This window comes from Alligator mississippiensis, chromosome 2 (assembly GCF_030867095.1).
Source record: "Alligator mississippiensis isolate rAllMis1 chromosome 2, rAllMis1, whole genome shotgun sequence".
NCBI classification, from domain to species: domain Eukaryota; kingdom Metazoa; phylum Chordata; order Crocodylia; family Alligatoridae; genus Alligator; species Alligator mississippiensis.
In genome coordinates this window covers 200,913,867-201,148,060 of record NC_081825.1, presented here as the reverse complement: position 1 = coordinate 201,148,060, position 234,194 = coordinate 200,913,867, and the positions used below count along the sequence as shown (strand labels likewise).

Sequence of the window (234,194 nt, the reverse complement as noted above, 5' to 3'; positions counted from 1 at the left end):
GAACAGCAGTGTGACATCTGGTCAGAAGCCTGTGACAAAACACATTAACCTTCATGGACATTTCATCACTGACCTGGGAGAGGATGTTCTTAGATAACAAAACTTTAAAAATGAACTTGAATGGGAAATTGTGGAACAAGAAATCTTCTACAGACTCGGCTGTGTTAAGTATGGTCTAAACCAAGACTGTGGATTCTTATCCCATTACCTGAATTACCTTTTATAATTCCTATGTCCCTTAATATGTTAACTGCTTTGTTTTTCTCTCTCCTACCCACCTGGCCTCTCCCAGCAGTGCTCCCTCCTTTTTCCTCCCCTTTCCGTACCCTTTATATTCTAATCACTGCTTTCTATTTAGAAACTGATTCCTGCAGTTCTTTCACAGCATCTGGTAAAGTCACTGCTTATGAAAACTTATGCTATGCATGTCTGATTTAGCTAGTCTATAAGGTACATCCACCCTGCCTGTTGCAAACTTCAGCCAGCCACAGAATTAGGCCACTGATGCATGTACTTAAAAAAATCCCACTCTATATATTTTTTAAATGTTTGCAATCAACAATCAACTGAAGTTCTTGACCTACACACTCTATGTAGCTGATCATGAAGCACTCATTTATTATTTAAGATGAATAAGTAACAGTAAATTAAGAGAGGCCACTTAGGAAACAAAGGATATTTACTTCAGTTTTTTATGCATATTTAGATTCCATTTTTTTGCATTTCTAAAGAGAGATTGGGAACACTTAAGATGCATTAAATATTTCCCCACTTCTCCCCATCATTCTACCCATTACACTTCAACACAAAAGCATAAAGCTACCGAGTTACACATTTTTACTTCATTATTAATCCTATCCACATTCATTTGTGGTTCTGTTTATATTTTGTAAGGACTTTGGAACAAAGATCTTGTCTTTATACCTTCAAGATGTGTCCCCCACAGAATTCCTTAACATACAATTTTAAAATACAAATGGACCATCTCTAAGTAGGTGTTTTGGACCTCTAAAAATTGGCATAACACACAATGAAGAAAAAGCAACAATAGGTGGGGAGAAATAGGAGACATACAAAATACAATAAAAAGATCAGCTAATTCAAGTGTTACAATATAAAGAAGGACTAAACTTCTTTTGAACTTCTTTGCTATCATCATCAGCTCTCACTGCTTTTACAGATATATAAACACTATTTACTATTTCTATTTATTTATAAACAATGGTCTACATTTACAGAAATCTAGTCCATGTACTACTTATTTTAATTTGGGCTAACTGACCCAATTGAACAGAAATAAATACCACAAAAATATTTTTGAAATCATCTTCTGTAGTTGCAAGTAGATACACTTAACCTGGGTGCTACATTTCCATGATTATTTTATCAAGTGAGGTACTGACTGTCACCCAGAACTGTTCCAAAGCTTATTGAAAGCAACAGAAGGACTTTAAGGGGCTTGAATATACACCAAAAAGAAGGAAATTAACCACATATGTGTTCAAACAATGTTCCTAACATGAAGTTTAGGTATTCAGACTGGAAACCTGATTCACTCTGGAAACATACTGTGCAATCTCTCTCTCTAATCAAAAACGTTTGACTTGACTATCCGAGATCTGCCATAAACTGCTAACAAACTAGCAATGAATCAGGAAATATTAGCAAGAAAAATTGAGTTGATAACTCTGGGTGTTGGATACATTTAAGAAAACCACAACCTGTTCACGGAGAATATTGAAATTGAAATTAATGTAAAAACTAGTGTATAAATTATTCATTGCAAGTTATTTGCCAAGCTCTAAATTCATGAGAATTGGTTATCATGAAAGCTGTGGACACAGCAATTACACTATAGCCATGTAATACCATTCTGCACTGTATGAATGACAGCATGGAACAATCACAGCTTTAGTTATTATGCAGGCAAGGCTTTCTAAGGAATAAGAAATCTAAAATTCCTTAAAGCCATTCCTGGTACTTGTTTTAGTAGAACAATCAGCATACATCATCCCTTTGGAAGTGTCATCCAGCAAAGCCTGCCATTCATCATAAGTTCGGGGGTCATCAGAGGTCATATATGCAGTCTTCTTTGGGTAACAGTAAACAAAAGTGCTGTTTCAGCATCATATGGTCTGATAACCTTGGTTTTGCTCAGAAAAACATGGCCAAATACTGTAAATTAATCAGAAATAACAATGATATGTTTTGTGTTCAGAAGGAAGCATAGCCCCTTAAGGCTATTTATACTGGATACAACACTATAAAACGTTCAGCCTTCAGAGCATGAACAGACCGTGCTGACCTAGATGAAGGAAAAGCAAATAGTGGAATAACTTGCTGTTCTATTTGGCACTGATGAGATATCACCTGGAATATTATATCCAGTTTGGGGCACCACGCTTCAAGAAGGACAAGGACAAATAAGAAAGCATCCAATGGAGAGCAACAAACATAATTAGAGGTCTAGGAAATATGACTTATGAGGAAAAGATGCAAGAACTGGGATTTTTTTTTTCTTTTTGGCTGAGAGGGAAATTGGTAACAGTCTTCAAAATACTTCCAGGGCAGTTATAAAGAGGATGGTGATAGACTACTCTTTGTGCCTGCAGGGAACCAGCAGCCTTTAATTGCAGCAAGGGAGATTCAGGTTGAATATTAGGAAGAAATTTCTTATTATTAAGGTGGTGAAGCATTGGAAGAGGCTACTCAAAGAACCTGTGGGATCTCCATTTCTGGAAGTTTTTAGGGCAGTTTAAACAAAGACTTATCTGAGATAGTTCACACCAGTATGATCTAATTTTGAGAAGGGGGATGGACTGACTGACCTTCTTAGGTCCCCTCCATCCCTACTTTTCTAGGAATAGGTCACACATTATAAGGTTTCTTCTTGTTTTCAAGCTGAAAAAGCAAAAGTTGTGACATGGAAAATAAAAGTCACCATCTCTAAGTCTTAAAGTAGCTGATCAACATTTAGCCATGAAGAGACACTTGTGCTAAAGCATCCATTGACTCCAGTTTGCTTGGAACCCGTTTATGAAATCAGTGCAGCTGCATAGGTATAAACTGTGGTGTCCGACCAGCTTGCCGGGCTATGGCCGGGAGCCCGGAACGTCAGGTGGGTACTTCAGCGAATGGAGTGGAATTAGGCACAGATGCGTATTGGTAAAATAGATTGTTAAACTTACACCGCCGATACGTGCAGCGCAGGAAGAAGCTGACTTTGACTGCAGTTACAAACGTAGCGAGAGCTCTTTGAGACGAGACGAGACCTTCCGTAAACGGCTTATCGAGCATGCGGGGGAGAGGGTACGTCAGGGAGGTCAGTGACGGGGAATCGTTGGTGGGTGATCAGTCCGCCAAGTTTACTCCAGGATGCGTGCGGAGTTCTCCAACGTGGGCGGAAGCTGCTCGTACTTTTGAATAGTTAACAGGCCAATTGCTAGTTGCCAAGTGGGAATAATTTGTAACAGGCCAATGGGTGGCACGCATTTTGGCACGCATAGTTAGCCAATTACAAGGGCTTGTGAAGTTTAAACAAATGTAGTTGTTGGGCTTGGCGGGCTTTTCACTGTGCTGGGATTTTCCACTGTGCCATAGGCATTTACTTAATGGGTTCTGACATAAACAAGGGCCAAATTTGACACACAACTTCCAAAATAGTCAGTGAGTATATAAACCCTATGTAATTTTGAACCTTTAGGAGTTACCACTAATGTGACTGTCTCAGCTTCTGAGACAGGTAAGAGAAGGACATGACAACAGAAAAAGAGCCTGAGCTTAAAGATGCCAAAATCTCTCTTGACTCTTGGGGGACAGACAAAAGTTACGTTTTTCACATGAACGGCCCCCCTGAAAGTGCTCTACAGGCATGCTGTGACACATGTGCGCAGCTGTAGACTGCCACTGAAGTGGCCAACCACATGACAAATTAACCCTCATCAAATAAGGGTTCAGATGAAGGTGCTCCACTTGTGTTTCCTAGGGTTAAATTGTTGTGTGCTTGGGGCTAGGGATGCAGCCCAGCCCCAAGGGCTGTCAGCAGGAAGGGAAGGAGGTGGGGGAATGAGCTGCCAGCTGGGGTTTGCCTGGCCTGAGCTGGAAGGGAGGGGTGGCTTCCTCAGCCCCCTCCTCTCCAGCTTAGGCCAGGCAAACCCCAGCCAGCAGCTCACTCCCCCTGCCTTCTCCTTTCTTGCTGATAACCCCAGAGCTGGGGGAGGGGACGGGGCTGGGAAGAGAAGGCGGCTCCTTGGCTGCAGCCAGACGAATGTCTCTTGGGTCAGGGGGTGCTCTAACTCATGGTATTTTATGTAAAGTGCCATGAATTAGAGTGGGGGTCTGCACAACTGTTAGCGCCCTTGAGCAGCAGTTGTTTTTAACTATACTCTAAAGTCCTGAGTTCAGCCCAGTGAGAGTCTACTTAGGCCCTAAGCTGGCATTCTCTACCTTTCTCACACTGAATAGCACAATACTTTACTCCATATATTGCTCTACCCATTTTAGTTGTATTTAGCTTATAAATTTTAATAATAAAACATATGTATAAAAGTTATAGGAATTTTAAATGAATCGTTCTTAAATCTATCTGTAATTACCAGCATATGGTATGAAACACTAATACTCTTCCTCACTTCATTAAAGATGTTTTCTAAATGCTGATTATTACACCATGGATAATAGGAAGACAAGTAGTTATTACAGAAATGACTCAGGCACTCTCCAGACTGAGAAACAATTTTATTTCTTCTAATATAGAACTGTTGACTTGCAGTCAGTTTAAACATAAGTAATACATTCCAGTGCATCACATTTTATTCAACCATAACAGTGCCAAGGATTTAAAGTCAACAAATACCATGTAAGTTAGTGAGTCAGTTAACAAGCAAAGCAAAATAATGGTGAAGAGAATTCATAACTGAACACAAGCCTTTGTGTTTAAACATATTTCTAAGTTTGAGCTAACGGTTCAGATTGACTTATGAACAGTGCATGTAACCACTTCTTCTACCTCCTTCTTCACTCCACACCATGTGGAGACAACTGAGTGTTGCAGCTGTCACCCCACAAGGTGCTCCGCTTCACTTGGAGGTGCAACACCTGGCAGGATCAGGCCTTCTGCCATTGGAGGGTTTACAATCAGATATAAAAGACCTGAGCTGTGGAAAGGACTTTTTTTTTATCATGCACATTACAACCAAGCCAGCACACAGGAAAATGCTGATTATCCCTTATTTGGGCCCCGTTAAGGTCCTGAATGCCCTCAACTCCTGTTGATTCGAATGGTTTCAAACCCCAGCTTTTCAGACTAGAAGAGCAACATGCAGTGTACCGTCTAACCTACTAGATATTTTGTTTTTTTAGCAGCAGAGCAGGCATTTGCTATAAACTGAGGTTCCAGGATCAGTGTAAACATTAGAACTGACCTATTTGTAATTTCTGAATATTAATTTGACTGAGCAAATTATAGTTTGGGAAAGGAGAAATGCAAGCTGCCCTTCACACAAGATGTCCGTATGTTTACATTCCCATTCTCTTTTCTGCGATCTGTTCCCTCCTTTTCCTGTTTATGTAAGAGCAACATTGATGTGGCTGAGTGGCTGTTTTAAACCATAAAAGCGAATTGCAAAGGAAAATCAGATTAAACTAAATCTGGATTCCTGTGCTGACTTTCCCTACCATGCAAGGCACTGACAGGGATACATGTTTTAATATTGTTGAAATATTTGAAATTATAGCACCTCTTGCTATGCTGATGTCCCAGAATATATTATTCTACTATTTCATTAGGTTGCATGACACTCCTCGTATTAGGCATGAAATCATTAGAGGAGCAGGAAGTATCAGTGGGTGTCAAAGGAGACAACCTTTAACATGTTTATTCCTCATCTGAAGGTTTCCCACAGCATACTAAACACAGACAGTCATCACTGAAGCCTAGGATGAGTTGTGTGTCTCATAATCAGTGGAAAACCTCACTTGAGAACCACTTTAAGAAGATGCCTTGCAGACAGCAAGTTTGTAGAGCACATAATGACCAGAACATGAGTACACACAGGGATTTTGCTGGGCCTTTCCCACTACACTAATGGGAGTCTTGTTAGATCCCTGTGAATCAGGTTGACACACATATGTCTACAATATAAGATTTTGCTTACATATTAAATTATATTTTGCTCTGAATGTTTTCCCTTAATAATGAAGTTTCCTGCTCTTTTTTTGCGTAGCTTTACCAGTATGTTGTTGTAAATCTAGTAGCCACCATGCAAAGCAGAGACAGGCTACACCAAATGAAGTAAACCATGATTACAACTTACTATTCCCTGAAAACAGATACATATACAAATAAATATAAATAGATAAATACTGTAGAACAATAGCATTCATAGTTCACTTCTCCATGGAGGTATGTTGTTAATACATAGACAAAATTATTTTTTTAATTGTTAAAAAGATATATTTAAATTTCTTATAATACAACAGCTAAAGTAAATTATAAATTATTGTAACAGGATCCAGTGTATGTTTTATGCTGGAAATAGGTACTGGAGCTTTATTAGCTTAAAGCCTTTACAATTACATTTCAAAGAGTTAGCTTTGCCTCTGCTGAACCATAGGCAGCAGTAGCATTTAAGCACCATTCATGGAGTAAGGAGAACACTAAACTCTTCCAGTCAGAATACGAGGTAAAGTGATAGTGAAAAACAATCCTTTGGTTTCCCCATGTTTTCTAGTCTGAAAATGTGATGCACCATATGTACAATTAGGAAAAATTATTATCAATATTAAATTGCAGAATTGTCTCAAATTTAAAAGACTGCTCCCCATAAACTGAAATGTAGCCTCAGTGTACAGTCTGTACAGGAGCAGTGCATGTCTTTCATGCATGTACAAAAATCCGTGAACGTGCTTTCTCAATGTTTTAAGTGAAAAATACATTCAAAAGACTTTAGCTCTGAAAGTCATATAAGGGCTTTCATTTTTAGCAGCAGCCTAGATGTGGTTTATGTGCAACCACAGATTTTATCAACTGACAGCATACACATTCAGAAAAAGGTGCCCATGGTTATGTGATGTTATTCTATGACAGATCTCTAGTTGATTTACAGTTACTGACAGTTCTTTGATACAGTACCTGCTTTTGTCAAGATTGTAAGTTGTAAAATCATAATGTGTCATGTACACATTAAAAATCTGCCACAATACTTCCATGAGTTCTTTGGTCAGTTACAGAACAGGTCAGTTACTGCTCTTTTGACCTTTCAGCATTTTGTGAAGGTTAGTAATCCCTTTGGTATTAAGTGAAAGAGCTTTAACATTGTATTAAGTCCTTGTTCAAAATATAAAGTGTACTCAAGCTTATAAATATACCTAGTAAATTAAATTTCAGTGGCATTGCATTTACAGTAAAATAGCTATGTATAATGTCTACAGTCTAATAATCAAAAGACTCTCTTCTCCATACAGGAGAGTACGTAACAACTGCAGATGCTCCCTCGGCCTGAACAAGGGTGTTTGTACCCAAAAGCTTGCAAATAAGAATTTTTCCAACTATTTTAGTTGGTCTAATAAAAGATATCAGATTTACCCCAAGAAACTTGTCTGCCTCTTCTCCACGAAATATATATATTTAATGCTAACATTTTTACACAAGTGATACTAACTTCTGTGCTTTGCATACTGTTCATTCTGCCTCAACCATGCTAAAATACAAACAGAGATGCAAAAGAATAGATTGGAAATTATTCTATTCTCAAAAGTATTAAATCATGCAGTTATATTTCTAGGGAACTCTGTTTTCAAAATTATAATAAACCTCTATGAAAAAGGACAACAATGAACAACTAGTTTAATTTTCACAGTGCATACTGTCTGTCAGACAGGTGAACTCAATCCATTTTTGTATCCTAGGATGACTGACCCTTCTTGTTGATAATGAGATTTAGATACTTCTTTGCATGTTTTTTCACCAGGACTAGAGATTCTGTTATACAAGGAAAGAGCCTGTATAAAAACTGTTGATACTAAATTTCCCCAAACAAGCTGAAGTCTTAACATGAAATTCCTTCATTTCATCCAGATGTTGGCCAAAAAACATCACTCCATGTTGGTTAACATTGCTAAAGTTCCATGCATTTGTATGTGATTATTTAGGTCCTGTTGAGTGGATATTCCCTAGGTAACATAAAGCTTTCAAAGTGCTGATCTTCCGCCTTTTTCTTCAATCTCTGCTGCTCTAAGGAAGACACGAGTTTGTCCCTTTCTGCAATCACTCTCATCATCTTGATAAAAATTTCGTTCTCCTCCTTCAGATCTTTCTCATCTTTCAGGCTGTCTGAGAGAAGGCAAACAAAATGTGTAAAACCTGGCTCATCCTTTCTAAAGATGTGGAGAAAAGATTTAGTTTACAACAGATACAAATGCTACCTAAACCATAAACCAAAACTCAACAATACAAAACCATATACAGCAACGAATACATTAATAAAAACAAATTTAAGATGTTCAACTGTAGTTGGATTTTAAATTCAGTTTATAAACAGGTGAACAGAGCTAAACAAAAATCTAGAGGTTGTAAAGAAACTGAAAATATCTTTTTCATAAAAAGATTTGGACATTTCAGTCATCATTATTCTACTCATTTAGAATACAATTTTTTTTTATTAGTTGAAGTTATTCATTAACAGGTATATCACAATACTTAGAAAAGAGGAGTGAAAAGAGGAGTAGAATGCGAGGGCAGAGAATACATTCCAAACCCCTGCATTTTCAATTTTCCAGGTTCACTGAAAAATAGGAAAATGAAAAACAATAATATATTTTTGGTTAAAATTTCCATTTTTGATCACTGCTAACACAATGTGCGGGAAACAAAATTTGCAATAGAGACTGATTTAATAGATTTTAAGGCTAGCAAGGTATATTATCACCTACTCTGACATGCATCACACTGACCTAGTATTCACATAGTTATTCTTATATAATATTTTTCTTCCTTTTGTAATTATGTCTTTGAGATGACTAGAAGACATAATAATTGAAAGTGTAGCTGCCCTGATTTTTCAGATTGTTTCACTCATGCACATTTTGTATTAAGGAAAAGAATGAGTATCATGGCAAATTATATTTTTAACTGCCATGATGGCCACTTTTAAAAAGAAAAGTCAAGATTCAAAGAAATGATACCAATTGTTCATTCACTAAGAACTACCCTTTAATATGGAGCATCTGTGTGGATAATGGAAAAGATACTGCCCAAACTTGTATGCATTGGTCTGCTGTACCAAAGAGCAGAAGCAAACACTCCACTTCACAACAGATAGTGTAGGATGAGGTAAAACAAGCTGCTGAATCCTGCTCTGCAAACAGGTGTGGTTGATGGAGCCCTTGTGTGGTTCACCTTTATAAAGTTTATATACTTTGGGGGTTGAAAGTAAATTAAAGATGATGCAAATTGATGTTTTATGCAGAAGGAATATAATTTTATTCAACTTGTCAGTGAAGGTATGATAGACATGGAACATGTAATAATTTAAGAACAGTGATATTTAAATACATTATAAATATTGTATACAATCTGGCCAGTGACGTGAAGTTATGTATAGTTGTGTTGGGCTATTAGAATGTTCTAACAGGGGGGTGTTTTAAAACACACCGGAAAGCAGCACAATGGAACTGGATAACTGATCTTCCAGCGCACACTTGGATGCAATTACCAGACAATGGCATACTTCCAACCTAAAGAGAGACAGCTGGTTTTTCAGGTTTTAACAGTCAAAAAAAGTACTCCCGGGAGATCAGTTGTTAAAGGCAGCAAAGGGAGATGTTGAGCCTCTCTAGAGGGAGTCTGAATATATTGCAGTTACCAGACTAATACCAGAAGGGAGACAGGCTCTCATACAGACTGATTGTTTTTCACATACCAGTATATTTCCAAATTCCAGACAAATAATATTTGTTTCAAAAGGGCCATTTGGTCACTAAATTAACTAGTGATCATTGCTCCCAGAGGTACAAAAGTGCAGGCTCTGAACATGAGCCATTTTGCTCAGATATTCAAAAATAACATCTCAGAAATACAGTCTACCACACAGTTTTAAAGTAGGGGAATCCCAGTGAGAGACAGGTGACAACCTGGGGCTGAGGGGGTGCACATCAAGAGGCAAGAAGCAGCTGGAGAAGCAGTTTGCCCAACTGTGGCAGAAGCTATTCTAATATCCAGGGACTAGTTAGCTGCAGCAGCTCACTGCCCGCACACAACACAAAGTTGTTTTTTAAAAGAAAACGCTTGGAAATGTATTGCTGAATATGTACGTATGCAGTAATTCACACAGGCCTCTAAGTTTGTTCCTCAACTCTTCTAGAAGCTAACAAACAAGCAAGCAAGATAGCGGTGGGTGGCAAATTGGCTGGAGGGTCACACCCAGAGAGTCGTGGTGGATGGGTTGGTTTCGACCTGGAAGGGTGTGGGCAGTGGGGTCCCGCAGGGCTCGGTCCTTGGACCGATACTCTTTAATGTCTTCATCAGTGACTTGGACGAGGGAGTCAAATGTACTCTGCCCAAGTTTGCAGATGACACAAAGCTATGGGGAGAAGTGGACATGCCGGAGGGCAGGGAACAGCTGCAAGCAGACCTGGATAGGTTGGACAAGTGGGCAGAAAACAACAGGATGCAGTTCAACAAGGAGAAATGCAAAGTGCTGCACCTAGGGAGGAAAAATGTCCAGCACACCTACAGCCTAGGGAATGACCTGCTGGGTGGCACGGAAGTGGAAAGGGATCTTGGAGTCCTAGTGGACTCCAAGATGAACATGAGTCGGCAGTGTGACGAAGCCATCAAAAAAGCCAATGGCACTTTATCGTGCATCAGCAGATGCATGACGAATAGGTCCAAGGAGGTGATACTTCCCCTCTATCGGGCGCTGGTCAGACCGCAGTTGGAGTACTGCGTGCAATTCTGGGCGCCGCAATTCAAGAGGGATGCGGATAACCTGGAGAGGGTCCAGAGAAGGGCCACTCGTATGGTTAAGGGCCTGCAGTCCAAGCCCTACGAGGAGAGACTAGAGAAACTGGACCTTTTCAGCCTCCGCAAGAGAAGGTTGAGAGGTGACCTTGTGGCCACCTATAAGTTCATCACCGGGGCACAGAAGGGAATTGGTGAGTATTTATTCACCAAGGCGCCCCCGGGGGTTACAAGAAACAATGGCCACAAGCTAGCAGAGAGCAGATTTAGATTGGACATTAGGAAGAACTTCTTCACAGTTCGAGTGGCCAGGGTCTGGAACGGGCTCCCAAGGGAGGTGGTGCTCTCCCCTACCCTGGGGGTCTTCAAGAGGAGGTTAGATGAGCATCTAGCTGGGGTCATCTAGACCCAGCATTCTTTCCTGCTTATGCAGGGGGTCGGACTCAATGATCTATTGAGGTCCCTTCCGATCCTAACATCTATGATAGAAAGAAGCCACAGACCCAGGAACTCCCAATCTCTTTAACTCGGTATAATGGTCCCAAATCACTGCAGTCGCACCTGTTGTAAAATGTATGGTTAGAGACCACTAGAGTAAATTAGGGGTGTTCAACCCCCAGCCTGTGGGCCAGATCAGACCCTGGATCCACATAGCCCTGTGTTCAATGGCCCTACATTCTCGATTCAGCACACAAGGCTGCATGGAGCCTGATCCCAGCACACGAGGGCAGATGGAGTTGGCTTGTGTCCCAGTGGTCCTGATTCAGCATGTGGAGCCTGGTGAAGGCAGCACAGGGTCCCAGGGCCCCAATCCCAGCATGCAGGGCCAGGCGGGGGTGGTATGGTCCAGAACCAGCATGTACGCCTGATCCTGGAGCTCAGGTTCCAATCCTGCCTGTGGACCAGCCTCACACCACTCATTTGGCCCACAGGGCAAAAAGGATTGGTATGCATCACTTGTGCATACCAAGCAGGTAAGACCCTTCCTATGCAACTTACCATCAATGGCCATTTTCTCTCTCAGTTCCTGTTCCAATCTGCTTTGGTGATCCTCCAGTTCTAGTTCTTGGGCTCTGGACACATTAAAAACAGCAGTGATGAACCAGCTGACATTGAGTTCCTACGCATTTCAGAATTCAGAAGGTAACAAGAAAGTTCAACAGTCCTAATAAAAATACTGACAAAAAATAAAAAATCTGGAATCCATTTTACTTTCAATGTTGATGTTGCTGTCTTGTTATAATGATTAATATCATCTTAGATCCACAGCTGATTAAGTTAGCAGTATATGTACATATGAAAAGAGAAACTTCCCCCTTAAAATAGCAACATGCAGGTGAAGTTGTGATTAATATTAACCTAAAATAATAAGAAAAATAGGTAATATTTCTTCTTTTACCATTTATTATTACCATCATTGCCTCTGGAGTGCTTTATTCATATGAAACTATTTGTTGAGGATATAAAGTATGCAACAACATGCATGGCAACATGTTCTTAAAGATATTAACTACATTCAGTAACAGCAATAAGTACACATGCTGCATGCCCAGTCTCTGCTCCATATAGTCAGGTTTACCCTCAAATCTTTGCTTCTTCCTACACTCTCATATTACATGCCAGAACAAGGCAGCAGTACCTCTTGGATTCTATATTCTTTTAAGTTCCCCATTCACTGGGAGCATTTCAATGTGCACATGCAATGATTCTTTGTTACACAGACTAGGTGTGCCTGTAGATCTGCCAGGAGGCTGCTCCAATGCACTGTAATTACAGTGCATTGGAGCCGACTCAATACATCAAGTCTGCTTGAGTGTGCTAATTAGTGTTTCCATGCTTCAAAATGGCAGCAGGGGCGCTTTAACTAAAGTTCATCCAACAAGCTTTAGTTAAAGTGCCCTTACCACCATTTTGAAGCATGCGGTTGCTTAAAAATCAGACACTGTGGTGCTTTAATTAGAGTGGCTCGCGAGAGCTGCTGTAATTAAAGTTCACCCCCCCTCCGCTCGCGAAGCATGTGTAAAAACCCTAAAAGCCTGAACCTGAGCCTGACGTATAAGTTGAACACTTCTGAGAATTGAGGGCCCTGCCTGCAGTGAAGAGGACTCCTAAGGAAAGGAAATTAATATGAATGAATAGACCCAGAGAGCACCATTTTGTGTCTTGTATCAAATGATACAGATTTAATTTTTGTTAAACTGCCATTTTTTGACAATGTGAAAGGAAGCAGAGATGCCAGATGAGTAAAGTAAAATCCAAGGAAAACAAATTTCTTGCACATCTTTGCACACATGTAACTGTAACCAGAGGAAGATTCAGATGGATGCAGGGTTTCTCCAACAGAGCATTGTGTGACCTGTTGTTCAGTGTGGAACTGGAAATGGCACCCAGCCACCTGCTATCAGCACAGGCTCCAGAGATCAGGAAATGTTCCCTCACCTACACAGCCACAGCAGTGGAAGTAGGGAGCAGCTGAGAGACTCAGCAAGCAAACATGGCACATACAGCAGTGGGAATATTGATGGTTTTATGACCAGTATAGTTTTAATCAACCCCAGATACTGGTATCTAATACAGTCCTTATTTGCTGATGTACATCCATTCACTTTGCCTCTCTATTCTACTCCCAAGTAATTCCCAGCTGTGTTTAATCTTTCTTCCCATTTCCTCATGCTGCCCAGGAAAGGCTGATATACTGTAGGTTAGAACAAATTTTCTTCTATTGGATAAAGGCCTTGAGGGTTCATTAGTCCATCATTACATTGGAACAGAGCATCCACAAGCAACAGTGTTTCATAATAGCCTTATGGAATCAAAATCACCATACCACTGGGGAGTTCAACTGAAAATCTGTGTTCAAAATAGATGGTAGTTTGGGGTGTTCTTATTTTATCACACTTCCAGCTCCAGGATATAGCTAGATAAGAAGTGTAAGCTCTCTCCATGCACTAATGGCAATATGCTATGCAAGACAAAGTGGCAATTTAGCTCCGTAATGAAGGCTGCATGCATCTGGAGAAAAATCCTGAGTCCTGGATCTAAAATGAGCACATTCTCCCCCCACCCCCGATGTTTCTATTATTAATGATAAACTGTATTGTCCTTACTTACAGCACCAAGAGCTCAGATTCATAACGCATTAATTTATTCTTCTCCAGGGCTAGTTCAAACCATTCATGTAACAGCTGAGTTTCATCCTGTGTGCCTGAATCTGTTTAAGATATAAAAAGTAAATATGTTATACTGGGTTTTCCTCTCCATTATCAAACCACATTGGGGCTATTTTAAATGCCCCTTGTTTGTAAGACTAGGTGCACGCATACCATACAGAACCTTAGTGATGTGATATTTCTGTCAGTATTTCTCCATATATCAAACACCTGTTTATATTTTTCAAGAGTTTACTGCGGTTAAGAGTATATTGATTATTCTGGAAAGAAACAGATAAAAAGGCAACAATCACTTGCTTCCATTTTGGAAGCCAAGAGGTTCATGTTATTCCTTTTCTTTTATTTGTCTATTCCCTTTTTAAGTAGTTGATATTATTTGCTCTTAGTTCTGTCATCAATAAGTTTATTTCCTTTTTGGGAGGCTCCAGTGCCTGAATAATTCATTCTAGGTGGATATCTGACCACAGTACTTAAGCCTCCTACATTTATGCTTCTAAAATGGATGCTTCAGTGCCAAAAAATTGCTTTGTTCATGTTGCTTGCACCTTTCTTTGAAAATCTGGCCATTAAATGAACCCCACTCATAAACAAACTGCTTGGTATTTTATCACCTGCTTACCTCCAGACAGCCCTGCCAAGAACATATCTTAACACAAGTGGCTTTCAAAAGGTTTGAGACACTTCTTGTTCTATACATATCTTTTTTTCCCCCTGTCTAACCCTTTTTTTGTGTGTCTTTCCTTCAGTAACCATCAATAAAGCCCATCTACCCTACAGCATCTAAATGTTCTGTAGCATGACCCCCATTCTTAAATGAAAAGCTGCTGAGGCGATGGGGAATCTCTCCCCTAAACTTCTGCCATGCCTAATCTGCCATGACCTTCTCCACATACTCTGACAACAGAGCATAATAGTAACAGGTTGGATACAAATACCTTAATTTACTCCAAAGTTGTCCCAGGTTTAAGGGACAATCCCAATGTCCAGGAAGTTCTATCTATGAATGGCAGAAATCTGTCAGTGCTGTAGAAGAATTTCATGACATCTGGTCTCTCGACAGCTGCTCAACAATTGCCCACACAGTGCTATTGCTGTCTTGAAAGCCTACGCAGCAATGACTTCATCAGCCATAAGGCTGCGACATCTCCTACACTATCTTATGTATGGGAAAATTTCTCAGTTGTTTAGCTAGAAGCAGAAGTGACAACCACATCATGCTGAACCAACTCAGAGGCCTAAAAACAAGAGCTGTCCAGAAGTGCAGTAGCAGCAGCAGCTTCCAATGCAGAGACTGGTACTCAGACCTTCAGTTTGATTGCTATCATATCAGTGCAGTAAGACAAGAGAAGAACTGGAAAATGGAGAAAGAGGATAGGTAATGAACTGAACTAGGCGGACAAAAGAATGCAGTTGTGCCTTCCAAAAAAACTGTAGGCTAATAAAGCATGGCTTCTTCTTCCTAGAGACTGGACCATGTATGCAGGTTTATGAGACCACTTTGCTTTTAAGCTAATGGGTTGAATCCAAGTGATTGAGGCTCATGATTTTATATGAAGTGGTCTCCAGTTCAGGTCTGAACGATGACAACCTGTTCAGGGACGTAGTTATAGTTGTTTAGAAGGTGAGAGAAAGAATGACAAGAAATAGAAAACAAACTAAGATAAAAAAATAAAGCTAGACAACTAAAGAGGAAGACAGAGCACGTGATAGTGTTAGGAAGAGCTGCACAGGAATAGCTGCATCGGAGATAAAAACATTAAATCTTGACTTGCAGACGTGAAAATATACTAAAGTTCCAGGGAGAGGAGCATAGGTACACTGCAGCCCTTCAGGTCTTGTCTCCTAGACACACCAAATGACTATTATATATATGCTCTATGCTCTCTCAGCAAGGCAAAACTGCTACTGTTTCTGGAAATGAGTCTCTTCTACCACTCTACTACTGTAGCTATGCCCAATATTGGCTCTCAACCTGATATCAAAGCCGGGCTTGGAATTCACTGGAGCACAGCCTGTACTACATGTACATTAATGACCTCATCTAAAGCAGTTCTTCAGCAAAGACTCTTATTGAATGTGAAGGAAATTATGCTCATTGTTTACATCCATTTTTTCCTCTGGGCATGTATAAAATTCGCTCATCTCCCTTAAAGCCCAAGTTGTCCATAACTGAAGTAGAAGGTACATGGGGAAGAGAAAGGTCTACAGAGAAAGGTTGTACTGGTTGATGGACAGTTTTGTGACTCTGAAATCTGATTTTGTTCCTTTTGGAACTACCAAGAAGCCAGGTGGGCAAGCTGCTAGAACAACAGGAAGAAGTCCTTCAGACCCTGCTGGAGCCCATCAAAACATTGGGAAAATCAGCACATTCCCACGGCATGTTTCACTTAAACAAATAGCAAATTGTGATGTAGAAAAGTTTTGGCAGAATTTCTACAACAAGCTCAAAGAAATTGTTTAAGTGCCTGCCTGTCTGAAGTGTCTCGGTTAACTGCCTGTCTGTAGCAGTTACCTATGGATTTAATGCAGCCAGAAATCAGCACCTGCAACATCCCTGCCCTACTCTGTTCTTACAACCAATGTTTTATTCATCTAACTGTCCACAGAAACAATCTGTTATTGCAGGCATTAGTCTGTGCTGTATATGTGCAGTGACTCAGACTCTGTCAGTCCCCCACCTCAATCTTTGTTTGTTAAAAAATGGAAAACATATGGAAAAATACAGCGTTTTAACCTTTCCTGCTTACCGTACGAAACATCAGTTCCTGCCTCTGCTAAAAGGCATTGTTTTTGACTGAAGCAAACAGCGGTGCATTTTGCAAAAAATGCCTTGTTTATTCCATATAAAAACACCTAATCCAGTTGTAGTAACGTCATGTTGTTTTCTTTCTTTGTTCTATAGAGTGCCCTCTAGTGTCCTAAAGACTACAATGCATTTATTATCCAGACTTCTCTATTGACCTATCATTAATAATTATGCTAACAGTTACTTAGCTCATGCAGGATGTATGACATCTTTCAAGGGCAACACAAATAAATTAAACATTCTTCATATCACCATAATGAGACAGGTAGCTTTTTATGATCGATTGGATGCCAGTCCCCGTGTTTGCTTATTGAACATATTACCTTTTTGTTAAATGTTATCCAAATCCCTTTCATCAGAGACCCCACTAACAATTCAAATACCATCATATATAGAATTAAAATTTTAAGGTGGTCTATTCAAAACAACATTTATTTTGATGCTTCTCAAATTCTCCACTTTCTGCCCCATAATTTATGTTAAAATAGTTCTACAGACCAAAGTATAGCTTTCAGCCTCCTGTTTACCCATACACCTTCACATGATTGCTATTTTGACATTGTTTAAAGTTTTAAATAATTTTCTTTCCAAAGGCAATTCTAACCAGTTACACTAGATATAAAAACAAAACCTTCTGAAAGACCTGCAGTTATTCACACATATCTTGAAATATGGAGAGATGAATTATGCTCACTCAACACAGAGCTTTTTTCTTTACTACCAACCTTTACATTTGTTTCCTCAACTGGTGAGTTATGCTAATTCCTGTTGAAAATGTAGATCGAAATCTGTGCTACCGATTTTTCTTGTAGGCAACAGATCCTTGTAAACCCACACAAATATCAATGAAAAACAAAACTATAGTACACTAATGATTCACTATTTGGTATTTAGCACAGGATAAAGCTAATGGAAGGGAAAAGCACCAAGAAAAAAATCATAGGATTGAGATTATTTCTTACTTTTTCAAACCCATGAACTGTTGCCACTACAATTACGAGATCATCAAGGCCTCATTTTGTTCATCAGTCTACATGGCAGTTGTTTCACACCCACGCATGTTCTCTTTTTATTCAGTTCAGTAGCTAATGAATAACTCCCACTAACAAAAGAGCCTTTCATTCCATGCTTACATAATTATTAGAAGAGAGTTGCGTAAATGTCACTGAAGACAAGTGTTTGCAGCCCTGCCTCTAAATTTGGTTATTCACAACCTTTCCAGCTCAATATTATTGCTGAACTGTGATCATTTTCTAATTACTCTAATAATACCTATTAAATCACTTGAATTACATAAGCACAGACCTACTTAAATACAACTTAACCTAATAAGCCCTGGTCATTCATTAAACAATATTGCCCATTATTTTTAAAAGGTTGAACGGAATATTAACTGACCTATTCTTGCATTATTACACAAATGTTATTACAAAGCTGCAAAGTGTTAATGTTTTCAGGGCTAGTTTAGAGACTCTAGGCTTGAAATTTAGTGTGATAAGAGTTATTCAAGCACATTTTCCTTTTCCTGCGTTTCTCTATCTGCCTTCTCCTGTAGCTGGTCACCCACATGAAAATCAACAGGGAGAAAAAATAGTACTCTAACCTTAATGATGGGAATTAAATTACTAAGGATGAAAAAGCGAATGAGGCACATCAATCTCCTAGTAGATGACCCTTCTTTAGGAAATGTGATTATCAAAATAATGAAAACAAGAGGTGGATCTGGGTGATCCATCTCGGTATTCAGTATTTATCCTTACTTACCTATAGTTAGAAGAGTTTTGTTCCTCCATACTTTTTGAAGATATAAAAAGAAGACCCAAGTTTCTTTGCTGATTTCTGTAACTAATACATAAAACCCTTAAAATACCTGTGGGGAAACTGTGCTTTCTAAAAGACAAGGAAGTGGGCATATTTTAATAAAGCATTACCTTTTAACACTTATGACCTAAGGAGACCATAATTACTTTCTGAGGTATTCCGGATTGAGCCCAACATGTTTCTGCTGCAAGTATGATGAGTTTCTTATCTTTTAATACAATACAACACAAAAAGCATGTACCTACAAATCTAAAACTTGGCCATGCCACATAGCTATGAATATGGTATCAAGTGTCAACACAACAATTTCCCAGGTTTTCAGTGTTGTATAGTGTAACCTCGTGAATCCAGCATGCTTGGGACCAAGCACCTGCTGGAAATGTATAAATTCCAGATTTGTGAAACTGGAGCAGCGGCTGGTCCCGGAGCAGCATCCACACATGAAGCAGGGGCGCAGCATGGTGGATGGCAGTGGCAGCTGCCACGTGCAAGCTGCCCCTTCTGCTGCTGCTACACCCCAATGGAGTATTGTTTTAAAAAGTGATGGATTTTCCATTTTTCTGGGTTTTTGGTATCTGGATTTATGGGGTTATACTGTATTATCTGACAGGGCACAAAAATCACACTACTGACTTCTGAGTTTTGATTTTTAACAAGGAAAAAAAAAAGGAGCGCCTCTGCTATGGGACTGCTGGCTCTCATAAATTCCTTATGTCTAAAGTATCTTTTGGAATCAAAAGTTAATCTCATCTGGCAGGAGATCTGTATGAGGGCAGCCTTTCTGTTCATATTTCATTGGAAAAAAAAAAGGGAAGGCTAAATAGGATCGTTGTATTCTACCCTAAGTTAGAAGTGGAATATAGCTGCTGTGGTCACTAGAGCATCTGTGGGCAACTTCTCTCCTATTCCCCCCTGGTTGACAGGGAGATAAGTTCTGTTTCCTTTTTCTTTCACGTACTTCTGCTCCCCTCCTGGCACCTGTCTAGCCCTGTGGGGTAGGGAAAGGTCTGGCTCCACCAAATCTCCATCATCCATTTTTCTCTCCCCCTCCGTCTAACTCCTCATGGAGCTGAAGAGAAAGAAAGTATATCAGGCATGCTCAGGGAGATCAGTTAAATCTATATAGCTCCTGCCTGACCCATTGTAGCAAGAGGCTTGGTGCTCCTGCTACTTTAAGAGAAGGCAGATTGCAGATGAAGCAGTCTGTAAGTGCTGCAGGAGGCAATCGGGGGTCATGTGACCCAAAAGGAGGCTTCAGAGCTTAAGCCCAGAGCCTGAGTTGGGGTGGCACTGGCAGCTGAGATATGAAGAACTGAAATGCAGGAATGCAGCCAAGCTCCTGGCAAACACCTAAGCTGGGGGAAAAGCAGGCTGGTAGTCTGGGGATTGAGACAAGGGGAGGTAAGGTGGTCTCAGCTGGCCTAAGAGCAGAGCCAAGGAGAGCCAATCAGAAGATAGGGGCCAAAGGCTGAAGACCAGGGCCACAGCCAAAGGGTCATGAGAGCAAGATGGGTCAAGGACCCATAGACCACAAGAGGCAAGTGGCAGAGTCAGCAACTTACAGCCCAGGAGGGGCAAGCATGACCAGGGAGCCTGGAAGTCTCAACTGGCCTAGGACCAGGACCTGGGCCCCGGAAGGACCAGAGATCAAGGAGGAGCCACTGCTGGAAATTGGGATGGTCAGGGATCCACAGACCAGAGAAGGGCAGAGTCAGGGTCAGGGGCCCAGTGCCTCAGGAGAGGACAGATCTGGGTCAGAGACCCAAGGATGTGCCCGGGAATGAGCAGAGAGAGATAGCTCAATAATGAACGGTGACATCTGTGGGGCCTGGGCATGATGTAAGGGGTGGTCAGAGCCATGTAATTAGCAATTAAGGTGGAGAGTGAAGACACCTGAGCTCAAAAGCATGAGCTCAAGCTTGAGAAGCCCAGGGACAGCCTCACTTTATTTAAAACATAAATACACCAAAGAACGGCAGGCCAATGGAGGGGTGAGTGCCCAAAGAGAGTGAAGTAGATGAGGGCTAAGGGGGCTCCAGGGGCATCATAGCCATCCCTGGAGATGAACCCTGTTACACCCATGCATCATGGAAGTGTAAAATGAACAGTCCTAATGCAGCTGTGGAGGGGGGAGCTTATACCCTCCTGCACTTTGCACAGCTGAGTCATAGGTAATCAAAATCTAACCATCGGCTAGAAGCGCAGGAGAAACCCATTTGTCTCATACCCATAAAGACAAAGCAGTTTGAAGTTCAGAGGTCTCCTTGCTCCTCTGTGCCTTCTCTCACTGCTTGTCTGTTATTTCCATGGTTTAGTCACTGACTGTAATCATGGCATCATATTATTGACATTTCACACTCAGAAGCTGTGTTGCCAGGCATAGGCTCCTGGTCTGGTAACTGAGTTAATGGACCTAGAAACATCACCAATTCTATAGAGTCAGGATCGTATTTTAAAGAATGAGGAAAAAAGTCACTTCAGGTTCAAGTGCTGATAGTTACAAATCCACAACACTTGTTGCCTGTTAATGAAAAGGTTCTTGAGAAATGAGGAAGGAAATGGTAATTTTTTTCTCTACTTATTGTTTTAGTGAAAATTTTAATTTTAATATTTTTACTACAGCCCTTTTTTTAATCCAGTTGTGATGTCTGCTCCATTTCTGGAGCGGCTTAGAAGATTCACACAGCCTCCATCCCCTTCACCTGATTCTCCCCGCAGCTGCCTCTCCAGTTTAACACCCCTTGTCTCTAGAGCTGTCTGCCTCTCCTCCAACTCCTCTAGTTGGCGCTGGATAGCCTGCAAAAGTATATAAAAGACATAATAGATTAAAACACAGTTTAATAACAGGGAGAAGGACTGCCCAGTGCTCCAGGCATTTGGCTGGAATGTGGCATACCTGGAGTCAGTTCCCAGGTGTGCCACAGACCACTTTTATGATATTTGGGAAATCACTCAAGGCCAGATACTTAAAAGTATCTAAAAATTCAGAAATTTTTAGATGAGGGAGATTTTCAAAACTCCATAGGGAGTTAGGTGTGTAGGCATAGGTGGCAGAAGGCCGGGGCTAATGGAGCTTAGCCCCCCCCAAACTAATTTTGCAGCAGCTGGCAACAGCAGCAGCACCATGGCGCTGCCGTCCCGCAGGGCCCAGCACCGCTTGGTGCCACCGCCACACCTTACCACTGCAGCACCATGCCCAGTACCCCCTCCACAGGCTCCTCTGTCACTGCACAGCACCAGCACGTGCCAGCCCTGCAATGGCTCTCAGTCCCCCCAAATCATGTTTTCTCCTGCCACTATCATATGTAGGTGCCACTTGGTGCATCTTTATATGAACACAGAGCAGTAAATCAAAAGGAGGGGTATTAAACTGTAGTGTTTCTTTACATTAAGATCATTTTAATATCTCAAGTAAAAACTATTGCTATGAGAAAAAAAAACTATATTATGGATACAGCTTTTCTTTTGTGGAGGCGCCTATTTTGCCATTTGTTAGTCTAATGCAGGGGTGGGCAAAATGCAGCCCGGGGGCCAGATGCAGCTCACCAGGCCATTCTATCTGGCCCACAAGGCCCCTAAAAAATTTAGAAAATTAATATTAATCTGCCCTGGGCTGCCTGTCATGTGGCCCTCGATGGCTTGCCGAAACTCAGTAAGTGTCCCTCTGCCCAAAATAATTGCCCACCCCTGGCTAATGTTTCCCAAAATGGAAACAAAATGTAGGAAAAAACTATGTTAAATTATGTTTTCTTATTTAAAGGTGCACCAAGTCTTTCCGTGGGTGACATCTCTTTAAAAATATCAAAGGCTTCAATTCCATCTCTGGAAAACATTTTCCCCTGTTTGTATAACTGTAGCACTTATAGGCCTCAATCAAGATAAGGCATCTGCTGTCCAGAGAACAATACAAACACATGGTGAGAGACCACTGCCACTTCAGAGAGAGAGACAGAGGTTTGACAGGCAAAAGTAGCCTTGATGCTTCTTTTGCTTCACATAAAATGTAAGGTGAGATTTTTAAAATAAGGACTTAGTACCTACAAGTCCCCACTGAGAGATTCATTCAGGTGCCAAAACAGGAGCTGAACTCTTCAGAAAATCTTAGCCCGGCTGTGAGCACTTTTAAAAATCTGGCCTGCCAATGCTATACCAGACTAGTGTGACTTGTGACGTGTCTACCCTGCAATCTACCCTGTCTGCCCTGCAATCACTGGAATATGGAGATGCCCCAGTTAGCACGGACTTATCTAGCTCATGTGCTAGGAACAACCTAGCCACAACAGCATGGAGCACCATGCTGGGTTAATATACCCTGTTTCTCAAGAGGGTTTCACAGTCTGCACTAAGTTTCTTGCTGCTGCAGTTAGGTTGCTACTAGCAATAGCATAACTGGGGGTGGGTGAAAGGGGCATTTATTCAGAGGAGGGCACCAGAACGGCAGCCCCCAGGGATCCTGTGCCACCAGCTGCCCCTGTGAGAGGAGGTAATTGCTCTTGCCTGCTCTTCCCCCATGTGCACTGCTGAGAGCACCAGAATTTTAAGTGATAGCCCTGGCTAATGGTACCTGAATTAGTTAATTTACTGCTATTTTGGGTATCTATGATGATTTTGGCACATTCAATTTGGACACAACTGAGATCAACTCATGGAGAAATGTATTCACAAAATGATGCATGAATGTTGCACAAGCCTCCTCCATGGGAAGGTTCAATGGCACAACTGCCTGCCTGGGCAGAATCTAGGGACATTTATACATGTGCTCTGGGAGTTGGGGTGGGGGGCACTTTAATTAGAGCACCTCTGAGAGCCGCTCTAATTAAAGCGCCCGTAGCAGCTCGGGTATCCGTGTCCCTGTGCTTCAAGATGGCAGCAGGGGCACTTTATCTAAAGCTTGTTGAACAAGCTGTAGTTAAAGGACCCCCACCACCGTTTTGAAGCATGGGGACACTAATACATTAGTCACGGGAGACTGCTGGAGCATGGTAATTGCCACGCTCCAGCAGATTCAATCAGTCGAGTCTGGTCTGAAGCTCTGGAATTCCAGCACATCGGAGCAGGCTCTGCACTTGTGTATAGGCACCCAAACTTCTTTCTGCTTTGTCTGAAGACAAGTACCTTAGCAGTCTTTGTACAAATTGTACAGGAAATTTTTTTTCCCCTTTGTAAATAAGCAGTTTATTTGCAGTCCCAGTGGTTGCAGAAACTCATTTTCTTTTAGTTCTAATTTTACTCTCCATTCCACTGTACTCCTGGACTTAGATCCAGTCCTTACCATCAACTGTTGTGTCTTCCTTGCCTTGTACAAGATGAAGCAGCCACATGGTTGGTTTCCAAAAAAAGCATTTTTATTAACTATAAACAAATATACAAGGCCTAACTACATATGTCCTGCTGCTCTAGCTAGTTTCCGTGTCCTTCCCTTATTGCACTTATCCTTTTCTGCATCACTGAAATATTCTTAAGTATCTCTGAAATTACACTAGCAAAATTTGATTTTTTTTACCTGTGCTTTGTGGAGCCTTCTCAGCTGCTCTTGTTTAATCAATTGCTTTGTCTCCTTTTCCAACTTCTTCTTCCTTTTAAGACTCCTTTTAACCTACAAGAAGGAAGGGAGAAAAGAAGATAATTGACAAAATATTTATGAATTTTGATTTTCATAGATTTTTTCCCCATTGCAAATGTTCAGTAGTCTTTAGTCTATTTAACTAAGTGTCCTTCAAGACATTATGTCTTTCTTAAGAAGAACCCTCATTGTATCTCTATTTAAGCATTATCAGTTTCTGTCCATGAAGGAAGTGCTGAATCAAAAAGGATACTATACAGTTATACAGCTGCAACCATATTCTCCCACAATTACTTCTGCAAATGTGCCCCACAAGTACTTCAGCAATCAGAAAATAAATCAAGTTACAGTAGAAAGTAGAAGCTTTTTATAGAAATTTGACCTACTTACCATTGGACCTGTTAGATGCTAAAAACTTAGTTCCTCCAACTGACTCATAATTTCCTTGTTTGTTAACATTTATATCTTATATAAATATATGCTTTTCAAACAATATTGGGCTTGATCCTTAGCTAATATAAGTTGGTGTGATGCCATGGATGTCCATGAAGATATGCCAAATTACATTAGCTGAGGATCTGGCCACTGCTGATTAAATAGCTCCCATACAGAAAATACCATTCATTTAAATTTCTTATCTAACATGCTGCATTAGGTAGAGTATGTCTTATTACACAATAACAATTAACATTGGGCAGGAAGCATGTGATGGGATGCCACTGATGTAGTTTGAAGCAGTGCAACAGTTGCTCTTGCATAGAAATCAGGGGCATGTTTGTCTTCCCTGCAACTAATTTAACTATTGCCATTCAAGACCACTTTTTGCTTCTTCCTGCCCTCCCGGATACCTGCTTGAGTGTATTGGAATGTTGTAAAGAAAACATTTTTATGGGTCTGACCCACTGATCACTGAGCTAGTCTCCAAGCAGTAAAACAAAACAATTGTTTTCTAAAGGAGTGGCATATCATGCATGTAAACTTTTTTTGAACCATGCTATTTGAAAGGGTTTTAAGGCTCATCTTGATTTATTTACTCAAATAAAGAGAGAGAGATAATAAGAGAGAATAATAGACAAAAAGGGTGGGAGGAAATTTAGGAACCTTTTCTGTCAGAATGATTCCTTGTATCTTCTTTTCAGTTCTGTCCAGAGGGGGACACTGATATTTGAAATGTGGGAAGCAAAACTGGTGTACTGGGAGTCAGCTGAGAGGAATGAATACATTGAATAGGTTATGTGACTCAAAACAGGCAATGCCAGGACTGAATCACTGCTACTGTTCTCTTCTATGGTTTGTCATTTACACCATATTTGACCAGACATTCTGCTAATGTTGTCCCTCACTTGTCACCATATGGCCATTTCTGCATGCCAGCTGTTTGAATTAGTGTGACTTCTTCCTGTTCAGATCATTCCTGTGTTGGTTTCGGGGGTTGGCGGGTCTGGGGGGGAGGGGTTCACCTCTCTTTTTTGTTTAATCCATTATTTTTTTCCTCCAATTTTTACTTTTGTTTGTTTCTACTTTTGTTCTTCTCCTTATTCTATTTATATATTTTTTTCTTTGTCAAGAAGCCTTTGAATGTTATTCTTTGAAATGTCTGGAGCTTGACAGAATCTGGCCATTGCATTTTCTTTCACAAATGGATTTGACTGGCCATTGATATAGCCAGTCAAAATACTGTTAGAACCAACTATTTGTAAGGAATTGTGTGACGTGGAAGGATTTATTGCACTCTGTTTCACTGTACTGAATGAGCATGCATGTGGTTGAACATGAAGGGGAAAAACCTTGCCTCCTAAGCAAATGCCTTCTTGCTTCACTGTTTGTGACATGCTTGGCAGAATTGTCGCTCAGGAGATTGGGAGCAAGAAAAATGAAAAGACAAATGCAAGGTGAGAACAGGTCAATGGAGTTGCACTTTCCGCTTTTTAAGTTCCCTCTTCTCTGTTTTGCAAAGATTAAAAATGTTTCTTGCACATCTCTTCATAAATTTGCTGGGGGGACAGTTAGGGTTAAATGGAATAGAAAGGCTGACCTATCCCCACATTGCTTTGAAGGGACCTTCAAAACAGAAATCCAACTCTGTAAAAAACATGCGCCAGGGTTTGTATCCTGTTTTTTTTCTCCAGTGAACCCACCCCCTTCTGCATTTCAGCATTTTGTGAGTGGATTTACATGGTTGAACGTTGAAATGTCATTTGGTCTTTCTTCACCCCTCAGGGGTTGCAAGAAAGTAACTAGTCACTTAAAAAAACCTCCAACCCCCCCAGCAAACCAGAATACCACCTTTAAATCTAAATACCCTCTCTAGTTAAACCATCTACCATCCACAGATGCCAGTCACTGATATTCCTCCACATTCAAAGAAAGAACAAAGGTCTGATAAACTGTTCAGTCCACTGAGCCTCTTTTTCTTCAAACTGCAGATGACTATCAAGACTTCACTGTCATTTAAGTTCACTCTTTCCTATATGATACAGAAGCCAGCTAGAACCCAGTATACAGTAGACACTTTTGGGGTGTAATTTTTTGATGAGACTGCAGGACTCATTTAATATTTCTGATTAGAACAAACATAGCATTTTCCATGCACTCTGCTTGTAGTGCTTCTTAAATGAAGTTGTGTTTCCCCATGGGAAATCTGCATCTGTTTGTTTTAATTTTTTCAGTGGTTTGCTCATTGGGCTATATATTAAAACCACTTAAGAAACACAGCTTCAAAGTGGTTTCAGTTAAGCATGTCCATTTTTCAAATTAGAGCCTTTCCTGTCAATGTGTGTGTATCCTGGGGAGCTGAAAGGTAGAACAAATTCTGACATCTCTCTTCAATAAATTTTCTATGCAGGAGTTATAACCCCTGCTAGTAAAATATTTCCATCTTCTTTAGAAAAACATACTGTTTTATCATCACAATCATACAAATCTTAAACATAACTGAACAGTAAAAACTGCCCTTTGTTAAAGTAAACATTACCTTGAATGCTAATGAAGGCTTGTGTTCAATTTCATTATCAGAGGATGAAGAATAACACTCAGTCACTTGTTTTCTGACAGCTAGGTGTTCAGAGCCTAAAATGCAGGAACAAAACACTCAGTGAAGCAGAAAGTATCTGTCCTTGACTTCTATGGACATGCTGCACCTGGCCTAAACTGTACTAGGCTGCACCTACAGCTAATTTGGAAATTTGGCTGATGCTGTCAATTAAATTGTTGGTCTCTGTCCAAAACTTCTGCTGCTTGTATTTGAATTTTTTTAAACATGCAAGGTATTATGCAGGAATTAATTAATTCCTTAAACACCGTTTATGTAGCATAATGCTTAGAATGCATTCACAAAAACAAATCTATTATTAAAATGCATATCTGAAGTTAGTTGTGTTACCTAAATGATTATATAAGACTCGCCATGCAGTGTAATTGAATGCAAAAAGTCTGAGCCAGCTCTTAAACAAATTACCCTTATGTGGCTTGTAGCATCTGGCACCCATTTTTACTACATGACATCTGCTCAGTGTAAAATAGCTGGCGTCAGAATGTCTGGTCATATAAAAAAAATCACAAATGTAATCAGAAGCAAATGGACTAAGAGAACAAGGTTTTATCGCACAGTCTCATGCAACATAAATATTTCATTAATTATGTCTAAACAAATGTCACTTTTATTTTTCTGTCTTAAGAATATTATCACATCATTGAACTGTTGATTAAAATGCCATAATAAGTCAGGGAAATCCATACATCACACAGTGCACTCTGCAAGGGAAATTCGGAAGCTATCATTGGAAGAAACATATTCAGAGATACAGATTAAATTATATTTAATAGCTATAATTTTATTTTTCCCATTTCATCAAAGTCTTGTTCTGAGTGCAAATATTTGAATTTGTTCTGAAATTACTTGTCTAATTCATATCTTTATCCTCTTTATTCAAGAAAATAAAACTTGTTCAGGAACATCTGTCTCTACACTTCAACCTGCTGTGGGGTTAATGATTAACATCTGGACTGGACTCTATTTTTGGAGTACACAATATTTAAAGTGGATCATTGACATTTTTCTTAGCATGTGCCAGATAGCTGTTGATTTGCTAATCCAGGGCATGAATGCAAGTTTTATTTATAATAAGATCATTTCCCATTTCCTCAGTGTAAGTAGTCCTTCTTTCCTACTTTTGTTTCACTCTGAAACCAAACCCTGCAAAATAAGAATTAATTTCAGCTTCAAATACAGTTTAACAATAGAGTCAGGGAAATAAGCTTATTCCAGAAAGATAACTAATTTGTAGTAAAACAAAGCAGGGCAGGGGCCAGATCTACTCAGTTACATCACCACTGAACATGAAATAAATCCTTTGATTTCACACTAGATCATTATCCTCATTGGAGTTATAGCCTTACAGAGATTTAACTGGGTGTTGAACTAGGTTCTTTCTAAGATTTCTAGCAGCTACACAGATCAGGAGAAAAGTTGCTCATAACATCATAATAAATAACAATAAAAGATAAATACATGTCAATAACATATATCACCTAAAAATATCCTTGCCTTATAAAAAGAAAAACTGGCTAGAATCAGTGCTTTCAGTCAGCCTTTTTGAAGACGCAGGATCATAATGTTGAGTACGCTTGGGATACATTACAGCATCTGAGGAATGTGGGGCTGCCTACGCTATGGGCCACTTTTTTGTTGCTGCTGAAGCGCAGGGAGCATGTCGCCATGGCTCTAAGTTATACCTACTGGAATAACCCTCTAGGGGCTGATTTGGATTGTGATTGCCAGAGCACAGTACAGGTGCCATACACCTTGGCCTGCATGCCACATTGTCGAGCACCAGCAGTGGATGACATAGACCCAGTTATGCCAGATTCACGCTCTCCAGGGATGTTCTTTAAGCCATCATTGCCTCTCCTTTGTGTTGCCTGAAGGATGAAAAGAAATGAAGCTGGGAACAAGATCGGACCTATCTTTTGATGGCTTAACTCAGCAGCATCCCATCTTTCACTTGACTTGGGTTTTCTCTGTTTGTAACACAATAAAGTATCCCTACTAACTTGCTTGTGATCACATTTTCATTAAAATAAAATTCCATAATATGCAAATCATAAACATTACAGGATTTGCTAGCAGCTTTGGCAACACAACCAATTACATGCTCTCTTTCTTCCCTCTACAGTGGGAATAAATAATTGCTTTCCTCTGTCCTCCTCTTTGTGTTACATCAATAATTAAAAAGTGTTACAAGGTCTAGAGGATAAACAGCCTTCTGTAATACAAGAGCACCTGCCTCCTTCTCAAGGGACTCTGACTCTGGAGTTGTTTGCGTTTTTGGAACAAAAGCATAGTTATTCACTTCCCTTAGGATTCAGGACAAGGGCCATCACATGAGCAAGAAGTCATCAATGGATTAATAGTGTACACAGTCTCAACAATGCCTGTCACTTTATGCATTATGGAATGTCTGGCATTTGTATCCTATCCTGCCTGGCAAGAAATGGCTACAGAGCTAGGAAAAGCAGAACCTTTCAAGAGACATTGTATAAGATATGCTCTTCAGCGAAAGACCTTCTTAATCAGGGAATCTGTAAGCAGAAAGGTATCAAAAGGGAAACAAAACAAACCCCTCATTCATCCTCAGTGGACATAATGTATTTGACTGTACATACACTTACATAGACTGAAATATTTAGGGTTTCCATAGCATTTTGTCCATAGTTCTTGCAGCACTACATGGGTATTCACATTTAACAAATAGAGATATTAAGGCACAGAAAATTCAAGGTGGCTTGTCCAAAGTCTCTCAGTAAGTAAATGACAGAATGGGAACAAGAACTCAGACGTTTTGACTTGTGGCCCTGCATCTTGTCCACTGGAATTTTTGTCTCTATAAGATGTAAGGACCACCAGACAGTGTCTTCTTTTTAAAGGATAAAGGACAGAGGTAGCCATTTAAAACTCTGCTAAACTATTTTTTCTGTCCTCAATTTCTCTTATGGAAGCATGAATACAATTTATTGAATCATATCCCAGACACAGAGTGCATTGCAAGAGAACTCTCTCAAGCATTATAGTAAAAAACAACCAGACCAACTATCTGAAGAATTTGAGCCTCATGCTGACCCCTTAAAAGAAAGCCAACTGTAGTCATTATATTCTCTTTATCAGGGAACTGGTTTTCTGAGGTGCATCATCTGAAACTAATTATTGTTTATCTTCATTGTTTCTGACTCTGGGATGAAAACTCCCTTGACTTCCTTGGTGTATGCTGAGGGCAGAATTTGGCCTCCAGGCATTCATCCTTGGTGATTCCTACAAGGCATTACATCAGAATGTCGTAATTTTGGCAAAATTCTTAAACTGATCTGACTATTCATGCCTGTCTCTAACAGGGAACCCTTGTCCCTCGCAAAGACCCTTTAAGAGAAGGGTCATTGTGACCCAGGAGAGAAGGGAATGCAAGGGAGGAAAAGGTTACTGCAAGGTCCTCCAGAAAGAAGCCCCAGGTAGCAAGCAGCAAAAGGGGAAGGGATACGATCCCTGCAACAGCCAGCTACTCTGCCCTGGGGAACGGCTGCATGCTGAGGAGGAGGCAGCCAAAGGGCAGGCAACTGGCAGGGCTGAGTGTAATGAGCAGCCCCTGTACTCAAAACAGACAACTGGTCAGACTGATTGGAAGGGGAGAGTCTCAAGGGAATAATCGTCTAGCCCCGGCTGGGGAGGAGGATGGTGTACTACCTTGTACAAGCTATGCTCTACAGTGATAGACCTTTTTGATCAGGGAATCTATAAGCAGAAATGTATAAACGTGAAACAAACCCCAAAACAGTAGTGCTCAGAAGCAATAAGGGGAGCCCTGGTGGATAAAGACTCTAAGATCTTTTTCTTTCTCCTTTTACCCTGCTACAGGGCCACACTGGAATAAGGAGTTAAGCTTGCATTGGGTTTGTCTGTGAGTGCCTGGAAGTGCAGTATCTTAGGCTGAAGCAGTTGCTGACATTTCTGTTCCAGCTTAACTGGAGGGCTGGGAGTGGTTGTGAGGGGAGGTGGAGACAACACTGCAGGTGCCTTAAAGGGCCCTGTGGGATTAGCCTCTTGTTGGCAAGAGAATCAGAAAGAGGGAATTTAACCTCTTCAAAGCTGCCAGACCAAGGGGACCCAGAGCCCTGACTGTGGGTCTTAATTCCCAGCTGTGCTGCTACCAAGGACCCAAGGCCAGAATAAGTGGACCTAGGGCAGGAGGTAGCAGCTAGAGCAAAAAATCCTGGACCAAGAGGTCAGAGCCTCGACAAGTATAAAAAAGGGTGGAGCCAAGCAAAAGGAAAGGAAAACCTCACTCTAAAGCTCAGGACATCTCCTGCATAATTAGTTGTTCCATCAAGGCATGGCAGGAGAGATACAGGGCAGTGGTTCAGAAGAGTTGGAGTGAAAGTGGGCTAGCCGGCCACTGGCTGTTACTACCACCTAGTAGGACTAGTCCTGCCACACTGTCCTTAAGAGTTTATGGTCTTTCCCATCCTGTTATTTAAGAACAAGTCAATAAGAGTCTATAACTGTGAAAAGGGTCTGAAGCCTATTCATGATATTTCTGATATGAAAAGAGAGCTCTCTCAAACAACAACTCAGGACATGTGTATATATGCTTGCGCTGCAGCACATGCATTTGTATAAACGGCAAAATGTGTGTCAATGCTGAGAAAATGGCAGCGGTGTGCTTTTGAACTAAAACACATCAAAGTGTTTTAGTTCTGAAGCGCACCGCCGCCATTTTGTCAGTGCTGACGTGCATTTCACCATTTATACAAATGCATGCGATGCAGTGCCAGGTGAGTCAGCTTTATACAAATACATAAATACAAGTGAAAGACTCGCTGGGCAAGTCAACTTTATACAAACATAGCATTTATACAAATGCATGCAATGCAGTACTGCCGTATCTCTGGTGTCAGAGAAGACAAATGGATGTGTATAAATGGCCTCAATTCCTATAGAGCAGAAGTCTTGCTTTGTCTTTTCCTCTTTGTCCACTCAGCAGAACAGAAGTACCCTAGACTCACTTTGACTCCTGAATTAACCATTCTGCTATCCCTGAAGTTCTTGCGTGTTAACATCCCCAGCAAAGTGTTTCTGAAAGTCCAACCCAAAATCCTTCCACTTAGGGAACTGGCTCCCACATGGAAATAAGTAACCTACTCACATAAGAAAAGTTGGCATAGACACAACTTTAAAATGGGGTGAAATTTGGGAGCACCATTCATTGTCCTCAACATTTGGAATGAGGCACACCATGTAATATCATGGGAATGACAGCAGCATACAGATCAGGAGCATACACAGCATACACAGGCTAAAAGCTAGGATAGGAACTAAATTTGTTTTACAGAATACCACAGCAATACTTCAGGTGCCTAAATAAGTGTGGATTGCTTCCTATTTTATCTTGTTGGCAAAATTAACTACTGCCCATTCCTCAGTGCTGAAGTAAGGTAGGGTGGCACCTTAGATTCATGGATTGTAAGGCTAGAAGGGACCTCAGAAGATCATCGGGTCCAGCCCCTTGCACTAAGCAGGAAAGATAATGGGGGGTCAGGTGACCCCAGCAAGGTGACTGTCTAATCTCCTCATGAGGATTTCCAGGGTAGGTGATTAACTGGTAGAGATTAACTGGTTTAGAGAGATATGCTTTAACGCTTTAATATTACTTTAGTATACTCAGTACTTAATGCCTCAGTACTTTTATATTTTGGGAAAGAGAGGGCACACACATTCCCTCCCATATCAAGGGCCACCTGCTTCTGGAACTGATAAAGCCTAAATGGGAACAAGAGTAGCAGGAAATGGCAAAGAAGGACAATAATGACAATGGATAAGCTAGATATTTTGCTAGCTGGGGATCTGGCTATGCAAGTCCAAATCCCTGCTCTGCCACAGACATCCTCAATGACTTCAGGCAAATTGTTCTTTTTATTGTTCCTCAGATCCCTATCTATAAAGAGGGGATGACAGCACCCCTGTGTTCAACAGGAGTATTGTGAAGTTAAAAACAGTAAACACAAGTGATACGCTGACATACGTCTGTAATCAAAGCTAGGTAAGGACCCAAAGACACCTGGATTTTATCCGTTTCTTATCTAACAACACAGAAATCAGAAAGCTAGGTCAATAACACACCTTATTTGCTTTCCAGTTGAACTGTTAATATTATTTAGGAACACGAATCAAATACAGTTAGAACTTCCCGTCTAAAGCCCTCAACTTATCATGTGCTAATTAGTGACTAAAAGCTTGAGAACCATTATGCACAGTGCTGCTCATTATAATTATTTTGCTACTGTTGAGTGCCAGAAGTTTAAATCTTGCATTGTAACAATTTTCAGCTAGTCTAAGTGACTGATGGCTACTCTAGGAAATTTCTGTCGTTCTTCCCATTAAGGCTATGACGAGAGTATTCCCTCCAGTTTTTCAAGGCTGCCAAGAAGTAAACACTAATTCCCAAGAATGCACTGAAATAGTCAACATTTTAATTCTTGGAAATAATTTTGGTAGATATCTGTGCGCGAATCAAAGATATCACAGTTCCTGATTACCTTCTCCATTTTGTTTTTTTTTTAAAAGAAAAAATTATTGTGTTATTGCCTTAGCATTTCATTGACATTTCAACCTGAAAAGGCAAACTGGAAAGGCTTTTCAGAATCCCTTGATGCCATAGTCAAAACCATCAAAGCACTGCCTGAAAACTATGACCAATTTATAAAAGCTGTACAAAAATCTGCAAGATATCCCACGGGACTGCCTCAAGAATTACTTCCCAGGCCTCACTCCATAAACCACTTGCCCATATGAAGACTACAGATGATAGTTCGAACTAGACCCTTTTTCCACAAACACCATCACTACAGGCGATGAGCACCATCACATAAGAATCCAGGAAGTCATGGCAGACCCTGGTTAAGTCAATTGATATGATGCATAATAGTAAAAAAGGCATGGGTGACAACATGTAAACTAAATGATGATCCAGAAAAGGTCATTATGTCACAGCTAACCAAATTGCTCACTAGATGTTTCTCAATGGAAAAAGCCCAAAAACAAATTTAAAAAAACCTCTCAGACTGGGAAGGTACAAGCATCCTAAAGACCTGGGTTTTATAAGCCCCTTCTCAATGATGGAGTTGAATGTTGGTATTAGTAAACTGAAGACCAGGAAAGCAGCCAGTCTTCGCAACATACTTACTGAACAAATCAAGCAATTCAGGCCCCAGACTTGCAAATGGCTCCTTTGCCTATCTATACAACTCATGCGCAGCCAGTCAAAAAATTCCAAAGATATGGTGACAAGCTCAGGTAGTAGGACTTCTAATGCCAGGGAAAGATCCAGCTGACTTAAAGAGCTTCAGATGCATCTCTCTGCTATTGCACACATAAAAATGGTGCAAACGACTGACTAATACTGAACTAGCTTGCCCCATACGTGGATAAACACCTAATCCCTGAACATGGCAGCCTTCACCCTGGAAAATCAACGAGCCAGCTGCTCAGTCTAACTCAATATACTGAGGATGGTTTTGAAAGAGGCCAAATCACTGGAGCTCTGTTTAGTGACTTAACAGCTGCCTATGATACAGTTAACCACTGGCAACTCCTCCACAAGACCCTGGCAATGACAAAAGATTGACACCTTACAGAGCTGATATGAACCCTACTCGCAAACAGACAATTTTTGTCAAACTGGATGGGAAGCGAAGCAGATGGAAGTGACAGATTAATGGCTTCCCACAAGGAAGCGTGTTTGAATCACTGTTATATAACATATATGAATGACCAATCAATTGCTTTGGAAAAAAACCTTTTGCTCTAGATGGGAGAGATCCATACATGCTCAGTGCCTTTTACCCCATTTTGAATGAGAGCTGCCAATACATCGTAGGATGTCTGAAACTTACCATCCTAAACAGGGTGTACCTGCTGGCTGGCATCACTCTGCCTGACATCAGAAGAGCAGTGGCCAGCAGAATAGACCAACTGAGACAAACTGAAGATGTGAGACACCCATTGTATGACCGTCCTGCAGCACACAAATGTTTGAAGCCACGCAGGAGTTTCCTCACCAGCACCCAACCTCTCAATCATAGGCAACACATAGGAGGGACATGGCAGGGGGCATGTGCCTCCCCTGAGATTGGCCACTGAAACCGTTGCTGGCTTCTGTGGGTCGTTGTTGCACCCCTCCTCCCCCTCCCCCCCACCATCCTTTGCTGCTGACACAGCTGCTGGTGGCTGCGGGCAGTCCTTGCTTGCTGCCTGCCGCTCAGCACTCCCCAGCCATGGTGCTCCCCGCTCACCGCCATGGTGCCCCCCCAGTTGCGGGAGGCACCAGTCGTTCATGCTCAATGCCACACCCAAGAAGACATGACTACAGATGTGGAACAAGAGGCTGAAGAAAATACCTGACAGCAAGAAAATGTATATTCCAGCAGCCTAGTCCGTACCACCATGGGTTGATGAATTATGGCAAAGGAAGGTCTCAACCACCAAGGAACTAATGAAGAAGTGGGGCTATACTATTGGTGCAACCACATGTGACTGTGGCACAGAGCCTCAGATTATGCAACACCTGCTGCAATGCCCACTGCTCAGAGGCACATGTACAATGAAAGGTTTTGCAAAGTATAATAAACAAGCACAAGCATGCGTAACAAAATGGTCAAATGTGGTAGAAACACAAGAAGCAGCAGCAACCAAAAAACAAAAGAAAACCCCAAACAAAAATCCAACAAAAAACCCTCTAAACCAACCACACACCTTAAATGCAAATAAGACTCTCTCAAAACCTCATTATACTAATCTTAGCCTATGACTAATCTTAGGTTATCTTATGACTTTTAAAGGTTTCCCATGGGACCCTGCTTGAATCACGAACTGGAGGACTGTCCATGTACTTGCAAAGAGAACACAGAATAGGCAATGCAAATTTTTACATATTAAAAACAGGACCATCTTTCAAAAAGAGGCTCATTCCTAGTAGTTATTCTTAGATGCTGTCCTGGTGACATGAGACAGGAATTCACAGTCTGCCTCACCTGTCCTGATTTGGAGGAATTGCTTGTCACTTTTCTGGCTATAACTTTATTGCTGATATTGCTGTATTTTTATCCCTTTTCAAGACACTGGCCCCATATAAAATGTTGATTTTTTTTTTTTTGACTAAGTGAATTTGGACAGGTGCCAAAAAAATCTGTGGTTATGTTGCAAGGCCTCCTTCTTAGGGTTGCTGCAATGGCAGAACTTTAGGTTCTATTATGGACCTAATAACTGCATAGTTCTGCAATGGCAGAACTATGGTTGCTATTATGGACCTATCTCAGTGGTGGCCTGTGCCACTGAGCTGCCTCTAGATAAATGGAGAGGGAAGAGGGTGGAGGCTTAACCAAAAGTAAAAATGCACATGTATGTGCTGTGTAGCCGGACAGTAACCAAGCTACTACCCCAACAGTAATAACCTCTACATTACACACTTCTCAATTAGAAAGAAAAAGAATAAAAACCGTACTGAGCAGTGAAATGCAAATACTCCCAGCAATGGATCACAATATGTTCACTCTTACAACTATCATTAATCTTTAAAAAAACTGATATTTATTTAACTTTTTTCATACCACTTACTCTAACTCACATAGTTGAGTTCTGAATAGCTTTCTCACACACAATGGATTCATCATGGTTAGAAGGAATTGTTGGCTACAATGTCCCCTTTATCTCATTGATGGATGCAAGGAAATTTTTCTTTCTGTTTTCCTAAGCAGAGGGTTATGATGTTTGTCAGGTGTAAGGGTTCTATCCTCCATGGGATTTAGTGCCTTTATTCTAATGGCTTCAACAGATATAGAGGTGCTAATCACTTCATAGGATTAGGGCCTTTCATACTCAAAATTTGAGAAATTTTCACATGCTACATTCAGATTATCGTTAGCCTTCCATCAACATCTGCTAGCATCTCCTGCAATTGTAATATTTGCTACACTGTTACAAGGTAACAAGCAAAATTCTTGCTTTGTAATCAGTGACCAGAGAGGCAAAATAATGAATGATGGTTCATCAAGTGCTTTGAGCACTTCACCACTGTATAAGAGATCAAGGGGACACTCAAATTTAACAGCAACAAATTTAAACAGTCATAAAGCTAATATTATTTACATTAACAACTTAGGTGACTCAAAGGCTACAGACAGAATTAACAAGGATATTGGTATAAAATTATATAAACTGTTATGATATATGGTAACTTAAGACTGTGTGTTCCAACAATCTTGTGTTTACCAAACCTTATGGTTGATGCCTCCTCATAGCAAACCCAGGCATTTGCACACCCTAATTCAGCCATCACTTTATTTGCCAACAACTTTTCTCTGCTTCCATTTGCTGCTAGTTCCACTCACCAGGGGCAATCAGTATTAGGAAAGCCATCAGCAATTAGTGGTGAGGGGCATCAGTGTGGGGAAAGTGGCAATGGAGGATGAAGTAGGGAGGGCATGAGAGTGGGTGAAGTAGGGAGGCAAATTGGTTCTCATGCGCAACCTCCCCAGGAACTTTAACAGACCTGCCGGGGTAGATGGCCCATAGTTTGGGAAATGCTACTATAGATCTCTACATGTAGCCAAGTTGTTGTTACTTTAACATGTTTTATTTAGGGATAAAGGTACAGAGATTTAATTAATTTATACCACTATAGGAGCATACAGATGTAACAGATTGTAAAAGCTGAAGTACACTTTCAAAACAACCTACTCCTCCTTTCCTTTCAAACTAGTTGAAAAATACATCTCTATGTTAGAGAACAGGAAAAATCTTCCCCTTTGGATTTTTTCTTCCATAATTACCCACTGTGCATATACCTTTGCACATTCTGCTGAGGTGTCTGGTGCTGGGGACAGGGTCCTAGACTAGACAGACTATTAGTCAAGTTCACTGTCTTCATTTTTATGTTCCTATCTAGGAACAGACAGGGTATGAGTTTACCACTGTTACAGCTTTCACCTCTATTCCCACAACAGGGTTTTCTGCATTTTCTCTAAGGGTTAAAACATATCACATTTGTACTTCCATAAAAACTTTTATAGCAGCACAAAGGCCACGCAAAGAGCATACACGCCCCTTTTCATGCTGCAAAAGCCCAGAATTTGTGGTTACAATATAGATAGTATCAATTTGTGCCCTTTATTGCAGCAGATACCTGCTAGGTTGGTGACAGAAATGTGCGGTCAGCTCAGACCTGTCCACGCTCTGCAGCTGCCCCAGATAGCCACTGTCAGGGCTTCAGGGGCCCTAGCCTGTGCACCCCAGGAATTCCCATTCCCAGGGCATGCAGGATCAAGCCCCGGACACACCAGAAGTGCCTGCCTGGGTTTCCTCAGGTGCCTGTAGACACTCCAGTGCAGCCCCAGGGCAGCTGACACTAACTGGCAGAGACACTCCCTGGAGATGACTTACTTCAGTGTGTCTCTGTAAGAGGGGAAAGCCAGGCAGGTGCCCCCAGGGTTTGAGGGGCCTGATCCTGCACAGGAATTCCCAGGGCATGAAGGACTGGGCTCCTGTAGTCCCAGGAAAACACATTGCTTGTCCTGCAGGGTCAGTTGGTGGGACAACAGACTACTTGTGTTTTGCCCAATGAAGTAGATCCACTGTGCACATCCAGACAGAGCTGATCTGCTTAATTTGGCAATGTCTATTTCTAGCCTTGGATCTCCATCATTGTCTACTTTACTCCTCTGCCTTCAGCACGTTTGATGTCATGGCAACCACCACTCCTGAGTTAGCCCCTGTGAAATTTCCTGTCCCCCACCTTCTACCTTTCTACCTCAGTATTGATGTGGTGGTTATGACAGTCCTGTCTGAGCACCTATGAGAAACATGCCTGGAAAGGCAATTGCTGCCCATTGTGACCTCTGGATTGCCTGGAGCAGCTTCCAGGCATTAACCAGTATTTTCAGTCCTAACATATCTTTTAAAAAAATTTCCTTCACTTACATATGCTGTAACATAAATACTTGATTAAATGAACTATAGATTAATTGACTTTAAGTAATCAGAGTAAAAACGGAGGTAAAGAAATGGCTTTAAATTATAACATTTAAAACCAATCCCATTTCCCTCCAAGTCCTCACCTGTGGAAGGATGACTTAGCACTTCTTCAGGGAAAAATCTGTTAATGGGCACAGAGGATTTTGATGGATCCTTTTTTTCTCTTTCAGTGACTTTAGTTCTAAAGTTAGTAAAGAATGTCCTGATATCACTCCTCTGTGAAGGATCTACCGTGTTATCCTTGGAAATGTTGTTCTTGAGCCTTAGAGATGAAACAGAAAGGTTCTTTTGTTTACTAGTAAGCATGTCATCTCCTGAAGATCTCAGAGGAGTCTCTTTCAGGGTAAACTTTTCTAGGAGTCTTGGTACATCCTCTATCTTGGTGTAAGATGATTTTTCAGGCTTGGAAGGACTGGTATGCAAACTGCAAGCAGGAAAGTGTACCTCTGTGTACCCATATGGAGACTTCTCTTCAAGACTAGTGAAAATATTAGATGAGGTTTTACTTGAGTTCCTCAGTTCAGACTCTTCTCCTGGATGCCTCGGCACACTGGACCCCTGTGGCTGTATATCATGTCCTCCATTGCTATTGTTTAGACTCACAGAGTGACTGGCATTATTAGGGAAGCTGAAGAAAGTATGTTCTGAATGAGGTTTCCTTTTACTGTCTGAGCTCTTTTTTATGCTTTCTGAAGGAGAGATAAGAGGCTCTAGAATGGATTTCTTTATTGCACTGGCAATTAGTTTCAATGGTGATTTTGGTTGGCTAGGCAGTTGTTCTCCTCCAGTATTGTCCAGACTCTTCTGAATATCTTTTGCATTAACTGGCACAATTGGCAAGGCTTCATTTGCAAGTGGAGAAAGCACAGATATACTGTTTTCTCTTGCATTGTCGTCAGCATCCTTCTGTTCTGAAATTTCCAGAGCTCTGTTGCTTTGATACCCTGGTTTTGTTCCACTTAGGTCTGCATTGTTTGAAACATTTAATTTGAATTGCTGCTCTGAAGAAAGCATTAACTTCCTTGTTATCCTTTTCTTTATCCCATTTAGTTCAGCCTTTTCTTTTGGGTGTCTTGAATTTTTTTCATCTTTTTCCTCCAAATTCAGTGAGGACAAATCTACTATTTTTCTTCTAGAGGCCCCTCTTTCTGCTAAAGGCTCCTGTTCCCTGATATTCTCATTCCAGGTTTCTAATTTGTATTCCTCAGCATTACCATCCTCATATTCATAGTTATATAAATTGGCATCTGGTGATACAGATTCTGAATGTTTCAAAAAAGAATCCCCAGTACTATTCTGAACTGGATGATGAAGCAGATATAAAGGGATTTCTTCAGGTGTTTCTCTGGTTTTTGACTTTCTTTTAAATATTGGGCTGTAGGGTTTGAAATGTCTTGTAATTTCAGGTGGCTTGTTGTTAGACATCAACTGCATAGTAAAAAAATAGCTCATTATATTCTTTATTAACCAGAATTCTGAAATAAATATCAGTATATACATTTCCAAAGTTCACTTACACTCATTCTACTAGAGAGTATATCTTTTGTTTCCTCTCATCCCTGTGCTGTATTTTTAAAAATATAGGACAGAGAGCTAATACCATTGGAAACTGTTACACTAAACTGTCTAAGAATTAATTTCTACAATGAGTGTGTGTCCCTTTTTATATATACCGGAATCCTTTACATATACCTTAAATTTACTTATACTTTATATTTACCTCCTTGCTTTAAGTTAACCTTCAATATTTTTCTTGGAAAGGATCATTCCCTACTACAGGAATATAAACAAATGAGGACCTACCCGCTTCCCCCCTCTATTTCAGCTGCACTGTGTTAAAGTTTTATAGCAAACACAGAGACATTATATCTGGTTTCATTAGAAATATTACACTTTTTTGATTAGTGCAGCCAAGAATAACTGAAGCAACCTTGCAATATATGGAAAATGAAGGATGGTAGATTTAAATGTTTTTAAACAAACTTACAACTTGTGTAAGTGCTTAACTTCTAATTCCAGATACTGAAATCTTCATTTTATTTGAAATACAGATACTACAAGATGTCTTTAGTGGCTACACCAGTCCTCTTTTAGAGATGAAGAGCTTCCATCCTTCATATTTTGAAGACGAAGGAAGTTGTGTGTGCTGAAGGCATAGGGCTAGTCAGTAAGGGGATACTGCTTCTATTCCCACCTCTCTCCAAAATGTTGCATAGGAGCTTGAACCTCCCTATGTTGTATTTTCCTATATGTAAAATTGTGGCAAATACAATTATTCCCTGATTCATACTAGTCTTTTGATAGTTAAAATTGATGCTTGTGAGGACCTTTGATAGACCAGTGATAAATACCACAGAAATGTCCATACATAATACATGCCTATTCAGTCCTCTCTGCTCAGACTAGTAACAAGAATGCCTTACCTACAGTTCTGACAGTGAATTTATAGCATGCAGACTTGTCAAATACTATCTGCAGTAATATTATCCAGACCACTGAACCAGTCATCTATCATTATTATCTTGGACTGGCTATGAACTACTGCCATTGATGTAGAAGGCTCTAGATCATATAACAAAGACCCTAAGATCAATAAGTTTTCATCATATTTAATGAGACGGTCAGGATACTAGTTAGAACCTTTGACACCTGGGTTCAAGTCCCTACTCGGCCTCACTCTGGGACAGAGAGAGGTGCCCATCTCTGCTCAGGATTCCCTAGCGTGAACACTTTCTGCAGTAAGGTGCTTAAATCAGGTCAACTCTTGCTTACACAAAAAAACACAGAAAAAGAGAGAGACTGACTTATTCTGGGGCTTGTGGACTTCTCTTGGGATTAAAGTGCATACTCTGAATCAGAGTTAAAAATGGGTCAGCCACCTAATAAGTCACTGGAGGATTCCCAGATAAAATGGGACAGACAGGCACACACATGCGCACATATGCATTTTCTCTCTTAACCTCTCAACAGCTTTCTTTTGTGTGAGCCTGGATCTAAGGATGCCTAATGGATCAGATAGGTGGGCCAGTACCTTTTGTTGAATGTGTGAGGGCACAGACATGAGCTAGGGCTCCAAGCGCCTCAGTGGCATCAACACTTATTTACACACAGAGATAACTGGAACCTTGAGCGCCCTGGGCGGCAGCGGCTCATGGGCGAGTATCAGTGGCTGTGCCACTGGTGGCCAAGCCGGCAGCAGAGCTGCTACTATTTTTGCACCCACTGCCCCTCCCCTGGGGCTGGTGACTTGGTCTCCCACCTTTGTTATACTACTGACTTTGGCTATACCCATAAGCAGAAACTTAGGCATTGTGGAACCCTGGTGCCTATCTAGTGAGACAAAAGTTGAGTGGGACTTATGAATCTCAGAAATGTTTAAATGCTGGCAAAACTGACAGTTTGGCATCTAGGCAAAATGTTAAGCCCTTTGTCCATGTCTACACAGTCTCCTGGCCAGTCACTCACTTCCCAGGTTGCCCCCCAGAAAAGCCCCACCCTTCACTCCCCCTCCACATATGCCAAAACCTGACATTAGGCAACAATAATAGCTTAGACTTCACACCCCAGGGCATGGCCTTTATGATTTAGGGGCCAAAGTATCTTGGGAGCTTTAGAAAACTGTACACTTTCCCCCTCTGGTAAAATGGGAATAAGTCTCTGCCTTGCAGTAGGGCTGTGAATTATTTGTGAGGTGCTTCAAGAGTATAGTAATGGGGGTCACAGAAGTACTGAGGATGGACAAACATAGATCTTTGTTTTGTATCTATTTTTTACTCTACAAGTATATTCCTGCATACCTGTGTTGGGGGGAGATCATCCTCAAGAGCAGACTGAATACTGGCTGAATTCTCCTTTGAATGCAGCCCGGGTTTCTTGCTATACAGGAGTGGGAAATCTGCCAAACAAATGCAAAAAAAATCCACATTTTACTCCAACTATTCCATCCTAAATAAAACCTGCAATTAGACAACAAGAGTACGTGGAAGTCAACTGGTTATATACTACTGTCTGACATACCACATGCCACCAAACAAGCCACACACCTTGTTTTTTGGAAAGGCAGAATGAAGGAAAAAAGATTTTTCCAGAGTTATGGCTTCATGGTTCAGGGACAGAGCTAAAAATCTGGAAAGCTGTGAAATAAAGGAAGAGAGACCAGGAATAGCTAACAGACAGCAAAATATCCAGAAGAAAGATTAGTTTGATTAGTGGAACACTGAGACCATTAAAAAGGAGGGAGGATCATTAACACCGGCAGAATGAAGTACTACAAGCCAATCAATTGACTTTCTCAACTGTCTGAACAGCAATGCAATAGCTGCTATCAGGTAGTTAGTTTTGCAGCAGGGATTGAAGTGGAGTGCTTCTACTCTGGGCAGAAAAATCAGCATCCCTCCAAATTTGACAGGGCTAACTTGGGGAGAAGGTGGGGGAGGGAGTGTGGTATGTGAGAAAATTTCTTATGTCCCGTGTAATTGGGTTTCTCTAGCTAGCCTGTGTTTGTACTAGGGCTGTGCGAGGCTTCGGACCGTGCTTCAAATCCGGAGAAGCTTTGGATGCTTCAGCATCTGAAGCAGCATGTCCAGACTGAAGCGCTGGATTCGTTAGGCTTTCCAAAGCAGTTTGGAGCTTCCGAACCGCTTCGGAAAAGCTTCGGAGATCCGGCCATAGGTTATAATGGGGAATCAATGAAATACCTATAACTTTGTTGTTCTTTGTCTAATTTGGATGAAATTTACAGGAGTGGTAGCCTCTCCTGAGGGCATGAAGCCTGCCAAGTTTCAAGAAGATAGGTGCAGGGGTTTAGGGGGAACTGAACCCCAAATTCTTGAAAGCAAAATTCATGTCATATCTCTGTGTTATACCAAAGGGGGTGAAAACTGCAGGGGTGGTAGCCCCTGGTGAAGCCATGAAGCCTTCCAAGTTTCAAGCAGATCGGTGCAGGGGTTTGGGGGGGAACTGTACCGCAAGCTGCTGACAGGCAAAACTCATGACATAGAGGATCCTGTGTGTGTTAAGACGCAGCGGGCTGAAAACTGCAGGGGTGGCAGTCCCCGCTCAGGCCACGAAGCCTGCCATCCGTCAAGGGGATAAGTGCAGGGGTTTGGGGAAAACTGCACCTCAAGCTGTGGACAAGCAAAACTTGTGACATGGGTGACACTGTGTGTGTTAAGGCGCAGCAGGCTGAAAGTTGCAGGCCTGCTAGGCCTCGCTGAGGCCACGAAGCCTGCCAGCCATCAAGGAGATTGGTGCAGGAGGGTTCTGGGGCCCTGCACCCCTAGCTGCTGACAGACAAAACTCGTGACATGGGTGCTTGTGCAACTGACTGTCTGTTTTGGGGCAGTTGATTGTCTATTCATTATTTCCTCTCCTTAGTCTGTGGTTTTGTAGGTGTTAATTCATGCTCGTTAACTCATTATGTAGTAGCTAGGTACTGTATATTGAGCTGGTCCTTGAGTGAATCATGATTAATTGGCAACTGGTAACACAGTAGCTTAGCAGCCAGGCCTGCAGCTGTAACATGAATTTTGCTTTCAAGCATTAGGAGTACAGTTCCCCCAAACCCCTGCACAAATCTTCTTGAAACTTGGCAGGTTTCATGCTCTCAGCAGAGGCTACCACCCCTGCAAGGTTCATCCAAATCAGACAAAAAAACAACAAAGTTATAGATATTTCATTGATTCCCCATTATACCCTATGGCCGGATCTCCAAGGCGGCTCCGAAACTTCGGAGCCGCTTCAGCCAGACTGAAGTGGGAACCTGGTCCGGAGCTCCAGATCAAATCACTGGCATCTGAAGTGGCCGGATCTGAAGCTGGATCAAATAGCTGCTTACTTGCACAGGCTTAGTTTGTACACGTTCTGGGGCATGTACAGGTGCCTGCACTCTACACATGCTGAGAGCAAGTCCATAACTTCAGAACTGGGCTTCAGTTTTCTGATGTGGTGCCTGAAGCATCCTAAAGTGTCCAATACTTAATACTTACAGAAAAATCAGCTCTTTTCCACATCTTGTGGCACCCTAAAAGCTGGTACTCTCCAAATCATTCCTCAATTTTTGAAAATTTGGGTAAAAAAGCTCTGAGATGGAGAAAAAATGTCTGCCTTAAAGTTCTGCCTTAAATAAGGAGGCATTGGGATATATGACTGGACAATAAGGAGAAAAGTAACCCCATGGTTCTTATTATCCTGGAGGCAGTGGTAGAGCACTGGAGGGCTGCTGTGTAATAATAGAACCATAGAAAATTGGAGTTGGAAGGGACCTCAGGAGGTCATCTAGTCCAGCCCCGCACTCAAAGCAGGACCAACTAGATCATCCCAGTCAAGACTTTGTCTCATGGGAGTCAATTATGTAAGGCCTTCAACCAACAAGGGTGGACAAATGTAGGCTTAGTAAAGGAAGTGTATGCAAATGAATACAGTAAACTAGCATAGAAACCTCATGTTGTGCTTAAATACTTTAATATTTGCATGTGCATGGATCTAGCATAACAAACATGTCTTTGGCAAAAAAAGAAAAGGAAAAAAAATATTCCCAAGTCAAGATATTACCTGCCAAGTTTTAGCTTGGAAAGTATTTTTATAACAGAACTATAAACTCTAGAAAACAAAAGGTTCATAATGCAAATCCTGGAGGCATCTTAATTGCAGAGAATGCTGCTAGAATATTATATAAGGGTAGAGTCTCAAAATTAGGAATATACAATAAACAAGAAGTGCAGGAAACAAGGAAAATGATCTAAACTATTGAATATGGAGTTCAGATGAGAGAGAGAGAGAGAGAGAGATTCAGAAAAAATGGCCAGATTCGGTCCAAGTAGTGTTACTTTTAGGCAAAAGTGGGTGAAAGTCATGTTACTAAATTAAAATTTCACAAAAATTTGACAGGGATTTATTAAATCCTAAAAGCGACCAGCACAAATATGTTGGAAGAAAACACATCCAGCTTTTCTCATCCAGAGGGAAGGATGCTACAATTCTGATTAATCTCTTTCTTACTTGGCCAAAATTTGCTCTGCAGTCTGTATTTCCTAGTACTGCTAATTCTTCGCCAAAAATAAAAAATAGCTTACTAAAAGTAGGCACTTGGTCAGGTAAATCCAGAAGTGCTCCATTCTGATTACTGCAGCAAATATAAACTACTTCTTCTCTCTTTCAAGGACCCTTCAGAGCTTATCTCCACTGTATCCATCACCTTATCGCTAACAAGAAGTTGACTTCTGCATCTGATTTCACCAATGATTCCAGTCTCTGTTGCCCACTTGTCAAATTTACAACCAAGAAACTGCGTGCTCTCATGTTTGAAAGGAGCTCTCTATAAATATCCACAAAACTGATACAATATCACCCTTCAAATCAAATTAAAATAAACAATCACCTCCATCAGTCAGATTTTCTTCTACCATCCATGTAGGGTTAAATCCTATTTCACTTTATGTGCCTAAATGACACGTATTTAGCAACAGAACTGCATTTTTGGCACATAGGCACAATTCACAAAATAGGATTTGGCCAGCAGTGCCTATATATTCCAGTGGGACTCTGATCTGACTGAGGTCTCTAGGCACTATTGTGATGAAAACAATAAGTAATTCCTAATTCCTCTTTCATTTTAAATTCATTTCAGGCTGTGCTGTATTCATGACATTCTTTATTCAGTTTCTAAAACACCTATGACTGGCATTGCTACTCTCATTTATTCTCAGGGAAATGAGTATCACATTTCCAATACTTTGAACATTGGAGGAATAACGTTTTATTGGGTAGATGTGAAATGACCATGGGGAATTTTCCCAGTTTTCTTCCAAGTTTCTTGGGGCACTTAAGGAAGCTGTCACTACAACCCTAATTCTCAGACAGCCTCTGGCCCTTCACAATCCAATTCAGAGGACGGTTTTTCCTTCAGTGACAGAAAGGATGAGCATTGCTCCTGGTACCACCAGTTGCTCACAGCAGGGGACAGAAGCAGCAGCTGTCAAAGGCCTTTTATTTAATGTGTAATGGGAAAAGGCTTTTGTTCTGTGCAACCCATGATTTGTGTATTGAAATATGTCATCCCAGATCACAGAAGTAAAACAGCAGAGTACAGAATTAGGATTTGTCAATGAATTTGGAAATGGATAAAATACTTGCGTCTATAAGTTTAAAATACATGGGGTAGGGGGTATATTAGGATGTCTGAGTTTTACAGCTCAGTGCATTGAAGGCAATCCAAATACTTCACTGGGACTTCTGTACTACTAACTAAGGGTCACAGGTTTAGGTCCTAAGGCCCTTTGGGTCCTAAAATGTATCATACTCCACAGAAAAATTAGTCCCAGTCAGACTCTCATTGAAGTCAATGGCATTCTGTGTAGGAGAAATTTTTGTTGTTTATACAGAAGCCAGCATAGGTTCATTGACTTCAGGACTAATTTGCTATGTTAATATGCTACGTATGCCAATTTACAACAATTAGGGATCTGTCCCTAAAATTGCACCTTTACATACTCAAAATATTTCTCCCATAATATCATAGAAATGTACAGATAAAAGGAACTTCCAGAGATCATCCATTACAACTCCCTGCAATGAGGCAGGATTAAGCATACCTAGACAGTTGCCAACATACATTTGTTCAATCTGCTCTTAAAAACCTCCAGTGAAAGAGATTCTATAACCACGCTAAGAGTCTGTTCAGGGTTTTGCCATCTTAGAAGTTAGAATTTTTCCCCTAATATCCAACTTAAATCATCTTTACTGCAATTTAATCTGATATTTTCTTATCCTTCCTCCAGTGGCCGTGGAGAATCCTTGATCACTGCCTTCATAACAGCAATCTTTTACCTACTGAAAGACTTTGCATGTACTTCCTCATTCTTCTCTTTTCTTTCCACCTTTCCTCATAGGACATGGTTTTCTAAACCTCTTATCTTTCTTGTTGCCCACCTCTTGTCTGTGTAGTTTGTCTCTATCTTTCAGTGAGGCCAGAACTGAAGGCCTCACCAAGAAAGGCAGAATAATTATCTCCCCTATTTTACAGATGATACTACCATTAATACAATCCAGAATGAAATTTGCCTTTGTTGCAACCTTATATTGTTGATTTATATTTAGTTTGTAATACATTATAACTCCCTCCCCCCACATCCTTTTCTGCAGTTCCTCTGCTCCACTTGTGCACTTCATTTCTCCTTTCTAAGTGTAGCACTTTTGAATTCATCTTTATTGAATTTCACCAGGTTGATTTCTCTCTCCTTTGTTAGGATTATCAAGATATTGATTATTTCCCCCAGAGCTTGGCATCAGTCGCTTGTTAAATCAGTGAACTGTCTACTCCATCATCCAAACTGTTAATAAAAATACAGAATAAAAATTGGGCCTAGAACAGATCCCTGCATGAGATCACTTGAGATGTATTTCAGTTTGACATTTGCTGACTTCTTTTTCCAAGCCATTTCTTAACTAGTTATTTGGCCACTTGATAGTGATTACATCTAGATTAGTGTTTCCCATATCTGGTGGGCTTATGCTACACCATAGGCATGTCAGGCCCACTTGTGCCCCCTACTTCAGCCACTATTACGTCCCTCATTGGAAATTCCCCCCCAGTGACTGCTGCCAATTCCAATCACCAGTAGCAACTGCTGCTGATTGCTGCTGTAATTCGCATGCCTGTGCCTCCCCCCACCCACAAAACTGTTATGACCCCCGAAGAAGATCACCCCATAGTTTTGGAAACACTGATCTAAAACATATTACCTTAGCTTGCTTATGAGACTGCCACGCAGGACTGTCAAAAGCCCTACCAAAGTCAAGATATATAAAATCTACTGTGTTCCTCTTCCCTCTAACCCAATGGGAAGTCATCTTGGTTTGATTTTCAGTGAAGCTTGCTGATTAAGATCTCACAAACTAAAAGCGTGAAAATCCACACAGTGGAGAAACAGGGAATCTAGGATTTGATAATATCCTGCACTGAGTCTTTGAACACATTCAAAATAGGCTCTGGTTTCCTTTCTTTAATCACATATTTAGTGCAATTTAAGAGCAGTGCATGTGTAGGAAAACAAGTCTGAAGGGGAGACTGGTATTTTTCTGAGATGTGTAGCAATCATACAATTTTTTTTGTAACCAAATATTGAATAGATTATACACAGACATGATGCCAAACTCTGTCCTTCCTAGAGAGGATAAATGCCTTTATCTTGTGCCTAGTATATGCTGACAGTATGTTAAACTCATTTCAGCAGCATACTTGAGGTTTTGACAAATGCATGCATCAGACGAGTTCTTTCCCAAAGACTTTTAGCTCCCTCTAGAGACTCCCTGCAGGGACACACAGGAGGATTTTTTAAAAATGAAAGCAAAATTAATGGGCAAAAATTTAATTAAGCATGTAAAATTCTGACTGAGAGCAAGCAGAAAATGGGCAAGTATTAAGAGCTGCCAGTTGGTCTTTTTTCACTTTATATTGCTTCTTTTTTCACTTTTTAAAACTGGATTAGGCATTATTTTTTAACCTGAAGATGAACTGAGGCATGTTTTTACTATTTTTAGGAAAGTAAAGATATACTTTATGAATAAAACCCAAATGACTTTGTGGATATTTTCAAAGACAGTCCTGAGCCTGAAGGTGAGTAGGATTTAAGTGAAAAGTGTTCATATGGGACTAAGGCTCCAAAAACTTTCACTTGCTTGTAGTGGTGACTTCTTAGATACTTTCATTTCAGTGATAGCAACTTTACCCCCTACTTATTGTTTATACATTCTTCCAAGCAATGGGAAAAATTTCCCTGTCAGTGTGGTATGTTGAGACTTTCTCTGCCTTAGTGACATCTGCCACTTTCCTGCAACTATAAATACCATACAACAATGGAACGTCACATTACTAATTACGATAGGTAGCTGAAGTTGTCTGTCTGGATGGAAGTCTTTGAATTGCAAAGCTGTTGATGGTTCAACTGTTCTCACTGCACTGATGATTCCACTGTTACCCTGCTGAATTTCTCCCAGGGAGCCAGTGCGCCTTATTTGTCATATGTATCTCTCTGGAGGGCTGGAATACATTGTAGTCTGCTAACCTCCTGTTTGCTGGGATTCCCCTGTCACAGCCATGAAATAGTTTGACAGTGTGCTCTTTTGGGATTTGCTAGCCATTCATGTGTGGACTACTAGATTCCATCCTTGGGTATGAATGAGGGTGTTTACCTTCCAGTGACTTCAACTGTATTATTTAGGACTCCATTCAAAAAAGTCCTTTACTCACATCTGTAGAGAGATCCCCTGCAGTCTGGCCAGGAGAAATGAGACATAAGAATCATTCTCATGATGATTATTTCTATGAAAGCTTTTAACATTTGTTAAAAAACATGCCTACAAACTCAAACCAAGCATGTGGCAAGGCATCCTCTTGCCTGGATATTGACTCCAGAAGGGAAATGGGGGTTACATTTGTTTCATGACTAGCTTTTACTAGTTATATGGAAGGGGAGGCACTAACGCCATATTCATGAAGGACTTGACTACCATCAGACAGAAAGTTTTGCCATCGCTATGTGCTGAAATTGTTCCCTTGCTCATCATAAAGTGAATAGTTATAATTTAATTGTTCTATGTTCCCTATTATCCACTGTTCTGTATTCATACCTTACACCTAGAGCTATCAAACTCTAGGTCAAACAGACTCTATGCCTGTGGCACAAATGTTTCTCTAGTCAGATTGCAGAGGATGATGGGTTTAAGGCTGACCCCAAATCATTTCCTTAGGAGCCCCAATTTTTGTAATTTCTCAGTTGGTCTAATAAAAGGTATCATTTTGGAACCAAGAGTTCTAGATTTTTGCATTTTTTTTTTGTCTCAGATCAACATGGCTACCACATACATCCCCAAAACCAGGAGGGACATCTGGGCACATCTAACTGGGAAACCTATATCTGTGTACATTTTCAGCATGTAGTGCTGAAAAGTATAAAACATAGAACAGGGATTGTGTGGACAGGCCTGGAGCCCTTGCCACCTAGCTAAGCACTGTATAAGATGCATAGAGAGCGTTTGGAACGCTAAGCCCAGAGCAGGGACATTCTTGTTTAGAGAATAGCAAGTTACTTAACATGTTCATCTAGCAATGCTATGAGCAACTCTGCACAGGATACAGACAGATGAAACAATCCTAGTGATATCACAGGGTGCCAGGATAAGCTGTTGCAATACAAGGGTAGCAAGACCTTTACGACTTCAATCTCTCATTCAAGGCTAAAGTTACACTGATTTAGGAAACTTGTATCCCTACAGATCATGTAGACATAAGAGTTATAGCCTATCAGCAGAGGGACACTCCCAAGCTGCGGCTTCCTCCGTCCCTTTTTAAATGGTTAAAAAAGTTACCTCTGTCTGAAGCCTCAGTTATACAGCTGAGGTCTTATCTACACACTGCATGCACTGATTCATTTTAGAAGTTCATCTATATCAAAGGGAATTAAAGTCAACCATGAAACTGCACAACTCTCGCAAAGTACATAGAAAACAAGCATGAAAAACAAGAGATGAAATAATGAGGTATCAAATAATACAGAAAGTAATGCATCCCTGGGAATCCTTATCCTTGCCTGACTTGCACTTATATCCTACACCCTTCAAAAGTAAGCCTAACTGAAAGTCTCACCTGTCCCAAGGTGTAGGTTGTAGCCATGTTGTTCTAAGGACATAGGCAGACAAGGTTCTTTGGGTAAATCCAATAGTTTAAAAGATATCAGATTTACCCAAAGAACATTGTCACCTGTCCTGAAGGTCATGTGAGTGATAGATGCAACATTTAAGCCCTCAAAGCAGAGCTTCTGTGATATCTTAAGTACTGCATATTTCCACAGGGGGTGGATTTGAGAGAGAGGCAGTTGGATGGGAGCTGGAGACTCTCATCCCCCTACTCTACAGTCAGATGCTCAGCACCTTGCCCAATTGGGTTCCAGTAGGATAAGGGTTGGAAGGAAGAGGGAAAGAGGGAGGAGCTGCTGAGTTGCACTGCTATGCTTTTGTTGGGCTCTACCCCTTTGATTTAGAATTTCTCAACAGCTCAAATAGCATGAAGCAGACAGCAAGCCCTGCGTAGTCTCATCACACCTTCTGCTGAGTCAATTAAAGCATGGATTGAAAGAAGTTTTTTCCCCCCATGTTGTTTATAAACCTATAACTAATTTTCTACATGAATCATGTAAGGAAATATACTAAGGAAGCAACACAAACCAAATACAGACTTATTTAAGTCATAACCAGGCAGCATCGGACTGTACGCCGATCAGTTTATTCCCTTATAAGCTTTTAGACTACACATAGTATTGCTATGTGACCAAAGGCCAGCCACATGCAAGTTTAATGGTCAATCAAGTTTAATGAGTCATTATAGAGGTACATCATATGTGAGGTACATTTGGAATAAAAATCCATGATTACGGAACAAGTACACAAGAGGGGAGTGTTTTTTGTTTTTTTTTTCTTTTAATCTCCATTTCCTCTTTCATTATGAAGACCTCAAACATATATAGCTGTTATGGGGAGGCAGGAACTGTCAGAGGCAACAAAACAGGAATTTGAATAAGAGAAAGAGTAAGAATAAAAGGTCACAATACCAAAGGAAGATGCAATTAATACTAAGGCTTTACTTACTAGATTGCAATTTTCTTCTCCAATTCTGGTATTTATTTGATGAAGAGGAACGAAAACTATTGGCTCTCTGTAGCGCTACAGAGGAATGAGACATTATTAACTAACTAAAACTGATAATTTCAAGGCTAAAATAAGCTTTGTATAAAATTGTAAGACAGTATTGCCATTAGAGAAGCTAATGTATGAAAGAGGCAGAGAGAGAATACATAAGACATGTTCCCATCTCCTTTCTGGAGCCTCGGGTTTTTTTGCCCAGGGCAACCTGCGCCCCAATTCTGTTTCCTTGCTATTATCTTTGTGAAGTAAAAGCCTAGCAAGACATACACATAAGTGAAAATTAAAATTGAGGGACAATTGCTATCGCTACCCCACTCTTCTCCCCCCTTCCATGAGGATTCTGACTTCTTCCTACTGGGCAACACACACTACGGACCCATGGCAGTGTGTCCCAATGCTGTCCCATGAAGAAAATAGTTTTCTCCCATGAGGACAGCAGGGTTTCCCACAGGGCATTTTGCCATGTAAAATCATGAATTCGTATTGGTGACTATTGCTCTGAGCATTTGGTGCGGAGGCAGGTACACTTGAAAAAAGTGCGGTCTTTTGTCACTAGAGGGCAACACTCATCAACAATTGGTACGCACAAAGCTAATTCAGAGAGTCATAGATTCTAAGGCCAGAAGGGACCATCTTGGTCATCCATTATGACCAATAACACCTGCCCCAGGATGCCCCCAAATAACTCCCTGCGTGAACTAAATTATGTCTTTTAGGTGGGGCGGAATCCAATTTTTGTTCCTTAAAACCATGTTTGGTTTATGTGCTCTTTCAGATGGAACAGTTAACATTTACTGAATTGTATACATCTCAGAAGGCCTTTTCTACTGATCAGTTCATTCTAAAATGTGGTCATTTTTTTTCTCTTGATCATGTGCTTGCATATTTAACATCAAAGGAAAAAAATCTCACAGTCCAAACAGAAGCTTATTTAAAAACATAAACAAAACTGGTTATCAAACATCCAGAGATATTCTCAAAAAACAGTAAAACTTAAGTCTGTGTCAGCCCCACTGAATAAGCACAGGAGGAGGGATACCAGGGGGATACCAGGAAAGAGAGAGAACTGAGATGGCAGACTTAAAACAAAAATGAAGGTGGGAGATGATATTAGTCAAGAACTTGTATTGGAGGATGAAGTGATAAGGGATAAGATGCTAATGGAAAGATGCCTGGTGGCAGTGAAGTGGTAGAGAGGAGCATAACTTTAGAAGCAGTGATTTGTATTAAAAGGAGTACTTTTGAATCTAGATCAAAATGCAGTTGTGTTTTGGGTTTGTTTGTTTGTTGTTTTACAAAATTACCTCCATGTGAGTTCACTGTCATCATACCAAATACTGCCAGAATTCACATCAAATAAAAGAATAGCAAAATGTGTTAGTTCCACATAATATTCCTCTCAGAAACCATAAAAGGTATCCAAAGCTCACAGCACATCTCAGACTAAAGAATCCAGTTATTTGGGAACTACACAGTGCTCTTACTTAACAGTATACTCTGTCAAGAATCCCATTGATATTATTGTTCTTAATGAATTCACATATTTTAAATATACAGTTAAGTTGAAAAAATATTTTGAAATCCAGGGGCATTAACAGATTTTATCTTCTTCTAAGAAGTTTTGGAGACTGTTTTTGCATTAAAACAACAGACCAAGTTAATATAAGAACAGCTTCATGAACAGGAGCAGGTCCAGAGCTGATACAGCTGTGCAGTCCCACCCCCTTTTGGACCACACCATGTAAGCAGCGGCTGGGGACTTAAAAAAAAATTCCCCCTTCCCTTCCTCACCATGCTCAACAGCAATGCTCCTCATCTCTCATTTGCCTCCTCCCCAGCCTGCTGTTTCCACTGTCCCTAGTTGCCCTAAGGGCAGGGGGAGCTCCAGAGCCACTTCTGCCCCACTCCAGCCAGACTGTACAAGTTCCTCCTCCTCAGCCAGTGCCCCTGGGGGTTTCCTGCCAGCCCAGGAGCAAGCATAAGGAGGAACGCCCTGCCACTATTCTCAGTTGAGCCTGGGTCCTTGCACAGCCCAACTGGAGTGGGGCAGGCATAGCTCTAGAGCCTCTCTCACCTCCAGGGCAGCCAGAGACAGCAGCACCAGTAAATGAGGGAGGGATGGAGAAAATGGGAGGGGCAGGGACATGCTGCAAAGCACAATAGAGAAGGGAAGGGATATTAAGAGTGAGGGATCTTACCTGATTCAGAGACTTATAAAAAGTCCCTGGCTTCTGTCCCCACAGAGTGGCCTAGTTGTGGTGGGCAGTGGGAAGCTGGGAGCTGTGGTAAAGCCACCCCTACTGTGCTGGTCACTGCTCCCATGCACCTTTTTAAAAAATTCTAGATCAACTGTGGTCATGACCACAGTTATGATGCAGTCTTGTCTTGTTCACATAAATTAAATAGTGATAAATCCAAGTAATAGTAGCAAAAACATAATCAGACAAGTCTTTTATTATGGTGAATATCTAGTCTGAATGGCTGTGTAGCCAGTTCAAGAGTGTCTGGTAGTTTTGAGTAGGATCTTTAGCATATTCCATCTCAGTCTTGTCTTGCTTTGTGGCTCTTTTACTGTGTTTTCTTCTTCCCTCCTTTATTTTAAGGATTGTTTTCTTATTCCCTCTAATTCTATCTGTTCATAATCCTCTTTCTCTGCTACGATTTTTTGCTCAGCCCATTGGAAAAGTATAGCTTATCTCAAATCTGTTCTGATCCACCAGCCACTGCAACTAAACCTTTTTTTTAAGGCCAAGTTACTGACTGAGGCCTAAATTATCCAGTCTTCACGTAAAACACCCACTAAATCGTTTTCTTGCTTCATCTCTTCTGGATATTTTGCACAACATTACAGCCAAGGACCCTGTGGGTGCGCATACCCCTTGCCCTACAGTGATGTAGCAATCACGCACTTGCCAACTACGTTGTTGTAGCAGTGCACTGCCCGGCTATAGCATGCTGCTAGTGATGTAATGGGTGAATCTAACCATGCACTGCCTGTACACCACAATATGGGCAGCTACTGTGTTGTGTTTTAGTACTTTTACTTTCCCCAAGCAAGTACTAAAATATGGCGCAGTACCAACGTTGCCATATGGTAACATGTAGACACACTCTGTGTCCCTCAGTGTATATATTCCTGGCTGGCTGCTCTTGGTAATGTTAAGAGCTTGGAAGAAGAGGTTTGAACTTCTCACCATTCTCCTTCCAATGCTTTTTAGAGGCTTCTTTGCACTTTTGCTATTTGCTGGTGTGTAGAAATGATTTAATTCTGGCCTGATCCTATTGCCACGGCTTGAATCAAGTATTTTAAGGCCAACTATCAGCATCCCAACATGCTATCACAGGAAAAATATTAATCTCCCAGTATGAGTTAAGCACAGGATAGAACTGCTTTAGGTACCTCTTGTACTAGCATATTATTTTTTCAGCAGAGCCCTCAGGGTACATAATGTCACTCCTCATATCATGAGAGTTTGTATAACAATACCTAGAAACTGTTTAATTAATAATGCTGATTTCCCTGACAGTATGGTTCCACGTTAATACTACTGGGTCATATTTAAATGAAGCAAGGCACGAGGAGGAGAAAGAGAGCATTCTGTTGGATCACATTACAGGATGCAGAAAGCAGACAAGGGGAAGTCTTCCAAAGAATTAAAATGACATTATAGTGTATGAACTTACTGTATCCCTGATAATACTGACAAGATCTATCTGCTCTAATAATGCTCAGAAACAGTGATTGCAGCTAATGGATTAAGTAGCTGGGGCATGACTGGGTTAGGAGTGTTTATTTACAGCGTATTTGCTTACCATCGGCGACTTTAGACTTTTCATGGTATTCCTCTTCTTCTTCAGAACTTCTTGTTGATGATGCATACTTTCTGGGGTTTCTTGAGGATATGGCCTCAGGCAGTGAGATCTTTCCTTCACTAACTTCAGAATTAGATGAATCACCATAAAAATCTGATTCTGGCTCTGAACTAAAAGAGAAAAGCCAGATGTTTTTAAAAAAGCATTTGCTATGTATTTAAGCACATAAGTATTTGCTTTAATGCACTAGACTTGAACCACAATGGGTGAGATCCAATGAACTGATGTTTTACAACTGGACTCTATCTCTCTTTGTTAATATTCAGTTATATGAATGCAATCTGCTACAATTTATGAGGCTAAATTTCAATATCCTATGACATTTCTGATACCCTATTAGCTATGACAAATATAAACAACATTTGAAATCACGTTGTTGCAAGAGAAACTCATTGGGTGTGATACTGGGGGTCTTTTCATCTGAACAAGGTGAATGCGTCTTCCAGCAAGCATGCTCTTTGATAAAAGGAAAAGCATTTGCTTTGAACCTCCCTCTCCATCGTGTTAGGGATAAGATACAAGAGTAAAAGTATCTGTATCTGAATAGGTTAAAAAGTAGATGGTCTAAGAACATTTTAAGGTATGTGCGCTTACCCACACATAATAGATCATTTTAAAGGCACCCCCTAGAATGAGTTCCCTCTGCTCCCTTCCCCCCCACCCCCTTTCTGAAAACAGCAACAGGCTGGCAAGCAGTGTTGATAGAAATTACAGACCTCTGCTTTGAAACGTCTTCATCTGACCCCTCATGCAATGAGAGTTCAGATTTTCACCCAATCAGCCATTTGTTAAGCTATCTGCAGCTGTGTACCTGCGTTTGGTCACAGCTATAAACCGTTTTCTGCTGCCAGGTCAGGCAAAAATTGTCACTTCTGTCTCCGCCCCACATGAAGCAGATCTCTGCCCGATTTTTACCCGACAAACTAACAGCATGTGCTGAGAACAAACTTTGTGCACATGCATTTTAAACATAAAAAAGCAAAGAAATTGTAATGACATGTCTTTTTTTTTTAATAAGTTAAGCCAGGGTGTCACATATATGGAGTTGCTATATCTGGCCTACCAAACTATTACAAGGTGAGGGGTGTAGCCAAGGGCGAGTGATTTACCACAGAATCAAGAGCCCTAAAGGATATAGCAACCAGTGGTAGGAGGATGAGCAAAGGCTGACCCTGTCCTGTTCACCCTCCAGCTGCTTCACGCATTGCCTCTGCTGTGGCTCCAGCACCACAGCTGCCTAGCCTTGCTGCTACCACCCAGTGTCCTAGGCCCCCATGCCCTGTACTAGAGCCATCACTACTGTGTGCTCTGTGCCAGAGCTAGAGCTGGCACCCTAGCAAACAATGTGTGTCAGTGGTAGGACCTCCAGCTCCAGCACAGGGCATGCAACATGTGGTGGGAGCTGGAGCCACCACTGCCACTGTGTGTACCAGGTAAGAGCTAGAACTGCCACTGCTGTTGCCACCCCATGTCCTGAGCTGCATCTGGCTTGCAAGGAGCCCCACAGTCCCATTTGACACCCCTGATTTAAATATATACTATCTTTATTGCTGCTGTGTACCTGTAAGATACCAAAGCAGAACACCAAAACCAGAAAGTCTGCCAGCAGAACATCCAACATCACACAGATGGCAATGTTAACAGGTTACTGCAAAAGTCAGCAAAACAGGCAAGCTGTTGCTGAATAATGTGCAAACAAAGAAAATCACTTGATGCATAATGAATCACATTGTATGGACAGGAGAAGACAAACAGGGGAGCTGGTACGATGCGAGGATGCTGTTTGTGTGCGTTTAGATGATAAAACAGTTAGTTGCACAACAATGTTCTCTCCAGAGATCACCAGTTGCTCCAAGATCTGCTCTTCAGCCTGCATTGAATGTCACTGTATTTAACATCGGTGATATGTTGTTAGTTTGGCAGTATTGTGGCACAAGAGATTTTATTAGCAAGAAAATTGGTGACCACTTCAAAGGTTGTTGCCACAGAGGCAAAGGAAATTTGCCAAATTGACGTACGCCAGCTTTCCTTGAGAAACTGATCACCTCAGGGAGTGCACTCACAAAGCACTACCTCAAATAAGATCCAAAGCTACAACAGTGCAATAGTGTTTGCATTAGTTGGAGTAAACACATACACCAAGAAATCCAGGGCCATACTGCTTAAAAATTCCTGGAGCTGTGTATTGCAGTGTCAGAGCACTATAGCCACAAGGCAGTGCAAGGCTGAGTTATGGTCAGCTTTTTGTAGTAACCCTGAAGAGTCACTCAGTGGGAGGAAGTCAAGGCCTGGAAAGGAAGGCCTACGGCTACATTTATTTGCAGGAGGTGAATGGAATGCTTGAAATCTGTAATCCATATGTCAGAGCTTACACAAAACTGCAAGAAGATGAGCAGGAAGAAAATGCCACTGCAGCTATGTAAAACAGAGAACCAGCAAATGCTGCTTTTTATTTTAATCTTGACAGCACCTCCAACAAATGACATTATAATCCAGTAAGAGTAGTGATAGTTGCAGCAATTTTTGGTTTTGACAACAATGCTATAAGGGCTAACATGCATCTAGTTGTTTATTCATTAAATCCTAGCCTTACAAATCCTTCCAATTGCACTACAATTATATTGTATTAGAACCAAATGTTGATCAATTAGTGCATCCACGATTATTTCCTCATGATGAGTCCAGTTTTCATGTAGGCTTAGAATACCAAAAAAATGCATCAAGACTGTGACAAAAGTTACTTTGCTTCTGTTTAGTCATATTGCCAGGCCTCAGTTCCACTTATTGCATTCATCTGGCCAAATGACACAGCAGGACTTTGTTGATGTGCATTGTAGGATACAGGGAAATAATTTGCAATGTGCGAGAAAACCAAGCTGTATTCCATGTGGACACTTACATGGGGTTGGCAGATGCACTGCAAAAGAAGAATGTGAAGGTCTAAAAACAGAAAGCATTGTAATTTTACCCTTGACATTTATTGGCAGTTCAAGGAATATGCAAAACTGCCAAGATGCTATGGCCATGGTGCAGAAATTTGGTAAACCAGACCTATTCATCACTTTTACTTGCAATCCTAAAGAATGCAAGATCACTGCCAGACTCCAGATTTACTAAAGAGTGGAACACAGTCCTGATGTTATGGCTACACTGTTCCACACAAAAGTACAGGAACTCATCAGAATGATCACTGAATCAAGGTATACGGTGTTGGTGGTGACGTTAAATTGTTCATGCACATTACCAAGTTTCAGAAAAGAGATCTGCTACGTTGATATGGTAAGCTATATGTTGCATTGTCAATAGCGAGTGAATGAGTGAAAATATTTAACAACCTGAAAAGCAAATTATATACACAAATGATGAAATAATATTACCAAGCATGGAAGATGTTTACGTAAAAAATGTGGTATTCCACCAAATCATCTAATTAATTTCCTAATTATAATATGCCCTTTCAAGAGAGATACTGTTTATCTCCCCTTTATTACCTGCAGAAGAATTGATCTGCTTATGTTTGGTTTAAATCATGCATTTAAACACTTCTGAAGCTATCTTGACTTCAGTAAGTGATTTCAAAAGGTAAGTGGATTATTTCATTTATTTTTAACCCCAGTTTTGGCCTAGGATTCTGTGGATATATTTTCTGTGGATATCTCTCTCAGTGGGAGGAAGTCAAGACCTGGAAAGGAAGTCCTTTATATATTTTTATATATATTAGCTATATGATAAAGTTGAAGTGAATTGAAAACATGCTATAGGCTGGGCCAGATTTTCAGGCAGAACTGATATGTTTCAGTTTACTGAAGATTTCAAGAGTTTTTCATATGAACTTTATGCAAATTTGACATATAATTTGGATAAAGATTAATAGGAAAATCAAAAGAGAGCCAAAAGTTAAAACGAAAAGCTGTGACACTGGAAGAAAGAGGAGCCAGAACAAATGACATGACCTTGAGTTGGTCAGAAATATGATGTGTTGGATTGTGTGTTACAACTTGGAGCATCTTTTAGCTTTAACCTTTCAGAGAGTTCACAGTTGGCAAAGAAATTCAGTGCAAGAGTTATTTCAGAAAGTCTTATGTATAAAGCAAACATACAACCCCAATAAACGTTTTTAGCAACAACAACAAAAAATCACTGGGTACACCATTTGTCATATAGAATCATAGTATAGTAGGGTGGGAAGGGACCTCAGGAAGTCATCTAGAACAGCCGCCTCCTCAAGGCAGGATCATTCCTGCCAAAAGGATCCCAGTCCAGTGTCCATCTAACCTGCCCTTTAAAACATGGATGGAGATTCCACAAACTTTCTGTTGTCTAATGCTTACCCACCTTTATAATGAGAAATGTCTTCCTATTATCCAGTAGGACTGTGCAAAATTTCACCAGCTGTTTTGTTTAGACACTGTTTTGACTCATTTTGAACTTGAATCAGCAAAATCAAAACAAAACAAAGGGCTTTGAAACAGCCTCAAAACATATAGAGGCTAGCTGAAACATTTTGAAAGTTTCAAAACGTTTCGAGTTTCGAAGCAGCCAGCAGCCAGGTGATGGGAGACAGGGGAGAACCAGGGCTGCACTCCCAGCAGCTACACAGCCCCATGTGGCTCAGCCAGGTGGGGAGCACAGCCCTGGCTCTCCCCTTCCTGAGGCCAGGCTGCGGGAAGCTGATCTCAGTGCAAGGGAAGGCAACTTAGCCCAGGCTCGGTTCCCTTCCCCAGTGCTGAGATTGGGCTGCGGAAGGCAACTCAGCCCAGCTGAGCTGAGTTCCCCTCCCCAGCGCTAGGATCGAAAGGAAAGTTGCCTTCCCAAGCTTGATTGTAGCACTGGGGAGGGGAACTCAGCTCAGCTGGGCTCAGTTCCCTTCCCCAGCCCAATTGTAGTACTGGGGAGGGGAAACTGAGTGATTGGGCTCAGTTCACTTCCCCAGCTCCCTGGTCCCAGGCAGCAGCACCCAGCTTCCCTTCCTCATCTGGCAGGCAGATCGGGGGCCTACAACCCCAGGAGGACTGGCACAGCCCCCACAGCCCTCCCGGGGTTGTGGGTCCCCGATCTGCCTGCCAGATGAGAGAGGCTGTTTTGAGATTCCCAATTATAGCCTATGGGTGAAACATCAAAACAGAATCAAAACAGGGTCACTGTTTCAACAAAACAAAATGGAACAGCGCTTTCAAATCAAAACAAAATTCAAAACAAAATGCTGTTCCATTGAAACCTCGAAACACCGGTCAAAATGGAACTGCCATTTCACACAGCCCTGTTATCCAGCAAAAATCTCCCTTGCTGCAATTTAAGACCATTGCTCCTTATCCTGTCCCTTGTGGCCGCAGCAAATACTTCATCTCCATTCTCCATATAATCACCCTTTAGGTATCTGAAGACAAGTATCATATCCCTCCTTCAACTTCTCTTCCTCAAACTAAATAGTCTTAGTTCCTTTAGTTTTCCCTTGTAAATCATGTTTTATAGGCCTTTAATCTTTTTTGTCACTCCCAGCTGGACTCTTTCTAATCTGTCCACATCTTTCTTGAAGTGTGGGACCCAAAACTGGACACAGGTGAGGCTTTGCCACTGCTAAAGAGTGGAAGAATTACTTCCCTTGATTTGCTAATGATGCTCGGATTAATAAAGCCCAGTTTGCTAGTGACTATTTTGTAACAAGAGAACATTGTTCATTCATATTCAGCTTATGGACCACTGTGACCCCCCTCAAAACCTTTGCTGAGGTACTGCCGCCTCGCCAGTCCTTCTCCATGTATTTGTGCATGCAAGTGTTCCATCCCAACAGCAGGACTTGGCACTTCTCCTTTTTTAATTTCATCTGATTAACTTCAGACCACTTTTTCCAGTTTGTCAAGGTCATTCTGGATCCTAGCCCTGTCCCCCAGAGCACCACCAACTTGTTACAGCTCTGCAAATTTGCTAAGTGTGCACTCAATCCTGTAATCCAAACCATTAATGAAGATACTAATACTGGGCTCAAGACAGGCCACTGGGAAACTTCACTTAGTAACTCCTCCCAGCTAGACATTGAATCACTAGTGACTTATTTGTTGAGCACATTCAAGCTTACAGTATTTTTCATCTAGTCTGCAATTCTTTAACTTACTTATGAAAATGTTGTGGGAGACAGTGTCAAAAGTCTTGCTAAAGTTACATCTATTATATCCACTGCTTTCCTATCTGTATACCTGGTCACCTTGTCATAGAAGGAAATCATGTTGGTCAGGCATGACTTACTTTTGATGAATCTATGCTGACTGTTTCTGATCACCTTGTTCTCCTCCAGGTGCTTAGAAATAGACTTCTTGACTTGCTGCAAAATCCTTCCTTGCATTGAGGTCAGACTGATTGGTCTATAATTCCCCAGATTCTCCTTCCCTTTCTTAAGAATGAACACTATATTTTCACTTTTCAAGTTGTCCAGTACCTTACCCAGTTTTCATGAGTTCTTAAAAATTATTGCCAATTACTCTGACGTTACCTCATTCAATTCCTTCTGCACTTTTTGGTATGTTTCTTCAATTAAAGGTGTTGAAAATAAAAGTGCATAAAATAAAAGTAGTGAATACTTTTAAGATACAGGCTAATTTAGGTGTAATGACAAATGCAATCAGAATATACAGCTGTGCTTCATATTTGGGTCAACTATGACTACAACCAGATTAGGGATTTAACTTCAGTTGCCGGGATGCTAACAGTCCATTCAGATTGTAATTGGTTCAGGAAATGGCTTAATGTGAACATAAAGATAAGCCCGAGTAGAAAAAGGAACAGCAAGTTTCCATTATGTTCACCACTTCAAAGAGATGAATAAAACCTGAGGTACTTAATTTAAAAACTTTTCCATAGGGGTGGAACTGAATTCCCTCTCCAGAACTGCCCGTGTCTGTGCAAGAGAAACCCACAGTCTGTAAGCACAGAATTCCTTCCATAAAGTAACATGTCAAATTCAGCCGGGCTCAAGCCAACTGGAGGAGTTGGCTCCAATTCCCAGGGCTGGCCTGAAACATGTATAAAGTTGTTGCTGAAGCCTGTCTCATTACTGTGTGGGAATTGTCATTAACTCCATATTCAGACAACAGCCCTTGGCTGCCATGAACCTGTTGCATTGCTATTCGTGACAGTATGCTCAGCACTGTACAAGACAGACATAGGCATAGCTGTTGCTCTGAAAAGTGGGTATTCATAGTACTGATATCAAAGAAAAAGATGAAGAGAAGGAAAAAAGTGAGGCTCAGAAATTCTGGAGGAGTAGACAGCTGTGACCCCATCTTTACCCTCCATGAGTTTCTAAAATCTGTTTTAGCTTTTGGTCTGCTATAAGAGGCCTTTTACAAGAATGGCTGGAGAACAATTTTGTGAGGCCCTAATAATTACGGGTCAGGTGCATTTATTACTCATTGTTAGGCACTTGACTTAGGTGAGATTATTCCTGTGGTAAATTGCTGGGTAACACAAATAAGGAAGTCAAAATCTGCAAACATATGTCACTGAAAATGCACATATAAACTTCCAGGCACCTAGAGTGCTGTTTGCAAGTGGGTTTAAAAGGTTGACAATTTATGGAAGAAAATGTGTCTTGGAGTAGGTAGGCTAAAAACCTAAAAGGTATGGATGTCTATGTGAGAAACTTACCTTCCCTAGCAGAGGTGCCCTCAGACACACCATGCTGCTCTGTTTAGGCTGAATAGCCTGAACTGGAAGCAGCAAAGCTGCATTTGCAGAGAGCTGTGGGTGGACTAATTAGCACTGTTAAGTGGCAGTGCTAATTAGCCAGCCATCACATAACTAGCCCATGAGCAGTACTACAAAAACGCAATTACATTGCTTCCAGTTCAGGAGGCTGTCCACAGGGAGCAGCACAACATATGCTGACTGGCACACTAAGTGGCACACTGGCAGACATACCGTAAGTGTCTTTAGTCCTGTCATATATTGATCTAACATCTTTTCCTACACGAGAGAACAAAGTTTGTCTTCAGATCCAAAAACATAGATTAAAAAAGATGTGAAACTGATTAATTCACTACAGGTGGCTAAAAAACTCCCACATTTTTTTTCTTTTATGAGGTCAGAAGGAATAAACTCTTCACTGAAATGTTTGCAAACAAGGTTCACATTTTTCAGTCAGTTCAAATTTTGACTGACTCTCTCAAGGATACTGCAGATAGTAAGCATTGTCCATCCTGCTGATGTGAAGAAGGCTATCTGTGTGCTCACTATTATGAGTAAGGATATCCTCAATTGCAGTAGCATAACTTAACGGGAGAGTGACTAGGGCACATCCCAGGTGCTGGCTTGCGGGTATGTGAAAAAATAGCACTGTCACTCAGAACGCAGAACTGCTTGGCTACAACTCTGATGAGCTACATGGCTTAATTCCCTTGCAAATGGGACAATATTTCAGGGCTGGTAATACTTACTTATTTTATTGAGAAGCTTAAGGTTCCAGAGAGGCGCATGCATTGCGAGAGGGTCTACAGAAGTCATTTACATCAGCCTTTGTTGGAGGGTAATCTAGGTAGTTTACTATTTACTACTGTATTATTTATTAGTTATGATCTCCTAGTCTACCAGCCTTCAGGTACAGCCCTACCAGACACAAGAGGAAGAGTAAGAAGTTTTACATCAATTGTTTCAAATTCCAAAGCTCTTTAACTGCAACTATAGCTGCAAATGGAACTGGGACAGACCAGTCTTCCTCCTCGCTGCCTGTTCATGCTCTTTATCTTTCTTTTGTGCTATGTTATTCAGATACAGTAGCTTCTTAATATTTTTAGTAAACTAGACACAAACTTCTGCAAGCTATCACTCCAACAGTCACAGGACTCCTGGTACCTCTAAAAGGGGGGTGCTAGAATTAAAGTGGGACCCCTAGTTTCAGCAGATGACTTCCAATGCCACACCATTCATAATGACTTTCACATTGAAACAGTGGAAACAACTGACTGGTGGATTTTTACTACACCAGGGAACCTGGATTGATTTCTGGGAATCATTGGAACTTAGTAAATGAACAAAGCATGAAAACCATTTTTTAATTTTTTAAAGCCTTTGATAGTCAAGATCATTAATGGAGAGTGAGATATCACACTGTGATTGGGCACTATGCCATAGGAAAGAAAGGAAAATGGAAATGCCACTAATTTTGATTGAAATATTTTTGTTTTAAAGAACACTCACTTCTACTAAAGTGTTTATTATTCTTGGCTGGCAAGACTCAAAGTACCATCATATGGGGTTTGCCCTCTGATCTTTGCTCACTAGGTGGTCATTATTCACATGTATTTAAAGCTAGAACTAAAATGACTGCCATTGTGGTTCAAGTAATATTTTACCTAGTCTATCATTTTCCCGTTTCCTCTAAGAACCCCGTCAGCAGAAAGCACTGTTAGATCTTGCAGTGTCATTTGTCACTTGCTGTTTTACTTGTCCCCCTTTTTAGGGGATTGTTTGCCTACTGCAGTACTTGCTCTGGCATGTGAAGCAAGTGATTACAGCTTTAATGTAATACCAGGAGACTGACATCAGAAGAACTGGCACAAGCCATTGTGATGACAGATGTAACACCACCCGTCACTGGGTTGCCTGCTGGAACTGAACCATAGACTTCTAGATCTGAAAGCATGAGCGCCCCTGCTGCCTGAGGGAAAGGACCTGATCCATGAGATCAAAGGAATTAGCAGATTAAAATCTCTATATGTGGCTCAGCTACAAGACAGGGATAAAGCACCATGCTGTACTACAGTGGGTCATAAATGCACACTGCACAAGAAGTCTCCATTCTACAAAGGGTTCTACCAAACAGCTAGAAGACACTAAGCCATGCTTTCCCTTGGGGTAATAACACATGATTCCTGGAATAGATTTCTCTCTTTCCCTAAAATGTACAGTAACTGATATCTCAAGGCATATGTGAAGGTGCTACTGATGATATATAACAATAAATAAAGGAAATAAACAGGAAAAAACAAATGTCATTTTCTAAACATATTATCCAGTTTTAGTAAACTATTTAAAGATTAGTAGTATCATTCAAATATATTTTTTTAATTTTAGAAAGCTTCTTTACTAAAAAGAAACATTTTCTATTTGTTATCTTTTAAAACTATCAATAGAAATAATTGCTTCCATTGAAGAATACTGCCTTAACCTGAATCATACAGCTATAAATGGATTCTTCCTGTCAAAACTTCATCCAAGAAGACTAATACATTCTCTGCCTTCTCTATGTAAAATTTTAGGCTTGATTACAAAAGTCTCCAAGGATCATCAGATTTCTAGTTACATACGGTTGGAAAGCCCATCATATGCCCAGATAGAGAAGCAAGGCAGGGAAAGGTTGATAAGAGGCATGGCACGTGATACACCTTTTGCCACAATATTCCCATTGTTCTAATGTATGTACTGTTGTTCTTGGAAAACGGAAAAGGTAACTTGATTTGATCAGGGACAATATTATTCCATCTGACTCAGGCATTTGTGTGGGATGTGAACATCGGACAATTTCCTGCAAAGAGAGTCATAAGTCTAGGAGAAGTTAAAGTCTCCAGTAAAGACTAAATTAATCTCTCTTCCTTCCCTTTCCCCACATTAGCAACATATTGAGACCACACTCTGAGAAAAACCCATTGTACTTTATGGTTAACTTATTCCTCAGAGAATGGCACAACTTTGGGTTTTTTTGGTGTGGTTACTATATCATCAAATACCTGCTCCCATCACTGGTGACCATGACACGGATGGCCATAAGATTGCGTTCTGTCATTTCTTCCTCTGGGATGACTCTCACGGAGGCCCATTCTGGGGAGAGGGAAGGGCAAATGCTCTCAAAGTCAGAAAGCTCAGTGACATTCTTGGGCTTCTTAGGAGAGGTGGGTTCATCAGCTATCAGGAGGTAGTAGTCTAAAAAAAAAAGAAAAGAAGGTGAAAATATGGTATCATAGCCTAGGCAACAACATGTGATGAATTCAGTAGAGGATATTCAGATCCAATATACTTATGGTGTAATGATCATCGGTCTCCAAAAATATTTTTTTTACGTTGCTTTAAGCATTGGGACTTTGTCAGACCAACTATTTAGATGCCAGATTGTCAGTGCTGGAGAACAAAGCCTTGTGTTTAACCACAGAACAGATGTAGCCTCACCCTATCCGTCCACATCAGTCCAAACCTAAAGAGAAAAGAAGCAGATTGCTACTGCTGCTGCTGGTTGTTGGAAAGGTATGAGAGAGAGAGAGAGAGAGAGAGAGAGAGAGAGAGAGAGAGAGAGAGAGAAAGAAAAGAGAGGGTCAGGCAGAGAGAAAGAAGCCAGGGCCAAAGACAGTGGGTTGGACTGAAGGAACATTTTTCTCCTTGCTTGAAGGAATCTGTGTTCTTTGTTAACCTGACAATTTGTGTGGCCTCTTTAGAGCAATATGAAGAAAAAGGATAGGTCAGGAGTCCTTGCACTGCTTTCAACAAAAGTTTTTGTAGGGAACGGGGCTGACTAACACAGAAGAGGTTCTGGAGTTATGAGTTTACAAGAGCATCGCAGAGAAGCATTAGACTATATGGTGTGGGGAGGTCCCATATACATACAAGCCATGTATTTGAGTAGTTAAACATCCAGGAAAATGAAGGCTTTTAATCTTACACACATTGCACAGTGTATGTTGAACTAGGACAGCCAGGCTGAGGCCCAAACATGCAAGCTGCCAATTACAGTGAGGTATGGGGGGCTTCTACTGCATCTCAGTGACTATTTGGGAAACTGCTCTTACCCTGAGGCAGGTGGGAGCTAAGCAATGGTCACCCCCCAGGAACAGAAGAGGGCAAAACAATTGTGGTTCAGTCTTCACTTAGTGGGGAAGAATTGCTCACAGACACACAGTTACCACAGTGCAGCTGCAGTGGTGTAAGACCCCTCTCCCCAATTTTATCTTATTCTGTTTGCTTGTCCATACCTGAAAAGTAAGTGCTGGTTCACTGGATATACTGAACAAATGACTAATGATCTCTCGCTTGCCTGCCAAATCCCCCACAATACTTTCCCATTCAGGGAGGACAAGCAGAATGCTGTATACATCTGATTTCTACATTATCTTTGCTTTCTATTTTGCTCAACTTAATTGAATGGAGTTGCTTATTTACACCATCAAAAATTAGAGGACAATCAGACCCCAGGGTCTAGATTAAGAAGTGTTCTCTCATCTGTGAAATAGCCCCACCTGAAGTTTCTGCTTTCTCCATGATAGAAATGCAGTCTTCTCTCCTGCATATCACAAGTAGTATTAACTGAAACCCTAATTGCTCATAAGGCTTGAACATGAAAAACAAACCAGCTGAGAGCAAGAGTGCTACAAGCAAAAGGATGCATCAGAAAGACTATAATGCAGCTTACGTGTTTGCCTGTGGGACACTTCTGAGCAGCTGTTCCAGGCCTATAGTTATCACAGCTCCCCCTTCACATTCTCCGACTGCCATCTTGCATAGCTTTTTGATAGTAAACAAAAGCCACTCACAGACCAGCTCTTCATCTGCTGCTGGGAATGTATACCGTAGCATCAGGCACACATGTTCTAAACACGATCAAGATCTATCCTGGAAACCTCAATATAGTGCTTTTCCTTCCCTCCCCTCACTGTCCATTTATACTAAACCGCAGGGAATGATCACATACAAGCAACCGTAATAGTTACTGTGCCCTTATTTTCCATGACCTCAAGCAGCTTCCTTGTTAGAGTACAGAACCTCCCAACAGCTCCCTGAAAGAGAAAACTTATGTTTTTGGCCTGCACATTTCTAGTTTCTTGCACTAAATCCACATCAACAGAGAAGGTGAAAAAAACTGTTCTCAATGGCAGGGTTGACTAACCTTTTGTTCTAACCTAATATTAATGTGTCCTTAGTTTAACTCTCAGACTGAGCAATAGGACCCTCTGCTTCTGTTGCAGTTTTCTCAGCTTTCCAAAAAAAAACCAGAAAGCAGCTAATACTTCCTGGAGGGACAATGTAAAACTTTAATTTTGCACATGCCATCAACTCAATATATCCTCAGAGACTGAGGTGCTGAAGTTTTAATTGCTGTGGGGTAATTTCAAGCCTGTACTCCCATTCTTTACAATAGACTAATGAAAAACAGTCTCACATTAAACACAGGTTTTGTTCAGAAAATAAATCCTCATTTCAACTTGCAGATATGCACTCATAGTCACTAGAGAAATGGTGCCAAAAATTCAGGTACCTGCCTTGCTTCCCTTAAGGAAAACAGAACAAAATGGCTGTGGATTTGCTCTGTCCCTTCCGTGCTCTCTTTTTCTTTTCTCAGGTGAAGAGAGTCCTGAAATATCAGTCTACATTAGCCAAAGACATTCAAGGCCAATGCGGGACATTTTCTCTAGGACCAGAGCAGGCTGTATTTGTGGTACTTCTAGCAACTATTATCAGAGAGCAGCGGTTCCCAAACTGACAGACTGCGCACCACCAATTTAAAACGATACAACCTTAAGTACCACCAGCAAATTTTTGTCATATGAAGTCATTATAATAAATCTGTTAACGCGTACCACTGACAGGTTGTCTGCATACTACTGGCGATATGCATACCACAGATTGGGAACTGTTAGCTGAGAGACTTCATAGTATCATGGTAGATAGGGTCAGGAGGGACCTGAACAGATCATCTAGCCTGACCCCTGCCACAGGCAGGAAGACTTGAAAGTGGGAATTTGTCTTCATGCTAAGCAGTGGTAAAAAAAATTAATCAAAGGCTGCCTATCTGCAGAGATTGAGTACATAAAGCCAGGAGCATCTGGCACACCCTAACAACAGGAGCTCTGCTTAATCACAGAAGTCTGATGTGATCATTAGTAACTGACTGTATGTGATCCTGTTGGTAAGGGTATTGTCTCCATAGGGTCATTCCTATGGAGCAACACAGTCACCTAAAAGATGGTGGAAGGGGTGCAGGTAGGAAAGAATACAATGGATGGAAAAAAACAATCAATGCACTTTGTTCCCTTCTGTCGTATTGGCATATGTTGGACTGCCTAACAAGATAATCTATTATGCTTTGTTAAAAAAACAGAATAGCAGTCCCAGATAAAGAACCAATAAACTAAGAGAGACTCTCTCATGATAAGACAGTATCTATTGTGAAGTGGAGGATGCTGAGGTATGGCTCATGTCTGAGTAACCAAGTGAGGCAGCTAGAAACTTGAATTTAGCAGTGTTTTGCAAAAAAAACCCAAACACGTTTCAAAAGTAGGGTGGCCACCCATCCCCAATTGAATGGGACAGTCCCAAAATGGAAACATCAAGTCCCGGTCCCGGGCTGAATGACTCCAGGACAGCATTTGTCCCAGATTCCCCTGTTCACTGGGAAGATGGTGATGGAGGGAACGAGTGCCAAGCCTGGATCCAGTGGCAGCAGCAGCCAGGAGGATGCCTTGCAGGCAGGACACCAACTCCAGCCCTTGCCCCCATGGTGCCAGGGGAGTGCTCTTGCTGCCCATCCACTCCTATTATTCTGTGCATGCTTGGCTGGGTGGTGTAGGGTCTGTGGGCAACCTGTTCCCTGGGGCTGGTGATAGCAGTGACCATGCCGGGAGGGGAGATGCACTCTCCCTGTGGGCTTGGGACAGGCAGCTGGGCTGCACCACATGACCCCCATAACCAGCTGGTTGCCTCATGTGTCTGCTTTTGCATTTTGAAAAGGCGGTCACCCTATTCAAAAGGTGGCTCTACACCAGTGGCGTCCAACCCTTTTGCCCTGAGGGCCAGATGAAAGATGCCAGGTCAGTCCAGGGGGTGAATGACACGGTGCTGGCTCAGCCAAGCCCTATTTAGCTGCACAGAAATGACCCAGCTGGGGCCTGATCCAGCCATGTGGGGCAGGCATGATCAGGACCTGATGCAGCTGCATGGGGCTTGGACATTTGGCAGTGGGAAAGAGGCAGCGGTGTTCATTGCCACTGCTCCCCACCCTTTCCAGACCTGTGGGGATCTGTGCAAGCCAGATGACATGGCTCTGTGGGCTGGATCTAGCCTACAGGCAGGAGTTGATCATCTCTGCTCTACACTGCCCCCGCACCTTATCAATTACGGGGCTGGCCAGGGGAGAAGTTTGACTCCCAATCCAATTAAGCAACCCATGAGGTTGTTCCCTTAGGCCCCTGGTTGAAAAGACCATCAATAGGGCTGGCTGTCTTTAGAGCTACTCCAAATATCTGGAGTGCAAGGCTGCCACAATTAACTTCTTCCTCAAATTTTCCAGCCCCACCTTCACGTTTTCATTGGCTCTATACCATTTATGGTTCTCTCATGCCAAAGGTAGAATGGGAAAGCTGTCTTTCTGCTTTTTATTTACCCTGCTGGAGAGGCACATAGCATGTGAAACAGAAGCTAGGATTTAACCCATTGTCTTCACCCGGATGAAACAGTTAAAAAAAAACCCCAAAAAACTAAGTAAGCCCTGGACCATTATCAAGTTAACAACCCTACACTCACAGCAGTTGTTTATGTTTAATTTAGGAATAAGTTAAAGATCAGCACTGATGCTAATACTCTCTGGATGCTGCTTGGTATTATGGCCAGATTCTCAGCTGGCCTAACATCAGTGAATGAAGACCCTGATGTTTATGTGGTTGCTAGATAGTCATATACCACGTGGTCACATAGATTTAATTTCATTTAAAAAGCAGAGGAAATTCACACCTCTCAATGTTTACACATCTTTTCTACTTTGGAAGCAAGCTTATCCTATTTCACAGTGGCTCATCAGCAAGGCGCAGGTCCCGCTGCGTTCAGCTTGCTAGAACACGACCCTGACTTACTCCTTTTAGAAGCTGAAAGGAACCCAGCAATGATGATTCAGGAAAAATAGTTCCCCTTTTATGGCATAAGCAGATGTTGGACAGGAATTTAACAAATGATATCTACTAGTACAACTACAAACACTACCTGAGATTACAATGAAGGATTAGAAGTCAGCAATTTTTTTATTTATTACTTCACTACGTATACTTTGTGCAGTGCACTGTTCCTTGTATACAGTCAACTTTATTGTTTCTTCTATACACTGACATCAAACTTCCCCATGCTGTTTTTATGGATTCTTTACAAAGCAACAGGGAAAAGAAAGCATGAAAATACCAAAATGAAATATGACTGTAAAGTCACAAAACACTGGCAGAGGATTTCAGGAACAGATGTAATACTTGAAACTATTGATCTGTAGCTTTGAAACTGACTTGATTTCAAGTTGATGAGTCTTTTAAAAATAGCCCTGTATGCACACACATTTTAAATACCTGCTTTACAAATTACTGGGTGCATCTATGTGTCACCCTGCATGACATGTTGTGGCGATGTAGCGATCACATGCGTCTACACGTGATTGCCAGCTACATCGCTGTAGTGGCATGCTCCCTGGGTACAGTGCTCTGTTACGGCAATGTAGCGGTGAAATCTACCCATGTACCACATGCACAGTGCAGTAACCGCCCATACTGCGCCATGGCTTAGTACTTCCTTTTGCCCATATGGCGACATGTAGATGCTCCCACTGTGTCCTTTTTAAGAACATCTGGGGCAAACTCTTTTCTGCTAAACATTCATGTGGAAATTGAGCTTGATAGGAATCTCCTTGCTAGGTTAAAGTGGGTAAATGTCTACTGCCAACTTTACAGGTCGGGCTAGAAATCAGTACCTAAAATTCGTCACAATCTAAAGAGCAAAAATATTCCCTAGCATTGGCAAGGATGGGGAGTGGGGCAGGGGGCAGAGCCTATTCTTAAGGCATCTCTTACTCAATTTCTGTTACAAACCCATTTGGACAGTAATCTATTCAGGTTTATATGTAGCATTTGCTAAGGAAACACACCATTTTCACAGGGCCACTGAAGCTGAAAGAAATTGAAATGCAGAATCCATGCTATATTTCGGGGTGTATAAATTAAAATATTTGGTTGAAAATTTAATAAACATTTGAGAAATACTGAACATTTCTGTTACCGCTTTTTCTCATAGTGAAAGGATAGGAAATTCTCAGTGCCAGTCATGCAAAGTTGTATGTAAATGCTTTTCTGTATGCATTGTAAATATAACCATTGACTGTTTCTGGGGGTGATTTTCTTATCCTATCAAAACCAATGGCAAAACTCTCATTCACTTCAACTGGGTGAGGATTTATCCAGAATGCATGAAGTAAAGCAAAGGGATCAATGCCTAAAGTTACTGAGCAATTGAAATCTTCTCTCTTTAATCCCAAATCCTTTACTCATACTTTGCAGCACCGTATACAACAGTCCTTGATTTCATTGATTGTACTCATCAGACAGAGTACTGCCCAATATGATTAAAGGTGGCAGAACTAGGCTTTCTCTACACTTACAAAAGGAATATTTCAATACTGATATAACAGAAAGAGTATGGAATTAGTACAAAGAACAGTGACAAGCTGTTGATGGGTTCATGTAAACACCCCTGATGAAGAGCGTAGCCAATTCAAACAAAAGGCATGATGCTATACAGAGTTGAAATCCTTTTGTTAATTATTATCTATGCTTCCATAGCAATGCAAACAAACTGAATCAGCTCTCAGCTGCACAATGGTTGTGTTTTACCTAGCCCCCAACTTTAAAAGGGGAGCAGCACTGAAGAGAAAGGAAAATGATCTGATTTGAAGAAGTGGAAACTCTCTTTTGCAAAATGAAATTGAAAAGGATGCATTGACTTTCCTCCCAGACGTAATAAAGGGCTAGACCTGCACATAAATTTTAAGCATGTTTTAAGTGTTGCACTGCAGCAGTGTTTATGTGAGAAGCTTCCTTAGTTCCTGTGCATTTCAAATGAAGTCAAGGGTGGTCTAATTACATGTTTTCTACATGTAGTATTTCTAGGCCACGTTACCTGAGGCCTATATCCACCAAGGGGCTTAAATGCTGTGATGCTGAGTGTCTCAACTCCTGGCTTGTAGATCTCTGCCTTCTAAAATTAAATGCACAGCTCTGACTTGGGCCCCTGGGTCCCCTAAGAGTGCCTGGGGAGAGGTAGGTCACTCAGAATGGGCTTTGGAGCAGCCAGAATCCCAGCAGCATGAATCCACCCCAGCTAGTCAACAGGAAAGTGAAGAGAAAGATATCTTTTAAATCCCACCCTCTCAAAGGTTTAGATACTTGTGTCAGATCAGAATTCACTGACAACAGCCCTCCAAGTAACCTTTTTAAAAACAGAGCAGTGACACTGTTCAAAGAAAACAAATGCTTAAAATTAATTGGGCCAGAGAGAAGGAGCAAGTCATTTATCCAATGTCTCTTTTATAATAAAAGCATAAACAGTTGTTGAAGAAAGAATTGAAACCTTGGCTGCAGTTGGGCTCCTTTCCTCTGGGACCACAAATCCTGTATTCCTTCCTGCAGGGTGGCACTGTTTCAAAAGAAAAGGTGAAGAGCGCCCATAAACCAGACCAGCCTATAGTCAGGTGAGAGGTTAAATAGGTGAGGGGGCTTTGAACTCCTGCACTGAACCCAGATCACCCACATCCCAGGCAAGCAATCAAACTACTAGCCCATGGAGTAAAACAGGGCAGCTATGCTTTACAACACATGCTGACAGCAGTCAGTTCTGCATATGTGCTCTTAGCACACCTACTGAATTAGGCACTCTCAGGCAGAGGAAGGCCTGCTTTGGGCTTACTCATAAGTGCTGAGCTGCCCAGCTTTGCCAAGATGGGAGCAGTTTTGGGCATGCACAGAAACAAACAGGGATTTTGAGTGTATCCCTCAAATTTAGGCATCTGAATTCCAATTAAATCCCACTTTAGGTGCCCACGTCCTTTTGCCAATCCAAATTTTCTGCTGCTATAAATTGGTACATCTCTTCTGAAATTTATGGAGCAGCACCAGATTCTACCAGCCATTAGGAAATGGTCACTTCAGCTGGCCTGAAGTATTCACTTCTGATCTTGCTTCCTATCCATTCCACACTTCAGCATTTCCTAGTGTCTTCTGTTTCATCACTTAAAGATCTCTACTTGTGAGTATACATTCTACGACTACAGTTTGAACAAGAGTTCATATTAATCCATTGCCAACTTTCCTAAATTATTTAGTATTATTAAAGCATAATTCGAATGATTTGAAATATACTGTGTCAGTCATGCTGCTGGTATGTCAAGACCCCTATTTATCCAGCTGATCAATCACTGTTTTTTGTATACCACCCGGGAAGATGCAGTCCTGATACATGATTAGGACTTCCACCTGCTGTAGCAATATAGAAGATTGATTACTTTAAAGAACTATTATATTTATTATATTATTTAATATAATAATAATTTTATCTGGTAAGCAACATGGAACCACTCTATGCCATGAATGAAGAAATGACCAAGAACATTGCTACACTACTGTATTGCAAAAATATTCCATTTATTAATAATGTTGCACCAAAAATATGCAAGAGTGGGATTATTGTTACTGCATCATTCATTGAGAAGAATGGGAAATACTATAAATTGGCACTTTCACTATTTACTTTCTGATTATAATTGTTTTTGGAATAACACACCTTCAACTCATGCTGAAACCAATGGAGGGACCCACTAAACAGCCCAACACAGATTTCTACAGGACATAAATGAGGAAGGATGATCTTTCAGTTACAGGACTGCAAGAGGTCTGATTTTGATTCCTTTGTTAAAGACTTTCCGCATGAGAAGAAACAAGTAACTTCACGCAGGATTTTCAAAGCTGCCAAAGCTATGTGAGCAGTGCCGTGGCAAGGAAGTTTGGCACCCAGGGCAAGGCCACAGCAGCAGGCTACCCTTGCCCTGTGCACAGATCTGGGGGGCACACACATCCTCCATGCTTGCCCAAGAGTGCACGCAGCGGTGGGAGGCACCCTCCCACTATCCCCACATACCCACAAATGAGCCACTCATGGCTCCATCCCACTCCCCACCACAGCTGGGCAGTGCCTGTTGGTGACCCTTCGCTTCAGTGCCTGGGGCAGATGCCTTGCTCACCGCCCCCCCGCTTGCTACGGCACTGTATGTTGGCACCCATTAGAAGTGTGCAAAATGGGACGTATTCGATTCATGTTCAGATTTGACCTGAATTGAGGACAGTGATTAGATTCGTTGATTTGGATCACAATCCCGATTTGATTTTGCCGAATCCAAATCTGAAGATTCAATGCTGATTCAGAGAACCTCGAGGTACCAGGCGCGGCTTGTGAATACTACGATGGTAGGGCAGATGAAGCATCTCACAGGAGTGCAGGGTGGGGGCCCCTTCCGGGTCCCCACTGGGGAGCACACTGATGGCCCCCCCTGCACCTCCCAGCTCAGTGATCAGCCATGGGGGGACCCCAGGTGCCCCCTCAGACCCAGGAGGCACCAGTCAGTGAGCTGGGAGGGCCCGGGGGGGCTCCCCAGTGGACCCAGAAGCAGACCGGAAGTCCATGTTAAATGTTAAACTCTCTGCCTATGTATGAAATCAAAACCTTTTTCCTACTCGTCTTGCAGAGATGGCGAATAACACTGAGGCTAGGGACAGAAGTTACATATAAACCAATTTAAGTGATCAGAAACCGGTTTAAACTTGTAACAGAACAGGAGTTCAGTGCACATAAACCAGTTTCAAAATGGCTGAACTGCTTTTAGATAAACCTGGTAAACTTGGTTGAATGTAGACTTAACTGATTTAGGGCAAACTGGTTTATGAAACTTCTGTCCCAGGTTTAAGTTAAATCAAAGTCCTCCAACATGCTTTCCAGCTTTGGGCTCAGCTGTGCTGTCTGCTCTGGAGAGGAGGACTGGCCCAACCCCTCTGCTTCCTAGCTAGTGCAGTGAGGGCTGGCTCACTGGTCTCTCAGGTAAACCACTGCTGAGAGACCCCGGCTGTAGTGCCCCCGGCTTCAGGCTTGAGCAACTGCAGAAATGTGGCTGTATTTCCTGAATCAAAAGTGAACATCTGTTTATTTGCTTATCTGTTCAATCTTTGCAGCTGAGATTAACTTGCAAAGACTGAATCAATTCAGCCTCAGGCTTTTTGACTAAGGGAGTATCCCCATGAACATGCATGTGCCGTTTGCAGTGCCGCAAACCACATGTGCCACGTGTCCACACATCTGCCACACTACTAATTTGCAGTGTGGCAGTTTTTTTGACACGGGGAGATCCGGTGCAGCATGTGCCACCCAAAACTGGAGCCTGGCCAGTCATGCACACCTGGATCACTGCTGCAGCAGCTCCAGGAGGCCCCCAGGCCCCCAGGTAAGGCTGCTGAGGCCAGTCCAGGTGTAGACCCTAGCCTCCCCTCCCCTGCCTGAGGCAATTTGCTGCATGCCATAGTGCGCATGCAGGGGCATGTCTGAGGACACCTAGCAGTGTCACAAATATGAGCCACTGCTACTTATCCCCAGGGAAATGCATCCTCCAGTTCATGAGGATGTGCCCTATCAGTCCTCGTGAAGCACTCAGATGCCCTGGTAAGGAATACCTTGAAATAAAAGTTCTTTTTATATGACCTAAGATTTTACAAGTTCATCTGATGCCCCCTATATATCACAACATAATCCCCCCAAATATGAGTATGTTAAATACATTTTTGCAATAATTTTCTATGCTTAAGTTGCTATTGGCACTAACAAGCTCCTCATCAGACAAACTGCCACAGTGGATCCCAAGACTTAATTTACTGGAGTGGATGGCATATGCTTTACTTTATACAAGATTTCAGACCTGCTTTTTCAACAAAAGTACTTTCCCAGCATTCTTGTATTTGACTAATGGAAGAGGTAGCATGCAAGCTTTTCCTTCCCCTTCCTTGGTAAGTAATGGAGATGAGCTGCTTTCAATTAATCTAAAATTTGTAATATCTTCCATGACTTAAATAAGGCAATTTGGTACTCAGCCCACCCTCCCACTCAGGCACAGATGAAAACCTTGGTTAAACAATTCTTTTGTCTATACTTGAAACAATTGCCTTCTGATTGTCATACTGGAAAAAGAACAACTGTTTTCATTATAATCAAAGGATTAAGCTAAATGAGCAGGCATGTGTGGAAAAATAACCTTAAAAATCAGAAGTGGGCCTCACTTGAAGACTTCACATTCATTTGAGATGTTCTCTAGAAGTCAGGAATCTCCAGAGATGTGGTTGGAATTAACCCAAAATACTAGGTTTTAGTTTAGGCTCATCGCTAATAAAAACAAAACACTTATACTTCGTATTTATTTCCATAATTTGCTATATTCAGTTTGTTTGGTTCATCATTTCCCTAGCAATCAGCAGTGCTTTACATCTGAAAAATAGGTCTAGTAGGAACTTGTACCAGCAAGAGAGATTTTGGAATGATTTAGGCAGAAGATAAGGCAGTGTGGCACCTTAGTGCACAAGGCACGATCCTTTGTAGGCAACAACCTACTCTGTCAGATGCTACAAATGGAATGAATCAGCAATGTAGCTAATGATGAATGAAGAAGTTTCACTGGCTTTGAAATGTTCACACAGTATTAAACTTCTTTTTTATTTAAGTATAAAAATATGACTGGGGAGAGACAATGCAACCAGTTTCATAGGGCTGATGTTCTGAGTACCAGACAGCATATATTTGAGAACAGAAAATTAGAATGCTGTGCTGATTATAAGGCAGACAAGGTTATAAGGCATCTTTCAAGGAAAGAACTGAAGAAAGGAGAGGATCAGAATCAATATATACCTGACTACAATTTTCAGACCCAGGTACCTAATGTGAAGCTTCTAAAACCATTTTTGGTAGTCCAGTAATCAAATACACCCAGTATCTCCCGCTGTGGGTTCTAAGGGTTTATAACTTTAAGAATTATAAAAGGATGAGTGAAAAAAGACAATAAGTTCACACAACCCAGTGATCTGACATGGCAAGTTTGTAGGCTTTGTTCACAGCTAGAAAAAATTATTACATGGCTGGACACAAATGAGATCCTTTCAAAGCACAGTCCAGTGTGTGTGTTCATGTGCTTTCAAAAGCACACCCACTCCATTGACTCAGGGTCAACTGGTACCCAACCACTCTAAATCTTCTATTATCTGGGGACAATAGAATAGATTCTTTCCCTATGTATAGTATATGAAGTACAAGATTGGCTCACCTTTTCTATTATGGTGCTACCCCTAGATAATTGGACAGGGCAGGCATTTCAGTTATAGCCCATTTGGGGCCTTATTTACATTTATTTTGATGAACTGCAGTTAGTTTACTACCAAGCAAAATAACAGCTTCTAATTAAAAGTTTAGTCATTTGTCACTAATATCCCAATTTATGCCGTATCAGAGACTGTATTGCAATAGAAACTTTTGCAGAACTTTCTCTTCATCCCGTTGGAGGCATTGTTTTTGGCTTGGTGCCCTGTAGGGCATCCAAACAGTCCTGCAGAAAATGTGCAGACAAAAGTAGCTTATATTAACAACAAAGCACACACTCTATTTTTTGTTGTCCTGCTCACTAAAAGAATTCAATGATTATACTTCTGTTGACAACAGGTTTAACAAATTAAGAAGCTTATAGAAGATTACGATACCTAGCAATCCTAGAGCCATGACCTCAAATACTTTTTTTTTTGGAGCAGCAGACATGGTGCAGCTAATATGTTTTATGAGCCCTGTGCACTGAGTAAGAACACATGCAACTCTTTTGCAGGAATCCTTGTGGAGACAGGAGAGGAGTGAGGAATAAGACAAGGCCGGAGAGAACAAGGAACCTTCACCTCCCCCTTCTCCTAGATGCAAATCCTGAAGAAGCAGAGCTGTCTGTGGCCATGACTAAGCAGACCACTGGAAATAGTTGCTTATCCCTAGTGTTGGGAATGCAGAGGGTACCAGCTGAAAAAAGGAGACACAGAGGAGGATCAGACAGACCAAGTTTTGCAAATATTTTTGTTCACCCTCCGCACATCTCTGGTGGCTATGTTCAGGAGCCATGACATGCACTACACATGTTTAAAACAGCCGCAGCAGCAGCTTGCAACTGTTTTGCTTTTTTTGTTTCTGTAACTCAATTTTGCCTGCAGTTGCTAGTGCAGTGATTCCCAAAGGATGCACCACCACACTCTACTGTGCCATAAAAAGTGATAAATTGCTAATGTCAGATTCGGCCTGCAAAGCCATGTCATCTGGCCTGCAGGGCTCCCCAAGAGTCCAGAAATTTGGTAATGGGGGAATGGTGGCAATTAATACTGACATTGCTCCCCTGCTGCCCAATTTCCAAGCTGTGCGTGGCAGGACTGGGCTCCAGCTGTGTCCACTATGTCTGGTGTGATTGGGCCCACAGACTGGACCCAGCCTACAGATGCCGCACTACTCATCTGGCCTAACGGGTCAAAAGGCTGGACATCTCCGTGTAAGTCATTATACATATATGTGCACATACGTTTTCAGGTATGAGTGAAGTTCAGAAAAATATGTACTCCAGGGATCAAAAGTTTAAGAAACACTGTGCTAGAGGTTGTATAATGGTAACACAGTGTGGACTGGACTTTTTATCTGGAGACAGACTTCCTCTGTGCTGCATCCACAAGACAGCACACCATGAAGGCAACTTTCGCTATAAGAGAGATTGAGTTCAGATTTTAAAAGGTCATATTTATGAGTTATTTATTAACCTTCATGACCAATACAACAAATCAAAGGTCAAAGAGCACATTTTAATACAACTGACCTGGGACATAAGTTAACAGCTAAAGTTTAAAATATGGAAAACTTTCTACTGTAGTAAAAACAGCCAGTTACATACAGTCTCTTCCTCCCCCTCCTACTCATGACAATTTTACAAACATATCAATCTTATTTTTATTTAAGAAGGCAAAGGTGCTGAATTACATAATGAAGACAAACTATTGTGCACATTCAACACTAAATGATGAAGTGCTGAACATGAAAAATCAAACAGCTTGGCTTTGTGATTTTTAATCACGCACAAAATAACTTACCTACAAAGTAGGCTGTAGGCAAGATGACACAAAAAAATTTTAAGCTAGTCAATAAACAGTCATGTCTGCTAAATCAAACCCTTCATTTAATTCAGAAAATAAGCTTGTTCAGAAAACAGCAGCCATTTAAGTACATACTTCTTGTAATTCATCTTATAGGTCTTCATTCAGGCTTTGACTGGCTGATAAAAATACTTTTCCAATGCCCTCTAGGGGAATGCTACTGATGCCATGATTGTGACAATCTTCAAGAAAGGAGACAAGTCTGACTGGAAATTACAAAGGGGTCACCTTGCTGTTCACCCCAAAAAAGATAATTGTGAGAACCCTCCTGTACTGTCTCCTTCCACTTATTCATAGATTCATAGATGTTAGGGTTGGAAGGGACCTCAATAAATCATCGAGTCTGACCCCCTGCATAGGCAGGAAAGAGTGCTGGGTCTAGATGACCCCAGCTAGATGCATATCCAACCTCCGCTTGAAGACCCCCAAGGTAGGGAAGAGCACCACCTCCCTTGGGAGCCCGTTCCAGACCTTGGCCACTCGAACTGTGAAGAAGTTCTTCCTAATGTCTAGTCTAAATCTGCTCTCTGCTAGCTTGTGGCCGTTATTTCTTGTAACCCCCGGGGGCGCCTTGGTGAATAAAACCTCACCAATTCCCTTCTGTGCCCCCGTGATGAACTTATAGGCAGCCACAAGGTCGCCTCTCAACCTTCTCTTGCGGAGGCTGAAAAGGTCCAGGTTCTCTAGTCTCTCCTCGTAGGGCTTGGTCTGCAGGCCCCTCTCCAGGTTATCCGCATCCCTCTTGAAGTGTGGTGCCCAGAATTGCACGCAGTACTCCAACTGCGGTCTGACCAGTGCCCGATAGAGGGGAAGTATCACCTCTTTGGATCTATTCATCATGCATCTGCTGATGCACAATAAAGTGCCATTAGCTTTTCCGATGGCTTCATCACACTGCCGACTCATGTTCATCTTGGAGTCCACTAGGAGTCCACTTGCCCGTCCCAGAAGCACAGTCTGGGTTTAGGGCATCATGAGGCACAACTGAAATGGTCTTCACAACTCACCAGCTACAGGAAAATGCTGGGAACAACATAAACCTATCTACATGGCCTTCTTTGACCTCATGAAAGCCTTTGACTGTCAAGTGAGAAGTGCTGTGGAGGATCTTTCTGAAGTGCTGATGCCCACTGAAATTCATCATCCTTCTTTGCCTGCCCCATGATGGTATGTGAACAGTGGTTCTCAGTAATGGATCCATCACAGATCCCTTTGAGATTAAGATGGGAGTTAAGCAAGGCTGTGTCATCGCTCCAATGCTCTTCTTGATATTCCTTACCATGATGCTAATCTGACCACCAAAATTCTTCCAGTCAGAGTAGAGCTAAACTACCAAATAAATGGTAAACTGTTTTATCTCAGTTGACTCCGAGCAAGACCAAGAGCACATGGACCTCAATCATCAAGCTCCAGTATGCTGATGACACCATAGTCTGTGCTCACTTGGAAGCAGGCCTTTGTCAATTGTCAACATCTTTACCAAGGCGTACAGGAAAATGGGACTGATACTTAACATTTAGCAAAGAAATCCAACATCACCTCAAATATATAAGTCCAGCCTTTGGATGCCTCAGGAAATGAGTGTTTGAAGATCATAACATTGGACCTGAAACCAAGCTCATGGTTTATCAAGCAGCTGTGACCCCCATATGGAGCTAACACATGGACAACGTACAGGAGACACCTCAAGTCACTGGAGAAGGACTATCAACTCTGCCTGTGGAAGATACTTCAAATCCAGTAGGAAAAGAGATGTACCAACATTGGCATCCTCTCTCAGGCAAGCACTATGAGGGTCAAGGCAATGATCATCCAACATTAACTTTACTGGGCTGGCCACATCATCTGGATGTCTGACTCTAAACTCCCAAAGCAAGTCTTGTTCTCCCAGCTCAGTCAAAGTGTACGCTCAAGAGGAGGGCTGAGAAAGCATTTCAAGGACATCCTCAAAGCCAACTTTCAAAAATGCAACATTGATATCAACTCATACAAGACAATGACCCAGGACTGCCCCAAATGTAGGAAGTCTGCTGCAAGGATCTCAATACTTTGAAACCTTATGATGACAACAGGAGATGGAGAAGTGGGAGCAGCAGAAACAGCATGTTGTGGACCAAATCAAAAATTCGAAGCCACCCATCACCCATGGAAACAGGTGCCCAATTTGAAGCAGAGGCTGTCAATCGCAGATTGACCTCAGCCATCTTTGAACCCACAGATAGGACAATCATGGAAGACAATCATACTCAACTGCAAGAGATTACCAAAGAAGAGGAGGGCACTTCCGCCAAAGTTAAATTGCAGGTTTGGTCAGCAACAGCATTCCAGCCAACCAGAAGTGCCATGTCACAGGGCATAGGGAGAATGAGGCAGTTCCCAAAACAGCTGACTGTAGGTCATTTAGGGCTCCCTAGACAACATTGGCAATGTATGGGGGGTGCACGCGGGTGCATATGCACCCCCTAAGAATGGCGGTGCACCCCCTGCAAAGTGCTGTCAACACTGGTGGCCGTGTCTGCAAGCGATTTCCACTGCCCCCGCCCCGTCCCGCCGGCAGCACTGCTGTGGCTGCCTGCAGGAACTGCCCCTCCAGCCTCCGGGGGCCTCCAGGGGCACACAGCATTCATGACAGTAATAATAAGAGGTGTTAAGGGCTGTCTATCACAAGAATTTGAAAGGTACTCAGCATGATAACATCTGAACATCTGAGTACACTCAGAAGTAAATACCCAATGAAGAGATGAAAGCAAAGATGTCATTCATGTTGGTGGTGGCAATCCCTCATGGTTGAGGATGATCACTTCCACAGGTCAAGTAAAGGGCTTTGAGTTGTTGATGGCTAATGCGGCCAATCCTAGAGCCACAGACTCTCTGACAAATGCTACAGGTGGTGGTTCAAGGGAGGGTTGGACCATGGATTTCTCAGGCTTGTTTCTTTTTCTTCCATTTCTGTCATTTTTCTGCCTCCAGGGTGAAATGGTTTTCCTCAAAGTAAAATGTGCCTTCTCTCACAAGGCATTGCCATATAGCCCTGTCCAGGGCTAGTATTTCTCCCAATTTGAGGGGTCAATGCCACACTTAATGTTCACCTTGAGGGTGTCCTTGAAGCATTTCCTCTGGCCCCCGCGTGTCCTCCATCCTTGACTGAGTTAGGAGTATAGCAGCTGTTTTGGTAAATGTACAGCAGGCATATGCACACAGTGCCCTGCCTACCACAGCTGATGTTGAATAATCAGTGTTTCCATACTGGTGGTGGTAGTCAGTGAGGATGCTGGCATTTGTGCAACAATCCTCCCTCTTTATGCCAACGATCTTCCAGAGGTAGTGCTGGTGATAGCGATCCAGGCTTTTCAGGTGGTATCTGTGGTTCCTGCTGCTCACAGATGAGCATCATGATGACCGCAAAAAAGATGGAAAACAGTAGGGCTGTGCGAAACAGCACCATTTCATTTTGACTTCCATTTTGACGGGACAGTGTTTTGTTTCAAGTTTCATTTAATTTTGAAGCAATGTTCCGTTTTGTTTCATCAAAACTGTTTTGCTGTTTCGATACTGTTCCAATATTTTGCCCATAGGCTATAATGGGGAATCACAAAACTGCCTCTAACTTTGTCATTTCTTGACTGATTTGAATGAAAACAGCAGGGATGGTAGCCCCTGCTAAGGCCAAAAATTCTGGCAAGTTACATGGAGATAGGTGCAGGGGTTTCTGGGAAACTGCACCTCAGGCTGCTGACAGCAAAACTCGTGACATTTGTGACTGTGTGTGTTAAGGCACAGTGGGATGAAAACAGCAGGCATGGTAGCCCCTGCTGAGGCCACACAGCCTGCCAAGTTTCAAGGAGATAGGTGCAAAGGTTTCTGGGAAACTACGCCTCAAGCTGTTGACAAACAAAACTCGTGACATGTGCGACTGTATGTGTGTTAAGACACAGCTGTTCTTCGGTTGCTCCCCCAGAGCACTGGGTTTGGAAGGGAACTCAGGGAAGGATGACAGTCACTGGCCAGCTACCCAGTCAATATCAGAGCAGTCCTTTCCCCCTCTTCCCCCTCCCTCTCCTCACTTTGTTTCCCTGCAAGCAATCCCTGCTTTGAAACTCAAAATATTTCGAAAATTTCAAGGGCCCTCATTTCTTTCTGAGGCTGTTTCGAAGGCTTTCATTTCATTTTAATCATACTGTTTTGAGCTTGAAACAAGTTGAAACAGTGTCGAAACAAAACGCCTGGAGAAATTTTACACAGCCCTAGAAAACGGTATTGATACCACTATGAATGGCAAAGAACTCCATAGTGGAGCTACTGAATAGGGTGGAGAAAGTCATCTGGTCATGAAAGAGTCTTAGTATGGTGATACATTTCCCTGGCCAGCAAAATTTCAATATGATCTTCTATATAGCCTCAGAGTTAACAGAGTCGAAGGCTTTTGTCAAATCGATAAAGGCAATATATAGTTTCTGGTGTTGTTCCTGGCATTTTTCCTGGATCTGCCAGGCTGCAAAAATCACGTCCATGGTGGCTCTCAATAGTCTGAAGCCACACTGAGACTTGGGAAGGATTTCCTTAGCAAGAGGGAGCAATTGGTTCAGCAGAATTCGAGCAAGAATCTTCCCAGGGATAGAGAGGAGGGCAAGACGGTCAGTACTTTCCACAGACAGATACATCTCCCTTTTTAAAAACATTGACAATACTGACATTCCTTAGGTCAGCAGCAGTTTCCTCAGTGTTCCAGATTTTGAGAAACTGTGTGGAGCTTGTTTGTCATAGTTTCCCCACCGACTTTGAAGACCTCAGCTGGTATGCCATCAGGGCCATGTGCACTGTTGTTCATCATGTCTTATCACTTAGTGCAGGTGTTTTCAACCTTTTTTAGTCTATGTACCCCTGGTGGCTGGGCACTGAGTGGTGGGAGGGAGTGTACAGCCAAACATGGCAGGGGGGCATTTAGCACGTGGCCAAATGCCGTGTTGGGGGGTGGAGATTGTGCACAGCTGGACACGGAGCAGGAAGGTGGGGGACAGCGCGTGGCGACAGAGCACGGCCACCTTCCAGGAGCAGGGGCGGGGTGGGATGGGGAAGCTCACTGGGCTAGTGTGTGGTGGTAGTGGCTGCCGTGCGCAAGCTTCCTCACCCTGCAGAGGGGCGCTGCTGTCCTCACCCCATCCCGGCCCTGCTCCTAGGAGGTGGTGGTGCTCCATCCCTGCCCGCCCACACATCCCCTAGAACTGGTCCAAGTACCCCCAAGGTATGCATACACCTGATTGACAACCCCTAGTGGACTTTTTCAGAAGTTGGTAGACTGGCAAGTGCTTCCTTTACTGGATACTGCAGCATGGACTTGATGGTTTCATCAGTCACCATTGATTCTCAGTTTAGGAACTTTTGGTAGTACTCCTTAGAGCACTTTTTGATGGACTCATCTTTGAAGACTGTACTCCCATCTTCAGATCTAAGTATGGTGAATCCACAAGAGTTTGGCCTGTATACAGCTTTGACTGCACTGAAGAAGCTCTGCATTTCATGACTGTCAACAAATTGGTGGATTTCTTTTGCCTTCTTTTCCCACCATGTTTTTGATTTCTCAGATCTTCCTCTGGGCTTCAGCTTTAAGGTGTTGAAAAGTTTCCTGCTTCTGACTGGACTTAGGATGGTTTTGCCAGTCATGGAAAGCTTTTCTCTGCTGATCAAGAAGGGCTTTGAGCTCGGTGTTGTTTTCATAAAAACAGTACTGATGGCATCAGGTGATAAAGCCAATCGATTCCGTGCAAGCTCCATGGATGGTATGCTTTAGAGTTTTCCAATCTTCCTCAACACAAGCGTTATCATTTTCAGTCCTAAGATTGACAAGTTTCTTGCTGAGATATGCTTGGAGGGCTTCACAGTGTCTAGGGGGTCTGAAGGCATTTGATATTGGACTGATTTGGGCCACTTTTGGTGTTTCAATGCAACCCTGATGGTCATGATTGATCTCACTAAGTGATGATTGGTCCAGCAGTCATTGGCTCCTAACTCATAACATGCATGATATGAACATCTTTTAGATCACGCCCTCTTACAATGACATAGTTGACGAAGTGCCATCGTCTCAAGCGGGGGTGTTGCCATGCTGTTTTGTGCCTGTCACATTGTCTGAAGATAGTGTTAGTAACGACAAGGTCACGCTCTGCACATATATTGAGTAAGAAGATGCCATTGGAATTGCACTTGCCCACTCCTTCCTTCCAAATGTTGCCCCTCCACATGTTAAAAGTCGTGGCCAACTCTTGCAATGAAATCTCAAAGGGGGAAGATCTTATCCTCTTTCAGGATGATAGTCAGGATTTCATCAAGGTCAGCATAAAACTTTTATGTCTGTTCTTTCTTGGCATCGAGTCTTGGGACATAAGCACTGATGGCAGTAGCAAACAAATTGTTTGTCAGTTGGAGGCGGAGAGTCATGATGCGCTTGTTAATGCCAGCAGGGAATTCCATCACTTGGCTGACAATATGGTTCTCAAGGGTGAAACCAACACTGTGTATTCACTTGTCATGTGCAGGTTTCCCTTTCCAGAAGAATGTATAGGCAACCCCCTTCTCCTTTACATGGGCTTTGCGCGCACATCTGGCCTTGTTGAGAGCAGCAATATCAATGTTGTATTGCGAGAGTTCTCGGGTGACAATAGCTGTTCTCCCTTTAGGTCTGTCACTGTTCAGGTCACCTGGTAGGGTTCATACATTCCAGGATGCGAAGGACATTTTTGTGTTTCAACCACAATTTGAGTGATCCCCCTGGAAGTGCTATCCAGTCAAATAAGATAAGGTGGGATAGCATATGTCTGGGTCACCTTTTCTAGCACCCTCCCTATGCAGCGTGAGCAGAGGAGACCCTAAAAAGGACAGCTCAGTCGTGATCACGGCTGCTGAATCACCCTCCTGTCCCATTCCAAGGGTGAAGCGACCAACACCTGACCACTGCCTACATGTGGATCCATGACTAGGGACTCCCAGCAATCACTCTGTCTGTCCCTCTTACAACTCATTCATTGCTGCAGGATGTTGTTGAGGTTTTGGGTATCGGTGGTTGGATCCAGTGAGAGAAGCGTGTGTGAGACTTGTTTTACATGAGGAGACTATTGCACATTGGCAACTGCATGGAGAAACCTTTGTCCAGTGGCAAGGAGATCCAAGACAACTGAGGTACTCTTCCACTGTAACCTTCATCTACTTCACAGTCATTGAGAAGTATGCCTTCTGCATCCACCTGCTCCGCCATTGAGGCCTTTATGTTAGACTACTCTTAGTCTGATACCTCACCTTTGATGTTACCACTATGGGTGTCCCTACCAGGTGTACAAGACACCCAACGGTGTTGCTTTTAGAGTCATCCTTACATGCATGCCTCTCCACCCTGTCAAAGTGGCAGTCCAAGGACAGGATTCATGTTGGCAAGCTCTATTTGGCAAAAGGGCTGGGGTGCTCTATTCCTGCTCCTGAGTTGCCTGCCAAGCTAGCCTCGAACAAGACACATTGCTGCAAGCTGGAATGGAGGAGACAAGGGCTCATGGACTGGCCAATTTGTATAGGGCAATAAAAGCTACAGCATCCTGCTGACACAAGATGATCAAAGGCATTTCATATTATTTCCCCTGGTAACATATAAACAGTCCTTGGAGAATTGAGGGCAAGAAACTATTAAGACTGAACACCACTGATACCAGGACACAGACAGGCTCCATCACTAAAGCAAACAGTTAATCTGTCAATTCGTCTCGTTACTCTCTCTTACTTTCCAGCATCAGCTCTTTTATCAGGCTTGCCTTTATTCCTGGTCTTGTATTGACCAAACACTGACAGAGTTACACTATGGAATTTGAGTCAGAATTAAAAAAAATTACAAAATCATGCTATGATTACCCAACTACTCCTACTGGCCTCAGTACAAAAGCAAATTTAAAACTGAGAAAGAAAATACTCTTTCATGAAATGTACAATGAGCCTGTTTAATGCATTGTAAGAAGATACTTTTGAGGCCAGGCAGGATTCCAAAAGAAAAAAGTGGGTTATTTTTATAGCATCATAGTGTCCAAATATGATATTTTAACACTGCTTCATCCAGATTTAAAGTTGGAGTGGTTTTGCTATGTTTTAATCATTTTCAGCTTGTTCACACCTAACAATTAGAACATACCATGGTGTCCTTTTGAAATTTTCCCCTATTAGATGGGTTCCAAATGTATGTGTCCGCACCCTTAGGTTCAGGGTAGAAGGCACTGGTTGTTTCTACGAAGTCCCATTGCTCTCATTGTGCTCTCCCAAACCAAAAGTTAGAACAGAAGGAAAGGCTGTGACCTCAAAGCTAAAAATTCTGCCCTTGAACAATATAATGTGAATCTCACTGAATTTAATGGGAACCCAAAATTTTCAGAGCAAAGTCTGGCCAGAGTGAGCAGCAGCACATAGCCAGCTCTAAGTCAAAAGAGGCTAGGGAAACATTGCCCTATTATACCAGGGCACTTTACCTTTTGCTCAGAATTGTCCTTCATTCATGGTGTTTGGCAACATCCTTAGGCCCCTGACACATTACATCTATTGTGCAATCAAACTGATTAACTGCACAATAAATGTAGACACGCTACATGTGTAAAGTAATTCTTTGGCAATCCCTCACAGTTGAAGATGATTGTCTTCCATGAATGTCTTATTTGTGGGTCCAAAGATGGCTGCTGAGGTAATTATCATGCAATAAAAAATAAAAATATCATGCAATAACATATTTTTAAAAGTAATTATCATACAATAAAAATGACCAACAAGCCATGAAAATAGTTATCAAACTGTAAATTCATTACTTGAAAAAAAATGAAGACTATTTTTATAGCTGATTTCTATCAAGCTTTTATTTTAACATGTGGCATGTCACACACAGGGCAACAGTGTTTGGCCATGGCATGCAGCAGTTTGGGGTAGACTTCTCTCTCCCTCTCTTCACTTCTTCCCCCTGCCCCCCAATTTCTACAAGGGGACTCGTGTTTAATTCTGCTGCCCCAGGAAGCAGTCTACTAACACTGCATACAAGGTGTGAAGGCAGATAGCTGCTAGATTATTTTGTAATTGTACACAGGGTAGTTTCATGTACAACTGCCTCTGTATGATTCATTTTCCTCTCTGCCTGTGTGGCTTTTTGGCTGGAAGGAAGGAAGTCTGTTGACTATTTGGGGTCAAGAAGTGCATTTGTCATCTGGCACAAGGACATCTGAGCAAATCCCCACCACCACATTGCGACTCATTTTTTTCCCATCTGTAAAACAGGAATGATACTTTCCTATCTTCAAGTGCTGTTGTAAAACATCATGAGAGCTTGGCGGTAGACAGACATAAATTTCCACTGCTTTACAGGGGATAAACAAACTTGGGAAACACATTGGCTGTTAAGATGCATCTTTTACATTTCTCTGCTCCAACAGTGGTACAGGTGAGCTAAACCACTGTAACTTCATTACTGAATGAAATGGGGTTAAAATTAAATGGTTTAGCTTCACTTATATTGCTATAGGTGTAAAACTTATGTCTCTTCCCACCTTTCTTTAAGGATTTTGAAATTTTGGAGTGAAAGGAACTAAAAAAATAAGTGCTGTTATTGTAGGGAGTACAAGTGAGGGTATGATTTTGATTTTATCACAGTAATGCATTCTATTTAGTAACCAATCGTATACAATTAATTATTATTATTATTATTGATAATACCACCCAGAAGAAACAGTTGACATCACAACATGCACAAGAAGCTAATGAAAGAAGGAATGGCTCTGAATTGCAAATAGCTGACAGGTTGGCAACTGAGAACATGGACAGAGTGAGAATCGTTGAATCCTCAGATCATAGAAAATTGGGGTTGGAAGGAAGGTCATCTCTAGTCCAACCCCCTGCTCAAAGCAAGACCATCTCCAGTTAGATCATCCCAGCTAAGGCTTTGTCTAGCCAGGTCTTGAAAACCTCCAAGGACACCTCTCTTGGGTAAAATGCTCCTGTGCCTTCCTACCCTCCTAGTGAGAAAGTTCTTCCTAATATCCCACCTAAACTTCCCTTGCTGCAATGTGAGACCATTGCTCCTTGTTCTGTCATCTGCCACCACTGAGAACAGTCTAACTCCATCCTCTTTGCACTCCTGTCAGGTAGTTGAAGTCTACTATTAAATCCCCTCTCTGTCTTCTCCAAATTAAATAAGCCCAGTTCCCTCAGCCTCTCTTCAGAAGTCATGTGCTCCAGCCCCTAACCATTTTGTTCTCTGCTGGACTCTCTCCCACTTTTCTAAATAGTCCCTAACCTTGCACCACTGTTGGCTGCTCACCTCCTCCCCAAACTGTGCATGCCAGATGCAGTAGTCTGGGAGCTGACCTTGCCTGTGAAGACTGAAGTGAGAAAGGCATCGAGTACTTCAGCCTTTTCTGCATCCTCTGTCACTAGGTTGCCTCCCCAATTCAGTAAGGGACCCACACTTTCCCTGACCTTCCTCTTGTTGCTAACATATTTATAGAAACCCTTCTTGTTACCCTTCATGTCCCTTGCTAGCTGCAACTCCAGTTGCACATTGGCCTTCCTGATTTTATCCTTGCATGCCCAAGCAATACTCTTATACTCCTTCTTAGTTATTTGTCCAGGTTTACACTTATTGTAAGCTTCATTTTTGTGTTTTAGCTTTCTAAAGAGTTACCTGCTAGGCTAATGGGCATTATGCTATGTACTATATCTGTGAACTTCAGGCTACTAAATTGCAAGAAACAGACAGAAGTTTCATTTAATGTCTTTGCTCTTTACTTTCTCATTCTGTGAGTATGCCTTCACTGCAAAGTTAGCATGGGCTAGCCAACACAAGCCTATCAGGCTATATTCTCCCTCACCTAGCATATAGTTATTTCCTGTCTATGGTGAAGAGATGATATGTAACTCTCAAGAATTATTCATTATAGTTTCATAGTTGGTAGGGTCGTAAGGCACCTGAGCAGATCATCAAGTCCGACCCCCTGCCATGAGCAGGAAAGGATGCTGGGATCAAATGACCTCGCCTAGGTGATTGTCCAGCCTCTTTTTGAAGACCCCCAAGGTAGGAGTGAGCACCGCTTCCCTTGGAAGTTGGTTCCAGATCCTAGCTGCCCTGACTGTGAAGTAGTGCCTCCTGATGTCCAGCCTGAACCTACTCTCGAACAACTTGTGGCCGTTATTCCTAGTTATTAATCCAGGAAATCTGGATCAATGAACCATAGCCCATCCAACTGACTTTTCTGTCTATCCAAATTTTTTTCCCTATTGAATAAGCCTAAAGACGTCACACTAAGTACATTCCATTTCCTCCGTTTCCTCTTACAGATATCAAACCACAGCTTTTTCCGGGAGACAGGTGTTGCCTTCTGGCAAACAGGCAACACATAGTACAAATGCAGTGGAAATGGTTCAGGCAAGCATGACGTTGAAATGCAGTGCAGAACAAGGGATGGGGTTAGACAAGACTAAACAACTCAAGAAAAACTGTGGGACAGGAATAGAGAACTAACTAACTGTGCCAGGGTTGTCTTAGCCTGTGGTCTCATTGCAAAATAGGCAGGTTGCCAGTCCAGACTGAAGTGAACCCCCAGCTCAGGCCTATATCTTCATGCATGCCTGATAATCTTTAACATATTCATGGCTGGGTTAGAATTTACTTCATGGATGGAAAGGGGCTTAGAGCCAACACCTGAGCTGTAGCTCAAGGTAACTCTGTACTGAAGACACTCCCTCAGTGCATGTGTCTGGCCTATAAAAATAACACAATTTTAAGATTGCTGAAGAGCAGACCCAAAATGACCAAATGTCTTTTTGGGCCCCTCTACACTTGGAGGTAAAGGCACAATGGCATCTAATGCATGATCCACACAATCATACCTCCTGCCATGCATGTGTGGTATGGCAGGGGGTGTGACTGTGGAACTGTGAAGCGAGCCCCATCATGCCTTATTGCTGGGGCAGGAGGAGCCCAATCCCAGGCTCCCCCTCCACTGACAAGAAGCAAGCTTCTGAGGCTGGGACCACCCTAAGCTGATTGGGCTCCCACCCATGGGGGTATCCCATGTATCCTTGCAACTGGGAGATCATAGTAGCTGGTTGCCCAACCACAGTGGTGTGTGATGTGCCCCTGAGGCTGGGAGCTCCCAGGTTCAGGTGTGCGCATAGACCCCCCTAGCTGAGAGCTGCAATCAGCTGATGGGGCTCCCAGCCACAGGGGTCCCTGGCCAACTAATGGTGTGATAGAAAGCAGCTATAAAGTTATGACACATATTTTGTGGAATAACTTTGTAGCTTATTCCTCTTTTTATCATGCCATTAATTGACTAAATGGGTGGTCACTTAAGGTGTGATTAAGTAGTCCGGTGAAGTCCCAGAGGATTGGAAAAGAGCTAAAGTGGTCCCTATTTTCAAGAAGGGGAGGAAGGAGGATCCGGGTAACTATAGGCCAGTCAGTCTCACCTCTATCCTTGGGAAAACCCTTGAAAAAATTATCACATTTGTAGGAGTCCAGTGGGCAATATAAAGCTGAAGAGCAACCGGCACAGATTCATAGCAGGTTGATCCTGCCTGACTAACCTTGTTTCTTTTTATGACCAGGTCACTAAAAGCTTAGATGCAGGAGTTGAGGTAGATGTCATCTACTTGGACTTTAAGAAGGCCTTTGATACAGTATCCCATCCTATTCTTATAAACAAATTGTACGGCTGTGCCATAGATGACTATACAGTCATGTGGATGGCAAATTGGCTTAAGAGTCATACCCAGAGAGTGATGGTGGATGGGTTGGTATCGACCTTGAAAGATGTGGGCAGTGGGGTCCTCCAAGGATTTGTCCTTGGGCCAGTGCTGTTCAATATCTTCATCAGCAACCTGGATGAGGGCATGGGAAGCACTCTGTCCAAATTCGCCGATGACACACAACTATGGGATGAAGCAAACACACTGCTGGGAAGAAACCGAATCCAGGTGAACCTGGACAGGTTAGAGAAGTGGGCAGAGAACAATAGGTTGCAGTTCAACAAGGACAAGTACAAGGTGCTGCACCTAGGGAGAGGGAATCGCCAGCACACCGATAGGCTGGGGGCAGCACACCTTCTCAGCAGCACAGCGGCGGAAAGAGATCTCAGAGTCATTGTCAACTCCAAGATGAATACGAGTCGCCAATGTGACGAAGTAATTAGTAGAGCTAACCACACTTTGTCATGCATTAGTAGGTGCATCACGAACAGGTCCAGCGGGGTGATGCTCCCGCTCCATGTGGCACTGGTCAGGCCACAGCTTGAGTACTGCATCCAATTCTGGGCACCGCAATTCAAGAAGGATGTGGACAATCTTGAGAGGGTCCAGAAGAGGGCCACTCATATGGTTAGATGCCTACAGGGAAGGCCTTATGAAGAAAGGCTAAGAGACTTGAACCTTTTCAGCCTCTACAAGAGAAGGCTGAGGGGGTATCTTGTGGCACTATACAAATTCACCGGGGGGGGGGAGGGGCGGGAGCAAGGAATAGGAAATGCTCTGGTAAACAGAGCACCCCTTGGAATAACCAGAAACAATGGACACAAACTGATGGACAGTAGATTTAGGTTGGACATCAGAAAGATCTTCACAGTTAGGGTTGCCAGAATCTGGAATGGGCTTCCAAGGAAAGTAGTGCTCTCCCCTACCTTGCGAGTCTTCAAGAGCACACTGGACAAGCACCTGGCTGGGGTCACATGATCTCAGCACTTTTTGCTGCCACTGGCAGGGGGTGGACTCGATGATCCTTTGATGTCCCTTCCAACCCTAGCATCTATGAATCTATGAATTCAGTTAATCATTAATGTGTTAATCTATGCATCAACTGGTTTCTACTCCCAAACCAGAAAACTTCATAGAATTTGAAATAACATCCAGCAACAGATTTGTTTTCAGAGACTAAGAATGGAAATTATTACAATGTAGGCATGACATTTGGAATTGGAAATGTTTTGGTTCCTCCTACCTATTCCCTTCCCTTCCTTATAGGATCAAGGGACCAGAACGGACCTGTAAGATTGTCAAATCTGGACCCCTGCCATGGGCAGGAGGTTATTGGGCTCACACAAGCTTAATGCGGTGCTTGTTCAGCCTCCTCTAACTCCTCCAAGGATGGTGACTGCACCACCTCTGCTGGGAGTATGTTCCAGATCCTAGATACCCTTACGGAAAATAAGTTTTTCCTAATGTCCAACCTAAATTTTTCCTCAATTGCCTTGTGCCTGTTGGTCCTCATCCTCCCTGAGGGTGCCCTTCTGAAGAGCTGCTCCCCTAGACCTTGGTGTTCACCAAGATCTTTAGGTGTGCTTAATGAAAAAAACAAAATCTTATAATAGTGGGCAATCATAATAGAGTTCCTAGTACCAGAACACCAAACCCAAGTTTCTGCTCAGGCTCATCTATATGGGGTCAGGCAGGAAAGCTAATGAGAATTGAACGCAAATGCAAATCAATGTGTGAAGGTTAACCATCTGGATAGATGCTCCTATTCAGAAGGATTAAGCTACAGCAAGGTAAGTCACAATATTTCTGAACGAGATCAAGTACACTAGGGTTTCATATACTTGATCTTGTGCACAGGGTCTTCATATCTTTAGCTGATTTGCCTTAAATTTCCCTGAGTGGCTCCTGCAGATACCAGATGAATCTCAGAGAGAGATAAAAGAGGGCAACTTAAAAATGGCAGTATTCCTCAAGCCTCTGCCCTTTTCACTCAGCAGGATTCCAAGCCCAACCTCAGTTACATTATCTTTTTTCTCCTTTTGCAGCACAAAAAGGCTATTTTTGCCACATGCACCGCATTTTTTTACTGACCAACACCACTTGCTAAATGACAGATCTGTGAGGAATAGAACTGCTCTAACAAATAACTGCAACAGGATTGGAATGAAAAGGAAGGTTTTGTGGTTCAGACACTGGACAGACTCCAGACAACTAGGTTTGATTCTCAGTTCTGTAGCAGCTTTGTGTAGCACCTCAAGCAAGTCATTTCACCTGCCCGTTGTGAGGGCTGCCATCTGCCATAGGGACACACCTTGTTTTGAGAATAGAAATAAGCAAGGTCATCCTTCTTGCAGAGACACTCATTCCTACCTATGACCCTGGCTATCTACTCTGGCTGGCAAGTAGGAAAGGTTGGAGCTGATCTCTTTCCACCCAAGACCCAACTATGCTTTCCTTCTTGCCCATGTCCACATAGTGGGGAGGGGCAGGTGAGTATGCCACACGCTTCCCCCTAATCTAAACAATTACTCCATCTTACACTGCAACGCTGAGTAAAGGCTGAGAATAACCATGCCTTCCGGCTTCACCTTCTATAAAACCATGTCAAGGGGGCATTATTTCCTGTTCTTGTGAAAGCACACACATGAATCAATACAAGTTTTTTGCAGCAGGTTACTTAAAACAACAAAAACAACACAACCTTCTCCCTCTGCTCCCAACACCTTACCTACTTTTGATACATAGAAATCTATACATTCAGATACATAATAACACCACATAATTAGGACACAGGAAAGCACACAAAGGATGTAAAGAAGATGATTGTGACTGCATGCTGGATAACATGAAGACACTAAGACAAAATAGACAAACTTAACACGTTACTAACAGGAAAAGCCATTCATTGAAAATTGATTAGAAAAATATGTAGGAAGATAAGGTTTATATATTTATGGAGGGAAAAAACTCAGAAAGAGTAATTACTACATTACAACCTAATTTTTAAAAGAAAATTACATAAAATGAAATCACTGCAACCTGTGTTAGTCTGGTATATTAATGCATGTACTTAAAACACAGTCAGCATGGAACAGCAATTTCTTAAGCCATGAAAGTGACAAATAGTCTACCGTGTCAAAAACAGTGATTTTACAAATGTTAAAAGCAGCAAAACTGTAAAACAAAGACATGAACTAATACATTTGGAGAAATGTCAGAACACCAAGCTCAAGGGTCCTTCACTATAGCAACATGCAAATTTCTTTGTAATTTCACATTTCAAAAGAACATATCAGAAATTCCAGCCATTTAAAGTGAGTTTGGAGCCCACCACCTGATGAGATGAGATCAAAGCCTTTGTTCTCATTATGTTAACAGTTCATGAAGAGGAGGAAAGTGGCCTGGAGAAATATTTACATTGCTAATTTGTATATTTGGATCATGCATTAATGCATAATATCTTCTGATCTTCAACAACATGATCTTTCATACAAAATTAAGTGTTTTGCAAACATGTCATGCTTTTGAAAAAATATAAATATTAATCGTGAAATTCAATATATTTATAAATGCATTGCTTGAGAATCTGGGGGTAGCATGCAAATGAAAGTCAGTAGGCCTGTCTACATGAGAAGCTTAACGCACAGTAGACTGATTGACTGCATTACAACGTCACAGCAAAAAAAATACCATTATGCTAATGTGCAGTAATATTAGTCTACTGTGCGTTAATCATCACGAAAAAAGCATGTGATTGCTCTAACACGCAGTACGGCAGCCTACTGCATACTTATTCAGTACTTCCTTTTGCAAGTACTAAATTTAATGTGCAGCAGGCACTGCACGTTAATGGATGGGTAGATGGACTGAGAGAGAATAACCTATTTGTCATGTGGGGAAATGTAGACCCACAATATCACCTTTGGAGTTGGTGTTAATGAAATTCTCTTCATGCAGGATATATATTTTGTCTTTTACCTTGCTGTATTTTTTATTACCATGACATGCTCAACAGTTCAGAGCAAACAAAAAAAGCCGTTTCAGAGATTTTATTAAAAAGGTTTAGACTTTTGAAGTCAAGCTGGAATTCTTAATAAGGTAAACATGGCAATTTTAAGACTTTGTTTAAAACCAAATTCCCTTTTCACATGCCTAAAACTTTCAAGTATTCTTTGCATCATGTGTTAGCACAAAAATCAAAAAGAAATTACCTTTTATTGCAACACTAAAACTCACAGCTTCATTAACGGGTATTTAGTCAAGTAATCTTGTCTCAGTAACTATGAGATCCAAGTATAATTGCGTTGGCATTTCAAGGGGTACAAAATGATATTATTTTAAACGGTTTTATGATGAGAGAGCAGAAACAATTTTTACTAAAATAGAGATGGACAGACAAAAGCAAGAGTGAGCACACCTCAAAATGACATGGCTGATGTGTATTTTACCTCCATCAACCTAGAATACTAATAAGATATGTATCAACATTGGTACAGCTTGTGACCCACTAAAAATAAAGAATAAAGAATACAGAAAATGAAAAGACTTAAGAAGGAAACAACAGCATCAGTTCTGAACCTTTGTTTGTTAGATGGGTTCTTAGTAATAATTCAAGAATGGCGTATCAGTAAGTTTGCTGCATTTTTTGTAAAAGAAAAAGCAAAAAACAAACACCATTGTTATAGAATTTATACAGAAGAAAAAAGCATCATTGTTTTGTGCATCTGTTTATAATGGTATGTGTTGTGGGAAGAGATTTAGAGAGCCTGGGGGTTTTTGGAAATGCCTCAAAGCGTAGGCAAGAAGAGGCATTCACTCTTCTACAGTGAGGTCTGGTCACATGGTCAGAGCAGAGAGAACTCGCAAGGGATAAAAGTCTGGAATTAATGTTGTTAAGCTCAGACAGATGTGTAACTACTACCCTCTTTTTCTAGCAGTATTAATAGAAAGAAACAACAAGAATTTAATCCTAAAAGAGTTCTAATTCACGGTGATTTTCACTAAGACAGGTTCCTTCAATGGGGTCAGGCTGGAAACAGCACAATAGCCTATCTTGGCATACTAATACCATTGCTTCTGTCCAAAATTAGTTGGCAACAATTACAGCTCTTCAGTTCAGTTTATGTGAAGGGCCATTTAGTTCTAATCTAAAGCTTTGTCCATTTAAAAAAAGATATTGTCCAATCTTAATAATTTTATGTGAGATTTATTGAACTCTGATTTGAGTGTGCAAGTTGTCATCTCTTAGGCAAGCTTCCAATGTGATGGGAAGTGAAGCCTTATTCATGCCCCATCTCTTTTGGGAAAGTAGGGTGGGGGACAGAAAGGTTGAATAATTCATTGCACAAACACTTTTTGTGTTCACCTTGGCAATTTTATTTTCCAACTCTTGACAAATGGCTTTTATTTCCATTATCCAAGCAACTGTATCGGGAGTCTGTTGAACAGACTCTCTATGCAACTTTTATAGAGATTTTTTTTTAAAGTTAGAAATCTATTTTTTAACTAATTAATTTTGCTCTGTTTTTGTAGGTAGGGGCAAACTTAAGAACTGCAGGGAGAGATGAGGAGGAGGAGAAGGGAAGAGAATGAGGAGATTTGTTTTGGGAAAACCTGTCTTGTATAGAAATCCAAATGCAAACTGTTAACACACTTTAAGTCAGTGTGACCTGAAGTGGCTAAGCATCCAATAGATTTTTGGAGCTTGCAAACTGAAGCATAAGTATCTCTTTCTGCAAAACGCTAAAGGTTGGCTCACAAACTTTATCTGCTTTTCCTGAATGCAGTACAGCACTTGAAAAGGACACCCATAGTGTAGCCCATGTGCCACAAATGTCACAGGCAGTCTCTGCATGGCACGTGGCAGATTGGGAAGAGGGCAGGTGGAACAGCAGCAGACAGGGCAGGGAGCAGAAAGTAGAGCAGCAGGGGAAGGTGACTGGAGTGGCACTTGGGGAGGGTGTGGGGATAATTTGTGGCACACTTGCCCCCTTCCCCCCGCTGCTGTAGCAGAACTGATTTAACATTGTTACCACATGAAATTGAATATGCGAGAAACAAGGGAAATTACAGAATAGGAGCAAAATTTCATCTGAGTTTGCAGCTCTATCCATCCCTGAGCTCATTACCACAGCGTTCCCAAGGAAAATGAATCCTTGGGAATCTGATCTGAAGCAGACGTGACAACTTATGGTGAAATACTAATAGTAGAGCCCAATCCAAACACCTCTGAAAACCCAAATAAAAGAGTCCCGTTGTATCAATCAGTCTAAATTGCTAAAATATGACAGAATTAAACAGAAGAGAACACATAAAAGAAATTTGTATAGCTACTATTCAGTTTGCAATAGGTGTTCTAGCATTATTTTAAAAATAAGGCAGATTATAATAAATTTGCTCTGTATAAAATCAGTACCGGCATAGGCTGAAATCTCCACAACAAATGTACTGGTAAAATATGCCCAATATAATTGGTTTCATTTTTCTCCAAGTTTTAGATAAATCAGGCTCCATTAATGCACATTTGAATGAAATAGCATCTTTTACATAATGTTCTACAAAGCAATTACTTTACAGATGTTAATCTGAACACACAGTAACTTTTACTGCCAGCAGTACAGACTTACGGTAAGTCTAAAAGACATGTATCAGACTTTGGCAAAGACTTGGATTTCCCTGAACATGTGAGATGCTTTAAAATATCATTATCCAATAACATTCAACTTTTGTAGCTATACTGTGAAATGTCATGACCGAGTAGAAGAACAGGTGCAGCTGTTAATGAGAATTTGATCAGAATCCTAATCCAAAGCCTTTTTCCTTTTTTTCTTTTTTTTTTTCTTTTTTTTTGGGGGGGGGAGGGGAATTGCTCCCATTAAAATTAAATTACTTTGAATCAATGCAATCATTTCAGCATCCAACAGAAGCAGAACATGGAAAATGAATCTGAATAGCTGCCATTCAGTTTGTGTCTTTAGAAGAATCAGTTTTTAAAAAGGAAGAGATGATACAATGAAGTTTATAAAGAACTACATTTATTTTCATTTACAGCAAATGCCATAAATAAAACTAAACAACTTTCACTGTGTGCAAAATACAGACTTTCCAAGTGACAATTCAAATACAGACTTTTTAAAAAAAAGAACTAGTTAATAATAACAACAACAGTAATAAATCAATCAGTTAAGATCAGGAAGCAAAAAGAAGAAGCAGAAGGTTAAAGGAAGAGAATGACAGAATCCTTGCTGGCATTCTTTGAATATATGAAGACTCTGCAACAGAAGTTAAAGAAACACAGCAATGGAAAGCAATTTGAAATGAGTGACCTTTACTTCACAAACCTCATTTTGCTGGTACATGCAGAGTTTAGTAAAAACAAAAAATAAAATAAAAATCTGAATTCTAAACTTTTATATAAAACACTTGTCCTTCCCTTCTGGTCCAGCAAATGATGCTTAAAATTGTAATGTAGAAAGTTCTTGCTTTCTTTTCTAATTAAAGGTGATGGGCAGGTGGGCTGACTGTTTTTGTTTTAAGAGAAATTAGTTCTCTTAAGAGGTTTAGGATACCAGCTCATTGAAATGTCATTAATTTAGTAATATCAGCACACAGGTAGCAGGGGGAAGGTCATGAGCTTGTGCATCTGATCCTGCATTCCCCTTGCTTACTCTCAGGATGGCATGCAGAAAGGAGCATTTCAGCAAGGGAGGCTTGCAACCTCCTTACAAGTCTTCTTGAGAGAGCTTTCCATGAACTGGCAAAGGGCCTGCTTATTTAATCGGACTTGCCACATGGACAACAATTTCAAGTGAAACTTACGAGTGTAGGGTTCCATGCAAGTGGATCCACATGCAGGCCCAAGGTTCTCATGGGGATTAATCTTGCCTTTCATTTAATTCAATTATTCATGGCACGTATAAAAAAAAGCTCTCACAAGCCGTTCCCTTGCATGGAACAGGGTAACTCATCATGCAGCAAGACAAATCTGTTACCAATTCATCAAACAACACCCGAAGTTACTAATGGGCATAGTTAGAGCTGATCTTAGTACAAACAGTTTGAATCAAACTCTCCAGTTAAATAAGTCTGACAGTACAATATTAAAAAATATATAATTTTCTTGAAAATAAGCAGCACCTGCCCAAAGGAATCTTTATTTTCTGGTATTGGAATTTTTATTGCTTTATTTCCTTCCAGGTGCTTTAACTTTTATCTAGCTGAATATTGAGTAATTGATTCACATTTCATCCAGAGGTCTAAGAAGTGCAACACGAAACCACATAAACATTACTGTCCCCATTTAACACTGAGTTCAGTGGAAACAGAAGCAAATCCCTAAACTGAGAGGGACAGGGACTGGCTATGAGATTCTTCATGTCCTGGTCCTGAACTAGTGCATATTTTAATACTTTCCTTCAGTACTTTAAAGGGAGTAGGGTCTTATTGAATTAACATTAATCAGAAATATGAGAAGATATGCATGCAAAGAGACAGTTCTTTCCAGACTGATAAGAAAAATAAACTTTTTGAATTGTGAATTATGCAATAGGTTAAATGATCATGCTAAAGCTTTCATCCATTAATATACCAGACACACAGTTTGCCCCAAAAACGTGTAAAACAGAAAATGATGCATTGATGACAAACAATATTAAGTGTTAGTTACAAAATTCAAAATTGGCAAGCAATCAATCACCTTACAGCAGAAATGTTTCAGCCAATGAGAGGGTGTAGCACTGGAATGTTGAAATTAACTAAAAGCAACATGGAAGATTGGAAGAAGAGTAAAAAAAAAAAAAGAAGAAGGAAATTCAGTTTGATTATAGGATATACTCAGAAATATTATCAGGCGCAGAAAGGTATAGTAAAGTTGAATAATCATATACAATGAAATAGCATTTCTTCATTAATTCATGAGCATTGCCTTTTAAATCCATTAACAAAGAGGAACAGTGCTGAACCTTAGTAGTAGACTTTTAAGGCTAAGGATTAAACATTATTATATCCTTTACATTATTACCAATGTGAGACTTTATAATATGAAGCACAGTGGGATGTCACTGAAAGTATTCCATGCAATTCAAAGCAGTCTGCAAAAGTTTTTAATTGCGCACGTTTGCCCTGAATTAATTAACCTATGAGCAACCAACAAGGATTGTTTTATTTTCTACTAGCAAAGTTCATTTTCTTCAAATTCATGGCATATCACAGATTTTCAAACTTCTGGCTACAAAATTCTTCATTAAGACTTCCATTATGCTCACTCTACTGAGACTAAAAATCTCCTTTATTTGATAAGCATGACTGTAAAAATCTTAGGAGAAAAAATATTCTATCCGAATGTTTGAGAACAACTGGCCATATCTATACAAGATACTGACTGCTGGAGCTCACCACAGTAACATCGCATGGCACAAAGCGTGATGCAATGCTACTGTGCAGTAGTAATGAGCTGCTGCGTAGTCAGCATCACCAAAAAGCTGTTCAGGGACACTACTGAGCAGTAATGCTGGTTACTGTGCAGTCATTTAGTACTTGTGTATGCAAGTACCAAATGACTGTGCAGTAACAACTACACAGTCAGTGTCTCGTGTAGATGCGGCCACTGAAATAAAAAAAATCAATGTTCTATAAGATCAGAAAAAGTATTTCTTGACATAATCTAGTGCTGCAGGAGCAGTACAGTCAGTCAAATTGTAAGGTTGCCCCCAGCCCTTTTTTTTAATGAAGCAATTATATTAGCAAAGAATCAAGATATAGCAATATTCCACAGTACAGTGTTTAAAATACACTAGAGAGGTACAGACACATTTTTCTCTATTCATGTAGATGCTTACCAAGTACTGTAAGTGCCGCCGTGTCCTGTCAATAGTCTAGCAGATATTCACTGAATACATGTGTGTGCATAAATGGCAATTTATCTCAAATATATGCCATGCTATGTTTGCATTTGCAAACCATTCTTGAAAACATTCATTCACATCCTGTGTACAAGCTTTTACAAAACACACATAACCCAAAAGCCTCAAGAACTCTTATAATTTAGAATGTTACAAAGTTTCATTTTCTGCATTTAAAAAATAAGAACAAAGTTTTCTACAGAAAATCTGTTTCCATTTACCAACAGATTGGGGTTTTTTGGCTCTCTCAAATGTGCATTTCTTTTTAAGGCTAAGCAAAACTGAAAACTTCAATTGGTCTTTACAATATATATTCAAACCAAAGCGACTGTGAACTCAGAAGACAGCCAAGCTAACAACACTGGCAGGTGACTCCTCTCCAAGATTTGTTTTGTACCAACTGAACGTAAAAATGTTCCCTGTTGCATAAATAAAATCTCTCTTTACAAGAGATAAAGGTTGCAGATACTCTAAATTATTAGGATATTTGTCTATGTGCTTCCACCAGATACTTAACGTAAGTAGTTCAGAAGCAGGGAATGTGCGTAGGACATTGGCTAAAGACTGGGAGACAACAGTAGTCAGAGCCTGAGGAACTGTTTTTTTGCTGTTTTTTTTTTTAACTAATTGCCATTATGTAGCCTTAGACAATCTAGTGAAGTACTTTGGCTAAGGTACCCCATACTGGGATACATCACAAGAACCTTTCTTCAAAGCTGATACAATGTTATGATTTTGTGATTAACAAAATATCACTTTTTAAATATTAATTTATAAGTATTGCTATATTACTTAAATATGGCTTTTAAAAAAAATCTGAGTAGAATATACTGACTTTGGCAGGCAGGGGAGGAGGGGGATTTGTTAATAAACCAATGCTGCTTGCATCCATCCCCAAATGAACAAAAACTCTTAACTCTGGGAATAAATAATGGCTAAACTACAGTATATGTTTCTTTAATCTGACAAGTTCAATTAATTCTTCACTCAACTAGTATTTGCTCTTCAAATTTATTTTAGTTTTAAATAAAGCAGGATTACAGAAAATACCCAGTGTTGACAAAGGGCACCACAAGGAATAAATAAAAAAGGCATGACTAAGAGTAGGTGCATTGTATACACTAAAAATATTTCTCAGAACGTATTCATGCAAGTAGTAAACCATGTAACCCAAAGCAAAGACCAAAGCAAGAGAAAGGGGGTGTGCCATATTCAGGTTTCAAAACCCAGTCATTTGTCACTACAATCCTGAAATGTCTGAAAGAACCAGTTCTTTCTCTGTCTTTAAAACAAAATTATAAAATGTAAACCCAGAAAAATGGCTGGTCACAAGTGGAGAGGGAAAAAAAAAAAAACTCTCCACATTAGTCTATAAAATATCCTTCATTTAGTCCGCACTTTCTGGAAATGTGTCTGGACACTGACTTCATGATACCTTTATTTTACAGTACATATTTTTAATTGAGAATTTTGATTGCACCTAGTTTATCAAAAGGAGCCCTTTGTTCATTTAAAGCACACGTTAAGTTGAAAAAAAAATAATGCAAGGCTATTAATTTTGGAAATCTGAAAGGCACTGCTTAGCAAGACATCTGAGAAGAACTTAAGCCCTAAAGAACTTTTTCACCCAGTCAAGAACAGTTTCAAGTGATAGATTTGCTTCCTGGTACATATTAGTAAGTACCTCTAGAAGCGCACAGAGAAATGGCACACCAAGGCTCAAAAGTTCATACAAATAGGTATAGTTGTATGCATTGTCCCTGAAATGAAGATTGGTAGCGTGCAGAAAACCATGCATCCAGTTAGACAGACGTCTTGGAATGTCAAGCAGATCCCTTGTCACCCTAAGGGGCCAGCTTAGAGTTTTCCTAAAGAAGGAAGTCATGATACCTGGAGGCCTGTCTTCTGGACTGCTAACAGTAGTTAAAGTGCTTTCTGTGGTGGTTTCTGGGGGCTTGGATTCCTCTTTCATCCACATTTCCGCATCCTCCTTAAAAAGAACATTCCGAAAAAATTAAACAGAGACTAAATGTGTTTAAAAAAGAACATACAGTGCATTTAAAATTTTGTCACAGTTTCCAAGTTAGGGACAAGTTGATTCTGAATCTTGTGGTGCTGTAAGATAAATCAGGCTTCAAAAGGCATCAGACTGCGTAATGTGGAAACTGAAGATTACTATATTTTCTTGCAATGTGATAGGCACCAACAGTCAAATGAGGTAATGAAGCACCACGAATTCCCACTGTCCAATTCTAAATACGCACATACACACAATTTCATAAATTTTAAACACCTCCCTGATGTCATCTTTTATAATAATGGGATATAATGTGTTCTGCAGTTTCCTTTAGTTAATACCAACGGCACTGGCACATGTAGCACTGAGACAACAGCTGTCCAAAAGTACTTAAACTACTTTCACTTTCTCTAATAATTTCCTGGGAGCCAACGGTTAATTTAATTTTAATTTTGGATTGACATCACATTTAGCTGTACCTTAGCTAAAGCTCACTTTCTACATTTATAACTATTGGATCCCAAACCATAAACATGCTAAATGCACACAATAAAATGTAAACCATAGCACTGTGCTAGCCATTGTCAGGTGATAAGCCAACCAAACACACTGAGCCAAACCCCATGAAACTGCCTCCACTTTTCTTGCTTTGAAATATTAATCAAAACATACCTTTTCTTGTATCGGTAATGTGGCTCTTCTCTTTCTGTGTTTATTGCTGATTTTACAGTGTGTAAAATGAGGTTTGCAGTAAAATTTACCTATAAAAAAAATGGTGTGATAATTAGTTTGGAGATCAAAGGGCTGCAAATGAATATACTTGTAAATTGAATGAAACTGCAATCCACTGGTTAGAGAAATTGTGACTTCTTTTCCTCTATTCCTAGTTTTGCCATTGACAGACCGCATGAGTCAGGATACCAACAGATGTTGCAGAAGAGACCATTTTCTCCCAGGACAAAGTATGATCATTCAGACATCCATGTCCGCTGTGCCAAGACAAATTCTTAATGGTTCACAGGATAAGAAATGCTAATAGGCCATCACAAAGTACATCTGAATGGTTGTCCTGAGATTGCATCATGGAATCAATGGCAGAAAAGCAACAATACATTTAGCTGCCCACTATACCCTGACTGAATGGATGGTGTGTGTACCCAGGACCTTTTTATTCCAGAACAAAGACAAGCACAACCGGTCCTGGGACAAATGCAACATCTGATTCTGTCCTTAGGGAACCCTGCTGTAACATGGGGTGATGGTACCTAGCTTCTTCACACGGCTGAATCTTTGTTAAGGTTAGTAAAGTGCTCTGAGCTGCTAGAAATAGCTTCACAAACCATTTAAAAATGCCAACCAGGAAAAATCAGAACCAATTAGTTGAAAAAATTGCTTTTGCAGCTGTATAGTTAGCTTCTTTGTAGGGGACATAGGTAGAGATGGATCAGGCCAACAAAGTTCAGTTCTTGTTTGGAGCACTGGAGGAAGGAAAGGAGATGTTCACATGTTTTAACATATCCTTTCCTAAATGAACAGATCAGCCACGGTGTTCAGGTCTTGAGTCCAGTACCATTAAAGCTTAGAGAAAATTAAAATGAATGGTACCACAAGCCAGCTAACATAACTGATTTCAATTTCTGAGGCACAGCCTTGAAAAAAAGAATGAACCCATACTTCTCCTATTGAACAAATCTGTCACTATCCTGACTCATTCCCACACAGAGTAGTGAATAACAAAGACATTATTATATCTGGGTGATGATCAAGTTGGCCAGATTATTAACAATTTCAGGAAATCACTGTCTTCTTTTGGTCTTTATTTCAACCTGTGACCAGAGCAAGGAAATACATTTGGTCTCCCACAAACATTCCTTCCTTTAAGCAAAAGCATAGTCATATCAGGCTTCCTTGAAGAATTTAGGACTGCAATTGCAGTGGGATTACAGATCATGAAAGGTCAGCACAGGCAGAGCTGTAAAAGAAAATCTGCACATCTCCTGACTGAACCACCTGGACCACTCTTTTTTTCCTGCTATATTATAAACATTTGGCATTCAAACATTTAAAAAATACTGCTGTATATTCTCTTATTACCTTCTTCGACATCAAAGGCATAAATCCCTAACCGAAGCGTTGTAGAACACACATCACACTTAAAGCATTCCCTGTGAAAGAAATGACCCTCTGCACTCAGCCGCTCCATGACGTAGACCCGTTTCTTGCAGAAATAGCAGATGTCACTCCCCCCTACGGTTTGAGGAAATTCTTTTCTCAAAGATACCTGTTAAGAATACAGTGAAAACGTATGAAAAATATATTGCTTATCGACATGCTACAGTACATGCACGTACTAACTTAGCAAGTTGCAGGTTTTATACAGTTACAGACATCCTTGCCCCATCAAAATTCAAAAGTATAGCTGAAAAATTGAAATGAAAAAACCTCCACATAAGATTAGATATACACACACAGGTAATATCCAACAAGATGATTTGTTTGTTACCCTGGAGTTTGCTGGCTGAAACCCAGATATCTGCCTGAGTGCAGGTTTATGATTTTATAAGAACGCATATACAGATGTTTGTCCCAGCAAAGAACAGACATATGCAGTCAAAGCCCAAGTCGATGAAATTATTAGTCAGGTCAACATATGACAGTCTTCCGAGGAAGCCCCAGGCCATGCTTCGAGTCCAAGGGGGTGGCCTGGCACTGTTAACAAAAGCCAGAATTTGAAGTTCTCTGCGGGCATTTGAAACATCACTTAGCCTGAACAATTTGGAAGCTCCTTCCCTCTAATTTTTTGTCCTTGGATTTCTAGTGCAAGTATATTCAGAATATTTTACAGAACTGTGATTTTGAAATACGATTCATGTTAGCAACTTTAAAGTATTTTTGTTCTGTTAGACCTAATAAAGGACATTTTTCGAATCCCACAAGGTTTATCATCAACAGGTCCAGTGTCTGTTAGGCCCGGCCATCCTTGAGCTTTCCACAAAAGGCATGTATGTCAAGACTGAAAAGCAGCATTATTTACACATCCTTGTTTTACCCATGCAGAGCAACCTCTCCATTATTTTTGCCATAAAACAAAGTAATCTGTATGAAATGGAGGAGGTGGGATATTTGGGAAAGTCAGGGTAGATATAAGTAGCACTGATTAAGATCACCAATGGAACATGCTTTGCAGGGTAATTTCTCAATATTTACAGAGTGCTTCTAGCCATACATCTTGTGCATGTTCTTATACATGCAAAAACCAGTCAAAATTTGCTTCTATGTGCCCTATTTTGCTGAGGCACAGGTTACTTCTGTTAGTATACACCATACAGGAGGTTTAAAAAGTTAACAAGCACAGGATTAAAATTAAAAAGGCACAGCACAGGTTGAAAATACTAGGTTAATGAAGTACTACCAGTGATGAGTTATGGCCAAGCTTGATCCCTTACAGATTAGTGCTTGCTAATAGCTTACTGCCTTTACAAAGACACACTTCACTTTGTCTTTTAATACCTGACAGCTCTGAATAGTAGAAGCACAAGTTGGAGAAACAGAACAAGAAGTAGGGAAGGATGATATATCTCCATCCAATGACTGGTCCTGAATTCAAATGCAATATTATCGTAAGTTAGAACAGCTTTCTTCAAAGAGACACATGATGATTCAACATGTGTGCAGTCAGTGCAACTGCACAAACATGTACTTTATAAAACTTTATTTAGAAGCCATTCCTGTCTTAATAATTACAACAGTAATTACTTTTAAGAGATGCTTCTTGAGATGCATATTGCACAGACAAGTAACAAAATATAAAAGTAACAAAACTGAAATTAGGACACCAGACATTTACAGCATACCTCCACGTAGGCATCTTCTGCCAAAAGTACCTAATTCCTACAGACGAGTTTAATTTCAGGTTGCTTAAGAACCAGAAATGTCTCAATTCTAGAATCTTAAGTTGGGACAATACCTCTGTATTGTTATACTTGAAACTGACTGATTTCATTCTTTATGGGTTTAGCCTTACCAGCTCCTGGAAGGAAAACTGTGGCTTGGGCCTGTGATCATTCATATACAGACTGACAAGAACTTCAGCCACAGCACCAATTCCACGTGACACCTTCCCTACAGTCATCTAACCAGCAAAAGGAGAAGATGGAAAATGGAATCAAAGAGTTTCAATTATAGTTTTATGAAAAAAATGCATTGCCAGTTTGAAAGCATGCAAAGAAATGCAAGCAGTGATAAAAACAGGCTAGAAATTATAAAGAGACTGAGTTTAGCATAGTGTAGGTATGTTCATGCATCAACTAAATAGAAGAAAAAAGGATTTGTTCTTTTTTTTATTGTACTTTTTAGTTATTTGGGGCTCATGTTTATAAAATGTAGATATTCTTAAGGAACAATAAAAAGCAGAAACTAAAACTTCATATTGAAAAGCCCAAAATTGCAAGGTTTTATAAACTATTCCAAAAACGTTCACGAGAACACCTATAAAAAAATATTCAGCTAAAGTTGACACAATATTCATTCTTTTCTTATTCATTCTTGTTCTGTTACCTTATGATTTTGATATTTAAAAAAAAAAAAATCAGAGAAAGTTTGGAGCCAATTCATCACATGTATGTGTGTATGTTACACATTCACACACACACACACGCGCATATAAATTAAAATTGACATCAAGGCAGACCACATGGGAAAGCCAATAATAAGGACATTTGCATATGAACAAGACAAATATCTGGTTTAAGAGAGTATAGCAGGAACTAAAATGAGGTAAGACAAGCCAAGAATTTATAATAATGGAATATACATTCCTACTGCATTTGCTCTACTATAAGATAACCCTGAATTCAAGATGACCCCCAATACTTAGATTCTATATCTGGAAAATTTATAAATTTGTTATACAAGTTTCCAGATATAGAATCTAAGTATTGGAGGTCTGCCTTGAATCTATCCCACTCCCATTGCTACATCAGGGAAAATAAGTCTTGGGGGTCAGGTAGCCCCCCTCTCCCCCAACTTCTTCCCCCTGTAGCTCTCCCCCTCTCCTTACTGTCAGACCCTGCTATCCCTGAGCACACGGAAGCGAGGAGCAAATTTGAACCTTGAAATAAATGTTGCAAATTTCTATAGGTATTCATAGACTTAGTTCATCTAGAATTAATGCATTTTGTCTTTTTTGAAACTGCAGCAAGTTGTAGCACAGTTACTCCATAAACACACTTTTAAGCAGCACTTCTGTACCTACTTACATATAGTACAAACTATGAATATTAGTCCAAAGCCAAAAGTCTCATGATTTACCAGATCATTCACTGGGCTGGGCCTTAGCAGAGTCAACAGCATTTCAAGTTATGGTTACCCCACAGCTCAGCACTGCTCAGTATGTGTGTGTATTCCAAATACCTTCCCACAAAGGATCCATGTATTAATTAGACACCCACTCATGACTGGAACTGGGTGTTTTTGTCATGAGTCCTGGGATCCTCCAAAAATTTATATGTAGATGAGGCATAGGGCAACTTGGTCTGGCTCCACCTCATGGAGGGTGGGGCCACAGTAATCACATGCAATAAGCTGAGAGAGGGGCCAACGGAGGGATTTTGGGTGAACGGTTCGGGGCTCCTTTTGGTGATGTTTACCAGACAGTTAAGGCTAGTGAAGAAACAGGAATAATTGGAAAATGGAAAAAAAGGCATAGCTCAGCTGTGGGAGTGAAAAAGAAGTATACAAAACGTATACAATGTAGTAGCTCACCATAACGTGAATCAACAGTAGGTGCTGAGAGGGACTGCGCACAATGGACACCACAATATATCTTATTCAGATGGTCTGCACTACCCTATTTTTGTAGTAGGTTGTCATCAGCATGTTTGCTCAATATAGGACATAGGCAGACAAGGTTCTTTGAGTGAATCTGATATCTTTTATTAGACCAACTTAAATAGTTGGAAAACAATTTTTAAACAAGCAACCCTTAAAAACTGTTTTCCAACTATTTAAGTTGGTCTAATAAAAGATATCAGATTCACCCAAAGAACCATGTCTGCCTATGTCCTTACACCAACATGGCTACAACCTACACCCCTGCAATATAAGACACGTGTTTTATAGTCATGCTCAGTGTTGGCTATATTTAATCAACTTCATAGTTGCTTTCCATTACTGAGCACATGATGCTTCTGGCAGCAGTTCAGTAACAGGCAACATATTTAATGAGGTTTCCTTAAGTAAGATGAAGAATTTCCTTCCTTGTGCTGATTTGGGGGAAAAACCTTGTCTTGTATTCAAGTAAATATGGCAAATCTTAACACATTTTGGAGTCTTAATAGATTTTAGGAATTCTGCACGGATTACAATAGAATGCACACTCTTGACACTATCATACAGTGGAACACATTTCCATTAACCCTCCTAGAACTACCATTTGAATGTCAGTATTAAGGTTATTTCAAGTACATTTATAAAACGAGGAGGAATGCAAGCATAATTTTTTCTATGCAATTGTGGTTCCAAATTTGCAGACACACTCAGTTAGCTACAATGGAACAGTAAACTGAAGGCAGAAGGATACAATAAAGTACTAGCCCTGCCTTAAGATCATTATAATCCTAGAATGTCTCATGCCTGCTGAAAATAACATTCACTTCACCCAAACCACAGCAGATGTTGACTGATGCTACGGAAGTGATTACTGCACAGGCAGGAAGCTGGTCATTTCTGATAATGTTTGCCAACTTCTGGAGCTTTGTTTCCTTTTGGTTCATTACCCTAAGAAATCTTTGACCTGTGAATTACGAGTTCCACATATGCTTGCATATGTGCAGTGTTGTGCGCTTAAACCTGTTTTAAAATTAAACTATCATATGTATTGGAATTCAAGATGAGGTTTTTTCCTCCCATTTAACACGTGGTAAAAAGCTCCTCATCTGGGATTTCAGTATGAGGCAGTGGGGTTGGAGTGGGAAACCAGGCAGCTGCTGCAGCTCTGGCTCCACCTCCAACCTGGAGTCAGAGCTGGAGCCACAGCTGCTGCCTGTCCACTGCCTCTGCCCCCTCCCCCATCCCCCTGTAGCCTCAGGTCTCCTGCCCTCCCAAAAGCCTCTTCCCCCCTATCTGCCCCCCTCTACCCAACCCTTGCCTTTCCCCACCCTCATCTCCTCCCTCTGCAGCCTCTGCCCCCTCCTGCCACTTACCTTGCTGCAGCTTTCGCTCTGGCAGGCTCAGTGTCTGCTCCAGCCTGGGGCACAAAGCATGCATTTGCATGGTCCCACAGTAGCAGTGATGACAGCTCAGACAAGGGCCTTGAGCCAGGGCTGGAGACACCATGCTGCTGCTCTGTTACAAGGCTGGGCTGAGGCTAGAGTACATATGTTTCATGCCCCAGGCTGCAGCATGGATGGAGCGGGCTGAAGCTGAAACAAAAATAAGCAGCTAGTGGGGAGCACGGGTGACTGAGGCTGCAGGAGGACAGGCAGAGGCAGGACAGAAATGGTAGGGGCAGGCATGGGTGGGGAGGTGGTAAACTGTGAAGATGGACAGTTGGCAGGGGGCAAGGTGTGGGGGGGGGGATCAAGGGTAGGGGTCAAAACCCACTCCCTGCCTCCTCTACCTTTCCTACTACTGACCCCCCACTGCCTACCCCTTACTGCCTCCCACCTGCCTTTTGTCCTCACCACTGCAGTAGAAGGGACAAATTTAAGACAACTCTCCAATAATTAGATTCTATACATGGAAAATTATAACAAATTATAACAAATTCAGAGTTGTTCTGGATTTGGGTAAATACAGTCTTCACTAATGCACAACAGTATCTTATATTCCCACATAAAACACCTCCCGTATAAAGATACGCACTTCATTTTTGGAAGGCACGATAAAGGGGAAAAAAGATGGTTTCTCGCTTCTGCAGCAAGAGCTTCGGCCAAGAGGGGAGGGAGGAGGAAGAGAAAGTGCTCACAGCAAACAGTTAGGAAGCCTTATGTGCAGCACTGCAAAATTACCTTCCCCCACACCCTCCCCCTTTTTCAGAAGTAGAAACTCGTATTACTGTATTTCCTCGCTTATAGTGTACACCTCAATTTTCGGCAGCTGAATTTTGGGAAAAAGATGACTGTTGTATCAAAAAAATTAAATCACAACAGAGATCTTATGGAAAAGCTCAGTATTTTATAAGATGACAAAAAACAATGAAGGAATTGGTCATAAAGACACAGGACTAAAATATGAGGCTTCATTTGCTACAAGGTACTGTAACAATTTCATCCAATAAAGTATTTAAATGTGCTCGTTCAAAGTTTGGCATTGATGGAGGTACTCACATGTTTTAAGTTAATGACAATAGCTAAGGATATGTCATAAAGGATGAGAAAACCCACAGTCTAGTCATGGGAAAAAAGGCCAAGTCAGAGATTTGGAAGCCAAATGTTGCACATCTTAATTAAAATCTCCTTCATTTTATAATTAAATCAATTAAAAAGCACAAAAGTAATAATTTCTAAGTATTTATCCCACTACCTACAGGTTCAGCCTCCTGGCAAGGGCAGCAAGGAAAGACTTGGCCTCTTACTGCTTTCTTGTTTCATCTTCTGCAGAATAAATCGGACTAGGAACACTGGTACACAGAGCCTTTTAACTTTCTATTTAAATCTATTTTTTCCATTCCAGTTAAAAAGTCTTGGAATCCATGACCTCAGAAAAAAGTACTAGCCCAGACATGAGAGCTACTCCTCTCTAATAAAGCTGAATAGGAGGCTGAAAAAGAAGCTTAAAAACAAACAAAACCCTTTTTTAATTAAAAAGTATGGTATGAAAACCTGTAAAATATCTAGCAATTTACAGCCACAAAGGACTTTTGGATGATTGATAATCCACTTCTACCTATTAAACCCAAAAAGTAAACAGCACGTAGACTACCAACCAAGCCTTTACATCAGGCTTGTGTTGTCACATTGTGATTTCTTGAGTAACGAGGTAAAGAATATTTTGAGAAATCAGCTGAAGTAGGAAGTTGCAGATGATCATGTTATGTGCTCAAGTGATAATCTGAACAAAAAAGCTCTGCATAACTATTGAACTATTTGAAGGCTAGGCAAAGTACTACTGAAGCTAACCTACTCACCTTGCAATCTAATAGACTGCTTGTTTTAATGTCAGCAGTAATTGTTTAAATGGGTGGAGAAGAGAAGCCAATCAAGATGAGACCTAGTAAAACTGCATACCTACACCTATTATTAAATCTAAAATTCTTAAAAGCATTTTCTTTACAAAACAGAATTGAACACAAATTCAAAGTAAAACAAAAAGTGACTGCAACCAAGGATGCTAGTGCACATCACTATTCTCAACTAACTGGGTAACATTATCAGCTAAGGGCTGTTCACTAGTCTACATGAAATAAATGTGATAGTCTTTGTAATTCCAGTGACTAGTGCCCACATTACAGCAATTACTAGTGCAACCGGCACTAAAGCAGAAGCCTTCTCACAGAGCTCAGAAGGGAAGGCAAGAACTCTTCCTATACTGTGCAAAGTTTAGTCACAGGAGAGCATCTGACCATGCACTCATCTACTAAAAGAATGATCTTTAAAATCTACCAAATCTGCCAATTTTCACCCACCTTAAAATAGTAAAATAGCTCTGTTTCATAGATTTCATAGACATTAGGGCTGGAAGGGACCTCAGAAGATCATCGAGTCCAGCCCCCTTCCCAAAGGGCAGGAAGTCAGTTGGGGTCATAGCATCGCAGCAAGATAAGCATCCAGTTTCATCTTGAAGGTGTTCAATGAAGGTGCTTGAACCACCTTCGGTGGCAGGCTGTTCCAGACCTTGGGGGCTCGGACAGTAAAGAAATTCTTCCTTATGTCCAGCCTGAAACGATCTTGAAGTAGTTTGTGCCCATTTGACCTCGTCATCCCTTGGGGCGCTCTGGTGAACAAACGTTCCCCCAGATACTGGTGGTCACCCCTGATAAACTTGTAGGTGGCCATCAGATAACCCCTGAGCCCGCGCTTTTTCAGGCTAAAGAGCCCCAGGGCTCTCAGCCTGTCATCATAGGGTCTGCTTCCCTGACCTCTGATCATGCGCATGGCTCTTCTCTGGACTCTCTCAAGCTTCTCCACATCCTTTTTGAATTGTGGAGCCCAAAACTGGAGACAGTACTCCAGCTGCAGCCTCACTAAGGCCGAGTACAGGGGGAGAACGATGTCCCGGGATTTGCTTGAGAAGCATCTATGGATGCAAGCCAGCGTTTTGGTCGCTTTACTACCCGCTGCATCGCATTGCAGGCTCATGTTCATCTTGTGGTCAATGATGACCCCCAAGTCTCTTTCTTCCATAGTGCTAGCCAACATAGCACTGCCGAGCCTATAAGGATGCTGCAGGTTTTTTTTCCCCCAAGGTGGAGAACCTTGCATTTATCGGCGTTGAACACCATCAGATTCTCGTCCGCCCACTTGCTGAGCCTGTCCAGGTCAGCCTGGATCACCCGCCTGTCTTCTGGTGTGGAAGCTTTGCCCCAAAGTTTGGTGTCATCGGCGAACTTAGCCAGTCCGCTTCGGACTCCAGTGTCCACATCATTAATGAAGATGTTGAACAGTATGGGTCCAAGGACAGAACCTTGGGGGACCCCACTGGTCACAGGACACCACAATGAGTGACTTCCATCAATTACTACCCTCTGGGTCTGACCCTGGAGCCAATTTTCCAGCCAGTGGATCATGGAGGACCCAAGGTGACAATTGGCCAGTTTCTCCAAGAGGCGATCATGGGACACCAGATCAAAGGCTTTTTTGAAGTCAAGATATATGACATCAATCTCATCTCCCTTGTCCGGGTGATAGGTCACCTGGTCGTAGAAGGAAATGAGATTGGTCAAGCAAGACCTACCCGCAACAAACCCGTGCTGGCTATCCCTTAAGATGTTGGCGTCGGCCAGTCCATTAAGGATGGCCTCCTTAATAAACTTTTCTAAGATCTTCCCCGGGATAGAAGTCAGGCTGATGGGCCCATAGTTAGCCGGATCCACTTTCCTCCCTTTCTTGAAGACAGGTACCACATTGGCCTTCTTCCAGTCTTCGGGCACTACACCAGAGCGCCAAGAGTTTTCAAAGATCCGTGCTAGAGGCTGGGCTATGATGCTCGCCAGCTCCTTGAGTACCCTGGGGTGAAGATTGTCAGGGCCAGCTGACTTGAAGGTATCCAGCTTCTCAAGATCTTCCTTCAGAAAGTCAGCATTAATGGAGGGCAGGGGATAACCCTCACCCAGACTTCCCGGCCCTGTAGCGGGCATGGGCGTCCCATGGGGCTGATGAAAGACTGACGCAAAGTACCTATTTAATAGGTTGGCTTTTTCCTGGGTGTCAGTTGTCAGTTGCCCCATCTGGTTCAGCAGGGGTCCAATGTTGCCCCTGCTTTTCCTCTGGCTCCCCACATATCTGAAAAAGGACTTTTTATTGTCCTTGATGCTCAAACCTAGCTGGAGTTCAGTTGCAGCCTTGGCTTTCCTGGTCTGCTCCCTACAGGACCGGACCAGTGCAGAATAATCCTCCTTGGAGGTGACTCCCATCCTCCATCCTTTGTAGGCCTTTCTTTTTAGCCTCAGGAGATCTGCTAGGTCCCTGGACAGCCAGGGGGGCTGCTGTGCCCTCTTGCTGCCTTTCCTCCGAGATGGAATAGACTTAGTTTGTGCATTCAGGATCGCTCCCTTGAGGAGCGACCACTCTTCTTGAACTCCCCTCTCCCTGTGGTCACGGTCCCTTAGGGCCTCACTGACAAGCCTCCTGAGCTTGTCAAAGTCGACTTTCCTGAAGTCAAGGACTTGCGTGTTGCTGACCGACTTGCCAGCTTTTCGGCGGATGGTGAAGGTGATCAGCTCGTGGTCGCTTTCACCCAGCTTCCCATCAATCACTAGGTCGCTGACTAGGTCATCCCCAGTAGCCAGTACCAGGTCGAGCAGCGCTTTGCCTCTCATTGGCCCATAAACTTCTTGAGTCAGGTAGAGGTCATCCACGCACGAGAGGAAGCTCTGCGACCACTCAGATTTTGCTGAGCGATCCTCCCACGAGATGTCCGGGTAATTGAAGTCACCCATGACAACCATGGTCCTGGAGCAAGCTGCCTCAGCCAGTTCCTGGGCAAACTCCTGGTCAAGCTCAGGACTTTGAGTGGGAGGTCTGTAATAGACTCCCACCATTGTGTCCCCTGTGCCGTGTTCCCCACGGATTTTAACCCAGAGGGTTTCCAGCCGTCCACCCTGGTCGCCAATATCGGCTTGCAGGGATGTGTAGCTTTCCTTAACATAGAGAGCTACACCCCCGCCCCTTTTCTCTACACGATCCCTCCTGTACAGGGTATAGCCATCTATACCCATGGTCCAGTCATGGGTGGAGTCCCACCAGGTCTCCGTTATCCCTATGACATAGTAATTGTTTGCACTGAGCAGGAGGATGAGCTCCTCCTGCTTATTCCCCAAGCTCCTGGCATTAGCGTACAGGCAGGCAAGTACCCCCTGGGGGGCTCCTTCCTTGCCCACAGATTTTACCAGGGCTGGGGCAGGGGTGGGCTCCCTGAAGCGCCGTGATCTGCTGGCTTTGCAAGAATTGCTCAGTGGGCCAGCAGTGGCGGTAGTCCCTTCGTCCCCCAACGGGCTTAGTTTAAAGCCCTGTGGAGTAGGTCAGCCAGTCTGGCTGAAAAGAGCCTCCTCCCTAGGGGAGAGAGGTGGAGACCATCTCTTCCCAGCAGCTCACTGCCTCTCTCGCCAAAGAGCGGGCTGTGGTCATGAAAGCCAAAGCCTTCCTGACGACACCAGCGCTGCAGTCTTTGGTTGACCACATAGATCCTCCTGTCCCTGCTCAGCCCATAGCCTGAGACTGGGAGAATAGATGAGAACACCACCTGTGCCCCCAGACCCTTAAGCCCTGCTCCCAAATCCCTGTAGCGCCTCATGACCTGGCTGGGAGTGCTCCGAGCAGTGTCATTGGTGCCCACATGAATAAGGAGCATGGGATAGTGGTCTGTGGGTTTAAGGAGCTTTGGGATCCTCTCTGTAATGTCCCGGATACGGGCCCCTGGGAAGCAGCAGACTTGCCGGGCTAAGGGGTCGGGGTGGCAGATTGGCCCCTCAGTCCCCCTCAGGAGGGAGTCTCCCACAACAAACACCTTACTCTTGGGGAGAGCAGGGGCGGTAGCTGCAGTTGGGCCCATGTTGCCTGTGGGGGTGGCAACTCAGCAGGTCCTGCTGGGGCAGCAAGAGGTGCTTACCTGTTTCTCAGTTCTGGTGGGGGAGGGGCCTTGGTGCGGTGGGCCTTAGGGCCCTTGACCACCTTGGTCCATGCCCCTGGCTGGACACAGCAGGAGGTCCCGAAGTCCTCCTTTGGCATGGAGGGAGACTGTGATCTACCCTCCGCCTCCCAGGGGAGAAGGGCCTGGCAGTAGGAGTCTATCTCCTGCTCGCAGTCCCTGATGGCACGCAGTCTCTGGACTGTGGCCTGGAGCTCCTCCAGCTGGTGCACCAGAGACCCCAAAAGGGAGCAGACCCCACAAGGGGAGGTTACCACGCTCCCAGGCCCCAGAGCCTGAAAAAGGGACAGGCAGCCCCCGCAGCCGAGAGCTAGGGGCTCCGTCTGTGTGGAGCCCGGAACCAGGGGCTCCGTTTGGGTGGCCGTCTCTGAGGTGCCAAAGGGGGGGGCCGCGGAGCCCGAGGGGACCCTCGGGGTGCGGCACATGCCCATCCGTGTCATGCCTCTGGAGGCTGGCTACGGCTGGGACTGTCTACCCTGGGGGGCGCACTGGCAGGGTCCTAGGCCCTCCCGTGCACCCTCCCGTGCGAACTCCGTGCTAACTCAGGCGCCGGCAGAGAAGCGCGCCCATTTGCGCAGCCTGTTCGCGCGGCTCCGGTTGCGTGGCTCCCTGGGGGGCTGGGCGAAGTAGGGGCCTGGGCGGGGCTTGACCCGGCCCGGCTCAGCCACCTCCTCCCACACACACACTAAGGGGTTAGCCCCCTCTCTCCACGGGCCCCGCTTACCCCGGCTGTGCTGGGGGTCAGCAGGGGGGCTCCGCGGCTGTTGGAGGGTTTCTGGGGGGCTTCGGGGGAGTGAGGGCGCAGCAAGCTTTCACCTGCGCATCTCTCGCTGCTTCCGAGCCTAACTGGGCTTTTTCCCGGTCGGTGGGCCGTTGCATTTGCTTCCCTGCTGTTGTTCATTTACTCGACACCTATGCCCCAGTTCTTTAGAGCACTGAAACACAGCTTCATTTGCACAACTAGTAATGTACATGAAATCCCACATATGCTTAAGCTGTTGCCTTTTTCTGACCATACTCCATGTGATATGTTTCTGTTTATAACTTGGACCTATCCACAGTAGTGATTCTGGGTGTTTAAGTGTTCTGTTATTAAGTAATTTCGTACATTGCCAGAAGGCAAAATACCAAGTGATGTTGAGCAAATATTTTAAAAAGGCTGTTGAAATTCTGTAAGACATTTTTGTAAACAATTATGAAGATTTCTGAACACAAATTGTAAATAGCACATTGCCAAAGCTTTGTAGCAGGTTTATCTGACCTGATAATAACTACTTCCAATCCTATTTCATTAGTTAATTATTTCAGCAGGACAAGAACGAATTTTATCATTCTGTAAATTATTAAGGTTGCCACAGCTATTAAAACAATGAGACACGGAAGTACTTTTTCAAACACAAAGAAAAACATGGTCTTTGCCTGAAAGAACACAATCTTTATCTTTTGTCTCCTCTTCTTGCCACTCTACTTGTTTTTCTTTTATGACAGCACTTGCCAATTTAAGCTTTCTGCCCAACATCCACAACATAAGCAAACTATGAGTAGTAAATTACTTTGTCTCAGAAATACCCAACCCTTGTTTTCAGTGGGTAATTAGAATTATGTGACTGAAGTTACATAGTTGATCTGACGTACTGCAGATAGCTATGCCAAATGATTGCAACACATTTATAATCCTTGTGACTTACTGTCTTTAGCTTCACTGACGTAAAGCTTATGAAGTGCTCTTGTCAAAGGACGTTTTAAATTTCTTGTCACTTCTAACCTTGACTTCTAGAGATTATTCTTTGTTCTCCACAGAGATTCAGGTCAGCAGTAGTCAAAAGTCACCTGTACGAAACTGTCTACACAAGACGTTTACTGTGCAGTAGACTACTTAGCTGTTCAGTAAACGTTACATGTCTACAAGTGCACCCATATTAGGCTGGAATAAACTAATTTACTCCACAGCAGCACACAGGTAGACACTTCCCTGGCTGGCTGAAGCATGAGGGTGCTTTAGGGGGAAGGGGGCGCATGTTGGCTAGCACACCAGTGCTCTAGGCAGCACCTCCACAGTAGTTGAGGTGGGGAGAGCAGCCTCAGGCTGGAAGGCTTACTCCCAGGACCCCTGCCAGCTGGGGCTACTTAGCCTAGCATAATGCGTTGTGGTCCTGGGTGCAGGTGAAGATGCAGCACCTGGAAACTCTGAAGCAACAAGCTCTGGAGTTTATTAGTGAGCATTAACTGCATATGTAGAAGCACCCTGTATATGGCACAGTATAAGAGTTAATGTTTATTCCTACCTAATAAATTGTAATGGCTCCCAGCACCTTTAAAGAACTGCACAGAATATTGTTTCCTTACTCTCAAATTTAGAAGGATCCTTGCCTCAAACTTCAAAATATGTTTAACATCAGCAATAAAACAGCAAGGCTTTCCAGGCACCATTCTGAATGAATGAAATCATCAGTGTGATGGATAGCAAATCAAAATTCAAGTAGTAAAAGGATCATCATGTCTGAGAATTTAATCAGTTCAATGTTTAATTCAAATCAAAATTGCTATCATAAGCTGCTTTCAGATGTGAAAAAGTTACTTTAAACTTGGTGTGCTCCCATGCTGACCCCAGAGCATGCCCAGAAGAGGCATCTCATTAGTTGGACCCAGCTCGCCCACTGTCTGTATAAATTAAGTGCTTTAGTGGGGTTGACAGAGGCAACATTGACACAGGCAACTGATGTAGAATTGCAGCTGGTAATACCAAGGACATTGTTAAGATAACATCCACTGTACTTGAAGATAGGCACTATGTGCTCAAGACATTATTAAATTTGGGTTATGTGTTGCTATAAATAGTTAATGGTTTGCAGGCGGAATATAATACATTCCCACCCTTGGAAATTTTGCCGTGCATAGGAGACAAAACATGGAATGATAATTAAATGTGGAAGGGCAGGGAACGATTATTGTTTTGGAAACCAAGAACCAAGAAACCAGAACTTTTTTCTTGAGGAAACTTTTTTTTTTTTTTTAATGAAATGAAGAATATAAACAGAGTTCATCTTAGTGGAGATTATTTCAGTGATATAAGTCAGCATTAAAAAAAGCAAAGGGGAAAATGTAAAAGAAAAACTGAAGAGAACTATAAACTGAGCTGATGGAGAGGATCATATGGAGCAAGGAGAGGAAAACAAAACAAATGGAATTTGAAGTTTTATGGGATGCCAAAACTATTTAGGATTCATCAGCTCCTACTGAGGCATCTCTAAAAATCAAGGTATTTATTTAAGCGTCTAAAAATGAATGTAAGACACCTGCCTTTAGGCTCCAAAGTTTGAAAAACGCTAACCTTTGGTTAATGCTAATATTACAATAAAATTAGTAGTAGTTTCCTTCTTGCCAAAATGACTTTAAACTAAAGGGAACTAGACAGGTGGCTGTAGTAATTAGTAAGTTGATTAAGAGACTGAACTGACCTAAAAAAACCATGGAGGGGGATGCATAACAAGATCAGCACACAGTAACTTGTTTCAGCAGTCTACTGCTACAATATCACAAAACTCCGAAACATGATATTATATGCATATGAATTATATTTAATCAAACTCAGCCTGCACACTAAGGAACAGGATTTTCAGGCACCTAAGTTTGTCAATTAACCCATTTAGTACTAAATGATCTGTCAAATATTCAGTAAGTCCTAAGAAGATTGATACTACCCTTGCCCGTACAAGAAACTTTAGACCATGGATTGTGTTTGTTTGTTCCACCATTACTTCCAGATAGAACATTCTGAACTACAGTAAACACAATGGGTTTAAAATAAAACAGTAAAATCCATTTAGGATCCAACAACTCTTAAACTATAGCTGTCCTAATTAAATAAATCCCAATTTCATCAAAAACAATAAATGCCTTTTATGTTAAAAGAGTAACTGCTCTTTTAAACAAAGTTAAAACATCAGCACTGGCAAGGCCTTGACTAGATGACAAGAATATAAATCTCAGTAAAATTACTGCTTGTCAATGCTTACAGAAGATTAAGTGCCTGGGTTTAAACGATGGCCCATTTATGCCCACCTGATTACCCTTTATACTGCAGCAGTGGTGGCAATGAACCTTAGTGTAAATGAGAATCAGACCTAGTGTTCTGGACACTGTATCTATTACTTAGACACAGGACAGGCAAAGAGTCCAGGCTTTTCCCTAACGTCCACTCAGCCAGCCGCTCCCCTGATCTGAAGAACCTGTCCCTAGAGTAGTGATGTCAACTCGGGTGTCGTAAGTTCCTTTGAAGGGTGCCATACATAGATGAATCACAAGAGAAACCCAAAATTTTAAAATAGGAATAGTGCCAAAAATGCTTTGACCTGTTGCAGAGTTTGAGGTCTCTGCAACAGAAAAATTGCTCTATTATTTTTTCATAGTCAAAAGCAAAAAAAAACAAGTGAAAGCATATCTGGCATTTTCCAGAGTTGCCTTTAATTTAATGAGGTTGAGAACCATTGACCTAAAGGCACAGGCACAGTTCAATCACTGCCTGTTCAGTCACTGCTCTTCCTGCTGATGCTATCAACCCAATCAACCAGTGTCAATTGGAAAGTGGGTACCAGTCCAACAGGAACTGGACTGAGGTCACTAACCTGCACTACTGCATATCTAAAAGGAGGAAATCACATTCAGCTACTAAAGCTGGATTGGATTTAGACCAGGTGTACAGGTATTATATAAACATCAAAAGACAAGAAAAAAAGATAGTTCTTTTCAGTGTGAGTAGATGCTGAAATTCACAAATGATAGATGTAAGAGCAAAGAAAAAAAATCCTCACATCCTCTCAACAGATAGCAAACCATTTCAAGTTTTGAAAAACTACCTTCAGATCTTAAAAGTGCTGGCAGGACCGAACTAGACTGAGGACATTAATGTTTGGTCCCAATAGTGTTTTTTAAACAAAGCCAGGAACTTTAGGGAGTTCCAAAATAAGTTCCACTCCAAACTTACTTAGCATACAAGTGTTTGGAGGCTTGAAAGGCGCTGCGTACATCTGCTGTAGCTATTTCCCAGGTGATCAGGAACAAGAGAGCTGAAAATTCCCCCTAATTATAATGTTTCCTGCATAAGGGAAGGAAGCTGAACTTCTGACAATTTATTCAAATCAAAAGGTACCAACCTTTAGTATTACAAGAGAAATTAGTGAAAACTCTAAACTACTTGGACTCTAATGTCTATTCAGCTGCCATTATTCAATCTGTGAATATTTCCTATATTTCAAATCTGGTGTTATGATGAAATGGTTAACCAAGCCATTGACTCTCATAAGGAAGTTAAGTACAAGTATGCAAGCAAGGAAAACAAAACAAAAACACTCAGCAATCTGTGGCTCTGTCCAATTTATTCCTTTCCTTCCTCTAGAGATCCATTCTCTTTTTGAAAAATCATCATCCAATCTACCATCAAACTTCTTTTCTGGCCTGGTTGATATTTGAATGAAAAAATAACATCAAACAACCCACAAGTCATCCCATGCTACTCATCTCTTTTCTTCACATTAAGTATTTCACAGAAAAAAGCCGGTTTTACTATTAAAGGAAACAGAGCACTTAAAATTAGCAGCATTGCACAAATAACTTGAGTTTTGGTTAGCACCTTCAACAATTCCTTGGTCCACACCTAAGCTTTTTTCATCTGAATGACTTTGATGGTGATTTTACTTCCACTAACATGCACAAGTAACAAAAAGTGACCAGTCTAAAGTCTGAATCCACCGTGAAATACAGCATACCCAGATCTCCATGCAAAGCCAACAGCTTCAGTCTGAGCCAATTCTTGTGAAGTTTTTAGTGCAAGTTTGGATTTTACATGAAAATCTGTTAACAGAATACCTTTCTAGAATGGACAGCAGGGGAAGCAGAGCCAAAAGATGCTGAAGAGGAAGTAGCGGCTGAATCGTAAGATGGAGGGCAAGAGGGAGTTGGGGGTTGAGAATGGGAGAGGCCTTTAGTAGGTAGTTTATTCTGTATAGAGCAGAAATAGAGGGAAGTTATCCAAGAGGACAGTCACATTAATGCATGTTAAGATGACGAAACTGCACAACCATGCACCGAAAGAGTGAGGTACGGAGTCACTGCACAATTTGGCTCCAACTTCAAAATAAAAACGGTCTTACAGCTTCTATTTTTACAAGATGATTCTTCATTAAGGTATACATTATTCAGCTACTGAAAACAAGTTTGAATCCTGAAAACAACAAACTGACCCCAGACAATAGTCTGTGGCAACTCTCAGAAGGGAAAGCCCTCACTTCATAGATTAACATGCTCAAAGGGTTTATTTTGCCATTACTTAGATTTCTCTTCAGTATAATGTGTCAAATTCTGTCTATTAACTATTCCAGGAAAGATGGAAGTATAGTTTCAATTTCAAAACAGTATACCATGCACAGACAGAACATTTATAATTAGGGACCTACAGAAATGGGGAAGCCTGCCCACCAATTTCACGGTCTGAGCATGGCACTGGTCGCCATTTTCAAGGTGGAGTGTGGCAGGTCCTGCCAGTGAATGCAGGAGACTGGATCCAATGGTCTGGGAGATCTCCTCCAGCCTTCTGTTTTCACAGGGGGCCATCTGTCAATCTCTGGGAAGGGGCAGAACTTCTGGAACCCCTCAGCCAATCAGAAGTGTGGAGAGCCTGCTGTACTCTGCCACAAAAATCTCCCTCCTCCATGTGCTTCAGGGAGCCAGGGCTTCCCACTGTTTTCCACTTGTGGCTCTTTCCTGCCCCCTCCTTCACCCCCACCCCCAACTTGCTGGCTGTTTTTGCACTTCTTCATGGTTCCCGCTCTTTTTCATGGGGACTGGGCTTTTTTGCAGGGGATCTACTGATTCCATGGTTTCCATGGAAACTGTGAAATTTCCATTTTGGTAGGTCTCTATGATCTACATTTCATAGAATCATAGAAAATTAGGGTTGGAAGGGACCTCAGGAGGTCATGTAGTCTAGCCCCCACTCTTTTGTCCAATGTTGTCCAATTTCTAGTCCAATTTCCACCATTACAATAAGCAAAGAGTAATACCACTGAAGTCTGAACTCAAAATTTGTTTTGTACCATACTGGAAATTTTTTTAAGTGGACAAGATGAACTTTAAGAAAAAATTTTAGCTTTGTGAATTTAACATTTTATCAACTAGTAATTATGAACCAGTAGCTCTAAGGGCTGAAATACTGAGGTCAGTAAAAGCAACTGACTGAATGTGGCTCAGCTGCTTCCAGCATACAAGAAAGTTTGCTTACAAATAACTTAGATGTCTCTACACTGTAGTGCATTGTACAGTGTAGGTATTTTGGTCAATCGCAACTGTTATAACGAAAAAAACCTGACTTGTGAAAGATCACCAAGTAAGGTAGTAAGCTTGATTTCAGAGGTAAATGTAAATGTACATATTTAGAACAGTGTTAGCCAAACTGAATGTATTTACAGCAAGTACATTTCAGTGTGCTGAACTTAAGCTCAGGGAAAACAAAATGGATCTGCTGAGCCAAACAGATAGATAGCATCATTGTCTTCCAGTGGATCAGAGAGAGTCAGTTTCTCTCCACTAATTTCCGTTTCTCCAGGTGCGTACACACATACTGAAGTTGGCTTAAAATAAGGCAACTTGACTTAAATTAAGCCACATGGGAGCATACACATGTACAACTCCTTGACATGGTGGCAGCCATCTCTTGAACTAAGTCAACTTAACTAACACGACTCAAGGTAATACACTTCAGAGGTGGTTTTGCACCACATTTAAGTAACATAAGTGTGTATGCTCTCACAGTTGACTTTAAAAGTTAAGTTGGCTTAACTATCAGAAAGGTAGTATGTGTGCATGTACTCTCCTTTAGCTCCTTCATTTCAAAGGAAAATATTTTACAATTGAACTCCTGACCACATTAGAAAAATATTCATTGGGGGAAGTCTATATATATTTCCCTACCAAGAAAATATTGACCCCTGTATCATCTCTGTCAGCGAAAACCTCGTCTAGCATTTCTCCCTCTCCTGATTCCCAGCCTTCTTCAGTCCACTGAGTCTGCCTGTTTTCACTGTTTTGGTAATTCTCAGATAAAATTAGCTAACTCAATTTCTCTTACAGAGAGAGAACACAGATTTGTCATAATTTGCAATACCAAATCTGCAACAGGATAACATGAAATTTTTACACTGGAGATCTATCTGTACCTCTGTATTGAAAGGGGCAGGAAAATTATCATTGCAATCAGAATATTGTTTGATAGCTATTTGATCAGAAACCATAACCATCGGTAGAAACAGAAGCAGTATAAAAGTAAGATGCAGTGAATGCTGAATGAACTAATTATCTCCTAAAATGCTACACTTTCAATTCCTTTCCATTTCTAAAGCAACCAGTGCACTTCAGTTCTTAAAAGTTCTTTTCAAGCATATTTCAAGGTATGCTTAAAATTAAACAGAGACTTAAAATGTGAGATTTCATTTCCAACTGGTTTAGATCTATACAGGATGAAAAGAACAAGTATAACGAAGTATATCTGATCTCATCTCAGTCAGTGTTTCTTTAGCTGCATATTCACCTTTGGTATGTCCACGTATCCAAACATTGAGGCAAGGTGAGCTGCTTTCTCTTTAATGTTCTTTTTATGAAATTCCCTATTTGCTATGGCCTGAGCTCTCTTCTGTAGTAAGAGTCAAGAAATAAAACAAAACAGAAGAGTGAGAGACAGATTTGAGTTAGTCATACAAGAAAAGGCAGAAATTCAGTATACATAGGGAAAGGCAACGTTTTTTTCTTTACTATAGAAACTGTAGTTAAAAAAGAACAGCTGAGGGACATAGGGAAAAAAAAGAGCATACATAGTATTGCCAGAATAAAAGCATAGCTTAAACAGAAAAGGGTAAAATAAATTACTTGTCACCTGATGAATTTTTTCTTCTACATGCTGAAGGCGCTGAAGCACTCCAGACAGTACAGAGGCAGCAAGACAGCCAGATGCAAGAGTTTCTGAGTTTCCTGAAAGACTGGACTGCCTGTGTGCTTTTTCTGTGCTCTGTGATGCCTTGGCCATATGATCAGAATCATGAAAAGGTTGTTTTGGTTCTCGTACCTCATGTTCAGTTCTAGCTACCGCCTGAAATTGGGAAACACTTCAAATGAAGAAAGCCTGCTCTCTATACCATCATGCACTACATGCTTCTTCCAAGAGTGCCTCTATAACAGTATGCCACAACTAGACACCTAGCAAGGTACTTAATGTACTGCAGTGATTCTCTAATGTCTTGGAACACTGTACATATTACAACATACAGTATTTAACTCATGCATATGTTCATGCACTGCATTATGTACTGTACAACACATGCAGGCCACTGTAACCTGAGGTCGAGCCACCTTATGATCCTCAGGCATAATTCCACTGATGCTACTTGGAGGAGAATAAACATTCTGAACCATTGTGTATTCTGCAGCACTATTCCTGCATTACACTGCTAGGTATTTTTACACTTCAAACATCAAAAGTGTACCATTTATTTGGCATAATTCTACTGGTAATTTCTCCCAAATTTATAGAAATACATTGTGAATATTGTGAGGCAAAAGATTTTGAGGGGGGAGAGGGGGGGTGCAGCAGTTCAAAAAGGGTCTAAAAAATTTGGACTACAAAAAAATGGCCTTTGATCTGAAATGGAGGCTCTGTACAGGAAACCCTCACTATTCGTGGGTATGGCATTTGGGGTATCAAATATTCGCAAATGCTGAACCCACATCTTAAGTACACTTACAGGAGCTCCTTGGGAACTCTGCGCTTGCCGTCGCCGGGCTCCTGCCAATTGCCAGCACAGCCATACCGCCTCCCCACCCCCCATACCGTATTTGTAGATTTCACCATTCGCGGGGATCTCCAGAACATATCTCCCGCAAATGGCAAGGGTCGCCTGTATTGTAATTAAATGTGATTGGTATTTTATTGAAGCCAGACCTTTATTTTAGGATGCCTGACCAATTTATTTAAATGTACATAAAGATCATATTCCTGATAAACAAAATGCCCATCTGCGTACTGTTTGTTACAGGTACAACAAGGGTGGCCCTTTTTACCCCTTATGCTGTAAGCCGAACAAATGTTAAATTGGCTTAGTGAAGCAGTTGCACCATAAGGAGACAAGCCACCTCTGATGAGACTGTGACTATCCTTCACTTGTACAGCTGTGACTTGTCACTAGAGGCTTGGTGAATAGGGGCAGGACTACGAGCCTATACATAAAGTATTTCTTAGTACAAACCAAGTCAGTGCTGTCAGCCACAAGGTTTTCACATTTTCTGCCTTTCATTTTTACTCTGTAGTATTTATTGGAATTGGCTGCAATGCCAAAAAATACATTAGGGGCAGGAGTGGCTCATTGCTCCCGCCAGACGGCTGTAACCCTGGAGTGCTTTGGGGCCACACTGCTTCCTACTGCTTGAGCTCTGAGGATCCTGATTTTTTTTTCCTCTGAAGGCCATGCCCCTGGCACACTGCACCAGGCTGGCAGCAAGCTATCTAGGCACCACCTGAAATCTAAGGACCCTGATCTTTTTTTTTTTCTCTGAAACCTATCCTCCCCCTGCTGCCATCCAGACTGGCTCGCTGCTCCTGCTGGTGGCAGCATGGAAGGGGGTGAGCTCCAGAGAAAAAAAAAAGATCTGGCCCCTTAGAGCTCAGGCACTGCCCAGCCAGCTGAGCTCGAAGGGGCTTACTCCTTTTTTTTTTTTTTTTGCCAGAGTTCAGCCTGCCCCCACTCCACCACCACCCTGGAACCACCTGAGATCCGAGGGGCCTGATCCTTGTTTTCTCCAGAGCTTGCCCCTTCCTCCCCCCTCCCTGCCCCCCCCCGGCCCACTGTGGCCCTGCTTGTCCACTGCATCCTGGGAAGTTGAAGGACTTTAGATTAGGTAGAATAACTGTGGGAAGTGGCCACACCTTAATGGGACAAAGAGAAAAATTGGGCAGATTGAATATAGTCTTGCTCTGGTGTGGTGTAATTTTAAACCAAATGAGTGCTTTAAGACACTTAAAAGGTGTTAACATGCAGCCAATTCAGGGGGTAAGACCTCCAGATAGTACCCAAAACTACTGTGTAAAAAAGCCCTATTTTACTTTAAAAGTACTTCTCAACCAGTTCAAGAAAATCAAAGCTTTTTCATTACTTGGATTTTTCACTGAGCTCTCATCTTCAGAAAGAAAGAGTATGGGAGATGGCTTTATATTCTGTGGCAGACCTCCTGGCAGTAGCCTAACAGAGGTGGCGGGGTGTAAGGGGCAATGCAAAAATAGCTGCAGTAGCAGCAGCTGCACACACTGCCATTGGGATCATGGCAGCCAGCATTGGCCCACACCCTACAGCTGCTCAGGGCACAAAGCTATTCTGCTATGTCTCTGCCCCCTGGCCCATTTTCACATGCAATTCAGGTTTCTGGTTTATTCCAAATTATTACTGGCATGCCACAAAGATCAGGTTTATAAATAAATAAATAAATAAATAAATAAATACATGTTAAAATGGGTCTTAATGTTATTTGATATGAGGTTGCTTTTAAAACTTCCTCAGTTTGTCAAGGTTTTACTGTGTGAATATAATATTGCAGTGGGGTTTTCAGCGGAGATTGTTGTCATAAAATATTAGAGACTCCAAACAAATGATATGGAAAAATGAACAATCAATTTAACTTTTGCATACTTATCTACACCCAATCCTAAACCCCCTGTTGCATCACTACTCATATTGAATCACAGGGTTTTATTAAGTAAAACCGCATTTCCTGTTTCATTCCAACAAAACAAAACAAACCACATAGTACATGCATGCATAAACACATTGCTACTCCAATATCTTCTAATATAAATGCATGACTTCTCCAATGAAGTCTGTGGGAGTTCTGCTTGATTAAAGAAACAGAAATTGACCCATGTGTTTTTAGGGTGCATTGAATGCTAACACTAATCATTTTAAGTAGGTTTCCTATTCAGTCAGGATCAGGTAACATACCATTATAGCTTTATGATCCTTTTTTTATTAATTGGACTAAGAAAAAGCAAAACAACTCAAGTTGTGTTATATCTTTTTACTGTCTTTTGGATACATGCACCTTAGATTGAGCAGCAACACTTCAACAGCCTGGCACAAAACTTTAAACAGCAATTGTTGCATGCAACCACTACATAGAGCTACCAACAATGGAATCCTATTTGGGAACTGATTTGGGTGTGCAGGAGTCATTTAAAGACACCAAGTCCCACAGCAGTAAGTGAAAACAGGATCATTGTTAAATGTAATTCTTATATATTCCTACCTGCCATTTGGGCTGAGGTGGAGGACTTGGATCCTGAGGCTTAGCAAAGCGAGGATTGACAGGAGGATGACAGGAAGAGAGAAGGGCTGGTTTATCTACTAACTCCTTGTATACCATTTGTTTGTTCCATACAAAACAGTAGAAAATATTAGAGAAAAGGTTAGAGAGCTTGAAATCTTATTTGAGAGAGGCAGAAAAAGAAAGAAAAATTGCTGGTGTAGAGAGACCACAGGAGGAGTTAAACAATGTATTTTGTACAGTTCTTTACAAGTATGCTCAACTTACTGGCCTGTTCCTCCAATAAAACTGTACTCAGAGCCAGCCTTAGGGGTGGGTGACATTGGCAACTGCCCAGGGCACCGTGATCAGGAGGGTACTACACATATGCACGTGCACACGCACATGAGCTGCCCATGCACACAGCAGTTCTCTTCCCTTGCCCAGCCCCGCCTCAGCCAATCCCTACCCCAGGCAGGAGCTGTGATGTCCAGCCCAGCCCACAACCCCCACCTCCAGCTGCTGCTCAGGAGGAGCTGGGCCAGGCATATGCGCGTGGGGTTGTGTCTGCTCTAGTCTGCCCACAGCAGCAGCAGTGCCTGCCCGTCCACCTGCCTGGTGCAGCATGCCACTCCACTTCCCTGCCAGACTGTGCCCTGTGCCTCTGCCCACCTGCCTCTGACTGGGGGGGAGATGGACAGCAAAATACAAGTTCATAGAGTCATAGATTGTAAGGTTGGAAGGGACCTCGGACGATCATTGGGTCCAGCCCTCTGCACCAAGCAGGAAAGACAACTTGGGTTAAGTTCACCCAGGGCACCATTTTCTCTAAGGCTGGCTCTTACTGTACTCATGTGAAATACTAAATATTCTTTAATAGCAAATACAAAGATAGTCAGAAAATAACACAACAAGGTATTCTGAAACAACATGGAAGACGCCCATGCTGACAGACACACATTGTGCAAGGGGTGATGTTTTGTGATAACAAAGAGGAAACAAGGAAGTCACTTCAGGAACATGTAGGTTTTAATTGGGGGATGGGGGGAGAGGAAACACCAGCCCAAAAAAGTGAATAGAGGTCTAAAAAGGTAAATAAACTGTAGTAGCTAGAGGGCATGAAGGGATGTCACAGTTAATTTACCAATATAAACTCAGTGCATTTCCTTCCTTATAATCTCTTAGGATGACAAGCTAAAATTTGTTTAGTAAATAAAATGTAATTTTAAACATATAATCTCTTAATTTGAAAAATACTTAAGCACAGGATTATCTTTAGGCATGTAAGTAGCCTTGCCCAAGCCAACCATGGCCAACTGCAAAAGTTTCATGGCATGTTCCATTTGCGAGTGCAACTCACGAATGAGGATATGAGTTGCTCACATGCTTCTAATAGGAAACCCTTGCTCTGTACTTTAGATGATGTTTTCCTTCTCGGGTGGGGGATGGAGGGGATACAAGGGGAGATAATGAAATCATTACCCTAGATCTTTAGAGTCATCTACTAGTATTGACAGAACATGGACACCAGGAATTTTTAACAATACTTTAACTAGTCAAACTAGCTCCATAAAAACAAACAAAGAAGCAAACAAAAGAGGTCTACTACAAAGCCACAACTTTAGATACAACTTCACAACAGGTTTCCTGACAACACAAATCCCCTATCTATTTAGTAGACATTGGACAGTCTATAAAACCACCAATTACATTTCTGCATAAATGCAGAAAAAAGTTATATCTGATATGTATAAAATTTGCAATTAAAAAATAAAAACAAAAGCAAGCCCAAATTCAATATCAATCCAATTTTTATCTGAAACATACCATCATAAAGGAAAGACTGCTTCAATTTCAAAGCTGAATTTTACATTCATTTATCACTCACCTGCCTCCGAAGCGATGTGTTTGGGGCATTTTCTTCAAACTTTGCCAACAGCTGTGTTGCCATGGATTTGACTTTATTTTTATTCACCCCTTCTCTACCATCACCCTGGTCTTTCCCAGAATTTGTCTCCTGGTTTGAAAAACTTGAAGCCTGTTTAAATACAAAACAACACAAAAAACTTAAAGTTGAGAATTGCAGCTATTGTGCCAAACATTACGACATGAGAAAGAGGATAATGAAGATACCAATTTGTGACGCTTGACCATTATCAATGAAGAGAAAAGGGAAGCTGTTTATAGGCTATTAGAAAACTACTGTTGAACAAAAAAAACCCCAGTATATGAAAGTATGAGATGGACTGTTATCTCTGGTGACCCACTCCTCAAGAGAGACAGAAAAAATACAGATTACAGAGGCTAAACTGACATTACCCATCACAGACCAGGAAGCCATAAAGACAAACAGTCTTGAAGGGAGAGGGGCACATGCTAAAGGGAAATGCTGTTATTTAATTTTGTTTTAAAAGTTCCTAAATGAGCCAGGAAAAGAAGTGTAAATAAGTATTTCTTGAATCCAAAAATGGATCATGGAATGTAAATCTCGTACTTTCCTTTACTAAATATTTAACAAGGCCCAATTATACCACAGTGTACAACAAGGTTTTTTAAAGATTACAGGCCACTTAGGAACAGGGATGTGCATCTTATTTGGCAGATTTCTGTCAAATATAAGGCCAGGACCCTGTTAAAATTGCTTCCTGATGCTCCATTATCATGGGCTTTATGCAAAGGACAGGGTTAAACACGCCAACGCCACTAAACACTGACCTCCTCAAAGCCACTAGAAAGACCCTTTCGACGCCTTTTCTTTGTTTCATTTTCTTCTTTCCTTTCAACCTGAAGCAACAAAGGTAAACAAAGTTATGTTGATCACAACTGTATTTGTGCTGAATATCTCAACATGTAGGAAATTATGAGATTTAGCCAATAATCTGGTGTTGCTGAAGAATGGGACTGTGGGTTAGGAGTTATAGGCTTGATAGATTATTCCACTGTTGCTACTGATTAGGGCCCTAGCTCAGCATGATGTGAATAATTTTGTTGATCTCAGGCAGAGTATCCATATTTAAAGGTGGGCTCTAGCTGGGTAAGAATGTACCTATTACTGGGCTTTGTTGGGACAGTAGACACACTTAAAGGCTTTGTTGAATCTCTCCCCTCCTGGTCTCAGGCTCCCTCCTATATGAAAACTATATAAAAAAAAATTGTTTCCAGGATGAGTGAATGATTGCTTGTTAAATGCTTTGAAATTCATGAATAGAAAGATGCTAATACAAGTGATTCCAGGCAAATACATGTACGTACCTTAGGGGTGGCCAACCCACAGCTCCGGACCCACATGCGGCTCTTCAGAAGATAATATGCGTCTCCTTGAATCTTTGGACAAGCACACAGTGTCCACCTTCCATAGCCATTATGTCACGTCATGTGATGCGACTGCTCGCAGTGAGCATATTACTCAGCTTGAACTCAGAAGTTTAGACTCCGGAGCTGTGGGTTGGCCACCTCTGCCCTAGACTGTCAAATGCTCTTCTTCAAAGCAAAATACAGCATTGCTTCCCTAATCAAACAATTCTTATCTCCATAAGTTTAATCAAATTGACTGAAGTCTTGCAAAGGACTTATGCCCAATCATGCTCACAGTTACTTCAACTGGATGGCTGTCGTACTTAAAAGTTATGCATACATTTAACAACTTTAGTGTTAAATAAGAGACCAGATGAAGAGACAGGTAATATACTCTGTATTCTAAATGTGTGCACACACAAACAATTTAGAGCTTTACAACATGCTTCTATTAATAACAACAATAATAATGATAATAATGTTAATAATAAAACTAGTCCTGGACCTATGATTCAATTTATAATTAACTGATATAAATTATGGAAGTAATCATGACAGAAAATCTTGCTGCCTGGTAAACATCATCCTATACAGTATACTTATAACAGTCAACTATAGTTCAATGATTTGCTTTTTCTCTCCAAGTTGTAAGACAGTAATCTGGGCTAGCAATAAAAGCAAGGAAGATCAAAGAATATAGGCTTCCTCTTTATATTTTCCCTGTTTATAATAAATCATTATGCACTAAATGGAAACTATCCCAACCACAACTTCTGGGCAAATACCAAAAGAAACAGACAACAATATTTTGATTCCTTTTATATAGGGGAACAAGGTCTTTCAAGCACTGGCTCCCAGTAATCTAGTTACATGCCCTGTGTGAGCATCAGTCTGCCCAGCAAGACTGCAGTGTAATGGTACAACATGTCCTGAAAAATAGTTTGTACATAAAGCAGAGACCACACGAGAGAATGAAGAGCACAGGATAATGTTGCCTTTCAAAATATTATACAATAGGATTTGATTATATATTCTTAAAAAGCTGGACCTCAAAAGAACCAATTGCCTAGAGACTCCAATCCTGAGGACTGTGCTCCTTGTTATGTAAACACCTTAAACTCATTTTACAGTTTGGAGTGCAGGAAATTTCAGTTTCTCTGGAACAGTGCTGACACTAATAGGAAAATGAAAAACATTATCCAGTCCAGCACACATTGGCAAACCAGCTGCACTAACTTCAGGCAGCAATTTCCAAAACTCTCACAAAATAGGTTTGAGGTCCCCCATCCAACAAAGGATAAAGACTCAAGGCAAAGCCAGATACTGCTGCAAGTTCAGTATGTGGCACTCCTTTCCCAAGGTCAGCATCAAGCAACACTCTATAATGTCATTAAGGAATATTGTTTTGTTGAAAATGCCAGCTCTCTGCAAGATGCAACATTAAAGTACATGCCTATTTATATTTTTAGAAAGTGTCCTACGTCACTTTCTACAGGGAGAGATCTTAAAATCCAGAGTTATGCCCATTTCTAACGTGGGTAGTTACACTCCATCAAGCTTCGTTTCCCTGGCAGCCTCACACAATGATAGTAATCTTAACTTCCTGTCCGCAGCTGAGTGGTGCTACAGGGCAATAGTTTCTGTGTTCCATGTTAGCAGTGGTTGCTAAAGCCTACAGAGCTTCCAGCACAAGAAGTGGCCTTGGTATTCTGGCTCCCTGAGTATAGACTAAAGATATACGAAGTCTGATATCTGGAGGCTGAGATAAAGCAGGAAACTTTGTGATGGTGGCACCAGCAAGACACCACAAAGCAAAATCTAATCTAATTGTTTGTCTTACCTAGGCTTCAGGAGAGGGCAGTAAGTATTGTTTTAAAAGATGCTGTATATATGTAGCTCACACATGCTTGGCGTGTGAGCTTGATCTCTCACATGCCAAGATTTAATAAAAAGAACTACTGAAAGCTGTTCCTCCCACTCGGGACTATTCTAATAATCTCCTCCTCTCCACTCTTCTAGTGTCCGTCTTCTTAATGACTGGTAGAAAAAGTGCAATATGAAGATTTCCACTATTAAAAGTCCACTTTTGTGAGCAGCAACATGGCAATAAGAAAAAGTCCCTCTCAATGAAGTCATCCTTTTTAAGAGAGGACAATGTTTATTTGCTCATGTGGTGTGCCTCTGGTTGGGCTTGATGGTAAGCGTGCCACAGTCTTGTTTTGTTTGCAAGTGGGTGATGGGTAAAAGTTGTTTACTAATAAGGATATATGAGATTACCGGGTGGTTGACTGGTCACATGATTTAAAAATGTGTTTATGGAATTAACAGTGTGTAAGACACAAGTCAGTCTAGAAAATCTTTGCAAGATCTGATGCAATTTCTGGGTTAGAAAAATTATGTTTACACTGGAATTGAAAGCGACAAGGTGGAGGCAAATTTCTAGCCAGTCTAATAAAACAGTGAAAATGTATATTATTCATACAAGTAAAGAGAATGCTGTTAGGGTCACTGACTTGGAAAACAGTAGAAAAGCTGCCTTCTGTCTGTCACTTTTGCAAGTTAATCTGCAAGGCAGTGGAAGATAAAACTAAGAAAAATCTAACATGCCTGTACAGGCAGAAAAAATCTGTTTATGTCTGTGCAATAGATTAAAGTTACAACATAGTAGGAAGTGGGTCTTCTGCAAGTGAGACTTTCATGACTGTTGGAATTATTACAGAGTCAAGGACGTCTCAGAAAACACAAAACCAAACCTCTCACAGGTTTGCATTATTCTGTGTTTCAGGAAACACCAGCTGCTGTAATTTGGTTTGGTTGGTTAGAATTTACAGCAGTTAGATTAAAAAAATTACAGAGATGAGGTTGGCTTCAAGGCAGATCTTGCAAGCGCTCTTATTTTAAAAAGTAAAGAAAAGGGTGGGGTTGGACATGAAAGACTGACACCCCCCCCCCCCCCAACTACCCATCTCATTTAGCTGTAGGTTTTTACTAAAGAGTGGAGGGAAGCTTAAAACTGTGAAAAGTATTTTTCAGTATAATTCTACATGAGTATATGGCAAGTCTCCAAAGTGCTAACCCTATACTCTCATTGGCTCTGATCCTGTATCAGATACTGCTGACTCAGACTCCTTACAAAGTTTCATTGACTTCAGTGGAAGTCCAAAATGTTTAGAACCCAGTCTTGAAATTAATTATATGTCATTATGTCTACTATTCTGAAATTCAGTGGGAACACTCAGTCCCAAGAATAATGTTTAATACTGTAAGGGCACATCCATATGTTGTCCTACAGCAATGTAGCAGTGCACTACATCATATACAATGCACTATAGCAATGTGATCATGCAGGTCTATATGAGATTGCCAGCTACATTATCATAGCGGTGTGCTCCCCTGGTATACTGAGTCACTAAGGCGAAATAGCTGAGAAATCAAACTGCTGCACACATGGTGCAGTAACCACCTGTACTGTGCCAGTATGGCGCCATAACAACATCACCGTACAGACATGCCCTAAGGGTGTGCAGAATCTGGGCCCTAGGTGATAATCACTTTAGACATGTATCTACTTCTTTTCATCTTCTTCTCTTAACGTCTGATTGGTAACAGGAATCGTTAATTAGGACGTAATTTCTCTTCACATCACATGTGCCTGCCCTGACTTGGAGCACGCAGCTATGATAACGTAGCTGGTGATCATGTGTAGACCTGCATGATCACTACATTGCTATAGGGCAATGTTTAGATATACCTTTACAGTATTAAATATTATGCTTGGTGAGTGTTCCCACTGAATTTTAGAATAGTAGACATAATTACTTATAATTAATTTCAACACTGGGTTCTAAGCATTCTGGAAACTGAAACATGAAAATGTGGCAGTGCTATAAACCTTCACTATGTTATTCCTCAGCCATTCAAATCATTACTATAAGATATTAAACAAGTAAAAAACAATTCCAGAGGTTTAATTATTATTTGAGTCTATATACATCATGGCAACAGACTTCGCTGTCTCCTATAAAGCAACATAATATAACAATAACTTTGATGAAGAAACTTGTAATTTATAAAGGGAAAGTACTGGACCTTCCCATAGCTCTTGCAAGTCTGTAATATTTCATAATATATTTTTTTAAATTTATACATCATAGTGTGTAAAACAAAAACAACAAAAATTGGCCAGAATTAAATAATTTAAAACAAGCTTCCTCTTCTGTAAGCAATATAGAAATCATCTGGAATTGAATAAAGCTACAGGACAAAGTCTCTGGAAATAGACATTGCCAGGCTAAGAAATATGCATCTTAAATATAAATTTGTTTCTCTGTGTTAAAAAACAAGACAATCATCTGGACAATAAATGTAGAGTTGTTAGGTTTTTTTTTTCCAAAGAGAGCCTAGTACTTCACTGACTGTACATGCAAAATTCCCACTGAAGTTAAAAGCAATTTTTCAGTTGCAAAAAAATAATTGATCATGATCACTATTAGTTTCTAATCAATTTCAGAGCATAGTGCAGCAATGTTAGTAGGGGTGCACCGACAGAGAATTTTTGAGCCGATACCGATGGCTGATTTTCATGAGCCACATCAGTCAATACGCATCCAATTCCAATATGCAGCCAGGCAGCATGGAGAACGGTGTCCGGCTGGTGAGTCTGTTGTGGAGAAAGGGATGAGGGGAGAGGGAAGGGGTGTGGGGGCACAGATCAAGGCCCCCATAGTGAGGAAGGGAATGGGGCTTGGGCAGGCACTATGCACATCTTGGGAGGGCATGTGGGGGCATGTGCCCCCAGAGTTGTGCGTGGGGTGAGAGCAGGCTGCTGATGTGGGCTGGGACCAGGGGGAGCACCGCGCTCTTCCTGGCAGGGGGCTAGGCTGTTCTCAGGGCAGGCAGCGGCAGCACTGGGAAAGGGATTGAGGGGGGCTGCAGCCACCACAAAATTTGTCATAGTCTCCCCAACCCCCCTCCCATCACCACTACCGTCCACCCCAAGCGGGGCCAAGAGCCCAGCATCACTCGTGTCCCAGCCCACAGTGGCAGCCCGCCCTTGCCCAGCATGCAGATCCGGGAGTACGCACGCCCCATGCCCTCCCGGGGTGCATGCTGCAGCAGGAGCCACCCCGTCCCCAGATGAGCCACTTGCAGCTCTGTCCCCTGCTCTTCCCTGGCTTCTCCTTCCCTCACCACATGGGCCCTCCATCTGCCTCCCCATACTCCTTTCCCCACAAAAGACTTAACAGCCACCCTGGCTGCTCTCCATGCTGTCGGGCTGTGCGCCTGGCCTACGTGCATGCTGCTCTATGGCTGTGCATGCACGGGGCATTTATCAGTGGCATTATTGGCCACACCAGCCCAAAAAAGCAGACTGCCAATACAGTCAATTTTTCTTATATCAGTGCCAACCTGATATGGGACCAATATATTGGTGCACCTCTAAAAGCCCAGGTTACAAAAATCAACATGATTTTTCTTTAATATCTGTTTGCATTGGAATTATTGTTTTGTTGCTATGTGACCATTACTTTATTTCTGCTGGTGTTCTGTTATGTAGGAATTATGCAAAAGCTACATTTTGGGCTTGATAGTGTCCCTTTAACTTCTTTAAAAGGAGATGAAGATGTAAGGGGTAAAAGCTTCTTACTTTTGGTACCCGCTTCCTTGGTAACATCAAATTGATGTAGTTAAAGATGGAGTTTGAGGACTTTGCAGAAGAAAGGTCATTATTTTCTCCATTTTGCTTGTCCACAGCATCTGTTCAAATGAAGATGTTTGCACCATTTCAAGATATTATAGTCACATAAAACTCATTTTTCAAAGCTTTATTTCTGTGGGAGACAAAAACACTTCTGTGGTCTATTATTGGTAATAATGAATAGCATAAGAGTATTGGAGCCCACACTTTTGGCAGAATAAAGTACATTCATAAAAATCTAGGTGTGATTAGAAAAAAATAGTTAAAAGAAACACACACAGGAATAAAGGTGGAGGAGGACAACCACATCATTAGTAAGCTTCTGTAACAGTCTGACATCACCTTAATGAGATCTCTAAAGGTAGTTACTCAGTATGCTCCTATCCTCTAAAGCCACAAAGAAAATGCAATCCTTCATCCAAATCAAGTGGGCTTTTTTTCCCTTTTAAGCATGAGATAGCTGCTGCTGACAGCAAAAGTCATTCAAGCATTCCACAGCAGTTGATACCGTTGCTATGAGAAATGGACTTTGGCCCAACTTCAGGGGTTCAGAGGCATTGTGGATGAAATGACCTACTTCCAATTTCTATAACATTTAAGAACAATGTAGGCTCACTTACCAACTGCTCTCAGAGGTGTTCCTCTAAATAGCTCATAGAATTTTGAGAGATACATAACCATGCTGAGCTTATCAGGCTCTCCAGCAGACGCCATCTCTTTCCCAGTGGTGACGGGAGGAATTCCAAACTCTCGCTCCGCAATGTCAAATGCCAGCTGGTTGTTTTTGACAGCATCTTCTTCATTCAAAGAATCAAAGTCACTGAGGGAGTAAAGCATTAATATCAGTAGAGGCCTGACTTTTGCCACTTTCAAAAACAATGAAGCTCTGTTTGCTTCATTGGGAAATATCATGACTAAAGTGCTACATGATTAAAGACTGTATGCATCTTTTGCAAGGTTGTCTCTATGAAGTCTATACAAGTGTATAGCTCAGGAATATCACCAAAAGTGCTTTTTCCTATAATGTTCTCAATGGTAGATTTCAAGTTGTGTTCAACTGAACAGAACTTTTCAAAAAAATGTTCTGACCTGGTCCAAGAGAAAGATCAGGATATTCTATCAACTATAAATACGATATAAAACACTCCTCTCCAGAATACACATTTCATCATCTTTACGCAGCTTATTTCAGTTAGTATTAAAAAAAAAAAAAAAAAGAAGAAAAAAAAAAAAGAAAATCACTGAGCTCTTGACCAGATAAAATAATGAATAGTCTGTGGAAACTGTCACATTTCTTTATAAGGCGGCATACCATACACACGTGTACTAGTTATATATAACTATATTCATATATAGATTGGAGCCCTATACACACACACACACACACACACTATAATATATACACACACATACACACACCTGCTGAATGTGAAGTTCTTGTCTGTGTAATAAGTCTGAAAGGTATGTGATAATTAGATTTTAATCACACATTTGTGACTACCTTACTGGTCCACTGGACTTTTTTTTTTTTTTTTTTTTTTTTTAATATAGCTTCTGGTAAAGAAAAGTCTTCCTCCACAAGGTAAATGTGAAAGTTTTTGCTCCAAGAGCTACCCCTGCCCAAGGCCAAAGTAGTTAACATTTCAAAACTTGATAGGTAGCAAATGCTGATGTCCCAATCAGTTTTTTTCTCTAGGTGCAACCCTGTTCATTTACACAGTTCAATTCCCCTGAATGCAGGGAAAAACAATAGCATACAATTCCTTTTCTCAGCCTGCCTTGTAAGCGAGTGCTGTGCCCAAAAAAATATCTCTTTGCACCCTCTCAGGGCCATACTTATGACTGCTTTTTTGTGCTTCCTGCTCCCTTTCTCTGTTATACACGTGGCTTGCCAAAGCATCTGAGAGACCCGATTTTTAAAATCAGTAACAGAAATCTTTTATTCTTCTAGAGTTAGTTCTTACTCAGGCCCAGTACTTCAGTACTATGGATGATAGATTCTTTTGTTTCCACCTACCACAACCTAGTAAGAAGCCAAACTGCTGATTCCATTTAAGCTAGAATGAAAGGTGGCAGGCACGCACATCAGCTTGTGATTGATGATAGCCACTAAAATCTTCCAGCTCAACAATATTTATTCAGAGCATTTGGTTCTGTACGTGCATCATTTTGTTCTATTCAGGGTTTTCCTTTAAAATGTCTGTAATAGTCCCATTGTGAATTCCAAGTCTTCGGGGTAGGTAATCTGGCCAAGAGGGTGGAGGAAGAAAGGGGATATGCACCTCCTAAAGCCAGAGAGTTTGCGAGAACATAAGGCAGCATTTCTAGCAACAACAAAGATTACTGGTAGCTCAGCTCAGAGAATTTGAATTCTCAGTAAGGAACTGGAGTAAGAGGCATTCTTACACTTTCAGATGTAAGAATTTAGATCTAGTGCAATGCAATGGGAATAGGATCCCCATAATTAACATCAAAAGAAATAAAGGAAATTTCTAATCTCAAGCAGTGCACTCGCAAAAGTAGTGGATCCAAGAACAGGGCAACCAGTGTACTCTACTCACCTCTCACTCTTACTGTGCTGCAATATGTTCAGTGAGCTCTGAGCTCACTGCCCAGTCAGTGAAGCCTCCTGCTGGAGTTCCATATGAGCAATGAGCTTTGAGCTCACAAGATGCCTGGGGTGGGGTCTGCCCCAAGCCCCTGCTTTCATGCAGCTTCACAGACCAGGGGGTAAATGCTGCTGCTGTTCACCCTGCCCCTCCCATGGAATTCAGCAGCAGTGGAAAGGAAAGAATGAGTAGCAGCAGCAGCACTTACTCGTTGGGTTCTGGAGTCGCATAAAAGCAGGGACTCCAGACAGACCTCAAGCACAGCCACAGCTACTACACAGCTGCACCCCTTCTGGATCCGTCCCACTCTTGCAGGATGACCTCAGCATCTGTTACTCTGTTCAGTATGTATGACACTGCTCTAGACAAAAGACAACCTAACCATGGCTAGATTGCAAGCAGTACCTCAACTGGCTAGTTCATAGCTTTTCTGTTCTTTTTCTATGAGAATTCTCTGAGAATATGCCTCTGGGCACACGACAATACAAACTACCACATTTTCAAAGCAATGACATTTTTAAAACAGTCATGTGATTCCCACTGAAGTCAACAAGAAGCACATGGCTAAAAGCCCATACAGTTCTTTGAAAGTATATGCCTTACAATTTACGTGCCAGGCCAAGGACATCTGGAAAATATAAACTTGGCAATACTGTGTGACCAGTTGCAAAAACAAATGATAAAAGAGGACTCCAGACCATCAGCATTGTTTCGGTTGGCCCTATAGAAGCCTATACTTTTATAAACAACTCAATATCCTACAATTAGCAAACTCTACACGTATAAAACTTACATGAGGTCAGGTCTGAAGCGATGCATAATTGCACATAATGCAAGGCCACTCCTCCAAGAGGTAGTGAGGTCAGTAACATCAACATTCCTGTAGCCTTCTGTCTGTTTCTGACACCAGGTTAAAAGCTTGTTCGGTCGAATATCTGATTCTGTGGTTACAATATAGGAAGACTATTTCAGTCACTTTTTATAAGCTATAAAAGTTCTGAACATGAAGTATAGTAGAATCATGTGGGGAGTAAAATTTCACATACCATGCCTTGAAAGATTCACTGATCTTCTAATAGAGCTTACCCTTTCAAGAGGGCATTGTTGTAGTTCATTTGTAACATACAGATGCCTCACCTAAGAGCAAAAACAATTTAAGACTCGTTTCAACATAAACATCTGAGAGCAATTTTAATATCATCTACACTTTTCTTGTGAGCTTTATCACATAACCTGATCTAATCCAGAAAGTCTTATGGAGGTTTTGTTTATTCAGCATTTCATCAGTAGCCACAATTCTCTTGGGACAGAAATGAACACTGATATCATTGAGGGAGCCTTTAAAGTACTGACCTGATGGGATCTAACACAGCTCGAGTTCAAGTTTGGATACCGTGTCCCTGGATCAATGGTATACTGGTCAAAATTCTTGTTGATATTTTCAGGTGTAGTCTGGGGTAAGAGTCGATAAATGCTCTCTCTTATAAACAATAATGAGGATGTGTTAGTTGAAGGCATTAGCATATAAACATTTTTTTCCAACTTTAACTTTACAACAACCCTTGCCTCTATTCAGAAACTGTCAGAATGTAATATTATGTACTGGAGTTGCATCTGTACCACTGCTTATGCTGTCTCAGCATGGTAAAAAATTGAGATGATTAAACACGGCTAGAAGCTCAGGTCTTCCCGAGGCAGGACGAAAGCAAGAAAACAAGGAGGTTACATCATGCAAAGTCATCTGGTTTTGCTTTAATCTCCACCCAAGTAGTAACCTCTCTTTTAGTCACAAAACGTCCTGTATCCAGTCATCTTTCAATTCCCACAACCACCAGGTCCTATTCTGTTCAGTTTTCCGTTTGGAATGACGTTGCATGTGCATCATTTGTGAGCCACTGCCTCAGACAGTGCTGTATGTAAAAGCCTGACTGAATGCTTACCACAAAAAAGCTGTTTCTCAAAAGTTATTACATATCAGTCCCTAAAGCAGCCCAGCTAGATGTAAGAAAATAAAATCTCTGCTACTGGAACCATTAATGTCAGCATATTCTACTCACAGGGCCACTGCCAAACAAAAATTTGCTGGCATCTTAATGACAATTTTTAGTAGAGACAATAACAGATTATGCAACACAATATATGATCAAAAACTATATGTATTTGTGCTTATTTAGTGAAAGTAAATAAGGGTTATGTCATGCTCAGAGCATGAACTAAAAAGACGCAGCTAAAATTGGATGTTGGTTATGAAAATAATTACTGTAATATAGGGTCTGCACTTGTTTTGGGCTAAAATTATATCAAATCACGTTGGTTAAAATGATTGCTTAGGGGAGCAGACGGGTTGTAGTGTTGTGAACTGGATGCAATGCGTTTCAGCTCTCTCTCAGCATTTCAGTCTGGTTTGGGTCAGTGACTCAGGCTTCAATTCTGAAAACCTACTCTGTAAGAGTGAGGACCTGGACTATACTGTATAGCAACATGACTGTATAGGGGGCAGGGGAGGTAGGTGGGAGCGAGAGGGAGGGACAAGTGCCCACATGTGGGTCCTTATCCCCAGGTGCTGATTTAGAGGGCATGTTGCAATAGTAGAATGCTAGCTTAGCCCCCTGTCTGCCTCCCTACATCCCTCCTTGCTTTCTGGCACCTCTGCCCAGGGTGTAAAAATAGTTAATTAAAGCTACTGAATGGCTTGCAGAGTGCTATGCCTCTGACTTTGTAAGTTGTGCAGCAGAAACATAACTAGCTGTCTCAATCCACTGCCGCTTCAGCCAAGCAGAATATTTTTGTTTCTGGTATTATCCTTTTCAAAATCTTTCATCATCAATAAAGTCCATTAAAATTTTCTTTAGAAAAAAGAGACTAAAACAAAGGAAGTGCCTACCGTTCAGCAAGTATCTCTAGTGGAGGTTTCCCCTGAGACCAGCTCTTCACCATCCATGCTGTATCAAAAGCAGCTAGGAAGCCTCTTGCGCAGCCAGTACCCATTGGCCAGAAGGGCTGTAAGAAGTTTTTACAGTTTAGCCATTTTAATCCCTCATCTTTCTTAAACAGACTTATTACAGAAGCATTTGCCAGGTGAACTTACAGTCTAGGTTTTTGTAGAGCCTCAAAATAAGCCAGAGAAAGTTCTAGTGCCCAGTGTTACCAACTCTCATGATGTTGGGCATTTTTCTTAAAGTCTAAGCTTTGGGAATGTGAAAAACTTAGCTACTTTATTTACTTATAAATATTTTATATATATATAGTTTTTTAAAGAAGCTTTTAGCCCTTATGGCTGGAGATAGATGTTGCTTTTATGCCGCCATAAATCTTATTATGATAACACAAAAGGCCAAGCAAACAGATGTCCATGCCCCTTGTCATGTCACAAATGCCCAGAGTTTAAGGCCAAGACATAACTGGTATAAATTTGTGCCACTATTTTGCATCAGGTGACTGTTTGCATTCAAGGTAGGAGACCCTGGGCAGTCTGGAGCTGCCTGCACTATCTAGCTACCTGAGTCAGGTACCCCCAGGGTCCAATCCTGAGCTCTCCAAGAATTCCCATTCCTGTAGCATGCAGGATTGGGGCCCTAAAGCCCAAGGAGCACCTGCCCATGTTTCCCCATTTGCAAGGGTGTATCCCAAGTCAGCTACCTAAGGCATGAACCTCTGCAAAGACTCTCAACTTTACCCAATGTAAAATAAAGGCTGGAAAATGAGGATGTACTCAAGAGTCAGGAGGCAAAAAAAAATACTGGGTCATATTACTTAAAACCTCATCATTTTAAGCCAAATGGTTGATTTTTTTTGAAGATCTGCTGTATCAGTTTCAAACATCTGGCCATATGGAACACACTGTGCATTTACTACACCATACACTTCTCAGGTTGTAATACAATGCAGTACACTCTGACAGGCTTGAGTAAAATCACTGGGCCATATTCTCAAGGGGGCTGCACCAGCTATGACACCTGACGACTGAACTTGCTGCTTTGAGCTATGAAATAGAGCATATACGATATCAAATGGAATCTGTGTCAAAGAAGTTATTAGGCATGTATTAGCTACTGAAACCACAGCATGAAACCATAGCATGAAAATGAAAGAAAAAAAAAAAGACACCAGTGTTTCAGGACATTTAATGTAAGACAAAGATAAAAGTGTCTGCTGCTTTGTTTAGAGCATCCTCACTGGCAATGCATGTATATGACATGGTTCAACAACGTCGGGTGAATAACCAACATTTCCTCTATTTTGCAAGACATCCTGACGAATGACCACAAAAGGAAAAATACCTTAAGGCAGGAGTGGATAAATATGAATAGGAATGAGCAGTCTAAACATCTGCACAAGTCAGCAACTTTACTCATCTAAGTAAAGTTACACATATCAGCAGTGATCCACACCAGAGGTCGGCAGTCTTTTTCTGGTGCAGACCAAAGCTTGCAACTTGGCTGTGGTTGCAGGCTGGAAGTCTCCATACTCCTCCAGAACAGCTAGCTGCCTACACATCTTCACAGAAGATTCCTGTCCCCTCCACAGCAGAGGGGAGCACTAAGGAGGAAGTGGCCTGCAACAGCACAGCTCCCTGCCACCAATCCCCCATGCCTTATTGGAGCTTTGAGGTCCAGATTCGAGCCATGAGCCATTGGTTGCCAAACCCCAGTCTGTATGATCAGACTCCCACTTAAAATAGAAGAAAGGACTTTACAAGATTGTCTTTACTCTCTGGAATATTTTTTTTTTTGTTAAGCTATTCTGCTATGGTTTAGAATGGCAGGTTAAGTTCAGGGGAAAATGGTTTCTGGGGACTATGGTTACTTCTAGTAATTAATTAATTACTTTGTACATTTGGAAGCATTCTATGTAGAATCCATTTAATCATTTATTCATTATACTCAAGCCAGTTTCTTCCTTACAGGAAAAAACCTTATAAAATGGGGAGGAAAAATGTGTTTTAATCCAATCATTCTACTAAACAATGCATAGCGTGGAACTGGAAATTTATATAGAAGAACAAAATAGATTATTTAAATATATTCAATTTGATAGTGTCTCTTAAATAAAACAGTTAGATACAGAAACTGAACAAACAACAAAATAGGAAAGCTATTCTCTTTTGCAGGTTGCTAAACAGTCATTTAAACATGTTTCAGACCTCTTGTAATTCTGCTCTTCCCGTGCAAAGATCTAAAGATATGCTGGAGACCAGACAATATTCACATTTTAGTTTCTTGATTTTTATTCTGTCAAATAAAACATTTTGTGAAATAAATGTGTTCCCCAAAGGCATTTAAAATAAACTTTAAAAAATGCCCTAAACAACAAAATTCTATTTTGGCATAAAACATTACCTCCAGTAAACTATCTCCAACCAGGGCAACCAAGAGCTGATGTCTCTGCCTCTCCCGTACTAAAGCTGCATTTTCAGAGGCATACATGGAAGTAAAATCAAACATGGCTACATCTGATTGCCCATAGTGATTAATTGCAAAATCCAGCGAAGGCAGTTGGTAATTGGTAGCAAAGTCAGCAGCTTCTCTGGCATAAGACAGCAGATTTTCTTGGTTTACGTTTTCCCCACATAGGAGCATTTCAGTATCAATATAGTCCTGAAAAGAGAAAATGCATGCACTAGGAGATATTTTAAACAAGTCTGTTCCCAGGACCAAATATTGCTGTGGATAGTAGGATGGTAACATTGCATCACAAAAGGGTTGGAGGAGATTTATTTAAATACTTAGAACATTTATTAATGAGCAAACACAGGCACTCTGGGCACATGTGCTTTAATGCCTACACATGTGCATTAGTAGCCTATTTTACTCTGCATTAGTGTCTCATCAAAAACCGTACGAATACACTAATGCACAGTAAAATTAGGCGATTGTGCGTTGTCACTAAAAAAATATGCACGTTTGCTACTGTGCATTAGGGCAGCAAAATATGCATTTATTTAGTACCTCACATTAGAAGTACTAAATGTAATGCACAGTAGCAAAAGTGCATTAATGAACATGTAGATGTGCACACTGTAATTTTAAACGTTTCAGCACAACCCAGAAGTAGTAACGCTCTAAGCTGCAAGCTAAGCAAGCAAAGGAAGATAGTGCTACCTCGCCTATCCCATCACTTACCCATTATTTCGATAAATTTACAGCCTCCCCGTAGTCATCATCACTACTTATCAGTATGCAATTGATCTTCCCTTCACGTTCCCATCAGTACTGAGACTATATATGTGAGTTGCCCTGTTGTTTGGTGTCAGTCAGAATTCTGACTAGATACTAAGGAACGTCAAACTTATAATGTATCAAAATGAACATTTTACGAGATGCATGTAGAGACTGGACAAGGTAGACATTTTTTTTTAAAAGCAAACCACTCAAGCTTCTCAGGGACCCTACTTTATGGGTCACCTTACATTAGGTCAGTGATTAAGTTTTATATAGAAACCTATTTAATCATGCATGAAACTCATGATGAATCAAAACCATTATTAGCTCACTTGCCTCACGCTGAATTGCCTGTTTAACATGCAACATGAATGGTTCAGAGAAATCTTGTGGATCTACTAGTAACCCCTGACCTTAAGGACACGTGGCCCAAGCTCCAAAATTGGACTGGTTTGAGTGTGTGCACCCTGTGTCAGAGTCCTGGGAGCAGAATTAAGATTGAAAATGGTAGGGGTTAATGTTGTATAAGTGGACGGGTGGCGTTTTTTAAAAACTTACAATAGATTTGTACTCATAGCTTTGTTAACAGTGATTTTGTTTTGCTTATTCTATGCTAAAATATATTGACATGCACAAAAATATTGAAAAACACAAAAATATGAAATCGAAGAGACCAAGTCAGTCTCCAATTTTGAACTCTTTTCTTCGTCTCTCTGTTTTCCGGGTAGGGGCAATCTTTAGTTGGCGGTTTCTAAGTTGGTATCAAGTGTTCTTCTTTGGAAAAGATTTGTAACTATCAGGTTCTATTAACTTAAGTCTGATCCTGTCTCTGGGGAAGAAAGAAAAGATCAGCCAAAGTTTGAAAAATGCAACCTCTGTCCCCAGAAAGTCACAGGCATAGTATGTGGCACACAGTTCAATCAGCCAGTCTAGTATCTCAGCTCCAGCCTTCTGGCTAAGGAAGGTGTTTACCTTGTTAGTCTATGAAATGCTTTACATACAGGCAACCAAACAAGTCCATCCCCAACTATGGTTTCTGTTTATAAAAGTAGTAAGGGCAAGGTGCTAAAAAGTTAGATTCATCCTGATGGTCATGGTAGCATTTTAGATTGAAGCCAAAATATATAGAGAGAAAAAAACCCAAATGTTACATTGACATCCAAGGAGCAGTCCCTGTCACAGCCCTTGATGTCATTTTGTTTCATCTTATTCTGGTCTGAACACCTCTCCAAAACAGGAATAAAAGACATATTGGTTTGAGAGTGGGTGACAGCCATGAAGGGAATGCTGCTCAGTGTGGGTCATGTGGACAGCTTCTACCCTCCACCACGGTGAAGTTGCTTTCAAGAGCTCATCAGAAAACTACTCTTCAAAAAGGGGGGGCATGCCCCCCCCAATTGCCTGTACGGTGGGGAGCCATTTCCATTTTTCGCCATCAGCCCCTTGAAGACTCCACCAATGATTTTATAGGATTAAAGTCATCCTTACTTGTGGTGGTTTGTTTTCTCCAACAGTAGAAATAATCCTTAAAAATCCCTCCCATAAAGTGAGAAATGATTCATCCCACTGGGTTCATACCCCTTAAAAGTTGTAGACATAGCACATCAAAGCAGACGTCCCAGTGCTAACATCTTCAGCCACTCCTAAAACTTTTCCCCAAGATTCTTTGTCAAACAGCCCTCTCTTTCAGCCCCGCTGGCCTCTCTGCTCTTTCCAGCAGGGATTCATCAGGATCTCCATCCAGGGGTTGTTTCTTCTCAGCCCTGGGCTAGTCAGTGGGTCTCCTTGGTGATCAACCATTCCCAGCCCACAGACAAGCTCCTTGACTAACACACTGGCTTTTAAATCTCTCCAACCCTCCAGCCAGATTTAGCAGAAGTCAAAACCCTATGATGATATTCTGTTGCTAGTCTTCTGACTTTCCAGCACTAGTTCTCAATAGGGGGAAGTCAGAAAGCCAACCTTTCAGCTGCTCTCTGTCCTCAGCCTTCTTTATCCCTCCAGCCCTGGCTCTGAGACTCAAAAAGGTCCACAAGCCAAACTGCCTGCTCTTCCATCTCTTAGCCATCTCTACAATACTCCTGCATCTGCCTCATAATACTCTCATCCGGTAATTTTGTCTTCCTGCCCACCCCTCCCAAAACCTGTCCCACCTTATTTCTGCCTCTTTTTTCTCCTTTTATTAGAAGCTAGTTCCATCCCATCCTCCTGCACCTGCTCTGACCTACACTTGCTTCCTCACAGGCAAAATAAGTGTTGATTCAATGTGGCAACTCTGTCACATTAAAATAACCTGCAGGCCAAACAAGTTTGAGAGTCCTCATGCCAGTACTCATTTTCATCCTAAGAAAACCCTGTCTCTTGCTATAATAGTTTTGCAATCTTTCCAGGAAAATTCATTTTTTGCCCAATGAAAGAGACATTGAAGAGGATTGATTTTCAGAAACTGTCAAGTATTCACCTTCTTGAAAATGCATGCTTTGTAAGATGTCTCAGTTTTGACATCCAAAAATTAGTAGTTACTTTGGAAGTTTTGGCCAACTTTATTATTACCCAATTTAGACAACTGAACAGACAACATCAATGGCTTTACTGAACTTACAAAGATTCACCCAATTTGGTCCCTAGTTATTGAGGCTTTTTATCTTTAGTGAGGTCAATGCTGGCACAGCTGATGACTCTTTCAGGTTCATTCATGGTCACATTTCACCCAGTTTTTGAAATTACAAATTCAAATAGCATTTTCAGTTCTCTTGCACGTGTAGAACACCATCTAAATGAGTCGTACTTTAATCACAAAGTGATCAGGCTAGTCAATTTACACCTTCTGTAACACGAATAAATATTTATTCAGCTTCTCTTATGTATTTTTAAACCAAATTCATAAAAATCAATAAATACAGTAAAAGGTTTTGTCTGGCATGTATACATACGTTAATGATGACTCCTTTGTCCAGAAGACTCTGTTTTTTTGCAGTCATTACAAAATAGTGAGTGCTATCTTTATAGTAAACAATATTCTCCAGATCAATTCCTGAAAAGAAAACATTAGTGAATATGAGAAGACTCCTGTGAATTCATAGCACCTGATGAAGTAGGCTGTCACCTACAAAAGCTTACGATTCCCTGAATCAGTTCTGAGGTGCCACCCTACCTTGCTCCAGCAACCTCACAAAAATTTAAACCCAAGCATGATCAAGTCCATAGCTAATTAAAAACAACTGTTTTAAATAAATAATTAACAATGTTAATTTAAAAAAGACTGTAATATGGGAATGCCTCTTAAGCCAGATATGCGCACTCATGTGGTGCATCACTCAATTTGAATGCAGTTCAATTCTTGGTCTGTCTGTCTGTCTCATGGATGATGTTTCAATTCAAGACAGATCGTTTAAATATTTTTAGTGAATTCCTTTAAAGCAAATATATGAAAATTATACTAATTGGACCACAACACCTGCAAGAAAGAGGGCCATATTTCATGAAAACATCTAATCCAATACATTCAAAACGAACCGTATCCTATTTCACGGAAATCTCCTGGCACCGAAACTGTTCTCCCTCAAAAAGTTATCATTGGTTTCAAACGTATTTTTACAGTGGAGAAGAATGCAAACACTAGAAGAGACATGCTGTGGCAACATTCATGTTAAAAATATCCCACTGTATCAAAAATAGATGCCTCCCTCCCCAAGGCTTTGAAATCAGCAGAATTTCATCACCATATTTTACTAAATTATTTTAATTGATGTTTTGGTGTCAAAAGAATAGCCCTACAAAAAATGTTTCTCAATTGTATATTTCACTTGGTAGTAGGATGGCGGGGGGGGGGGGGGGGGCGGTGACTAGGGGAAGGAAGGACCCACCCGTCTCCTCTTTAAGATCCTGGAAGAATTTTTGATTGAAGATGAAAGCAACACCACTAATTTCCTCTACCTTGGCTTCTGCAGTGGTGTTTCTGTTTATAAAATTGGCAGTGATAGCTATAGCCAGTTTTCCACGGAACTCCTTTCTTCTAAAACCTGAAGACCAAGGAAAATAATTAAAAACATTGCAAAATTTCAGCACATGAGCTGAAGATAAAGACCTACATGGCAGCTCTCTTTCCTTCCTGACCAAATTCCATCCCCAACACATGGGAAGAAGACTCCTTATTACCAAAATCCCATTAAACCAGTATATTCTTATTCTCAAAAAAATCTGCCAATCAAGGGGATTACATAGTACTGAAGACATGTACAGTTTACTAACAGGTTGGCATTTTATGGGCAAGGCTTTACCACTTATGGATGTTAGTTATTTCTCCAGGGAAAGGAGTCAAAGCAAATATGATGATTAGAAAAAGACTTAAAATAATCTGGCTCAAAACTGAGAGAAGCATTTGTAAAAGCTAACTGAGGATGCCTGCACATGAGCCAGGAGGCTGCTCCAATGCACTGTAATTCCAGCGCATTGGAGCAGACTTGATTAATCAAGCCTGCTGGAGCATGGTAATTACTGCGCTCCAGCCAGGCTCCGCGTCTCATGTGTATTAGTGTCCCCATGCTTCAAAATGATGGTGGGGGCATTTTTATCTAAAGCTTGTTAAACAAGCTCTAGTAAAAGTTTCCCTGACGCCATTTTAGTGTGGGGGCGCTGATACACAAGAAGCTCCAGGCACTTTAATTAGAGCAGTTCTGTCCTCCCCCACCCCTGGAACATATGTAAAATGCCCAACGTTTCAGTCATTTATACTCAACAATATGCAACTGATTTACTCAATAGTCTAAATCAGGGCTGTCCAACTTCCAAGTGGCTGGGGACCATAGGCATGCAGGCCACACACCCCTGGGTTGCCTGTTGTGTGAGTCACATGCCACACCATGCGAGTCCCCCTCCCCACCAACATACCACATGGCCCTCAATTTGCTGCACAATCGCTCCTCCCCAACTTTGCACCATGTGGTTCTCCAATGCAGTGCAAAATCCCTTCCTCCCAGCACCACTGCCTTACACAGGCCCTGACATCCTACATGAACCCCCAATGCACCCCGTGGCCTGATGCACGGACCTACAGCTCCTCACAGGCCACCTGCATGTGTGGATGTGATATACAGTGTAGTTCTGCTAGGATACCAATCCCTGCCACATAGCAAGAAACTCCCTCTGCATTGCAGTGACACAAATGCCACTCAGGGTCTCCAGTTCCCCAAAGTACTCAACCACAGGCCGCCTCAGACCTGCAAGCCACATTGATGGGGTAAGTAGTGGAAGCTGGAGGAGGGAGTGGGGAGCCCAGGGACTATAGCAACAGCAGTGGAAGAGCAAAGGGGGGGGGTTAACCCCTTGCGGGGCACCTGCAACTGGTGGGCTGCCAGGTGTACAGCCATGCTAAATTATGCTCTGGTATTGTTTCAAGCCAGGTGCTTTTTCAAGAATGCAACGTTAGACTCAGATCAGCTAACATATATGCTGGGAGTTTATGACCCTAAGTATCCCCATTGATATTGATGGGAATATTCTTATAGGTCAACTTGAGCATATGCATGTTTGAAGGACATGGGCCTTGCAAAATGCTTTAAGTCAAAAATCTGCAGAAGTTATGACTTTCAGTTGAGGTAGAGTATCTTGCAGTCAGAAAACACTACCCTATGGTAAATTTCTTTGTTTCTTGGCACTTTCTATGGGTACAAGTTTACTTGTAGTTTCCATCTTACCCTTTCTTTTCAACAGGTATAATGTGCAAGCATTATTTGGTTTTATACTAATGCCCTTAGTCTAACAAGATATTCCCCTCAAGTAGCTAAAGATTTTCCTAAAGCCATTTGTCAAGCTTGTTGCTAGTGTCTGTAATCGCCAACAATTTATAGTTCTGGAGATTTTATTTTTACTTCAATACACTTTATACTGGGATAAATAAGTGGCTAATTTTCTTATAGAGTGTTACAGGAAAATACCCATAAATATACTGATTTTTACAAACATGGAAAAAAAAGCAGTACAAAACGTGAGACCAATAAAAATAGAAATGAGGGGCTTCGTGCACTGAAACTGAGGTGAGCATAATTATCACTATAAGGAAAATATATAATTAAACAACAGGTTTGTTCATGTAATATAAGAGCTGGTTAGCTAATGTCTCACTTAAAGGCAACTCAGTGGAGTGGAATTCTGCTTGATGACTGTAGTAGATGCAACAAGATCTACCTCCCCTTCCAGCTCTTTATTGCTTTTTTGGTTCTGTTACCAAAATGACTACTACTGAAATGACATCACCACCATCTGAGAGCAACTGCTCTGATGCGTTTATTAAATACCTGGCAGCTACTGTACGGTCATTATTTCAAGTACAGAGAGTTGATTTATGACAATTACATGAAAAATGTGCAGTTCCTGACATGCTTTTGTCATTTGCCCTCAAATTAAACTAGCATGTTATTTAACATATGCTACAACAGTAGCTCATCAAGACAGCTAAAATGCATGATACAGGCAGCCTGCAGAATCAGGAATGAAGTTAAGCATTGTATTTAATGGACCACATCTGGAAATACTATAATAAAGGCAGGGAACATCCCATAAAATCAATTTCCATCATCACAGACACAGATCTTTATTGAACTGAGGATTAATCTGTTGGTTCCAGCTTTTCTTACCTCTTAGGTTCCCAATTGTACTTTAAGGCAATTGTTAATCTTAAGAATGCGGGATACAAGAATTTTTGTGGGCGATTATCTTATGGGACAAACCACATAGTTGGGTGGGGACATAGACAAACTTTTGAGTACCACCCTACCTTCCTCAGGGTAAAGCCATACCTGAAAGCTTAGCAGAGTCCTTCCCAATTATTTAGATGGTCCAATAAAGGATATTACCCACAAAAATCCTTGCCTCTCATTTTTTCTGGTCCATCATGGTTACATCACCCCCACCACAGTCTCAACAATATATTTTCACCTACCTTCTAATGTGTTCCTGCGGCCATCTGCCCCAATAATAACATCAAATTCAAATTCTGACAGAGGATGATCCACTGGAAGAAATTCAGCGCGCCAACCTATCTCTAAAAGAAACAAACAGGCAACAACATTTATTCAGCCACTGAATGGCAGAAGCAGCATTTTTAGATTGTGAAAGAAGGCAATTACACTAAATAGTCTATTTTGCTCTCAAGCTGGGAGAAATTCTGCCCTTACATGGGTAGATGCAACTTTGGCTGAAGTCAAAGCTGTGTGCAGCTCTCAGTTGCAAAAAAGGAACCCCCTATATTTGGGTGAATTAAAGCACTGAAGTGGCTCTGGGACCAGCCCTACAAACATTTAGCAAAAATCCTTTTGTACCTGACATGAGCAGCTGCACTATAAACCCAGCAGGACATATCAAATACAAGTATTTGCACGATTGGCCCTGGTAACTTTTTATCCTTTTAAATTAAACTGAGCACATTCACATTAAGCTACCACAAAGAAGAGCAAAATCCAATCTAGCCAAAAAACTGCATTTCTCAAGAAAGACACTTCACTTACAATAATGCAAACAATATAATATTTGTTTTTATAAAATAAATATATCTGACTCTCTACAACAAAACCTCAGAACATAGACCAGCAGGCACAAGAGGAAATATTACTTTTCTGGCCAGAATGTTTTAGTTTTTTTTAAATACCAGTGTATTGACATAGTGACTTTTATCATGCTTATTATTCTGATATACTGTATCTGGCTTTCATATGCAGGACAAAAAAAAGTCCCTTGGATGCCTTACACAATTATTTCACACAATTCCCCTGATAACACAGTTATTTCATACAATACAAGTTCTTCAGCAAGATAAGTGTATTTGCTTCTAAAATAACTTATTTCAAATTATAAAAAGACTGTCATACTTTGGTTTTCTTGATCTTCAGGAGGTTCCAGAACTTTCACAAACTCTAAATTTACATGGATTTCAACCCCCAGCATAAGTGCTACTTTGAACAGGATAAGCTGAAGCTGCCAAATACCTGCAAATAATAATAGACAGACATCACTCTGGAAGATGTAACAGCATTTTTTTCATTATTATTAAACTGAACTTAAGTACCCCTTGCAGGCCTCCATTACAGATCAGAAATGCATGTTGTGCCACGAACCAAGCCATAACACAACATGTTTTCAGAGTTTTTTCGCATCTGAAAGATTTGGTTAACCTTCTTCAGTCTCAGTGACTGGAACAAAGTAAGGCCTCCCTACCTCAATATATTATACTCAAAATCTACATTAACAGACTTTCAGTTTGAAAACCCAACCACTCAAAAAAGAATATGCCAAAACAAAAGGTTGCTTGCACACTCTTAAATCAGTCTCTTTGCACATATGCACTATACTTTCACATTTTATCGTACCTTTTCCACAGAGCACCATGCCTTATTCAGACACAGGTCATACCCATTCTGGAGATTAATTAGGTTTACACAGTAAGTCATCTGTTATCTATTCTCTGCTGATTTGTTGGAAGGTGTGTAGTGAATGAAAGAGAATAGATGGCCTCCAGGTTGGAGCATTTCCTGGGAAAATAGGTATTTCCTCCTCTGTACAGAGTTGTTAAATGCACAACAAGCCACAATTTTCATAAGCGGTTAATAATGTTTTTCTAGGGTTTTTTCGTACATGAAGTGAGACCCTGGAATACAATCTGCTGATCAATCTTATTGTAATTAACAACTATAAGATCCATGGTTTAACATATAAAAAGGTCCTAGGCAGCCCAAACTGGTCACACATAATTAACAGATATTTCTGGTCTTGCTCTCTGTATTCAGTTCCCCTCCCCCCAATGGAAATAGTATCCGTGCATCTTAAGCGAGCATTGTGAAAATAAATAAATGTAATCCATTCATACCAGAGGTACATGAAGCAATTAACAGTTCTGTTCTCACAGTAAGGTTTGAATAGTGTGCAGTAAATCAGATAGTCTGTTGTGCATTGAACAAAATACTGAGTAGCAGATCAGAGGTGTAGTGGAACATGTAGTATATGATCATATAATCAAAGATGATATAATACATATACAGAAGGACTTGAACAAAGTTGAAGTTATTCCTGAGATTTCCTCATTCTTGTCTGCTTGAATTCCTAAGTGTAATAACTTTCTTTTAAAATAGCTTTTTTTTAAAAACCTAAAAAAAAAATGATGTGCAGAAAACTGACATTTTCTTGTGTACTACCTGCCCTCATAGAAGACACATTGTTTTGGGAAGGCAGAATAAAGAGAACAAGATTTTTCTAGTATCTTGCCTGTCACAGTAGGGTCTCACCATGGCTGAACATTGGCCACATGGACTCCTGCATGCAACTGGGAAGAGAGGCAGAGCCCCCAGAAGCCATTCCAGCATCCCTATGTCTCCATTCAAGCATGAGAATCAATTTTCTACCTTAAAACATGCGCCCAATATTGGATGGCTAATTTGGAGTGGGAGAGGGAGATGCGTGTGGTATGCAAGTAAATATGGTAACCGAAAAAGCAGGAGTTCCATCATTTGGCATCACACAGATGTGCACATATCAGCCAGATTGAAATCTTCGGATCTCCTAAATATGCCTCTGCCACAGACAGAGCAAATGATAACACTAATAGTTTATAATCCTTTATGTTGACTGGGACTAGATAAGGATGAGACATATTGCAATTGCATGTCACTGGTATTGGCTGACAGCAGAGGAAGAGAGACACACATGATGCTTTGGTTTAACCTCAAACCCTAAGGAGAAAGTGTGAACAAGGGGGCATGGACTGTCCTACCTACTCTCTCAAAACCTGACCTCTTTTGGCTCCATACCATCTTTCATCTTCTCCCACATCCTACGGCACTATCCCCGTCCCACTCTTCTTACCTAGCTAGTCCCAGCATTCTATTCATTACTCAGGCTTCTCAACCTAGTTCCATTCTCTTTGCCCAGTCCTTCCCATAAGCCCACTGCCCTTTCATGTCTGGATCATATCCCTTCTGCATTTGATTCAAGCAGCTTCCTATTCCTCTCTGCGTGGAACTGAGTGTAATTTGAGTCTCTGTAGCTACTGGTGGTACCTACAACCCTACTACAATAAAAGAGTTTGGAAGTATATTGGGTTTCCATAATATTTTTGATTTACTATGCTTCGTCCCCTTGATCCTTCCTTGTTTGCTTGTCTTTTTTGGTATGCATGGGCCAGATCCTATTCCACCTATTAGGCACTTAAGTGGACTTAGGCATCTAAAGTGTGATCCTATTTCACCTTGCTCAAGTCTTTGTGGGGAAAATTGGGTGGGGTCCTTCTCCTATGTGCCACTTTTTGTGAGTTAGTCTTAAGACTAAGATAATGACATATGGCAAAAGTAAGAGTGTTAATTGTTTTTCAGAGACTTGAGCAGGGCAGAATAGGATCACATTTAGGTGCTTAACAGGTGGAATAGGATACGACCCATAACCTTTTCCTGTCACATAAGATACCTGCATGCATTGAACTTGGTAGACTAAGCAACAAAAGCAATCACACAACTGTATAAAATTCTATGATTTTTCGAAGACACTCAAAAAGGCAATAAAATCCTCCTATATTGATCTTGAACAGGAATGAAAAGTCAACTCAAAGTTTTCCTTAATGTTCAAGACAGATATTGGCATTTTGCCAAACCAGAAGTGCTTGAATGTGTTTTATTTTTGTTTTATGTACATTCAAGACAGGTGAATTTTCAACCCCTGAGTCTAGGAAATCTGATGATCTTCCCAAAGCATGCCTTCTTGAGAGAAAGTGCCTAATAGAACTGTGTATTTTATGTAATCATTCATACTTACTGATATGATCAATAGAGCCTGCACAAAATTTTCCATAAAATTTTTTTGCTCCTAGACCCCGGAGGTCATGGATTGTATAAGGCCACAGATGCAGAACATTGTTTCTTGAAAAAGTGTCCCTCTTCTCCACAACTACAACTTTGGCTCCCAGGAAGGCAAGTTCTATGGCAGTCCTCAAACCACATGGGCCACCTCCAACAATCAAACACTGAGGGAGAGAAGAAGGATTTTAAACATTAAGTTTGGGCATTCAAGTAGGAATCCATGGGCATGCAAGTAGAAATCCATGTAAAATAAACATTAACTGCTAGCTGAAGGCACTGTGCAAAACTACAGCTAATCAAATAACCCCAGAAAAATTCAAGTGAATTTTTTGACAAACACCACACTCAATCATTGAATTTTCCTTGGTAAAACTGTAAAATCACTTGATAGGTAGAAAACTGGACAAATGTGCTTGTCTCATACATAAAAGTGCCCGCCAGAGAAAAACTGATTAAAATACCATATATGATGCTTTTAACATGTTTGATTTACATTTCATATTTATTTCAATTTTATTTGCAACAGGCAATACTAAAGCTAAGCAGTAGAATTGGGTAATGACGAATCTTTGGTCTTGGAGCATATTTGTCAGGAAGAATATGAAAATATTTTTGCATGGCTCAGATTAGACCCAAACCCACAGATTTAAAGTAATCCAGTTCTCCTACAGCATTAGTGTACGACTATCCTATGACAAACATTAGTTATACTTTCCTATAGCCCGGCCAGTATGTTGAATGCAACAGACTAGATCATCAGCTGCTGTAAATCAGCACAGCTCCAGCAAATCATTAGATCCACCCTGACGTACAGTAGCTAAGGACTTGGCTTGTTCTACTTTAACACAGTGTTCAACATACTCAGTAACAACTGGAGGGTAAGCTCATAAGGTCACATGTAGGCATCTCAAGGTGAGATTTCACAAATGCTAAAGCCCAAATCTCCACTAAGCACGGAATTCAGTTTTGGCCTGATAACTAAAAATTTCCATGAACCAGAAAGTTGTAGATTTATTGTAAGCATCTGAAACACTTGAATTTTCATTCCCTACACTGATTACTATAGAGGTTGATTAGAAACAGTCCTTTTTACCTTGATAAAACAAATCACTTAAAATTATATAAGTAGTAAATCACTTTAGGTAGAAAATTTAGTCTGCTATTTGATGAAGTGTGCATGACCTAATTCAGAGAGTTCTGGTTATGAGGTAGATGTTGTCCTGTGCTACAAATACAATTCCATTATCTCACAATCAAAACATGATCTTTTGGTTCTCTCTCACATAGCTAGATGGTGATCGCAGTTCCAAAGTAAGGACTTACAATCAACTATGTTTAGTTTACAATAAGTCTGGTTATAAAAATTAAATAAAATTATATTTCTTCTTCATATAAGTAAGATTATTTATTAATTTGGGTCTGTTCATGTGTTTTAACATCTCATCTGGCACTGGCCTTTGTATAAACTAATGATAAAAGAGTTAAATTATCTCTTTTCCTTAAATGAAAAATTATGTAACATTCTAAGAAATTCAAAAGAGAGTAGAATTTTCACTGAATTAATATGTTACCTTGATTTTTAAGTGAACAGTTTGTAATCTCCAGATAAAGTATCATTAGCAAAAACTGAATAGTTACATTACATATTTCCCAGGCTTGCTTACTCTTAAAATATATTTAGCTTGTACTTTCAGAGTAACCTGTCACACTATGTTAAATATTAAGAAAACATCAACAGACCTTATTATATAAAAAAGGAAGAAAATCCAGTACAGATGTTATTGGGATTGAAGGGCAGGACTATAAGCAGAGACTGGGTCAGTTCCTTCCTGCACATACTTGTCATGATTAACATGAGAACTCCAAGTTCTGACAAGTAAGTGAATGTATTTACAGCTAAACAGTCTTCCAGTAATGTTTAGCAAACTGCTTAGACGCATTTTACAAATACAGACCATACATGGTTTGATTATTCTCCTGGCAAACAAGAAATATAATATATAAATAAATGTAATTTTAAAAAGCAGTCTTTTGAGATTTAGTCATAGCAATTCTTGCCAAGTAATAAAACCCCCACACAAAGCATTGAGTTACTCATGGTACTTGAAGCAGACAGCACACAACAGTTTTAAAAAGGATTCTACCTCCCATTGACAAAATGTCTTCCAACATTGTTGGAGATAGTGAAAAGTGACTGTATTTTAGCCACCATCCATGGTTACCAACTATAAACATATTTATCTGTGTGTCTCAGTTACATATTCTTTGATTTATTGGCAAAGTTTTTTTGCCACTAATGTATAAGCTTACTCCTCCTAGCAGTTTATCATCCCTTCCAGAAACTGCTGGAACAAAATACAGCATTAATATATTGCAAAAATAAATCCTGCCATGTCCAGAATTCTACCTTTATTAAGTAATGAAAGTAGCAACATGCAGGATGCAGAAGGGGGCCTTAATGTTTATATATGAAGCTGCAAAGAGAGAAACAGTACAATAATCATTCTAGGAAGGAGGATGAAGCTCTTGGGTCTATATTCCATCTACAATTATGCTAGTCTTTTGGCTTCCAACTGTCTATATTCAGAATGAAATTAACTTATCTCTGCTTTCAGTCACATAAAACCATATTTTTATGGTGCTTGATGCAACACAAAAGAGTATGGTAATACTGACCTCCAAACTCTAGTAACTAGTATCATGAAAGTCAAGGGAGCTCTGGCAGATCGCTACCAGTTATGGCCTACTTGACTTGACTGAGGCAAGATCACAGTCTCTCAAAGTATGAAGACGACCACACTCTTTAAATATCCTCTGTCAGTCAATCAAAACAAATAATTAAAAATGACCTTGGAGATTGCCCCTCTTCCTTTTTTTTTTTGCAAGTGGTAGAGAAGTATGTGTTAAGAACATTACAGGGGTTAAGGGAAAAAAGGCTTGTAAAAAAGGACTAAAGGATAACTCAAAAAGAGTAAAATTATCACTACATTTCTGTATCATACAAATTAAGAATCAGAACTGCATCCATTTACACCTCTGATAAAGATGATAAACTATTATTTATATTCTGCCACACAGGTACAGTTTTATTAATTATTTAGAGAAAGGCAAGCTCTTGCCAATGAAACATTTACATATCTTATGTCACTGGATGTAATGGGCCTACTTTTAAAGACTGTTTCCAGAGTGAGGCCCTAAAATAAAATGAGAACACAACAAGAGGAAACAAGAATACAATAAGAAAAAGTAAATGAGGGAATGGGCAATATAGTTATTTGGCATTTGGCAGGCTAATACATTGTGTATTGACAATAGTACTAAATAGAGTTTTGTCCTTTATCTGGATATTCCTTTTGCATATATGCTACACCTTTCACTGTACATCTAAATGTACTCAAAATATTGGACAGATGGAGAAAATGAGGTATGGATAAGTTAAATGAACTGATCAAATGAAATGGGGAACCCATGACTGAGCCATACAATTTTGATATGGCTTAAAATTCCTACTTAAGAGTCCTGTCACCAACAGGCTGCCAAGGTAAGGTAGAAAGGTTTGGTCAGCTTGCAGAGTGCCAGCAGACCTCCCTGAACAAGAGCTGCTGTAAGTGAACTTAAGGGCACCCTTTGTTGGCCTTTGGCAGGAATGGAAGCCAGAACAGAAGGTATTTCTGTTATGTACTCATTTTGATTCTTCTGATGTAAGATTGTGTTTGTTGGGGGGAGGGGAAGAATGCATCTATTTTTGGGGACAGCCACAAATCTCCTGCAGGAGAGAGCTTTGTGGACTTGAGAGGGAAAGTGATGGGGAGAGATTTCTCCTGGTGTGAGGCAGGGGAGTGGAAGTGAGTGGGAATGGAGTCAGGTGGGGCAGGGTAAGTGTGAAGAGGTTTTCTATGCGTACATATGAATGGGGATCAAGAAAAACAGTTGGAACTTAAGAACAAAAACAGTACCACCGCAGAGATGATAAATAATGGATTACACACACACACACACACACCTCTAAATCACACTGCTTTGTCCTCCAACTAACATACTTGCTCATCTCTCTCTAACTGGATTTCTTTTTAGTAGAGTTATTGATTTTCATGTTCAATTTAATCTAGGTTAATTGCAATTACTTTTCTTTGCAATTCTGTCCTGAATATGGATGATAGTAATCAGGTTATTGCTACAACACTCAATTCATAATGCAAATTACTAGTAATGAACCTATGAGTTAATTTTAAATTTTTACACTGAAGTACAGGAAACCCTCGCTATTCGCAGATTTGGCATTCACGGTTTTGAATACTCGTGGTGCTGCGCCAACCCACGCTCTCTCCCCACTGGCAGCGTGATGACACTGTTACAGCGCCAGCAGCATCTGTGGGAACTCTGTGCTTGCCGCCGCTGGGCTCCTGCCACCACTGCCAGCACAGCTGCCAGCCGCTGGGGGCACACACCATTCATGATGCAGTACAGTATGTATTCGTGGATTTCGCCATTCTTGGGGATCTCTAGAGCGTATCCCCCGTGAATGGCAAGGGTCTCCTGTAACTGTAACTATATTGATTATAAAAATCTTAAGTGATTTAATGCCATTTCATTAACTGATCATTCAGACTGACCTAATGAGAAATGTAAGACCCTACTGCTGTATTTTCCCCATTTAAATGATAAAATATAATTAGACAAATCTGACTAAATTGTTTTAGACATTCAACACACTAAACGGTAAAAACCTGCACATCTAATACATCTTAGATGCTTCAATTATTAATTGAGCAAATACTGTGTTTCTATGGTACCTACAAAAAGCACCATATTTTTTGTGAAGTGTAGTCTGTTGCTGTAGAAATGTAAACACAGAAAGTAATAAACTCTATTTCACTTTAAAGATGTAGAACACAATGTGTTCTGGTCAATCTTTCATGGTTTCCAACTAAAACTGAGACATAAGAAAGCTTCACCTCCTGAAATGCTCTATACTTTTGTAGTTTTGTTGAGTTGTGATAGTTTGGCTGTCTTTGAATGAGGCTGTAACAGGCCTGTCTCCTTAAGCTGCAGCTGTGAGGGGGCTACTGATATGCAGGGATCCTGGTTTTCTCCGATTTCAAGAGGTAATTCCAGATCCACATTTTTTCATGATTAAAATGAAACACCGCTATACATATATCTATATACTAGTGACGTTTCGTTTTAATCATGGAAAAATGTGGATTTGGGGTTACTTTTTTAAATCTGAAAATTAAGGATTTTTTTAAAATCAGGGAAAACCAGGATCCCTGCTATGGGAATGGTTCACTGGTGGCTTAAAAACTGCAGAGAGAAGAGCAGCATAGCAGTGACATGTGAGGCAATAGTTGCAAGCCAGAGACAAGCAATGGGCTGGACCATTTGCTGCATGCACTGCTGTATTAGGGTCAGAGCCACAGGGTTCGAAATATGGTGGGGCTTGCAGGGGCTGATCCCCCCCATAAGAGACGAGAGTCCCCCCATAAGCCCACCCATAAGAGACAAGAGTCCCCCCATAAGAGACGAGAGTCCCCCCATAAGCCCACCCATAAGAGACAAGAGTCCCCCCATAAGAGATGAGAGGCCCTGGCTTGCCCCATGCCTTTCTAAGCAGCTCAGCCAGTGGTGGCTCTTCTGGCTTCCAGCTGTCACTGCTGCAGACCCCCCGCCCACCAAGAGTCAGAGTGTAATGTGAACCCTTCCCCCCTTCCAGTGTCCAAGACAGGACCACAGGAGTTTGTTTGCTCATTCTGCTTAAGAACTCCATTTTATTTGCATAGACTGGCCAAGGAACTCCTCAGAGAGCAAAGCCCACTTGGAGAAGCTGGCAGAAAAAACAACCTGCTTACAGGAGGCCCACTGAAGGAAACAACCGCCAAGTTGCCTTCACCCAGGCAGTATGGAAATGCAGCACCCAGCTAATTTCTTTTGCATACTTCCAGAACGTACAATATAATTGCCATAAACTCATCAAGCCAAATTAAAGTATAAGTTAGCTTTGCAAACCCAGAATGATTGTGTTTCCATCCTCGACTAGGGCTGTGCAAAGCTTCGGTTCCCAATTCAATTCGGTGGAAATTCAACCTGATTCAGTGGCCAAATCTCCAAATCCGAATAGAATCAGGACACCTTTTAATCTCTCCAAATTGAATCAGAACCTTTTGAATCAATTTGGAGAGATTCAGAAAGATTTGGTGATTCGGATATAGACACAGGTTTAAATCTTTTTTCTACATACCTCAAGGTACCAGGTGGCTCGTGAATGCTGAGATGCTGGGGTGGATGGAGTGTCCCACAGGAGTGCGAGGGGCTCCCAGAAGTGGGAGCCAGTGATTGGCAGCAGGCCCGGAACTGGACCAGAAGCACTTCGGGTCCACCTCCAGGTCTACCAGGGACTGCACTGGGGTGGGTCCCCCACACCCCTCTGGCTTGGTGACTGGTGCCTCCTGGGTCTGGGGGTACCCCCACGGCTGATCGTCAAGCCAGGAGGGCCCCCCACATGCTCGGCAGCAGACCCAGAAGTAGACTGGAAGTACTTCTGGTGCACTTCCAGGTTGGCCACACAGCATGCAGGGGGCCCCCCCTGCGCTCCTGTGGGATGCTCTATCCACCCCAGCATCTCAGCATTCATGAACCATGCTGGTACCTTGAGGTATGTAGAAAAAAACGTTTAAAGCCATGTTTATGGCCGAATCACTTATTTTCCAAATCAGCATTGAATCTTCAGATTCAGATTCGGCCGAATCGAATTGGGGACAGTGATCTGAATCAATGAACTGAATCTCTGTCCTCGATTCAGGCTGAATCCAAATCCAAATTGAATACAGCCCATTTCACATACCCCTACTCTTGATAGACATGACTTTTCAACAGTATCCCCTGTGCAGATTACTCATATTGGGGGACAGGGATACTAGAAACAAGAAAAAGTGTGAAGAGAGCAGGACAGACTGGAAGAGGCTGGGCTGCAAGCATTTATTATGAAATTTGAAAACCTTAGGGCCCAACGGGCAAATACTACTCTGGAAATGCTTTACACCGCTTAATGTATCAAGAGCTTTCAGGCGAAGAATCCATTGGTTTTGAGGGAATTGAGAATAGGTTTTAAAATCTTTGCATTTCTTGTGTTTGATTCCTCAAAAAAATATTTTAAAGAGAGTGAGAATGAGAACATGTGACTAAAACTGAGGAGAGAATTATCTGATCTGGTGACAGAAATCCTGCTTGCTCACTTCAGCCATTTGAACACTGTGATCTATTTATTAACCATGATTTAGAAAAAAAATCCTGTACATTGCCAACTTCAGATGATCTACTCCTCACAAATAGAATAGAAAAATCAGTGACTGTATTTAACACCACCATTTTGCACAGTTCAATGTGTAATTTATTTTAAGCGCCATGTTCATCCCTTGCTTGTAAGGTCCAGACACAAAAGAAAAAAAAAAAGGAATAGTAGAGAATATGGAAATATGATATCTATCCTGTAATGTTACAAGAAGAAAATAATTGACTTTCACTTTATTTATTTATATGTACACACACATTTGTGGTGAAGAGGAGAACTGAACAGAAGCTGGATAAATTAAGGCAGCTCATTACTTCTCACACAAACATAACTCTCCATCTTCAGGATCAGGACATTTCCATTTACAAGTAGAAAGCAGCAAGAGCTAAGAAAACATCAGCTTGACACCTATCAGTGTACAAGTTAAGCAATAAATAAAAGACTGGGGTGAGGGAGGAATGAGAGAGAATGACCACTCAAAGAGGCACAAGACATCCATAAAAAAATTCTAGACATGCATGCAGAAAAGTATTCCAAATAAAATTGTCCTTAGAATTAAATAAGCTCCTTTCACTACATGTATAATAATGGCCCAAACCTGAGGGTAGAAATCAAAGCTTGAGGAAATGGGCTTTGCTCACAGGAATGATTCAAGCATTAAGTGGTAAAGCTATACACCCCCATAGACTCTTCCCAGTTTGGCACTAATGATCCGACTGAAAATGGGAGGCAGAGAAGACAGTTCTCCCTAGTGGCTCTGGCATCTATCTCTGGGCCGCTGCTGCTGCTGCAGGATAAAACTGTCTCCAGCATTTTGCTTTGCAAGAAGCACAAAGTCAAACTGGGAGGGGCTGTAACAGAAGCAGCATGGCTCCATGGCTTTCTGCTGCAGCTACAGTTCAGCCCTGATGTGCCTCCTAAAAACAGAGGCACATGGGATAACTCCACTGTTCTAAGTTCCTCCGTTTCTGGAGATACCATGCAGGGTCAGACTGGGCCAAGTTGCAGCAAGAGCACATACCCCTCCCACAGGCACTGGCCAATCTGACTCTGCAGGAGGTGCACAATGCAGTTCCACTTGGCCACGGAAACATTGGCAGTAACTGCACCACCCTTGTGGCCTGCCCCTCCCACCTCCTAGGCCTTGTATGTCCTTTTGCTCACCCTCCCATCCCCTCAGTGCTTCCCAAATACTGTGTGTGCAGCCTAGCACTTAGTCCCTTCTGGTTGGGAATCCCTGGACTCGGTCCCTTATAACCCCAGGGCTCAATATTAATAACACATTAATAATATAATTGTAATGTTTATATTATAATATTCATATTGTATCTCTATTAGGCTTGAAATGGGGTACCACTAAATTCTGAATAATTTTGGAGGAGTGCCTTGATTTGAAAAGGCTGAAAACCACTGCTGTAGATAATCTGGTTCAGGTAATTTAGCTTAGTTGGATGGATCCCCTAGCAATACTGCCAACTGACCACAATACCCTTCTACTACCCCAGACAACAAGATAGAAAATAAATGACACCTGCTAGACATTTTCATGGTGCACAGACTGCAAGTAAGTGACTGTTGTGTTGGTGTGGAACAAGAAATCTACTTCCTTAATCTATTTTTGCACTTGCATAAAGGAACATGTTGAGGTACAAATTTGGGACTTAACTAGCACTGTCAATGTGTGCATGACTCTGGCATCTTTTGTTTTAACAAATATCTGTAAATACTCCAGTTTAGAGGCTATTAAAGATTACACAGAAACACAAATGTTAGTGAGGCTCTACTGACTGCAGCAGAATCAAGTCTTACATGGATTTGGGCAAATGTTTAGACAGATCACAAACAAGCATGATGCTACATGACATAACTGTGAACAGTGATAAAATGGATTCCTGATCCAGACAATGACCATTTCTCTGGAATTGTACCAAGAAAAAGCATCTGTATAAGCAGCTAAAGCAGAGAGATAACAGAAGCATCAGTGGGAATTCTTCCCAATGCCATGGGGTTTTTTTTACTATATCTCTATATATAGATGTGTGCGTGCGTGCGTGTAGATAGATAGATAGATCTATGAATCTATTAACTGTCATGTCCTACAGAGCACCAATGCTTTCCAATGCCATGGTTTGTTTGTTTTTTTTTTGGGGGGGGGGTTGGTTTTTTTACTTTATCCCCTGTAAGAAGAATTTTCATGAAAAGTATTTCTGGTTCTCTCTAGATATATAGATATATCTATATAACCAGAAATACTTTTCATGAAAATTCTTCTTACAGGGGAAAACGTACAAAAAAAACCCATGGCATTGGTGCTCTGTAGGACATGACAGTTAATAGATTCATAGATTGTAAGGCCAGAAGGGACCTTGGAAGATCATTGGGTCCAGCCCCCTGCACCAAGCAGGAAATATAACTGGGGTCAGATGACCCCAGGAAGGTGACTGTCTAGTCTCCTCTTGAAGATGTCCAGGGTAGGCGATTGTACCACCTGTGGAGGGAGTTTATTCCACAGTCTGGACACCCTAAGTGTAAAGAAGTTTTTCCTAATGTTGAGCTTGAATCAGTCTTCCAGGATTTTGTGGCCTTTCAGGTGGCCTGGTGAACAGTTGGTCACCGAGCCCTTGATATACTCCCCTCATGTAGGGGTAAGCTGCTACCAGCTCTGAGCCTTCTTTTCTTCAAGCTGAAGAGTCCCAGATCCCTCAGTCTTTCCTCGTATGGCTTGCCGTGTAAGAAGAATTTTCATGAAAAGTTATTTCTGGCAAAACATTTTTTATATATATACACACACACACACACAAGCTGAATGCTATAAACTGCATGCTTTCAGTTTCAATTTTAATGTTTAAGCTCATTGCCAGTCCCAGAATATAAAAACCACAGTCAAATAGGAAATGTCTCCTGGAATCAACAGGCTAGAACTACCAATGCTATTTTAACTGTAAAACACAATAGGAAAAATAATGACCATTTTAACTAGAATCCTAAATGTCATTTCAGCCAAAATAAGATATTTAAAATCAGGGATGTCAAACTCACCTGGGCACTCTGCACTCTGGGAAACCAGGAGGCAGGACTCAGGACCAGAGACCCAGAGCAGCAGCCAAAGACAGCCTACCTGCTCACTTGCTGGGATCACACAAGCTTTGTAGTGCTACAAATGAATGTATGCCCAAGGCTTAATATTGACCTCAAGCCTCCAGAAGACAGAGGCTAATGAACAATCCAACATTGTCACCTACTTCCAAAATCACTCTGGTCAAAAAATGAGAGGGAGGGGGAGAAGGAGGAGGTTTATCAGATTAGAAGCAAGGAAGGAAGGAAGCCATACCAACGATTTTAAGTTCACAAATCTGTCTTAATACTGACAAGATGCTATCACTGTGCAGCAATTCCTTCAGCTATCATATTCACAGCTGAATCCTGTAGTTGTTGTATTTCACAGCTGAACTTTCCATCTATATCACAGTGGAATCCATCCACAGGAATCTACAGAGTGCTTGTGAGCACAAATTTTAATTTATTTTCCAAACGGAACTTGTTTTCATTGTCTTCTTTTGGTGCATAATGTCAGATTTGTAGCAGCAAAACACTAGTACATCCACTGAATTCATACATTAACTTGGTTCTTTATGGCAATTTTTAAAATAGTGTATCGATACTTCTGGGTAGATAATGGCATCACAGTTTCATTTTTTTTCCCCTTGTACAATGTAAGCCTTGTTTAAAAAGCAAAAGTCCAAATATCCTTATATCAGGGGCAGGCAATAATCTCAGGCAGAGGACCGCTTACCAAGTTTAGGCAAACTGTCAAGGTGCCGCAAGGTAGTCCCACCCCTTGACAGGTGCCCCACCCCCTGGTTGCCATCTTGTGATTGGACGTCCTGCCCCCTAACTCCTGACCTTTGGCACCAGAAGGCCCTCCGTTGCCCCCAGAAATACTCCGTTCAGCAAGGGGTTTTGTCATCTCAGAATCAGAAAAATACCAAAAACCAAAATATCATATTCTAAAAATCAAACCTCTACAACATTCATTAATTTGATTTAAAAAAATATTTTGTCCTAATTTACATGTGTTTGTGTAGTGTACATAGAGGTGATTGCACAATAGCTTAAAATGAAGTCTTACTCTTGTATATTGTTGGGGGAGGGGGACCATGGACAGGTGGATATAAGTTTGGGGGGGGCTGTTGGTGTGTGTATATGTGGGGTGTGGGGTGTGGGTGTTGGGGCCTGTGTGTATGGCAGTGCAAGGGGGGGTGCATGTGTATGGTAGGGTGTGCATGGTGGACTAGCCTGCGGGTAGGTAGGGAAGCAGTGAAAGATGCGGCAGGCAGAGGTTTCCGGTTGGGGGGTGGGGTGGAGGGGGCCGGGCTGGCCTTGTTACTTAGTCCTGCAGGCTCCCCCTGGGTCCTACTGCCCCTATCTCCTGTCATCTTTGACAGGTAGCCAGGAGCAGATAAATATAAATTTTATAAAATTTTAGGGGCCCAGCAGGCTGGATAGAATGGCCTGGTGGGCTGGATCCAGCCTGCAGGCCGTATTTGGCCACCCCTGCCTTATATCCATGTTTTTCAAATATATATATATTAGCATTAGACTTATACACAAGGATTGATCATGGAAAACCCAAATGAAAAGAATAATTGTATGCAAGACACCAGGGCTAAGTACAGACAGTCAAAAAGCCCAAGGCTGAATTGATTCAATCTTTCTAGGTTAATTTAAGCTGCGTCCGTTGAACCAATAAGCAAGTGAACAGACATTCACTTTTGATTCCGGAAATGCAGCCACATGCCTGCAGTGGGCCAGGCCAGAAATCATGGGGAGTACTAGGTCATGCCTGATCGCTCAGCTGGAACAGACAGGTTGAACCAAGGCTAACCCACCCAGCCTGTGAAGGGTGGGGGGAGGGGATTTGCAGGAGAGGTGCAAAGCATCCTGGGATGCTGGGGGACTGAGAGTTAACTTGAATCTGGATGGGATCTGGGACAGCAGTTCAATAAACGGACAACCTAAATCAGATACTACATCCATCCAGTTTTATCTTAAATCAGTTCTGGTCATTGTGAAAGTGTTTTGTGTGCACTGAATTTCTGTCACACATTTGAACCTGTTTCCAATCACTTATACCAATTTGTGTGTAATTTCTGTCCCTAGCCCAAGAAACTATGCTCTGCTGCACACTGGCTGTAGGTTCCTTAATTATATATGTTCAATTTATAGAAAGTTAGAGACACTCCTGTTGTTTTCATATTTTCTTTGTTTAAAGCTAGCATACCAAAATTTGCTAACTTATATAATTTACTTGGGACTCTGGCTTCTTTTAGGAACTCTCTCATTACCTGTGTCATTATATATATTACACACACACACACACACACACACACACACACACACACATATAGGTGTGTCCCTTTACATCAAAGACTTGTAGCTTATAATTTACAATTTTTTTTGTAAAGTTTTAATTGGCAGACATCACAGAAGTTTTAGAGAACTGTCTTTAGAAATTTTTAAGTATCCATTGTCATACTCGTGATGAATACCTGAATATTTAAAAAACCCAGTTGGTCTAATAAAAAAATTCCAACCATTTAATTGGTCTATTAAAAGATGTACTTTTCGCAGACAAGCCTACCAACTTCACTTCATAAATCTACTAGATACAAGATATCACAGATATTGGATTTATGACACATTACAACCTGCATGATATCCATCATACCACATCAGAAAGGAAGAGGTATGGACACAAGGCATGATAGCTAAGTGGACTGTAAGTGGAACTCAGAATCTCCCATCTTTAAGAAAGGCTGTTATCAGTACAGACCAGATCAAGCACCTTTACCATTCAATTGATGCTCAGTGGCCTTATTTCAGTTTTGCATACCACAGCTACCACTTTATTAGTTAGCAACCTTGCTGACAGCATCAGTGACAGTATATACACTGAAAACGAAGTCTTCAATTCCTAGCTGTGGTCTCTCCAACTCAGAATCTAAGTCCCACAGTGGACTAGCTGGGAAGGATCCATCCTGCTGTACAAAGGAGACAGCTGAAAGAGCTTAACCTGGGAATGGTTAACATTCCCCACAAGCTATTTAATTTAGGATTTTCAAACAAAATTGCAGATTTCAGATAAAGTTTTTTCATAACATAATGGGTTATAGTGAAAATGTTTCACATCACTGGCAGTATCTAATGCAGAAAGGGGTTACTAAAACAGGTTACATTTTTTATAAATGTTTTTCCAAGTTTTAATTACTAAGGACATCAAGAGGTAACTTTGTCTATTCCATTTACCTGATGCTGGATCAACATACACAGGACATAGCTTCACTGTCTAACCTGTTCTCAAAACCTCCAGCGACAGGGATTCCACAGACTTCACAGCTTAATTAGCATTACTGTTAGGAAGTTTTTCCAAATATCTAAACTTAAATTTCCCTCACTGATAAACCCATTATTTCTTTCCTTTCCTCAGTGGTTATAGTGAACAATTGAACACTAGCCTCTTTATAAAAGAGTCTTCAAATAAATAAAACAGTGTTATCATGCCCAACATTCTAGATTAAACAAGATCATTCCAACCTTTCCTAGTATGACATATTGTGCTCCTCTCAACTCTTTCCAAACTGTCTGCATCTTTCCTATGTTGCCTGAAACTGGATCTATTACTCTACCCAAGGCCTCACTAGCACTGAGTAGGTGGAAATACTTCCTGTTTCTCACATACAAGATTCCTTTTAATACATCCCAGGAAGGCAGCTCCTTTTTTTGAAACAGAACTACACTGCTTACTCAGTTTATGGTCTGCTATAAACAGTAGAACCATTTTCACAGCACTGCTACCTAACCAGTGTTCCCCATTCTGTGTTTGGGCATTAGATTTTTCTTTCTTAAGAGTAGCACTTTCAACTTGACTTTACTGAACGTCAGCCTCTTGATTTCAGAATGCTTTTCCAATCTGAATTCTAATGCTATCCTTCAAAGTGTTTGCCATATACTGTGCGCAAGTGGAATAAAGTATTCCCCTTCAATGAGCCACGTAGCTCAATTTCCCCCTGTTTTTGCCATATCAAGACATAACTCATTCCAGTGACATCTTGATGCCTGTTTGCTCCCTCTCTGTTCAGAAAGAGGAGTTTGAATTTGCAATGTTGCAAGCCACGAGAAACACAGGCTTCAAGTTGTCATTTTCTATGTACAGCATTTAGGCTAGGGACAGAATTATACCTAAATTGGTATAAGTGATCAGAAACTGGTTCAATTCTGTTACACAACAGAAGTTCAGTGCATATAAACTATTTTCAAAATGTTGAAACCAGTTTAAAATAAACCTGGATGGATATAGTATCAGGCTTAACTGTTTTAAGTTAAATTGGTTTATTGAACTTCTGTTCCAGACCCCCTCCAGATTCAAGTTAATTCTCAGTCCCCCAGCATCCCAGGATACTTTGCACCTCCCCTACAACCCTTCCCCCTACAGGGTGGGTGGGCTAGCTTTGGCCCAAGATTTTTGTTCCAGTGAAGCAGGAAGGCATGCTCTGGCACCCCCAAGCATCTGACCTGGGCCACTGCAAGCATGTGCCTGCATTTCCAGAATCAAAAGTGAATGTCTGTTCACTTGCCTATAGGTTCAATCTATGTAGTTTAGATTAATTTGCAAACTTTGAATCAATTTAGCCTCAGGCTTCTTGACTGTCTGTATTTAGCCTTAAAGATCTGTTCTGCTATACCAACTATAACATTCCAGAAATGAATAAATAAATTCCAGGAAAACTATTCTAGACCATTTTGCTTACAAGTTACCTATAGCAGCTGTTTAGCTGGTTCTGGTAAATAACAAGATGTACTAACTGCTGAAGAAGAATAAAAATGGGTAAAAATTATTTTATATTATATATAAAATAATTTGTAAAAATTATGGGTAAAAATTATTTTATATTACATATAGAGTCCATCCATCTGTGTATCTGTCTGTCTGTCTGTAATGCTCTTGGGGGACATGGTTCCCAGAAGGGCCTGGCTCCAGCCAGTGCTGCATCAAGAATGCCCATCAAGCATGACTGGTGGGGTGGGCAGGGATGGAGTGCCACCACCCACCAACCTGGAGAACCACTTAATGAGTTTTGGTGAGCTGTTGTAGCCCCAGCTCTTCACAAGTGCCCCACCCCTTTGTTGCCATCTTGGGACCAGAACTTCCACCCCCTAACCCTTGACTTTTGCTACTGAAGTTGCTCCCCTTGCCCTTGGAAGTACAGCTAGGGGGGAGGGGGCAGGTTGCCATCTTGGAACTGGAAAAAAAAATCAAAATCGTCTACTAAAAATCAAATATCTACTATAACATATTTTAATTTTATTTCAAAAAATATTTTGGCCCGATATATGTGCATTTCCATAGTGTATATAGAGGTGATTGCATAATATTTCAGAATAAACTCTTAACCTTGTATATTGTGTGTAGGGGGTATTTGGGGGAGTCTGTGTGTGGTGTGGGGGTTATGGAGTTTGTGGGGGGATGTGGGGGAGGTGTGCATGTGGGGTGTGGAGAGTCTTGGGGGATGTGAGTGGGTGGGTGGGTGTGTTTGGCATGGTGAGGTTCACATGAAGAGACCCCCCCCACACACATGCCCTCTCCATGACTCACAGCCCCTGCTGCTGGCAGTAGCAGCAGGAGGTACATGATCTTGGCCTGCGCAGGCAGAGCCCCCTAGTGATGCATGGCTCCGGCCAGTTTTGTGAGCTACATGTGGCAGCAGGGAGTGCAGCTAGGTCACTGGCTCCATCATGCAGGGCTGCCCCCATGTCTCATGTGAAGCTCTCAGGACTGAGCCAGAGCTTTTCGCTGTGCGGGGGGAGTGCCACATGATGGAGCCAGAGGCCCGATCCTGTTCCCTGCTGCCATGCGCAGCTCGTGGGACTCTGCTGGGAAGCAGGCAGTGGAGTTGAGCCAGCTTGGCTCTGCTACACGGGGCTCCCCGCCACTTCCAGCGGAGTCCCTGGAGCTGCACAGGGTAGCAGGGTGCAGGAAAAGCCTCCAACTCCATTGCACAGGGCTTCCCATTGCTGGCACATTAGTCCCAGGAGCTGCACATGAGCTGTGGGGAGCCCCATGCAATGGAACTGGGCCAACCCAGGCTCCACAGTCCCCCCAACCTGTTGGTCATGGGCCCCATGCTCTGGGCACTGTGCTCCCATCGGCCCCCACCCCACGCTCCTACCCAAATGCAGCTTCCCCCGACCTGCCATAGCTTCCCTCCCTGCTGCCTTGGATGCTGTAGTATGGACATGAGAAGGAGCTGTTGGAGGCCAGGGAAGCCAAGCAGCTCCCCAGGCAGCAGCAGCAGCAGTCCCATCCAGAAGCTGTTTGCTGGCCAGGACCAAGGCCAGGGTCGTCCCACATGGGGGTGGCAGTGCAGTGCGCTGTCCTGGCAGGAGTGGATGGGGCTCACCACCCACCGAGCGCAGCAGGTGCAGCTGCAGGCTGAGGCAGATACAGTTAATTGGTGGGCACCCACCCACAGGCCAAATGAAATCACCTGTGGCCCAGATTCCCGCCCCCCACTCCCACTCTAGAGTTAGGTAATCCTCTAATACTTTCTCCATCTAAAATGTACATTAAAACATTTTTTTTAAAAGGTACAGTAGAGGTACCCATTTCCAAGTTGTTCAGTTAAATTTTAAATTTACCTATCCTTCAAAATAAAATAAAAAATTACTAACAAATTATCTTTTTTCAGCCCTTACCTTTTGGAGGAATATTTTAAATGTGTTATCTACATATATACACATCATCAGGCTTTTGCCAATAAAAATTTAACACCACAGTATTCTTTTCTGATAAAATGCCAGGTTTCCCAAAAATACCAAAATATTATAGAGAAGCAAGGATTTCTGTGGGTGATATCTTTTATTGGACAACCATGCACTTTCCCTCTCACATATTTCCAGGACCATAATGGCTACAACGTCATTTCAAGACTACCAAAATATTGTAGTCTACACCATGGAAAAATAAGCGAGCGCACAAAACAGGTATGGGAATTTAAATGAGAGAAGCACCAAATGGAGACAGGAAATTGCTTTATGTCTGAAACCTATTCAGTTAACAGCCAAATGTTTAATCATTTCTTGGTAGCAAAAGTTATGCATTTCCTTACTTATCTGTACAAAAATATAAAAATAAAGGAGCTTGTAACGTAACTAACAACAAAGTGGTAACTGAGCTGAGCTGGCACTGTCTCTTTCCTAGACAGAAACAAAGGCCTGACCCAAACCATGAGAAAAGGAAAGCAACTGTCTGGCAGGCCTGGGCTCCTGAGGCCACAGCAATCTGTTTCCTTTGGTTTGGCACATACAAGGAACACCACCCTGCAATTTGGATGGGTCCTTACTGTTTTCATGCTCTCATAAATCCAAAAAATCAAAATGTGATAGCAAGGGAACATATCTCACCGTAATCTCTCATTTCAGTCAAATTTAATTAAGACAAGTAACAGCAACAGTATTCATGTTTTGTATAAAAGCAATTGGGTGTAGCTCTTGAGCTCAGGCATTTCCACAGAAAAAATAATTGGGAAATCAGTTGAATGTGGGGCACTTCCTTTCTGCAGATTAAAAGCAAAGATGTAAAAACAAGGGACATAGAGTAGCAGAATAACTCTGTTTTAGACCAGAAGTGAAGCTACTGTTATCCTGCAAGCCAAAGCATTGCAATTCCCAAATGCCTGCAAACTTCTACAGAAAACAATGCTAGCTAGGCAGTCTGGTTATGTTATTTTGGCTGAGGTTTGTTTCTCATACATGATAACACTGCAGAGTTTTGGACTTAAGGAAATGTCTGTAGCATAATTTTTACAAGTTCTAATAAAAATAAATGGATTTTATTACTGAATGAAATGCCAAACATTTGGTTTTGGTGATGCAACTTGGCTTGATTTGACAGCATTAAGCAATGTTCAAAGTCAGATACTTGGTTTTGTTTATAAAGAATGATGTCTGCTATGTGTCCTTTCATCACCCTGACTCTTTTCTTGAAAAAAATTTCTTAAAGAAACAGGAGAAACAATCTGTATCTGTCATCAGCATGAAAAGATTCTGTTCTTGGATGTGAATTTTCTTTTATCCTCCTCCTCAACAGTTCTTTCCTTGATGTCATGGTTACTAATCCCTTAGCCATCCACTGAACAGACAGCATTGTACATTTATTATTTATAGAGATTTAAAAAATAAATAAAAATAGTTGACCCTTCCCAGCTCCAGTACCACCAATTACAAAAAAGTCATCCGGGTATCTAAAATGGCCTGTATTTTAAGTGAGCTAAATCCTCCCTGCCACTGAAGTCAGTGGAATATGTGAGCATTAGAGACTTCTCGAAGCTTCTCAGTAGGGGTCTGCAAAATGGGCCCTATTGGATTCAGATTCGTCCTGAATCAGGGACAGCGATTCGATTTGTTGATTCGGATCACTGTCCCTGATTCAATTCAGCTGAATCTGAATCTGCAGATTTGATGCTGATTTGGAGAATCAGCAATTTGGACACAGACACAGCTTTAAATGTTTTCTCTACATACCTCAAGGTACCAGTGCAACTTGTGAACGCTGTGATACTGGAGCAGATGGAGCGTCCCACAGAAGCATGGGGGCCTCCCCCGCAAGCTCTGCAGCGAACCCGGAAGTAGGCCAGAAGTACTTCCAGTCCACTTCTGGTTCCGCCAGGAAGCACACTGAGGGACCCCCCTGGTGTCCCCCCAACTCAGTGATCAGCTGCAAGGGCACCCCAGGTGCCCCCCAGGCCCAGGAGGCACCAGTTGCCAAGCCGGGGGAGCACAAGGTGGGCCCCCCCTGCACACTCCCTGGTGGACCCAGAAGTAGATCAAAGTGCTTCTGGTCCACTTCCAGGTCTGCTGCCAAGTGTGCTGGGGAGCCCCTCACACTGCTGTAGGACACTCCATGCACCCCATCATCACAGTGTTCACAAGCCGCCTGGTACCTTGAGGTATATAGAAAAAAATATTTAAAGCTGTGCCTACGTCTGAATTGCCAAATCTTTCCAAATTGATTCAGAGGGTTCTGATTCAATTCAGAGAGATTAAAAAGTTCTCTGATTTGATTCCAATTTGGAGATTTAGCCACCGAATCAGGCCGAATCAAATCAGGGACCAAAGCTTTGTACAGCCCTACTTCCCAGTCTCTGGACATGACTCTGAAGACTCCAAGTGCTAAGCAAAGGCTATTTTGTTACTTCTCTTTTTTTTTTTTTCTTTCTTTTTTTTTAAATACCTGTTAACAATTTTTTTTTTAACCCAGGATGCATTTCCAGGGATAAACCACAACATTCTTCCTGCTCACAACTTCCTATAAGTATAGGGTTTAATTCCTATCCTGAACTTGGAAGCCCTCTGGATGATTAAAACAATAGATTACATTTCTGGTTCCCAGAAGCTTACTACAATACACCGAAGAGTTGGCATTACAAAACCAGTAATAGGTTACCATTTTGCACACAGATATGGCATTGTCTACATCTTCCAAGAAATGATTAATGGATTTCCCCCACTTTTGTGCACAGTGCTTGAAAACAGGCTTTATGGCAACAATACATTTTGGACAGACTCTTATGCAATTCCAAATTATATCTGTTGTATGTAACACCCAAAAGAACAGGGCTAAAGAGAAAAAAAAATCATAAAAAGTTAAAAAATAAACACAGGAATAGAAGATCTGTTTGTTCAAAGTTTCTATATTCAGGAACTAGCATTTGGTTTAGTTGTCAGATATCAAAAGACAACAGTTAACTATTGTCATCTTCTTCTGAGTGGAGTTATCATCAGTACTATTAAAATAAGATTTATTAAAATAAATAAGGACTATTAAAATAAATAAATAAACTCTCCCTATGCCTGCAGCAGGGTTTTTGTGCCCAAAAGCTTGCAAAGAACAATTTTTCCAGCTATCCAGTTGGTCTAAAAAAAGATATCACATCTACCCAAAGAACCTTATCTGCCAATAAATAAGGTTGGCATTTTCATCATAAACCTTGATTGTCAAACTTTTACAAGTAAGCTTTTACAAATGTTGTTTTGAAATGGTTATTTTTTTAATTAAGTTATTAAAGAAAAGTGTCATATGGATATCAGCTATCTGTTTAATGACCAAGTCAAGATTTTTATTGTCACAGAACATTTTTAAATTGTAGCACAACGGCAGCTATAATTTTCCTTCTTCCTCCCACAGCTCAGAATTATGCTCACCCCTTGTTAAAAAAGATTACAAGTGGTTGTATAAACCAGAGAACTGGAATATCTGGATTTTCTGGCATCTGGAGCAAACAGATAAATACATGGAACCAGAGAAAACTGGATGAAAACTGGCTGATAAAATTGGCTGCAAGTTACTCAATGGAAAACCCACAAACTAAAGAAAAAAGAAATGCTACACAGTGACATCTCACTATGCTATGCCCAGTTCCTGTGATAAGAGACCTGAGAAAGAATGTCTTGCATTCAAAAGCTTTTTTAACTTTATCCCAACTACAAAGTTGGTCCAAAAAACGATATCACCCTACAAAATCCTTGCCTCTCATGAATATTTGTCAGTTTTTAGCTAAGAAAAACATTAGAAGGTTTTACCATTAATTTTTAAGCTATTTTGGAATGCTCACCAAACTAAAAAGAATGGGAAGTGTGATTTTTTATGACTATCAGATTAGTTACAAGTGATGTTGCCAGGGGTGGGAGGGGAGAAAGGGAATAATTGAAATATTTCAACGTTTAGACACACTGAAATAACTGTTTAATTAGGAGACAAACTTTGGTTTCATCACCTTTAGGAAACAGATGACCCCCAGAAGCCAAATGCACTAAATTTGTTGCATACTTAAATACTCAAAACTTTCTACTTATGAGTTGTGGGTTTTGGCAATGTTGAGAACGAGAGGAAATGGAAGATATTTTGTATGAAATAGAAGTGAGAAAGACCCCATATTCATCTCCTGCCCTGTTCAGTGTCCTAGGACTATACAACGTAGCAGCACACAACATGTTTGGCAAGAAATCTGCCCTCCTGAACTCTGTGGGAAGGCAAAATCCCAGTCAAAGTGGGTTTGATTAACCTACAGGACTTACAGTTGACATTCTTTGGAGATGAAAACATGAACAAAGAAGAGAAGGGGGCCCAGCAGATAAAATTATCCCATTTTATGATTAACAAGCGAATTAGCATGGCTATATTATGAAGACAAAGCTGCATCTTGGGGTTATGAATAAGTCACAAAACAATCCAGCTTCACTCACGGTTCATGAGACCAGACCCTCTGTCAACTGATTCACATCCTAGCAATCTGGTCCTATTAGTAACCATGCATTCATACTCTGTGCTCTGGATATTGCTTTGGCTTGAAGTCACGTACTACAATGGTAAGATGAGTATTTGCAGAACCTTACTAAAATACCATTCAACTAAAGAAGTGTTCGCTTATTTGTACAGCAACGAATGAATGTTAACATATGTTATTTTTAACACCATCAACAACATCCAACATGAACAGAATGTTATGTTACCCAAAATAGTAATGCTAATCCAGAAAAAGTGGTTGTAAACTTCTCTGAGCCATTTCCTTCAGCTAACTGTTCTAAAACAATAGTTAATAATACTTTTTTGGATAAGAGTGTATATCAAGTAAAATAAAAGATCTGGATACTCTTCTACCTGGTACTAAATACCTAGGCAACACAACTTAGTGGATCAAGATTTGCTAATCACAGTTTCTTAAAAACAAAACTATTGAAAAATGTCCTAAAGCCTACCTTAATTGAAATTAAAGGGAAAAAAATGGTATAGGTTACATGACAGTTTGGGGCTTTTTAGAGGTATCAGCCTATACATGCTCATCTCCCCTGAACTTCAGTGCAAGTTACACTTTCCTGCATGAGCATGTGTGCATACACATATACACATTTACTATTTACACAAACTCAGTACTTTCCTCCCAGTAAATCAAATGATTAAAGTCAGTCTGAAGACTGTATAGTATATATAGAGATTCACCATGACAGAAGCCTAGAATAGCCAAGTAAACCTTAAGATGGTTGTTAATAATGTACCCTGCAGGTACACAGATGAATTATTCCTGTTATTTTTTCTTGAATTGTATGTATTCAGAAAGTTACAAACATTTTAAACTGTTTGCACATAAAGGGAGAGAGAGCTTTCACCACTCTTGATAGTTTAGACATGTTTTGCTTCACAAAGAAATAATCTTTACAGATTCTGGGCACATTATGCATTGAACGATTTACTGTTCAACCCAAAATATGAGAGTGTCTTGCCCAGGAGAATATTATTTGTGATCCATCTTGAATTACATTTGGGAAATGCATACAAGGTTTTCCTGCTTTTTGGATGGTGAAAACAACTTTTGTTTTCTTGGAATCCAGGTGAACTTCATAAAACACAAACAGCCAGAGTAGAAATTCTATGGCAGTGTTGCAACAATTATATGCCTGGGAAGAACAAGAAAGAGTTTTAAATGTTGTTAAATGTATACACACTCCTGTTCAAGTTTTCAGATACAAAGCATATTTCTGCCTGACAATTTTTATGTGGGGTCTTTCCCTAGAAAAGTCTTTTTATGTTGGTTTCTTTTGCAAACTTAAAGTTAAGTAAATGTGTCATTTTAGAATGAGATGACTTTCAAGGAGTGGTAGGTATGAACTTTCTGAAAATTGTTCCAGCTGCTTCTTTTTTTAATCCATTCAATTTTAAAAGATTTTGCTTATAAAATACTAGCAATGGAATTTGACAATGGTAAAAAGTGATAGCTACTAAATAACGTATAATGTTAGAGGATGCAAAAGGTTGTAGACTCACTTTTTTAGTTATGTTCCCCTGGGTACTGTTATTTCAGTTAAAGGAAATTAAAGTAACTTATTGCATCTATAAAGCTTGTTGAGTAGAGGTTACAGATATGCTGAAGATTTTATAGGTTCTGCGAGAGGTATGATTACATTGGGTCTGGTGACTGATTCAAGATTTGTAAAAGGAAAATTAGGTAGTTTAGATCTTGATTTCATCTGATGGTTGTGGAGAGTTGTGCAAATTACAAAGCATTATTTTAAAATAATTTAAACCTGTAATATCAATCTTTGCATGCATTCAAGTTACTGACATAAGTAAAACCATCCATAAAAATCACAAGAATCTCCTAAAAACCGGAAGTGTCCAGGGTTTACAGACTGATAAGCAGGGATCCTGGTTTTCTCTGTTTAAAAATCACAGACTGATTAAAACCCCCAAACCCCATGTTTTTCCACAATTAAAATGAAACACCACTATATATACACAGGCATCAGTTGAACACAGTTTTTTATTGATATATTTACAATTCTAAAGCAATTTGGAAGCCAACCAGTGCCTCACTCCCTATAATAAAATACATTCTAAATAGTATATCGACATATTTTGGTGTTTGATATTGGGTTATTTATCATGGAAAATCAGAGCTCCCTCATCCCCTTCGCTCACCTGGGTGTGGGTCCAGCTGTGGTTTTTCCCCACCCCCGCCCCACCACTGCTGCGTGGTGCTGAGTAGCCCTGATATGCCAGTGCCCTGCCCATGCCATTGCCCCTCACTCCCCCCCCCCACACAGCCCTCCTGGCCCCTCACTCCCGACTCACTGCCCCCTAGCCCGCTGGTGCTCCTCACTCCCCACCCACAGCCCACCATGCATTTTTCCATGGCAAACAGAAAACCAGGATCCCTGCTGATAAGCAGTTAATACACAGGATTGAGATAGAAGCCTGTTATACTACTCTTCCCACTAAAATGGAGAAACTACAATATTTTGCTTGCCTGTCAAGATATTCTCTCCATCCTAAAACCATAAAATTCACTACAATTCTGTATCAGTGGCGGCCAACCTTTTTTGGCAAGGATACCACAAATTAGCCCTCCAACCTCTCTCCATGTGCCACTCCAATCCTTCCTTACATATGAATCAAGATCCCTTGCCTGATCTGCAGCTCTGCTTTCTACTCCCAGCCCAATACTCCATGCCCAATCTGCTGCTCTGCTTCCTTCCCTGTGTTCCCTGCCCAAATTTGTTGCTTTGCTTTCTTCTTCCCACCCTGTCTGCCACTGTGCTACTTGCCCCTCTCTGATCAGCTGTGTGCCGCACACAGAAGCTGTCTGTGCCACTTAATGTGAATCATGGCACAGGTTGGCCACCCCTGATCTATACTACCCTAACTAGGCCTTGATACGAATTGTGTATACCTACTTTGTCTCTATAATTTTTATCAGAAATAATATCCCAGGGATACCAGTCCACCCTGTATCATTAAAATTATCTTCCACCTCATAGCTTACGCCATACCAAAGTACAAAAATGAAGGATGTGAAGAATTATGAAAAGTTAAAGCTTAGGCAGGAAAAAAGATCCTTATATTATTAAAGATTCTTATATTATTAATATTATTTATTTTAAAATAATTAAAAGACTTATAATAAGTTTTGAAGTGATGCCAACTGGTAACTTTAATGCCATTAACAAAGTTATATTTGCAAACAGCTACTTCTTCAATGTGGAGTTTGTCTTACCAGTTCCCACTGATCCACTTCAGCAGCATTTTTTCCTATACAACTGTAAATCGAAACTTTGAACCAAATGTTACCCATGCAATTTGGAACAAGCAGACAAGGTAGAGTTGGCCCACTAAGCTTAAATGGGTCAAGTTCCACTATTAACTAACCCATCTGAAGCTAAAAGTTCATAGGTAGCATTAACATACCAATAATAAGCTGGTATGTTGAGCCAGAAAATATCTGTTCATTAGATATTTTTGTTGGAGAAATAATATTGCTTAAAATTACTTATCTGACTTATCATACATAAATGGGTCTGTTGGAATGCATCATGGTAATGACCAAAGAGTTTGCCCTCTTGTCTGAATTCATTCCTTCTCATTCACGTGGCATAGATATGCTTTCACAGCAGACTATGATTCATATGTAAGGAATGTTTGTTAGATATCCACACTGAGCCTGTAGACCACAGTTCATGTTTTCATTTGCAGCAACCTCCAGATTCATATTTCTCACATGTAGTCAGCCTGCTTTGATAAGAGAGTGAATTGTAGGTTTCGACATGGTACATAACGTACACCTGCGCTTACCACTTTTTATATCACATCTCTACATACATGCATGTATTAATATGGTCAATGTTGCAAATAAGAAATGTTTTATATTTCGCCTCCAATCTGACAGGATATATAGCATAAACCAGTCTGTTGTTTATACAAACATTTTTGCTGCACAACTAAAAATAAAAATCTATATTTTCAAGACAGAGAAACACCAGGGTTTCAAGACCGCATGAGACAGGTTTCAGCCTCTGAACATGCATAGCTTTGCACATACGTGCTTAATTTTATATGTATGTGTAAATCCTTGCAGAACCAGGGCCTTGCACTGTAAGATCATGCTTTAGAGAGCAGGTCTGTGTACTACCCATCTTTACACAGGGCCTTTCAACTGCCTTTATTTTGCTGCAAATACCTCCTCAAACTGATAATGGAAATCAGTGAGTAAGAGGAAGAAGAGCAGAGTGACCACCACAATTTATTAACCGCCACTTTATTCATTCCTTCCCTTTCCTGTCTACATTCATCACAACTATGTTCATTGACATGCATCCAAAAACCTCTTCAGAAGAACAAAAGGTAGAGAGGAAGGATATGTCAAAAGGGAAGTGACATGAGAAGCAAGAAAAGAAAAGGCAAACAGAGAAAGAAGTGGGAAGCAAATAGACAAATGAGGAGGAGAGTTTTAGTGGTTCAAAAAGAGAAAAAAAAAAAAACAAAACAGGTCTTCATTCCCGAGAATGAGACAGACATCTTTTTCTCCCACACAAAAATTAATAATTGGGAGGAAGTAGCAAAAACGTAACTTTTCAAAAACAGAACAGGAATCCTTATGTGTTCTCCATATGACAAAAGAGTCCTGGATAAATTTAAATACATCTCCAGAAATGATGGGGAATTGGTAGAGGGAAATCTTATTGCCCTTCTACCATGACAACCTGTGAAACTGGTGAAGGCTCTAACCTATGAAGCATCACATGATTTGGGTCTTGTGTATTTTACAGTCTCTCTCCCACATGTTCTACATACATAGTTTCCATTAGCATCCAAGGGCTAGATCAGTCTGAGCTGTACACAATTTTTAGCTAAAAATCAGAAAAAAAACTGGGACCATATTAATGCAGCCATAAATGAGCTGCTCTAAAGTGAAACATCATAACTGATGAAGAAAGGGGCATCAGCCAATGAAAAATAAATCTTTGGTGTAAGTTCTACAACATTTATACTTACTGAATCGCAGAAGGTAGGTCAATTTTTTACTAGAGTGATCACCTCCTACCCTGTTCACAATAACAGTTACCATTTTACCATTTCTCTTTCTACTTATAAACACATAGCACCCATTTGGCAGCTTCCAATTGTTTGCATAAAAAAAAAGCAAGGATAGGACAGCATTTAAATCTTTAAATAATTAAGGATTTACCTTTTCAGTATTTCAGTACCTAGAAAATAAAAGAACCAATGCTGCATAATAATTCCAATACCAGGGCTACCATTGAGGCTCAGAAGATAATGCAGCTCTGTTTAATTTAGTGAAAAAATAGCAAGTAAAAATCATTCAAAGCCATAAATCAGAAACTGAATGTTACAGCTTACCTTAGTATTCATACAAGATTTTCCTCGCTTATATTCTTTATGACTTGCTCTTTTATCAAGCTTGTTCCACAAAGCCTTGGCCTTCCAGCTGGTAATTTTTGACTTCAGTTTAATATAAAAGTTTCTATTGTCCAACGGATCTAGTTCAAGTTGACGGGTCAGAATATTGAAGGCCTGAATAGTACCTTTGCATGTTGATGCCTGTACAAAATTTTCAAATATATGGCCAGCTTGGGTGCATTTTTCATCGTCATTTTCCCCCATGTTCTGAGAAGAGTATGCAGGAAGAATTAAACTTGAGCTCTGAGGCTATGGTATAGGTGATGGATACTAGCACATTCTTCTAAGTACACTATTCCTAGAAAAGATAGACAAAGGACAAGTTAATGCATTTTCAGCAAAAAACAAAATTTTAAAAGATAAACTGAATTTAAAGGCAACTAGACACAAGCTTCAAGCTAAAAGATATGATGCAGCATTGTTACGCAACTGAATGAGGGTAGAGAATAACAGCATAAGTACCCAAATATTTACATAATGTATGAATAAATTATGACACCTCAGGAATGCTACACAATTTTTAACATTATGAACAATCTATGTACTCACATTCACTGATTTCAAGGGTGACTTCTTAACCTCCTCCCTTCCTCCCATCCCTACAGTTTCTGTCCTAATGTCAACCATGTTCTGCCTTAATCCATTAGCTAATAATCAAGACCTTCTTGTGTGCAATTCCTCAGGTACTTTCATCCATAATTTTAGTGAAATCTCTATACCTCTGAGCAATTTCTAGTCTCTAGACTTATTAAAAGATTTTGGCCATAGGTCATCACTATGTTATTTTAAAGATTTTCAGTTAGATACGTCCAAAAGTTAGGGGCATTGGTAGAACACAAACTAAGCCAGAACAATTCAGAGTCAACATGAGGGGCCTGATCTTATCATGAGCTGCATACCCAGATGCAGAACAATTACAGGGTGAAAGGAGATATGATGACTTGTTATTCCAGAACTGAAGCCCCAAATAAGGGGCCTACCCTATTCTTCTGACCTCTATCCTAAATAGAAAAATAAAGTGCAATGAAAGTAATCCTACTTCCTTTGTATAACATCATTTAAAGGGATTAATTTACAATATAGAGCATCTTCCCTTAGCATGTATTGATAGTACAGAATAGTGACCTTATGTGCTCTTAGCTTCACAGGTCCATTCCTAGTAACCTGACCACTGACAAAGTAGATGGTCTATTTAGGATAAGTACTGTTAAAGATTTGAGAAAGCAAAAGCCACTCTAATAAGAACTAAAATAACTTTCTTGGGTCACTCCCATATCCTAGGTTAACCTTTGTCTGAATTTCAGACATATCCATTAAAGTCAGCCAAGGTCCAACAGTTTAAAAAAGCTATTTATTTTTCGAAGAGAATGATGATGGATTATGTACTTGCTTAGCCTTGGAGAAAACCTACCTAGATTCAAATCCAAAATTTTAAATGGGTCAGTCATATATCTTTTATCCTGCTATTAAGGAATTAACTACCATTCCAAATGCTCAACACCAAACCAATGCTTGCTTATTCTCCCACATTATTAGTTATTTTACTTGGAACATCATCTATTGTGTCTTTTAGATTTAGAATAAATTGTTGAAGGGCCTTTGAAGTTACATTTTTAAAATTTAACACTGCTCACAAACATTGGGAACAGCCAACATAATCAATGTATTTAAATACAGAAGAGAACTATCTTGTAAATCTTTTTGCTCTTTGAACACTGATGAGTATATGCATCCTATAAAAAAAAAAATCCTGTGGGGAGAAACAAGGAAGTACTTGGAACACTTATATAGTGTGGCCATGCTTAAAATAAATATCCCTTCCCTGTACATCCTCATTCTGTTGTTTTAGGTTTAACTACATTTCCAACATTGAGCGTGTTTTTTTCTTACACCAAATGTCAAGACTGCATCCATGTTGCCAAGAATAAGTCAGGCAATCTTTGTTTTGCACTCTGAATTCCTCATCTGTGGCTAGTTCCTTGTCCTCCTCTGAAGGGATTCATGAAGGAAAATACACTTTCTTTCTCTCTACTCTCTGAGGGTTTAATTTTTTCAAGAATCTAATCACCAGGGATTCCTACTCAGTGGGATTTGAGGATATTCCACATCTGTGCAAGTTCAAAGCTCATTAACTGCTAAGTTTTCAAAATGAATTTACTGTACCCAGAAATCAGCAATAAGGACATTCATAAAATACAATAAATGAGTATGACTAGAACAACAAAACTGGTCGGTCTCTGATGCAGCTACCAAGTTCCTCTAAATTCCTCTAAAAACACTTAATTGCTTTCCCCCTCACTCACACTGTTGCAACTAGCCCCTCTAGTATACCGCCAGACCTCCACTGCCCCCCCACCCCACTTTTTTTTCCCCCTTCTGTTAGCATTTTTTAATCAACATGCTTTCCTGCATTGCTTAGCCAATAGAAGCTACCCTTCTGACAATCAACCATGTCCTCACCCTCTCTTCAACAGTGGCTTGTCATCATCCCCTATACTCTACTTCCTGGGAACCCAAAAATGAACAGAGTCATTTTCAGATAGACTGAGTGGCTCCTGGCTTTCTCCATTCTAAGCAACATGTTCCAACCTTTAAAAAGCACGGAGAAAAAAAATCTCCTTCATCTAAAGCAAAAGATGAGATGACAATTTAATCTATCCTCATTGCCAACTCTGTAAGTTTATGGAGACCATAAAAACAAACCTAAAAACTCCTGTCTATAAAGTCCATTAAAAAAATTCAGCTATTTGTAAAACACTAAGCGACCACAGCTTGACAGAAACGCCATCTCTGAACAAAGCTAGTTGCTGAAGGACAGACAGGGCCCAGCAATACCACCTGAGGTCTGAAAAGGAGCGCAGCATCTTGCACAGAGCATTCTCTCAGGGCTTGAAGCCCACAGCCATGTGCTGCTGCTGCATCCCACTGCTGCCAATAACACTGCTCATCTTGCAAGCAGGCAGAAAGCAGTCCTTTGCAGGGGCGGGGACAAGGCGGGAAGTGCCTGTGCCACGACGGGGAGTAAGGCTGGTGGATGTAAGGCTGGGGGAAGAAGGAGCACGGTATGTTGTAGGAAGTGATCAAGTGTTTCAAGGTGTGGGACTGAATAAGGAACCCATGGGATAGGAGCAGCATGGTATAAAATCATTGCTGCAGTCAGAGTTGACAACCCAAGAATTTTTTGTACTGATAATTTGCAAAAGACTTTTTTATTGACAATCATTTTCTTCACTGTGGTTGGTCTTAAACATTTAATTTTAACCAGATCTTTCTCTAGGGCCTAGCATCTATATTATGTGAAATATATAAAAGTGTTTGGTCATGAATAACAAGTTTGCAGATTGTCTACAAAAATAACTAACTAACTAAAAAAAAAAAAAAATTGATATATATCAATCTTGGCTTGGCAACCCTGCTCCTACTATTTATTTGCAAAACAAGGGAACCAGAACAGGAACAAGGCACAAGCGTGGTAGTGAGAAATAGGGTCAGTTTGATTCTTACAAGAATGATGCCGATTTAGATAAGCAAAGCGATGTGAGAAGCAGCACTGGTTGGCAGCCAACTCCTTCTACCTTGAGGTAAGAGCTTTATCAGAGCAAATTTCACCCAGTACTCTAACAAAACCCTTCCCCCCACAACAACTACAGGGCTGTTTCACAAGAGAAGGCCATTGATTAAGGCCATTGTTATCCAAAATACCCCTACAGATATTTAATAGGGAAAAAATTGAGTGGAATCTAAGCAGAGACATTTGCTCATCAGTTGAGCATTCTTCAAAAACGGCCACAATTTGCGGTTGAAACAGCATCATGGAGTCTAACAACTCTGGTCACGGTAGATTTCACATTGCTATTGAAAACACTGTGACTCTCTTTTGGCCTGAACATTATGTTGACAGATGACAATGATGAAGATAGTGCTTTGAGAATACACAGTGTATAGAAGAGTAAATGCTGATGCTCTCCAGGTAGCTTGCTCCAAGTACTCACTACTATTCCACTGGGACACATGCTGAGCTCACCAGACATAATACAGTAATGTCAGATAGGGAATCCTGTTTTTTCTGGATTTTTTTGTTGGAAGACAAGGATATTCAAAAAATGCATGTTTCAAAATGAAAATAAATCATGTCTTAAATCATGCACAATACATTGTTCTATTTTTAATAGGTGAAAACATACTTCTTGAATGAACTGCAAAAAAATTGAATTCCAAGCATTTCAATATTATCAATCTTGATTCCAGATTCAATTGTTTGAATTCTTTCATGTTTACTGAGAGTAAACTTTTATATTAAGACTTTAGTTAGGCATGCAGAACATCATGCATTTATTGTTTTTAAGCTTAAGCAATCATTATCAAAGGTAAAGGAATGGATTCTTCAGCATCTGTAGTCATCTTTAACTTTGGCCTCTCTCTACAGCTTTTTAAAACAGACACGAGCTGTTATACTCCTTCTCTAGCTCTGACTGTACTATGCTAATCACAGAACCAGGAACAGTCAATATCTGTTCTGAAAAAAAAAAAAAATGTCTCTTGCCTGACAGGCTTGAAAGCTTGGTACCATAACAATTATGCTTATAATAAAAGATGGCAGCTCTGAAAGACTTTCTAAACTTTCCAAATTAGGTTTTACTAATGTTAAATATTTTGTTTTCATGGTAACTAATTTAAGCAGAAATATATACTTGTGAAGGAAAATTACTCTTTTTTCATGTTTTGCTAGAACTCGACATAAGACAAGCCTACCCAAGAAACAATTCTGGTAAAAAAAAAAAAGTACATCATTTCTCATGAAACTTAGAACATTATTCCCTTATAAAACTAGTTAAAATATATATTATAAAATAACTATAAAATAGCAGTGATCCTCAACCAAAGTGAAAGGGCTCAGGTTCCTCCCTGCTTGGCCATTGCCCTGCCTTAACTGCCTGGCCCCTCTGCACAGAGGTGAGCACTGCAATAAATCAATTTTTGAAATGGTCAGTTCACAAAAGTTATGGAGGGGATCCCTGAATCAAACAAGGCATCGGTTGAGCCTAAAAAGGCTGAGAACCACTGCTAAAGAATCATAACTAAAGTTGCTCAAAATATTTGTTTCCATGTTAAATTTGTGCACATAAGAACAATGGCCAAATATATTTTTGAACAGTCTCACAAACTTGTTTTTTTGGTTTTGTTTTTTTTTTAACTAATAGAAAGATTTACGGAGTTTTCTATACGTATTTTTAAAGAAATCTAATTTCCATGATATTCCTGCAAAATAACTTTTGAGGCCAAGTACAGAAATTAAAACAGTTCTTACTAAGATGTTCTGTGCTTATGAAGTGACAAGGTTACTGTACATGCTATTAGGTTGTTTTACTGCAGTTATAGGAGACCTTTTAAATACAAATTTTCAACCAAGAGTTGCTCTCCCCAGTTAACTTATAACATCTGAAATCATCCAATAACAAAATATAGGCAAAATTATACGAATAACTACAAATGCACCCTTTAAAAGCTTTCCATCAAACAATTAACTGATTAGAAAGAGGAAAAAAGTCTATTCTGTCTACTAGAATCCTGCAGATAAAAATATATTAAAAATCTATTTTTAATCCACACAATAAGTCTTTAACCAGGCACATTTCATGACTTTATTGCCAAAGTCTTTTAACGTGATTTAGTTTATTTCTTCTTATTATCAAATTGGGGGTTCCAGTTTTATTATGGAAATCTGCTATGTTAAGCAGAGCCAAATGTGTAAATGCATTTTTTTTATTCCTACTCTCCCTACCCTGTGCTAGGAGGGGAAGTCTGAGTGTGGTACTGCCTTCGAAGTAAATGGCAGTGCCCCATCTAGATCAGTCAATAAAAGCATATGACTATTACTTTGGGGTCAGTTACAGACTCAGCCCTTAATATGTGACCTAACTCGGGAAAAGACAGCCACACCAGGATCAACTTTATGCATGCATAAAAGCTTGAGATCTGGCTTGCAAATCCTCACCTCATGCACACATCCCTGGCTAACACAAGAAGGCTCATTTACATCTGCAAGGCTACCTGAATAAGATTTTGCAAGTGCAGGTCCAAATATTACAAATGGAACCAAATGACAAACACAACAGTACGATTCAAAATGTAGTTCCCTGTTGTATTTTAAATGGCTAGTAAATGTGGCTTCAGACCCCAATTTTTCATGGCTACGTTACATATACAAATTTCTCTCTACTATACTTCTGGACAATGTAATTTTTGTTACATTGGTATTTGGAGAATGAACTGGGGGGACGAGAAAAGAAGTTCCTTAGTTTTATGCTATTCTGTGCTAGCAACCCAAGAAAAAGAGCTGTCTCCTATGATTTTGTATGTTAGAAGCTAGGTGCTGTTAGATTCTTTGCAACTCAGCTTTGCTTAATGCTTTATTCAAGATATGAAAAAAAAACCTGACATTGTACAAATGACACTAAATTAAAAAAAAAGATTTTAAAACAGCAGGAAAATTAAAATAAAATAATACTTCAATAAGATATTTAGTGCTATTGTATCTGTCTATTATTAATTATGGACTCAATAGGTGACTACCTTTTCAAAATGGAAAGACAGGACACCTGCCTGCCTCCCTGCCCTGCTCCGCCCCCTTCCCCTCCCCTCCCCTCCCCTCCTCCCCCCAGTGGCACAGCTGGAGCAGAGCTGAGTGGAGACCATGGGGGGCCAGGGTCAGATGCGAGCTGTCCAGTGCAGGCTCCAGCTTCCTCACCCTGCTGCCTTCCCCCCAGGAGCCCCGCACAGGCCATACCGCCATGGCAAAGCAGCACAACTCTGTGCTGCTGCTACACCCACTGCTGCCAGGTGGGCAGGGGGTGCCTTTCCATGGCCGCAAGGCTAGCAATGGTGGCCACAACATTGAGCCTTTCCTCCCACCCATATCACGTCCCACCCACTAAGTCACAGTGGCCCTGGGGGAAGGGCAGAATGGCAGGGAGCCCCAAGCCTGCAGCAGGCAGCCCGTGTCTACCACTGTCCTGCGCACAAATCTGGCAGGGGCACATGTTCCCCACATCCCTCTCCACAGTAATGAGCATGCCCCCCTGCTGCCCCCTGGACAAGCTGCCTGTGGCTCTGTCCCATTTCCCAGACTTCCCCATGACCACACTTTCCCACTCTGGCCCCATATCCTATGCATGACCCTGGCTGAGTAGCAACCCGTGGCCCAGCCCCTACCCCACTCCCTCCCTAACTGTGGGGGGCCTCAATCTGCCCTCCACTGCTGCCTAGATGTATTCCCAGCCACATGCACATGTGCGCATGCACTGATGCACATGGCACCCCCTGTGTCCCACTTCCCCCAACCTCAAGCAGCCACTTGCAGGCTGGAACTCTGCCAGCTTGCAAGGTGAAACCCAGCATTTCCCAGGTTTTTTTCCCCCATGTCAAATGGAAAATCCAGACCCCCTGCAAGATACTGGGAATCTAGAACAAATGCTGTACTAGAGTCATTCAGCCTAGGACTAGGACTTGATGTTCACGTTTTGAGACTGTCCCGCCCAATTAGGGATTGGTGGTCACCTTAGAACTTGCACAATAAACATTTGCAGGATAAACAAATCATCCACATTGACAAAATCAATGTTCACTCTAAAACGTTTTAATTAAAAGGTGACAGTAACTACAATTATTGTTCTCAGAATGAATATGCCTCAGTTCAAATAACTCGGTTGGAAATAAGCAAACTGCAAGAGAGGCCAAGTACAGGGAAGTCTGGAACCCCTAGAGAAACCTAGCCAAGCTGGACAACCAACATTAGAGCCATCAGGTACGTCTCACCTCATACAATGCTAAGAACTCATCTGACTAATTACACATGAATACAACACATGTAAAATCTCATGCATGCAAAAAGTACAAGGGCTTCTACTGCCAAACACTTTCTGAATAGCAATTACCAAGGAACAATTAAAGCCGATTCATACGAAAGCTAACTTCCAAGGAGCTCCAGAAATACTAATATCATCTACAAGCCTGTGTAACCAAGTATAGACTTAAGCAGAGACTTAGTCTACCAGTAATGTAACTACGGTCCATGAAATATTATGTGAAACCTTTTCAATACTTTAAAAATAAATTAATTCTATTAAACCTTAAGTCTAGTTTGGCACTGTTAATAGCTACCAGAGCCAGAAACCCACACCAACTCATAGTCTGCTGAAAGAACTCTCTTCTGCCAACATAGCTATAGCTTTTAAAAATATCTTTGGAAAAAGTTATTGCAGGAGGACTTCTTTTTCAGCAGTGTAAGTTTTGCAGCAGAGCCAAAGGGAAAGGAAGTGTCATTCGACAAGAGGACATTGCTATTTCCATTCCTTAGACATGCTTGGTACAGACAAGCAGTACTCAAGAGGAGACTGGCTTGACTAAGGACTAGCTGGCAGAAACTACATCCAGATTAGATTGACAAGATGCTTGTTTTCCAAGGAAGTCATTGGAAGAACCGGTGTGTGTTATTCTGGCTCACTTCACTATGAGTTTGCAAAACGCTTCTGACAGACTTGTAATCTATGCTTTAACTATATCCAGAAAGAAACAACAACCCACATCAAATTAAAAGGGTACTTGCCTTAAATGATATCTCTCTTGAAGTTCGAGTGCCATGTCACTGACAATACTATTAAAATGGCTGAATGACAGCCCTTGGGCTAACCCCAAATGTACAAGAGAGCCTAGGTCAGGAGTGGGCAAAATGCGGCCCGCCAAGCCATGGCCCCTAAAAAAATTAAAAAATTAATATTAATCTGCCCCGGGCTGCCTGTCATGAAGCCCTCGATGGCTTGCCAAAACTCAGTAAGCATCCCTCCACCCAAAATAATTGCCTACCCCTGGCCTAGGTTCATGAATGTTCAGGGCATGCTGCAGATCATCCTTCCCAAAGTTTTCAAAAGAATGGACTAAAAAGGTAAGAATTTGTTCATGGTAATACATTTATTACTCTTCGTATGGTTGGAGTAAGGGGCAATAACAATTTACACCTGGTTTATTAGATTTTTTTAAAACAATTTTTAACTGTATAGGAGGTCCCTATGCCCAGTTAAAAAAAACAATAAATTTTTATACAATTTAGGGACCTGCTTAAATCCTTTACTTGCTTCCCTGCACTGAGTTCATAGAAAGGAAGTATAAATATATTTTAAAAGGTAAAAATACATACTACTTGGCAGATCACTGCTAAAGTGTTATGCATAGTTTCAGCCACCATTCACATTCTGAAGTTAAAGATTGGGTGCTCTTCTCCTTTCATTTTCCAAAGTGTTTCCATACCCTCACTAAACACAGGTAGGGAACATATACACAAACCTGTGTATAAAATTATGACATTTAGACTTTAAGAAACTCATGCACTGATATTAGTGTTAGGATGAAAACAATGTTAAAAAGGAGTTTTATTGCACAGTAATATAAATGCACTATTAAATATTATGGTCTACACTACATACATTTTTAGGTAATCCAATAAGATGCAAAAAAATGTTCAAATATGGCTTTTAAAATTAACAAACTTCCTAATATTAAGACACACCTGATCTATTTCTATTAACATAGGTGTAACCATTTTAAAACTAATTTCTAAAAGATACATAAATGCCATTTAAAGAAAAAATAGCAATAATCATCAAGACCATGTTGAAAGCCTGAGTAGAAGAGCATGATCAAACTAGGCTCTTTAAAAGTTAACCGCACTTTTCAGTTGTAATGTGTCATTTGTATACACTTTGAATGTTGTTTAGACTGGTTATAATAGAAATAAGAGAGTTAGCTCTGCTGTAGGAGAGGAGCAATGCAATATAAACAACACTTGGAAGTTTATATTGATTCTTTTTCTTAGTTAAGACAAAAAAAAAAAAGAGAGGGCAATTGCAAAAAGTGCACTCAGTACCTATGTTAGAGATGCAGAAATAATTTAATTATGTCCAATGAGGAAATGGTCTTTATCTAACACAAAATGTCTATTACACTAACTTACAGCACACATTTCACTACATTTGTTCTGGTTTAACTATTTTAAAGGGTAGTGAAAAGTCCTGTCTTGTTTTTCCTATAATGTCTTCACTTAGTTTTAAAAGATTCAAACTCAAACATGCTAAGTCATGAGGAAACAGTCTAAGTTAAGACTTTGTTATATGGATGTTACACTTTCTCAGGCACACTGACCGATCAACACAACAACTTGAAAGGATGCGATAATATCAATAATATTTTCTTTACTATTTGTAAATCTGCCATGCCCATCATTAACGTCAGTGGCAATGCGTAGGGGGTGCACATGCACCCCCTGAGAGCGCCAGTGCACCGTGTGACTGGCCACACTCACTGCTTAGGTGACAGGAGAGGGGGGGGGAGTAGGCAGGAGCACCAGTGGTCCCCCCCGTGAGTGCCAGCTGGAGAGTAGGAGCGCTGTGGCCTTGTGATTGGCTGCAGGGGGACCCTCCCCCAGTCAGCGAGATCAGCTAGAGGGGACCCCCTCCCCGGTCGCTGAATGATCCATGTGCCTCCCCTGACTAAGATGGCACCAGTCGCCCATGATTAATGCAACTGGGCAGGTGACATCATTAACAAGCATCTAACATATGCAGAGCAGCATGCACCAGTTTCTCTAGCACTTTTACTCCCAACCCACACTAGAGAGCTCAGTGAAACAGGAGCAGACAAGAAAGAGAAAAGAAGAGATGTAAGCGGAGTGTGAGGCAGTTTGTACTACCTAGAGAGTTGATTACTAGCACTCAAGTCTGATTTCCCTTTTCATCCTCCTCCCCCCTCTACCACCCCTCAGGTTTCTGTTGCTCTGGCTTTACTGGCATAACTATAACAGCAGAGGCTACTCTACTCTAGAACAAGCCTGTAACTCTACCTCTGTGTCTAATGGCATATGGGAGTCAGAAAAATAGGGAGCAAAGTACACATCTGACCTGATGGAGAAGAGCAGATGATGCCTGTTAGCAGTGGAAGAAGCTAAGTGGGCTCAAGAGGACTGCTCTTACATCTCCACTTTCTGCAACCATGAAGTAACTGCAACCAGCCATCCAGCCATGAGGAGTGGATGTTACTACAGGTTTCCCCTCACTTTATGTGGGTTCTGTATGTGCAAATTTGCTCTTATGAGATCACCCTTTTTATACCAAAAATTCATTATATGCGATCAATGTGGTGCAAGCCCACAGTCAGCTGCTTTATGCAGTGCATTGAGGGATGATGCGCACCAAAAATATAGTCTCCTGTGTGGCTCTGTGCTCCTCGCTTGTTGTCTGCAACATGTGTTTCTGTAGTTGCCATCCCCACTATGAGAATGCCTTGCATTTGTATGTACTGTCTGTTGTTGGTGAGTACCAAAACTGTCTTGTAAAAGTGGTAGAAATGGGTCTGGAGTCTTGGAACGTATCCCTATTTGTTACAATGTAAAGTGGGTTCCCTTTATGCGAATTTGAGTTACGTGCTGTTTTTCAGGAACACATGTACAGCATAAAGCGAGGGAAACCTGTACTAGCCTAGCTTGGAGGGGAAAGCATGGATAAAAGAGGGAGATAAGTTCTACCACTCACTGCATTATTCAGAAGTGTCACAAGAGTTCAACTGGGGTGACCAAAAGGAAAATCTTCAGGTTTTGCAGTAGGGAACATTAACATGTTTACCATCTGTTTCTCAGGGTCTTGGGAGAGGAAGTTAATGCTATGCTTTGTTTCAAGGAAAAAACCCTAAAGAACTAGGTCTCACACAGTGAAATACTGGCTGCCCTGCAGTCAAAAGCAAAACATCCTGTGCAAGTGTTTGAGTGGGTGATGTTGATTCCATTTTCACAAAATACATGCCAAGATCTTATAAAATCATAGATGTGTTTTCTTTAAAAAAAAAAAAGCAAGAAAAAAAAAAGCAGTTGTCTGGATCTTTACTTTCCCTGGCATGGATGAGATTGCATTGATGTCACTCACAAGTCAGGCTGCCCAGAGAGCTTGGAGAACCTAATACCTTCAGCCTGACAGAGTCCACATGGCAGACCTACCATAGGGACCTAACTCTCAACCATCTGTCCCAGGACTTCCACACTACCCTCCCAGAAGCACGGAGCCTAGAAACCCTGGCTATTATGTACCATATACTGGAAGGTTGTCTGGCATTTTTAAAACTAACTTTGACAAATTAAGGCAAATAGTTTTATAATTAGCTTTATACTTTTTATATATATTTAGGCCTGAATTGACATTTCTTACAGTTTGTTGGATTATGAAGTTTATCAGGCTCAGCTAGAAATGTACAAATCAAAAGAATGGAAGAAATGAAGAAGCATTTAGTTTGGGTGGGGGAAGGGAAGGATGACTCTTTACTTAGATTGCATCCAGGCTCAATTTCACATCAATTTACCTCTGTATACCAGCCAAAGAATGTCATAAGGGAGTCCAGAGAAACCACAAGGAGGCAGCCAGCCAAGGACTGCTTGGGGAGTTTGGAAGTGTTCACACTACGAATGAACTGAAGTTTATACTAGGGTCAGTTTCTGAGGTGGGAGAACATGACAAAACTCTTATGGGGTTGAGAGGCAGCACTTCAGTGTTTTTCTTCCTGATGTCACCACTGGATGATGGACCTATATTCACTAATTACATATTAGAAAGCAACCAGCTTACAGAGGTCAGGACTATGTTATTTTTTTCCAAGAATAAATTCTTGAAAAAACTATTACAGAATAGTTTTATTCCTTCCCCACACAGAAAACCAAGGTATACAACAAACAAGAGACCAAGAAATTGATAAAGTTATTCATTACTGTTGCAAATGCCTTTCAAGTAAAAAATTTTTACAATTTTAGCTTGGGAAATCTCTCATTAATAGCATATTCGGTAAAACATACTTGAAGTCTGCAGTACCCTACTGTTCCTTTGGAAGTAGGGGATCATTATATTATAAACAGTTAGTCTACTGACATTTTCTTTCTTATGGGGCAGCTTGATGCATGGCAATTTCATTACATTTATATCTTCTACAGCATGGAAGATTTCAGTAAAAAAAAGTTATCAAAACAGACACAGTGCGTCTCATAATTGCTTATCATGTACATTCTAAACCATAATTTAAAATGTACCTTCTGAACTGTTTAGATTCCTGTTGAAGCAGTTTAAAAGCCAAAACAAAAAACCTTCAAGATTTTTAAGCTGTGTAAATAAGGCCTTTTATGCAACATCACAATCACTCAAGTCCAATTATACAACCAAGTTAAAGTATATTTTAAAAAACATGATATTATCTTTAGACTTTTACTGGAGAATAAATCATAAATGCATTTATTAGTCAAATCCTTCTACTTATTTCTGAACCCCTTTAGCTCTAATTTCTAGGGGTGCACCAATAGAGATTTTTGGGGCTGATACTGATGGCTGCTTTTTAACGAGCCTTATCAGCCAATACTGATTTGATTGTCAATATGGAGCCGGGCAGCTTGGAGAACAGCATCCAGCTGGTACATCTGTTGTGAGGGAAGGGGTGCGAGAAGGGGTGGGGGGTGCAGTTTGATGCTCCTGCAGCGAGGGAGGGAGTGGAGCTGGGGCTGGGACTGCCTAGCCAAGGTGGAGCACAGGACAGAGCTGCAAGCAGCTTGTGGGGGGGGGGGGGGGCGCGCAGCTCCCACCACTGCGTATACCCCAGGAGGGCATGGGGGTCATGTGTCCCCGGATCTGCACGTGGGGCAAGGGCGGGCTGCTGCTGCGGGATGGGACCATGGGTGGCCAGGTTCTTCCCAGCAGGGGATTACAGCCACACCAAAATTTGCTGTAGCCCCCCTGTAGCAGCACTGCTGCCACCTGCCCCAAGTGCAGCCCACCCCAGCTTGCAATGGCAGTCCACCCTCATCCTGTGCGCAGATCCAGGGGCACGTGTCCCCCATCCTCCCCCAGGGTTTTATCCTGCACTCCACCCTGGCTGTGCAGCACCAGCTCCTGCCCCAGCGCCACTCACTCCCTCACCACAGGGGCCTAGATCTGCACCCCTCCCCAACACATCCCTTCCCTCACAACATACTTACCAGCCAGACTCAGTTGCTCTCCACACTGCCAAGCTGCGTTCCTGGCCACCTGCATGCTGCATTGTGGCTGTGCGCGTAAACAGGGTATTTAATCGACCACATCAGCCAAAAAACCCCAGTTGCCGATACTTTCAATTTTCCTTGTATCAGTGCCGATCCGATATGGGACCAATGTAGCGATGCACCTCTACTAATTTCATTGTATGTTTGTATGTATACGCTCACAAATCCTATGTGCATTTCTAAAGCACATATAAGAAAAGGTGGAGGTATGCAAACAAGTATTATAAAAGGGATGCTACTATTTATTGTTAGTTAGACCAAATATTTGCTTTAGCGTCCAAAAGTTTGACTTCAAATATCTGGCTGCAAGAACATGATTTATAGCAGGGGTGTCCAACATTTTTGAATGTGGGGCTGGATCATGAAGTTTTTAATCACCCAGTGGGCCGGTGAGCCATATTCAAAGACCTCACAGAAAGCACTATCACATCAGGAAGTGATGTCACATGACCTTTGACACCAACGAAGTTGCAGGAAGTGACAATGAAATGGGTCTGGAAATGTGGTTTAAAATCCAAAATAAAAACAAAATAAAAGCAACTAAGAAATAATACCAAACACTTGACTAAAATATACACTTTTGCTTCTACTCACTTCTCAATGAAAGAAAGAAGCATAATGCAAGTCGACAGATCAAATGTGGAAAAGATATCAGCCAAAGTGGAAACTAACCAAAACAACAAAATATGGGCATTTTTTAGAATAATCTTCAAGAAGATTTACTTTTATTGAATTAAGAACTTGTTAGTAACACATCTTTAACGAGTAGTAACAAGTTGAACCCCCAGTCCCCCACAAAGAGAAACAGAAGCAAACACAATCCAAACACTGGACAGTATTTTTACAAAGATTTTTACCTGCTCCAAATTTACGTTGGAGCCCAGATTGTTCATGCTCTATTCTTGAGCATATTGTTCAGTCTTAAAGGAGCATACAGCACAGCTGCAGGGGGCTCAGCCACAGCTTTCCCTCCCTGGTGCAGCCCGGCCAGCCCATCCCATCCCCTATCAAGTGGTGGCTTCTCCACATGCTACTGCACTTTCCCCCTACTTGCACCAGCTGGTCCCAAAAGGCAGGAGGCTCCACCACTGCTTCTGCTGGCCAGTGCCGACCCAGCTGGGCATCCCCAGCAGCACATGGGAAGCCAGCTTCAGCTGCATGCTACCCCGGATGGGATGGCCAGGTCAGCACCAGCCAGGAAAAGCAGCATATAGCTGAAGCTGACTTCCCATGTGCTGCTGGGGATGGGAGGAGGCCGGCCAGGGTGGCACCGGCCACCAGAAGTGGCAGTGGAGCCATGTGCTGTTTGGGGCTGACCAGTGCAGGCAGAGGGAAAATGCAGCTGAGCCCCTGCTGCTCCGGCTGGGCTCGTCCCATCCCGAGTGGCACATGACTCCGCCACCATTTCTGCTGGCTAGTGCAGACCCAGCCGGGCTCCTCCCATCCCCAACAGCATGTGGGAAGCCAGCTTCAGCTGCATGCCACTTTTCTGAGCCGGTGCTGACCCGGCTGAATCCCTCCCATCCGGAGCAGCACACGGCTGAAGCCGGCTTCCCACAAGCTGCTGGGGACGGAAGGAACCCGGCCAGGTCTGCACTGGCCAACAGAAGCGGCGGTGGAGCCATGTGCCACTCGGGACAGGAGAAGCCCGGCCGGAGCGGCAAGGGCACAGATGCATTTTCCCCCTACCTGCACTGGTCAGTCCCGAGCGGCACATGGCACCTCCGCCGCCTCTGCTGGCTGGTGCCAACCTGGCCGGCCTCCTCCTGTCCCCAGCAGCACATGGGAATCCGGCTTCAGCTGTATGCTGCTCCAGATGGGACAGACCTGCCTGGGTCAGCACCAGCCAGCAGAGGCGGTGGCGGAGCCGTGTGCTGCTCGGAACTGACCGGCGCAGGTAGGGGGAAAGTGCAGCTGAGCCCCTGTTGCTCCAGCTGGGCTCATCCTGTCCCGAGCGGCACACGGCTACTCCTCTTCCCACACGCACCGTGTCGGCAATGTCAAGCTGACGCGGTGTGTATGAGAACCTTGTCCCTTCCCCAGCCCTTCAGCAGCAATTAGGAAGCTGCTGAGGGGCCGGGGGAGGGACAAGGGGTGGGAATGAAAGTAAACAGCGTTTACTTTCATTTCCCGTCGCAGCACCTTGGCCCTCAGAAAATGCATTGGCGGGCCATATGTTGGGCAAGCCTGATTTATAGGATGCTCAGGTTAAAACACACAAATTTCCAGATTAAAGCCCTTATTAAACAAGCATTAAAGTTGGGTATGCATTAGTATTTAAAAGTACAAACAATTAGAGGGATGTTATAGCTGTCTAAAATCAAGGCATGACAAGCAGAGAAAATTCAGAGTTCTAGTAGCTCATTGAATGAAATGCAACTGCACTATTATGTGAAAATATACAGCTAAGACAGTTTGGGCAGTCTTGCCTCTCCACGCAGATTGCCAGATGGCCTGAAACCACAGTTTAATTTTAATAAGTTTAATTGCTTACTATTAATGGCTTTTGCAGGCTTAATCAGGGGATTAAGCCCACAGAAGCCATTAATGGAAAAATTATTAAGCAGTCTAAGCATTTAATTAAACTTTAAACTGAAATGTCTTATGAAATTAAAGCTATACATGACATTAAGCATTTTGTGACCTGGTCATTAAAAGAAAGAGATGCAGGAGTCGAGGTAGATGTCATCTACCTAGACTTTAAGAAGGCCTTCAATATGGTATCTCATTCTGTTCTTGTAAATCAACTGACAGGCTGTGATGTAGATGATTACACGGTCAGGTGGGTGGCAAATTGGCTTAGGGGGCACACCCAGAGAGTGGTGGTGGATGGGTCGATACCAGCCTGGAAAGATGTGGGCAGTGGAGTCTCACAAGGCTTGGTCCTTGGACTGGTGCTATTCAATGCGACTTGGACAAGTGAATGGAGAGCACCCTGTACAAATTCGCATATGATACCAATTTATGAGGCAAAATTAACACACCAGAGGGTAGGGAATGGATCCAGGCAGATCTGGACAGGTTGGAAAAATGGGCAGAACAAAATAGGATGCAGTTTAACAAAGACAAGTGCACCTGGGCAAAAAGAACCACACTCACAGGCTGGGGGATGTCCTTCTCAGCAGCACAGCAGCAGAAAGGGATCTCAGAGTCATAGTTGACTCCATGATGAACATGAGTCGTCAATGTAATGAAATGATCAACAAGGCTAACAGCACTTTATCATGCATTAGCAGATGCATGATGAACAAGTCCAGGGAGGTGATGCTTCCCCTCTACACGGCACTGGTCAGGCCACAGTTGGAGTACTGCATCCAGTTTTGGGCACCGCACTTCAAGATGGATGTGGAAAACCTTGAGAGGGTTTAGAGGAGGTCAACTCATACGGTCAGAGGCCTGCGGGCAAGGCCCTATGAGGAGAGGCTGAGGGACCTAGATCTAGGAAGTGTAACTAATACCATGACTATACTTTATTGAAGGATGTACTAAACTGTAGTTTACTCATTGCTAACCTTGAGACAGGTGATTCATGCTAACTGTTAAAACACTAGCATGCTGCATCCAGCAGTAGTTGCTGCAGACATTCTGTCTTTGTGGGATTAACACTTGTCCATGTAGAGATCACTGAAACAGTGAGGCAGCATTTTGCCAGGGCATACAGATGTGGAAACCAGACAGACAGAGTCCCAGAACACAAGCATAGGCACAGGCATCTAGCAGTCTTTGATGAAGTTCATGTAAGCAGTATGTTCACTGCCATGTTCTTTCTCCCATCCCAGGATTGCTTTAGGTAGCTGAGGGTCACAACTCAGAACAGGCACCTGGGTGGGGTCCAAAATGTGAACAGCACTAAGGAAGAAGGCAGCTAGTTGTCTGAACCGTGGTGGCAATGACAGGTCATACCTGTAGTACTGGTTCAGCTTCATAGCTATTGCCTGGAACAGGTCCCTTCACTGGTTTTCACAAGGACAGCCTGACAGTTCTTGTGATACCCAGCTTACCAAATCCATCAGCTTGTTGTGTGCATGATGGATCACAGTTTGCCAGTCTTCAAACCACATTAGAAGCTTCATGAACTGAGTGGCATTTTCAACCACAAACATTATTTTATCTTGAACGTCGTCCCATCTTAAGAGAATGTGAAGCTTGACCACGCACTGTGTGCTCAGTGTGATTTTCAGCTCCTCACTCACAAACTGCTGGTAGCAATGGATGTGCTCAGCATGGTAACAGACTGTGCTGAACCACAAATTCCACCTTGTGAGCAGACTCTGGTGGCAGTAACACAGTGGCATGCAAGTCCCCATTTTGACTGGTGAGAGACTCCTTGTACCAGACTGTACAGCCTGGACAGTGCTTGAAGGAAGACATCAAGCTATCCACCTTGGGGAACTGCGTGCACCAGATGACACTTAGTAAAGACAGTATGTGCACAGTTCAGGTGACATGAACTACGTTGGACAGCATTCCTTGCAGCACATCAGAGAAAACCTTGCACATGGGCAATTGGTGCTGCCTTAGTCAGCAACCAGTCAGCAACTGGGAAGGGGGGGTGGGGGGGGGGAAAAGGTCCCCCTGCAGCCAATCCTGAGATGGCCAATTATAGCAGCCAATCGCTGCAACCACTTCCAGGAGTGCAATAGCACTCCACTCCCCAGCCAGCGCTTGCATGGGGGGCACTGGCACTCCCACCTGCCCCCCCGACCCATCACCTAAGTGGCGAGTGCGGCCAGTCAGGGGGTGCACCCCCATGTACTCCCTACATGTCACCACAGGCCTTGCACATGTTCATGGCATTGTCAGACAGGAATGCTGAGATCTTGTTAAATTCTAAACCATAGTTGACAATTGACTTCACTATGGCCTGAGACAGTAGAAAAATTGACAGTTGTACGGTGGGCTGGCTGTGCTTGTGCCCACCTGCCCGGTACAAATAAAATGTGCAACACAGTTATCTTGAGGGCTGGTGGCTTCATCAGCCACAAAGGAGAATGATTCATACACTGCCAATGCAGACTTTGTGGGCTGTATATGTGAAGTAATCACTGCAAGGAGATGGCCATGGTGAAGCTTGTTCATGCATGGAAAACTGCCACCATAACAAGGTGGAGTGCCAGGAGGCTATTGAGTTTAAAATTCTTTGTTTCTGCAAATGCATAATGCCTAGCATGAGATCCTGGCAAGAGCTGGTTTCATTAGAAAATACCCAGGTGAACGCAAAAAACATTCCAGGATAGATGAATTCCTGCCATATGGCAGAGCTCTGGCTGGTTTCCTGGTGGGCTGCTAAAAATCCCAACCTTTGTTTATCCAAGGCTTCAAAGCAACTCCACCATGCCAGGGCTTTCAAGCTGTACACCACAGAGCTATGAGTCTAAAAGTCTTAGGAACCCCACTCTTTCCAGGACTAAGCTTTGATGGGGAGGAGTGGGTGGGGGATGAAGTCCTGGAGAGGAGAAATCACCCTTCTCCCTCTTCCAAGGCTCCCAGAGCCCTGGAGTTTCCAGCTCAAAGCAGTCTGGATGGCAGAACATATATTTTGGTGTATGAAGTATCATATGTCTGCGTTTCCAAAGTAAAGAACGTAGGGGGCTGCCTGGCTCATGGAAATTTTTGAGAACATTGGTTTCATTCTGACTTAGGTTGAAACCAAAATTTTAAAACATCAGGACCTCAGGATCTCCTCTGAACCTCAATGCCACAGTTTGGTCAGTGGTTTAAAACTAATTCTGACAAGGGGTACTACAAATCCAGCATAAATAAAAAAATATTAGTCCTGGCAATCTACAATTTGAAAAAATACATTTATTGGCTGAATATTGCAAAAGATCCGTTCTATATTTTTACATAGAGGAGGTTTCCTCTTGCTCTCTGGCCAAACCACAATCGCACAAAGCAACTGGAGATACTCGTCACTTATTTGACACTGCAGATCTCTTATTTCTGCACATGCAACTCGCAGAATTTTAATCACACCTCAGCACAGTACAGGCCAAGAAGGCAGAATTGGGGAGGGTGGGGAGCTTTCCTGGTGAAAATTCTCCAGTAGATAAAGTATACACATTATTTTTTATAAAAGATCAAACACTGATGTTGTGGCTTCCCATTAGACTCTGCTCCTCTCTCATTGTTTCTTTTAAGATGGAACTCCCCCTTCTTATTTCAGAGGAAACGAAGTACCTGACATACAGGAGTACGGTATACCTAGACTGAGAGTTGGGCTTTATACCTATATGGAAGACATTAATTTTTAACTTATTAAAAATAAGGGGGAGTACCCAGTGGCCTAGTAAAGAAGACACACCACTAAATTGATAATACCGTGTTAAACAGCGTACTCATGTACATAAACAAGTACACCATAAATGCCCAGACAATCTTACTTTTGAAAGAGGATGTAACATGATGATTCAGACAGTTCCTCAGATTGGCTCTACTTGAGTCTCCAATGGCTGATGGTTCTATGGGAGCAACAAGCAACTAGACTTTTCCTACATCATGCATGGTTATCTGTATATCTGCACCCACTTGCTTCTTGCTGAAAGGCTGCACCGTTATAAGACAAGGGGTGATTTGTATATGGCTTTTCACTCTCCTGCTGCCAGGCTAAGTATGGCTTCTGGGCTTTCACAGCTGTAGGGTCTATATGGGAAGGTGGAGGTTCGATGATAAAGCAGAAGCTCAGAATGCACAGGGGGGAAAAACAAGGAACCATGTGCAAACTAGCTGAGATCATTTTTTTTTCTTTTTCGTCCTTTCTTTTTTAAGGGAGGAGGCAGCATAAACAGGTTGGAGGTGGAGAGGGAGAACAAAAATCTTACTGCCTGCCTTACTATTGCATTTTCTTGCATACAGCACACCTTTCCTCAAAAAAAACAGCTGCTGGACAATAGGGTATACATTATAAGCAAGGAATTATAGTAGCAAATGTTTCTCCAGCACATGCATCTGGAAAAGCAAAAGTAATGTATAACATGCTCCACAGGCAGCAGTTCAATTAGCATACCAGGCTCCTTAGTTACTCAGTTATTTACAGCTACTTACAAGTATTTTCAAGTAAAGATCTTTTTTTCTTCATTCTGACTTTCAAAAACAAGGTGTGCGTCTTATTTGGGGGCAAGTCATATGCAAGAAAATACAGTGTATTGTACAAAAACCCAAATGGCAGAGGCCACTGGCAAAAGTTTTTAAAGATGAGCAACTCTCCTTCTTCCAATATTTTAAGCCAAACTTCAGACATATCACAGAACACTTGTTATTGCTAAACTGTTCTTTCCAGCTCAAGCTTGTTTTAGATATGCGAAATGTTTTGATTCAAACAGCTTAACGCTGTAGCTACCAAGCATAGTCCCTAGCATTACCACAGAGAAGCAACAACTGACGGGCAGTAATAAGTAAGAGAAGATCAAGATTGCCTTCCAGAGTAGCAATTGCAGTTTTACACACCTCATATGGCAAGATCCATCCTTCACATTTCTACTGTAATTAAAAATTGGTTATTTCAGCATTCACTACACCTACACGCACATGTGAGTGCTGTTCACCTGCACAGATTGTGCAATCATCTTCCTAAAAAAAGGAGGCACGTACCAGAGGCTACAGACAGCTGGCAAACTGGCTTCAAGTAACTAGACAGACATTTTACTCATGACAAGCATTTTACTCATGACAAGCAGTCTTAGCTCATTCCAATAATTAAACAGGACTCAATATTCAAGACAAATGAATATAAACTCATCTGAGAAGGATGTAAAGAAAGGAGTTCCAAAGGAAAAATCACCAACTTTAGAAGAGAAACATTTGCCGTAACAATATTTTCTTCTACAAATGGCATTACAACACTGAATTTTTACATGCATGAACAGGCCTCTCAGATAACCCCCACCCCTTTTAAAAAACTGTTCCTTGAAAAGAAATACTCAGAAAACCCACATTCTCTGACAACCTGCACACCTCTAAAAGTACGGTTCCTGGCTAGGGTCACCCCTTGTTCTACACTGAAAACAGGAAAACTCTGCTTGAGAAACTTCCCCAAGTCTCTCACAACAATACAAGTATAACAGTAACCTGTGGGTCATTTGAATGAAACTGTATCACATCAAATTTCTATGTGGTATTTATTATTAAGCCCTCTGGACAACAGGCAAAGGAAAACAGATAGATGAAATAATGCATTACAAGAGAAGAAATCTGTATCAACAAAGAGATTGTGTATTGTTTGACTGTATGATTGCTATTGTATGTATTGTATGATTGTTATGTATTCCTGTACGTATAAATGTATGATTATGAACAAGCAGAAAGATTCCGCTCCTAAGACTTCCTGGAAATCAAGCTAGAAGTGACTGCAATGCTTGCAGAGTTCAGATAGCTCATTTGCTCCACATAATAGAACGAAGGGAATCTACAGTATCTGCCCTCAGTAATCTATGCTGATTGATAAAAAGTTGGGGGGGAGGGGGGGGTGGTAAGGGAGAGAGAAGGCACATCATTCCAGACTTTCATATTAGTATAAAATAGGTTCCTAAATAATGCAATGTTACCAAATAATGGTTATTTTCAGCAAGGGCTGCTTTTGGTCTCTAGGTTTGCATCAGGGCTGTCTGAGCACACACACTTTCTTAGTAAAGGATATTTACTTCAGAAACCTCTTCCAAAGAAAGCTTCATCAGAACCCTTATTGGCTGCCTTGGGGATAGTCTAGGAGTCCCATTAATTTCCAGCATGTCCACATTTCATTGTGGTTTGTGACCATGCCAGACAAGCTCTTCTTCTTTAAATTGTTCATGCATGTGCCACACCCTGCATACCGACCATGGACATGACTGGCCCAGGCAAATGTCTGGTGCTATGAGGCTATATCCCAGGTTTTCAAGTTCCCTAGACAGACTGGAGTCTTTCTAGAGATTGCTTTTTGGTGTACTATGGGAGAACGTTTCTTTTTTCCACAGCCAAAAGTGATTTTAGCTCCCCTTCACATTTAGCTAATATTCTTCCACGTCTGCACACTCCTTACTTCTGTCTATTCCTAGGTGGTCGGCCAAGACATGGATCTGGTGACTAAGTTGTTTCTGCCTGGGAGCGAATTACTTACACAGCAAGTTATCACTCTACAAGACAATGACTTACTTTTCCAGGAATTTTCTGACATGGTGAATGCCCAGGACTCTGAAGCATTCACAGCAGATCAAAAGGCCCAGTGACTGCTACACTTATGCAGACCAGCACTTCTGAAGCAAAAGAACTAGCATAGTCTAGTGGGATGACATCACATTGCAAAGTAAATGTGCAGCATCTTTCAGAGCTTGCCACCTTGGACTGTACTTGCCCTTGAGCATGTCTGAAAAGGTTGCATATGAGGAGGCCATAGGACTAATCTACCTGCACATGCAAGGACAGTCCCGGCTTCCATGGTCGAGTCCTGGTCAAAAGTCCTGTAGTGGTTTCCAGCATGGACTTGGAGCAACATGGTGTGCCAGGCAGGTGGCTGGGCAGGCATTGCTGCTGCTGTGCAGGAGCTAGGTATTTGGTATGCAGTGCATGACAAAGGCAGCAAGTTCACTTAAAATCAGTCTCAGTTCATGTGTTGAGGTTGTGTGTGGTCACTGCAACAGAAAACAGGCAGGTTTTTCCTCCTAAATTCTTAAATCTGTTCCTGGTTCCTATTTGAGCATACTTGATCTTCTTCTTGTATCAGCAGTTGCACATCCCTAATTAAACTTTCACCTCTGAGCAGACATTTCCTGACAGGAGGACTCCAAAACAGCCGTGTGCCTTACTACTTTGCCAAAGGTTTATCAATCATCAACAGGTTAAAAGGATGGCCTGCAATCATTTTAATGACTGCCCAGAAGGCAGGGCTGGGGTCCAAAGTAGGATCTTCAGCTGAGCTGAGATAATGATGCCACCTTCACTTCACTCTACTTAACAACAAAACTATCTCAACAAATATCCCAGCAGTAAATAAGTCTAACCATCACATGCACACAGTATCTGGCAGACAGCTAATGAACTTCTGCTGTAACATTCCAGCACTGCAGACATAAAACCGATTTGCTTCCATTTCCAAAAAAAGAAAAAAAATTGAATTGTGAGTGACTGTGATCACCACCATCACCATAGCAGTTCCACAGAAGATAGGCTCCACTGTGCTTTTGCTCAGAATCCGCTCAGATCTGACCCCAGCTGACGGGGCTGGACCCAATGATCTCATGAGATCCCTTCCAGCCATAATGTCTATGAAATTAGATTCTCACATGTTTACCCAGTGATGTAACTCATCACACGAAGTCAGCAGGCTGCTAGAATTTAAGATTTCTCTTGGGGAAAAAAAAAAAATGAGAAAAATATGGAGTAGAGGACATATGCTGACAAAAAGAGGAAGGAATAGCAGGAAAAGGGAACAAAACTTACACGTGCGCATTATGGAGAGAATCCTACATCTGTGGGTGTATAATTTCAGTGGAAACGTTGTATGTAAAGGAGTTACAGAACTGGGACTCGGCCTACTACCTAATCATTTGCTTATGGAATTCCACTATAGTTACATATGTAAAGCTTTAATCTAAAATTATACCAACCAATAGTACCAGATTAAAAGAAACTATAAGTAAAAATCCTTAATAATAATAAACAACCCAAAACAAAAACAAACAAAAACTAGACATGTTTAGTTTTTCCCCACCCCCTCCCATTAGCCTGTCAACATTATCATTAGAGCCTTTACCATTGTTATAAAGCAAGTCCTGTCATCTTAAATTGCACCATGGAGAGGATGGCAGGGTAGAAAGCAATACAGGTACTATATCAGTTAGGGTGTGGTAAATGAAACTAATCAGCAACACTGCAGATGACTAAACATATTTCCTGGTACGTCACTGCCTACCCACCAATAAGGACATAAATGTCTTGATCCTAATATTGACAGAGAATAAAGCTTAAATTACAAGTTATTCTGAGTTAAAACAAAACAAAAAACCCTTTATCCTAAAAAAAATGCAGTTTATATAATAACCATTTGCCCAAAGGAAGAAAAGACTTGTGTAGATTTAAAGAGAGATCCCTGGTTTCTAATAAGGGATTTAGATATTCTAAGAAGAAAAAGGAAGTAACCCTTCATTTCCCTGTCATTAGTGCTGTATATGAATACAGTTCTAGGAAAGAATTAAGCTTTTACTACTTTGCCTTTACTTGCTTGATCAAATACAGGAGAGGAAAAAGCATGCTAATATTGTTAATATTAATTTCTATTAACTGGAACTTTTGTTTTAAACTCCTTGGATTTTGTAGGGGACATGAAGTCTCCCCCTTCTGGAGAGTCTGAAATAGTTCCTTTAAGGAAGCTGAAAGTTCATTAGAATCTGGATGGAATCAGGAGCAGAAAGAAAAGAAACACAAAAGTTTCCCTTTACTTCCACTAAAATAACAAATGTATTATTTCAGGCCTGAGATGACACACTTTCACAACAGGCATTAGACAACAGGCCCAGCCTGCATGGGAAAGAGGAAAACTGGATTCAAAATATGGGCTGTGAGACAAGATATGCAATTTGCTTAACACGGAAACAGTGTCATTAAAAATAAATGTAATGAAGATTTCCATGAACTAATCAATGTTGTCATCTCAAAAATGCAATTTGGAAAAGATTTGGAGTCAGATTCATGTTATATTTGTTACAGCTTTAATCTGAGGCACTGACCAACACTGACAAATCAATTGATAGCTGGGAGATGGGCCAGATAAAGGAAAGCTAAAAACACCATTGTTTCATTTACGATTAACTTGCAAGAGTTCTCTGACACACACACACTTGCAACAAGTTTGAATGAGGGTGAGGGGCAGGGGTTAATGTGCTTATTCCAATGCCAAATAAACCAGAGAAGTTTTACCATTCTTAGTTTATCTGAATGCTATACTAGGAAAAATGAAAGGGAAAAAAGCAGGCTTCAAGTTCCTTCGTTATAATAGTTTTAGTTCTGACAAACAGGAGGTAGGACAATACCCACATCTGTATGTGAATCAAATCTTGGACGTCAACTGCCAACACACTGTATGTTATGTTTACCTTACAAATCAATAGTGGGTCATGAATTAAATAGGGAGGCTGTTTAACTACAAAACTGTTTTTAAGAAGTAGGCACCTGTAATTATATTGGTTAACATTCTCAAAGAATCCTAAATCACTTATGAGTTTTCTTGTGATTAAAGCTCCCTTAAGAATTTTACCCATAATGTCACTAGGGGAGGGGAAAAAACCCCAAAAATCTTTGCTTCAAAGCATGATGAAGTTTGAAAATGAAAAATAGTTTTTCATGTTGACATTTCTTTGTAGAATGACCTGTTTTATTGGTCCATTTGAAGAGTGTATATAAATACTTCTTTAGAAAAGCTGACTCAAGAAAGTCTGTTAAACAGAAGGGCTGGGTCATGTGTGTATTTCAGTTGGTGTCAAGTAGCACCTTGAACCTAGCTTTGTAGAGAGAAGGGTGTTGTGAGCAATGTGTAATGAGGCTCCGGTGCTCTAAAATAGCAGTGCAGTTCTTTGTGTTCAGTATTAATGCAAAAAGACTGCTCTGGGAATTAGAAACAGATTCTAGCTCAGCTACTGAAGATATTGCTTAAATTAAATGATTCAGTTGTTAATGATGAATAAAGGGTTGTAGAAATCAATACATTCATTAAATCAAAAAGTAACTGGCATAACTGACTAGCCATGGGCATAATACTTAAATTCAAAGCAATTCCTGAACTTCTGCATTTAGTGGGGGAAAAGGAACTATGTAGAATACCAATGTATCAACTATACAAGATATTACTAAAAAAAGATTTTCTATAAATATACCTAGTCAAGGACTCGTCCAACAGTCCTTTTTCAGTAAAAACAACAACAAATTAAACTCTTCCCAACAACCTCAGAACAAGAATTTTGGCCCAAGTGAGTATAGATCAGGTTCTCATGGATTATTCCCACCCATGTAAATCCTTGTGGGATGCCCACTGTGGCATTTTATTCCCTGGAGCACAGAGATGGGTCCACAGGGAAATATGAACCTGAAGAGAATAGCCAATATCTTTTCCCCCAAGCCTGCAAAGACCTAGTGCCTCAGCCTAGGTCTCAAATGAAGCTGAACTTGCTACAGTATCTTTTCCCACATCAGTTACTACTGCATCTGTTACCCAGACCAGTGGAAATGATTTCCCTAATGCACCAAGGACTTGGTAAGTAAGACAGCTCCAAGGATGCATTAAATCTCCATCAGTGTTAGAACAGGGTCTTGAAGAATGAGGCAGAGGGAAGGCTACATGCATTTCGGGAGCTCTGGAAGTGGCTGAGAAGCTCTTCACTTGTCCTCTCTACCCCTCTGTATCAGGGCTATTTCATATGTCCTTCACCAACAAATAGACATTTTTCATTCTAAGTAATGCAAAGCAGATAGAATAAAGGCAAATTCTATCACAGGAGCGGGCAAAATGCAGCCCTCAAGCCAGATGTGGCCCACCAGCCCATTCTATCCGGCCCGCGGGGCCCCTAAAAAATTTAGAAAATTAATATTTATCTGCCCCTGGCTGCCTGTCATGAGGCCCTCGATGGCTTGCCAAAACTCAGTATGTGGCCCTCTGCCTGAAATAATTGCGTGCCCCTGTTCTATCACATATAGAGAGGATCATGGGCCTGGTGCATATTAATCTATTTTCCCACCCAAATATCTGTGTATCAAGGTTTAAATAGAAAAGTAGATAGGCACAACCTGCAATGTTAGTTGTCGCTTACTACAACACACACAGCAAGTCTGCAGTACAGTTAAGGAGTATTATGTTACTGAGCTATTATAACTCACCTCTGCTTAAATTCCAGATCAAATACCTTCTCCCATACTTACACCAGGTAACCAAACCACAGGACAGTATTTCATTAAATATTTGGCATGTTGCATCAAGTTACCATTGGTATGCAAGTTTGTGTGTCATGGGACATAGTGGGCTTCTGCAACGAGGTAATGTTGCATAATATAGTATACCAGGAATGTAGGGATTTAAACAAGAGATTTAAAACAATCCTCACCTTTAGGGCACTTGTAATAGAAAGTATGTCATAATTTGTCCCAGGAGCCTTTTGTGCACAGAAAGTGAGGATGTTTCATTTTTAGTATGAAGAAAAAAAATCATTGTTGCATTACATGGTTAAGTTTTTGCTTTAGCAGGGTTTGCTAGAGCATGTTTTAGTTTAGCACACAAAACCTGCATTCTCTAAAATGCATCTGTTAGTAGGCCTTGAGATTAATTACATTAATAAATAATCTGACAATCACATACAACTCCACTATCCTGCTTCATAAAGTTTTGATATGGAGACAGGATCCCAGAAACTAATTACACCAAGCAGGTATTCAGTTATGTTATCTCTGCTCAAATGAGAATCATTCATCCACGGGTCACATCTGTGGAATTCATTTTCAAGCTTTCAACATGTTCATTTCTGATATTCATTCAGCCACACACATTCTGGACACAAATACTGCATGCAGGATTGACAGCTGGTTATTTTAAAAATTCTGTATGAAGGAATTCAAAGAGGCTGTAGGGGTGCATTACTCAGTCACAGGTGCAGAAACTTGCAGATCAACAAGATGGTTCTAATCTTCAATATTCTGTTCTTCCTTCATTCATATAATACTAAATGGTTATCTACTATTCTAACCCGATTAAATTGGAGTATAGTAGGAACAACAGATGAGTTAATGATATTTAGGGAAGAGAAAGGCAGAATTAGAACAGAAACTCACTGTTCAGACTTAAAAGAAACAGAGCACCTTTCCTACAGAATATTCAAGTTTGAATATTCAATATTTTTTTCATGGTCAGTTTGGATTGCAGTTAGAGCTAAAAACAGGACCCAGTCTGCAGCTCAGCTACAAAATGCTACCACTCCATTAGCCTTCAAAAGCAAAACAGGAATATTTTAACTGGCAAGTGTGGTAACCACCCACTCCTTAGGAGTGACCTCCATTGCAAAAAGCAGTAGAGACTTAAACATACATTCTGGGCAAAGTGCTCAGCTAACGCAAACCAGCACTGGACCACAGATTTCACATCATCAAGTAGCCACGGTACATCCCATTACCCACCGCTGAATCTTTTCTTGATCTGATCAGTTGGAAAAAACTAAAGCAAAACTGTTGAAATATTTAGAAAAAATTAGAATTGGTGAAAGACAGATAAAATGTCAGGTTCTTAATACTAAATTTGCAATTTCACATGGCCCTAGTACAGCAGGTACTAACTGTATCAGAATGCAAGCACTGGTGTCAGTAACAATTGTTTTGCATATTGTAACTCTTTGCTTTTTATTATCACTGTGGCTGCACAAAGATTGCATTTACTTCTCCCAAGCCCATCTATATCGACGTAAAATTAGAGCGGATGATATAACTAAATGAACAGATGGATTCACATCAGCCAATAATCAGGATTAGTAATCATAATACTTCATCCAACAACATACAAACAAGCATTCCGTTACTTACCAAACCTAAGTCTTCCCTGAGAAGAAAACAGCTATCTTTTCACTTCAGCTGTCTCCAAGGCTTACCAGTATATTTCATCTATGGATTGATTCTTTGAATCTTGACACATGCACAAGAATTAGGCATGAGTATTTTGGAAGAATTTAAAATCTTTTCATTGACCAGTCTGGATGAGAAAAATTGTAAAATACCCACATACAGCTAGTAGCTTAAAATGCATTCACCCTTAGAATAAAAACACTATTTGCCTGTTATTGCATATACTGTGGATAACTCCTGTTGAAAGGAAAGTTTTGAACAACCACAGTGGAACACTTAAAAGGCACTACAGGCAAAACATGATTGTCTTCCCATGGAAAGCTTCACATCATTTTTAGATATCTTAACTGTTTTCTTAAGGCTCGCACAATAGAAGAATAAATTGGGACAGCCCCTTAACTGGCACAATAGCTTGCCAGCCCAGTCAATAATCTCTAAGTTTAAAAAGTCTGAGAAGGATTTACTATGGTCTCACAGAGCCAAAGAAAGTGCTTTTAAAGACAAACAAACTACCTCCATAATTACACATTTGCAATGCCAGGCCCACTAAGTTTTAAGTTTTGTGTTGAATATCTACTTAGCTGTGTGTAGCCAATAGAAAAAAATTGTTGGTATCATTTTTTAAACTGAGGTGGGTAAAGACATGATGCCACGGGTGAGCAATAAAAGAAAGGGCTAAACCTGTGCTCAAAGTGCTGAAGTAAGCTGTTGTAGTCCTATTAATAAAAATCATAATTACTCTACAATAACACAATGAGACTGCTTGATCCGCGTCAATATTGCATCCTGAAGTTATTCCTCAAATGTCACAATTTTTAAATTTTAAAAATTTATCTGAAATGAAACCATGAGATGGTGAAGAGGGATAAGGGAGGGGACATCTTTTGGTTGTATCAGTGTAACTGAGAAAAAACAAACAAGCAAACCCTGAATTAAAATTTATAAGAGATACTTCCACCCACTTGTATTGTAGTACCCTGGGGTGAGCAAAAGGGTGAAAATGGAGTCCAGTCACCAGCCGGATCCGAATCCGGATCCGGCCCACGAGACAGTCTGCTTGCTCCTGTACTACCCCAAAACCTCATTTAAGAATCTTGGTCACAGGGTGATAGGAACTATAAACAAACAACAGACAAGATGGTTCACTGGCACAAAATCTAAGTACCATTTGGTAACATTAAACTGAATTTCCCTCCAGTTACGGAATTAAGACATGGCCCAACATGACTACAGTCCAGTTTCTAGGGAAGCTAAATAAGCTTTTATGTACTTGTAGTGCCAAGAGTAGTCATCTATAGATGAAAGAATTCCATTCTTACTCATCTTCATGTCAAAAATAAACTGAACAACTCCAGCTCTAGAATGTGTCACATTACAGAATTCACTCTGGATCTGTACAACTAATTTCAACAGTAATACAGTTACCTCAAGTCTCTAAATCAGTTTTCAATCTAGTTAATATCCTTAATTTAGAATATCTATGTTTTCCAGAAACAATCTAACATGCAATGCTGGTATATATGAATTACCAATTACCCTGTGCCTCTTAGGACAGTGGTAAGAAACAAAATACCTACCAGGAATAAGAGTGTTACATTTCAAAAGCACTGTAAAAGTGTTAATGGAGCCTCACACTTATGTATCACACAGGCTTGTTAAGTATTACCCCATTTTACAGACAGGGAAACAGGCAAAGATAAAGTTACTTGCCCAAAGGCACACAGACCTAGGCACCAGCAGAAGTTGGATTAGAACTCAGGAATGTCTAATTCTCAGGCCTTTGTTTCTCCGGCCCATATCATAAATTGCATTTCTTTAAAGTTTTTCCAACTTTGTAGGAAGAACAAAATTGCCAAAGGTTTACGTTCTTTTTCCGCCAAGTTCAGTATTTATTCAAAGTGTCAGTTTATCAAAAAGAATACAAATATGTTTCGCAATAAGACCAGAAAGTACAGCTATGTAAAAATGTACCAACAGCAGGGGGTACCTGTTTGTTAATCAGAGTAGTTATAAACTGTTTTAGGATTAGTATCCCAGCAAATCACCTTGTCCACAGAGAAAGTTCTGGCTTAGAAAAGGTATTTTGGCTTTCCAGTCTCAAGCATAAAGATAAAATCAAGTGTTATGTATGGGTTGTAATCAATGTACTAACTGTTGTATGATGCCTCTACTTTTGAAAGGAGCTGCTTGTTACCCCTTTTAAGATACCACCACAACACTAAAGAATGAAAGAATGGGAAGAGGGGTAGACTCAAGGTCAAGAGAATAAAAAATTTAAACTCGATTTTCAGGCTTTCCTCCAAACAGAAAAAAATGTCAGAGAATGAAGAAAGCAATGGTTTTATATATAAAAAAAAAAAAGTAGTCCCATTTTTGAGCAAAGGTTTTTAAAATTCTAGCATGTGAACAGTTTAGGGAAAATAAATAAAAGTATTTGGCCTTGATTTCATCATGACATCACAAGACAGGTTCAGGCAGATTAGGCCAGGAGTAAAATTCTCAGCGATTCTGCTCATCTTTGCCTTAGTTCATAAACATGTTAGAAAGAAGACTAATAAAAATATTTCTAAATGTAAATAGCTAAAGCATCTCAGCTGATCTTATTTCTTGAATGCAGTGAGCTGTCTATGACTCGTCTTACAGGAAAGAGAAAGGATAGACATAATTGTATACCCTATACTTTAAAAAAAATAATGATTTAGACTAATTATATATGTAAAGCCACATACACACACCCATCATACATAAGAAAACACCAAATCATATCTGCTCAGCTGGCAGGTAATTTGTTTCCATTCACATACTATTGTATTTTAACATCCACTATTGAAGGAATAGAACTGCCAGGGCAGTAAGACAACTTGTATAGCTCCTTGCCAGCCAAGTGCCAGGCATTTTACAAAAGGTAATTAAATATTGGCACCTAAGAGGCAAATGAAGTACATCTTTTTACTCTATTTTACAAATTTGGAACTGAATCACAGAAAGGTTGAGAGACCTGCCCAAGGTCCTTAGCATGACTTGGAAGTTGAACTAGAATACAGATATCCCAGCCCACAATCCCCAGTGAAAGGAGTATAGACCAGTGCTTCTCAAAGTGGTGGTCCGCGGACCGGAGCCACCGGTCAGCAGTGAGTTGCCAGGAAAGAAAGAAATATATTTGCCAGTCCTCAGCGAGTTGCCAGAAAAGACAGAAATATATTTTCAGAAGCATAACATTGATATGTCATAGCTCCACAGTTCGTACATTCCAACACTCCAGATGATGTCACATTGTGCGAGGTGAGGAAAGAGAAAGAAACAGCTGGTCGCGCATTTGTGTAGTGCTGTTACACGCAGTTGCTGCCACTGGCTGAACCAGGCACCGGTCCCTGGCCCACTGGGAAAAAAAATTGCTGGTCCGCCACATCAGATAGTTTGAGAAGCACTGGTGTAGACCATCCAACAGGGGGCTCATGGGCCACCTGCAGCACCCAGGCTCCCACCCAGACACCACTCACCACATTGCTCTGGCTGCAGCAGCAACCAAGGACTCCAGGTTTCCCTTCCCTCCTCTAGCTCCCGCCCCTGCCCCTTCCCCTTCCCCAGGGGGGCACTACGGCACATCTCACCATGCCGGTGGGAAGAGGGGGTACCTACACAGCAGCAACCCAGGAGGCCTGTAGCCCCCACTGTTGTGGTCTATGGGGCCTCCAGACATTTAGAAGTCGGGTGGCCCTGGTATACCTAACCAGAAAAATCTAGCTGGAACAAAACATAGGCTCTTGTATAAAGTTTCTCAGTCGTGCCAACATACCTCAACTTTGACCTGCAGAGACCATCTTTAGATACATGAATGCATTTGGTTTCCATGCTCAAATCACCTCTTGGCTGAGATTGTCAGCAAGGTTGCCAATTGAGAACAGTATTTTAAAACTGACAAGAGACCTCCAGATCCTTTCACGTGCACCAAAATGACATCAGAAATACACTAGTAGTTATCAACTTGGTAAGGATTCAGTCCCATGACCTAAAAGGAAGATATTCTATACCCCATCATCAACAATTTTCTGAGCTATCTAATTGCTCACTCTCTGCATTTCTAAATCATATTTTCAGCCCACACATAAAATGCAATTGACAAGACAATTACTACCATAGACTAAGCCACACTTCAATGCCTGAATAAAAACGTGTCAGATTCAATTAAAACCAATGTGTAAAAGCAGAAGAGAATGTAACATTGAGAGATATGAGCCACCAACCTCCCAGTATGATAACACATGCAGACTGTTCTTAATATTGTTTCAGGATGTTTACAAAGACATGTTCAATGAAAGTTAGCATACTGTCAGATAGCCTTGTTTTTGTAAATTCTTCCATCATAAAAGAGAGCAAAAGATTTCATACAGAAATACTGTAATTAGTTTGTTTGGTTTTTTTTAAGTTAAATTATTTCAGGGTGTAAAAGCTCCAAGTCCATCCTGCAGCAAACCAATAAAAAAGCTAGCTTTGGAGCAGACTTAGTTTTACTGACACTGTATCTGAGACCAGTCAAGGTGGAAAGTTTGCCTATAAGAGTCATCTAGCCAAGCAGCTGCAGTTAACTTTATTCCGTAGGAATCTTACTTCAACAGATCTTATTCAAGTGGCACATGTACATCAGAGACGTGGCACACTCCACCACCTCCATTTCTGTATTAAACCCTTCTCAACAAGTATGTACTAAGGAGGAAGCAACATCAGCTAAGGAGGAAGCAACATCAGCCTAGCACAGAGCGCAACTGAAAAGATGCAAATAGGATACAAGAACCACTTACCACTTTCTTTCTAAATATTAAAAAAAACCCAAAATTTAGATTCTTAGTAGAAGATAGTCCACTATGGACCGTGGGGGTTGAAAATGGATGCCCGACTGTAAGTTAACTAGCCATTTTGAACTGACGCACCCATCTGACAGCCACTGCAATGCACAGCCTTCCTGAGCAGAAATAGCACTGCACATACAAAGGCAGGTGAAGTTAGAGAGCACTGGCTGCGTGTTCATTTATAAGCCCAAGGCGGAGCAAAACACATCAGCCAGTATCAAATACAGCCGGGGGGAGGTGGGGAGTTAGTGAGAAATAATTGGTTAACTTCCACCGATGACTTCAAGGAGGTGAGTGCTAATGGGAATGGGCTATCACAGGGCACATGATTTACCCCAGCCCGGTCTGACTTCAGTTGGGTTATTTCACGCGGACATCAGAGCTCAGAGAGAAGCAGGGGGGCTGCAAGGGCCCTCCAGAGGTCACCTGCTCCGACCCCGCTGAGGGCCGGTGTGGCCCAGGAAGGACGCGGCTGCCCCGGTCCTGTGCACAGGTCCGTGCTCGCTCCCACGCCCTTCCCAACCTCACCTCTCCCGGCTCCTCGCTGCCTGCCCGGCCGAGCCGGAGCTCCCCGCAGATCCCTGCCCCGGGCTGGGACAAGGACCCGCTCCTCTCGCTAGCTAAGAAATCAGCTCCGCTCCGCGACTGGGAAGCCCTGACCCTCCCAAAAAAAGGAAGCGGGGGCAGCTGGCCCCCGCCCGTCTATACATAGCAGCTGCTGTCAGCGCGGCGCCCGCACGTCCCGGCGCGAAGCCGCCTGGCGGCGGGACCGGAGCCGAGGGCAGGTGAGAGCCCCCTGGGCCGGCACGTGGGAGCTCCCCGGGCCGCCGACAGCACCCGCCCCACGCGCGCGCACACGCACTCACTCACTCACCGCCGCGGCATCCCGCTCCTCATGGTGCCCGTACCCCTGCCCCTGCCCCTCTGCTCGCCGCGCCGAGCCGGGCTGCACTGGCGGGGCGGGGCCGGGCCGGGCCGGGGCGGGGCCAATGGCAGGGGCAACCACTCGTGCCGGCTGCGGCTGCGGCTGGCACCGGAGGAGCAGGGCGGAGACCGGGCAGGGAGTGGCCGGGGCGGCTGCTGGCCCCGGCCTTCCCAGGCAATTTCACTCCCCGCCCCGTGTCCTCGTGAGCCCAGTCCCGGCGTACCTCGGCCCTGGCAGGATTCAGTGGAGGGACAAGATAAGGCGGGGCTGGGCTCCGAGGGGCGCCGGGGCGGGTGGGGTTGCCCGGGAAGGTCCTGGAGCAGCAGGGCGGGAAGGGTGCCCATCGTAGAGGACATCCCGCTTTTCTGCTACTCTGTCCTCGATGGATACGTCCTCTATGTCCTCTTGTTTTTCTCAGCGAGAGCGCTGGTGCCCCCTGAGAGCACTGGCCGAGGAACGTGCCAGGAGAAGCGGTGCTGCTGCGGCCGGTCCCGCTGACCCAGAAGTGCCAGTTGCGGGTTGGCAGGACCGGCCGCTGCAGGGCGGACCCTCCCCCCCATTCTGCAGGATCAGCCACAGCGGGACCCCCCGGCCTGCAGGATCCTGACCCAGGAGGCACCAGTAACCCATGCCCTGGGTCGTGAGGCAAAAGTGGGTCGCAAGACTATATGAAAGGATTTGGGAACAAACTTCAAAAATAGATGCTCCTTTTAAAGGAGAAAAACATGGAAAACTCTGGGTTTTTCCTTGCAAGGGGCTGCTTGCTCCCCCACCCCACCTCACACAGAGGGGCTGGCGGCAGGGACTGGCCATCCATGTTTACAAATGGACAGGGTTTGAATGACACTGACTTGGTGGGGTCTGCAAAAAAAATATTAAATCAGTACATTGATTAAAAAGTCCACCTAAGTGAACATGTAATCCAATCAAAGACACCTGCCCCCCCCCCCCCCCCGGGTTATGATTTTCAAATCTTAGAGGGACTCTTATCTCTTGGGGGGCAGCCCCCCTGAGCTCCCCCTTAATTCACATCCTGCAAGCGGGTCCTGGTACAAAAAAGGTTGAGAACCACTGACCTAGGCCAAGCCCCTGCCTGAGGCAGCACCATCCCTATCCAAAGCATCGTTGACAAGCCCTAATCCAAACTTAGTCCTGACACAAGGCAGACCCAACACCCTGACCTGCCACAGGGAAAGCAGAGGGACCTGAGTAGCCAATGTCCCACTTCTCTAGAAAGCTGTGAATATGCACTCAAAGAGATCCTAGGTAGAGAGCCATGTGCCCCACTACAGGGGAAGGTGGTGCTCTCCCCTACCTTGGGCATCTTCAAGAGGAGACTGGACAAGCAACTAGTTGGGGTTGTCTGACCCCAGTGCTCTTTCCTGCCCAAGACAGGGATCAGACTTGATGACCTACTGAGGTCCCTTCTGACCTGAACATCTGTGAATCTATGAAGCCCTGCCTCTCCCCACCTCCGGAGCCTGTACCAAGCTGAGCCATGAGGTAAAATTCCTTCCTGACCCCAAATATAGCTATCGATCTGAGCCTGAATAGGGGGCCATGATCCTATAGCCCAGGGTTTCTCAACCCACGGGTCACAACCCAAAAGTGGGTCACAAGAATATATGAAAGGGTCATGAACAAAATGGATCAACAAACTTTAAAAATGGATTTTCCTTTTAAGGAGAAAAATGTGGGAAACCATGACTTTTCCCTTGCAGGCTGGCAGAATTCCAGCATGCAAGGGGCCGCCTGTCCCACACACATCCCACCCTGCCCCACCCTCTGCCCATACATTGGAGGGCTGGGGACAGAGGGCAGCAAGTCAGGAGCGTGGGGCACTGGGTCAGGACTGGCCATCAATGTTTACAAATGGGCCCTGGTACAAAAAAGGTTGAGAACTACTGCTCTAGCCCAGCATTTCTCAACCCAGGGGTTGTGACAGAAGTGGGTCACAAGAATATATGAAAGGGTTGCAAGTGAACTTTAAAAATGGATTCTCCTTTAAAGGAGAAGAATGTGGGAAACCATGGCTTTTCCCTTGCAGACTGGCAGAGCTTCAGCCTGCAAGAGGCTGCTTGCCCCCCCTCCCCCCCTTGCCCCATACCCACCCACCCCCTGTCCCACACACTGGGGGGCTGGAGACAGGGGGCAGCAGGTTGGGACTGGCCAACGATGTTTACAAATGGGTCCTGGTACAAAAAAGATTGAGAACCACTGCTCTCAGCAGGAACCTTCTGCTTTTAAGTCCCAGGTGAAACACTGGCAAATAAGTATGAGTGAGTTGGACCTGGAGGAAGGTAGGTGTTGGCAGGAGCTGAGGCACTCAGTGGGCAGAAGGTGGGTAAAGCAAAGGTTTTTGGGAAGACAATGGGAGGAGAAGGAAAGCAGGGAATGGAAGGTGAAGGAGGCCAAGGGGCTCAAGAGAAATGGAAGAGGGAAGGGAGCTTGGACACAGAGTGAGAACAGGAGACTGAGATAGAGGAGGAAGGAGTTAGAGCTCCAAGGGAGAGCATGAAGAAACTGGAAAGGTGAAGAGCAAGAGGCACGAGCTCCAGAGAAAATGATATAAAAGGGGAAAGGAAATGTAAGAGAGACTGAGAGGAAAACAGGGATTTTATCAGAGCAAGGAGGGCAGAGTGAGAGGTGGGTAGGAAAGAGAGTCTAAAGTAACGATTCTCAAGCAGAGTGCCTTGAGATCTTTTCAAGGGTGCCACAGGATGCCATGCAATGCTAGCACTGTTAGGGGAACAAACCTGAATTGCAAGATAAACCCAGAGATTTCAAATAGGAATCCACAGTGTTACCAACATTCTGATCATTGTTTTTCAATAACTTCAGCGTGGTTTTCCAGACATATCCAGCAAATAAACAGAGGAGTATTATCCCTACAGGGAGAAAAAGAAAGAATTCAAAGGGGAATGCTGATTATGCAGACCCAGCTGCTCTGTGTGGGATTAGAGGGCTGCTCTGTAGCAGAGGCTCAGCTAGGCTCAGTCCATAGCAGTGGCTCAGAGCTTGTGCTGAGGTTTTCACTAGTACTCAGAGCAGCACCCTGCAAATTGAAAATGTATGCGTTTTTATCCTTTACATTTTGTTTTCTTCCAAGGATCACTTGTGCTTATTAGGAAATACCTATCCAAAGAAATGACACTGCAGCCATCAGAGAATCACTCAGTTGTACAAATTAGAGGAGCAGAGAGGCTGGGAAACAGCCTTGAATTACAGCCCATGTTCTGATCCTTGCTATTCTATCTAATCTAGCTATCTATTTATAGATAGGTGTTGTACCTGAGCTCCTTACAGTCTTCAATTATTTTTATCCTCACAACACCACTGTGAGAAGAGGCACTCCTTATCCCCATTTTGCAAATGAAGAACTAGGATAGAGAAAGTATGTCTGTCCCATATCCATACTGGATCTGTCCATATGGAGAGTCAACAAAGTCCTACCCATGCTAGGTCCTATGTCTACCCATGCTAGGTTTAATCTTGCAAGCACAGATTTAAAAACCAGGGAAGATGTAACAGTGTGGAATTCAGTAAAGGCTAACAACAAAAGCATCTGCCTGGGATCCCCAGTAAGCTGTGGTACCATTGTTACACACATTGGCTAGATTTAATTTAGCATGGGTAAGAAGAGTCAGCTCTTAGTGTTCACTCAGTTTTTGCTACAGAAAAATAGCAGAGCAATTCTTCTGCTGCAGAGAATTCAGAAAGACCACAATAGAACAGAATGTTTTCAACACCATGGATTCCTATTTAAATCTTTGGGTTTGTCTTATGAATCATGTTTGTACACCATGGGCGCATCTCCATGAGTGGGAGCATGCCTTTCCCCCTTGGACAAACAGCAGTGGCGTAATATGTGCCATTGGTACTTGTCCCCAGGGAACCCCATGCACATGTGCTCTGGCACACAGCCGTTGCCCTGGGTGGGGGAGGGAAGGCTAGGGCCGTCATCCTGGGCTGGCCCCAGCAGCCTTACTTGGAATCCTGGGGCCACCAGGGGCTGCAGCCATGGTGATCCTGCAGCAGGAAGCCTGGCCGGCAGCTGGAGTGTGGCTGCAGTTGATCAGGCCCCAGTATCAGGCAGCACATGCTGCCACCACATGCACCGCTCCACTTTTTTTGGGTGTGGGGTTTTTTGACACTGAGATCTCCGGGTACAGGCATTCCCTGGTGCAGGTGCTAACCAATACAGGCATTGCCCATACTGCTAATTGACAGCATGAGGGGTGTTTTTGACACTGGGAGATCCTGGTGTCAAAAAACCCCCTCACACTGCCAATTAACAGCATGGGGAATGCCTGCATGTAGAGCAAATGCAGTATGCAGTGCTGCAGATGGGTCTGCGGTGCCACATACCACATGTGCACACTCATCTGGATGTGCCCCTGGAGTGATAATACTGCATCCCCCTTAAAAGGATCTCAAGGCACTCCGGGGTGCACTGTCATGCTAGTTAATAATCACTGGCCCAGTGATTTGGCTGCAGTCATACAAGAAAGTCTGTGGAAGAGCTAGGAAGTGAATCCTGATATCCACAGCCCCAGGCTATTTGACATTTGCCTACTTTGAACCAAATTTACAACCAATTTGCATTACCTGAGCTAGCAAATGTATATGGGGACTTATTTATGAACATGCAAAACTAAATGATCTGAGTAATTAAACAAATCTCTGAAACAAGCTGTTCAGGGTTAACATCCCTTATACAAAATACCTTTTGATTTCAAAATCTGTGTTGTTATTGCTTGTTCCTACTGGAACAACCTGCTGAATCTAAACATTTCACTCAATTATTAACTTCTGAAATGTAATTCTTTCTTCTGTTTGTTTTGCTTTTGGAGATTAAATATACTTATTCTTTAATACTGTAAATACTGGAACATATGGGTAATGGAGCATATCTTGTTTTGCAGGCATCTGAAAACTATGTCTGCATTTGCAGGCTTAGGAAAAGAAGAAAAAGAAAAAGTTGTTTTTATATCATCATGGTGGGAAAACTACAAGAAAACCCATTTGGCATATTGCCAGCAAAAGTAATCTTTGACAAGCAAATGGAGAGAAAGGGAATTATGTCAATATGTTTTGTAGTACTGTCCTAATATAGCAGATCATTCCAGTATTTCAGAGGTGAAAACAGGGCTTCTTCAATTCAACTGTAAAATGTTACTAACTCATAGTTTCATAGCTGTCAGGGGCTGGAAGTGAACTTTCAGATCAATGGGTCCAGCCCTCCTGCACTTGGGCAGGAAAGACTGCCAGGATCAGATGACCCCAGCAAGATGGGCACCAAGACACTTTTAGAAGATCGCCAGGGTGGATGTCTGTACCACCTCTGGGGGAAGTCTGTTCCAAACCCTCAGCACCCAACTTTTAAAGAGGTTTTTCCTTATGTCTAGCCTAAAGCAATCTTCAATCAGTTTATGCCCATTATTTCTTGTCCTACCCTGGGGGGCCTTGGTGAATAGATGCTCCCCCAAGCCCTGATGTATGCCCCTGATATAGGCTGCCACCAAATCCCCTCTGAGTCTTCTCTTCTCCAGGCTGAACAGTCCCAAGTCTTTCAGCCTCTCCTCATATGACTTGGTATCTAGAAACATGTTAAAGAGCACTGGTCCAGGTACTGAACCCTGGTCACCTTCTGCCGTGATGACTCATTTCTGTCAATTGATACCCTTTGGGTCCTGCCATGGAGCCAGTTACCTAGCCACTGGACTATAAAGTTGTTGAGGCTGCATTTTCCCAGTTTAACCATGAGTTTCCCAATTTAACTCAGTCAAAGACAGGAAACACTTCAAAAACTTCAGAATAAATCCTTTTCCGCTATACACTGGTGACAGATAGGGGATACATGTGCACTCCCTGAGATTGGCAGTGCATCCCCTAAAAGAAGCGCTGTCGATGCTGCCGGTGGTGCCTTCAGGCAGTCGCTGCTCACCACCTCTCCCCCTCACCTCCAACACTGCCGGTGGCATCTGTGGGTAGTCACTGACCACCAGTTGGTGCTTGCCACCCCCCCCACCACTGCCACCACCTGCAGGCAGTCACCATGCCCCCCCAGCCTCCAGAGGCATGCGTCGTTCATGCCACTATAGGAAAGACACATCACTGTTAATCCATGTCTCCCTAAACCCTTAAAACATTAACAAAGTCTTTCAAAAATTTCAACCAAAAGCCTTACCCTAAGAAGGGTACAGACACCAAAAGAGAGAAGTGTCTGAGATTCCAGGAAGTCCACAAGGGACTTGTAGACATGTACCATCAGGTTGAGGTGAAGCTGATGTCCCACTTTGGATGACCTACCTGTTCTTTCTTCAGCAGTCTCATGGGAGGAGGTTGGTCATTGTTCTGCTAAATAGGACAGTTGCTGGTTAATTATGCTTTCAGTATAATATTTTTGATAACCTCACTATTTATTTCCTTTCTTTTAAACACATGAGTTTTGTAAATGGATGAAAGAGTAATGAATTACTATCAATTAAGAATGTTAACCAGTTTTTTTTTAACATTTTTAATCTGCATTTTTTGAGCACTCCTTTAGCCAGAAGCAAGCAACATGGAGAGGGTCCAGAGAAGGGCAACTCGTATGGTCAAGGGCCTGCAGACCAAGCCCTACGAGGAGAGACTAGGGAACCTGGACCTTTTCAGCCTCCGCAAGAGAAGGTTGAGAGGCGACCTTGTGGCTGCCTTTAAGTTCATCACGGGGGCACAGAAGGGAATTGGTGAGTATTTATTCGCCAAGGCGCCCCCAGGGGTTACAAGAAACAATGGCCACAAGCTAGCAAAGAGCAGATTTAGATTGACATTAGGAAGAACTTCTTCACAGTTCGAATGGCCAAGGTCTGGAATGGGCTCCCAAGGGAGGTGGTGCTCTCCCTTACCCTGGGGGTCTTCAAGAGGAGGTTAGATGAGTATCTAGCTGGGGTCATCTAGACCCAGCACTCTTTCCTGCTTATGCAGGGGGTTGGACTCGATGATCTATTGAGGTCCCTTCCGACCCTAACATCTATGAATCTATGAATCTATGGTTCAAAGTGCACTTTCCCCTCTGCAGAGGCAAGTAGGTACAATCTAACCACTTCAGGCCTACGTGAGATCACCTTAAAAGCTAAACAAAACACAGGCATTATATTAGGCATTACGTTCAGCTATACAGCCACTTCTGGAGCTGCAGAAGCCCTGGAAGGGAGAGATTACTCCTTCCTATAGAACCCCTCTTTCCAACAAGAGCATTTCATTTAGAACTGACATGAGATGCAGAATTTGAGCTATTATTTGTAACAGTGCCTCTGCTTTGTAAATTCTTTTTGTCCCGTCCCACCCTGCCTCTCTTTTGGAAGGAAAAGAAAACCAGTATAACACAAGAAAAGAATTATAGTATATGAAGAATAATCCAGCCTTTTCAACTAGTGAAGACATATGAAGTAACTAACTAAATGCCTTAGGATTTTCATCCTCTGTCAGTTTCTGATTATACAAAGCACTTTCTTTTCCTAGCTTATGTGAGCAGATCTAGTCAATTTCTTGTAACTGACATATTACCTACATGTTTGGAATAATAAAGCCTCTTATAGCATTTAAATAGTTTGTATGTTCTTTTTACATGATTTTAGTCTCCTCAATGTTAACCAAGCTCTTATAAAAGAAAGATTATCCACCAAGCTTGGGCCCTGTGAGACCATATTACATTGCCTGTTCCACCACAGATGTCCTGTATAACTTTAGACAATTGACTCAATTTCTGTTCTGTAAAATGCAGATAAAAGTACATCCCTATCTCAGAAGGGATATATATATATGAAAAGTGAAAAATTGTGCAGCCTACTTTATTACAGAAGTGAGAACCAAAAAGGGGCTATAGACTGCTTCTAGCATGTTGCAGCTGTCATTATTTGCCCTATTCTTTGTATCTGCTCCATCTGTAGCAGGAAGCCAACATTTTTTTCTCAACAGTAAGATTTATTTTTATTAAGATCAAATGGACTCTTAAGTTACTGGAGTTAGTCATCCTAAAGACTTTTGCCATATAGATCCAGTAAAATGAAAATATGAAAGATTTCATATTTTCATTTTACTGGTTAGGAGGCTTACACCTATATGTAGAACTGGACAGTTTTCCATATGCCTTAAATAGATGGACATTCCTATCCCACATGCAGGAAGAGGCCTTTCCTACCACTTGCTGACCAGAATGTATCAGATAATCCCTCTAATTAGGGTGCAGTTACACATTACACTTAGATCATACTCAATTTGTGAATGTAAAGCAGTGTTAAAGATAGAACATGCTACATACAGTTGCAAGTTAAGGGTTAATACCATTTGTTGCCTGCACAGCTCTGACTTCCCACTACAGGGGGGTGGGTAGAAGCCAGGACACCTGGACTCTATTTCTAGTCTGGAAGGGGAAGGGGGCAGGAAGCAGTGTATCCTGGGATGCTAGAGGAGACTGCAGATTACTTGTTTTATCTCTGTGGAGCAGGCTGAAGTTACCCTAACATGAGCAAGTCAGCACAGCCTGGAGTTAACTTGCACTTGAAGTGGTACAACTTTGAGATGCTCAGATGGCACTTATCACAAGTTAACGAGTTTTAACGTGCCCTTGAGTTTTAAATGCTTTTAGTATCATCTAAATGTAACATGTAACTTCACCCTAATGTCTGATCAAATTGTTCCAGTAAGACATACATTCAAAGCAGTTTTTAAATTTGAGGCTCTAAAAACATTGGGACATCTATGGTATGTTGCTGAAGAGCCAAAAACGGTGGGGGTCACTGGTAAATAATTAACACAGCCCTCTCAAAGGATCACTTTTTCTTCAATTTTTAACCAACTCTCAAGCAAAATCCTGCCAATATAGGAGTTCATATCCATTTGTTAGGAAAGATTAGAAGAGAGTCCATTACTACCCTGGCTCCCCCACGTCCCACATTTTCCTCTATGATTTCACATACTTTATTGTTTCTGCTATGAAATAATTGTACTTGGGCTTTACTGCTGTCCTCTATTGATCTCCACTGGAACAGCCAGTATTTATACACTCACCTGAGCTGCTTCTATCTCCTTCCAAAGGGTGCCCTCAGATAAACTGTCCCGGTTGTCTGTGCTACAGTTGTGAGTTCAAATGCCTAGCTCTCTTTTGTCTTAATCGCCAATCATTGTTTTCCATTTTAGCCATAGGCTTTTCAGCTTTTGGTTTTGCTTTGTCTCACTGTCCCCCTCCTCCCCCCCCCCAGCTTTAAATATTTTATATAAGTATTTTCTTCTACTACATTTTGGGGATAAAAGATCATTAGAAAGCTTGATTAGCACATTCTATATATATAGCTATCTAGGAAATGTCACTGTTTAGAACCTTTTAATTAATCAATAGTTAAATCCTTCCAAAGCTGCTTTTTTTAAAGAACTATTAAATTTCTGCTATACCAGTCCACCAAACATGAACACAAAATTATTCCATGACAATAATGCTATACAGTATTGATTTAACTTACTTATTTCATCAGACTCTTATAACTGTTCTTTCTTAATCTCATCAAGAGATTATTCCTCCAGTACAGACTCCTCAAAATCTGCAGTTTGTTTATCCAAACACTTCTTTCATCAAAGTCCTAGAAAATATATTTGGTTTTCTTTGAAATAACTCCCATTTTAGCAGAATAGAAAATTACCACCTAAGCAATTTCCTAAAAAATTATTGTTTCAGAGTGGCATTTCACTGCAATCTATGAATCATAAATAACAGCTAAGGAAAATTACACTAGTATTATTGTTGGTGATTTGGTCAAGAAAAAGGTTTTGATTCTGGAAGAACTCAATTCTTTGAGAGAGTTACAACTGCCATACTAATACATATTCCATACTATATTTTAGCTAATCAAACTGGCTTATCAATTAGATGTGTTAATATCCATTTAGTTTAAAGGATTCCTATAAAAATATATTTTTCTCCATTAATTTATTTATCCTTAGGTTACGTGTTATTTCATGCTGCTGTTAGAAATTTTTGGTTCCAGATATAGACAGCTAGATGTTTTCCTTAGCGCAACTAGTAAGTACTACATTAAGATTCTCTTTATATTATCTCAGATCTCCGTGCCTTCAGGGTTATCTTCCTCAGGTATTTTATTTTCCACTTCTCTAATTTGTATTTATGAACCTAGTTCCTATTTTGGTTCTGTTATTTGCAGTAACCTCAACTTTGAGAAGCAAAGATTATAATAGCAAGATCCAGACCTGCTTATCCTCCTATTGAAGCAAGCAGAAAGACCATGCAATTAAAACTGTCTTTGCACTGTCTTTGTATCAGACCCTTATTTGCTTAGCCAGTCCTTGCAGCTGTGCTACATAAAATCCGCTGACGAATGATTCACTGTAAACCCACCAGACAACCTCAACCGTTCTGATAAGATTTGCTTCCTACACTGGTGTTCTTAACCTCCTCTAAAAAGTACTGTTAAAGATATGAAATGAGTAACATTGCTCTCTACTGATATTCAAACAATGAATGTTAAATGTAAAAAAAAGAATGTACTGCTTGTACTAATCATGTCAGATACTGTAATTTGATTTTACTACACTTCAGTTTAAGACTTTGCAGGGCAAAAATGAAATTTAAATTCCACTTAAAGTATCAAAAAAGCTTGAGCTCAGCTTAACCATAATTTTTCCAGTGAGAGGAATCCTGAATCAGCATAGCTGATAAATCAGATTCACTTTCATTACAATAATAAGCAATATGAAAC

At 41.4% G+C, this 234,194-nt stretch overlaps 1 protein-coding gene and 1 long non-coding RNA gene across 6 annotated transcripts; one reads left to right on the top strand and one right to left on the bottom strand.

Annotated features, from left to right (window-relative positions):
• Positions 1-4,723: 4,723 nt before the first annotated feature.
• Positions 4,724-223,572, bottom strand: MICAL2 (microtubule associated monooxygenase, calponin and LIM domain containing 2). Of its 3 annotated transcripts, XM_059722688.1 has the most exons (35): positions 223,390-223,572; positions 187,932-188,289; positions 160,853-161,060; positions 157,924-158,040; positions 156,999-157,100; positions 153,925-154,080; positions 152,992-153,092; positions 149,237-149,494; positions 146,782-146,897; positions 145,251-145,377; positions 144,944-145,034; positions 144,691-144,838; positions 141,909-142,108; positions 141,238-141,347; positions 135,012-135,080; positions 134,185-134,334; positions 132,300-132,404; positions 128,887-129,099; positions 128,545-128,646; positions 125,829-125,960; positions 110,683-110,790; positions 108,753-108,939; positions 107,331-107,419; positions 106,532-106,631; positions 67,683-67,875; positions 56,905-57,074; positions 53,035-53,109; positions 43,191-43,288; positions 39,477-40,821; positions 27,295-27,389; positions 24,261-24,353; positions 21,460-21,553; positions 14,072-14,171; positions 11,960-12,033; positions 4,724-8,332 (listed from the first exon to the last, which is right to left on the bottom strand). In XM_059722688.1, exons 2-35 carry the CDS (start codon positions 188,193-188,195, stop codon positions 8,148-8,150), a joined length of 5,775 nt encoding a protein of 1,924 aa, XP_059578671.1. In that variant the 5' UTR covers positions 188,196-188,289; positions 223,390-223,572; the 3' UTR covers positions 4,724-8,147. The 3 variants fall into 3 exon arrangements, with proteins under 3 accessions (XP_059578671.1, XP_019332403.1, XP_059578670.1); XM_019476858.2 differs by lacking the exons at positions 110,683-110,790; positions 125,829-125,960; positions 128,545-128,646; positions 128,887-129,099; positions 132,300-132,404 and having other exon boundaries at positions 223,390-223,565; XM_059722687.1 differs by lacking the exons at positions 4,724-8,332; positions 11,960-12,033; positions 14,072-14,171; ... (11 more) ...; positions 128,887-129,099; positions 132,300-132,404 and having other exon boundaries at positions 101,757-106,631; positions 223,390-223,538.
• Positions 222,827-231,031, top strand: LOC109280515 (uncharacterized). 3 transcript variants are annotated; one of them, XR_002086860.2, is made up of 3 exons: positions 222,827-223,008; positions 224,836-224,943; positions 228,366-231,031. It is a non-coding gene; the product is annotated as an uncharacterized LOC109280515 (long non-coding RNA). The 3 variants fall into 3 exon arrangements; XR_009460041.1 differs by lacking the exon at positions 222,827-223,008 and adding an exon at positions 223,210-223,300 and having other exon boundaries at positions 224,832-224,943; XR_002086861.2 differs by lacking the exon at positions 222,827-223,008 and adding an exon at positions 223,212-223,300.
• Positions 231,032-234,194: the final 3,163 nt, after the last annotated feature.

Bases quoted from the DNA above. Each gene is read 5' to 3' on its own strand.
- MICAL2 (XM_059722688.1), bottom strand. From the start codon at position 188,195: ATGGGGGAAAATGACGATGAAAAATGCACCCAAGCTGGCCATATATTT. The intron at 153,093-153,924 runs GTGGGTCCTTCC...TTTTCTTTTCAG, and splicing joins GGATCTTAAAGAGGAGACGG to GAATTGATCTGGAGAATATT. The intron at 110,791-125,828 runs GTATTCTGTTAA...TTTGCTGGTTAG, and splicing joins CTGCTGTCCATTCTAGAAAG to ATGACTGTAGGGAAGGTGTC.